Raw genomic sequence first — 205,000 nt, forward strand, 5'->3', positions numbered from 1 at the left:
GGAGGAGAGAGAGAAGAGGGAGGAGAGAGGGGGGAGAAAGAGAGAGAGAGGTGGGGGAGGAAGAGGTGAGAGAGGGGGAAGAGGAAAGAGAGAGAGAGGAGGGGAGGAGAGAGAGAGAGGAGAGAGAGAGGGGAGGAGAGAGAGAGCGAGGAAGAGGAGAGAGAGAGAGAGAGGAGGGGAGGAGAGAGAGATTGGGGAATGGGAAGAGAGAGGGAGAGAGAGAGAGAGATTGGGGAGGGGAGAGAGAGAGAGAGATTGGGGAGGGGAGAGAGAGAGAGAGTAGAGGGAGGAGAGTGTGTGTGTGTGCGAGAGAGAGAGAGAGAACGGGGAAAGGGGGTGGGAGGGACATGAAATTGGGTTTGGGGGTGAATTCACAAGTGTGGGAAAGGACTCCCCAATAAGTTCGGGGGTGGGGGCAGGAAGAGCAGAGACGACGCAAAAGAGTCTAAAGGCGCCAGGATTTTGTTCTTCTTCTTCTTCTCCTTCTCCTTCACCTTCTCCTTTGTTCTTCTTCTTCTTCATCTTCTTCTTCTTCTTTTTCTTCTTCTTCTTCTTCTTCCTCTTCTTCTTCTTCTTCTTCTTCTTCTTCGCGTTCTTCTTCTTCTTCGCGTTCTTCTTCTTCTTCGCGTTCTTCTTCTTCTTCGCATTCTTCTCCTTCGCGTTCTTCTTCTTCTTCGCGCTCTTCGCGTTCTTCTTCTTCTTCGCGTTCTTCTTCTTCTTCGAGTTCTTCTTCTTCTTCTTTTTCTTCCACTTTTCCTTATTCTTCATCTTCTTCTTCACGGATTTGGAGTTGAACGGGAGCTCTACCGTACGGGACCCTGTCCGGACTGGCAGAGGTGTGTCACGCCTAAGGTAAATAAAAGAGTCCGTCCGGCCGGTGTCCATTTGGCGTCTCGTTGGTTTGACCACAAGAGAGGAAGAAACAGCTTTGGCTCTGAGCGTATGTCGGTGACAGCCGGTCAATGCAGATCACTACGTCGAACACGTTGAACATGGTCTTAAGACTGATTTGTTCAAATATTCTTCCCCAATCTTTCTTTTTTTACTTTGTTAACCCATTTACTAAGTTAAATGTTTTTTCTATAAGTTGGGTTTATTTTGAATAAAATAGTCTGAGTTGACCAATATGCAGGTGGAGTGGGAAGACGCGATCAAAGGTGGGGCAGAGGGGAGGGAGAGGGGGAGAGGAAAGAGGAGAGAACAGGAGGAGAAAAGAGAAGAGAAGAACCACGTTGGAGAAAAGAAAAGTGAACGACAAACAAATCCACGAACACAGGAAAGATGCTTGGAAAGGTCTCAGGGGAAGAAGGATTATAAATGTGTAGACTATGTGCAGCGTTATAGGATTCGACACTTTAGTGGTGTAAAGATAGAGGACTGGAATACGAGCACATTAAGGGAGTTGGAATGCTTTCATGTGACGTTTATCAGTGCAATGGAGGAATGCACGAGCAGAGGTTTCACACTGAAATCATTAATCTATTGTCGTCATGAGAAGTGAACATATGCTTTGGGAATGGAAAGCGAAAGAGAAAAAAAAAGGGGGGGAGACGAAGAAGCAGGTGCGTGGAGGAGGGGATTTTGGTTGCTCTGCTAAAATATCCTCCAGAAGAACTCAAAGGAAGTTCCTGTGAGACTCCTCTTCATGGTGTCCAGAGTGCCTCCCGAGGGTCTCACAGGCGACTCAGCAGTCTTTTGACGGTCTTCCGAAGAGCCTTGAAGAGTCTTCTGAAGATCTCTGTGAAAGGTTTGGAAAGTCTCTTGGCGAGATAGCTTTCTAGACGCCATTTTCCAAGACCAGGAAATTCTTTTTGGAAATCTTTGTTATATGACCTATTTGTAAGTCTTTACGAGTATATGACTAAAGCCTGTTTAAGGTTTCTTAAAAGTGACTGAATTTATGGAAGTCAACGTTAAAAGAACTCTTGCTAAAACATAGTGTGAATTGGACAAGAAAATAGTCTTAAATACTAATCTTTTAAAAGATGGACCTCTTCTACTTTTTCATCTGTTAGTGTATTCATTTGTTTATTTGGTCTTCCATCAAATGGTTGATCTATTCATCTACTTTCTCTTTTCATCCGTATATTAATTTTCTTTTTTATTACATATTTACTTTTTAGCAACTCACTTATTCGTCTTATTCGTCTATTCCTATCTACTGTATATTCATTGATTTATTCATTTTTTCCTTTTTCTATTTATTTTTACATTTACTTATTTATCTACTCATTTACTCATCTATTCAAATTTGCTTTTTTATTTATCTGTATATTGTTTATATTCTTTCATCTTTTAATTTTTTCTTTCATTTACACATTTACTTATTCATTCATTAACTTTCCATTTTTTTTATATTCATTCATAACTTTTAAAATTTCCTCTTTTCTATCTATCTATACATTTACTTACTCATTTATCAATTTTACATCTATTTATTTATATTTGCGTTTTTGTTTATCCCTGAACGTATCTAGTGCTTAGATGTAGACCCTGCATCGTGCATAAAACCAAAACACAAGGTGAAATATTCTGTAAGCATTTACACTAAATTCTAATCAGGTAATCAGTCCATTGTCTCCCTTCTTTCTTCCCGAAGCCTCGTGGCTTTTTAAACATCCAGGAATATCCCCCAGACTGGTCTATAAATCACGAAGAGGAAACATTTTGTATTGTTATATGTATCATGTTAACAGTAAGGAGTATAAAATGGCGTGCCCCGTGTCCTATGAGCATCTTTTGAACCTGGGTCGTGTTGTGTCTGTTTCCAGGCTGAATATAATAGTTGATACAATTTTTGTATTGTGTCTCGTTTTGTCTCGCTGCACTGCTTCTGACCCAGGCAGTGGGTAGGGGGTAGGGGTGGTCCTTCATCCACAAGAAGCTAAGATTAAAAATATATATATATATATATATATATATATATATATATATATATATATATATATCAGAGTAAAATCAGTTCTTTACTCGTGATGTTTGTTTTACAGGAGTGAGGGTCATATGAGTCCAGTCTAGTGTGTGAGTCACCCAGAATGGTGTGTTAGTTTGGGGTTGAGTGTGGGGTTGTTTATCTGTGCGAGGGGGGGGGGGGCGGGATTGATGCCCATGATACATAAACATACACTTGCTAAACAAAGTTGTACAAAATTGTGGGAGTTTCTGAGTAAGGGAAGAAAAGAAGAAGGAAAAAGAACAATAACAAGAACAAGAATGATAACAAGAACAACACCAACAAGAAGAAAAAAGAAGAAGAAGAAGGAGAAGAAGAACACAAAGATGAATAAGATGAAGAAGAGGAAGAAAAAGGAAAAGAAGGAGAAGAAGAAAAAAGAAGACGAAGAAAAAGAAAGAAGTAGAAGAAGAAAAAGTAAAGGAGAAGAAACAAGAACAAGAAGGAGGAAGAAATATGTGCATTTGTCTCTGTTTCACCTTCCTTTTCAAGAACGAATATTTTTTGTCGGTGCGCGCGCGCGAGCGCACCGACCAAAGGAAAAGGGTCCTTTGACGTCCGCCTCCGAGCCGCCGCCGCCGCCTACCGCGGACAAGACAAGACTCTGCAGTTCGCCCCGCCGAAGAAAAGGTCGGAAGAGCCCCCTGGACATAAACCTTCCCGAGTTCGATTAAATACGAGTCGGCAACATCGGGGAGGGGGGTTGTTGAAGTCTGGGGGAATGAGGTTTGAAGAGAAGACGTAGAAGAGAGATGGGTGGAGAGGAGGGAGGACACAGAGAAGGGAAATGGATCAGAGGAGAATATTGGGGAGAGGGAACGCTGAAGTCTGGAGGAATGGGATTAGGGGGAAGGCGTAGAAGAGAGATGAGAGGGAAGGGGAGAGGACAAAGGGAAGGGAACGGAAGCAGAGGAATGGGCACAGGAAGAAGAAAGAGTAAAGAAAGAGAGGGAAGAAGAGAAAGGAGAGAACGGCTGTGAGCAATGAAGGAGAGAAAGTGGGAAGAGAAGGCGGTGGGGGATCCTGGTATACATCGAAGCAAGATTTGGAGAGAATAAAGAGAAGAGAGAGAGAAAAGCGAATAGTAAAAATGCACAGAGGAAAAGGAAAGAAGAAATATAAAACGAAGTTTAAAAATGACCAGGAAAGAATTAAACAAAAAAAATTATAAGAAAGAAAGACGGAATAGAAAACTATTGAGAGAGAGAAGAAAAAGAGAAATAGATTAAAAGAAGAGAAGTAGGTAAAAGGGCAAGGAAAAAAGCAAGAAAGAAAAGGAAAAGGGGAAAAAGAAGAAAACAAAAAAGGGATAGAAAAAACAATAGAAAATAAAAAAGAATAGAAGAAATACGGAAAACAAAAAAGGGTAATGATGATGATGATGATGATCATCATCATCATCATCATCATCATCATCATCATCATCATCATCATGGAGGAGGAAGATGATGATCATGATGAAGAAGATGATCATGATAAAGAAGATGATCATGATGAAGAAGAGTAAGACGAAAAACAACAATAACAACAACACTAACAAGAATAACAACAGCAATGCAATGCCAACAGCAGCGGCAACAACAACGACAACGACACTGGCAACAATAACAAAATAACAAGACTGAACTGAATAATAGAAGTGTACGAAGGAGGAACAAGAAGATTGAAAGGAGAAAGGAGTTTAACAAAGAGGAAAAAAAAGAGGGAAGGCTAAAGTGGAAATTCTGGGAGATTTGACGATGTACGAGAATGACCAAAGGGACAAGGGCGAGGTCGAGGACGAGGTCGAGGACGAGGCCGAGGACGAGACTGAGAGGAAGGGTGAGGGAAGTGCCTGTGGAGGAGGCAAGGGCCAGGGCAGAATTTTTTACCTTCACATGGTACAATTAGCACCAAACGATGAAAAGCAAAATGCATAATAACGTCACATTTGTGAGAGGTAGTTTAGGTCAGATTAATTTTCAATTAAGAAATAAATAAATAGGTTAATACTATAAACCTTATAATTACCAGGAAGAAAAAAAAATGGGGTTCCCCTGTTTGGAAAACTGACATAGTCAGATGCGGTAACGCTGCAGCGAGTTGCTCTGAAAAGAGACAAAGAAAAAAAAGCAAACCTGCAACGTTTGCTGAGAGGAAAGGGGAGAAGCAGCTCTATCCTTTAGAAGGGTTTGAGCTTCGTAGGATGGAAGAGTTTTTGTTGTTGTTGTCGTTCCCTAGACTGTCTGTCCGAGCAGTCCCGTCTCCCCAAGGAATGCCACAGCCGAAACTGGGGTTTCCCACAAATCCTTTATAGAGTGTATGTTGTGTTGTTTGCGTGCATGATTGTGTATAATGCACTCTTCCATTATGTGTTGTATGGTATGGGGTGAAGTGTTACATCCTGGGCAGCTGTTCACAATGCGGTCATCCAGCCTCTTCTGGTAGCTTAGAAGTGCTGGGTGGTGGCTGCACCGCAGTCTGGCCAGGTGGACTCTGTCCTTTCGTGGGAGAGAGGATTCAGAAGGGTGGATATCAGGGAGTCTGGCATGCAGCAGTGTGTTGTCTTTCAGTGTGTTAATGGAGCGGTGAGTGATATGATTATGAATATGTTTACGGAGGCTGGTATTTGGTGGTTGTGGAGGAAGAGAAGAGAGTATCTGTGTGTGATACAGGTCTTTGGGTGTTGTTTTAATGTTTCTTGGTGTGTGTGGATGTTCTGCTATGTAGTGTAGCAGGTGTGATGTGTTTGTTGTGGCTGCAGCAAGTGTTTGTGTGCCTCTCATGTCGGGGTGGTCCTTGACTTTGAGGACTTTTGTTTCATGGTGTAAATGGTCTGTAGGTGTTGTATTTGTGCAGCCTGTAATTGTTTTTAGGGCTTTGTTTTGTATGATTTGAAGGGTGTTGTGGTGTGTCTCACTGAGATTAGGAGCCCATGCAGGACTCGCATAATTCAACACTGAGCGTATGCATTGTTTGTATATTGTTGTATTAGTTTCTTTGGTTTGTCCAAATGTTGTTCCACTGATTGACTTAAGTGCGTTAAGTCTAGGTGTGCATTTGTTTTTTATGTTTGTGATGTGTTGTTTGAAAGACATGGATGTATCGTATGTTACACCAAGAATTTTCGGTGTGTTTGTGTGTGGTATTAGAGTGTTGTTGATGTAGAGATGAGGTATGTATTTGTGTTCTTTTGTCAAGTTGGTGAGAAGTGTTGCTGTAGATTTGGTTGGAGCTATTTTGAGTCTGTTTGTGATGAACCATGTGTTGAGTGTATCAAGGTATGGCTGGATTATTTCTGCAGCTTTGTCTGTGTTACGATGTGTGCATGTGATTGTTATGTCGTCTGCGTAGGAAGAGATTTGTATTTCTGAGGTGTCTGGTGTGGGTAAGTCATGCATGTATAGATTAAAGAGAGTGGGGGATAGAACAAAGCCCTGTGGTACTCCATTCTTAATGTTTCTGATGTGCGATGATTGGCCATTATATGACACGTAAGTATTCCTACCTGCCAGATAATTGGCCAGCCATCATTTGGTGTTATTGTCCATGTCTGTGTTATATATTTTATTTGTTAGATTGTGGCGGGGGATAGCATCAAAAGCTTTACTAATGTCTAATGTTATAAGAAGTGTTCTGTGGTGGGGCCTACCTGAATTGATGCCATCTAAAATTCTTTGTGTGATGTTTATCAGAAGAGTGTTTGTGGAGTGTAGTGGGCTAAAACCGTATTGTGAGTTAGCAAGGGAAATATGTGGTGTGACAAGTTGAAGTATTAGGCGTTCAATGACTTTAGAGGGGGTGCAGAGAAGTGTGATTGGGCGGTGCGATGTTGGGATTGTTGGGTCTTTGTTCGGTTTTGGAATGGTGATTATTTTACCATGCTTCCAGATGTCGGGATGGGTGTTGTGTGAATAGCTGTAGTTTGCAATATTTGTGAGTGCGTTTATACTTTGTGGTCCAATGTGTTTTAGGTGGATGTTACTTATGTTATCAGGGCCACAGGCGGATGAGTGCTTGAGATTATGTAATATGTGTTTTGTCTGACTGTCTATGAAGGGTGTATAGCCTGAGTTTGTGGGAACGTCTTTCTTACGTCGAATAGTGCGTCGGTCGTCAGGGTGAGAAGTGAGATGGCTTGTCTGTGCAAAATTATTTATGAGTGTGTTTGCTTGTTGTCTGTTTGAGGGTAGACTGTCTGTTGTTGTGATTATTGCTGCGTGAGAGCGTGTTGTGTTACTGTTGGATAGTGTAATGCTGTTGAGTGTTTTGTACAATTTGCTGGTGTTTGTTTTGTGATCAAGTGTATTGATAAAGTTTTGCCAATTTTGTGTTTTTTGTTCGTGTATTTTATTGGCAATCACAGTGTTTAGTGTTTGTATTTGGTCTGTTATGTTTTGAGGGATAGGTGTGGGGGTATTGTGTTTAAGTGTGTCTCGTTGTCTGATGAGGCCTTGGATTTCTGGTGTGAAGTTGGGGTTGTGTGATTTTCTGTTGCCTCTAGGGATGTATCTCTTGTCTGCGTTTTGTATGATTGTATTAAAAGTGTGCACAGCATTGTTTATGTTTGTGATTGGTGTACTGTTAAGTGTTTCAAAATGTTGTTCTGTCTCTTCAGTAAAAGCTTCCCAGTTAGCTCTCTTGTAATTGGTGTATGTGTGTCTGTGGCCAACTGGGGTGCATCTTGTTTTGGTGGTGATGATGATTGGGGTTAGGCAGGGGGATCAGAAGGTGATATCAGGAGAGGAGGGAGTGTAGAGGGCTTGGTGTGGGATATGTGTATGATTATGTGTGTTGTTCATGATAGTCAATGAGTCAAACTGAGTCTGTATATCAAGCCCTCTGTCTGTGTCAGGGTTGTCGACATACCAGGCAGACGACTTGGCGTTGAAGTCACCACCCATGATCAGGTTGGGGATTGAGGCTAGTTGGCTAAATTGAGGTCTGAAGGTGTTTGGAACTGTGGGGGATGATTGGGGGGAATGTACATGTTAACTATTGTCAGTGTTGATTTGTTGCCTGTGCGGATTCGAATGGATTGGATATCTGTAGTGTTATCTGTGATAGGGAGGAGAATTTTGGTTCTGGCACTTGTGTCCACAAAACAGATGGAGTGGTGGATCAGGGTGATGAGTCCACCGCCATTGCCGTCGGTCCGGTCTTGTCTGATGGTGGTGTAATTATGAAATGATAGTGTTTTGTGTGAGTGTCTTAGTTTTGTCTCTTGTATAATTGCAATGTGTATGTTGTGTTGTTTAAGAAAGTGTTCGAGTTCATGTTTTTTCGTGTTAATACCGTCAATGTTGTGTTGTAATATGTTGATGTTGTGTGTTCTGTATGTGTTGTATGTTGCCGTTTGGGGTTGAGGTTGGGGTGTTAATGGGGAAGGTATAGGATCTGGGTTAGAGGGGGGGAAAGGAGAGATTGGGGACAAAGGAAGGGGAGTACTGATTGGGGATAAGGGCAAAGGGAAATTGGGAGTGGGTAAGGGTGCTGGCTGTGGTTGGGGAGGTGGGAGTGGGGTTACTGGAGGGCAGGTAGAACATGTCCAAGTGTTTGTGTATTGGTTTGTGTCAGCAAATGTTGTACAAGTGAGGTGGGCCCAGTTTTTGCACATATTGCACTGAACTGAGCCCTTTGTCTGTCTGCTCGAGGTAATGGGTTTAGAGCATGTTGGGCATGTGTATTTTGTGGTGGGCCCAGGATTGCTCTCTACATCTCCGGCTAAAAGTAGAAGAAGAGGGGTGATCGCCGGAAAATCACCCCTCGGTGCAGAAAAAAACGTAATATTGCATGTTGAGAAAAAGGATTGTGGTACTCCCCAAGGCAGACGTAGCTCCTCTTGGGGATCGGTGCCACCTGCGTAGAGCCGGTGGCCAGGGCTGGTTGCCGCCGTTTGGGCCCCAACTCTTGGGGTTGGGGGGGTGGTCTCACGACGTAGACGCTGCGGCTCCAGGACCGGATGGAAGAGTTATTTCTGCGGGTCGTCGCGGTCAGACAGGGTCGAGGGCCGCTGCAGGGTGGAAACCTTTGCTGGGAGAGTGACGTAGCTTGCCGGTACAATGGGAAGAAGAGTTGGATGCGGAATCCGAAGCAGATTACGGCTGCCCATTAAGGACGCCGTGGTGGTATTTTGGGTATTGAGTGCAAGCCCCACAAGTCCCGAGCCATCTTTATACCCACGGGATGACTACGAAGGCTTTGACGACCGACCTAATAGTAGTGTTGGGTTGAGAGCCAGTTCGCGAAATGGGGAAAGCGCAGCCCTGCGTCCAGCTAGCAACATCCAGGAACCAGACCAGCGTTTCAACATCCAGGGATCGGCGTCCAGTGATCAGCGTCTAGCGATTAGCAGTCAGTTGGGTCGTGACCTTGCTCCCGAAAAGGGTGGCTGGGCAGATCTCTCTGTTTCTGCCCGAGAGGCAGTTGAGTCGTTTCAGTGGCCGGGCAGGGACATTCCTCTCTAGACTCGGAGACAATGTTCCCCCGCAAACAGCCTCATCCGTGACGAGTGAATACGGTAGTGATAAGAGAACAGCGTCCTGCTAATAAGTATATGTTTATACATAAACGCATCAGTTTTTTTTAAGCATATCTCCTAAAACCCAATTAAAATCTATTTTGTGATAACTTTGTTGCCCAAAATACGTATGGATCATTTTCTCCTTATTTCACTACTCATTTTCACTTGTACAAAGTATACGTCAATTTTGTTTGTTTGTTGATATGTTGCACTCTTATGGAGTATACAGACATGCTGTAAAATCAGTGGCATTCCTCTCCCCTTAGATTTTTTTCTTTCTTTACTTATTTATTTATTTATCTATCTATTTATCTATTTCTTTATTTATCAATTAACTAATCATTTACCTATTTATTTATTTATTTATTTATTTATTTATTTATTTACTTATTTTTATCTATTCATCCATTTACTTATTTATTCATTTATTTGTAACACCCGACAATCCTACGATAATTCCAGTTATGATTCCAGTTGTCCTAACCAGAGGCGTCGAGAAAACCTGACCACATACACCACCACTCCATGATTGCTGCGGAGATGTGGCGTCTCAGAAGAATGTCGAGGATATTTTGAACAGCAAGAATGACTAAAAGAAGAAGTCCTCACAAGAAGTGGAGTGGAAAGAGAGATTAAGAAGGAGGCAACGATTTTTTGTTATCTATAAGACAGATCAAGAGTATTATCAAGTGATTGTTTGCTGGGGAAGACAGAAGGCAAAAGATCGAAAAGAGAGATCGAAGATCAAATATACTGAGTCTGAGAGAAGATCTGGAAAGAAGACTTGCCAACATAGAAATCATAAGACTGACGGATGATAAAAGGAGAGGTTGAACACAAAGGTCATTAGCGCCAAGGGACTGCAGGGCACTTAAATAATTATAATGATAATGCTTCACACTCCCTCTCCCCCCACTCCCTCCCCTCCTGCCCCCTTTTCTTTCCTTCCCCGTTCTATTCCTGACTCCGCATATAGCATCTTCTCCATTTCTACTTCTTCCCTTACGTCCTCAACGTTCCTCCGATTCGTCTTCTTCGCGTCTCCTTTTCTTTCCCATGAATCCTTCTCTTGTTCATCTCTATTATTTTCTTGTCACTGTTTTCCACGTAATTTGTCTTCATCTCTTTCCATTTCCCTCATCCATTTTGCTCTCTCTCTCAGCTACTTTCTCCTTGTTCCTATTCACTCCTCATCCTCCCTCATTTCTTCCACCACTTCTTTCCTTTTCTCCTACTATTTATCCTCCCTCCCCTCCTCCTCCCTTCCCTCCTCCTCCTCCTCCTTCCCCTTCTCCTCCTCCTCCCTCCCCTCCACCTCCTCCCTCCTATCTTCCACCCCATCTCCCCTCTTCTCTTATTATTTATCCTCCTCCTCCTCCTCCTCTTCTTCTTCTTCTTCTTCCTCTTCCTCCCACCTTCTTTTTCAATTCCACTCTTCTTTTTTATTGGTTGTCGTTCATTCGTTTCCTCGCTTTTGCTTCCCATTCTTACTTCTTTCTTTTTCGTCTTTTCTTTCTCCTTTTTCTTCTTGTCCGCTCCGGTATTCTTGGCTTTAAGCTTCCTCCCTTTCTTTACGTCGTCCTTCCTTTTTCTTCTGTTGTGCCTTCTCCATTCTTTATTTCTGCCTCCTCTCTCATCACCCTGCTCTCTTTCCTCCCTACTCTTTTTTTTTAATTCTAACCTCTTCGTGTTGTTTTGCCCATATACCCATTTGACCTAACTCCCCCCCTCTCTCTCTCTCTCTCTCTCTCTCTCTCTCTCTCTCTCTCTCTCTCTCTCTCTCTCTCTCTCTCTCTCTCTCTCTCTCTCTCTCTCTCTCTCTCTCTCTTCTTTCTTTCCTCCCCTCCTTCCTCCCTCCTTGCCTCTTTCCCCCGTTTCCCTACTCTTTTACTCTTCTTCGTCTTTCTTACCTTTCCCTTATTTTCTTCCTTTGCCTCCCCTTCCTCTTCTCTTTCTCTCTTTATTGTTATTATACCACTTCTTGCTCATTATGCTGCCTCCATTCCCATACACATAAACTTACTCGTTTCATTTTACAGACTTATCCGGTTTGACTAATTTCCTCCAATTTCACTTAATTTACCTAATTTCGCACAATTTCGCAAAATTTCATCAAAGACACCCAATTTCACTAAATTTTACCAATTTTCACCCAGTTACGTTATCGCCTTCTCTCAGGGAGGCTTGAGGGCTCAGTGGGCACAGTAGTCGACACGTATCTCGATGTTTGTGGTTTCGAGTCTTCCAAGAAACGAATTCCCAGGCCGCGCGCGCGCGCGCGCGCGCGCGTGTGTGTGTGTGTGTGTGTGTGTGTGTGTGTGTGTGTGTGTGTGTGTGTGTGTGTGTGTGTGCGTGTGCGTGCGTGCGTGCGCGCGCAAATCGTCAAGCACGGCAAAACGTGCAACCAAGAAGGGTTAGCTACGGAGAGAGTCCCCCCCCCCCCAACTAAATAAGATCGCCTGGTGGAAAGTAGGGTTTGAACTCTTCAGCCCAAACTCCTCATGACTGTGGTTGAATAAAATCACCTGACGGCAGCAAGAACATTGACTACAGGGGACATCATAGGATCATAAGAGTTAACCGAAATGCCGCGAGTACGTCCTCAGCCTGGAGCTCTTCTAACAACGTATATATACAGAGAACATGAAATCTTTATTCTTTAATCCGTCCAAGGAAGACAATCGAGGAAAGAACCAAAGAAATGATATACGAACTGTGGATAAGGAAATCGGACTCAATCGAGTCAGAAGAATAAGCAAGTCTAAAGAATAAGTGAGCATCGCCCGCGTAAAGGCGATACTCACAAGATCATCTGATCTAATCTCATGTGATCCGATCCTAATCTTGGCCGTTCAGAGCCTTCTTTTTCTGTCATCAGGCCGAAGGAGTCAGTCGAAATAACCTTGACTCAGACATCCCTCACCCCTCCAACAAGGAAGTCTTATCCTCAGCTGAATGAAGTCCACTGACAAATGTGTCATCGGACAAATCTCTCTCCTTCTCTTCTTCGTCTATTCCTCTTCCTTTCCTCAGTCTTTCATTTCTCTTCTTCTTCCCTTTCCTTTCCCCTACGGCCTTGCCTTCTAGTCATCATCATCATATTTCCTCCCTCCTCTTTTTTTTTCACCTCCCACCCTTCACTCTCACGCCCCTTATCCCGAAATTCTATTTGCTTTTATTTATTCTCTTCTGTTTTCTTTTTCTTTTCCTCTTTTGGTCCGCATATTCTAATTTCCTTCTCGTCTTTCCTTCTTCAAGTCCTTCGATTTCGTTCCATCTCCTCTAGTTCCTTCATTCGCTTAGTCACACCCACCCCACAGTATACATTCTTTCTTGTCCACCTTTCTCTTTTCTATCCGTCAATAATTTCCTTCATTTCTTCTTGCATTTCCCCATTTCCTTCTTCACCTCTCCCTGTCCCTCGTTTTATCCTTCTTTTTATTCGTTCCGCACTTTCTCAACGGCTCCTGCTTTTCTCGCTTTCGTCCATCTCCCCAGTTTCTTTGTCTTCCCCTGCGCGTGTCGCTTTCGTCCTTTCCTTCTTCTCTTTATTTAGTTTAATCGCCTCCCTCACTCTCCTCCTCCCTCCTTTTCTCCTTCGCAATCTAAAGCGCTTTTGGCGGTGTCGTCTTTATTTCATACCCTCCTCTATTTCCTTTCTCTCTCCTCTCTCTTTGTCTCTTTCAACGTCTCTCTCTATACCCGTTTGTCTTCCTGTCTGCCTCTCCTTCCTTCTACTTCTGTCTATCTGTTAGTCTTTCTCTCCCCTCCCTCATCTATCTGTGCCCATCTGTCTGTCTGCCTAGCATCGACAGTGTCTGTATCACAGACCTAGACTTCAACGCAACACTCCAAACAAAAGTTCTCCATAGCTTGCTTTAAAATGACTGGATGAAGAGCCAGAACTCATAGAACTGAAGGTCTGAACGAGCACTTCATAAGAACTACTGTCGATTTAGTTACGCGCCTCCTGGCGTAAGCTTCTCACCGTCATCTTCACTGCCGATCACGAGACCAACACATGACCTGAGACCATGGATTACGTCATATCAGATACTTCTATACACGTTCATACACATCTCTTTGTATTTCCCCATTGGTAGGAAGTCTTTACACAGCAATGCCTTTTATATAGTTATTATTACCCTATTATTTTCTCATATAAAGACAAAAAAAAATAATAATCCTTACAATATAATAGGTGCAGACACTTATTTTGGTTACCCACACCAAAGGCGGATCCAGAAAGTCTGGATCGGGGAGAGCAAATCCCTCTACCATTAGATATAAAAATTGCTCAAACAATCACATACTGAGACACACCTAAATACAGTCTGCAACAGATTTGATATTATCATAAGCTAAGATGTTATCATTTAGATATAAAGAAGTCATTTAATTAAAAAAAAGGATGTTTATAAAGTATAATTTGTCAGTGTCTCAACTGTCGACCATAGGAATCTTCTCCCGCCATACTCCTTTCGAGACATAGTTCTGACTTAGCATCTAACTCCCTATAATTCTTGACTTTGTCCCCTTTAGCAGTTCACTTCGACCTCACTATCTCATTCTAGATATTCCTTGCTTATTCATGCAGGATCCTCTTCCTACTTTGCATTCTAAATCACCGTCCATAGGGTTCATTCCATCTTCCTTTGATGCATTATTTGACTTGTACAACGCCCCCTTTGTTTCATCAGACTGAATTCGCGCCAACAAAATCCCATTTTCTTTCTTGCCTCCTCGGAGAATGTCTCCTCGCCAAATTACAAAATCACTCCTAAGTCTGACCTTAAAAAGATAATTATTATTATATATGGAATCAGCATGAGCTAAGCTTGTAATAATTTAGTCAACCGAAGAATCCAATGAATAAAAAAACGCGTTCCGTCAAGATACCTTGGAATCTAGAATATGTTGTTTCTCTGAATAAAGTCGTCTGGTGGAGCTGAAAGTAGGATCCCAGTGGCATGTTACTGTATCTTAACTGGAACCATTGTGATGAACCTGGAACATGAAAAGATTATTATGACTACCGTCATTCTAAGTCACACATGTGCCTAACGACAAGTAGACTATTGTCCTCAATTGAATCATAACACAAAACAAAAGAAATTATACTAAGCTTTTTCACTCTCTCGTGTGTTTCCTTCGACCAAATGAAATCGTCTGGTGTATCCAGAACAAATATTCAAGCCGTAAAGATTAATGAAAAGCTTCACCGAGATCAAATTAAACCTTTTCTCTACGCATGGGCGTTTATACCTCACCTGAATAAAATCGCTTGACAGTAATCAGGACAGATGTACGAGTCGTCAACGGTAGGAGAGGAGTTGCCATAGTAAAAGGGGGTGAAAACGTAATTAAAGGAGAAGGAAACGATTTATGTGACCATATAATGAGTTAGGTTTTATCATACAAGATATAACTGTATCAAATATAATATTCATTAAAAATAGACACATTGTTATTGTTTTGTTGTTTATCAAGGTTCGTTAGTTTGATCGAACTAGATTCGAAAATTTGTACTTTGACTCGGACACTGACAACACTTGAGGGACGTGGGTTAGAATTGTACACAAAGTACTGTAGGAGTGGTAGGAGATAAGAGCTGTCTCAAAATGTTCCAATACAACAAAGAACCAAGTAGAAGAAATAATAGTAGATAAAGAAGGTTCACACAATTTAAAAAACTTACGAATCTGATCACAACACCATGCTTATAACAAAAAAACATACAAACAAAAAATACCAAACGAAAGCGGGAAAAAAGAATACGGAAAACTGGGAAGAATTCAACAGAACACTGACATCAAAACAAAACAAATGCACAAACTATAAGGATCTAGAGGAAGACTTAATAGATTTAATGGAAAAACCATAGGAAGCAGAACGATAACCATGAGCAACAAAAAGAAAGAAACAGAACAAGCAAAACCTCACTAAAAACAGAAGAAAAAAAAATCCTAAAATCAACATGAGGCCAAACAGAGGAACTAAGACAAAATATAGAAGGCCAACATGCCCTCCTCATCCAGATAGAAAAAAATAAACATACAAAAATGACAGCAAACAAACTGGAGGAGGCACAAAAAAAAAAAAAAATCTCCTAAGACACAATAACAAAAGAGGGAACAAAGCTAGAAAAACCACAAGAAACCATGGAATACATTACAAACTACTATGAAAACATATACCAAGCAAAGAAGGAAAAACTGAATATGAAGTGTGGACTAACAGAATAAAACCAAATATACAAGAAATAGGAGAGCAAACCAAAGACATCCAACCACCACCAGACATAACCAAGCAATCAAACAACTGAAAATGAATAAAACAGTCCAGACTAGTAAATGAAATGTCCATAAACGCAAACAAGGGAAACAAAAGCAGTGTACCTAAAAATTAACAAAATAAAAGACTCATGCAAAATACCCCCAACAATGGCAAGAGGGAGAGATAACCAAACTATACAAAGGTAAAGGAATAAGAGACAAAGGCTCAAATAAAAGAGACATTACACTAGCAAGCAACCTTGGAAAATTCTTTGAAAGGATTATAACCAGCATACTCATAAAACAAATAAAAATAACAGAATCACAAGCAGAAGGAAGAGAAGGCAAAACAACAGCAAATTATCTACTCAGACTCAAAAGCACTAACAAACTGTTTTGCACATTCGAGCATGCATACAGGCATGCTAGTATGTTCACTGCAAAGTGTATGCATTTGGAGGTAGAGTTTACTGGACCATTGGTGGTAATGGTGGTCAAAACTGTCAAGGAAGGTTAACGTCAGGTCAGGTCGGGTCATGGCCTGGGGTCAGTGGTCATTTAAAAGAAGGACCGGCACATGTCATATCTCCTTAGTCAGAGACCCTCGGCTGCTGAAGATTCAACGTCATTCTCCTGGTGCACTTGACCAGTACGCCATTAAAGAACGTACCGGTTCAAGGAGCGTCTTCTCTTCCAGCGAAGATGAAGAAGACATTCTCAGCGAATGTGACGAAGAAAATGGTGGCGGTTGCCAACAATATATTTTACACTTATCATTGTAACATCTTCTGTCCGATTATTTACATTTATATACAGTATGGAATTGAGTGTGGACACTCAGTTTTTTATTTTGACTCTATATGATTTATATTCAAGAGTGATGAATTACAATAACTAATATCATTTATATATCTGCCGGTTTGAGAATGCAGGTGTTCTCGACGGTTGAACTTCAGGTCAAGCCAACCTGACCGCGGGTCAGATCACATAATAGGGGTCCCATTGAAGCTTCCTGCTACCACCAAGATCTGACATCGTGTAGCTAATGCATACGCGTGCGCGTGTGCACGCTAGTATAGAATGAATCAATGACACTCAATCTACAGGCCTTTCTTGTAACAGATGCTCGGCACTGCTACCATTCGCTGACCACAGTGAAGTTAATGTTCAATGAAAATAAAAATATAATAATTTGACATTTGAAATAAATGTAAATGGATTTTGAGCAATATTATTATTATAAGAAAATACTGCTGTTTAAAATAAATTTTACTTAATCTTAAGAACATGTGGAAGTAAATATTATTTCCATTCACCTTGGCAAGAGGCAATATTATGAAGGGGTGGCTCGACTGCGAAGGTTGGAACGGGGAAGAGGAGTAGGGGGGAGAAGTTGAGAGCGTTGGTGAGGGGTAGTACCAACTGGTGATGGAACGTTCTCTATGCCCAGACCACGGGGAACTCTTTTGATATGATCTTTGTGCAATACGGTCTCTGTAAGATCGTGCAACCTGAGTGCTTTGATTTCATTATTTGACTCGCGTCCAATGATGCGAAAAGGCCCGGTGAATTTAGGGGAGAGCTTTGAGGTGGGGATGTGGTTGAGGGTGTAAATAATGTATCCAAGTTCAAAAGTACAAACTCTGGCTGATTTGTTATGCAGACGGCCCATATCGACCTTATCCAGATTAAGAATACTATAGATTTTTTTTTTTTAATACTATTAGAATTTGCAACTTTGACTTTAACAAAACCATTGAAACTGTAAATGGGAGGTATTTCTGAAACAAGGTCAAATAGGAGTCTTTTGCCCCAGCCAAAGAGGATAAAAAGAGGTGATTCCAATATTAACCTGTTTACGGCACTGTTAATGGCTTGATTCATGAGAACTTGATAATCCCAAGAAGGGCGAAGATCAGAAGCAAGGTATCGAAGAACACTGAGAATCTCTCGGTTCTGGCGTTCAACTAAGCCATTAAACTAGGGTGGTAAACAGTAGTATTATATTTTGTTATTTGAAAATACTTACAAATTTTTGAAAGAATCTCACTGTTAAACTCGTCCCGTTGTCAGAAATCAGAGTTTTGGGTATAGTAAAGGTACATATGAGTTTGTCAATAAAGGTTTTTGCCACGTGTCGTGCTGTCTTGTCAGGTAGGGGGGAATTGATACAGAATCAGGAAAAATGGTTGACACAGACAAGGAGGTATTGATTTCTGCTTTGTGTAAGTGGTGATTTAAGGAGGTCAATAGCTACTGTGTCGAATGGTTTGCAAGGTATAGGATAAGTTAAGATGGGAACATGCCCACTGATATGACTTTTGTGTAACGCACAAGAGTGACAAGCATCATGGTTAATAAGAAGTATTGCAATCTGGTTTGTGTAACGCATTTCTCCTTGTCAGGGTGTAAACTTTACACTGTAAAGCAATGAAGTCGTGTTGGAGTTTTATAGATTTAGGAATGAGGTCCGCAGGGACTACAAGCTGAAACAATGACCGGTTCGGTTCATGTTTGTTCGTTAGTGTTGTTTTATGATAGAGTATGTCATCAATTAACGTGTAATTGTTGAGATTGGAAGGGAAATTATCCGTATCAGTTGTGTCTGCAGATTCGAGGAAACATATAACACGTTTCCATAGAGGATTTGATCTTTGCGCTGCAGCTAATAGCGCTTGCGTAAGAGTTACTGAAATGGGATTTTAAGTGATGGTCTAGATATGGTGACTAAGAGCGTCTGCTACTAAGTTCTCTTTCAAGTTTTCCTCATAGATTCTTGCCTTTGAAGAGGTATAAGATTGGTTGATGGTCCCGTTGAAACTTATCGCTACCACCAAGATCTGACGTCGTGTAGCTAATGCGTGCGCGTGTGTACGCTAGTATAGAATGAATCAGTGACACTCAATCTACAGGCATTTCTTGCAACATTGATCCTGATGGAGGGACATTACGCACGCCAGAAGAAAAAGCAGAGGGTTTCCTAAAACATTTCGCCTTAGACAGCTCGACAAGAAGTCTCCCCGAGAACCAGCGGCGAGATCGCATGGAAAAAGAAGCCCACACGGACCTCTCCACCCCTCAAAGCAAAGACACTGACCTCACCCTGCACGAACTATGGTGGCCCCTGAGGGAAAACAGCGGAAACAAAAATAACCCGCCGCCGACCAGATCACATACCCGCTCCTCCCTTCCCCGAAAGAGGGAAAGCCAGCACCAAAATCGAAAACTACAGGCCAGTAGCCCTTACCTCACTCATAGGAAAGGTGTACGAGAGGATCCTCCTCACCAGACTGAAAAACCAAGTGGATTCTAAAGGAGCACTCCCCAAACTCCAGGCTGGGTTTAGGAAAAGAAGTTTTGTGGGTTACGTCGTGCGGCTCTCTGACCATATCAGAAGAGCCCAAAGACAACAGAGGATCCTACACACTTTTCATTCTATTTCACTTCATTTTATTTATCTATTTACTATTTATTTATTCATTTATTTGTTTGTTTATCTATCTATTAATTTATTTATTATTTGTTTATTTGTTAATTTATTTATTTATTTGTTTATTTGTTTATTTATTTATTTATTTATTTATCTATCTAGTGAGAGGAAGGTGGGCAGAGTATTTTAGGGAGTTGCTAAATGTAAAGAAGGATAGGGAGGAAAAGGTAGTTGCAGTGGGAAGCGCTAAGAAAATGACCGTGATGAGTGAGGAAAATGGAGGAGAAATAGGGAAGGATGAAGTGAAAGCAGCTGTTAAGATGATGAGAGCAGGTAAGGTACCTGGTCTGGATGGATGCCATACAGAATGTCTGAAGAAAGGAGGTACAGTTATGGTGGACTGCCTGGTGAGGTTGTTTAATGTTTGCTGGAGAGAGGGTAGAGTGCCGGAGGACTAGAGAAATGCCTGTATAGTTACGCTTTACGAGGGAAAGGGGGACAAATGTGAGTGTAGTAGTTTAAGAGGGATCAGTTTGTTGAGTGTAGTTGGGAAGGCTTATGGGAGGGTCTTGATTGAGAGGATTAGGAGAGGAACAGAGGGAGTAATTGGTGAGGAACAGTGTGGGTTTAGGACGGGTAGGGGTTGTGTAGATCAGATTTATGTGTTAAGACAGATATGTGAGAAAGCTATAGGAAAAGGTAAGGATGTTTTTTGGGCTTTTATGGATTTGGAAAAGGCTTACAACAGGGTAGACAGGAAGGCACTATGGAAGGTACTGCAGACATATGGGATAGAAGGAAAGCTGTTAAGAGCAGTCAAGAGTTTTTACGAAAGTAGTAGATCTTGTGTTATGATTAGAAATGGAGAGAGTGAATGGTTTGAGGTAAAGGTGGGACTTTGTCAGGGTTGTTCAATCTTTACATGGATGGGGTGCTGCGAGAGGTGAATTCAAGGGTAGTGGGTCAGGGGTTGGAGATGGTTAAAGAAAATGGAGAAAAGTTGGAGGTGAGCCAGCTGTTGTTTGCTGACGACACTGTGCTTGTAGCAGGATCTGAGTAGGGATTGAGGAAGTTGGTGACAGAGTTTGAGAAGGTGTGTGAAAGAAGGAAGCTGAAGATAAATGTGGGCAAAAGTAAGGTGATGAGCTTTACAAGGGGATAGAGCGAGAGCAGGCTGGAAGTGAGCATTAAGGGTGAGAGACTGGAGGAAGTGGTCTTTGGATCACGTGCTGGACTCGTGATCGACAGCTATTTCCCTTTCGGAAGAGAGCTCAGAGCTTGTGTGTGTGTGTGTGTGTGTGTGTGTGTGTGTGTGTGTGTGTGTGTGTGTGTGTGTGTATTCACTTGGTCTTTGGATCACGTGTTGGACTCGTGATCGACAGCTATTTCCCTCCTGGAAGAGAGCTCAGAGCTCGTAGGTCTGATCTATGGGTAATGCTATGACCTTTCACACACACACACACCCAACTCCCCGCCCACGAGAGTCAGAGTAACGACTCGAAGCGCAGCGGTACCGAAATAATTTCGGCCCTGGGCAGGATTCGAACCTAGAACTGCGGGCCACTATCGTGGCAGTTCAGTGCTCTACACAAATGCGCCACCGAGTGTGTGTGTGTGTGTGTGTGTGTGTGTGTGTGTGTGTGTGTGTGTGTGTGTGTGTGTGTGTGTGTGTGTGTGTGTGTGTGTGTGTGTGTATTTATCAACCACAATACACTTTAATTCTAAGCCATCAACTTCAAGACAGTCTCGAGGAGGCCAACATGCAGAACACGTTTCAATTTCTGCATGCTGGCTTCCTCGACTCTGCCTCGATGATGATGACTTAGAATTAAAGTGTAGTGTGGTTGATAAAAATGTATCTCTGTTCACTGGGACCCATTCAGTGTTTATATATATATATATATATATTTTTGGAAATAGACTCAACCACTGGGATTCGAATCCTTGCCTAGGCGGCTTACGTCTTATAACGCAAAGGCCTTACTGACCATGCTATCACGACCCTTAAAACGCAACGACTTGGTTCACGGTCCAGTCGCTCCGTGAACCAAGTCGTTTCGTTTTAAGGGTCGTGATAGCATGGTCAGTAAGGCCTTTGCGTTATAAGACGTAAGCCGCCTAGGCAAGGGTTCGAATCCCAGTGGTTGAGTCTATTTACAAAAATTGTCAAATGATAAAAAATATGTATATATTTATATATATATATATATATATATATATATACATCTCCACTATCCCATTGTATAGAAACAAAAATCCCCCACTCCTCCCTCCACCCCCTCTTCCTTGTCTCCCCCTCCTCCCCTTCCACCTCCACCCCCTTCCTCCTCCTCCTTTCCACCCCACGGTGACCACACCCGCCTAACCTCCCACCCCAACCCCCTTACCCCGTGACCTCTGAGATCCCATTGTCAGACCACCTGACCATAGGTTTATATATATCTGTCATCCCCGACTTGTCATTTTTCTCTCCCATCCCTATGTAAGTCTTCTTGTAACATTGTCATCGTATTTATTTGCATTTATATTGTATCCCTCATATTTTACTAGTATTGTTCTTGCACACAATTGTCACCATTACTGTATTTATGTAACTTTTGTAATTTTGTCACCATTACTGTAATTATGTAATTTTTGTTATTTCAGTTTACTCTTGAAAATGTCTTCATTAAGACGAAACGTTGAGCTCAAATAATGGAAAGAAATGGAAGAATACAGTGATTTAGTTTCAATTCACCCACGCCGATCCCTCTCAGCTGGTTTCTCCACCACCACCACGCCCGCCGTTTCACCACGTCAACATACAGACGTATTCTTCAGCCCCAACGGAAAATCTCCACCAGAGGTATTTCTCCAACAACATGCCTGCCGCTCCACCACGTCAACATAGAGACGCATTCTCCAACACCTACAAGGAAATCTCCATCAGAAGCGATTCTCCATCACCCAGGAATCCCGCCGCCTCCACCACGACAACACAGAGACGTTGGATTACCTTCTCCACCACTGCATGAGTCGGACCATCTTCCCCCTTCCTCCGATATCGCATCACGCTCTGCCCGATCATCCCTCCGTGCCAGAGATTATTGCAAATCTATGCCACTCACCGCATCTAAGCTGCGCAAGAATTTCTCACCTTTATTTCATTGTCATATAATCCAGTCACATCTTGACTGCATATATTCTAACTTCCCTTTCTCACAACCACTTACTAATCGATTTCCCTGATTCCAGCAGTGAATCCTTCCATCTCTTCTCGCCCCCCCCCCCATTGCGCCCTCCACTGCAGCCCCGTCACCATCATACTCCAACATCACATTGGGTAAGTGGATTTTTTTTTGTGCCACTTAGGAGCAACACAGTCCCCACGCATATTTTTCTTAATACATGAACATGTCCAAAGCCCTCTCTGGCTCAACTTACCGACCCTATACACGAAGCCAAGCTGCGTCTCCACCAACCATGTCCCCCACTTCTACTTCCAACTCTTTAGACAATTCAATTGCTCACAACACCATAACAACTCGAAATCTCATCACAGTAATTCAGGACGAGAGAAGTTTACCATTTTTTAACGGTAGGAACATTCCTGTACATACCTTCCTCACTGAAGTTAACTCAGAAATACTACGTAGGAATGTCACAGATGACAAAACAAAAATATTCATTCTAACATCCAAAATTGACAAGAATAACGCATTAGCTGGTGACGTCATTCAGTCTTACTTGTTTGAGGAAACACATTAATTTGATACAATTGCAGAATGTCTTAAAAGGTCATTTGCGGCTTTTGAGCCACTTGGAGCACTTTCCCCCCTATACTCTCTTGTAAAAACTCAGACTTGGTCTCAGACAACACAATTTCACTGGATAACCTAGTCTCCCTCACTGCATACTTTCTATTTTTCTCGTGGTTACACCCAGACGCACTCTAGAAGCCAGCGCCATTACATTCACACCAGATATCACATTAGGCGAATTCTCAAGAAATTTCTCTGACAAAGAACAAGTTATCACATAGATACAAAGCCAATCAGTACCCATGGCACCAACTCATACAATGGCTCAGGTCACACGGCCCCCCTCACACAACACGAGAGCGCGACATACATCGTGCATGCGACATCACTCACGACAACGCTCTCCTTCAAGGACACGAGTATTTTGTACGTACTGTCACAAACCAGGACACCTTGTTAACACGTGTTATCACAGGTATCCGTCACAACCGAACCGATACTGCGAGCATCATGGCACTTGTTTTCACATGACTGATATTTGCCGTGTGTTAGCACAAAGACCCCATAGACAAGAATCCCCAGGTAGTTCTCCTGCTAGACATTCACGTACCACATCTCCTGCTAGACATTCACGTAACACATCTCCTGCAAGGCATTCACGTAATACATCTCCTTTATGACTACAGGATACAAAGACTCGGTACACACCCTAGATATCCCAGACCTATCTTCAGATTCCTTAACCTTCAATGCTAAGTCTAGTTATACCAAAGTGAAAATATTTCTCGACACGGGATCCCCAGTTAACATCATGACACTACACAGTTTCCACAGATTCCGCACTGAAACAAAACAAGCCATGTTATATTCAACATTGCAACACTTCGATGACTTGAGAATCTTCGTAGCTGATCATCTTCCTTCGATACTGGCGTGCACGCGCGCGCACGCCCAATATGCTACAAGATGAAAATTTCGACGAAAGCTACAAATCTCCCAAGAGACTTGTGGACCAAGCTAACCGACTCTTCTTGACAACGCCCTTTGACAACAAAAGATTCTCGGCGTATCAGGTCAAGCCTCTACCGTGAACAATAGCCCACCTGTGTCTTCGTATCAGCCACCCGCAACCGACCGACAACGCTACCGACCGAAGCGACCCAACTTCTCAATATGCCTCATATGGCAACAACATCCTTTTCACAAATTTGTATATATGTTAATATGTGTCTGGCAACCCTCCGAGGTTTCCTAAGGGCTTGCCGTGTATGTAGCAGTTAGAACAGAACAAGAACGACAACCGAATGTAAGAGAACAGAGCAGAACCGATTAAAACCAAGAACTCGGCCTGAGTTTCTATTTACCACCAATTCAAATGTAGAGAACACACATTCTACATTCTGGTGGGCAGCGGTGGGACGACGATGAATCCACATTCTACATTGTGACATTGTGGGGGCATCGCTGTTTGTCTTACTCTGCGTTTAGTCTGGTGTTTGGGTTAGATATTTTGGTTTGGGAAAGTGAAGTCAGCAAGATTACAGGTCTTTCTAAAGGTGAGTACCATGTCGCATGTCTGTGGATTACGTGCGTGGTTGGTGATGGTTAGTAATGGTTACACAATCGCACACCGTGATAAAGTGAACAGCCAGGTCACAGACATAATGAACAGGGTGATTGACAAGTTTGACAGACAGACCCCCCCCCCCCCCCCCCCCCAACATGTGAGGGCCCTGGGCAAGCGCGGTCCCGACTTGTTCCCGAATGAAGTTCTTGGATCCTGGCTCCCAACTACAGCTATCCCTCGTCCTCAATATCCCATTGTGCGAGAAATTCTCACCCCAGTTAACCTCTTTCCTTCTTCCACTGTCCAGGGGTTTCGGGACAATCCCAGAGTTTGGAATTTGTCTGAAAGAGTATTCCAGGAGACGTAACTTTTGGTATCTACTATCTGGTTCAAAGAATTAGAATGTTTCGAAACTGTGCTCCCATTTTAGTAAAAATAGTACAGAAGATTAACAATTTAAAAAGGAAAAAATATTTCCATTTGAGAGAAATGAGTAGAACTAGAAATTTTGAATTATTGATAAACTGTGAAAGAAAATAGTGAAAATGACTGAGGAGCTACGATGAGAGGGAGGAATGGATGTTGGATGGAAGTGGAATGGTTTGGGGTGTATACTTGCCTTTTGACATGGCTACCTCCCTTGTAAGGGTGGAAATCCCTTGGTACATAGATAGTGAACTTGGTAAACATAAACAAGTTAACAAAGCCTGCTTGAAAAAGGTTATGTACATATTTGGAATATGGCGGCAACAATACATTAATTAACTATATACACGGTAGATAAGATCAAAATAGGTTAATTATATTACATTTCAGCTGTCAGAATGTACCTAGTTTTGTAGAACTATGTTGAATGTTTTTCGACTATCTGCCAGATGTAAATTGTTGTTGCTAGACATAGCTAAATTTAGCTAGCTCTGGTTGAAAACTGATCAGTACTTTAAGAACTTGTTTGTTGACAGTTAAAGTTAAAATGACATTTGAGGTGATAGTGATTAACTTAGGAGATGGTACTAGCAAGTTGTTGAAAACAAGTGATCAGAAGACGGGCTGGAATACCAGAGTATTGTGTTAAGTGTGTATAAAGTAATGACGATGTTGTTGTAATTTATTTAAACTACCCGCAGGTTCAATCGACTAACACGTCACACTTAGATTTTGAGGAAACCGATCTCGGTGCTTAACCTGAGAAGTTGTGCCTGTACCGACAGAACTGCATGGTTGTGTGGAAGGCGGCCAACAAAGTAAACATGCACCTATCGAGTTACCAATGCCATGTTTTCATGCCCCATATACCTAATTGTCATTCTTACCAGCACCACTCCATTGATTACTTCAGATAAGTCAATTGAGGATCATTGGAGCAGTAAGCCAATGGCAATGCTGGCTCATTTAATGTTCCTCCATGTGGCATGTGCTTGACAAATGGTCCTAAGCATGCCTTTTAAAGGTGTCCACTAACTTGGCTGAGACCTCTTGAGACTGAGTGCTTCTGTTGATAACTTCACACTTGTTCCACTCCTTGATTACTCATTGTGAGAATTTTTTTTCATAATTTATATTCAGTTGTAGTTATTTATAATATATAACATGGTCCTCTATTCTATTGAATATATTTTAAAAATCTGGTTTTAGTCCTTTCTATCTTTTTACTAACTAGAAAACTTGAATCATATGAATATGATATTGGTCTTTTTCAATCAAGAATTTTGGGTATTATCTTAGTTGTGCATATCTACATGATATAGCATTCAAAAATTAAATGTTAATTTTGTAAATTATAATACATGAATGTAATGTGCAATTTTTTTGGCAGAAATAACAAAATAATTTGCAAATATATTAATGAACAAAGCCGCTAGGATACGTTATGGACACAATGTTGTCATCTGTCCACTCCTGTCACTGTCAGTTAGACAATGGCTTTCAAATTGTGGACCAGGTGTTCTCCAACTCCAGGTGACATTAATAATCACTATTACAAAGACAGTTGGGCTTCCTTGGACTTTACGAGAAAACATAGGGTTCTGCCGTCATCTGTTAATTGCCCGAGATACAATAATAATCGGGCCGTCTGCATCCATAAAGACAACAACGACCCGGATGATCTTTAGAATTTGAGGTACCAAATTAATAAACATTGGTTAGGTTATGTTGGTTAGGGCAACACAACCCTGAAAATATATACAGCTTAGATAACCCACTTTTAGAGAAAACTGAGTGTGAGAGAGACTTGGGAGTTCTAGTGAGGCTGGACCTTAAAACGAGGAAACAGTGCTAGGATGGTAATGAATAGAAGTGCAGAGGTAATTACCAAAATCTGTCTAGCGATAGTTAGACCCATCCTTGACTATGCAGTACAGTTTTGGTCTCCGTCCTACAGAATGGACATCAATTCACTAGAATCAGTACATAGAAGAATGACCAAAATGATACATGGACTCAGAAATTTGCCATATGAAGAGAGGCTTAGGCACCTTAACTTACACTCTCTGGAAAAATGCAGAGTGCGGGGTGATCTAATAGAGGTGTTCAAGTGGATTAAAGGCTTTAACAAGGGTAATGCAAACAATGTTATCATATTAACACAACAGGGCAGGACTTGCAGTAATGGATTTAAACTGGACAAATTTAGATCTAAGAAGGAAATAGGCAAGAATTGGTTTACTAATAGAGTGGTCAACAAATGAAATAGACTTAGTAACCATATAGTGACCGCTGAAAGTATCAGTTGTTTTAAGAAACTATTAGACAATTTTATGGATGGGGATGACAGGTGGTGATGGATATGGAGCTGCCTAGTGTAGGCCTTATGGTCTCTTGCAGTCTCCTTCATTCATATGTTCTTAGGTTATGTAGGTTAGGTTAGGCTAGAATAGATGAATTAATCATCCTTTCATTTCTAAGCCATCAGCATCTATCAAAACAAACATGGCATAGCATTCAACTGCTGCAACTTCGTTTGTTAGTAAATAGGTTTTAGGAACTTTTTTCTTACTGGTTTCCACCAAGAAAATCACATTATGTTGATGTATTATAATTTACAAAATAATTTTCTATTGCTATATTACGTAGGTGTGCTCAACTAAAGATAAAGTTTTAATTGTGCACACCTATGCAATATAGCAATAGGAAATTGATTATTGATTTTGTAAATTATAATAGATCAACGTAATATGCAATTTTCTTGGCGGAAATCAATAACAAAAAAGTTACTAAAACCTATTCTCTAACAAAGTCGCGGCAGTTGAATGATGCACCATGTTTGTTTTTATAGGTGCCAAGGTCGAAGAAACGAATGGATGATAGATTAATCTATTCTAAACTACTCTACCTAACCTAACCTATGTAACCTAGCCAATGTTTAGTAATTCAGTACCTCAAATTCTAGAGAACATCCGGGTTGTCATTGTTGTCACTGATGCTGACGGCCTGAGTATTATTGTATCTCAGGCAATTAACAGATAATGACAGAACCTGGTGTTTTCTCATAAAGTCCAAGGAAGCCCTATTGTCTTTGTAATAGTGATTATTAATGTCACCTGGAGTTGGAGAACACCTGGTCCACAACATGAAAGCAGTCATCGGATAGTGACTGCACTGGCATGGTGTGTATACCGTATCCTAGCAGCTTTATTTGTTAGTAAATTTGCTTGTAGCAAGTTTTTCTATTTTTTCTATTTTTTCTGTCAAGAAAATTGCATATTACGTTCATGTATTATTATTGATCAAATTAGTATTTAATTTTCTAATGCTATATCATGTAGGTGTGCACAACTAAAATAATACCCAACTAAAAATTTACAGAATCCTGTTAGGCTCCAGACTAGCTTGAGCTGTCAGTGTGAATCACATGTACATTTGTGTTAGTATAATTGGTTGGCAGTTTTGGCATTGTGGTATATGTTATATTGTAGTGTTCTGGGGTTTGTTAATATGTCTGTTTGGTGATATGTAAATTCTTTATATGTTGAGGTGGTTGTATATATTGAAGAAATAAACTTGATTTCCTGGAAGAGAGACACGGGGCTTCAGACTGACTGTATATCTAATTTTAAGATTGGTCTTTGGATGTATGTGGTCAGTACCTGTTTTCTGCTGGCAGTCTTTGATTGTTTTGAGGAATTTGTTTTATGTGACATATTTCGTGTTAAATTTGAGGTAAGTGCTGCTGTGCTGGGCTAGCATAGTCTGAAACAGATCTTATATACTGTTTAGATATTAGTTTGTCACTATCTAGGCCAAGGCTTGTACTGGGAACCACTATTATGGCATTAAGAGAATATACGGTATTATTTTAGTTGTGTGCACCTAAGCGATATACCATTAGAATATCAAGTATTAATTTTGTAAATTACAATACATGAATATAAAAAGCAATTTTCTTGGTGGGGAAAAAAAAAATTACTCCAAGCAAATCTACTAAAGAACGAAGCCACTAGGATACAGTCCAGATGCCATGTTGTCGCCTATCCAGTCCAGTCACTGTCAGTTAGATGATGGCTTTCACATTGTGGACCAGGTGTTCTCCAATTCCAGGTGATGTTGATAAGCACTATTACAAAGACAGTAGTGAATAGGGCTTCCTTGGACTTATTGAGAGAACATGGGGTTCTGCCGTCGTCTGTTAATTGCCCCAGGTACAATAATAATCAGGGTGTCAGCATCTGTGATGATGATGATGACGACCCGGATGATCTTTACAATTTGAGGTACCAAATTACAAAATATAAGTAAGGTAGGTTAGGTTAGGTTAGAATAGACTAATTTATCCTTTCATTTCTTCAACTTCTGCATCTATCAAGATTAACATGGCATATCATTCAACCTCCATGACTTCGTTAGTTGATAAATCAGTTTCAGCAACTTTTTTGTTTTTCGATATTCCTCCACATATCTTAACCACGTGGTGCCTCTACCCATGATCTTTATATATTCATCTACCTCCAACGCTTCTATAAAAAGACAGGCCAACACTGCAGAAAGAGGACTTCCCATAGCGAGACCTCTGTGTTGTCTTTATATTCCTTACCATTAAAAGTAAAAACACCGAATTTGACACATAGTGATACAAGTTTAATATAATCACTTCTGGGAACTGGTAACTCGTCATCACTAAGATTATGACTCTCTTGGCGGCAACTAACGCCTCCTCCACTCTTTTTTACTGTTTTCTTAGGCCCCATACTGAACTGGTAAGGATGCATTAACACTGGCAAAGCAATAAAGCACTAAAAAAACACACAAAAGCACAGACAAAGACTGAGATATTTCCATATTTATGTTATCTGGTTTGTCCTAAGTGCATAACTAAGTAGGAGGTAGAGAGCAATGCTGAGCCTCCACAAAATAGCCACCAGGCATACAGGTGCATTTGTATCTGGGGGCAAGGTTCATTTGTGGAAGCTTTGTTTTGTTTGGGTGGAGGTTCTCAACTGAGATCATTTGTATGCAGAGGGGTTTGTAAGTGGAAGTTCCACTATACTTTTATCTTTTCCCTTGTAATTTTATAATTTTTCTTGCCTGTCTAGGTCCTCTTCTATATACCAAAAGATTTCCTCTTTATAAGAGAGGTAGCCAAGTCAGACGCATGTACCTATTCCCACCCATTCCATTCCCATCTACCACTCTTTACCCCCTCTCATCTTAGCTCTTCATGGATGACAGTTCATCCCTGTATCCTGCATACTGCCCTGAGTCAGAAGCAATGTAGCAAGACACGGTATATCAACAGCAAGGCCACCTCACTTAATTGGTTACCCCCCTCTCCCATCCCTCATGCAAAAAAAAAAAAAAAAAAAAAAGGGAGACAGAGAGAGAGAAGAGAAGATGGGGAGAAATGTCTTTGGGCTGTGTCAAAATATCCTAATGATAATTAATGCCACCTAAAGCTTCAGGGACTAGAGATCTGTCTGTAGCTTCATTGTAATCACAAACAAATCTCAGGTCCTCCTATAGATCTGTCTTGCAAGAAATGTTGAATTATTGTCTATGTTTTATTAATGTGGGTCTGCTTCAAGTGGAAGGTAGCTGTTGCTTGTTCTCATCCATCCCTATGTGAAAAATGGAGGAAAAAGAGTCAAAGTTGATTGATAAATATCTTGGGCTGGGTCTGGATGTGAAGGTGTTGATGGATTTGAAGAGCAGCAGCAAAGATTATCCTCTATGACTGTTTCACAGTACCACCACATGAAGGTGCTGTTAGTACTTTATAGGTTAAAAAGTGTATGAATCTTGGCAGTGGTCTTGGAGCAGGGAAGGCAGGTGCAGCGTCACATATGCCGCCTGTGAGCAACCCTCTGCAGGTTCCCAAAAAGAAAGTTCAGCTTCAATTGGAGACTGTGCACTGAAATATTTTCTAACAGAAACTCTGTTCCAACAAATGTAATTGAAAATATTATTATGTTCTATTCCAGTAATGATGAATGGGGAAGAGTTGCCATCTTCAGCCTAAACAATCGGGATGATAATGAGCACCATCCGCAAGAGGTGGAACCGCCTTGTATTAGACATTGTAATGGCTAGACCTCCACCAGTTGTAGCTGCTGTATGTTTTGTCTTTGGTTCAGTCTTCTTCATTGGCTACTTCTGCGCACATTGGGTTGTAAGTAGAGTTTTTCTTACCACATCTTGAAATACATCTATGAAGTTAGCATACATACGGCTTATTTCATGTTGCTGATGTGATATAATAAAACAACTGCCACAACTGCCAGGTGGTTGGCACTAAATATTTAAAGAACAAAATTGAATGCTAATTTCATTAGGAGTTATTTTTAAGGTAATCTGCAGTGACACAATTGTAATCATTATTTATCATTATTATATATTTTTTCGCATCTGACATAGTTATGGAACAAAAGGTCTTCTGTCGGTATGCTCTGCCTTTGTAATCCTTGATTTCTGTGCGACTTACTTGTTTTGGCTTATACCAAGAAATTTTATTCAGCTAAGAGAAACCCTAAACATATTGAAGGTAACTTATTTCAGTAAACATTTTCTCTGTCATTCACAATTACATATACATTTGTTCTGACTGCTGCCAGGCAATTTCATTCTATCTATCTATATATATATATATATATATATATATATTTCAACAAGAACCCACTGTGTTGGATAAGAAGAAATTAAATAGATGATATCCATATATTTCGATCACGGACTGTGATCCTCTTCTTATCCAACACAGTGGGTTCTTGTTGAATTTCATGAATGTGTTACATTACTTTGTAGTTATATATATATATATATATATATATATATATATATATATATATATATATATATATTTGTAAGGGAAGTACCCAAGTCAAAGGTACACACCCACTCTCATCCAATCCACTCCCACCCACCACCCTTGTTTACCTCTCATCTTAGCTCCTCTTGGATTTTATTCACTTCAGTGAAATCCCCTATCTGGTGAGGTGGGCATCAAATACTTCTGCTTCTTGGAAATAAATAGCACCACATGCATGCACCTCTGATGTTGTTGCACCCCCCCCCCCACCCACCCACCCCCCACCCCGGATTTGCTATAAATTGAATATTTGTCATAAGGTCTGGAAGCTTATGATCTATATCTTTGTTCCCTTTAGGACCAAGTGGATCTGGCAGCATACCGACCTTATAGCATTTTTGCTGATAATATCCTGGAGCAGCCTCTTCTTGGAAAGTAAGGAACCACTTAAGTGTCCCTTGAGCTTATGGTGAACACACACAAATGATTAAATGTATTTCAGCTACCCTAAATCATCCAGTGTAATGCTTATTGGTTACTTTATTGACAGGCTTTCTAGTGTTCTTCCTGTAGATGTGGTCTACACATGGGTAAATGGGTCCGACCCTCTCTTTCTTAATGGCCTCCACAAGCTAAAAGAAGAGCAAAAAGCTCAGGGAGAGATCTGCAGCCTCACTCATTGCATGGCTGCCTCTTACATAGCTATAAGGTATGCAGTAGCTATATCTTTATATTGTTTCATTCTGCAGTATGTAGCTAGAGACCAATTCCTTGAAGTTGTGAGATTAGGATTCCTTGGCTGATAATTTTCAGATTTAATAACTGCCTTCTCTTCAACATACTGAATTTACTTGCTTTAACCCCTTCCATACGGTGCCGCACACGTAGGCGTCATGGACTTAGATCTCGGTGGCAGCAGCCAATGCCAGCCGTACGACGTGTCGTAATAATACTCTCATCATAAAATATAGTCACCGCTTATATCGATCGTTCTCTCTTCACCCGTGAATTTTGATAACCATAGAAAATGCGATTACAAAAGAATTAGAAAGAATGTCATTATGGAGGGGCGACTACAATAAATATAATCAAGACGCCGATATGGCAGCCTCGCGAATACACTCGCTCCCCATGACGCCTACGTGTGCGGCACCGTATGGAAGGGGTTAAGTATAATTTTAAGGGTAATGTAACTGAGTACCAAATAAAATTGCCTGGTGGTGGCTACTGTAAACAAGTAGTCATGATACATGGCTAAAGGGTTAAAAGATGAATTGTCAAGGATTCTAGTAAGAGAAATCCAAATCAGTAGCGAGTGAATCAAGACAAACTTATTTATTTAGTAAGATGTTATTTTTTTAATTTCTAAGCTACACGCTGGAACATAAGATGAGAAACATAAGAGAGGAAGAGAGAAGGAGTTTGAATGGGTTTGAAATGAGGTGTCCGAGAAGTATGAGAGGGGATACTAGGCTCAATAGAGTGAGAAATGAGGTGCAGAGGAAAACGGGTAGAAAGGGAGTTGGGAGATAGGGTTGATGAAAGAATATAGTGATGGTTTGAACACATGGAATGAGTGAAGAAAGACTAGTAAAATAAGTGTGGAAGGCAGATGTGGAGGGAGTGAACATGAGGGGACAAAGGATTACAAAGGCGGAGCATGCCGACAGGAGACCTTTTGATCCATATCTAGGTCGGATGCAAAAAAAAAATCATAATTATAAAAAAAACTATAATGTATGCAACAAACAAAATACATAAATGCATAGGTATAGTTGAATAACAAACAAACAGGTAAACAGTGAATAATAATAAATTGACACATAACTAATAATAAATGAAAATCAAACAGACAAATGATAACAAAGCAAACACAAATACAGGTATTCCTCGTTTAACGACCTACTCAGTTAACGACAACTCGGAGTAACGACGGGCTTTATGACATTCGTTTAACGTAAATCTCCCGAAGTTACGACGTCGTGTACGATAATTAAGTTGGCTGAGGCAAATTTGTATGATGTTATAAATGAACTTGTATGGTGGATATTACCTGTGAGGTAAAGTGTTCTGAAGCTTAGGTCTACATTACCATCCTGCAAGCTGAAAAAACTACCTGGGGTACAGTATATACCGGTAGTGGTAAATTTTTAGTTTCGACCAAGGGCACAATATAGCAATAGAAAATTAATTATTAATTTTGTAAATTATAATGTATCAACGTAATATGCAATTTTGTGAGCGGAAAAAAAAGGTGCTAAAACAAATTTCGTAAGTAACGAAGTCATGTCGGACGAATGGTACACCATGTTTGTTATGATAGATGCCAATGTCGAAGAAATGAAGGGATGATAAATCCGTCTAACCTAAACTAAACTAACCTAACCTGTGTTTGATAAATCATTACCTGCAAATTAAATGTCATCCGGCTCGTCCTCGTGAGAGACGTTGGCAGACGACAAGATGGCGTCCCGATCCTATGATACCGACTTTGTTCATTAGCATATTTTCTTGTAGCATGGTATTTTTTACTTTCATTTCCGCCCACAAAATTGCATATTATGTTGATACATTTTAATTTACAAGATTAATAATTAAATTTCTATTGCTATATTGCGCCCATGGTCGAAACTAAAAAAATACCCCGGTATTCAATATGGAATGTCAGCATACGCGGATTTGGTCATATACGGTAATTTCAGGAACCTAACTACTGTAAATAAACAGTAAATAAAGCTTTAATGTACTGTATAAAAGAGGGAAAATACACAAAAATAAAGATGCATGTATTGCTGGACATTGTACATACAGTACATGTACGTATATGTATACACTTTCGCTTAACGACGGCAACGCTGGTCCCAATTGTCGTCTTTAAACGAGGAGTACCTGTAATATAAAATAAATTATAATCATTACAGCATCTTGCTTAGGTGTTTATCTAAATGTCTTAAAGCTTCAAACTGAACTACATTGCACTACCTGTGCAGGAAGTTTATTCCATTCATTAACTACACGGTTGGCAAAGTTGTTTCTACCTACTGCCAAATTGAATCTATTTCCGGGTAGTTAGAGACCATTATTTCTTGTTTGATTCACATTTAGTGTGAAAATTTAGTTTCTTTTGATGTTGTCAATTCCTTTTAGAATCTTATAGACCTGTATCAAATCACCCCTGAGTATATGCATTTTTAGGGAAAATAGATTCATATGTTTTAGTTGATTTTCGTATGATTTATTTTTGATATTTGGAATCAGTTTTGTGGCTCGCCGTTGTACTTTTTCCAGTCTGTCAATATCTTTAATGAGATTCGGTGACCATACAGAAACAGCATATTCCAAATGTGGACGAACTAACGATTTATATAGCTTGTTAATGAGCGATGGACTTTTGAAATCAAAAGATCGTGCAATCAGTCCTAGAATCTTATTTGCTTTCTCAGAGGCTGAAATACACTGCTTGGATGATTTGAGGTCGTTACTGATAATTACGCAGAGATCTTTTTCACTATCCACTTTTGTTAACGAATTTCCAAATAACTTGTAATCGTACTTATTGTTGTTTTTACCTATGTGCATTACCTTGCATTTACTCATGTTAAATTTCATTAGCTACTTTTCAGACCATTGCTGCAATTTATCTAAATCTTCTTGAATATCTAATTGGTTTAAGTGATCATTTGCCACTCCGCACAGGTTTGTATCATCAGCAAATTTTGAAGCAATAGATTTTAGTCTGTGGTCTATATCATTTACATATACTATGAATAAAAGTGGCCCAAGAATGGTACCCTGAGGAACTCCACCGGTAACATTTTTCCATTTAAAACAACTGTTTTTGATCATTCAACTAATTACTAGTCCATCTTAATAGGCTACCACTTATTCCGTGTAAAGCTAATGTAGTCAGTAGTCTTTTGTGGGGGATGGTATCAAAAGCTTTTGCAAAGTCTAGATATATTAAATCTATATAATTTTTTTTGTCATAATTCGATATAACTGTTGTAGAATTCGAGTAAGTTAGTCACACAAGAACGTTTCTGTCTGAAACCATGCTGGCTATCATTTATCAAACGGTTACTTTCTAAATGATGTTCGATAGCATCTCTGATGATAGTTTCCATTATTTTTCCTACGATTGAAGTCAAACTTATAGGCCTATAGTTATTTGGTTTCTTTTTGTCACCTTTTTTGAATATGGGATTAACATTAGCTAGCTTCCATTCTCTTGGGACATCTCCGGATATGATGGATTTCTTGAAAATAATTTTTAATGGAACAACAATCTCATTTTTAATTTCCTTTAAGCTTCTTGGATGCCAACCGTCAGGCCCTGGTGTTTTATTAACTTTGAGTTTATCTATACACCATTTAATTTTTTCTTTTGTTATATTTACCGTAGTGAGTAAGTTTACCCTAAACTTTTCACAGGTTTCAGTTTGGAGTTCACTTTGAGGTGTTTCGTCTACGAATACCGAGCTAAAATAATTGTTTAAGATATTACATCCTAGGATGAGGTGGATGGATGGGGTGAAGGGGCTTTGGGGAAGAGGGGAATGTCTGTTGAAGAAGGACGGGAGAGGACAGAAGACAGGGGTGAATGGAGAATGGTTGTATATGGATGATGTTGTGATGCATGAGGTGGAATGGGCAGGGGGATGGGGGGTGAGGTATGTGTGAGCAAAATTTGACGCAGCCCGAAGGGATTTCTCCCCGTCTTCTCCTTTTATGCATGGGGGGACGGAGAGGGGGGTCGCCGATTTAATGAAGCGGCCTTGCTGTGTCTTGCGACACTGCTTCTGACCCAGGGCAGTGGACAAGGTGCAGGGATGACCCGTCATCCAGGAGGTGCTAAGATAAGAGGGAGGGTGGAGGGGTGTGGAGTGTATTCAGGGATGGAATGGGTGGGAATGATTTTATGCCTTTTCCTTTTTGGCTACCTCCCTTGTAAGGGAGAAAAAGCCTTGGTATATGAATGTATGTAAATGCTGGTGGTGAATTTTGTTGCATTGTTGAAAGGAAATGGAGAAAAGTGGGAGATAGGCCAGTTGTTGTTTGGTGATGAGACTGTACTTGTGAGAATCAGAGGAGGGATTGAGGAAATTAGTAACAGACTTTGGGAAGGTGTGCAAAAGGAAATTGAAGATATATGTGGGTAAAAGTAAGGTGATGAAATGTACAAGGGGTGAAAGTGGCAGTAGACTGGAAGTGAGTATTAAATTAGAGAGACTGGAGGAAGTGGGTAGTTTTAGATACTTGGATGCAAATGTGGCAGGAAAGGAAGGAGTGTAGGTAGAGGTAGAATGTACATTGAGAGAACCAAGTAAAGGCCTTGGGGAATTAAAAAGTGTAATTAGAAATAGACATTTGGAATGGATGCTAAGAGGAGATTGTATGAAGGAGTGATTGTGCTGACAGCACTGTGTGGGGAAGAAACATGGAACATAAGAGAGGAGGTGTTTGAATGTGTTTGAGATGAGGTACTTGAGAAGTATGAAGAGGTTAATAGGCTGGATAGAGTGAGAAATGAGGAGGTGAGGAGTAGAATAGGAGTGGAAAGGGAGTTGTTGTTGTTGTCGTTCCCTAGACTGTCTGTCCGAGCAGTCCCGTCTCCCCAAGGAATGCTACAGCCGAAACTGGGTTTTCCCACAAATCCTTTATAGAGTGTATGTTGTGTTGTTTGCGTGCATGATTGTGTATAATGCAGTCTTCCATTATGTGTTGTATGGTATGGGGTGAAGTGTTACAACCTGGGCAGCTGTTCACAATGCGGTCATCCAGCCTCTTCTGGTAGCTTAGAAGTGCTGGGTGGTGGCCGCACCGCAGTCTGGCCAAGTGGACTCTGTCCTTTCGTGGGAGAGAGGATTCAGAAGGGTGGATATCAGGGGGTCTGGCATGCAGCAGTGTGTTGTCTTTCAGTGTGTTAATGGAGCGGTGAGTGATATGATTATGAATATGTTTACGGAGGCTGGTATTTGGTGGTTGTGGAGGAAGAGAAGAGAGTATCTGTGCGTGATAAAGGTCTTTGGGTGTTGTTTTAATGTTTCTTGGTGTGTGTGGGTGTTCTGCTATGTAGTGTAGCAGGTGTGATGTGTTTGTGGTGGCTGTGGCAAGTGTTTGTGTGCCTCTCATGTCGAGGTGGTCCTTGACTTTGAGGACTTTTGTTTCATGGTGTAAATGGTCTGTAGGTGTTGTATTTGTGCAGCCTGTAATTGTTTTTAGGGCTTTGTTTTGTATGATTTGAAGGGTGTTGTGGTGTGTCTCACTGAGATTAGGAGCCCATGCAGGACTCGCATAATTCAACACTGAGCGTATGCATTGTTTGTATATTGTTATATTAGTTTCTTTGTTTTGTCCAAATGTCGTTCCAGTGATTGACTTAAGTGCGTTAAGTCTAGGTGTGCATTTGTTTTTTATGTTTGTGATGTGTTGTTTGAAAGACATGGATGTATCGTATTTTACACCAAGAATTTTCGGTGTGTTTGTGTGTGGTATTAGAGTGTTGTTGATGTAGAGATGAGGTATGTATTTGTGTTCTATTGTCCAGTTGGTGAGAAGTGTTGCTGTAGATTTGGTTGGAGCTATTTTGAGTCTGTTTGTGATGGACCATGTGTTGAATGTATCAAGGTATGGCTGGATTATTTCTGCAGCTTTGTCTGTGTTACGATGTGTGCATGTGATTGTTATGTCGTCTGCGTAGGAAGAGATTTGTATTTCTGAGTTGTCTGGTGTGGGTAAGTCATGCATGTATAGATTAAATAGTGTGGGGGATAGAACTGAGCCCTGTGGTACTCCATTCTTAATGTTTCTGATGTGCGATGATTGGCCATTATATGACACGTAAGCATTCCTACCTGCCAGAATGTCTGAAAAAGGGAGGTCAAATGATGGTGGACTGGTTGGTGAGGTTATTTAATGTTTGCTGGAGAGAAGGTAGAGTGCCGGAGGACTGGAGGAGTGCCTGTATAGTTCCTCTTTACAAGGGAAAAGGGGACAAGTGTGAATGTAGTAGTTTCAGAGGGATTAGCTTGTTAAGTGTAGTTGGGAAGGCTTATGGGAGGATCTTGATTGAGAGGATTAGGAGAGGAACAGAAGGAGTAATTGGTGAGGAACAGTGTGGATTTAGGACAGGTAGAGGTTGTGTAGATCAGATCTTTGTGGTAAGACAGATATGTGAGAAAGCTATAGGAAAGGGGAAGGATGATTTTGGGGCTTTTATGGATCTGGAAAAGGCTTATGATAGGGTAGACAGAAAGGCACTGTGGGAGGTTATGCAGATTTATGGGATAGGAGGAAAGCTTTTGGGAGCTGTCAAGAGTTTTTATGAGAGTAGTAGAGCTTGTGTAAGGATTGGAAATGGAGAGAGTGAGTGGTTTGAGGTAAAGGTGGGACTTCGTCAAGGATGCGTTATGTCACCCTGGCTGTTCAACTTATACATGGATGGGGTGGTGCGAGAGGTGAATGCAAGGGTAGTGGGTCAGGGATTGGAGATGGTTAAAGAAAATGGAGAAAAGTGGGAGGTGAGCCAGCTGTTGTTTGCTGACGACACTGCGCTTGTGGCAGGATCGGAGGAGGGATTGAGGAAGTTGGTGGCAGAGTTTGGGAGAGTATGTGATAGAAGAAAGCTAAAGATAAATGTGGGTAAAAGTAAGGTGATGAGATGTACAAGGGGTGAAAGTGGCAGTAGACTGGAAGTGAACATTAAGGGAGAGCGACTGGAGGAAGTGGATAGTTTTAGATACTTGGGTGCAAATGTAGAAGGAAAAGGTAGAGTGAAGGTGGAGGTAGAATGTAGATTGAGAGAAGCGAGTAAATGCCTTGGTGGATTAAAGAGTGTAATGAGGAATAGACATTTAGGAATGGATGCAAAAAGGAGACTGTATGAAGGAGTGATTGTGCCAACAGCACTGTATGGGGCAGAAACTTGGAACATAAGAGAAGAAGAGAGAAGGAGTTTGAATGTGTTTGAGATGAGGTGTCTGAGAAGTATGGTGGGGGTTACTAGGCTAGATAGAGTGAGAAATGAGGAGGTGAGGAGGAGAACAGGGGTGAAAAAGGAGCTGGGAGATTGGGTTGATGAAAGAATATTAGGATGGTTTGGACACATGGAAAGAATGAGTGAAGAAAGACTAGTAAAAGAGGTATGGAAGGCAGATGTGGAGGGAGTGAACATGAGGGGACGTCCTAGGATGAGGTGGATGGATGGGGTGAAGGGGGCTTTGGGGAAGAGGGGAATGTCTGTTGAGGAAGGACGGGAGAAGACGGAAGACAGAGGTGAGTGGAGAATGGTTGTATATGGATGATGTTGTGATTGCATGAGGAGGAATGGGCAGGGGGGTGGGGGGTGAGGTGGTATGTGTGAGCAAATTTTGACGCAGCCCGAAGGGATTTCTCCCCGTCCTCTCCTTATATCCAAGGGGGGACGGAGAGTGGGGGTCACCGATTAAATGAAGTGGCCTTGCTGTGGATGTGCTGTGTCTTGCGACACTGCTTCTGACTCAGGGCGGTGGGAGAGGTGCAGGGATGACCCGTCATCCAGGTGGTGCTCAGATGAGAGGGAGGGTGGGAGGGGTGTGGAGTGTATTTAGGCATGAAATGGGTGGGAGTGATTTTATGCCTTTCCCTTTTTGACTACCTCCCTGGTAAGGAGGAAAAAGCCATTGGTATATGTATGTATGTATGTATCTTTTGGTTTTATTGTGCATGTCTCTCATATGTTATATTTGTGAGAATGTGTCAGGATGGCATCAAAAGCTTTACTAATGTCTAATGTTATGAGAAGTGTTCTGTGGTGGGGCCTATCTGAATTGATGCCATCTAAAATTCTTTGTGTGAGGTTTATCAGAAGAGTGTTTGTGGAGTGTAGTGGCCTAAAACCGTGTTGTGAGTTAGCAAGGGGAATATGTGGTGTGACAAGTTTAAGTATTAGGCGTTCAATGACTTTAGAGGGGGTGCAGAGAAGTGTGATTGGGCGGTGCGATGTTGGGATTGTTGGGTCTTTGTTCGGTTTTGGAATGGTGATTATTTTACCATGCTTCCAGATGTCAGGTATAGTGTTGTGTGAATAGCTGTAGTTTGCAATGTTTGTGAGTGCGTGTATACCTTGTGGTCCAATGTGTTTTAGGTGGATGTTGCTTATGTTATCAGGGCCACAGGCAGATGAGTGCTTGAGATTATGTATTATGAGTTTTGTCTGACTGTCTATGAAGGGTGTATAGTCTGAGTCTGTGGGGAAGTCTTTCTTGCGTCGGATGATGCATCGGTCGTCAGGGTGAGAAGTGAGATGGCTTGTCTGTGGAAAATGACGTATGAGTGCGTTTGCTTGTTGTCTGTTTGAGGGTAGATTATCTGTTGTTGTGATTATTGCTGTGTGAGAGCGTGTAGTGTTACTATTGGATAGTGTAATGCTCTTGAGTGAATTTTACAATTTGCTGGTGTTTGTTTTGTGATGAAGTGCATTGATAAAGTTTTGCCAATTTTGTGTTTTTTGTTCGTGTATTTTATTAGCAATCACAGTGTTTAGTGTTTGTATTTGGTCTGCTATGTTTTGAGGGATAGGTGTGGGGGTATCGTGTTTAAGTGTGTCACGTTGTCTGATGAGGTCTTGGATTTCTGGTGTGAAGTTGGGGTTGTGTGATTTTCTGTTGCCTCTAGGGATGTATCTCTTGTCTGCATTTTGTATGATTGTATTAAAAGCGTGCACAGCATTGTTTATGTTTGTGATTGGTGTACTGTTAAGTGTTTCAAAATGTTGTTCTGTCTCTTTAGTAAAAGTTTCCCAGTTAGCTCTCTTGTAATTGGTGTAAGTGTGTCTGTGGCCAACTGGGGTGCATCTTGTTTTGGTGGTGATGATGATTGGAAGGTGGTCAGAACCAAGGGTTCCGACCACTCTCCATGATGTTGTTGGGGTTAGGCAGGGGGATCAGAAGGTGATATCAGGAGAGGAGGGAGTGTAGAGGGCTTGGTGTGGGATATGTGTATGATTATGTGTGTTATTCATGATAGTCAATGTGTCAAACTGAGTCTGTATATCAAGCCCTCTGTCTGTGTCAGGGTTGTCGACATACCAGGCAGACGACTTGGCGTTGAAGTCACCACCCATGATCAGGTTGGGGATTGAGGCTAGTTGGCTAAATTGAGGTCTGAAGGTGTTTGGAACTGTGGGGGATGATTGTGGGGGAATGTACATGTTAACTATTGTCAGTGTTGATTTGTTGCCTGTGCAGATTCGAATGGATTGGATTTCTGTTGTGTTATCTGTGGTAGGGAGGAGAATTTTGGTTGTGGCACTTGTGTCCACAAAACAGATGGAGTGATGGATCAGGGTGATGAGTCCACCGCCATTGCCGTCGGTCTTGTCTGATGGTGGTGTAATTATGAAATGATGGTGTTTTGTGTGAGTGTCTTAGTTTTGTTTCTTGTATAATCGCAATGTGTATGTTGTGTTGTTTAAGAAAGTGTTCAAGTTCATGTTTTTTCGTGTTAATACCGTCAATATTGTGTTGTAATATGTTGATGTTGTGTGTTTTGTATGTGTTGTATGTTGATCTGGGTTAGAGGGGGGGAAAGGAGAGATCGGGGACAAAGGAAGGGGAGTACTGATCGGGGGTAAGGGCAAAGGGAAATTGGGAGTGGGTAAGGGTGCTGGCTGTGGTTGGGGAGGTGGGAGTGGGGTTACTGGAGGGCAGGTAAAACATGTCCAAGTGTTTGTGTATTGGTTTGTGTCAGCAAGTGTTGTACAAGTGAGGTGGGCCCAGTTTTTGCACATATTGCACTGAACTGAGCCCTTTGTCTATCTGCTTGAAGTAATGGGTTTAGAGCATGTTAGACATGTGTATTTTGTGGTGGGCCCAGTATTGCTCTCTACATCTCCTGCTAAAAGTAGAAGAAGAGGGGTGATCACCGGAAAATCACCCCTCGGTGCAGAAAAAACGTAACATTGCATGTTGGGAAAAAGGATTGTGGTACTCCCCAAGGTAGGCATAGCTCCTCATGGGGATCGGTGCCACCTGCGTAGAGCTGATGGCCAGGGGTGGTTGCTGCTGTTTGGCCCCCAACTCTTGGGGTTGGGGGGGTGGTCCCACGACGTAATGCTGCAGCTCCAGGACCCGGAAGTTGGGAGATAGGGTTGATAAAAGAGTATTGGGATGGTTTGGACACATGTAAAGAATGAGTGAGGAAAGGTTAGTAAAAGAGGTGTGAACATGAGGGGGCGACCAAGGATGAGATTGATGGATGGGGTAAAAGGGGCATTTGAGAAAGAGGGGAATATCTGTTGAGGAAGGATGGGAGAAGACAGAATATTGGGGTGAATGGAGAATGGTTGTGCATGGATGATACTGTGATGTATGAAAGGGAGTGGGTGGGGGGTGAGGGAGTATGTGTGAAAAAATTATTTGATGCAGCCCAAAGGGATTTCTCCCTGTCTTCTCTTTTTCTGCATGAGGGGATGGAAGGGGAGGGGGTCACGGATTTAATGAAGTGGCCTTGTTGTGGATGTGCTGTGTCTTGCAACACTGCTTCTAACCCAGGCCAGTAGATGAAATGCAGGGATGACCTGTCATCCAGGAGGAGCTAAGATAAGAGAGAGGGAGTGGAATATGTGAGAATGGAATGGGTGGGAGTGGATTTTATGCCTTTGTTTTTTGGATATCTCCTGTGTTAGGGGATATATGTATGTATGTATGTTAAAAGTAATAGTTGATTATGATTAATACAAATGAATTTTTATGCCTAAGAAGTGATGGCATCATAATTACAAAGGATTACAAAGGCGGAGCATGCCGACAGGAGACCTTTTGATCCATATCTAGGTCGGATGAAAAAAAAAAAAAAAAAAAAAAAAAAAAAAATCATATTAATAATAAAATAATAAATAAAAACTATAATAATGTAAATAACAAATAAAATACATAAATGAATGCATAGGTATAGTTAAAATAATAAACAAACAGGTAAATAGTAAATAATAAATTGACATATAACTAATGATAAATGAAAATCAGACAAACAAATGATAACAAAACAAAAACAAATAATATAACATAAATTATAATCATTACAGCATCTTAATTAGGTATTTATCTAAATGATTCTTAAAGCTTTGAACTGAACTACATTGCACTACCTGTGCAGGAAGTTTATTCCATTCATTAACTACACAGTTGGCAAAGTTGTTTCTACCTACTTCCAAATTGAATCTCTTTCCGGACAGTTTGAGACCATTGTTTCTTGTCTGATTCTCATTCAATGTGAAAATTTTGTCACTTTTGATGTTGTCAATTCCCTTTAAAATCTTAAAGACCTGTATCAAGTCACCTCTGAGTCTACGCTTTTTTAGGGATTAATGATTTAATGATTATGGTAGCCAGAGGAATGAGAATTATTTATTTGGGATTCTGTCATAGAAGTACCAGTAATGAACCAGAGGAACTGGAAGATCTACAGTCCATTCCATCAGTGCTACACCAGAGCAAACAGAAAGTGCTCTACAGAGCTGGTGAACGTAGATACACTCTACTGCAGATTGCATCAGGGATTAATCCATCCTTCATTCTCGAGCGGATCCGTTACATGGTACCTGAGACATCTTACATGCACCAGGCATTCTGGACCACAGGTAAGGATCTCATACTAGACTAGTACTTTACCAAAAAATATGAGCCAGTTTCATATTTATCTATATATATATATTCAACAAGAACCCACTGTGTTGGATAAGAAGAAATGAAATAGATGATATCCATATATTTCGATCACGGACTGTGATCCTCTTCACAGTCCATGATCGAAATATATGGATATCATCTATTTCATTTCTTCTTATCCAACACAGTGGGTTCTTGTTGAATTGTAATTACAGGAGTCCCTCAAATAACGCGGGGGTTAGGTTCCTGAAATTACCGTGTATGACCAAATCCGCGTATGCTGACATTCCATATTAAATACCGGTATATACTGTACCCCAGGTAGTTTTTGCAGCTTGCAGGATGGTAATGTAGACCTAAGCTTCAGAACACTTTACCTCACAGCTAATATCCACTGTACAAGTTCATTTATAACATCATACAAATTAATTTTTAAAAAGAATAATGCAAACGCAATTGTACAAATATAATATTTATTATGTATCCTATGTAATATACAAAACAATGTAAATATACTGTAGTCTGCGCCTGAGAGGCACTGCGAGTTGATCAGCTACACCCCTGCCACCTCCTGGTCCCCTCCCGTCTTCCCTCCCTCGTCCCGTTAGCTGGCTTGTCCTGACGCCTGTTTGTGTCGCTGGCCACCACCACCATCACTCGAATTCTATGAAATATACACCCAAACAACTCTTAGAATTCAACACTCATGGGCTACTAAGCATAAATAAAAATAAAAATTACGTATGTGACAACATCTTAGAATGTGCCAATATAGTGATGCTCACAGCGGATAACGGGTAAAAATGTCAAGAAACACTAAACAAGTTAATGCGGTAAAATTCCGATAACGCGGTGCGAGTGGTGGAAGCGAAGCCCCTCAACAGGTTAGGGTGGTAAAATTTCACAATATCACGGCACGGGTGGTGGAAGCAACAAGCTAAAGCTTGTTGGCTACCCCCCTACCACCCCCTACTCCCCCTCTCCTCCCCTCCCTCTCTTCTGCATCAGTACCCGGAGGTTGACACGTGACCGCAGGCAGTCACTCACGGATATCCCCTCGCCCCACACCCTTGTTTGAGCAGTTCCCAGTACATAATGACCGCATTATCTGAGGATCAACTGTATATGGTAAAATAGAAAGCAGTCACCACAAATGTTTGCAATGTTGCCGTGTGTGTGCGTATACGTGCCCAACTCAGAGCGAATTTTAAAATGGTTCTCTACATTTGAGATGGTTTTGAAATAAAATCCGTGTATTTACCTAGTAGTATTTTGCGGAAAGGGGAGCTATGCTCGTGTTGTCCCGCCATTGTATCTCTGTGTCTAGTTTGCTTTTAAACTCGTGAATGGTTTTTGCGCTTACTATTTCATTATCCAGTTTGTTCCAAGTGTCTAAAACTCTATGTGGAAAACTGTTTTTCTTCAGTTCTCTTCTATAGCTATGTTTTCTTAATTTCCTTCCATGTCTTGTGTTTCTCTTGTCCCAGTTTAGTAATTCTTCTCTATAAAGTATCTCTGTGCCTTTCATGATTCTGTAGATGGTCAGTAGGTCTCCTCTCTTCTTTGCTCCAGTGTCGGTAGCTCCAGTTTAGCCAATCTCTCCTCGTATGATAGGTTTGCAAGTGCAGGTGCCATTTTTGTAGCTGCTCTTTGGATTCTTTCTATTTTCTTTATGTTCTTTTTGGTACTGGGGGACCACAATGTCGCCGCATACCTTAGTCTAGGCCTTAGCAATGTAACCAATATTTTTTTTTATCATGTCTTCGTCCAGGTAAGCAAAAGCCACTTTTATTGATCTTAGCAAGTTGTAAGTCTCCCCGACAATTTTGTTAATCTGTGTATCATAGGACAAGTCGTTTGTGATAATAACTCCCAAGTCTTTTTCGGATCCTACTTTCTTTACTTCCTTGGTTCCAATTGTATAATTTCTTGATATTCTGTTTTTGCTTTTTCCAAACTCCATTATGCTACACTTCTTAGTATTAAAATCCACTTCCCATTTCTGACTCCAGTTCCATACCCTATTCAGATCTTCTTGCAGTGCTTCACAGTCCTTATCAGTTTCTACTTTCCTTAACAGTTTGGCATCATCAGCAAAGAAGCTCATGTAACAGTTCACGCCCTCGTCCATATCATTCATATAGATAGCAAACATTATTGGTGCCAGTACAGATCCTTGCGGTACTCCACTGATCACCTCTTTCCAATCTGAATATTTTTCTCTGAGTACTACTCTCATCTTTCTTCCAGTCAGGAAGTCCTCCATCCATTTTAGTAGGTTCCCTCGTATTCCTCCTATGTGTTCCAGTTTTTTTAGTAGTTTTCTGTGTGGTACTTTGTCAAATGCTTTTTGCAAGTCTAGGAATGCACAATCAGCCCATCCGTTTCTTTCTTGCACTATGTCTATTAGTCTTGAGTAGAAGCATATCAAGTTTGTGGTGCATGATCTACCTTGTCTGAACCCGAATTGTCTTGGGTTTAATATGTTGTTATCTTCCAGGTGTTTTACCCATCTATTCTTGATGATTTTCTCACAAATTTTGGCTATAGTGCTTGTTAGTGATACTGGTCTATAGTTGGTGGGTTCTTCCTTGTTTCCTCCTTTATATATTGGTACAATGTTAGCATTTTTCCAGTCATTAGGTATCTTTCCTTCCTTGAGTGAGCTATTTATTATGATGTGTATTTTGTCCGTTAGCTCTTCTATGCATTTTTTTAGAATCCAATTTGCAATTCCATCCGGGCCATGTGATTTTCTGACGTCCAGTTTTGATAGATGTTCTGATATTTCTTTTTGTGATGTAAATTCACTCATGTGGGGAGAATGTTTGTTATTATCTACGTCCCAATTTTGTATTTTCTCTCTGGTGAAGACAGATTTAAAGTGGTTGTTCATGATTTTGGCCATCTCTAATTCTTCTGTGTATTCTATATTTCCTTGGCGTAGTTTCACTAGTTCCTGTTTGGTTTTAAGTTTACCATTTACATACCGGTAGAATAGCTTGGGCTGATCTTTGCATTTATCTATAATATCCTTCTCATGGTTCCTTTTCTCCTCTCTTCTCACATTAACATACTCATTTCTATAGTTTATATAAATTTGCCATTTGCTTTGTTTTTTGTCTTTTCTCCACCTTTTCCAAGCTTTGTCCCTTCTGTCTTTTGCCTCACTGCATCTTTTGTTGAACCAACATTTAATGTACTCTCTCTCTCGCTTTTGTCTTGGTACATGCCTGTTTACCCCTTCATTGTAATTATCCAACAGTATGTTCCATTTCTCTTCCACTGTTGTCTCTTCCATATAGAATTTTTCCCAGTTTGCATTCTGGAAGAACGTCTTTAGTTTTGCAAAGTCTGTTTTGTTATACATCAATCTTCCTTTCCTATGCTTTTCGCTCCTCTTCATCTCTATTTCTTCCTTTAGTACAGTTTTGATGAGTACATGGTCACTCTTTCCAATTGGTGTCTTGTAGTGGACTTTGTCCACTATTTCAGGTTCCGTTGTAAATATTAAATCTAGTTTTGATGGCTCTTCATTGTTTCTGTATCTTGTGTTTTCACTGACCCACTGGGTCATTGTGTACTCCATGGTCATGTCTAGCAGTACATTGCCCCACACGTCATCTCCTCACACTGTCATGTTGTCCCAACAAATTTCTTTGCAATTGAAGTCTCCCATAATTACTAGGTTACCCTTACCCATTAGTATCTCATTTAGTGATTTTCTTGTATCTTCTAGCATTTTTGTGTGTTCGTTTTCTTTCCAAGCATTCGTTCTTGGGGGCACATAGGTCACCACAAACTTTCTACTTTTCATATTCTTGCCTTCGACTTTTATCATGATCAGTTCAACATTACCTTTGCCCTCTGCAATTTTTGTCATGTTTAGGTCTTTCTTGGCCAAGAACATGATTCCCCCTCCCTGCTTTTTGTCCCTGTTTCTTATCCAGTAATTGTATAGCCCTTGTCCAATATCAATAGATGGTATTTCTCCTCTTAGTTTAGTCTCTACAATTCCCATTATGTCTGGTTTTTCTTCTAACAGATAATCATTGAGTTCGTTCATACCTGAAATTAATCCGTCAATGTTAGTGTAGGCCACTTTTAATTTTCTTCCTTCTCCATTATCTTTTCTGTCCTTGGTTTTTTCGTTTTGATGTGCCACTGTTTCAATCTCATGTCGATTACTCTCCAATGGAATTCTTTGCATTCTGTCTCCGTTCTCAACAAGTTTTTTTCCTTTGCTTCTTTTCTTAGTGACTTTTCTTTTTCTAATTCCTCAGTACTCATTTCTCTTTTTATCCATATCTTATTGCCTACTTTTTCAAAGATGTCTTCTACAACCATCTGTGACCTTTTAATTTTATCTTTAGAGGTCGATTTCTATCCTTAGAGTAGCGACCGATTCAATGTGTCTCTTCCAGGTCTATGCTTGAATCTCTTCCCCCCCCCTGAATTTAATTTAGGATTTCTACTGCTGTCTCTTTTTCTTCTTTTTCTCTCATGTACCTCGCCAATCCCTGTTTTTCTTTTAGTCCATAGACCACAATACATTTTTTCCTATCTACTGTATCCCTGACCCAGTTTGCTTTTTCATTAATCACTTGGATAATTGTGTCTTTTGCATTATCCTGCATTTGCTGCTTGACTATTTCTTTAAAAGCAGTTTCCTTGTTTTCGATGTTTTCCTTCCACTTCTTAATTTTCTGAATACTTTCTTCACCTAGATTCTCTTCGATCTTTTGTGACAACTCGTGTAATCTGTTGTTCAACTCTATCTTTAAATTGTCGCTGCTGTTATTATCATTAGTTTTCTTCTTTTCATTATCATTCCTCAGCTCATTTATATACCTTTTAATTTCTTTGATCTCGTTTGTGAGATCTAAGTTGGTTTTTCTTAGGTCAGAGATTTCGTGATTCGCCTGTGTTAAGCATTCCCTTAATCCTATGATATAATTTCTTAAGTCCATAATTTCATTCTCCCACCGAGTCTTAGTTTTGTTCATATCTTTCTCTATCTCTTTAATAATCGACTTTCATATATGTTAAATCCTGTGAAGTCTTCTTGATTGAATCTGTGTTATTTGAATCCGTGTTAATTGAGGGACTTCTGTGTATATATATATATATATATATATATATATATATATATATATATATATATATATATATATATATATATAATATACACACACCAAGGGCTTCTTCCCCCATACCGATGAGGTAGCCAAGTCAAAAAAGCCATATACCCACTCCCACCCATTTCATTCCCACCCCCTTTCCTCCCCTTCATCTTAAATCCTCATGGGTGTTCCTTTCCCACACTTACCCACCCTTATTTGCAGATAATGGCTGATAGGATGAAAGAATATATATACCAAAGGCTTTTTCCCCCTTGCAGGGGAGGTAGCCAATAAAACAAAGGCATAAAATCCATTCGCACCCATTCCATCCCCACATACTCCACACCCATCCCTACCCTTCCCTCCCTCTTATCTTGGCACCTCCTGGATATTGGGTCATCCCTGCATCTCACCTACTGCCCTGGGCCAGAAGTAGTGTTGCAAGACACAGCACATCCACAGCAAGACTGCTTCATTAAATCAGTGGCCCCCTCTCTCCATCCCACCATGCAGAAAGGGAGAAGACGGGGAGAAATCCCTTCGGGCTTTGTCAAAATTTTGCTCACACATACTACCTCATCCCCCATCCCCCCACCCATTCCACCTCATCCATCACATCATCCATATACAACCATTCTCCATTCACCCCTGTCTTCCGTCCTCTCCCATCCTTCCTCAACAGACATTCCCCTCTTCCCCAAAGCCCCCTTCACCCCATCCATCCATCTCATCCTAGGTCGCCCCCTCATGTTCACTCCCTCCACATCCCCCTTTCACACCTATTTTTCTAGTCTTTCTTCACTCATTCTTTCCATGTGTCCAAACCATCCCAACACTTTCATCCACCCTATCTCCCAACTCCCTTACCACCCCCGTTCTCCTCATCATTTCATACTATCCAGCCTAGTAACCCCCATCATACTTCTCAGACACATCATCTCAAACACATTCAAAGTCCTCTCTTCCTCTCTTATGTTCCATGTTTCTGCCCCATACAATGCTGTATCTAAAACTATCCACTTCCTCCAGTCACTCTCTCTTAATGCTCACTTCCAGTCTACTGCCACTTTCACCCCTTGTACATCTCATCACCTTACTTTTACCCACATTTATCTTCAATTTTCTTTCACACACTCTCCCAAACTCAGTCACTAACTTCCTCAATCCCTCCTCTGATCCTGCTACAATTGCAGTGTCGTCTGCAAACAACAGCTGGCTCACCTCCCACTTTTTTCCATTTTCTTTAAACATCTACCCTTGCATTTACCTCTTGCACCACCCCATCCATGTATAAGTTGAACAGCCAGGGTGACATAACACATCCCTGATGAAGTCCCACCTTTACCTCGAACCACTCACTCTCTCCATTTCTAATCCTGACACATGCTCTACTACTCTTGTAAAAACTCTTGACAGCTCCTAGAAGCTTTTCTCCTATCCTGTATATCCGCAAAACCTCTCACAGTGCCTTCCTGTCTACCCTGTCATAAGCCTTTTCCAGATCCATAAAAGCCCAAAAAACATCCTTACCTTTTCCTATAGCTTTCTCACATATCTGTTTTACCACAAAAATCTGATCTACACAACCTCTACCTGTCCTAAATCCACACTGTTCCTCACCAATTACTCCCTCTGTTCCTCTCCTAATCCTCTCAATCAAGATCCTCCCATAAGCCTTCCCAACAACACTTAACAAGCTGATCCCTCTGAAAATACTACACTTACACTTGTCGCCTTTTCCCTTGTAAAGTGGAAATATACAGGCTCTCCTCCAGTCCTGGCACTCTACCCTCTCTTAAACAAACATTAAACAACCTCACCAGCCAGTCTACCAACAATGTACCTTGGGGATCGGTGCAAACTGTGTAGAGCTGATGGCCAGGGGTGGTTGCTGCTGTTTGGCCCCCAACTCTTGGGGTTGGAGGGTGGTCCCACAGCGTAGACGATGCAGCTCCATGTCTTTCAAAACAACGCATCACAAACATAAAAAACAAATGCACACCTAGACTTAATGCACTTGAGTCAATCACTGGAACGACATTTTGAAAAAAAAAAGAAACTAATATAACAATATACAAACAATGCATACGCTCAATGTTGAATTATGCGAGTCCTGCATGGGCTCCTAATCTTAGTGAGACACACCACAACACCCTTTAAATCATACAAAACAAAGCCCTAAAAACAAATACAGGCTGCACAAATACAACACCTACAGACCATTTACGCCATGAAACAAAAGTCCTCAAAGTCAAGGACCACCTCGACATGAGAGGCACACAAACACTTGCCGCACCCACCACAAACACATCACACCCGCTACACTACATAGCAGAACACCCACACACCCCAAGAAACATTAAAACAACACCCAAAGACCTTTATTACGCACAAATACTCTCTTCCTCCACAACCACCAAATACCAGCCTCCGGAAACATATTCATAATCATATCACTCACCGCTCCATTAACACACTGAAAGACAACACACTGCTGCATGCCAGACCCCCTGATATCCACCCTTCTGAATCCTCTCTCCCACGAAAGGACAGAGTCCACTTGGCCAGTCTGCGGTGCGGCCACCACCCAGCACTTCTAAGCTACCATTGTGAACAGCTGCCCAGGATGTAACACTTCATCCCATACCATACAACACATAATGGAAGACTGCATTATACACAATCATGCATGCAAACAACACAACATACACTCTATAAAGGATTTGTGGGAAAACCCAGTTTCGGCTGTAGCATTCCTTGGGGAGACGGGACTGTTCGGACAGACAGTCTAGGGAACGACAACAACAACAACAACAATGTACCTCCTTTTTTAAGACATTCTGCATGGCATCCATCCAGACCAGGTGCCTTACCTGCTTACATCATCTTAACATCTGCCTTCACTTCATCCTTCCTTATTTCTCCTCCATTTCCCTCATTCATCACGGTCATTTTCTTAGCATTTCCCATTGCAATTATCTTTCCCTCCCTATCCTCCTTCACATTTAGTAACTCCCTAAAATACTCTGCCCATCTTCCCCTTACTGCCTTCTCTTCCATTATCATCTCTCCATCTGCACCTTTTACCTTTTCTTCTCTACTTGATTCACCTCCTCTTCCTCTCTTAATTTCTTTCCAAAACATCTTTTTATTACTTTCAAAATTTTCTGTCATACTCTTACCCCATTTCACATCTGCTCTCCTCTTTGCCTCCTTTACCTTGTGCTTTACTTCTCTTTTCTTTGTACCTCTCATATGACTCCCTCGTCCTATTTTGTAACCAATCTGTGAAAGCTCTCTTCTTCTCTTCTACAACCTTCTTTGTTTCCTCATCCCACCATTCACTACCCTTCCTTCTATTTCCTCCCATCCTTCTTGTTCCACACACCATCTTTGCACACTTTGTGACTCCCTCCTTGAACCATCCCCATTCCTCCTCCACTCCTAGTTCTACTCTATCCTTCACTCCCTCCCACTCCTCTCTCAGCTTCTTTTTGTACTCCTCCTTTTCTTTCTCATTTAACCCGCAAAGTGTTTAGTACGTATATATACGTTCGGGAGGGAAAGTGTTTAGTACGTATATATACGGATCATCTTTTCTTTTACTTCACGGCACCTAAACTTGTAGAAATGGTTCAAGATGTCTTTTCTATTCCTAAATATGATTTTGAAAGCTCACTCTGATTTTTATTGTATTGCTGTGGTCTATTTCATTGAATGTATCCATGACCACGAGTGATTTATTGAAGAAATAGGTATTTTTATAGAAATATATCAGTGGTGTCATGATTACTTATCAATATACTCAAAATCCTGTTTAGTAGATCAGCTATTTTTATATTATTCCAACTTGAATAGCAATTTCAAGGTATTTTGTGTTCATGCGTAGAGTCATCGTCGGTTGTGTTGGCACCCCTGCGGCGTGATAAGCTGGCCATGCATGCTATCCAGACGCACTGTCACATCTTCCCTGCTCGCACGTGTTATCCTGCACCATGCCCCGGGGCTTGACATCGGCGGAAATAGAGAGTGTTCTTTATGACGATAATGTCACAGTTACAGGATTTTTTTCCCCCATGGCCGTTTATAAATAGGTAAACTTGAAAGTTTAGAGGTACAGGAATTTCCCCCCTATGGCCGTTTATAATAAGGAAACCTGAAAGTTTACAGGCACAGGATTTTTTTCCCCTATGGCCATGGGATGCGTATTTGCGTGTTCAACAGTTTACAAAGGATTACAAAGGCGGAGCATGCCGACAGGAGACCTTTTGGTCCATTACTAGGTCGGATGCGGGAAATATATATATATATATATATATATATATATGTATCTGAATAAAAATAAATAAAAAAATAAAAACTGGTCGGCAGTTGTAGGTACATTAGCCAATACACTTTTCCCTATGTAAGCATCAATTGCCACATTATCTGTGCTGTGTTTCATTCACATGTGCGTTCATATCATTCACTCATTCATTTCTGCCTCGGAACCTGAGTCCTTAGTTTCCCAGCCGTACGGATTTTCATGGGATATGCTACAGTCCAGAGGTAATACACAATTATCTCTTAGATATACTTGTAAAATTGGGATGTTATGTGAACTGTACAGTAGCAGAGCAATACCAAATTGGTCGGCAGCAAATGCAAAGACACGGAAGCTACATAATAAATGGGAAAATGTGTGGGGTACCACACCCCACACAGCAGGCAGGCGAGAGCGGGCGGGCTGTGGTATGCAGGAGTACCAACATAAAAAACATAAAATTGGTATAATGGCTTATTTGAGCAGCTGTGTACAATTTTTTTGTTGTTGGTGTTAGAAAACATGTTATGCTTGTGCAATGAAGGGATAATATTGTGCTACTTATATACACATACAGAAAATATAGTCTGTACGAGCGCGATAAATTTGGTACTATGATATGACTATAGAAAGGCTAGACAAACAATCCTAAGATATATTTTACAAGAAACTCAAACTAAACAATATATAGTCACGGAAGAAGCATTCAAAGTGTGTCGGAAATAATAAATAAGAAGCGGAGATTGCATAGTACTATTCCACATGTTTCGTCTTACGCAGCACCACTCTAGTATTGCAGCCAGGCGTGAAAGGAATCACAGGAAATGACAGCCTACAGGAAACACTCAGATATCGCATTTATATTGTTGAAATCAGCTATTTTTTTCCAATTTTATTAGACAATAATATTATTTGGCCAAAATCCAACCCCACGTGACCTGTTTCACTCCTATAAAGCAACACTGTACGGGTTAAGCAGTTCACTCTAAGCACCTCCCTACCTTTTGTCCTTTTCCTCTTTCTCCATCTATCCTCCACTCTCAACTTACCTTCCACCAAAAAATTATCTGATATTCCCCCACTCTCTCCCCTTAGAACATGTACATCCTTAACTCTTCCTATTATACTCCTATCTACCAATACATAGTCCATTAATGCTCTATCTACCACCCTTCCATCCACCACCCTCTCCCATGTGTACTTATGCTTGACTTTCTTCCTAAACACTGTATTTGCTATCATCACCTCTTTTTCTAGACACATCTCCACCATCAACTCTCCACTACGATTCTTTCCTGGAACTCCACATTTCCCAACCACTCCATCAATTGGTTCATTTCCTACCCTAGCATTAAGGTCTCCCAGTACTACTACATTGACATTTCTCCCTAATCCCTCTATGCACTCATTTAAATCTATCCAAAAAGCCTCCCTTCTACACTCTTCTCACTACCAGGCCCATATGCACTTACAAAAACCCACATCTCCTTTCCCAGTTTCACCTTCATCCACATTATCCTTGAGGAAACCTCCTTCCACTCCACTACATGTTTACCTATCTCTTCACTTACTAGTATAGCCACCCCTTCTCTCCCTCTCCCTCTCTTCACTCCTGAACGCCTCCCAATTACACTCCCAAACTCACACTTGCCCTTCCCTCTCAACTTAGTTTCACTCAAAGCCAACACATCCATCTTTCTTCTCACAAACATACTACCTATCTCTTCCCTTTTACTCTCATCTGTACCACATCCATGCACATTAAAAGACCCAAACCTTAGGGTGCTGGTTGGAAAACTCCTAGACCCTCTTATGCCTTTACTTTTTTTAGGAATGTCCCCTGTGGGGCTACAGGGAGAAGGATGCCTGGTCCCAATCCCCGTCCCTTTTTTCTCGCCTCTTACGATCCAAGTGGAAATACTTGGTGGCAGTATTCTTTTCCCCCACCACAGGGTAGGCAAAACAAGGAAATTAAATTTAGAGAAATTGTACAGGACAGTAATAAGGGGTCGGGGGACAGTAGCAGTAATGAAAGTTTCATCATTTCTCTGTGAGCAGAGTCTTCCTCTATCACAGACAAAATGATGTGTGGTTCTGGTCCGTAGGGGCGCCCCATATAGACCCTAAGGTATCAACTGCATTCTACTTTGCCATAACAACATGCAGCCAATACCCCAGACGGGGATATAAAAAAAAAAAAAATAATAAAAAAACGTCTTATTTGACCTTTTTTCTAATAGAAAATAACAGAACAAAGGGTCATAGGTCATACATACAAAATAAAAAAATCCAGAGCACAGATTGAAATAAGGAAATATTTCTTTAATAAAGTGGTAAATTGATGGAATAATTTACCTGATAATTTGGTCTTATCAAACACTGTATAGTTTAAAAAATAATTTAGACAAGTATGGCATGGTACATTAAATTTCATGCTACAAAGCCCTCTGTGAGGGGCCCCATCCTAGCCTCCCGATAGGGGGGAGTGTGTGACGTTAAACCATATCATCATCATCATCATATGACAAATAAGATATGCATCTTTTTATAGTTTTAATCTTTATTTTCACATTCTATGACTTTGCACAATGTGGCAAAGAATTATTGACTATTTTGACAACTAGCCATAATGGCCTGGCATTTTTAAATTTACAAATAACTTCTTATTTTTAGCTAGACATCTCAAAATTGCTCAGACCAAGCATATTGCTTGTATGGTCCAATTGGATCTTGATCTAAAGTATCTTCTTATGTTCTACATTCTATGTTCATGCCTTGGCTGGTCACCTTCCATACTATGGGAAGGGGCCTTTTGGTATATTTATGTATGTACTCCAGTATATGCTATATATCCAAATTTACCTATGTCTGTTTCCATGTTGCTTGAGCAGATGTCGACTCAGCATGGGGTGTGAAATGGCCACGTGCTGTCATTATTTCTGGAGTCACTGAACTTGGACCCATAGAAATTATGCGGATGGTTTTGCCAGATGACCAGGTAAGGCACTCAGTCCCTAGCTTGTTAGGTTATTTACCAGGAATTTCTATCTTTGTTCTCTGGAGAACTTGAATAATGTACTGTGATTCCTCATTTATAGTTCTAAGGTGTTCCTAGCACTTTTGCAAATTAGAAAAGTATAAACAGTTTTGTTTGTTCTCTTTCTTTTTTAGGAATTATCTCCTTTTGGGGCTACAGGTAGTAGGACTCCTAATCCCATCCCCTGTCCCTTTTTTGTCGCCTTTTACGACTCAAATGGAAATACTTGGTGGCAGTATTCTTTTGCCCTCACCACAGGGTAGGTAGGCGAAAAAAGGAAATGAATATTCAGAGAAATGGTACAGGAGAGTAGCAAAGGGGTGGGGGACAGCATAATGGATGGACAGTCGTAGTTTAAAAGTGTCATCATTTCTCTATGTACAGAGATTTCCTCCATCACAGACACAATGATGTGTGACTCTGGTCCGTAGGGGCGCCTCATATAGACCCTAAAGTATCAACTGCATGCTACTCTGCCACAATAACATGCAGCCAATACCCCAGATGAGATGTGGGTCAAGGGTTGGAGATAATAAGAAAATGGAGAAAAGTGGGAGGTGAGCCAGTTGTTGTTTGCTGACGACACTGCACTTGTAGCAGGATCAGAGGAGGAATTGAGGAAGTTAATGACAGAGTTTGAGAAGTTGTGTGAAAGAAGGAAGCTGAAGATAAATGTGGGCAAAAGTAAGGTGATGAGATGTAGAAGGGGAGAGAGTGACAGAAGGTTGAAGTGAGCATTAAGGGTGAGAAACTGGAGGAAGTAGATAGTTTTAGATACTTGGGGGCGAATGTGACAGGAAAGGGAGGAGTGGGGGTGGAGGTAGAATGTAGATTGAGAGAAGCGAGTAAATGCCTTGGTGGATCAAAAAGTGTAATGAGAAATAGACATCTGGGAATGGATGCTAAGAGGAGGTTATATGAAGGAGTGATTGTGCCAACAGCACTGTATGGGGCAGAAACATGGAACATAAGAGAGAAAGAGAGAAGGAGTTTGAATGTGTTTGAGATGAAATGCCTGAGAACTATGAAAGGGTTTACTAGGCTAGATAGAGTGAGAAATGAGGAGGTGAGGAGGAGAACAGGGGTGGAAAGGGAGCTGGGAGATAGGGTTGATGAAAGGGTATTAGGATGGTTTGGACACATGGAAAGAATGAGTGAATAAGAGGGGGCATCCTAGGATGAGATGGATGGATGGGGTGAAAGGGGCATTACAAAAGAGAGGAATGTCTGTGGAGGAAGGATGGGAGAGGCCAGAAGATAGGGGTGAATGGAGAAGGGTTGTGTATAGATGAGGCTGTGATGCATGAGGGGGAGTGGGTGGGGGATGGGGGGTGAGGAAGTATGTATGAAAAAATTGTTGACACAGCCCGAAGGGATTTCTCCCCGTCTTCTCCTTTTCTGCATGAGGGGAAGGAGAGGGGGGGTCGCCGAATTTATGAAGCGGCCTTGCTGTGGATGTGCTGTGTCTTGCGACACTGCTTCTGACCCAGGGCAGTGGACAGGATGCAGGGATGACCCGTCATTCAGGAGGTGCCAAGATAGAAGGAGGGTGGAGGGGAGTGGAATATATGGAAAATGAAATGGGTGGGAGTGATTTCTATGCCTTTTTTTTTTTTGGCTACCCCCCCGTGTAAGGGGGAAAAGCCTTTGGTATATGTATGTATGTATATGTTTGTTCTCGATCTTGAGAAGAAATATCTGATGTTAGTATATTATGTTCAAGTGAAGTTGATCAAAGTTAAAAGCTCCTCTTTATTACAGAGTTCCATCTTTGTTATTTTCAAGTCATAATTTTGCTTTCAGGAGTCATGCAATGCTTATGGTGAGGGAGATCTAATGGTCATTGAATGTGAAACAGAAGCACCCCTGAAGGCCCGCTTTGATGCCGGCATCACCAAGTGGGAGCTGAAGGGGCAGACCATCAGAATGCATGCAGCCACTCTTGTTCTTGAATTGGACACATCTCAACATGAGGAAGAGATGGATCCAAAAAGATTTGATGATAATGAGGTGAGTATTGACCCACTCAACAAGGTAATATACATTTTATATTCTGTTTATTATACTAAATCAACCCCAATAAACCAGCTACAACAGGAAACAAAACTTCTTCCCTTAGAACAGTTTATGAAAATGATTGTCACTAAATAAAAGACCCATTAACACAAAATACATCAGACAGGTACACCAAACCCCAGAACATTACTGACAACACCATATACAATACCGTCACACCATCCCTACCCAACCATACTAACAGGAATAAATATATACACATAATCCTCACAGACATATCACTAGCTAGCATTGAGTTTAACAGGATTCTTAGCTGTCTCCCACTATCATTACACAAACCCCAAAAACTAGAGCAGGGTTCACATTAGGAAACTGCTGCAGCCACTGTGTAACTTTTAAAGTTTACCGTTGTAGGTTAGGCAAAACAACAAGTGGCCCATATTCACTCTGCCTGGCTGCTTCACACAGGTACAATTAGGTCAATATAATCAAGCAAGCATTTCCAGATTAATGCACTGGCAGCACACAGAATTGACTGCAAAATATCTGGGGTGGAAGGCTTCTTTCAAAGCTCAATTGGTTTTCTCTAATTCCAGTATCATATTCCACACACACTGTAGGCCACAACAATTAATACTTTGTGTTCATACATATTACAGGAACTACGCTATTCCCTTCGATCCCTTGAGAAATTTGCTCCATGGGTGAGACGTGTGTTTATTGTAACCAACGGCCAGATTCCATATTGGCTCAATCTGGAACACCCTAGGCTAACACTTGTTACACATGAAGAAATCTTTACCAATCTTAGTCATCTTCCATCCTTTTCATCACCTGCTATTGAAGTTCATCTTCACAGGTAAACTAAAATACTTGTTTAGTTAGTTCTCTCTATTGGAAGTCTCTAAAACCAAGAAACTTCAAATATACAGAATAAGTTCCAAATTGAAAAAAAAAATCAGGATACATGGTGTTGGCAAAGTTTAGGAGAGCTTATGAGACAAGAAAGCTGAATGTAAATGTGGGTTAAGTGTAAGGTCCAAACCATCCTAATACTCTTTCATCAACCCTATCTCCCAACTCCCTTTCCACCCCTGTTCTCCTCACCTCCTCATTTCTAACTCTATCTAGCTTAGTAACCCCCATCATACTTCTCAGACACCTCATCTCAAACACATTCAAACTCCTTCTCTCTTCCTCTCTTATGTTCTATGTTTCTGCCCCATACAGTGCTGTTGGCACAATCACTCCTTCATACAGTCTCCTCTTAGCATCCATTCCCAAATGTCTATTCCTCATTACACTTTTTAATCCACCAAGGCATTTACTCGCTTCTCTCAATCTACATTCTACCTCCACCTTCACTCCACCTTTTCCTGCCACATTTGCACCCAAGTATCTAAAACTATCCACTTCCTCCAGTCGCTCTCCCTTAATGCTCACTTCCAGTCTGCTGCCACTTTCACCCCTTGTACATCTCATCACCTTACTTTTACCCACATTTATCTTTAGCTTTCTTCTTTCACACACTCTCCCAAACTCTGTCACCAACTTCCTCAATCCCTCCTCCGATCCTGCCACAAGCGCAGTGTCGTCCGCAAACAACAGCTGGCTCACCTCCCACTTTTCTCCATTTTCTTTAACCATCTCCAATCCCTGACCCACCACCCTTGCATTTACCTCTCGCACCACCCCATCCATGTACAAGTTGAACAGCCAGGGTGACATAAAGAATGAGTGAAGAAAGACTAGTAAAAGAGGTATGGAAGTCAGATGTGGAGGGAGTGAACATGAGGGGACATCCTAGGATGAGATGGATGGATGGGGTGAAGGGGGCTTTGGGGAAGAGGGGAATGCCTGTTGAGGAAGGACGGGATAGGACAGAAGATGGGTGAATGGAGAATGGTTGTATATGGATGATGTGATGCATGAGGTGGAATGGGTGTGGGAAATGGGCGGTGAGGTAGTATGTGTGAGCAAAATTTGACGCAGCCTGAAGGGATTTCTCCCCGTCTTCTCCTTTTATGCAGGGGGGACGGAGAGGGGGGGGTCGCCGATTTAATGAAGCAGCCTTGCTGTGGATGTGCTGTGCCTTGTGACACTGCCTTTGACCCAGGGCAGTGGACAAGGTGCAGGGATGACCCGTCATCCAGGAAGTGCTAAGGTAGGAGGGAGGGTGGAGAGGAGTGGAATGTATTTAGGGATGGAATGGGTGGGAATTGTTTTATGCCTTTTTCTTTTTGGATACCTCCCTTGTAAGGGGGAAAAAGCCTTGGTATATGTATGTGTAAGGTGATTAGATGTACAAGAGACAATGGTGGTGGTGGGTTGTAGGTGAGTTTAGAGAGTAAGAGGCTGGAGGAAGTGGAGAACTTTAAATATTTGGGTTTATATTTATCAAGCATTTAGGAAGAAAGTCAAACATAAGTACATATGGGAGACAGTGGTGGATGGAAGGGTGGTAGGGCATGAATGGACTATATAGTGGTAACTAGGAATATAGTAGGAAGAGTTTTGGATGTGCATGTTCTAAGGGGAGAGAGTTGGGTAATATTAGTTCATTTTTTGGTGGAAGGTAAGTTGAGAGTGGAGGATAGATGGAGAAAGGAAAAGGACAGAAGGTAGGGAGGTGCTTAGAGTAAACACGAGAAAAAAAGGAGAAGGAGCAGAAGCTGAGAGAGAAGTGGGAGGGAGTGAAGGAGAGAGTAGAACTAGGAGTGGAGGAGGAATGGGAATTGTTCAAGGAAGAATTCACAAGGTGTGCAAAGATGGTGTGTTGAACAAGGAAGACAGGAGGAAATAGAAGGAAGGGTAGTGAATGGTGGGATGAGAAAGCAAAGGAGATTGTAGAAGAGAAGAGGCAACCATTCACAGATTGGTTATAAAATAGCACAAGAGAATCTAATGAGAAGAACAAAGAAAAGAAAAGAGAAGTAAAGCACAAGATAAAGGAGGCAAAGATGAGAGCAGGTGTGAAATGGGGTAAGAGTATGACAAATTTTTGAAAGTAAATAAAAGATGTTTTGGAAAGAAATTAAGAGAGGAAGAGGAGGCGCATCAAATAGAGAAGAAACGGTGAACGATGCAGATGAAGAGATGAATATGGAAGAGAAGGCAATAAGTGGAAGATTGGCAGTATTTTAGGGAGTTGCTAAATGAGAAGGAGGACAGGGAGGGAAAAGTGGTTGCAGTAGGAAGCGGCAAGAAAATGGCCATAATAAGTGAGGAAAATAGAAAAGAAATAAGAAAAGATGAAGTGAAGGCAGTTGTTAATATGATGAGAGCAGGTAAGGCACCTGGGTTGGATGGATGTCATGCAAAATGTCTGAGGCAAGGAGGTACAGTGATGATGGACTGGTTGATGAGGTTGTTTAATGTTTGTTTAAAAGAGAGTAGAGTGCTGGAGGACTGGAGGGGTACAGGTATAGTTACACTATACAAGGGAAAAGGAGACAAATGTGAGTGTAGTAGTTTCAGAGGGATCAGCTTATGGGAGGATCTTGAATGAGAGGATTAGGAGAGGAACAGAGGGTGAGGAACAATGTGGGTTTAGGACAAGTAGGGGTTGAGTAGATCAGATTTTTGTGGTAAGACAGTTATGTGAGAAGCTTTAGGAAAAGGTAAGGATGTATTTTGGGCTTTTATGGATTTGGAAAGGTTTATGACAGGGTAGACAGGAAAGCACTGTGGGAGGTATTGTAGATATATGGAATAGGAGGAAAGCTTTTAAAAGCAACCAAGTTTTTACGAGAGTAGTAGAGTTTGTGTTAGGATTAGAAATGGAGAGAGCGAGTTGTTTGAGGTAAAGGTGGGACTTCGTCAGGGGTGAATGGAGAATGGTTGTGTATGGATTATGCTGTGATGCATGAGGGGGAGTGGGTGAGGGAATATGTGTGAAAAATAAACTGACACAGCCCAAAGGGATTTCTCCCTGTCTTCTCCTTTTATGCATAAGGGGATGGAGAGGGGGGGGGGTCACCAATTTAATGAAGCAGCCTTGATGTGGATGTGCTTATCTTGTGACAACGCTTCTGACCCAGGGCAGTGGGCGAGATGCTGGGATGACCCGTCATCCAGGAGGTGCTAAGATAAGAGGAAGGGAAGGGGGTGGATGGAAGAGAAGTATGCTGGGGATGGAATGGGTGGGAGTGTTTTTTATGCCTTTGTTTTTTGGCTACCTCCCTTGTAAGGGGTAAAAAGCCTTTGGTATATGTATATATATATTATATATTTATATACAGTATATATATATATATATATATATATATATGTATGTATGTATGTATGTATGTATATTTATCAGTGAATGGAAAAATGGAAGTGGAGATAATTTATAGGATAAGAGAAGCAAGCTGGGAGGAAAGAAAAGTTTCATGAGAAGTAGGTACCTAGGGATTAATACAAAGAGAAGATTGTGTGAGTGAGTGCTTGTGCCCATGGTGCTGTATGGAACAGAGACATTTAAGTTGAAGGAGGCAGAGAACTACAGGTTAAAGCGTTTGAGATGAAATGTTTAAGAAGGACTGATAAGAAATGGAGAGCAGGGTTAGAAAGAGCTGGCATAAATGGTTGATCAAAGAATACGAGATGGTTTGGGCATATGGAAAGAATGAGTGAAAAACTAGCACAAAGTGAGGAGCTAAGATCAGTCAATTGATCCATTGCCCCTGGTCTCTCATGTTGAAGACCTGCTAAGATTGAATAGACAACAAATGGGTTTTGGATGGGTTTGGGGATAGGTGAAGTGTGTGTGTGTGTGTTTTGACTCTGTCAATGCTTATATAAGGGAAAGGCCATATTGTATTTTACCAAATTTACCTAATTGTAGTATACAGGAAAGTAGTAATGCTAGTTGGGTCCCGTATCCTATTCTCTAATTTCAAACATAGCTAGGCTCAAATTCATGTATTGATTTCACGCTTACCACATCCTCTTTAGTTTCTCAAAGTAGGGGGCCATCGCAATGAATTTCCGAAAAAATTGAAATGTTCGAAAAAAAAAACCCTGTCATCTAGTGGCCTTTGGCAAGCCAGTCCTGAAATATTTCAGCGAAATACCAAAAAATAAAGGAGTTATGGCTATTTTTCTGACCCCCCCCTTCCCAGTACACCTTCGCTGCACATATGTTCGACTAAGTTATTTCATTGCAATAAAAATGGCACAAATGCAATGTATTTTGTTATTCATTAATATAGACTAGCTGGAAACTTGTCCTACACGTGGGGATAGCACTTCGCACTCATGAGTAAACTGAGAGAATTATTGAGAGTAGGCAGAGAAAGAGAATTGTCACTCCTTGGAGAACTTTTATTTACTTTTATTTGAAGCTATAATCATTTCAAGAATGCTTAAACATTCGAAGAAGAAACGTGCGTTTCATGAAAGCTAAGAAACTGAATCAAATTATTGAGAAAGAGTGTACTTCTGCCTCGGTTATTACTGGAGATGACTCATAGCAGTGCTGCTGCGCGCGCCTGGGCTTGGCTACGCTGACCACGCAATATCGCACTCCTCTACCCCTCCATATCCTCTTTTCTCAAATGACGTCACCGCAAACATCGAGCATGCGTGATGTACCATCATGAGCCTCTTCAAATGAAACGCTTCGAGTGCTTTTCGTTACAAGAGCGACTGTCATTGATCATAACTTTGGAAGGACACATAATCTTCTTTCTCACTTGGTTGGAGTCAATCCCATCATTACAAAAGCACTTGAGGAACAAGACAAAGACACAGAACGGAAAGGGACACCAAAGACCAGAAAGAGGAAGAGAAAAATATCATTCAGCTCCGATTTCCAACCGGGAGCTTTCTAGTAAGCGAACCTGGTGACAATGAGGGATGTGGTGCCTCCTGAAACCCTCGCCTTCTGAGCTGCTAATACCTCGTAAAAGGGGGGAGCAGGTACCAGATACACTTTATAATAACATGTGAATGACATAGAATGCATGAAGATTGTCGCAGAGAAAAAAAAATCTAAATGAAATATATATAAAGAATACAGGGAAATGTATTTTGAACTTCAAAGCTCAATATCTCAAAACTACCCTTTTTCTACATTTATTCTATCTCCTCCGTAACTACTTGGCCGATTTTAATGGGGTTTAGATCAATTGGAAGCTGAATAAATTTGCAAACTTTTTGTTGCGGGGTTTTTTTTTTTGTGATAAAAGTTGATATATTGTATTAAAAAAAAAAGACATTGAAAAAAATCCTTTCTCCTAAACTAAGAGGAAAATCCAAAAACCGTACAATATTTTTTTAGGTATTGCTATAGAGCATTTGTGGTATTGTTTTTCAGCACGCACAGTCAATGGATAAATGAGGAGATAGAAAGTTTGTAATTAGTCAAAAAACGTTTTTTTTTTTATTAATAACTTCATTGTTTTTCAACCAAATTATATGAAAATTGGTGGTGAACATATCAGTATATGTATATACAACATATTAAAAATTCGCGAAATTCCGATCATAATTGATGAACTTCGTTCTCGAGCACGACGGCCCCCTTAACACATCTACCAAGATCCTATGGTTGGACAACCCAAAACATGTTACTATTCTCAGGTAAACATCACAGTTGACACAAATAGGTAAATATAACTAGGTAAAACTAGGTAAATGCCTTTATAACAATCTAGACACGTGGACTTAATAAACAGATAGAAAGACTGAGAGAGGATTATAGTCTTAGATGAAGGAATAGAAGGGAGAAGGGAGGGAGGAGGAGGAGGCCTGGATGAGGGGAAGGATAAGAAGGAGGAGGTTTGAACAAGGGAATAGTATGGAGGAAGCGAGGAGAATTGGGAAATACAGTGGGGCATCAGTCATCCATAAATGTTTACTCTTATGGGGTTGGGTAGGTGGGACTAGGGGGTGGCGGTTATGACCTTCCACACTGGCACCCTTGTTTGGGTTACAAACAGGCTGGTGCCCATAGGACTAATCCAGGCCTTTGAATCACACTTTTCAAATTTGTTTTCCTTTTTGTAGTCACTATAGGTATAGCTAGTTATTGTAACTGTGATAGATGCATAGATAATTCACTCATTGGTCTCTCAGTTAACTTTCCCCTTCTGTGGCACTCCTCCTCCCCTACATTAAAAAGGAAATGTAAATATTCGAGATTCCCCTAGTTTCATGGTCACCAGTAGAGAGAACTATCAATGATATTTCATAGATACTAAGACTAGAATTTGTTTTTATTTTTGATGTGCAGCTTTTTATAGGATGATTATTCTTTCCTTCCTGCTACAAAAGTTTTTACCTTAAAGGATCCCAGGATTATCTGAACATTTCCTGTATCTCAATGATGATGTGATGTTTGGGGCAGAAGTTTGGCCAGAAGATTTCTACTCACCATCAGCAGGGTACAAGGTAAGAACTTAAGAGCTTCCATATGTTATTATCATGTCCCAAAACATGCGAGTGTACCACCATAATAAGAAAACAGAAGTACATGTTGGGTAATTCCAACTACCATGTGTGTGTTTGAGTACTGAACCCTGAACCTGAACCCTGAGGTAGGGGAGAAGAATACAATCACTGAGTGTTCCCATTTGAGTCGTAAAAGGCGACAATAACGTATGGGATAGGACTAGGCATCTTATTCTTTGTAGCCCCAAAAGGGATATTCCTAAAAAAAGAGCAAAGGCATAAAAGGGTCTGGGAGTTTTCCAACCAGAACCCTAAGGTTCGGGTATTTTAATGTGCGTGGGTGTGGTACAGTTGAAAGTAAAATGGGAGAGATAGGCAAAATGTTTGAGAAGGAAGATGGATGTGTTGGCATTAAGTAAAACTAAATTGAAATGGAGGGGCGAGTTTGAGTTTGGGAGGGTGTCAGGAGTGAAGAGAGGACAAGGGAGAGAAGGGGTGGCTATACTAGTAAGTGAAGAGATAGGTAAATGTGTGGTGGAGTGGAAGGAGGTTTCTTTGAGGTTAATGTGGATGAAGGTGAAACTGGGAAGGGAGATGTGGGTTTTTGTAAGTGCATATGGGCCTGGTAGTGAGAGGAGTGTAGAGGAGAGGTAGTTTTTCATAGATTTAAATTAGTGTATAGAGGGTTTAGAGAGACATGTCAATGTAGTGGTATTGAGAGATCTTAACCTCTTACCCGGCAACTTTTGTTTTAGGAAATCATTAATTTTAAGAAAAATTTTGTATTGCTTTTTTATAGTATTCTTGATACTGATTATGGAAATAACTTCTATTTTTATCTATTACCAACATTTTACATTAAATTTTATTTTGGAGATACCATTTCTGGCAAAAACGAGATAACTTGTCTTCCCTTTTTTATTGTCTTTTCCAAACCTTAGAATCAAAAGTAAAGGGAAATTACACTCTTATTTTACTCTCTTTTTATATCTTATTCTACAATGGATATGCTGTGTCTTGCGACACTGCTTCTGACCCAGGGCAGTGGACAGGATGCAGGGATGACCCGTCATCCAGGAGGTGCCAAGATAAGAGGGAGGGAGGAGGGTGGAGGGGAGTGGAATATATAGGAAATGGAATGGGTGGGAGTGGTTTCTATGCCTTTTTCTTATTGGCTACCCCCCATGTAGGGGGAAAAAGCCTTTGGTATATGTATGTATATGTTATTCTACAATTGATAATCCAGGATTTCTAGTGAATGGGAAGCATGATGGTGGAGAAGGCATGTTATGTTCTGTGACATCATGGCAACACCAATGTTGTAAATACTCCTCCTACTCACTTGAGAGAGAATAGCCATTGTCAGATGAACTTGCACTCTTATCTGATGTATTGAAGCTTCATATTCATTCTCATCTTCTGAGCTAAACATCTAGGCATAATTCATAAAAAAAAGTGTATGTGCCCCAAAGCAACAAGTCTGCTTCATTTGACTGATACCTTATCACTAACAAATGCATCCCAATGCGGAAGAGACACAGCTACCAGATGTACAATTCACTGAGTATACTTGTTGACAGCTGAGAAGGGCCCTAATTCAACAATTATACTCGTCTGTGTCTGTTTTTGAAACATTATGTTTGGACGAGTTTACTCGTCACACTCTGAAAAAGAAAAATTGGGTGAAGACTGATTTATTTGTCCTTGCCGGGTAAGGGGTTAATGCTTTGGTAGGAGATGAACCAATAGACGGAGTGGTTGGGAAGTGTGGAGTTCCAGGAAAAAATTGTAATGGAAAGATGATGGTGAAGATATGTCTAGAGAGAGTAGATGATAGCAAATACAGTGTTTAGGAAGAAAGTCAAGCATAAGTACACATGGGAGACGGTGATGGATGGAAGTGTAGTAGATAGGGCTTTAATGGACTATATAGTGGTAACCAGAAGTGTAGGAAGAGGTTTATATGTACACATTTTAAGGGGAGAGAGTGGGGAAATATTGGATGATTTTTTTTGGTGGAAGGTAAGTTGAGAGTGAGGAATAGATGGAGAAAGAGGAAAAGGACAGAAGGTAGGGAGGTGCTTAGAGTAAAATGCTTAAATGAAAAGGAGGAGTACAATGAGAAGCTGAGAGTAGGAGGGAGTGAAGGATAAAGTAGAACTAGGAATGAAGGAGGAATGGGGGAATGTTTCCAAATATAAAAAATAAATCATACAAAAATTGACTAAAACATATGAATCTGTTTTCCCTAAAAAAGTGTAGACTCAGAGGTGACTTGATACAGGTTTTTAAGATTCTAAAGGGAATTGACAACATCAAAAGTGACTAAATTTTCACACTGAATGAGAATAGAAATAATGGTCTCAAACTATCATGAAATTGATTTAATTTGGAAGTGGGAAGAAACAACTTCACCAACTGTGTAGTTAATGAATGGAATAAACTTCCTGCAGAGGCAGTGCAATGTAGTTCAGCTCAAAACTTTAAGAATTGTTTCGATAAGCACCTAACCAAGATACTGTAATGACTGTGGTGGGGGAAAATACCCTGTGGTGGGGGAAAAGAATACTGCCACCAAGTATTTCCATTTGAGTCATAAAAGGCGACAAAAAAGGGATGGGATTAGGAGTCCTACTACCTGTAGCCCCAAAGCATTCCTAAAAAAGAAAGTAAAGGCATAAGAGGGTCTAGGAGTTTTCCAACCAGCACCCTAAGGTTGGGGTCTTTTAATGTGCGTGGATGTGGTACAGATGAGAGTAAAAGGGAAGAGATAGGCAGTATGTTTTTGAGAAGAAAGATGGATGTATTGGCTTTGAGTGAAACTAAAATGAAAGGAAAGGGCAACTGTGAGATTGGGAGTGTAGCTGGGAGGTACTCAGGAGTGAAGAGGGGACGAGGGAGAGAAAGGGTGGCTATACCAGTAAGTGAAGAGATAAGTAAGCGGGTAGTGGAGTGGAAAGGAGGTGTCATCAAGGTTGATGTGGATGAATGTGAAGCTGGGAAAGGAGATGTTGGTTTTTGTAAGTGCCTATGGGCCTGGTAGTGAGAAGAACTTAGAGGAAAGGGAGGTATTTTGGGTATATATAAATGAGTGCATAGAGGGATTAGAGAGAAATGTCAATTGGGAGACCTGATTGCTAGGGTAGGAAATGAACCAATTGATGAAGTGATTGGGAAGTATGGAGTTTGAGGCAAAAATTGTAGTGGAGAATTGATGGTGGAGATGTGTCTTGAAAGAGAGTTGATGACAGCAAATGCAGTATTTAAGAAGAAAATCAAGCATAAGTACACATGGGAGAGGGTGGTGGATAGAAGGTTGGTAGATAGAGCATTAATGGACTATATAGTGGTGACCAGGAGTATGGTAGTAAGAGTTAAGGATGTACATTTACCTAGTTGTATTTTGCGGGAAGGGGAGCTATGCTCGTGTTGTCCCGCCATTGTATCTCTCAGTGTCTAGTTTGCTTTTAAACTCGTGAATAGTTTTTGCGCTTACTATTTCATTATCCAGTTTGTTCCAAGTGTCTAAAACTGTATGTGGAAAACTGTTTTTCTTCAGTTCTCTTCTATAGCTATGTTTTCTTAATTTCCTACCATGTCCTCTTGTGTTTCTCTTGTCCCAGTTTAGTAATTCTTCTCTATCAAGTATCTCTGTGCCTTTCATGATTCTGTAGATGGTCAGTAGGTCTCCTCTCTCTCTTCTTTGCTCCAGTGTCGGTAGCTCCAGTTTAGCCAATCTCTCCTCGTATGATAGGTTTGCAAGTGCAGGTGCCATTTTTGTAGCTGCTCTTTGGATTCTTTCTATTTTCTTTATGTTCTTTTTGGTACTGGGGGACCACAATGTCGCCGCATACTCTAGTCTAGACCTTATCAATGTAACCAATATTTTTTTTATCATGTCTTTGTCCAGGTAAGCAAAAGCCACTTTTATTGATCTTAGCAAGTTGTAAGTCTCCCCGACAATTTGTTAATCTGTGTATCATAGGACAAGTCGTTTGTGATAATAACTCCCAAGTCTTTTTCGGATCCTACTTTCTTTACTTCCTTGGTTCCAATTGTATAATTTCTTGATATTCTGTTTTTGCTTTTTCCAAACTCCATTATGCTACACTTCTTAGTATTAAAATCCACTTCCCATTTCTGACTCCAGTTCCATACCCTATTCAGATCTTCTTGCAGTGCTTCACAGTCCTTATCAGTTTCTACTTTCCTTAACAGTTTGGCGTCATCAGCAAAGAAGCTCATGTAACAGTTCACGCCCTCATCCATATCATTCATATAGATAGCAAACATTATTGGAGCCAGTACAGATCCTTGCGGTACTCCACTGATCACCTCTTTCCAATCTGAGTATTTTTCTCTGAGTACTACTCTCATCTTTCTTCCAGTCAGGAAGTCCTCCATCCATTTTAGTAGGTTCCCTCGTATTCCTCCTATGTGTTCCAGTTTTTTTAGTAGTTTTCTGTGTGGTACTTTGTCAAATGCTTTTTGCAAGTCTAGGAATGCACAATCAGCCCATCCGTTTCTTTCTTGCACAATGTCTATTAGTCTTGAGTAGAAGCATATCAAGTTTGTGGTGCATGATCTACCTTGTCTGAACCCAAATTGTCTTGGGTTTAATATATTGTTATCTTCCAGGTGTTTTACCCATCTATTCTTGATGATTTTCTCACAAATTTTGGCTATAGTGCTTGTTAGTGATACTGGTCTATAGTTGGTGGGTTCTTCCTTGTTTCCTCCTTTATATATTGGTACAATGTTAGCATTTTTCCAGTCATTAGGTATCTTTCCTTCCTTGAGTGAGCTATTTATTATGATGTGTATTTTGTCCGTTAGCTCTTCTTTGCATTCTTTTAGAATCCAATTTGCAATTCCATCCAGGCCATGTGATTTTCTGACGTCCAATTTTGATAGATGTTCTGATATTTCTTTTTGTGATGCTGTAAATTCACACATGTGGGGAGAATGTTTGTTATTATCTACGTCCCAATTTTGTATTTTCTCTCTGGTGAAGACAGATTTAAAGTGGTTGTTCATGATTTCGGCCATCTCTAATTCTTCTGTGTATTCTATATTTCCTTGGCGTAGTTTCACTAGTTCCTGTTTGGTTTTAAGTTTACCATTTACATACCGGTAGAATAGCTTGGGCTGATTTTTGCATTTATCTATAATATCCTTCTCATGGTTCCTTTTCTCCTCTCTTCTCACATTAACATACTCATTTCTATAGTTTATATAAATTTGCCATTTGCTTTGTTTTTTTGTCTTTTCTCCACCTTTTCCAAGCTTTGTCCCTTCTGTCTTTTGCCTCACTGCATCTTTTGTTGAACCAACATTTAATGTACTCTCTCTCTCGCTTTTGTCTTGGTACATGCCTGTTTACCCCTTCATTGTAATTATCCAACAGTATGTTCCATTTCTCTTCCACTGTTGTCTCTTCCATATAGAATTTTTCCCAGTTTGCATTCTGGAAGAACGTCTTTAGTTTTGCAAAGTCTGTTTTGTTGTACATCAATCTTCCTTTCCTATGCTTTTCGCTCCTCTTCATCTCTATTTCTTCCTTTAGTACAGTTTTGATGAGTACATGGTCACTCTTTCCAATTGGTGTCTTGTAGTGGACTTTGTCCACTATTTCAGGTTCCGTTGTAAATATTAAATCTAGTTTTGATGGCTCTTCATTGTTTCTGTATCTTGTGTTTTCACTGACCCACTGGGTCATTGTGTACTCCATGGTCATGTCTAGCAGTACATTGCCCCACACGTCATCTCCTCGTACTGTCATGTTGTCCCAACAAATTTCTTTGCAATTGAAGTCTCCCATAATTACTAGATTACCCTTACCCATTAGTATCTCATTTAGTGATTTTCTTGTATCTTCTAGCATTTTTGTGTGTTCGTTTTCTCTCCAAGCATTCGTTCTTGGGGGCACATAGGTCACCACAAACTTTCTACTTTTCATATTCTTGCCTTCGACTTTTATCATGATCAGTTCAACATTACCTTTGCCCTCTGCAATTTTTGTCACGTTTAGGTCTTTCTTGGCCAAGAACATGATTCCCCCTCCCTGCTTTTTGTCCCTGTTTCTTATCCAGTAGTTGTATAGCCCTTGTCCAATATCAATAGATGGTATTTCTCCTCTTAGTTTAGTCTCTACAATTCCCATTATGTCTGGTTTTTCTTCTAACAGATAATCATTGAGTTCGTTCATACCTGAAATTAATCCGTCAATGTTAGTATAGGCCACTTTTAATTTTCTTCCTTCTCTGTTATCTTTTCTGTCCTTGGTTTTTTCGTTTTGATGTGCCACTGTTTCAATCTCATGTCGATTACTCTCCAATGGAATTCTTTGCATGTTCTAAGGGGAGAGCGTGGGGGAATATCAGATCATTTTTTGGTGGATGGTAAATTGAGAGTGGAGAATAGGTGGAGAAAGAGGAAAAGGGCAGAAGGTAGGGAGGTACTTAGAGTGAACTGCTTAAATGAGGAAAAAAGGAGAATGAGTATAAGAAGTTGAGAGAGGAGTGGGAGAGAGTAAAGGATAGAGTAGAACTAGGAGTGGAGGAGGAATGGGGATGGTTCAAGGAGGGAGTCATAAGGTGTGCAAAGATGGTGTGTGGAACAAGGAGGGCGGGAGGAAATAGAAAGAAGGGTAGTGAGTGGTGGGATGAGGAAGCAAAGAAGGGTGTAGAAGAGAAGAAGCAGGCATTCATAGATTGGCTACAAATTAGGATGAGGGAATCGTATGAGAGGTACAAAGTAAAGAGAAAGGAAGTTAAGCATAAGATAAAGGAAGCAAAGAGGAGAGCAGATGTGAAATGGGGAAAGAGTATGACAGAAAATTTTGAAAGTAATAAAAAGATGTTTTGGAAGGAAGTTAAAAGAGGAAGAGGAGGCGAATCAAGTAGAGAAGAAAAGGTAAAAGGTGCAGATGGAGAGATGATAATGGAAGAGAAGGCAGTGAGAGGAAGGTGGGCAGAGTATTTTAGGGAGTTGCTAAATGTGAAGGAGGATAGGGAGGGAAAGGTAGTTGCAGTGAGAAGTGCTAAGAAAATGACCGTGATGAGTGAGGAAAATATAGGAGAAATAAGGAAATATGAGATGATGAGAGCAGGTAAGGCACCTGAGTTGGATGGGTGTCATACTGAATGTCTAAAAAAATGAGGTACAGTGATAGTGGACTGGCTGGTAAGGCTGTTTAATGTTTGTCTAAAATAGGTTAGAGTGCCAGGGAAAAGGAGACAAATGTGAGTGTAGTAGTTTCAGAGGGATCAGTTTGTCGAGTGCAGTTGAGAAGGCTTAGAGGGTTTTGATGGAGAGGATTAGGAGAGGAACAGAGGGAGTTATTGGTGAGGAACAGTGCGTGATTAGGACAGGAGTTGCTTGGATCAGATTTTAGTGGTAAGACAAATATATGAGAAAACTAGGGAAAGAAAAGGATGTTTTTTGGGCTTTTATGGATATGGAAAAGGTTTATGACAGGTTAGACAGGAAGGGGCTGTGGGAGGTATTGCAGATATATGGGATAGAATGAAAGCTGTTAACTCCTTTTATATGGTGATGCCTACTTAGGCATCATGAGGAGCGAGTGTATATATGGGGATGATAGTGTCAGTGTCTTGATTTTATTTTGTAGTTGTAGCTGAGTGACCCCCATATTCTTTTAACTGGCCTGATAATATTTTCTCTGGTTATGGAGGTTGTGTAGATTAGATCTTTGTGGTAAGACAAATATGTGAGAAAGCTATAGGAAAGGGGAAGGATGTTTTTTGGGCTTTTATGGATCTGGAAAAGGCTTACGATAGGGTAGACAGAAAGGCACTGTGGGAGGTTATGCAGATATATGGGATAGGAGGAAAGCTTCTAGGAGCTGTCAAGAGTTTTTATGAGAGTAGTAGAGCTTGTGTCAGGATTAGAAATGGAGAGAGTGAGGGGTTCGAGGTAAAGGTGGGACTTCGTCAAGGATGTGTTATGTCGCCTTGGCTGTTCAACTTATACATGGATGGGGTAGTGCGAGAGGTAAATGCAAGGGTAGTGGGTCAGGGATTGGAGATGGTTAAAGAAAATGGAGAAAAGTGGGAGGTGAGCCAGCTGTTGTTTGCTGACGACACTGCGCTTGTGGCAGGATCGTAGGAGGGACTGAGGAAGTTGGTGACAGAGTTTGGGAGAGTATGTGATAGAAGAAAGCTAAAGATAAATGTGGGTAAAAGTAAGGTGATGAGATGTACAAGGGGTGAAAGTGGCAGTAGACTGGAAGTGAGCATTAACCACTTCCATACGGTGACGCCTACGTAGGCGGCATGAGGAGCAAGTGGGTACTCGATGATGCCGACATCGCCATCTTGATTATATTTATTGTAGTCGTACCTACGTAATTTCCATTCTCTCTAAACTGGTTTCATCAATTTTCTATGGTTATCAAAATACACGGGTAAAAGCAAATGAACAATTAAGCACCGACTTAATTTTTTATAATGCGATCATTATGACGCAACATTGCACGTTGGGCAGCTAATGCTGCCAGACGTGCGATGTGCCCCGGAGTGAAGGGGTTAAGGGAGAGACTGGAGGAAGTGGATAGTTTTAGATACTTGGGTGCAAATGTGGTGGGAAAGGGAGGAGTGAAGGTGGAGGTAGAATGTAGATTGAGAGAAGCGAGTAAATGCCTTGGTGGATTGAAGAGTGTAATGAGGAATAGACATTTGGGAATGGATGCTAAGAGGAGACTGTATGGAGTGATTGTGCCAACAGCACTGTATGGGGCAGAAACATGGAACATAAGAGAGGAAGAGAGGAGTTTGAATGTGTTTGAGATGAGGTGTCTGAGAAGTATGATGGGGGTTACTAGGCTAGATAGAGTGAGAAATGAGGTGGTGAGGAGGAGAACAGGGGTGGAAAGGGAGTTGTTGTTGTTGTTCCCTAGACTGTCTGTCCGAGCAGTCCCGTCTCCCCAAGGAATGCCACAGCCGAAACTGGGTTTTCCCACAAATCCTTTATAGAGTGTATGTTGTGTTGTTTGCATGCATGATTGTGTATAATGCAGTCTTCCATTATGTGTTGTATGGTATGGGGTGAAGTGTTACATCCTGGGCAGCTGTTCACAATGCAGTCATCCAGTCTCTTCTGGTAGCTTAGAAGTGCTGGGTGGTGGCCGCACCGCAGTCTGGCCGGGTGGACTCTGTCCTTTCATGAGAGAGGATTCAGAAGGGTGGATATCAGGGGGTCTGGCATGCAGCAGTGTTTTGTCTTTCAGTGTGTTAACCCGTACAGTGTTGCTTTATAGGGGTGAAACAGGTCACGTGGGGTTGGATTTTGGCCAAATAATATTAATGTCTAATAAAATTGGAAAAAAATAGCTGATTTCTACAATATAAATGCGATATCTGAGTGTTTCCTGTAGGCCGTCATTTCCTGTGATTCCTTTCACGCCTGGCTGCAATACTAGAGTGGTGCTGCGTAAGACGAAACATGTGGAATAGTACTATGCAATCTCCGCTTCTTATTTATTATTTCCGACACACTTTGAATGCTTCTTCCGTGACTATATATTGTTTAGTTTGAGTTTCTTGTAAAATATATCTTAGGATTGTTTGTCTAGCCTTTCTATAGTCATATCATAGTACCAAATTTATCGCGCTCGTACAGACTATATTTTCTGTATGTGTATATAAGTAGCACAATATTATCCCTTCATTGCACAAGCATAACATGTTTTCTAACACCAACAACAACAAAATTGTACACAGCTGCTCAAATAAGCCATTATACCAATTTGATGTTTTTTATGTTGGTACTCCTGCATACCACAGCCCGCCCGCTCTCGCCTGCCTGCTGACCACACCCCACACATTTTCCCATTTATTATGTAGCTTCCGTGTCTTTGCATTTGCTGCCGACCAATTTGGTATTGCTCTGCTACTGTACAGTTCACATAACATCCCAATTTTACAAGTATATCTAAGAGATAATTGTGTATTACCTCTGGACTGTAGCATATCCCATGAAAATCCGTACGGCTGGGAAACTAAGGACTCAGGTTCCGAGGCAGAAATGAATGAATGATATGAACGCACATGTGAATGAAACACAGCACAGATAATGTGGCAATTGATGCTTACATAGGGAAAAGTGTATTGGCTAATGTACCTACAACTGCCGACCAGTTTTTTTTTTTTTTTTTTTATATTAAGATAAAAATATATATATATATATATATATATATATATATATATATATATATATATATATATATTTCCCGCATCCGACCTAGTAATGGACCAAAAGGTCTCCTGTCGGCATGCTCCGCCTTTGTAATCCTTTGTAAACTGTTGAACACGCAAATACGCATCCCATGGCCATAGGGGAAAAAAATCCTGTGCCTGTAAACTTTCAGGTTTCCTTATTATAAACGGCCATAGGGGGGAAATTCCTGTACCTCTAAACTTTCAAGTTTACCTATTTATAAACGGCCATGGGGGAAAAAAATCCTGTAACTGTAAACTTTCAGGTTTCCGTATTATAAACTTCTGTCTTTCATTAGCAGCAAATGAAACATATTTTCCTATGCTCTATAGTATATACATTATTTACAAATATCTATACCACTCTAGTATATCTTTAGAGTGTGATATACCTCAAAACACGGGTCCAGACAAAGAGCCGTGTCGCAGGGCACACACATGAACCTCGTATCTTTGCGTTGCTTTTGCCGGAGTGTGGTGGTGCGGCAGACGTGACAAGGCTTTTGGGCGTTTTTCTTGGCAGCTGTAGGTGGGATATACTTGGGAAAATGACGACCTGTGAGACGTGTAGGGTCGTCACCATGAGATGCTCGTCGTCGTCCTGCTGTAGGAAGAGGCTCTGAATACTGTTCAAGAAGCTGTCTTATTACCTCCCTTGTGAAGTCTTGGAGTGTCGGCTTCTCGCCAGTTTTGACCTGGTACAGAATATGGGCGTTGAGGACAGCACAGTCAATCAGATGAAAAAGCATCTTTTTGTACCATTTCATTGTTTTCCTTGAACATTCCACAGATGACATCATGCTGTCACTTTTATCTACAAGGCGCATGTTTTGATTGTAGACAATAACAGCTTCAGGTTTGTCGATGAAGGTGTTTGTGGAATGGTCAATGTTCTCACTCCTTTGGAACTTTGGTTCGTGGACACTGGTGAGGAGATGAACGTCTCTCTTGTCCTTCCATTTCACTGCAAGAATGTTGTTTGCCTGCTTGTGAACATTGCCTTTTTGCAGTCCGATAGGGAATTTCGCCATAAACTTGTGATTTGGCTTTACCGTGCCACAGGCCCCAGTCATTCTCTCATGCAGATAGTGGAACAGTGTAGGACTGGTGTACCAGTTGTCAACAAAAAGTGTATGTCCTTGACCAAAGTAAGACTCAAGCATGGTACTGACAACGCTTCCTGATATGCCCAACTTCTTATTCTCTTTGATGTTTGTTCTTGCCCCAGTGTACAAAATCATGTCTAAAATGAAACCAGTTTCACAGTCACAGAGAACAAATATTTTTAGGCCAAATCTGTGGCGCTTGGATGGGATGTACTGGCGAAAGTGTAAATTACCACGCCACAGTACCAAACTTTCATCAATGACTAAATTTTGAAATGGTTTGAATGATGACTTGAAACTATGGCAAATGTAGTCAAAGATGGGCCTTATTTTTCTCATTTTGTCATCATCAGTTGGCTGAGTGTTATCTTGGAAGTGTAAGGCTTGTAGCAAAGCAATGAACCTGTTTACCGACATGACTTTACTGAAAATAGGCTGGCGAAGCAGTGGATCTGTCGACCAGTATTCCTTATAATTTTGCCTTGGAGTGAGCCCCATCAGCATAACTAAAGCCAAAAATGAGTACATTTCATTTATATCTGTTTCCTGCCACTGCAAGAAACGAGAGTGTGGGTGGAGTATTTTACCTGCTATCATAAAACCATAAAACTTGTTGCTTTCTTTGACTATATGAGCCATTATGTCTTCCGTGAAAAACAACCGAAAATACTCACTCTCTGTGCTGCAATCATGAACGAGTCCATGTGGTATACCACGACCAGGAAGATCAAACTGAAAATCTGTAGGCAAAAAGTCATTCCCATCTCTCCATTCCCATTGTACATCAGCATCAACATTTATTGTTTGGTGTTGAGCCTGGGATGTAGATGGTGTTTGCGCTTGGCTAGCGAGGTCATGCAGTGGCTGAGAAGCTGATAGTGAGGAAGCACCTACTACAAACCCAGACTCCTCATCATCCCTTTTCCGCTTCCTGCTGGAATGAACAGGAGCAGACTCACTTTCATTTTCATCATCACTCCCCCTGTCTGATAGTATATAATCAGTCATCATTATCGTCCTCCTCAGAGAGATCACTGTCCCCCAACTCTGTGACATTATCGTCATAGAGAACACTCTCTATTTCCGCCGATGTCAAGCCCCGGGGCATGGTGCAGGATAACACGTGCGAGCAGGGAAGATGTGACAGCGCGTCTGGATAGCATGCATGGCCGGCTTATCACGCCGCAGGGGTGCCAACACAACCGACGATGACTCTACGCATGAACACAAAATACCTTGAAATTGCTATTCAAGTTGGAATAATATAAAAATAGCTGATCTACTAAACAGGATTTTGAGTATATTGATAAGTAATCATGACACCACTGATATATTTCTATAAAAATACCTATTTCTTCAATAAATCACTCGTGGTCATGGATACATTCAATGAAATAGACCACAGCAATACAATAAAAATCAGAGTGAGCTTTCAAAATCATATTTAGGAATAGAAAAGACATCTTGAACCATTTCTACAAGTTTAGGTGCCGTGAAGTAAAAGAAAAGATGATCCATATATATACGTACTAAACACTTTCCCTCCCGAACGTATATATACGTACTAAACACTGCGGGTTAATGGAGCGGTGAGTGATATGATTATGAATATGTTTCCGGAGGCTGGTTTTTGGTGGTTGTGGAGGAAGAGAAGAGAGTATCTGTGTGTGATAGAGGTCTTTGGGTGTTGTTTTAATGTTTCTTGGTGTGTGTGGGTGTTCTGCTATGTAGTGTAGCGGGTGTGATGTGTTTGTGGTGGCTGCGGCAAGTGTTTGTGTGCCTCTCATGTCGAGGTGGTCCTTAACTTTGAGGACTTTTGTTTCATGGTGTAAATAGTCTGTAGGTGTTGTATTTGTGCAAACAATGCATACGCTCAGTGATGAATTATGCGAGCCCAGCCTCGGCCCCTAATCTCACTAAGACACACCACAACACTCTTCAAACCATACAAAACAAAACCCTAAAGACAATTACAGGATACATAAACACAACACCTACAGGAAAGGGAGTTGGGAGATAGGGTTGATGAAAGAGTATTAGGATGGTTTGGACACATGGAAAGAATGAGTGAAGAAAGACTAGTAAAAGAGGTATGGAAGGCAGATGTGGAGGGAGTGAACTTGAGGGGATGTCCTAGGATGAGGTGGATGGATGGGGTGAAGGGGGCTTTGGGGAAGAGGGGAATGTCTGTTGAGGAAGGACAGGAGAGGACAGAAGACAGGGGTGAATGGAGAATGGTTGTATATGGATGATGTTGTGATGCATGAGGTGGAATGGGTGGGGGGATGGGGGGTGAGGTAGTATGTGTGAGCAAAATTTGACACAGCCCGAAGGGATTTCTCCCCGTCTTCTCCTTTTATGCATGGTGGGACGGAGAGGGGGGGTCGCCGATTTAATGAAGCAGCCTTGCTGTGGATGTGCTGTGTCTTGCGACACTGCTTCTGACCCAGGGCAGTGGACAAGGTGCAGGGATGACCCGTCATCCAGGAGGTGCTGAGATGAGAGGGAGGGTGGAGGGGTGTGGAGTGTATTCAGGGATGGAATGGGTGGAAATGATTTTATGCCTTTTCCTTTTTGGCTACCTCCCTTGTAAGGGGGAAAAAGCCTTATTATATGTATGTATGTATTAATATTCAGAGTGAGAGAACAAGTAATAGAGCCGTATCTTTATATTGTGATGCATCATCATACATCAGGCAGCTAATGCTGCCTGTGAGAATTTGACGCATATTGAAGAGGTTAAGGAACAGTGAAGAGGTTTTACAAGAGTAGTAGAGCCTGTGTTAGAATTAGAAATGGAGAGAATGAATGGTTTGAGGTAAAGGTGGGACTTTTCCAGGGATGTGCCATGTTGCCATGGATGTTCAATTTATACATGGATGGGGTGGTGCATGAGGTGCAAGGGTAATTAGCCAGGGATTGGAGATGGTTAAAGAAAATAGAGAAAAATGGGAGATAAGCCAGTTGTTGTTTGCTGATGACACAGGGCTTGTAGCAGGATCAGAGGAGGGATTGAGGAAGTTAGTGACAGAGTTTGGGAAGGTGTGTGAAAGAAGGAAGTTGAAGATAAATGTGGGTAAAAAAAAGGTGATGAGATGTACAAGGGGAGAATGTGGCAGCAAATTGGAAGTGAGTATTAAGGGAGAGAGACTGGAGGAAATGGATAGTTTTAGATACTTGGGTGCAAATGTGGCAGGAAAGGGAGGAGTGGAGGTGGAGGTAGAATGTAGATTGAGAGAAGCAAGTAAATGCCTTGGTGGATTAAAAAGTGTAATGAGAAATAGACATTTGGGAATGGATGCTAAGAGGAGGTTATATTTACCTAGTTGTAATATACGGGAGGGGAGCTATGCCTGTAGTGACCCATCATGGAGTGATTGTGCCAACAGCACTGTATGGGGCAGAAACATGGAACATAAGAGAGAAAGAGTGGAGGAGTTTGAATGTGTTTGAGATGATGTGCCTGAGAAGTATGATAGGGGTTACTAGGCTGGACAGAGTGAGAAACAAGGAGGTGAGGAGAAGAACGGGGCTGGAAAGGGAGTTGTTGTTGTTGTCGTTCCCTAGATTGTCTCTCCGAGCAGTCCCGTCTCCCCAAGGAATCCCATGGCCAGAACGGGGTTTTCCCACAAATCCTTTATAGAGTGTATGTTGTGTTGTTTGCATGCATGATTGTGTATAATGCAGTCTTCCATTATGTGTTGTATGGTATGGGATGAAGTGTTACATCCTGGGCAGCTGTTCACAATGCGGTCATCCAGCCTCTTCTGGTAGCTTAGAAGTGCTGGGTGGTGGCCGCACCGCAGTCTGGCCAGGTGGACTCTGTCCTTTCATGAGAGAGGATTCAGAAGGGTGGATATCAAGGGGTCTGGCATGCAGCAGTGTGTTGTCTTTCAGTGTGTTAATGGAGCGGTGAGTGATATGATTATGAATATGTTTCCGGAGGCTGGTATTTGGTGGTTGTGGAGGAAGAGAAGAGAGTATCTGTGTGTGATACAGGTCTTTGGGTGTTGTTTTAATGTTTCTTGGTGTGTGTGGGTGTTCTGCTATGTAGTGTAGCGGGTGTGATGTGTTTGTGGTGGCTGCGGCAAGTGTTTGTGTGCCTCTCATGTCGAGGTGGTCCTTGACTTTGAGGACTTTTGTTTCATGGTCTGTAGGTGTTGTATTTGTGCAGCCTGTAATTGTTTTTAGGGCTTTGTTTTGTATGATTTGAAGGGTGTTGTGGTGTGTCTCACTGAGATTAGGAGCCCATGCAGGACTCGCATAATTCAACACTGAGCGTATGCATTGTTTGTATATTGTTATATGGTTGGGAGATACGGTTAATGAAAGAATATTGGGATGGTTTGGACACATGGAAAGAATGAGTAAAGAAAGATTTAAAAGAGGTTTGGAAGGAGTGAGAATGAGGGCAACCAAGGATGAGTTGGATGGATAGGGTAAAAGGGGCATTGGGAAAGAGGGGAATGTGTGTTGAAGGATGAGAGATTAGACAGAAGATAGGGGTGAGTGGAGAATGGTTGTATTTACCTAGTTGTATTATACAGGAAGGGGAGCTGTGTTCATAGTGACCCATCCTTGTATCTCTCAGCATCTAGTTTATTCTGAGGTTCTTGTATGGTTTTTGCACACACTATTGTTTCATCCAATTTGTTCCAGATATACACCACCATGTGGATTTTTTTTTTTTTTTTTTTTATCTCTCTCCCAGAACTTCTTTAACCATCCGTTTTAAATTTCTTTTCATGTCCTCTTGTTTTTCTTTTATCCCACTTTAATAAATCTCTGTCAAGGACTTTCATGCTTCTGTAAATGGTCAGTAGATCTCCTCTTTCTCTTCTTTGTTCCAGGGTTGATAGTTCCAGTTTAGACAATCTTTGTTTATATGTCAGTTTTGAAATTGTTGGTGCCATCTTTGTCATTGCTCTTTGGATTTTTTCATGTTTCTTTATTTCTTTTTTTGTACTGGTGTCTATAGTGTTGCAGCATACTCCAATCTTGGTCTTATCAGTTTGACTAATATTTTTTTTTACCATTACTTCATCCAAGTAATTAAAAGCCACCTTTATTGATCTTGGTAAATTGTAGGTTTCTCTGACTATTTTCTTTATATTTTTTTTGTGGTGACATGTCGGTTAATAATTACTCCTAGGTCCTTTTCAGAGCTATTTTTTTTTACTTCCTTTGTACCAATTTTATATTGCCCTGATATTCTTTTCTTGCTTTTACAAACTCCATTATACTACATTTCTTGATGTTGAAGTTCACTTCCCACTTTTGGCTCCATTACCAGTGTGTCCAGGTCTCTCTATAGGGATTCAGTCTTTTTCTGTACTTACTTTCTTTAGTAGTTTTGCATCATCTGAAAAGAAGTTCATATAACATTCCACACCTTCATCCATGTCATCTATATATATAGAACATTGTGGGACTCCACTTATCATTTCTTCCCAGGTTGAGTTTTTATCTTTAAGCACCACCCTCACCCCCCCCCCATGCAAGAAATCTTCCATTCATTTCAATAATTTTCCTTGTACACCTGCTGTTGTTTTGAGTTTTCTTAGTAGCTTTTTTTGTTATACTTTATGAAATGCCTTTTGTAAATCTAGGAAAGCACAATCTGCCCAAGCATCCCTTTCTTGCATTATATCTGTTAACTTTGAATAAAAACAAGTCAAATTTGTGGCACATGATTTTCCTTCTCTAAAGCCAAATTGTTTTGGATTTAGTATATTGTTTTCTCCCAAATGTTTAGTCCATCTACTTTTGATAACTTTCTCACATATTTTAGCTATTGCACTTGTAAGGGAGACTGGTCTATTATTTGTTGGGTCTTCTTTTGCCTCCCCTTTATATATTGGTACAATATTTGCATTTTTCCAATCTTGTGGTATAATTCCTTCTTTGAGTGAGCAATCTATTGTATATATTTTGTCCATTAGTTCATCTATACATTCATTTAGTATCCAATTAACAATTCTGTCTGGACCGTGTGATTTTCTGACTTCAAGGTTTATTACTTGATTCCTTATTTCTTTCTATGTCACAAATATTTCTTTCATTGGGGGGATCTTTCTCCCTTTCGTTTATCCTAATTTTGTGTATTTTTCTTTGTGAATACATATTTAAAATGTTTTTCATAATTTCACCCTTTTCTCTATCTATATATTCTGTATTAGCTTGCTGCAGTTTCACGTTTCCTGTTTATCTTTTAATTTGCCATTTACATATCTGTAGAATAATTTAGGTCGATCCTTACATTTGTCTATTATATCTTTTTCATAGTTAATTTTTTCTTCCCTGCATATTTTTACATATTCATTTCTTAGTTTGATATTTGCCACTTAATCTTTTTTTTTTCAATCTTTCCCAAGCTTTGTCTCTTCTATCTTTTGCCTCACTACATTTTTTGTTGCACCAGCATTTAATGTACACCTTTTCCTGTTTTTGTTTTGGTATGTATTCCTTTATTATAGATTTCTTTCAATATCGTTCATTTCTCTTCCATTTTTTCTTCATTAAAGAATTTTTCCCATTTCACTTTTTGAAAGAATTTTCTGAATTTCTCAAAACTTGTTTTGTTGTACATTAGTCTTCTCTTTCTGTGTTTCTCATTTCTTCCCAAATAGATTTCCTCTTGTAGTTCGAACTTGATTAGTATGTGGTCACTTTCCAGATGGTGTCTAGTATTCCTTTTTATCCACAATTTCAGGCTCCAGTGTAAACATTAAATCTAGTCTCAATGGTACTTCATTATTTTTATATGTGGTATTTTCTTTTACTCATTGAGTCATTGTGTATTCAGTGGTCATGTCCAATAGTATATTTCTGCAAAAGTGGGATTCATGGAAGGGAATAGGGGAGGGTGAGGGAGTATGAATGAATGCCATCTCTCATTAACAAACTATATAAATCATTAGTTCATCCATATTTGGAACATGCTGTTTCCTTATGGTCTCCGAATCTCATTAAAGACATTGACAAACTGGAAAAAGTACAATGGCGACCAACAAAACTGATTCCAAATATCAAAAATAAACCATACAAAAATTGACTAAAACATATTAATCTGTTTTCCCTAAAAAGCATAGACTCAGAGGTGACTTAATACAGGTCTTTAAGATTCTAAAGGGAATTGACAACATCAAAAGTGACAAAATTTTCACACTGAATGAGAATCAGACAAGAAATAATGGTCTTAAACTGTCAGGAAATAAATTTAATTTGGAAATGGGTAGAAACAACTTAACTGTGTAGTTAATGAATGAAATAAACTTCCTGCAGAGGCAGTGGAATATAGTTCAGTTCGAAGCTATAAGATTCATTTAGATAGGTACCTAAGCAAGATGCTATAATGACTGCCATTTATTATGTATCATTTGTTTATTTGTTTGTTATTATTTGTCTTTATAATTATTTGCCTGAATTTCATTTATTATCAGTTAAGGGGGTACGTGACACCTGGGGGGGTGAATTTGGTCAAGATATGGCATTTTTCAAAACTGTGTTCAAAATGTTCGTATACCACTTAGAAATAAATCCCGACAAATAATTTTCCAGCCGCGCGCAATTTAAAGGTCCTGGGTGAGGTTTAAAAGGACAGATTTAAAGGCGCAACCCACACTAGAGGGAGGCGTGCCACTTAGGACCTTCAGGCGCAGCGAATAACGTTGAAATTTGATTGAATTTACACTCGCCCAGTGTATCAACGGCCAATACGATTGTGGAGGGGAAGGAAGGAAGGTGGAGGGAGAATATTTCGCCAACTTTGTGCGAAACTAAGCGTTAGTTCCCGGCTAGCTCTGAAAAGGGAAGTTCGCATGTCTCATGAGCTCTCATTGCAATCTATTACTTTAGCTAGTACATATTACTCTTTAGTACAGTCATCATGGGTAGCAAAAAGAACAAAAGAACATCACAATGACAAAAAACAGCAGTTAAAGATGGCAAGCAGTCAAAGACGACTAAAGATCTCACCACCTCTCACTCCACCACTGCCCTCACCTGCACCTCTGTGACGGTGACAGAGGTAAAGGACAACATTAGACTAAACAATTCAAAGAGGAAGATTAAATCCAAAGAAGAAAGCAAGAGGAAAAAGATCAAGGCTATACAGGAAGAAGAAAGAAGAAGGGACATCATATGATGCTGGAGGGGGTGCCCTACCAACATAGATTGGCGAGGGGAATCTGATGAGGAAAGAGAAGGCGCCCACTACTGGAAAATAAATCTCTTTCCAATGATTTAGATACCCTGAAGACCCCCAGCAGAGAGGTTTCATATGAAGAAACAGCCAAAGGTGAAAAAAAGCAAATTATATGATGTTGTCGTCTGTGCGTCGTCACTACTGTGACATTCTTATACTTTAGTTTTTCAGTATTTAAAGTACTTGTAATTGAAATATGTTGATAATCTTTACTGTACTTATTATATAATAAGAATTAAGCCATGAAAAAATCAGTCAAATTGGTGAAACTATAAGCAAGTTACAGATATATTCATATTTCAAGTTGCCATATCTCCGTTCGATATTTTTCTACTTTTTTTTAATCATAAAAAATCTAATATTCATCAGATTTAGATGAAACTTACAGGGAATATTACTTTTAGTAACTGCTAGGGCTGATCGTTCCAATATTTTGAATAGGATGAAAGAGTTTGGAGTAATAATGGAAACGAGCAAAAAAATTGTATTTTTCACGATTTTTGCCAGACATTAAAATTGAAATGCCTGTATGCAAAAGTATAAAGGAAATTGTTCAATTACTCAATGATCGGCCCTAGGTGTGCCTACTGACTAATCATAGCCAAAAAATAAAACAAATTGGTCCACGAATAATGGTGCTGTGCACTTTTAAATGTTGCTACTGGTATACGTACATGTGTATATGTGTACATATGTACATACACCATTCTGCTTCACCTAAAATGTAGGCAATATGGATACCTATTTACCTGAGAAGTTTCAGCTCTTTACTCTAAATATTTTAGAAAATGACCTCCAGGTGTCGCGTACCCCCTTAAATGTTAATTTATTATTATTTACTATTTACCTGTTTGTTTATTATTTAACTACACCTATGCATTTATTTATTTATTTCATTTATTATTATTTATATTATTACATATACCAAAGGCTTTTCCCCTACACGGGGGTAGCCAAAAAGAAAAAAAAAAGCATAATTTTTATTTATTTATCTACCATATATATATATATATATATATATTATATATATATATATATATATATATATTATATATATATATATATATATATACATACATACATATATATATATATTTTTTTCCATCCAACCCAGTTGTGGACCATAAGGTCTCCTGTTGGCATGCTCCTCCTTTGTCATTTCTTTGTAATTTTGCCGCAGCCCAAAGTGATTTCTCCCCATCCCTTTTTCTACATGAGGGGAAGGAGGGGTGGGGTCCTGATTAAATGAAGCTGCCTTACTGTGGATGTAATGTGTCTTGCTACATTGCTTCTGACCCAAGGCAGTGGGCAAGATGCAGGGATGACCCATCATCTAGGAGAAGCCAAGATAAAAGGGAGGGAGGGGCGGCAAATGGAAGTGGAGGTTGTGGGGATGCAATGAGTGTGAGTTGATTTTATGTCTTCGTTGCTGGCTACCTCCCTTGTAAGGGGAAAAGACATTGGTATATGTATGTGTTTTAGTACTTCTATTGCAACATGAGGTGAGTGTATTTTAATGTTCTTTTTCAACTCTTGCAGGTTTACTTAGCCTGGTCATTGCCTGAGTGTGCTTCAGGGTGCCCAGGTTCATGGCTGGGTGATGGTTACTGTGATACGTCTTGTAACACCTCCAATTGCCAATGGGATGGTGGTGATTGTGCTGACAATAGTATAGAAAGTAATCCGGATCATAATTTCCTCGACTTTGATGATAATAACTTGTTCAATAAAGATTCTTTCTGTTCTCCATCGTGTTCTGATTCATGGTTGGCAGACAAATTTTGTGATTATGTGAGTATTTTATCATTATTTCATTTTAACTTTACTATGCTCTTATTCATGTAACTCACCTTGGTATAAAGGCAATTGAACAAGTCTATATGTCTTCATGCTTCAATACACCTTGTTAGATTTTGATGTGTGGCATGCTCCTCCTTTGTAATCCTTTATAGGTGTTAGAAATGAAACCAAGGAAACAAACGTAATTTCTTTGTTGACGGACATTCCTCTTGCACCAGAAAAGTTCTACCTCTCTTTATACCAAGTATTTCTTCCCCCATATAAGATAGGTAGCCAAATCAAAGACATGCACCCACTCCCACCCATCCCATTCCTATCCACCTCCCATATTTCCTTTGTTTACCAAAAAAGTTAGACATCATAAATGGAGAATGGAGACACAGGAGTATAGTTCTATTGCTAGATATTACAATTCAGTCAGTATAATTAAGTAAATACTTCTGTGGCTCCCCAACATTTCATTTAATTCATGTAAGGTGCTATTTTCATATGGTTCAAGCAGCAAGGAGTGAAATTGACCTATATGTCAATTTCACTCCTTGCTGGGAATGAAAGGGGTGAAAATGTTTCTCAGTCACACTCAACCATCTCTCCTTATAGTATCAGTATATGACATTCAGCCTTATTACTGATGAAAAAATCTGTGCATCTATTTATTTAAAGATACAGCATATGTATGTCAGGAAATTCATTATAGAACTATTTTCTTTTTGTTGTACAGGAATGCAATATAGAAAAATGTGGGTTTGATGGAGGGGACTGTGGACTATCATCCTTCTCCCAATTGTATCAACTAAATGTGCCTCAAGAAGGAAATACATCATATCATATACCCAAAGGTAAATAACCCTATTATGGTTTTCATCCTCTATTGAGGTCATGGGTCCTCTGCAAGAGAGACCGGGGGCAACAGATTGATTGATTGATCCTCTTTACCTAAAGTATTTGTTCTGTCTCATTATTTTGATTGTGATTGATTCATTCAGTCAGTCCATTTACCCAGGTTTCTTGGTGGAGACCTACAGCTCCAAGGTAACTGGCTCCAGTCAACAGTTGGGCTCATACATCACTAAAGGAAGAAATACTGTGTTGTTGTCTAGGGATTGTTTGTGAGGGACATTGTAGAATGAGGTGCTTTGTATTTACCTAGTTGTATCTTATGGGAAGGGAAGCTATGCTCATGTTGTCCCATCTTTGTATCTCGTAGTGTCTAGTTTGTTCTAAAATTTGTATATGGTTTTTGCACACACAATTGTTTTTTCCAGTTTGTCTACCACTGTATGGAAAACCTTTTTAAGGTCTCTTCTATAACTATACTTTTTGAGTTTTTTTCATGTCCTCTTGTGTTTTTCTTGTCCCAATTTAATAAGTACTCTCTATCAAAGACTTCCGTGCCTTTCATGATTCTATAGATGGTCAGTAAGCTGCCTCTCTCTAGTCCTTGTTCCAAAGTCGGTAATTTCAATTTAGCCAGTCTCTCCTCATATGACAGGTTTGAAAGTATTGGGGCCATTTTCATGGTTGCTCTCTGGATTCTTTTAATTTTCTTTATATTCTTTTTGGTACTGGGTGACCATAGTGTTGCAGCATACTCCAGTCTAACATAACATAAGACATACATACATATACCAAGGCTTTTTCCCCCTTACAAGGGAGGTAGCCAAAAAGGAAAAGGCATAAAATCATTCCCACCCATTCCATCCCTGAATACACTCCACACCCCTCCACCCTCCCTCTCATCTTAGCACCTCCTGGATGACTGCAAGAGACCATAAAGCCTACAATAGGCAGCTCCGTATCCATCACCACCTGATGTGTCATAATAATCGCATTATAAAAAATATAGTCAGTGCTCAATCGTTCGTTCTCTTTCACCCGTGCATTTTGATAACTATAGAAAATTGATGAAGCCAGTTTAGAGAGAATGGAAATTACATAGGTACGACAACAATAAGTATAATCAAGATGGCGACGTCGGCATCATCGAGTACCCACTTGCTCCTCATGCCGCCTACGTAGGCGTCACTGTATGGAAGTGGTTAATAATTACCACTGCACTTCTATTCCCTAGCAATGAAACCTAATGCTCTGTTAGCGTTATTTCTGGCGCTAATGCATTGCTTCCTGCTTTTAAGGTCCGGACTCGCCAGAACTCCCAAGTCCCTCTCGCACTCAGTTTTCTCTAAAAGTGTGTTATCTAAGTCGTACCTATTTTTGGGGTTGTGTAGCCCTATGTTTAACACGCTACACTTAGAGATATTAAAGTTCATTTGCCATTTCACCAACCATGTTAACAATTTATTAAGATCATACTGCAGAATCTCGGCATTGTCTCCTAACCTAATTAGGCATCCTGGGGTATTGGCTGCTTGTTATTGTGGCAAAGTAGCATGCAGTCGATACTTTAGGGTCTATATGGGGCGCCCCTACGGACCAGAGCCACACATCATTTTGTCTATGATAGAGGAAAACTCTGTTCATAGAGAAATGATGACACTTTTATACTACGACTGTCCCTCCGTTATGCTGTCCCCCAACCCCTTGTTGCTGTCCTGTACCATTTCTCTGAGTATTTCTTTTTCTGTGGTGGGGGAAAAGAATACTGCCACCAAGTATTCCCACTTGGATCGTAAGAGGCGAGAAGAAAGGGACGGGGATTGGGACTAGGCATCCTTCTCCTTGTAGCCCCACAGGGCACATTCCTAAAAGTAAAAGCAAAGGCATAAGAGGGTCTGGAATTTCTCGGACCAGCACCCTAAGGTTTGGGTCTTTTAATGTGCGTGGATGTGGTACAGATGAGAGTAAAAGGGAAGAGATAGGTAGTATGTTTGTGAGAAGAAAGATGGATGTGTTGGCTTTGAGTGAAACTAAGCTGAAAGGGAAGGGCGATTGTAAGTTTGGGAGTGTAAGTGGGAGGTTATCAGGAGTGAAGAGAGGGCGAGGGAGGGAAGGGGTGGCTATACTAGTAAGTGAAGAGATAGGTAAACGTGTAGTGGAGTGGAAGGAGGTTTCCTCAAGGATAATGTGGATGAAGGTGAAACTGGGAAGGGAGATGTGGGTTTTTGTAAGTGCATATGGGCCTGGCAGTGAGAAGAGTGTAGAAGAAAGGGAGGCCTTTTGGATAGATTTAAATGAGTGCATAGAGGGTTTAGGGAGAAGTGTAAATGTAGTAGTACTGGGAGACCTTAATGCTAGGGTAGGAAAGGATCCAATTGATGGAGTGGTTGGGAAATGTGGAGTTCCAGGAAAAAATCGTAGTGGAGAGTTGATGGTGGAAATGTGTCTAGAAAGAGAGTTGATGATAGCAAATACAGTGTTTCGGAAGAAAGTCAAGCATAAGTACACATGGGAGAGGGTGGTGGATGGAAGGGTGGTAGATAGAGTGTTAACCACTTCAGTACGGGACTTAAATCTCGCGGGCAGCAGCCAATGCCAGCCGTATGACGTGTCGTAATAATACTCGCATCATAAAATATAGTCACCGCTTATATCGATCGTTCTCTCTTTCACCCGCGAATTTTGAAAACCACAGAGAATGGGATTCAGGGCGCATTTGGGAGAATGTAAAAACACAGGGGCGACTACAATAAATATAATCAAGACGCCGATATGGCAGCGTCGCGAATCCACTTGCTCCTCATGACGCCTACGTGTGCGGCACCGTATGGAAGGGGTTAATGGACTATGTAGTGGTAAATAGGATTATGATAGGAAGAGTTAAGGATGTACATGTGCTAAGGGGAGAGGGTGGGGGAATATCAGATCATTTTTTGGTGGAAGGTAAGTTGATAGTGGAGGACAGATGGAGAAAGAAGCAAGGGCCAAAGGGTAGGGAGGTGCATAGAGTGAACTCTTTAAATGAAGAGGAAAAGGAGAAGGAGTGGGAGGGAGTGAAGGATAGAGTAGAGCTAGGTGTGGAGGAGGAATGGGGATGGTTCAAGGAGGGAGTCACAAAGTGTGCAAAGATGGTGTGTGGAACAAGAAGGACAGGAGGAAATAGAAGGAAGGGTAGTGAATGGTAGGATAAGGAAATGAAGAAGGTTGTAGAAGAGAAGAAGCGAGCTTACACAGATTGGTTACAAAATAGGACGAGGGAGTCATATGAGACGTACAAAGAAGAGAAAAGAGAAGTAAAGAAAAAGGTAAAGGAGGCAAAGAGGAGAGCAGATGTAAAATGGGGTAAGAGTATGACAGAAAATTTTGAAAGTAATAAAAAGATGTTTTGGAAAGAAATTAAGAGAGGAAGAGGAGGCAAATCAACTGGAGAAGAAAAGGTAAAAGGTGCAGATGGAGAGATGATAATGGAAGAGAAGGCAGTAAGGGGAAGATGGGCAGAATATTTAGGGAGTTGCTAAATGTGAAGGAGGATAAGGAGGGAAAGATAGCTGCAGTGGGAAATGCTAAGAAAATGAGTGATGAGTGAGGAAAATGGAGGAGAAATAAGGAAGGATGAAGTGAAGGCAGTTAAGATGATGAAAGCAGGTAAGGCACCTGGTCTGGATGGATGCCATGCAGAATGTCTTAAAAAAGGAGGTATAGTGATGGTGGACTGGTTGGTGAGGTTATTTAATGTTTGCTGGAGAGAAGGTAGAGTGCCGGAGGACTGGAGGAGTGCTTGTATAGTTCCACTTTACAAGGGAAAAGGGGGCAAGTGTGAATGTAGTAGTTTCAGAAGGATTAGTTTGTTAAGTGTAGTTGGGAAGGCTTATGGGAGGATCTTGATTGAGAGGATTAGGAGAGGAACAGAGGGAGTAATTGGTGAGGAACAGTGTGGATTTAGGACAGGTAGAGGTTGTGTAGATTAGATCTTTATGGTAAGACAGATATGTGAGAAAGCTATAGGAAAGGGGAAGGATGTTTTTTGGGCCTTTATGGATCTGGAAAAGGCTTATGACAGGGTAGACAGAAAGGCACTGTGGGAGGTTATGCGGATATACGGGATAGGAGGAAAGCTTCTCGGAGCTGTCAAGAGTTTTTACAAGAGTAGTAGAGCTTGTGTCAGGATTAGAAATGGAGAGAGTGAGTGGTTTGAGGTAAAGGTGGGACTTCGTCAAGGATGCGTTATGTCACCCTGGCTGTTCAACTTATACATGGATGGGGTAGTGTGAGAGGTAAATGCAAGGGTAGTGGGTCAGGGATTGGAGATGGTTAAAGAAAATGGAGAAAAGTGGGAGGTGAGCCAGCTGTTGTTTGCAGATGACACTGCGCTTGTGGCAGGATCGTAGGAAGGATTGAGGAAGCTGGTGACAGAGTTTGGGAGAGTGTGTGATAGAAGAAAGCTGAAGATAAATGTGGGTAAAAGTAAGGTGATGAGATGTACAAGGGGTGAAAGTGGCAGTAATCTGGAAGTGAGCATTAAGGGAGAGCAACTGGAGGAAGTGGAAAGTTTTAGATATTTGGGTGCAAATGTGGCAGGAAAAGGTGGAGTAAAGGTGGAGGTAGAATGTAGATTGAGAGAAGCGAGTAAATGCCTTGGTGGATTAAAAAGTGTAATGAGGAATAGAAATTTGGGAATGGATGCTAAGAGGAGACTGTATGAAGGAGTGATTGTGCCAACAGCACTGTATGGAGCAGAAACATGGAACATAAGAGAGGAAGAGAGGAGCTTGAATGTGTTTGAGATGAAGTGTCTGAGAAGTATGATGGGGGTTACTATGCTAGATAGAGTGAGAAATGAGGAGGTGAGGAGGAGAACAGGGGTGGAAAGGGAGCTGGGAGATAGGGTTCATGAAAGAGTAATAGGATGGTTTGGACACATGGAAAGAATGAGTGAAGAAAGACTAGTAAAGGAGGTATGGAAGGCAGATGTGGAGGGAGTGAACATGAGGGGACGTCCTAGGATGAGATGGATGGATGGGGTGAAGGGGGCTTTGGGGAAGAGGGGAATGTCTGTTGAGGAAGGACGGGAGAGGACAGAAGAGAGGGGTGAATGGAGAATGGTTGTATATGGAAGATGTTGTGATGCATGAGGTGGAATGGACGGGGGGATGGGGGGTGAGGTAGTGTGTGTGAGCAAACTTTTGACGCAGCCCGAAGGGATTTCTCCCCGTCCTCTCCTTTATATGGGGGGACGGAGAGGGGGGGTCGCCAGTTTAATGAAGCGGCCTTGCTGTGGATGTGCTGTGTCTTGCGACATTGCTTCTGACCCAGGGCAGTGGATGGTGCAGGGATGACCCGTCATCTAGGAGGTGCTAAGATGGGAGGGAGGGTGGAGGGGTGTGGAGTGTTTTCAGGGATGGAATGGGTGGGAATGATTTTATGCCTTTTCATTTTTGGCTACCTCCCTAGTAAGGGGGAAAAGCCTTGGTATATGTATGTATGTATGTATTTTAGTGTCGTCCACAAACTTACTAACATCACTATTTATCCCATCGTCTAAGTCGTTTATGTACATAATGAACAGCAAGGGACCCAAAACCGAGCCCTGGGGGACCCCACTAGTAACATTGCCCCACCTAGATTTAATTCCATTTATGGTGACCTGCTGTTTTCTGTTACTAATCCAAGCTCTAATCCATTCTAACACTTTTCCTCCTATGCCATAGGCTTTGATTTTATTTAGTAATCTCTGGTGTGGCACCTTGTCGAACGCTTTGCTAAAGTCAAGGTAAATAACATAATTTTCATTGTTATCTGACGCCTTATATACTTTAGTGTAAAAGGATAGAAGTTTAGTCACACATGATTTACCCTTGGAGAAACCATGCTGTGAATCACGAATTAAATTATGCCCTTCGATATGTTCTCTGAGTCTATTTACTATTATTGATTCAAGCATTTTTCCTATAACCGATGTCAAACTGATTGGCCTGTGGTTGCATATAGACGATCTATCTCCCTTCTTAAAAACAGGAACAACGTTTGGATGCTTCCAAGCAGTTGGAATAAAACCAGTGTCTACCGATTTATTGAATATTTCAGTTAACTGGTCGCAGATTTCAAATTTACACTCCTTAAGGGGGGCCACCCCGGTGAATTTTTCACGAATATTTTTAAAATTTCACTTTTCACTTTTATCGGCTCAAGATGTCAGTCCTACCCGAAACTATCACTTGGTGAAGTTTTTTTTCTGAAAAATATTTTTTTTCCCCCTTCAGATGCCATTTTTAAATGACCCGGGGTGTTGCGTCATAGCCTGACGCGTGCGCTAGAAAATGAGGTATCATTCAATGCTTATAACTATGTAGAACTATCATTAAAATAATTTTTTCTTTATATAAATTTCGACAAATGGCATCTCTTCCCCACATGCGTGTGGTAAATCCTAGCTACTCACGTCCAGTACATACGGAGACATTACAGATAACGCAATGCTGCGTTCCTGTAATATTTCTTTTATATTCGTCTTGCAAGATGACTTACAAACGTAAGCTTACGTTATCGAGGATATCCAACTTCAAGAAGAGTAAAGGGCATCAAGACTCTTCAGATCAAGGAGAAATTAGCAGAGATGAAGGGGAGACAGCGTGTTATCGCCGTCCGGCTTATCACCTCCTCCTCCGCCACCACTCCCACCCACGCCACAACAGCAGTCACCCCCCCTTTCTCTTCATTCTCCAAGTCAACAATATATACACAATCATATGTGAAAATTTCATGCCAATCAGATGAATGCACATGGCATGACAATAAAAAAAAAAAAAAAATAGAAGCCGATATCTCGAAATGTTGTTTTTTGAACTTCAAATAATTTCACAAAATCGGTAAAAACTCTGATCAACTTATGTTAGGTATCAATTTATACTTCAACAAAAATAGAATTTTTTGTTGGAATTAGATTTTTCAATTTGTCCAAAAAAAAACGGGATTCAGGAGACCTAAAAAAAAAATTCGAAAAAAAATAAATTTTTTTCCTTCAAAGACAAAACAAAAAATTGAAAATCAAATCCAACAAAATGTAGATATATAAACAAAGTTTCTATGATAATTTTTTCAAAGCAATTAAGTGAAAAATGAATCTTGTGAAACAAAAAAAAGAAAAACACGTTTTTTTTTTTGTAGCCACTACCATTCATTAAAATTTCATGAAATTTACAGAATAGCATTTCTTTATACCAACAAACAACATATTAAAATTTCAAAGCAATTGGATGAACCAGAAGCGAGATATGAGCCCAAAGAGTTTTCGGGGGTGGCCCCCCTTAAGCATTCTTGGAAAATTTTTGTCTGGATCCGGAGATTTTGTAGCTTTAGTCTGTCAATCTGCTTGACTACTTCTTCTTTACTAATGCTGATATTAGATAAACTACTTTCTTCATCCCCTCTGAAAATCAGATCACAGTGAGGTACTTTATCCAACCTCTTATTAGTAAACACCGATAGAAAATAATTGTTAAACTCTTCACTCATTTTTTCCTCTAATTCTATCATGACATTTTCATCGTCTAGGCCTTATTATTGTGACTAATATTTTTTGTTGTTTGCTGACGACAGCGCTTGTAGCAGAATCAGAGAAGGGATTGAGGAAGTTAGTGACAGAGTTTGGGAAGGTGTGTGAAAGAAGGAAGCTGAAGATAAATGTGGGCAAAAGTAAAGTGATGAGATGTACAAGGGGAAAGAGTGGCAGCAAACTGGAAGTGAGTATTAAGGGAGAGGATAGGAAGTGGATAGTTTTAGATACTTGGGTCCGAATGTGGCAGGAAAGGGAGGAGTGGGGGTGGAGGTAGAATGTAGATTGAGAGAAGCGAGTAAATGCCTTGGGGAATTAAAAAGTGTAATGAGAAATAGACATCTGGGAATGGATGCTAAGAGGAGATTGTATTTACCTAGTTGTATTTACCAAGTTGTATTATATGGGAAGGGAGCTACGCTTGTGGAGACCCACTTTGTATCTTTCAGCATCAAGTTTTTTCTTAAAATCTTGAATAGTGTTTGCACATATACATATATATACTAAAGGCTTTTTTCCCCCTTACAAGGGAGGTAGCCAAAAAGGAAAAGGCATAAATACCATTCCCACCCACTCCATCCCTAATACACTCCTCTCCCCTCCACCCTCCACCCTCCCTCTTATCTTGGCACCTCCTAGATGATGGGTCACTGCCCTGGGTCAGAGGCAGTGTCACAAGACACAACACGTTCACAGCAAGGCCGCTTCATTAAATCGGCAACCCCCCCTTTCCATCTCCTCATGCATAAAAGGAGAAGACGGAGAGAAATCCCTTCGGGCTGCATCAAATTTTTCTCACACATACTACCTCACCCCCCATCCATCCATTCCACCTCATGCATCACAACATCATCCATATACAACCATTCTCCATTCACCCCTGTCTTCTGTCCTCTCCCATCTTTCCTCAACAGACATTCCCCTCTTCCCCAAAGCCCCTTTTACCCCATCCATCCATCTCATCCTAGGTCACCCCTTCGTGGTCACTCCCTCCACATCTGCCTTCCATACCTCTTTTACTAGTCTTTCTTCACTCATTCTTTCCATGTGTCCAAACCATCCCAATACTCTTTCATCCACCCTATCTCCCAACTCCCTTACCACCCCTGTTCTCCTCACCTCCTCATTTCTCACTCTATCCAGCCTAATAACCCCTATCATACTTCTCAGACACCTCATCTCAAACACATTCAAACTCCTCTCTTCCTCTCTTATGTTCCATGTTTCTGCCCCATACAGTGCTGTTGGCACAATCACTCTTTCATACAATCTCCTCTTAGCATCCATTCCCAAATGTCTATTCCTCATTACACTTTTTAATCCACCAAGGCATTTACTCGCTTCTCTCAATCTACATTCTACCTCCACCTTCACTCCATCTTTTCCTGCCACATTTGCACCCAAGTATCTAAAACTATCCACTTCCTCCAGTCACTCTCCCTTAATCCTCACTTCCAGTCTGCTGCCACTTTCACCTCTTGTACATCTCATCACCTTACTTTTACCCACATTTATCTTCAACTTTCTTCTTTCACACACACTCCCAAACTCTGTCACCAACTTCCTCAATCCCTCCTCCGATCCTGCTACAAGTGCAGTGTCGTCTGCACACAACAGCTGGCTGACCTCCCACTTTTCTCCATTTTCTTTAAACATCTCCAATCCCTGACCCACCGCCCATGCATTTACCTCTCGCACCACCCCATCCATGTATAAGTTGAACAACCAGGGCGACATAACGCATCCCTGACGAAGTCCCACCTTTACCTCAAACCACTCACTCTCTCCATTTCTAATCCTGACACATGCTGTACTACTCTTGTAAAAACTCTTGACAGCTCCTAGAAGCTTTCTTCCTATCCCTTATATCTACAAAACCTCCCACAGTGCCTTCTTGTCTACCCCTGTCATAAGCCTTTTTCAGATCCACAAAAGCCCAAAAAACATCCTTACTTTTTCCTATAGCTTTCTCACATATCTGTCTTACCACAAAAATCTGATCTGTGCAACCTCTACCTGTCCTAAATCCACACTGCTCCTAGCCAGTCACTCCCTCTACCTGTCCTAAACCCACAGTGCTCCTCCCCAGTCACTCCCTCTGTTCCTCTCCTAATCCTCTCAATCAAGATCCTCCCATAAGCCTTTCCAACTACACTTAACAAGCTAATCCCTCTGAAACTACTACACTCACACTTGTCCCCTTTTCCCTTGTAAAGTGGAACTATACAAGCACTCCTCCAGTCCTCCGGCACTCTACCCTCTCTCCAGCAAACATTAAATAACCTCACCAGCCAGTCCACCATCACTGTACCTCCTTTTTTTAGACATTCTGCATGGCATCCATCGAGTCCAGGTGCCTCACCTGCTATCATCATCTTAACAACTGCCTTCACTTCATCTTTCCTTATTTCTCCTCTATTTTCCTCACTCATCACGGTCATTTTCTTAGCACTTCCCACAGTAACTATCTTTCCCTCCCTATCCTCCTTTACATTTGCACACACTATTTCTTTATCTAAATTATACCAGATATCCAGCACTCTGTGTGGGAAGCTATTCCTTTTCAGATCTCTTCTATAGTTATCCTTTTTGAGTTTCTTTTCGTGTCTTGTTTTTCCATTGTCACATTTTAGTAAATCATTTCTATCAAGGATTTCCTTTCCTTTCATGATTCTATAGATAGTCAGTAGATCACCTCTTTCTCTTCTCTGCTCCAGTGTTGGTAGTTCTAATTTGGAGAATCATTGTTCATATGTTAATTTGGAAAGAGCTGGTAACTTTGTAGCTGCTCTCTGTATTCTTTCTAATTTCTTTATATTATTTTTAGTACTGGGTGTCCATAGTGTTGCTGTGTATTCCAGTTTTGGTCTTATTAATGTAACTAATATTTTTTAAAAATAATTTCTTAATCCAAATAGTCAAATGCCACTTTCATTGACCTTAATAGGTTGAAAGTTTCAGACTATTTTGTTGATATGTTTGTCCAGTGTCATATCTTTGCTGATTATTACTCCAAGGTCTCTTTCAGAGTTCACTTTTTTTATTTCTTCTTCACCAATTTTATAATTTTTTGATATTCTGTTTTTACTTTTTCCAAACTCCATTATACTACATTTCTTGATATTGAAATTCACTTCCCACTTTTGAGTCCATTTCCAGATTTTGTCCAGGTCTGGTTGTAATGATTCACAATCTTCCTCTGTTCTTACTTTCTTTAGTACTTTTGCGTCATCTGCAAAGAAATTCACATAACACTCCATTCCTTCATCCATGTCGTTTATATATATGGCAAACATGATTGGAGCCAGCACCAACCCTTGCAGGACACCACTTACCATTTCTTCCCATTTCAAGTATTTGTCTCTAATTACTACCCTCATTTTTCTTCCCAGTCAGGAAGTTTTCCATCCATTCCAATAATTTACCTCCAATGCCACCTATTGATTCTATTTTTCTTATTAATTTCTCGTGTGGTACCTTATCAAATGCTTTTGGTAGGTCTAGATAGGCTCAGTCTGCCCATCCATCCCTCTCGTATTATTTCTATTAGTCTTGAATAAAAGCAATCAGGTTTGTTGTACATGATCTTCCATGTCTAAATCCAAATTGATTTGGATTCAGTATAGTTTTTCATATGTTTTTGCTAATGTACTTGTTAGGGAGACTGGTCTGTAGTTAGTTGGATTTTCCTTGTTTCCTCCTATATATATTGGTACAATATTTGCATTTTTCCAGTCTTGTGGTACCTTTCCTTCTTTGAGCTAGCATTTGATTATGTTGTATATTTTATCCATTAACTCCTCTACATATTCTTTCAGTATCCAAGTTGCAATTCCATCCGGTCCATGCGAATTTCTGACATCAAGGTTTTTATTTGGTGGCTAATTTCCTTCTTGTTACAGTTATTTCCTTCATTGGGGGGGATTTCTGTCTCTATTCCCTCACAGGTGTGTTCTCAATTATGAATACCAATTTAAAGTGGTTGTTCATAACTTCTGCCATTTCCTGTTCTTCTGTATATTCATAATTTCCCTGGCGCAGTTTTTTCTATTTCTTGTTTGGTTTTTAGTTTACCATTCAAATATCTGTTAAACAGTTTAGGTTGTTCCTTGCATTTTTCTTTCATATGAAGCAGTGATTGTGCTGACAGCACTGTACAGGGCAGAAACATGGAACATAAGAGAGGAAAAGAGAAGGAGTTTGAATATGTTTGAGATGAAATGCCTGAAAAGTATGATAGGGGTTACTAGGCTAGATAGAGTGAAATGAGGAGGTGAGGAGGAGAACAGGAGTGGAAAGGGAGTTGGGAGATAGGGTAGATGAAAGAGTATTAGGATGGTTTGGACACATGGAAAGAATGAGTGAAGAAAGATTAGTAAAAGAGGTGTGGAAGGCAGAGATGGAAGGAGTGAACATGAGGGGGCATCCTAGGATGAAATGGATAGATGGGGTAACAGGGGCATTGCAAAAGAGAGGAATGTCTGTTGAGGAAGGACAGGAGAGGACAGAGGATAGGGATGAATGGAGAATGGTTGTGTATGGATGATGCTGTGATGTATGACGGGTAGTGGGTGGGGGGTTGAGGGAGTATGTATGAGAAATAAATTGATGCAGCCCGAAGGGATTTCTCCCTGTCTTCTCCTTTTCTGCATGAGGGGACGGAGAGGGGGGTCGCTGAATTAATGAAGTGGAAGTGCTGTGTCATGTGACACTGCTTCTGACCTAGGGCAGTGGACAAGATGGATGATGACCCCTCATCCAGGAGGTGCCAAGATAGGAGGGAGGGAAGAGGGCGGAAGGGAGTGTAGTATGTAGGGGATGGAATGGGTGGGAGTGGTTTATATGTCTTTTTCTTTTGGCTGCCTTTTGTGTAAGGGGGGAAAAAGCCTTTGGCATATGGATGTATGTAGTATTTTTTAACCATTTCTTTGTCTAAATACCTAAAATCCACCTTTATTGATCTTAGCAAGTTGTAGGATTTTCCAACAATTTTGTTTATTTATTGAACAGGGGACAAGTCATTTGAGGTAATTACTCCCAGGTCTTTTCTGACCCCACTTTCTTCACTTCCTTTGTTCCAATTGTCCTGATATATAAACACATACATACATATACCAAGGCTTTTTCCCCCTTACAAGGGAGGTAGCCAAAAACGAAAAGGCATAAAATCATCCCCACCCATTCCATCCCTGAATACACTCCACACCCCTCCACCCTCCCTCTCATCTTAGCACCTCCTGGATGATGGGTCATCCCTGCACCTTGTCCACTGCCCTGGATCAGAAGCAGTGTCGCAAGACACAGCACATCCACAGCAAGGCTGCTTCATTAAATCGGCAACCCCCTCTCCGTCCACCCATACATAACGGAGAAGACGGGGAGAAATCCCTTCGGGCTGCGTCAAAATTTGCTCACACATACTACCTCACCCCCCATCCCCCCGCCCATTCCACCTCATGCATCACAACATCATCCATATACAACCATTCTCCATTCACCCCTGTCTTCTGTCCTCTCCTGTCCTTCCTCAACAGACATTCCCCTCTTCCCCAAAGCCCCCTTCACCCCATCCATCCACCTCATCCTAGGACGTCCCTTCATGTTCACTCCCTCCACATCTGCCTTCCATACCTCTTTTACTAGTCTTTCTTCACTCCTTCTTTCCATGTGTCCAAACCATCCTAATACTCTTTCATCAACCCTATCTCCCAACCCCCTTTCCACCCCTGTTCTCCTCCTCACCTCCTCATTTCTCACTCTATCTAGCCTAGTAAACCCCCATCATACTTCTCAGACACCTCATCTCAAACACATTCAAACTCCTTCTCTCTTCCTCTCTTATGTTCCATGTTTCTGCCCCATACAGTGCTGTTGGCACAATCATTCCTTCATATAGTCTCCTCTTAGCATCCATTCCCAAATGTCTATTCCTCGTTACACTTTTTAATCCACCAAGGCATTTACTCGCTTCTCTCAATCTACATTCTACCTCCACCTTCACTCCACCTTTTCCTGCCACATTTGCACCCAAGTATCTAAAACTATCCACTTCCTCCAGTTGCTCTCCCTTAATGCTCACTTCCAGTCTGCTGCCGCTTTCACCCCTTGTACATCTTATCACCTTACTTTTACCCACATTTATCTTCAGCTTTCTTCTATCACACACTCTCCCAAACTCTGTCACCAACTTCCTCAATCCCTCCTCCGATCCTGCCACAAGTGCAGTGTCGTCCGTAAACAACAGCTGGCTCACTTCCCACTTTTCTTTCTTTTTTTTTAACCATCTCCAATCCCTGACCCACTACCCTTGCATTTACCTCTCGCACTACCCCATCCATGTATAAGTTGAACAGCCAGGGCGACATAACGCATCCTTGACAAAGTCCCACCTTTACCTCGAACCACTCACTCTCTCCATTTCTAATCCTGACACAAGCTCTACTACTCTCATAAAACTCTTGACAGCTCCTAGAAGCTTTCCTCCTATCCCGTATATCTGCAAAACCTCCCACAGTGCCTTTCTGTCTACCCTGTCATAAGCCTTTTCCAGGTCCATAAAGGCCCAAAAAACATCCTTCCCCTTTCCTATAGCTTTCTCACATATCTGTCTTACCACAAAAATCTGATCTACACAACCTCTACCTGTCCTAAATCCACACTGTTCCTCACCAATTACTCCCTCTGTTCCTCTCCTAATCCTCTCAATCAAGATCCTCCCATAAGCCTTCCCAACTACACTTAACAAGCTAATTCCTCTGAAACTACTACATTCATACATACATATACCAAGGCTTTTTCCCCCTTTCAAGGGAGGTAGCCAAAAAGGGAAAGGCATAAAAACACTCCCACCCATTTCATCCCTAAATACACTCCACACCCCTCCCACCCTCCCTCTCAGATATATATATATATATATATATATATATATATTTTTATTATTATTATTATTATTTTTTTTTTTTATATACTTTTTTCCGAACTCCATTATGCTACATTTCTTTATGTTGAAGTCTACTTCCCACTTCTGACTCCATTTCCAAACCTTGTTTAGGTCTCTCTGTAGTGATTCACAATTTGTTTCGGTTTTCACTTTCCTGAACAGTTTTGCATCGTCTGCAAAGAAACTCTTCTAACAATCCACATCTTCGTCCATGTCATTCACATAAATAGCAAACATTATTAGAGCCAATACTGATTCCTGTGGAACTCCACTCATCACCTCCCCCCAACCTGAAGACTTTTCTCTCACCACTACTCTTATTTTTCTACCATGCAGGAAATGTTCCATCCAGATTTGTAGGTTACCTTGTACCCCTCCTATGTTTTCCAATTTTATGAATAATTTTTCGTGTGGTACTTTGTCAAAGGCTTTTTGTAAGTCTGGGAAGCACAATCAATCCATCCATCACTTTCTTGTATTATATCTATTAGTCTGGAGTAGAAATAGGTTAAATTTGTAGCACATGATCTTCCCTACCACAATCCAAATTGTCTCGAGTTTATTATATTGTTTTCTTCACAAATTCTGGCTACAGTGCTTGTAAGGGAGACCGGTCGGTAATTAGTTGGTTCTTTGTTTCCTCCTTTATATATTGGTACAATGTTGGAATTTTTCCAGTCTTTTGGTATTTTTCCTTCTTTGAGAGAGCAAATTATTATATCTTTTATGTGGCATTTGTATCTGTGGCAAGGCCTATTCTATGTTAAAACTGTTTTAATGCTGGATTGTGTGTCCTGAATACAAGCATGGCACTGTGGTTCTTACTTTTGAGAGGGTTTTTCTGTTGGGTTGATGTCTTCGGGGGAAAGATGTTGGCTGAGTATTGAGTTTGGTGATCTGTTTTGGAGTGCTTGTGTAGTGATCTTTTGGAAGTTTGTGTGGCGATCTGAGCATGAATATGTTTTTGTGTGGATGTATTGTGTGGTACTGGTTGTAGATGAGTGATACTTAGGGTTCCATCACAGAAGGTACCTATCATTTTCATATAATTTTCTGTGGGAAGTATTTTAGTTTCTGTGTGCAGGTGTCCTGTTAGGGTGCTTATGCTGCATTCTGTTATTACTTTAATTTTTTTTTTCTTTTTTAAGTGTTCATTTTGCTGCTTTTTGGGAAACATATTCATGGTTGGTTCTTATGAATCATTTGAAGACAGCCATTGGTATCTCTTTCTGTTGTCTGAAGCCTGTTCTTGCAATGGATTGTAGTAATTTTATTGTTTTAAAGTATATACGGGCAGTAATTTTTCTAATACACAAATTTTGTTGAAGGTGATGCTGTTTTCTGCATTAATAATTTTCTTGGAGATACTTTCTAAAGATCTCGCTAATCGTCGTGTAGCAGGGTCTACACTCTGTAGAACTCGTGCGTAGGTGGACATATTCTCCGATCCGGATTTTGGCTCAACTGAGCCTTCTTCAGGGAGTGTCAAATGTCATCAAAGTGCAATATTTGACCACACGAAATTATTTGACTAGGGGAGATCACATGATAGATTAAAATTATGCATATATTATCTCCTCATGCTTCTGGCCTACCCTATGTTCTCATACTGGGTAGCGCTAGTAAATCAAGTGCCTGTATATTCAAGTTGGGGGTTTTATCCTTAATATAAAGGGCCTTGATTATCTTTAACTTTCTTGTAGGTTTCTTGCAGGTTTCCAAGATTTTCGTGTTCTGTTCTAATTCTTCTCGTGTAATGTGGTATCCATGTGATGCCAAAGCATGGTTCTTTGGGGCTCCTGTGTATTTGTGTCCAACCAGTCTGGATTCCAGCTTCATGGTCGTCATGCCTATGTACGAGGAAGGAAGGGCTTCGCAGTTCCCTTTTGTGTATTTATGACATGAGACTATTTTCAGCTCATTCCTCTCTTGGCGGGTGTTGTTTTGGAGAAACAGATTGGAGGTTTTCTTACTTTTATAAAAGATGATTAGTTTGATAGAAGTGTTGTCATTCATAAACTTTATGTTTCTTTTGACAATGTCTTTGATGGCCTTTTTCATTTTCTTTGTAAGCTGTGGAAAAATGTGACTTGTAATTTTTTTTTATTTCTTCTTGGTTTGGAGTACTGTTGGAGTTGGTATACCATTTGTTTAAGATATTTTCGGTAACTTTATAAATTTCTTTGTTGCTGAAGCCATTTTTTTACTAGTACTTGGGTAGTGCGTTCGAGTTCTTGGTGGACTTTTGACCAGGTATCACAGTGCGTAAGTGCTCGGCGGACATAAGCTCCAATGGTAGATTGCTTATATCGATTGGGGCACTCACTGTTTCCGTTGAGACATTGGCCTCCATTGGAAGGCTTCGTGTAGACATTGGTGGTTAAATTATGTCCACTTTGGGTAACAAGGACATCAAGGAAGGGCATGGAGTTACCCACACTGTGTTCAGTTGTGAATTTAAGTCCTGTGGCTTCTTGTAGTTTAAGACGGAGGTTTTCCACTTCTTGGTAGTCATTAACTTTAATGAAAATGTCATCTATATACCTGCAGTATATCTCCGTTTTTTTTTATACTTCGAAATACAGTAGAAGCCCGATTTAACAAACTAAATCAGCCAAGGTCCAGTCCGCTAAATTGAATTTTCCGTTAAATTGAGCGAGTGAGCGTTGGTGTAACAGTGTTGCCAGAGCGGATTATAAAAATGATACCTACCTAAAACTTCCCTAGTGTACACACACACACATACAGTATATATATTATTGTAAGTGAATTATAGGCAGCACAATCGTGAATTGCAAATGAACAGCAACGTGCAGTAATTTGTTGCAACGTGTGTGTGTGTGTGTGTGTGTGGGGGGGGTGTAACAATGATATGAGCTGTCAGTGAATTTCGCGAAATATTAGTCATAGCTTCGTGTTTGGTTCGATGTACATAATTCTAGCGATTAATAGGACTGGGCAGTTGGTTTTTGGATAGTGAGCATTATTGTTGTGTTGTTGCAGAAAACGTAGTTCGTTGTTATAGAAGTGTTTTTCGTGGTGATTACTCTCGCGTACTGATTTTGAAATTTCCCATCAACTTACTGTTTCATTATATTGTTTTCCTATTATACCGTCTATTTCTACTTGAATATATTTGTGCTACAATTATACTTTATACATATACTGAATTATATATTATTGTATATATATATATATATATATATATATATATATATATATATATATATATATATATATATATATATCCAGTCGAACCTTGAAAGCCCGGACTAATTGGGGGGGAAGGGCGTTCCAGTCATGCCAAAAGTCCGGTCATCGAAAATGTCGCCCTAACACCCGTAGATTTTCGTAGCAGTATACGTATAGAAACACATAAGAAACATAGAAACACATAAGAATAATACTGTAACACTGTAATAATAACAATACTGTAATAATACTATAATACTAATAATTCTGTAATAACTGTAATACAGGCATGTAAATGTACTGTACATACAGTGTACTGTACTGTATTTTTTATTACGTACACTGTAAATATCGGAAGGTATGCACGCGGGACAGTGGTGGCGGCCAGGGTTGCCGCGTTTTCTACACTGCCGTGTAGAATGGGAGTGTTGCCATACTGGGGCATACATTTTTCTCGAGCGTGTACAGACTCATAGCAAGATATACTTGTTAAACTTTGAAAAAATGTTGGTTCTAGTTTTTTTTATTCTTGAATGTATATAAGGGGCCTATGCCCTAACATAGGGGTTCTCATTAGGGGTGAAATCCACCCTCAGGGGTGAATTTTGGGTTTTCTGGGGGTGAATTGTGACCACATTAAGTTTGCGGAGTGAGGAAAGCAAATATAGGCTCTGGCCTATCTGGGCTGTCACCTGGGATGGAATTACACCAGTGCTGACCCAGGTTAATCTTAGGATTAGAAAAGTGTTACGCTGTGCGATAATATCTGCATATTATTTAGAATGCACCTTTTGAAACAGGCAATCTTGGAAAGGAGGGGGGAATGACATTCTGGCAAAGGGTGAAAGGGGTGCATGAGCCAAGCAAGGCTGAGAACCCCTGCCCTGACATATTCAGTAAGATATAAAAATTATTTTTTATATATTATTATCACTAAAAGAAAGCTGAAACTTTAGCGTAGAATTATTTTCTACACCGTGAAAACGTATCTTTTGGGGTATAATATTTTATAAGTAACACAATTACCAATAAAAGTCATATTTTGATGTACCATTTATTATTTGATAACTAGTTCTATGATTTTTAAACAAAAGTTTGAGTTTTTGAATGTTTTTAACAGCCCGCTGATATGTAGAAAAAATTTCCTCGTGTCCTTGTGCAGTTGCCACATGCCGCTATTTTACTACGTTTTGGTACAAAATTCTATGAAATGGCAGCCCTGGTGCTAAAAGAAAGCTGAAACTTTAGCGTAGAATGTTTTTCTACACCGTAAAAACATATCTTTTGGGGTATAATATTTTATAAGTAATACAATTACCAATAAGTCATATTTTGATGTACCATTTATTATTTGATAACTAGTTCTATGATTTTTAAACAAAAGTTTGAGTTTTTGAATGTTTTGAACAGCCCGCTGATATGTAGAAAAAAGTTCATGTCCTTGTGCAGTTGCCACATGCCACTATTTTACTACATTTTGGTACAAAATTCTACGAAACAGCAGCCCTGGTGGCGGCTTGACTGGTCCGGGTTTAAGTACAAGTGTACGGCCATAGCTGCCACCTACTGGACAAATAGGGAACTTTGCTTGAAAAGTCTGCCCTTTGTTCATTTCAACCGGTCATACGAGGGTCCAGGCATTCGGGGTCCGGGCTTTCAAGGTTCGACTGTATATATATTTATATACCTCCAAAGTACTAAATTATAAATTTTTCCTTGACTCCACCACCACAATCTGGTAACATCTGGTAACATTGGACTCCGAGACATGCATGTGGCCAGTTGATGGAAAATGCTCAACTTAGCTTACCGTTCCCGCTAAATTGAGCTATTTCCGTAGACACGCATCTGGCCAGCTAGCGGAAAATGGTCAACTTAGCAGACCATTTCCGCTAAGTTGAGCATTTTCGTTATTGCTATTTGCAGTTCGCTAATTTGAGCTTCCGCTAAATTGAGATTCGTTAAATCGGGCTTCTACTGTATTAGTTCTTCTATACTTCCCATGAAGAAATTTGCGAATAGTACCCCCAAGGGAGAGCCCATGGCAACACCATCGACCTGGGAGTACAGGTTACCTTGTGGGCAAGTAAAAGGTGCCTCGCTCGTACAGCATATTAATAGCAGTCTTAAGATATTCTCAGGGATCCTTATTTACACAAATTCCTGTAAATAGGACGATTGACTTCATTTGTGATAAAATATACAGGGACAACTCCACCCCTAAGCTAGAAATAGACTTTTCTCTTCTTTGACATTATCTTAGAATTTTGTTTATTTTTTTCAAGGAACTTCAGTGTGCTGGATGAATATATCAAGTCTGATAGAAGACTCATTGGTTGAAGGGGAGTACTCTGACCACCAACTAATTCGTAGCCTCAGTATCAACACAGCCCAAGGGATTTTGGTAGTGATGGTGAAGCCCAATATTACCTTGCAGCTTTCTGTAGTGCTTGGGATGGAGAGCAAGGATAAAAGCAGGGTGAGTTACAAATATTTTTTTTAAAAAGCTAGGGGTAGCCATATTTGCTTCAAAATGTGGCATTGAAAGGTAATGATTTATTAAACCCCTTCCATACGGTGCCGCATACGTAGGCGGCATGAGGAGCAAGTGGATATGCGAGGCTGCCATATCGGCATCTTGATTATATTTATTGTAGTTGCCCCTGCGTAATGACATACTCTCTAAACTGTCTTCATCACATTTTCTATGGTTATCAAAATTCACGGGTGAAAGAGAGAACGATCGATATAAGCGGTGACTATATTTTATGATGCGAGTATTATTACGACACATCGTACGTCTGGCAGATAATGCTGCCCGCGAGATTTTGGCCCGGAGTGAAGAGGTTAAGATACATACATACATACATATACCAAGGCTTTTTCCCCCTTCCAAGGGAGGTAGCCAAAAAGGGAAAGGCATAAAAACACTCCCACCCATTTCATCCCTAAATACACTCCACACCCCTTCCACCCTTCCTCTCATCTGAGCACCTCCTGGATGACGGGTCATCCCTGCACCCTGCCCACCGCAAGACACAGTACATCCACAGCGAGGCCGCTTCATTTAATCGGCGACCCCCCCTCTCCGTCCCCCTTTGCATATAAGGCGAGGACGGGGAGAAATCCCTTCGGGCTGCGTCAAAATTTACTCACACATACTACCCCACCCCCCACTTCCCCGCCCATTCCTCCTCATGCAGTCACAACATCATCCATATACAACCATTCTCCACTCACCTCTGTCTTCCGTCCTCTCCCTTCCTTCCTCAACAGACATTCCCCTCTTCCCCAAAGCCCCCTTCACCCCATCCATCCACCTCATCCTAGGACGTCCCCTCATGTTCACTCCCTCCACATCTGCCTTCCATACCTCTTTTACTAGTCTTTCTTCACTCATTCTTTCCATGTGTCCAAACCATCCTAATATTCTTTCATCAACCCTATCTCCCAAATCCTTTTTCACCCCTGTTCTCCTCCTCACCTCCTCATTTCTGTTAACCACTTCCATACGTTGACGCCTACGTAGGCGGCATGAGGAGCAAGTGGGTACTCGATGATGCCGACGTCGGCATCTTGATTATATTTATTGTAGTCGTACCTACGTAATCTCCATTCTCTCTAAACTGGCTTCATCAATTTTCTATGGTTATCAAAATACACGGGTGAAAGAGAGCAAACGATTGAGCACTGACTTCATTTTTTATAATGCGATTATTATGACGCAACATCGCACGTCGGGCAGCTAATGCTGCCAGACGTGCGATGTGCCCCGGAGTGAAGAGGTTAAGAAAATTTTAGAATATTTAATTATTTTTACGAGACTAGTGAGAGGGACCATTATGTGGTAGTCTTGTGAGGCAGACATCCGGCCACTCATCTTCAAAATCCATTAACACCCACACACCCATCAGGAGGTGTAGTTCCAAGGAGCTGACACTTAGTTTCCAGACTGAACCAAAAATCTCTGTGAACTTTGGCCATTTCCTCCACTTTTTCACTTCAGGAGAGCTAACAACTTATGACTGCACAATTTTTACTTCTATTATAAGCTAGTAACAGAAATATTCCCTCACTCATACAACACATACAGCAATCCAATGTGTAGGGACAAAGGATTACATTGATTTAGCATATACTTACCATTATTGTGATACATTTGCAACAACTTTCACCTAAGTTTATATTAGTTGATGAAACCTTACATTTATGATGTATTCAGATTAATTATTAACCAAAACATGACACCAGACAAGCATATAAACTAAATAGTCGGAGAAACCTATAACTTATTAAAATCAGTAAAGGTGGATTTAACTACTTGGATGAAGTAATGGTAAAAAAAATATTAGTCATACTGAAAAGACCAAGATTGGAGTATGCTGTGACACTGTGGACACCAGCACAAAAAAGAATATGAAGAAATTAGAAAGAATACAAAGAGCAATGACAAAGATGGCCCCAACACTTTCAAAAATTGACATATGAACAAAGGTTGTCTAAAGTGGAACTACCAACCCTGGAACAAAGAAGAGAAAGAATAGAGCTACTGGCCATTTACAGAATCATAGTACATACATGCATATACCAAGGCTTTTTCCCCCTTACAAGGGAGGTAGCCAAAAAGGGAAAGACATAAAATCATTTCCGCTCATTCTGTCCCTGAATACACTCCACACCCCTCCACCCTCCCTCTTATCTGAGCACCTCCTGAATGATGGGTCATCCCTGCACCTTGTCCACTGCCCTGGGTCAGAAGCAGTGTCGCAAGACACAGCACATCCACAGCAAGGCCGCTTCATTAAATCGGCGACCCCCCTCTCCGTCCCCCCATTGCATAAAAGGAGAGGATGGAGAGAAATCCCTTCGGGCTGCGTCAAATTTTGCTCACACATACTACCTCACCCCCCATCCCCCCGTCCATGCCACCTCATGCAATCACAACATCATCCATATACAACCATTCTCCATTCACCCCTGTCTTCTGTCCTCTCCCGTCCTTCCTCAATAGACATTCCCCTCTTCCCCAAAGCCCCCTTCACCCCATCCATCCATCTCATCCTAGGATGTCCCCTCATGTTCACTCCCTCCACATCTGCCTTCCATACCTCTTTTACTAGTCTTTCTTCACTCCTTCTTTCCATGTGTCCAAACCATCCTAATATTCTTTCATCAACCCTATCTCCCAACTCCCTTTCCACCCCTGTTCTCCTCCTCACCTCCTCATTTCTCACTCTATCTAGCTTAGTAACCCCCATCATACTTCTCAGACACCTCATCTCAAACACATTCAAACTCCTTCTCTCTTCCTCTCTTATGTTCCATGTTTCTGCCCCATACAGTGCTGTTGGCACAATCACTCCTTCATACAGTCTCCTCTTAGCATCCATTCCCAAATGTCTATTCCTCATTACACTCTTTAATCCACCAAGGCATTTACTCGCTTCTCTCAATCTACATTCTACCTCCACCTTCACTCCACCTTTTCCTGCCACATTTGCACCCAAGTATCTAAAACTATCCACTTCCTCCAGTCGCTTTCCCTTAATGCTCACTTCCAGTCTACTGCCACTTTCACCCCTTGTACATCTCATCACCTTACGTTTACCCACATTTATCTTTAGCTTTCTTCTATCACATACTCTCCCAAACTCTATCACCAACTTCCTCAATCCCTCCTCCGATCCTGTCACAAGCGCAGTGTCGTCCACAAACAATAGCTGACTCACCTCCCACTTTTCTCCATTTTCTTTAACCATCTCCAATCCCTGACCCACTACCCTTGCATTTACCTCTCGCACTACCCCATCCATGTATAAGTTGAACAGCCAGGGCGACATAACGCATCCTTGACGAAGTCCCACCTATACCTCGAACCACTCACTCTCTCCATTTCTAATCCTGACACAAGCTCTATTACTCTCATAAAAACTCTTGACAGCTCCTAGAAGCTTTCCTCCTATCCTGTATATCTGCATAACCTCCCACAGTGCCTTTCTGTCTACCCTATCGTAAGCCTTTTCCAGATCCATAAAAGCCCAAAAAACATCCTTCCCCTTTCCTATAGCTTTCTCACATATCTGTCTTACCACAAAGATCTGATCTACACAACCTCTACCTGTCCTAAATCCACACTGTTCCTCACCAATTACTCCTTCTGTTCCTCTCCTAATCCTCTCAATCAAGATCCTCCCATAAGCCTTCCCAACTACACTTAACAAGCCAATCCCTCTGAAACTACTACATTCACACTTGTCCCCTTTTCCCTTGTAAAGAGGAACTATACAGGCACTCCTCCAGTCCTCCGGCACTCTACCCTCTCTCCAGCAAACATTAAATAACCTCACCAGCCAGTCCACCATCACTGTACCTCCCTTTTTCAGACATTCTGCATGGCATCCATCCAGACCAGGTGCCTTACCTGCTTTCATCATCTTAACAACTGCCTTCACCTCATCCTTCCTTATTTCTCCTCCATTCTCCTCACTCATCACTCTCATTTTCTTTGCATTTCCCACTGCAGCTATCTTTCCCTCCCTATCCTCCTTCACATTTAGCAACTCCCTAAAATATTCTGCCCATCTTCCCCTTACTGCCTTCTCTTCTATTATCATCTCTCCATCTGCACCTTTTACCTTTTCTTCTCTACTTGATTCGCCTCCTCTTCCTCTCTTAATTTCTTTCCAAAACATCTTTTTATTACTTTCAAAATTTTCTGTCATACTCTTACCCCATTCCACATCTGCTCTCCTCTTTGCCTCCTTTATCTTGTGCTTTACTTCCACAGCAAGGCCACTTCATTAAATCGACGAGCCCCCTTCTCCGTCCCCCCATGCATAAAAGGAGAAGACGGGGAGAAATCCCTTCGGGCTGCGTCAAATTTTGCTCACACATAGTACCTCACCCCCATCCCCCGCCCATACCACCTCATGCATCACAACATCATCCATATACAACCATTCTCCATTCACCTCTGTCTTCTGTCCTCTTCCGTCCTTCCTCAACAGACATTCCTCTCTTCTCCAAAGCCCCCTTCACCCCATCCATCCACCTCATCCTAGGACGTCCCCTCATGTTCACTCCCTCCACATCTGCCTTCCATACCTCTTTTACTAGTCTTTCTTCACTCATTTTTTCCATGTGTCCAAACCATCCTAATACTCTCTCATCAGCCCTATCTCCCAACTCCCTCTCCACCCCCATTCTTCTCCTCACCTCCTCATTTCTCACTCTATCCAGCCTAGTAACCCCCATCATACTTCTCAGACACCTCATCTCAAACACATTCAAATTCCTCTCTTCCTCTCTTATGTTCCATGTTTCTGCCCCATACAGTGCTGTTGCCGCAATCACTCCTTCATACAGTCTCCTCTTAACATCCATTCCCAAATGTCTATTCCTCATTACACTCTTTAATCCACCAAGGCATTTACTCGCTTCTCTCAATCTACATTCTACCTCCACCTTCACTCCACCTTTTCCTGCCACATTTGCACCCAAGTATCTAAAACTATCCACTTCCTCCAGTCGCTTTCCCTTAATGCTCACTTCCAGTCTACTGCCACTTTCACCCCTTGTACATCTCATCACCTTACTTTTACCCACATTTATCTTCAGCTTTCTTCTATCACACACTCTCCCAAACTCCGTCACCAACTTCCTCAATCCCTCCTCCGATCCTGCCAAAAGCGCAGTGTCGTCCGCAAACAACAGCTGCCTTGTAAGGGGAAAAAACCTTGGTATATGTATGTATGTGTGCAGATAAAGAAAAGAACACATAGTTTGAAATAACAATTACAAATGCTCAGGATAACACAAAAAATCATGAAAGGCATGGAAGTCCTTGACAGAAGATTTGAGTGGGGTAAAAAAAAAAACAAGAGGACATGAAATGAAACTCAGAAAGGATAGTTATAGAAGACATCTAAAAAAAAAGTTTCCCACACAGAGTGGTAGATGTCTGGAACAAATTGGACAAAACAATAATGTGTGCAAAAACCAAACAAGAATTTAAGAACAAACTAGATGCTGAAAGATACAAAGATGGGTCACTACAACCATAGCTCCCTTCCCATATAATACAACTAGGTAAATACAACTAGATACATACATATACCAAGGCTTTTTCCCCCTTACAAGGGGGGTAGCCCAAAAGAAAAAGGCACAAAATCACTCCCACCCATTCCATCCCTGAATACACTCCACACCCCTCCACCCTCCCTCTTATCTGTGCACCTCCTGAATGACGGGTCATCCCTGCACCTTGTCCACTGCCCTGGGTCAGAAGCAGTGTCGCAAGACACAGCACATCCACAGCAAGGCCGCTTCATTAAATCGGTGACCCCCCCTCTCCGTCCCCCCATTGCATAAAATGAGAGGACGGGGAGAAATCCCTTCGGGCTGCGTCAAATTTTGCTCACACATACTACCTCACCCCCCATCCACCCGCCCATTCCACCTCATGCTATCACAACATCATCCATATACAACCATTCTCCATTCACCCCTGTCTTCTGTCCTCTCCCGTCCTTCCTCAACAGACATTCCCCTCTTCCCCAAAGCCCCCTTCACCCCATCCATCCACCTCATCAACCCTATCTCCCAACTCCCTTTCCACCCCTGTTCTCCTCCTCACCTCCTCATTTCTCACTCGATCTAGCCTAGTAACCCCCACCATACTTCTCAGACACCTCATCTCAAACACATTCAAACTCCTTCTCTCTTCTTCTCGTATGTTCCATGTTTCTCCCCCTTACAGTACTGTTGGCAAAATCACTCCTTCATACAGTCTCATCTTAGCATCCATTCCCAAATGTCTATTCCTCATTACACTCTTTAATCCACCAAGGCATTTACTCGCTTCTCTCAATCTACATTCTACCTCCACCTCCACTCCACCCTTTCCTGCCACATTTGCACTCTAGTATCTAAAACTATCCACTTCCTCCAGTCGCTCTCCCTTAATGCTCACTTTCAGTCTACTGCCACTTTCACCCCTTGTACATCTCATCACCTTACTTTTACCCACATTTATCTTTAGCTTTCTTCTATCACATACTCTCCCAAACTCTGCCACCAACTTCCTGAATCCCTCCTAGATATACTAGGTAAATGTATACATATACCTAAGGCCTTTTCCCCATTACAAGGGAGGTAGCCAAAAGACAAAAGCATAAAATGCACTCTCATCCATTCTGTCCCCACATACTCCCCTCCCGTTCACCACCCTCCCTCTTATCTTGGTTCCTTCAGGATGACAGGTCATCCTTACATCTCACCCAGTGCCCTGGGTCAGAAGCAGTGCAGCAAGACACAGCATATCCACTGCAGGGCCGCTTCATTTAATTGGTGACTTCCCCCTCTTTGTCCCATCATCCAGAAAAGATGGGGAGAAATCCCTTCGGGCTGCGTCAATTTATTATTCACACATACTCCCTCACCCCCATCCCCTACCCCTTCCTTTCCATGCATCCAAGCATCATCCATACACAACCATTTTCCATTCACCTTTATCTTCTGTCTTCTCCCATCCTTCCTCAACAGACCCCTCTTTCCTAATGTCCCTTTTACCCCATCCATCCATCTCATCCTTAGTCGCCCCCTCATGTTCACTCCGTCCACCTCTGCCTTCCACACCTCTTTTACTAAGCTTTCTTCACTTGTTCTTTCCATGTGTCTAAACCATCCCAATACTCTTTCATCAAACTTATCTCCCAGCTCCCTTTCCACCCTGGTTCTCCTCCTCGCCTCCTCTTTTCTCACTCAATCCAGCCTAGTAACCCCTATCATACTGGTGAGACACCTCATCACAAACACATACATACTACTCTCTTGGTCTTTTATGTTCCATGTTTCTGACCCATACAGTGCTGTCGGCACAATCACTTCTTCATACAATCTCTTTGTAGAATCCATTCCCAAATGTCTATATCTCATTACACTTTTTATCCCTCTAAAGCATTTACTTGCTTCTTTCAATCTACATTCTACCTCTACCTCCACTCCTCCCTTTCCTGCCACATTTGCATACATACATACATATACCAAGGCTTTTTCCCCCTTACAAGGGGGGTAGCCAAAAAGGGGAAGGCATAAAATAATTTCCACCCATTCCATCCCTGAATACACTCCACACCCCTCCACCCTCCCTCTTATCTGTGCACCTCCTGGATGACGGGTCATCCCTGCACCTTGTCCACTGCCCTGGTTCAGAAGCAGTGTCGCAAGACACAGCACATCCACAGCAAGGCTGCTTCATTAAATCGGCAACCCCCCTCTCCGTCTTCCCATTGCATAAAAGGAGAGGACAGGGAAGAAATCCCTTCAGGCTGCGTCAAATTTTGCTCTCACACACTACCCCACCCCCCGCCCATTCCACCTCATGCAATCACATCATCATCCATATACAACCATTCTCCATTCACCCCTGTCTTCTGTCCTCTCCCGTCCTTCCTCAACAGACATTCCCCTCTTCCCCAAAGCCCCCGTCACCCCAACCAACCACCACATCCAAGGACGTCCCTTCATGTTCACTCCTTTCACCTCTATCTTCCACACCTTTTTTAATAGTCTTTCTTCACTCATTCTTTCCATGTGTCCAAATCATCCCAATGTTCTTTCATTAACCCTATCTCCCAACTCCTTTTCCACCCCCGTTCTCCTTCTCACCTCCTTATTTCTCACTCTACCCAACCTAGTAATCCCTATCATACTTCTTAGACACCTCATCTCAAACACATTCAAACTCCTTCTCTCTTCCTCTCTTATGTTCCATGTTTCTGCCCCATACAGTGCTGTTGGCACAATCACTCCTTCATACAGTCTCCTTTTAGCATCCATTCCCAAATGTCTATTCCTCATTACACTCTTTAATCCACCAAGGCATTTACTCGCTTCTCTCAATCTACATTCTACCTCCACCCTTTCCTGCCACATTTGCACCCAAGTATCTAAAACTATCCACTTCCTCCAGTCGCTCTACCTTAATGCTCACTTCCAGTCTACTGCCACTTTCACCCCTTGTACATCTCATCACCTTACTTTAACCCACATTTATCTCTAGCTTTCTTCTATCACATACTCTCCCAAACTCTCTCACCAACTTCCTCAATCCCTCCTCCGATCCTGCCACAAGCACAGTGTCGTCCGCAAACAGCAGCTGGCTCACCTCCCACTTTTCTTCATTTTCTTTAACCATCTCCAATCCCTGACCCACCACCCTTGCATTTACCTCTCGCACCACCCCATCCATGTATAAGTTGAACAGCCAGGGCGACATAACGCATCCTTGACGAAGTCCCACCTTTAACTCGAACCAATGACTCTCTCCATTTCCAATCCTGACACAAGCTCTACTACTCTCATAAAAACTCTTGACAGCTCCCAGAAGCTTTCCTCCTATCCCGTATATCTGCATAACCTCCCACAGTGCCTTTCTGACTACCCTATCGTAAGCCTTTTCCAGATCCATAAAAGCCCAAAAAACATCCACTTCCTCCAGTCTCTCTCCCTTAATTAATACTCACCTCCTCTTTACTGCCACATTCTCCCCATGTACATCTCATCACCATATTTTGACCCACATTTATCTTCAACTTCCTTCTCGCACACATTCCCAAACTCTGTCATTAACTTCCTTAATCCTTCCTCTGGTCCAACCATAAGTGCAGTGTCATCAGCAAACAACTGGCTTAGCTTCCATTTTTATCCATTTTCTTTAACTATCTCCAATCCCGGCCCATTAACATTGCGTTTACCTCTCGCACCACCCCATCCATGTATAAATTGAACAGCCAAGGCAACATAACACATCCCTAGTGAAGTCCAATATTTACCTCAAACCACTCACTCTCCATTTCTGATTCTAACATAAGCTGTACTACTCTCATAAAAACTCTTGACTGCTCTTAACAGCTTTCCTCCTATCCCATATATCTGCAATACCTCCCACAGTGCCTTCCTATTACAAGCCTTTTCCAAATCCATAAAGGCCCCCAAAAAATCCTTTTTCCTAAAGCTTTCTCACATCTGCCTTACCACAAAAATCTGATCCAGACAACACCTACCTGGCTGAAACCCACACTGTCCCTCTCCTAATCCTCTCAGTTAAAACCCTCTCATAAGTCTTCCCAATTACACTCAACAAACTGATCCCTCTGAAACTACTACACTCATGCTTGTTCTCTTTTCTCTTGTAAAGTGGAACTATAAAGGCAGTCCTCCAGCACTCTACCCACTTTTAAACAAACATTAAATAACTTCTCCAGCCAGTCCATCATCACTGTACCTATTTCTTTAAGACATTCTACATGACACGCATCCAACCCAGGTGCTTTACCTACTCTCATCTTAACTTAATTGATGCAGCCCATAGGGATTTCTCCCCATCTCCTTTTCTGCATGAGGGGATGGAGAGGGGGGGGTCGCCAAATTAAGGAAACGGCCTTGCTGAGGATGTGCTGTGTCTTGTGATACTGCTTCTGACCCAGGGCAGTGGACAAGATGCAGTTATGACCCATCATCCAGGAGGTGCAAGATAAGAGGGAGGGAAGTGGAGTATGTAGGGGATGGAATGGGTGGGAGTAGTTTCTATGCCTTTGTCTTTTGGCTACCTCTCATGTAAGGGGGGAAAAAGCCTTTAGTATATGTATCTTAACAGCTGCCAACACCTCATCTCTCCTTATTTCTCCTCCATTTTCCTCACTCGTCACTCATTTTCTTAGTGGTTCCCACTGCAACTACCTCTCCCTATCCTCCTTCATATTTAGCAACTCCCTAAAATACTCTGCCCACCTTCCTCTTACTGCCATCTCTTCCATTATCATCTTTCCATCTGCATCTTTTATCTTTTCTTCTATACTTGATTCGCCTCCTCTTCCTCTCTTAATTTCTTTCCAAAACATCTTTTTATTACCTACAAAGTTTTTGTCATACTCTTACCCCATTTCACATCTACACTCCTCTTTACTCCTTTATTTTATGATTTACTGTACTTCTCTTTTCCTTGTATCTCTCGTATGATTCTCTTGTCCTATTTTGTAACTAATTCACAGAACAACAACAAAAATTTACTGGAGATGTGTAAAGTGATTTAGACTAATTTGGGTACGGTGATTTCAAAAATCATAACCGTTTTGCTGTATCACGTCAGGATGTTCAGTGACAGAAATATTCCCATTGCCTAGAAGTCAGGATTTCAATGAAATTTACAAAAAATTATTTATTCATTTATTTCATCATGAATGCTTCAAAATTATAGAAATTACAAAAACAAAACTCCACTAGAATGTAATTAAAAATGCTTTAGGCATTTGGCTTTGCGTTTGTGCTGCTCTGTGTCAGTTTCACGATGCAGGAACCAGCAGAAGTCGCCCATCATGTTCGGGTTGTGCCGCCCTTGGTAACGCGTCTCCATGAGTGAAATCTCTTGGTGGAATCGCTCGCCGTGCTCGTCCGAGACAGCTCCCAAGTTGTCAGGGAAGAAGTTCAGGTGCTGGTGTAGGAAATGGATTTTCAGGGACATCCTGGAGCCAAGTTTCCTGAAGGACTCCAGCAGCTGCTGCACTATTTCTTCATAGTTGTCCGCGCGCTCGTTCCCCAAGAAGTTGTCCGTCACAGCTTTGAAGCTCCTCCACGCTGCTAGCTCTTTGGGGTTTAGAGTTGTCGGAAAAGTTTCGTCCTTCATAATCTGTCGGATTTGCGGTCCAACAAAGACACCAGCCTTGATCTTGGCCTCCGACAAGGTGTTGCCAAACTTCTCCTTGAGGTATAAAAACCCACGCCCATTCAGATCCATTGCCCGTACAAAACTTTTCATCAAGCCGAGCTTTATGTGGAGTGGTGGAAGGAAGATCTTGGCTGGGTCGACAAGGGCGACATGCTTCACGTTGTGTCGACCAGGTACATGCTCCTTTCGCTCTTCCCAATCTTTCTTTGTCCAGTGATTCTTGTCGTCTCTGCTATCCCAGAGACAAAGGAAGCACATGTATTTCGTGTAGCCTGACTGCAGCCCTAACAACAGCGCCACCACTTTCAAGTCTCCGCAGATGTGCCAGTTGAAGTCATTGTACATGACGTAATCAAGCAGCTGCCGCATTGTCTCATAGGTCTCTGTCATGCCGAACGCGTGAGCCAGTGGGACTGATGGTTTCTCGTTGCCATTGTGGAGCAAAACAGCCTTCAAGCTGTTCTTCCCCGAGTCGATGAAGAGGCGCCAGTCTGCAGGATCGTGATCACACCCAAGTTCTTCCAACAGACCGTTGATGTCACTGCAGAATGTCATCGTGTCTTCCATCTCAAAGAACTCAGCCATGTCTCTGTGACGTGCTCTGAACAAGGATATCTTGGTGTTAGGTTCAAGTAGATTCCACTGCTGCAGCCTTGATCCAAGCAGCTCTGCCTTCGCCTTTGACAGCGAGAGATCTCTTACAAGATCATTTAAGTCTCCCTGGTTCAGAAGGTGTGGTTCTTGAGTGTCGGGTTCAAAAGGTTCATCATCACCATCCTCTTCACCACTGCTTACAGCTATGTTCTGATCAGCTGGAGGTGTTGGAACGGGGTTCTCGTCATCATGAGGCACAGGTTTACGAGCAGAGACGCAGTCAGCGTACTTGATGTGGCCTTTATTCTTCTTGTTGAAGCCGGCGATGCTTGTGCAGCAGAAATAACAATCATCATGATGATTCTGCGGCTCACGCCATATCATGGGCACCGCAAATGGCATGCTCGCGCGCTTGCCCACCAACCACTGAGTCAAGGCTGTGTGGCAGCTTGTGCAGCAGATGTGTGGTGCCCAGCTCTGTTCTTGGTCCCCCACCTTACACCCGAAGTAGTGAAAGTAGGCGGCCTTCATTTTCACTGCTGTAGATATACTTCGCCGTTGATCTTTTTTGGTATACCGACCACAGACATAACAGAAGTTGTCAGGATGATTGGTACAGGAATGCCTACTCATCTTTATCTGAAAGAAAGAAATATAACACAAGTTAACAACAATTGTACGAAATAGACATGTTAAAGACATATGCAAATTTCATTGAAATCCTGACTTCTAGGCAATGGGAATATTTCTGTCACTGAAAATCCTGACGTGATACAGCAAAACGGTTATGATTTTTGAAATCAGCGTACCCAAATTAGTCTAAATCACTTTACACATCTCCAGTAAAAAAAATTTTTTTTTAAATTTGTTGTTCAGTGTATCCTATCACAAATCTGTGAATGCTCAATTCTTTTCTTGTACAGCCTTCTTTGCTTCCTCATCCCACCACTCACTACCTTTCCTTCTATTTTCTCCCATCCTTGTCCACACATCTTTGCACACCATGTGACTCCCTCCTTTAACCATCCCCATTCCTCCTCCACACCTAGCTCTACTCTATCCTTCACTCCCTCCTACTCCTCTCACAGTTTCTTCTTGTATTCATCTTCCTTTTCTTTCTCATTTAAGCAGTTTATTTTAAGCACCTCCCTACCTTCTGTCCTTTTCCTCTTTCTCAATCAATCTTCCACTCTCAAGTTACTTTCCACTCTCTCCCCCTTAGAACATTTACATCCACAAATCTTTCTACTATTCTCTTGGTTACCACAATGTAGTCCATTGATGCCCTATCTACCACCCTTCCATCCACCACCCTCTCCCATGTGTATTTATGCTTGATTTTCTTCCCAAACACTGTATTTGCTATTATTAACTCACTCTAGACATATCACCATCAACTCTCCACTACAATTTTTTCCTGGCACTCCACGTTGGTTAATTTCTTACCCTAGCATTGATATCTCCCAATACCACTACATAGACATTTCCTCCCTAAACCCTCCATGTACTCATTTCAATCTATCCAAAAAGCCTCCCTCTCCTCTAAACTCTTCTCACTACCAGGCCCATATGCACTTGCAAAAACCCACATCTCCCATCCCAGTTTCACCTTCATCCACATTAGCCTTGAAGAAGAATCAACACCGTGTGAGATCGAAACCTTTATTGGTACGACGTTTCGCTTGTTACAGCTTTTTCAAGTACAGACATATGGCAAACACTCTGAGTACATATAGGCCGACGGGGAAGGAACTGGGAGAGGTTATCGGGTAGGGGTGGGTGGTAGGAGGAAGGGCGGAGGGGTGTGTGTGAGAAGGGGACGGGTGGGACTTGGAGGAGAAAAAGGAGGATATTTCGGACAGTTTGTTGAAATGGACTAAGGGGGACATTTCATACATTTGTATAATGCGGGCAACAGATGGATGATAGGAGGGGCGATGTTGAACATGCCTCTGTTCTGCTCAATGGTTTTGAAGCTTTGAATGGCGGCCGCTTCCAGGCATTTCCTCCTCACCTTGTCTGGTTCACTAAAAAGAAGCTCTGCGTTATCCCAATCCATCAGGCGTTCGTTGGTGTTCCGGTGGATAACACAGGCGTTGGTGGTGATGTTGTTCCGGGAATCGTAGCAATGCTCCCGGATCCGGGTCTTCAGGTCACGGGAGGTCTCGCCGATATATACTCTATCACATCCAGCACAGGGTATGCGGTAGACACCAGCATTTTTTCCCCACATCTCGTCCTGGCTGTCACTCCTTCTGGAGAGCTCTTTGATAGTCCTGCTGGACTGGCCCACTACCTGAATGTTACAACGCCCAAGTGTCCGGGGACCTATTGAATAGAATTAAGGACGTTCCTGCTCGCAACAAAAAGCTGGCCAGCCTGGATGTGACTTCTTTATTCACACGTGTCCCGACCCTTAAAGCGATTGACCTCCTTAGGGCTAAAATCACTAGTTCCGACACTGACCTCCCTATTCCCCCCAATGACTTTGTGGACTTAATACAGCTTTGTGTCCAATTCAATTATTTCAAATTCCAGGACCATTATTTTCACCAAAGGTTTGGCATGGCCATGGGCTCTCCTTTGAGCGCTGTCCTTGCCAACCTGTTCATGGAATTTCTGGAAGCAGGGACTTTCTCAGACATCGTTCCTGGCAACGTAGTATGGCTTCGCTATGTGGATGACATACTACTAATTTCCCCCAGACGGTTTGACATCCCCAAACTCCAAGCGGCACTGAACGAGGTTGAGCCATCCATCCAGTTCACCTTGGAGGAAGAAGTCAACGATTCCCTTCCATTTTTGGATACCCTTATTATCAAACATGATAATCTTTTAAAATTTACAGTCTACAGGAAACCAACCAATAAGGATGATTTGACTCACTTCCTTTCCCACCATGACCTCAGTATTAAGAAAGGTGTAGTTATAGGTTTCTACCTCAGAGCTCTCAGAATTTGTAGCCCTGAATTCTTAGAGGACGAGTTTAGGCACATAAAGGAGGTCTTTCAGAAATTAAAATATCCAGAGTGCATCATCCACCAGTGCAAGAAAAAGGCACTCAAAATAATGGAAGGGCGGGAGCCAACGAAAGATCCAGCTAGGAGGCTTATCCTTCCAGCCAGCAGCGTCACCACCACCCTCACCCGGACACTTGGGCGTTGTAACATTCAGGTAGTGGGCCAGTCCAGCAGGACTATCAAAGAGCTCTCTAGAAGGAGTGACAGCCAGGACGAGATGTGGGGAAAAAATGCTGGTGTCTACCGCATACCCTGTGCTGGATGTGATAGAGTATATATCGGCGAGACCTCCCGTGACCTGAAGACCCGGATCCGGGAGCATCGCTATGATTCCCGGAACAACATCACCACCAACGCCTGTGTTATCCACCGGAACACCAACGACCACCTGATGGATTGGGATAACGCAGAGCTTCTTTTTAGTGAACCAGACAGGGTGAGGAGGAAATGCCTGGAAGTGGCCGCCATTCAAAGCTTCAAAACCATTGAGCAGAACAGAGGCATGTTCAACATCGCCCCTCCTATCATCCATCTGTTACCCGCATTATACAAATGTATGAAATGTCCCCCTTAGTCCATTTCAACAAACTGTCCGAAATGTCCTCCTTTTTCTCCTCCAAGTCCCACCCGTCCCCTTCTCACCCCCCCTCTGCCCCTCCACCTACCACCCACCCCTCCCTGATAACCTCTCCCAGTTCCTTCCCCGTTGGCCTATATGTACTCAGTGTTTGCCATATGTCTGTACTTGAAAAAGCTGTAACAAGCAAAACGTCGTACCAATACAGGTTTTGATCTCACACGGTGTTGATTGACACCGTCTTGTCGGCTTTTGCCTTTGTTTTTCAACCTTGAAGAAACCTCTTTCCACTTCACCACACACTTATCTATCTCTTCACTTACTAATATAGCTACCCCTTCTCTCCCTTGTCCTCTCTTCACTCTTGAGACCCTCCCAATTACACTCCCAAACCCAAACTCACCCCTCCCTTTCAACTTTTCATTCAATGCCAATACATTCATCTTTCTTCTCATAAATATACTGCCTATCTCTTCTCTTTTACTCTCATCTGTACCATATCCACACTCATTAACCCCTTCCATACGGTGCCGCACACGTAGGCGTCATGAGGAGCAAGTGGATTCACGACGCTGCCATATCGGCGTCTTGATTATATTTATTGTAGTCGCCCCTGTGTTTTTACATTCTCCCAAATGTGCCCTGAATCCCATTCTCTGTGGTTTTCAAAATTCGCGGGTGAAAGAGAGAACGATCGATATAAGCGGCGACTATATTTTATGATGCGAATATTATTTCGTTACGTCATATGGCTGGCATTGGCTGCTGCCCGCGAGATTTAAGTCCCGTACTGAAGTGGTTAACCACTTCCATACGGTGACGCCTACGTATGCGTCATGAGGAGCAAGTGGGTGCGCGATGATGCCGACATTGTCGTCTTGATTATATTTATTGTGATCATGCCTACGTAACCTCCATTCTCTCTAAACTGGCTTCATCATATTTTCTATGGTTATCAAAATTCACGGGTGAAAGAGAACGAATGATTGAGCACTGACTTTATTTTTTATGATGCGATTATTATGACGCAACATCGCACATTGGCAGCTAATGCTGCCAGACATGCGATGTGCCCCGGAGTGAAGAGGTTAAAAGACTTTAACTTTAGGGTTCTGGTTGCAAAACTCCTCCCAGACCCTTTTATGCCTTTGCTTTTTTTAGGAATGTCTCCATTGGAGCTACAGAGAGAAGAATAAAGAACTTATAAGGGAGGTACCCAAAGTCAAAAGGCATAATTCCACTCCCATCCATTTCATCCCCATGCACTGCACTCCCATTCACCACAACTCCCTCCCACTCTCATTTCTTGGCTCCTCATGGATGATGGGTCTTCCCTACATCTCACCCATTGCCCAGGGTCAGAAGCAATGCAGCAAGACATAGCACATCCACAGCAAGGCTGCTTCATTTGATCTGCAACCCCCCCCCTCTCCATTCCCTCATGCAGTAAAAAAGAAGATTGGAAGAAATCCCTTTGGGCTGCATCAAAATATTATTCACACTTAACCACTCCTTAACCCCCCATCCCCTACCCAGTCCCTTCCATGTATCATAGCATCATCCATATGTAACTATTCTCCACTCACCCCTGTCTTGTGTTTTCTCCCCTTTTCCTCAACAGACATGCCCCTCTCTCTTAACATCACTTTTACCCTGCCCATCCAGAGAGGCGAGTAAATGCCTTGGTGGATTAAAGAGTGTAATGAGGAATAGACATTTGGGAATGGATGCTAAGAGGAGACTGTATGAAGGAGTGATTGTGCCAACAGCACTGTATGGGGCAGAAACATGGAACATAAGAGAAGAAGAGAGAAGGAGTTTGAATGTGTTTGAGATGAGGTGTCTGAGAAGTATGATGGGGGTTACTATGCTAGATAGAGTGAGAAATGAGGAGAAATGAGGTGAGGAGGAGAACGGGGATGGAAAGGGAGCTGGGAGATAGGGTTGATGAAAGAATATTAGGATGGTTTGGACACATGGAAAGAATGAGTGAAGAAAGACTAGTAAAAGAGGTGTGGAAGGCAGATGTGGAGGGAGTGAACATGAGGGGGCGTCCTAGGATGAGGTGGATGGATGGGGTGAAGGGGGCTTTGGGGAAGAGGGGAATGTCTGTTGAGGAAGGACGGGAGAGGACAGAAGACAGGGGTGAATGGAGAACGGTTGTATATGGATGATGTTGGGATAGCATGAGGTGAAATGGGCGGGTGGATGGGGGGTGAGGTAGTATGTGTGAGCAAAATTTGACGCAGCCCGAAGGGATTTCTCCCCGTCCTCTCATTTTATGTAATGGGGGGACGGAGAGGGGGGGTCGCCGATTTAATGAAGCGGCCTTGCTGTGGATGTGCTGTGTCTTGCGACACTGCTTCTGACCCAGGGCAGTGGACAAGGTGCAGAGATGACCCGTCATTCAGGAGGTGCTAAGATGGGAGGGAGGGTGGAGGGGTGTGGAGTGTATTCAGGGATGGAATGGGTGGAAATGATTTTATGCCTTTTTCTTTTTGGCTACCCCCCTTGTAAGGGGGAAAAAGCCTTGGTATATGTATGTATGTATCCATTTCATCCTCAGTTGCCCCCTCCTGTTCACTCCATCCACCTCTGCCTTACACATTTCTTTCACTAATCTCTCTACACTCATTCTTTCCTCGTGTCCAAACCATCCCAATACACTTTCATCCATCCAATCCCCCAACTCTTTTTCCACCCCCACTCTCCTCACCACCTCATTCCTCACCCTGTCCAATCTAGTAACCCCCTACAATACTTCTGAGACATTTCATCTCACATGCATTTAAATTTTTCCCTTCTTTTGTTCCATGTTTCTGCCCCATACAGTGTTGTCAGCACAGTCACCCCTTCATACAATCTCCTCTTAGCATCCATTCTCAAATGTCTATTTCTCATTACACTTTTTAATCCCCTAAGGTGTTTACTTGCTTGTCTCAGTCAACATTCTACCTCCACCTCCATTCTTCCCTTTCCCTCCACATGTGCCTCCAGGTATCTAAAGCTATCCACTTCCTCTAACCTCTCTCCCTTAATACTCCCAATTTGTTGCCATCTTCTCACCTTGTACATCACATAACCTTACATTTACCCATATTTACTTTTAACTTCCCCCTTTTGTACACCTTCCCAAACTCCGTCACTAACTTCCTTAATCCCTCCTCTAATCTTCCTACAAGCAGTGTCATCAAATAATTGGTTTATCTCCCATTTTTCTCCATTTTCTTTAATCATCTCCAATCCCTGCCCATCACCCTTGGATTTACCTCCCGTACCACCCAATCCATATACACAATGAACAACCAAGGCAACATGCCACATCCCTGGCAAAGCCCACCTTCACCTCAAACAACTCTCTCCGTTTCTAATTCTAACACAGGCTCTACTACTCTCATAAAAACTCTTAACTACTCTTGTAAGCTTTCCTCCTATCCCATATATCTGCAAAACCTCCCATAGTGCCTTTCTGTCTACCCTGTCATATACCTTTTCCAAATCCATAAAGTCCCGAAAAGCATTCTTACCTTTTCCTAAATCTTTCTCACGTATCTGCCTTACCACATAAATCTGATCTATGCAACCCTATCTTTCCTAAACCTACATCGTTCCTCATCAATTACTCCCTCTGTTCCTCTCTGGATCCTCTCAATTAAAACCCTCCCATAAGCCTTCCCAACTACACTCAACAACTGATCCCTCTGAAACTACTGCACTCACATTTGCCCCCTTTTCACTCGTAAAGCAGAACTATATGTTGCGGCTGAAGTCATCCCGATGGGGTAATACAGGCATACAATAGAGGGGGTGATGAACACAACCGGCTGCTGGATGATGTTTATGTATATTTCTCACTCCGAATGAACAGCGCCACACACGGCATTATTGGGTATTACATACATACATATACATATACCAAGGCTTTTTTTTCCCCCTTACCAGGGGGGTAGCCAAAAAGGATAAGGCACAAAAACATTCCCACCCATTTCATCCCCAAAAACCCTCCACACTCCCTCCCATCTTAGCACCTCCTAGATGACGGGTCATCCCTGCACCCTGTCCACTGCCCTGGGTCAGAAGCAGTGTCACAGGACACAGCACATCCACAGCAAGGCCGCTTCATTAAATTGGCGACCCCCCCCTCTCCGTCCCCCCATATAAAGGAGAGGACAGGGAGAAATCCCTTCGGGCTGCATAAAAAATTTTTGCTCACACACACTACCTCACCCCCATTCCCCCGTCCAATCCACCTCATGCAATACCTTATTGGGTATTAACAAAAAAAAAAAAAAAAAACTGAAGTCTGATGCGTACAGTTACACATCCAAAATGTACATAATATTTTCTACACCATAACAAAATAATTACAAACTCCATAAACAAAATACGAACACACTTCTTTTTATAACTGAACACTGATACAAGTGATGAAAGTTTGTCATCCTCAACACTATACAGGCATTCCTCCAGTCCTCCAGCACTTTACCCTCTTGTAGACAAACATTAAACAATTTCACCAGCCAGTATACTATCATTGCTTTACCTCCCTTTTGACACTCCACATGACACTCGTCAAATCCAGGTGCCTTACCTGCTCTCATCATTTTAAATACTGCTTTCACCTCATCTTTTCTTATTTCCCCATTTTCCTCATTCATAACAGTCATTTTCTTAGTGCTTCCCACTACAACTACCTTTCCCTCCATATCCTCCTTCATATTTAGCAACTCCTTAAAATAACCTGCCCATCTTCCTCTTACTGTTGCCTCTTCCGTTATCATCTCTTCATGTGTGCATATATAGAGCCAAAATTCAATTGTTGTTGTTGTTGTTTTATTATCCCCTAGACTGTCTTGGCCAAGCAGTCCCATCTCTTTGAGGAATGCCACAATTGGAACAGGGTTTTTCCAGAAATCCCTTATAGAGTGTATTTTGTTGCTGGCGTCCATGACTGTACAAAGCAGTCTTCTATAAAGTGTTGTATAGTATGGGGTGAAGTGTTGCATCTTGGACAGTTATCTGTGATGTAGTCATCCAGCCTTTTCTAGTAGCTTAGAAGGGTTGGTTGGTGGTTGCACCAGTCTGGCCAGGTGGACCTGTCCTTTTGAGGGAGAGGATTAAAAGGGATGGCTATCAGGGTCTGGGATACAGCAGTATATTGTCTTTCATTTTGTTGATGGAGCAGTGAGAGATATGATTATAGGTATGCTTCTGGAGGTTGATGTCTGGTGGTTGTGGAAGAAGAAAAGAAAGTATTTGGGGGTGATATAGGTATTTGGGTGTTGGTCTTGGTGTGGCAGTATTTATGTCATAAGACTACCTCCCAACCACCACCACCAAACAGCCACAAGAAATCCCCTGCTACCTGCTCTGCAGCTGCCTCCAATCCCCAAATTTAATTTTTGTATATGGTCTTGTTACACAGATGTTGCCTCTTCTCTAACATATAACTGGTATAGTTACACTAATAGTAACTAATAAGTGATATTTACAAGTTGATTGTGATTATTAAAAAAATATATGAATAGTTTTTGTAATTGCCTCTTCTTGATTGTTGTTTTGGTACCTTATGATTTTTTATTTTATCTCCACAGAAATATAAGTTGATCATCAACTTTGATACCCATCAAGTGGAAAAGATTAGTAATGTAACAAATATGGATTTAGTAGGAGAGAACTTTACTTTTGCTCAAGTGAATCCAAAGGTGATAAAAGAAGAAGGGGTTCCACAGAGACCTGAAAGTACAGAAGAATATCATCATGTTAATTTCTATCTCTCAGGAATGCCAAGTGATGTGTTAGAGAAAGCAAGAGATTTAGAATCTCAGTTTTTGGCAAAAATTTTAACTCTGAAAGGATTTAAAAGGAAAAGGTCAGAGCTTGTTCAAAAGGTCTTGAAAAATGAGCCTCAGAAAAAACTTGTGTTTTATGATAATGAATCTTGGATACCGGTTCGTACAAATGGTTCTGAACATATTAGTAACATAAGCCTTTTGCACTCCCGAAATCTTCTGGAGGTAAAACTTGAAAAATCAAAATTGGAGGACTATTCATATGGAAATTATATCAGTGACTATAGCATGGAAGGTAGTGATAGTTTAAAGAAACAGGAAGATTTACAGTCTTTGAGCAAGGAGGATTATGCAGTTCCACATTATGGACAACGACGTTTACTGGACATGTTTGGAGAATCTTTACTGCATGTCAACCGTCTCTACAACCTAGAATTTGGTTACCAAGCCAGACGGGTGCCAGCCCACATGCCTCATATGATCAACCGTAAGATCATGACAACACTTCAGAAAAAGTAAGAGCAAAGTTAAATTACAGATCTTAAACCAAAGATAGTATTATCAGTATTATTATTATTTGAATGTATGTTGAGAAAGGATGGGAGAGGACAGAAGACAGGGGTGAATGGAAAATGGTTGTATATGGATGATGTGATGCATGAGGTGGAATGGGTGGGTGAGGTAGTATGTGTGAGAAAAATTTGATGCAGCCCGAAGAGATTTCTCCCCGTCTTCTCCTTTTCTGCATGAGGGGACAGAGAGGGGGGGTCGCCGATTTAATGAAGCGGCCTTGCTGTGGATGTGCTGTGTCTTGTGACACTGCTTCTGACCCAGGGCAGTGGACAAGATGCAGGGATGACCCGTCATCCAGGAGGTGCCAAGATAAGAGGGAGGGTGGAGGGGAGTGGAGTGTATTGGGGATTGAGTGGGTGGGAATTGTTTTTATGCCTTTGTTTTTTTTGGCTACCTCCCATGTAAGGGGGAAAGAGCCTTTGGTATATGTATGTATGTATGTATTATTATTGGGGCAGAAACTTGGAACATAAGAGAAGAGGAGTTTGAATATGTTTGAGATAAGGTGCTTAATAAGTATGAAAGGGGTTATTAGGCTGGATAGAGTGAGAAACGAAGAGATGAGGAGGAGAACTGGTGTGGAAAAGGAGATGACATATAGGGTTGATGAAAAAAGAATCGGATGGTTTGGACACATGGAAAGAATAAATGATAAAATATTAGTAAAAGAGGTGTGGAAGTAATGAACATGAATTGGAGTCAAGGATGAGATGGATGGATGGTTGGGGTAAAAGGGGTATTGGGAAAGAGGGGAATGTCTATTGAGGAAGGATGGGAGAAGACAGAAGATGGGGGTAAATAGAGAATGTTTGTGTATGGATGATGAAGTGATGCATGAAAGGGAGTGAGGGAATATGTGTGAAAAAATAAATTGACCCAGCCCGTCTCCTCTTATTCTGCATGATGGGACGGAGAGGGAGGATCGCTAATTTAATGAAGAGGCCTTGCTGTGGATGTGCTGTGTCTTGCAATATTGCCTCTGACCCAGGGCAGTGGGTGAGATACAGGGATGACCCGTCATCCTGGAGGAGCCAAAATAAGAGGGAGGGAGGGAAGTAAATGGGAGTGGAGTATGTGAGAGAGAATGGGTGGGAGTGAATTTTATGGCATTGTTTTTTGGCTACCTCCCTTGTTGGGAGGAAAGAGCCTTTGGTATATGTATGTAGATTGAGAGAAGCAAGTATGCCTTGGGGGATTAAAAAGTGTAACGAGTAATAGACATTTGGAAATTGATGCTAAGAGATTGTATGAAGTAGTGATTGTGCTGACAACATAGTATGGGGCAGAAACATGGAACATAAGAGAGGAAGAGAGGAGTTTGAATGTGTTTGAGATGAAATGCCTGAGAAGTATGATAAAATGAGAAATGAAGAGTTGAGGAGAAGAATGGGGGTGGAAAAGGAGTTGGGAGATGGGGTTGGTGAAAGAGTATTGTGAAGGTTTGGACTAATGGAAAGAATGAGTGAAGAAAGATTATTAAAAGATGTGTGGAAGGCAGAGGTTGAATGATTGAACATGAGGGGGCGACCAATGATGAGATGGATGGATGAGGTAAAAGGGGCATTGGGAAAGAGGGGAATGTCTGTTCAGGAAGGACAGGAGAAGACAGAACATAGGGGTGAATGGAGAATGGTTGTGTATGGATGATGCTGTGATGCATGAGGTGGAGTGGGTGGGGGATAGGAGGTGAGGGAGTATGTATGAAAAATAAATTGATGCAGCCCAAAGAGATTTCTCCCCATCTTCTTCTTTTCTACATGAGGGAACAGAAAAGGAGGGTTGCCAATTTAATGAAGCGACCTTCCTGTGGATGTGCTGTGTCTTGCAACACTGCTTCTGACCCAGGGTAGTGGACGAGATGCAGGGATGACCCATCATCCTGGAGGGGCCAAGAAAAGAGGGAGGGAGGGGGGGTAGAGTATGTGAGGATTGAATGGGTGGAAGTGGATTTTATGCCTTTGTTTTTTGGTTACCTCCCTTGTAAGGGGGAAAAAGACTTTGGTATATGTATGTATGTATTATTATTTTATTTATTTCATCCCCACTTCTTTGAATATGTATTTCCATTTTCACCTCTGTCCCCAGTGGCACAGGGATGAAAGAATACTGCCTCCTAGTTTTCCCACTCTGGTCGTAAAAGGCAGCTAAAACAAGATGGAGCAATAGGTCCAGGCATTCTGCTCTCTGTAACCATAAGGGATACATTACTATGAGAAGTCAAGGTATAAGAGGGTCTGGGAAGAGTTTTCCCTAAGGTTTGAGTGAGTAGAAGGAAAGAGATAGACATTATGGTTGTGAAAAGGAAGATAGATGTGGCTTCTGAAAAGTGGCTAATGAAATTTAACAAGAGTAAATGCAAAGTAATGCACATAGGTAAAAATAACAGTAAGTACGATTACAAGTTATTTGGAAATTTGTTAACAAAAGTGGATAGTGAAAAAGATCTCGGCGTAATTATCAGTAACGACCTCAAATCATCCAAGCAGTGTATATCAGCCTCTGAGAAAGCAAATAAGATTCTGGGACTGATTGCGCCATCTTTTGATTTCAAAAGTCCATCACTCATTAACAAGCTATATAAATCGTTAATTCGTCCACATTTGGAATATGCTGTTTCCGTATGGTCACCGAATCTCATTAAAGACATTGACAGACTGGAAAAAGTACAACGGCAAGCCACAAAACTGATTCCAAATATCAAAAATATATCATACGAAAATCGACTAAAACACATGAATCTGTTTTCCCTAAAAAAGTGTAGACTCAGAGGTGACTTGATACAGGTCTTTAAGATTTTAAAGGGAATTGACAACATCAAAAGTGACAACATTTTCACATTGAATGAGAATCAGACAAGAAACAATGGTCTCAAACTGTCCGGAAATAGATTAAATTTGGAAGTGGGTAGAAACAACTTTGCCAACCGTGTAGTTAATGAATGGAATAAACTTCCTGCACAGGTAGTGCAATGTAGTTCAGTTCGAAGCTTTAAGAATCATTTAGATAAATACTTAAGTAAGATGCTGTAATGATTATAATTTATCTTATATTATTTGTTTTTGTTTTGTTATCTTTTGTCTGTCTGATTTTCATTTATTATTAGTTATATGTCAATTTATTATTATTTACTATTTACCTGTTTGTTTATTATTTAACTATACCTATGCATTTATTTATGTATTTTATTTGTTATTTACATTATTATAGTTTTTATTTAATATTTTATTATTAATATGATTTTTTTTCGCATCCGACCTAGATATGGATCAAAAGGTCTCCTGTCGGTATGCTCCGCCTTTGTAATCCTTTGTAATGTGTAGGCATAAAGTGAAACTAAGTTGAAAGGGAGGGGAGATTTTGAGTTTTGGAGTGTAGTGGGGAGGGTGGCTGGAGTGAGGAGAGGACAAGGGAGGGAAGGGTTGGCTCTACTATTAAGTGAGGAGATAGGTAAATGTGTGGTGGAGTAGAAGATTTCTTCAAGGTTGATATGGATGAAGATGAAGCTGGGAAGGGGGATGTTGGTCTTTGTAAGCACGTATGGACCTGGTAGCAAGAAGAGTGTAGAGGAAAGGGAGGCTTTTTGGATAGATTTAAATGAGTGCTTAGAGAGTTTTGGGAGGAATGTCATTGTAGTGATATTGGGAAATCTCATTGCTACAGTAGGGATGAACCAATAGACAGAGTGGTTTGGAAGTTTGGAGTGCCAGGTAAAATTCATAGTGGAGAGTTGATGAAGGAGATGTGTTTGGAGAGTTGATGATAGCTAATACAATATGAGTCAAATATTTGAATGCATATTAGCTGCCTGACATACAATGATACATCATAATACACACATTATAAAATATAAAGTTACAGCTGTTAGACTTGTTCTCTTTCACACGGAATGTTTGTACATACATATACCAAGACTTTTTCCCCCTTACAATGGAGGTAGCCAAAAAGGAAAAGGCATAAAATCATTCCCACCCATTCCATCCCTGAATACATTCCACACCCCTCCATCCTCCCTCGCATCTTAGCAACTCCTGGATGACGGGTCATCCCTGCACCTTGTCCACTGCCCTGGGTCAGAAGCAGTGTCGCAAGACACAGCACATCCACAGCAAGGCCGTTTCATTAAATCGGCGACCCCCCCTCTCCGTCCCCCCATGCATAAAAGGAGAAGACAGGGAGAAATCCCTTCGGGCTGCGTCAAATTTTGCTCACACATACTACCCCCCCCATCCCCCCGCCCATCCCCCCGCCCATTCCACCTCATGCATCACAACATCATCCATATACAATCATTCTCCATTCACCCTTGTCTTCTGTCCTCTTCCATCCTTCCTCAACAGACATTCCCCTCTTCCCCAAAGCCCCCTTCACCCCATCCATCCACCTCATCCTAGGACGTCCCCTCATGTTCACTCCCTCCACATCTGCCTTCCATACCTCTTTTACTAGTCTTTCTTCACTCATTCTTTCCATGTGTCCAAATCATCCTAATACTCTTTCATCAACCCTATCTCCCAACTCCCTTTCCACCCCCGTTCTCCTCCTCACCTCCTCATTTCTCACTCTATCTAGCCTAGTAACCCCCATCATACTTCTCAGACACCTCATCTCAAACACATTCAAACTCCTTCTCTCTTCCTCTCTTATGTTCCATGTTTCTGCCTCATACAGTGCTGTTGGCACAATCATGCCTTCATACAGTCTCCTCTTAGCATCCATTCCCAAATGTCTATTCCTCGTTACACTTTTTAATCCACCAAAGCATTTACTCGCTTCTTTCAATCTACATTCTACCTCCACTCCGCCTTTTCCTGCCACATTTGCACCCAAGTATCTAAAACTATCCACTTCCTCCAGTCGCTCTAAAAGTTATCAAGCCTGTTCACAATAAGAGGGTCACTCGGTTGCAACCACAAAATAAATATAACCAGGAAACTGATGCTGGAATCCTCATATACTCACTCATGCCTAATGACATCTATGTAGGCATCATTGTATTCAAGGGGTTAAGGAAAAAGTCAAACATAAACAAATATGGGAAAGGGTGGTGGATGGAAGGGTAGTTGATAAGACATTAATAAATTATGTAGTGGTATCCAGGAGTTTTGAATAACCATGTTCTTAGTGGAGATATTGAAGGAATGTCAGGTCATTTTTGGTGGAAGGTAAGTTGGGAGTGGAGGATAGATGGAAAAAAGAAAAGGGCAGAAGGTAGGGAGATGCCTAGAGTAAATGAGAAAGAAAAGGAACAGGAAAACAAGAAGCTGAGAGAATATGGGAGATGGTGAAGAATAGAGTAGAAGTAAGAGTGGAGGAGGAACTGGGGTGTTTCAAGGAGAGATTGCCAAGGTGTGCAAAAGTGGTACGTGGAACAAGGATGATGACAAGGAATAGAAGAAAGGGTAGTGAGTGGTAGGATGACGAATTGAAGAAGGTTGTAGGAGAGAAGGGAGCATTCAGGGACTTGTTGCTCTGTAGGATGAGAGAAACATATGAGAGGTACAAAGAAAAAAAAAAAGTAAGATAAAGGAAGCAAAAGGAGGGCAAATGTATAATGGGGAGGAGTATGACAGAAAATTTGAAAGCGGTAAAAATATGTTTTGGAAGGAAGTTCAGAGAGTAAGAGGATTCAAGTCAAGTAGAAAACAAAAGGTAAAAGGCACAGATGGAGATGTTAACAAAAGAGGAGGCAGTGAGGGGAAGATGGGCAGTGCTTTAGAGAGCTGTTGAATATGAAGGAGGATAGGTAGGAATTGGTGGTAGCAGTGGAAGGTGCTGAAAAATTTATAGTGATGGGAGAGGAAAATAGAGGAGAAATAAGAGAAGATGTGGTGCTAGTAGTTTTAAAAATTATGAGAGCAGTTAAGGCACCTTGGTTAGATGACTGTCATGCTGTCTGAAGAAGGAAGGTACGATGATAGTGGACTGGCTAATGAGTTTTAATGTGTGTCTAAAGGAGTGTAGAGTGCTGGAGGACTGAAGGAGTGCCTGTATAGTTCTACTTTACAAGGGAAAGTGGGATGAATATGAGTGCAGTAGTTTCATAGGGATCAGTTTGTGGAGTGTAGTTGAGAAGGCTTGTGGGAGGTTTTTAATTGAGAGGATTGGGAGAGGAGCAGAGGGAATAATTGGTGAGGAACAATGTGGGTTCAGGAAAGTAGGGGTTGTATGGATCAGGTTATTGTAGTAAGGCAGATATGTGAGACAGCTTTATCAAAAGGAAAGGATGTTTTTTGGGCCTTTAGATTTGGAAGACAGTAAGGCACTGGGGGAAGTTTTGCATATATATAGGATTGGGGGAAAGCTATTCAGGGCAATCAAGATTTTTTACTAGAGTAATAAAGCCTGTGTTAGAATTAGAAATGAAGAGAGTGAGTTGTTTGAGTTAAAGGCAGGGCTGTGTAGGGGATGTGTCATGTTGCCATGGCTGTTCAATGTGTACATTGGTTGTGGGGATGCAGGAGGTAAATGTGATGATAATGGGCAATGGTACTGGAGATGGTTCAAGAAAATGGAGAAAAGTAGGTGAACCAGATGTTGTTTGCTGATGACACTGTATTTATAGCAGGGTCAGAGGGGGGATTAAAGGAGTTAGTGACAGAATTTGGAAAGGCATGCAGTAGGAGAAATTTGAAGATAAATGTGGATAAAAGTAAGGTGATAAGATGTGTAAAGGGAGGGGATGGCAGTGAGTTGGAAGTAAGTCTAAAAGAAGAGAGGCTGGAGGAAGTGGATAGCTTTAGGTATTTACCTAGTTGTATTTTGTGGGAGGAGAGCTATGCTCGTAATGACCTGCAGTTGTATCTTTCCACATCCGGTTCTTTCTTAAAATTATGTATAGTTTTAGCACTCACTGTTTTCTCTTTCAATTTGTTCCATGTATCTATTACTCTGTGTGGAAAGCTGTTGTTTCTTTTTCAGATATCTTCTGTAACTGTCTTAAGCTTCTTCTCATGTCCTCTTGTATTTCTTCTGTCCCATTTAAGTAGGTCATTCCTATCAAGGATTTCCATCCCTTTCATAAATATGTAGATGGTTATCAAATCACCTCTTTCTCTTCTTTGTTCCAGAGTTGATAAGTTTAGTTTGTGTAATATTTGTTCATATGTCAACTTACTAAATGTTGGTGCAATCTTTGTCATTGCTCTGATTTTTTTTTTTTTTTTTTTTAATAGGTGTCCATAGTGACACTGCATATTCTAATTTAGGTCTTACCATTGTAACTAGTATCCTCCTCACCATTTCCTCATCCATGTAGTCAAAGACTACTTTCATTGATCTTATTAAATTGTAAGTTTCTCCAACTATTTTGTTTACATGTTTGTCTGGTGTCCTAGTTCCCTTTCTGAGTTTACTTTTGTAACTTCCTTTGTACCAATTTTGTATTGACCCAATATTCTATTTTTGCTTTTTCCAAATTCCATTATACTACATTTCTTAATGTTGAAATTCACTTCATTCTTTATACTCCATTTCCAGACTTTGTCCAGGTCTTCTTGAAAAGATTTGCAATCTTCTTCTGTACTTACTCTCTTCAATAGTTTTGCATCATTCTGCCTTAATCCATGTTGATTATATAAACAGCAAACATTATCAAAGGCAATACAGAGCCTTGGGGGACTTCGTTTATCATATCTACCCAATTAAAGTTCTTTTCTCTAAGTACCACTCTCATTTTTCTTCTGTTCAAGAAGTCTCTCATTCATTCCAATAATTTTCCTTGTTTTCCATCTATTATTTCAATTTTTCTTAGTAGCTTTTTGTGTGGTACTTTGTCAAAAGCCTTTTGTAAGTCCAAGAAGGCACAGTCTGCCCAACCATCTCTTTCTTGTATTATTTCTATTAATCTTGAGTAAAAGCATATTAAGTTTGTAGTACATGATCTTCCACTTCTAAATCCAAATTGCTTGGGGTTTAGTATGTTGTTCTCTTCCAAGTGTTTAGTCCATTTATTTTTAATAACTTTCGCATATTTTTGCAATTGTGCTTGTAAGGGATACTGGTCTATAGTTTGTTGGATTTTCTTTATCTCCTCCCTTGTATATTGGTACAATATTTGCATTTTTCCAATCTTGTGGTACTTTTCCTTCTTTGAGTGAGAAGTCAATTATCTTGTGTATTTTATCTGTGAGTTCATCTATACATTCTTTTAATATCCAGTTCGCTATTCCGTCTGGCCCATATGACTTTCTGACGCCAAGTTTATTTGGTCCCTTATTTCTTTCTGTGTCACCATTATTTCTTTCATTTTGGGGGATCCTTCTTGCTGTCCTTCATCCCACATTTGTGAGCTTTCAATTGTAAATACAGACCTAAAGTGTCTGGTCATTACTTCAGCCATTTCTACATCTTCTATGTATTCTTTGTTTCCTTCACGCAGTTTCACTATTTCATGTTTGTCTTTTAGTTTATCATTTACATATCTGTAAAATAGTTTAGGTTGGTCTTTGCATTTGTCTATTATATCTTTTCCATAGTTTCTTTTTCCTCTATGCATATGTCTACATATTCATTTCTCAGTTTGATGTATGTTTGCTATTTGGTCACTTTTTTGTCTTTTTTCCATCTTTTCCAGGCTTTGTATCTTCCATCTTTAGCATTGGTATACTTTTTATTATACCAATACTTTATGTACACCCTTTTTTGTTTCTACTTAGGTACATGTTTATATGTTCCCTCCTTATATAATTCTTTAAGAATGTTCCATTTTTCTTCCATCTTTGTCTCATCATTTGCAAATTTTTCCCAACTAGCATTTTGAAAAAAATGTCTAAGTTTTACAAAATCAGTTTTGTTGTACATTAATCTTCCTTCTCTATGTTTCTAGTTTCTTCTCACAATATTTTGTTCCTTCAGCTCAAACTCTATTAGTATGTGGTCTCTCCTCCCAATTGGTGTCTTATAATTTATTTCTTCTACAATTTCAGGCTCAGAAGTGAAGAACAAGTCACAAGTCTAGTCTCGATGGTTCTTCATTGTGTCTATATCTAGTGTTTTCTTTGACCCATTGAGTCAATGTATAATCAATGGTCAGATCCAGTAGGACATTGCCCCAGTGTTCCTCTCCACCTTTTATCGTCAATTCTTCCTAATTTATTTCCTCTGTGTTAAAGACACCCATAATTACTATGTTTTCTCCATATTTCAGTGTCTCTGTTAATTCATTCTTTGTGTCTTCCAGTAATTTTGAGTGTTTGCTGTCAGATCAAGTCTTTGTTTTTGGGGAACATATACAATTATAACCTTTCTGCTTTTCATACTCCAATTTTTTACTTTAATTGTGATCAATTCCACATTTTCCTTACCTTTTGCTGCCTTTTACATTTAGGCCCTTTCTAGTCAATAACATGACTCCTCCCCCTTGTTTGCACATTCTCTTTTTCAACCACAAGTTGTATAAACCTTGTCCCACCATACTTGATTGTATAGGACCTTTCAGTTTTGTCTCCACAATTCCCATTATGTCTGGTTTCTCTAATGACAAATAGTCTTTTAATTCATTCCAGAAATAATACCATCCATATTTGTATATGCCATATTTAATTTTTTCCTTTCTTCTCTTTTTTGGTTTATGTTTCCATTTTTCTGATGTACCATTTTCTCAGTCTCGGATCCAGCACTCTTCAATTTTTTTTTTTTTTTTTCAGTCTCCGTTATTTTCTCGTTTTTTCCTTAGCTTCACTTCTCAGTGCCCTATCTTTCTCTATTTCCCCTTCATTCATTTCCTTTTTTATCCACACATTTTTGTAGTTTTCACTGTTTGCTAGTTTTGCCTCTTTTGATATTATCTCTTTGGCTATCATTTGAGTTCTTAGTTTGATTTTCATTGGCCTTAGTTTTTTTCTTTTTAGTATGTACCCATCCTATGCATGTCATTGATTTCCTTTTCCAAATTCTGTCCCTCGTCCTGAGCCACTTTCAGTATCTCCTTCACATTTGGCAGGAAATGGAGCAGAAATGGAAGTAAATTGTAGACTAAGAAAATCAAGTAAATGTCTAGGTTGATTAAGAAGTGTCATGATAAATAGGTATTTGGGAAAGGATGCAAAGTGGAGATTATATGAAGGGGTGATTGTGTCAATGGCATTGTATGGAATAGACTTGGAATTTAAGAGAGGCAGAGAAGAAAAGTTTAATGGTGTTTGAGATCAAACTTCTGAGAAATATAGTAGGCATGACAAGGTTGGATATAGAAATGAGGAGAGCGGGGGTGGAAAAGGATATGGAAGATGAAAGAGTATTAGGATGGTTTGCACTCATGGAAAGAATGAGTGAAGAAAGATTAGTAAAATATGTGGAAGGCAGAGGTGGATGGAATGAACTTGGGAATGACTGAGGATGAGATGGATGGATGGGATGAAAGGGGGCATTGAGCAAGAGAGAAATGCCTGTTGAGCAAGGAAGGGAGAAGACAGGAAATATGGGTGAGTGGAGAATGGCTGTGTGTAGATGATACTGTGATGCAAGGATGGGGGGTGTATGGATTGGTTATGTTTGAATGATATTTTGATGCAGCCTGAAGGAATTTTTTACTATCTTTATTTTTTATGTATGAAGGGATAGATAGGGCAGGATTGCTGATTAAGTGAAGCGGCCTTGCTATGCACTGTGTCTTGCTTTAATGGTTATGACCCAGGTCAGTGGGTGGGATATAGGGATGGTCCGCCTTCCATGAGAAGCTTAGATGAGAGTGAGGAAAGGTGGTGGATGGGATTGAAATGGGTGGGAGTGGGTATATACCTTTTGACTTGGCTACTTCCTTTGTAAGGGGGGGAAAAGCCATTGATACATATATATGTATATATATATATATATATATATACATATATATATATATATATATATATATATATATATACATATATATATATATTATATATATATATACATATATATATGTATATATATATTATGCATTGAAAATTTTTGTAATAAAGATCAAACAACTCTGTCATTAAATGTATACATTACTTCTCTTGCAGATTCCATCATCAATTTGAAATGACCTCATCCCATAAGATTAGACATGGTAATGACATGCAGTTCTCCTTCTCTTATTTCTACTTCCTAATGAGTACAAAACTGATACGTACCTATGAAGCTATCTTTGACCTCTATGATACTGATGAATCAGGGTAAGTTAATAACAGGATTAGACAGTGTTGAGAAAACAAAATTTTTCATATATATACATTAAATGGATAAGTTTAAAAGATGATATAGCCTAAGTTAAAACCATAAGCAAATTCAAAACTATTAATAGTCTTGCTGCATTGCTTTTGACCTGGGTAATAGACAGGAGACAGGGATGACCATTCATCAATAGGGAGTTAAGATGAGAGAGAAACAGATGGGTGGTGGATGAGAGTGGAATGGGTGAGAGTGGGTTTGTGCCTTGGTCAACTACTCCCTCATAAAGTGGAAGAGGCTCCTGGTATATAGCTAGAAAGCTAGGTATGAAGAGAGAGAGAGAGTTGAGACTCCATAAGTATACTTCCTGTATGTTACAACTATAATAGTCAGGTAGACAAAAACCTATGGAGAGGACCCTCTGTTAGAGGACTTAGGAAATAGTAAACAGTGAGTATTATAGAGTGCTATAATAGATATTAGAAATAAAATTAGCATATGTTGTCGTAATGATGATATATTCAAGTCTTTTGTACATAGAACATGGTCCAGCTGTGAAGATCTCCTTTCCAGATAAGTTTCAATTGGAATCTTGGTAGATTTAATTGTTTTAGTGTATGAAAAATAGTAAGGCTGAATACTCAACCCAGTTATAGAATTTTTTATTTTATTTTATAGAACTATTGTTCAGAAATGTATTTATTTCTTCCCAGAACCTGGTCTGACCGAGAGATTCGCACCTTTCTTGCTCAAGCTTATGACCTTCCCCTACACTTTGATTATGTGCAAAGACTTCACACAGCAATCCGTAACTGCTCCACATTTCAAGACTTTCCTCCTGTACCGACCCCATTATATGAGAGATATGTTGATTCTAACTTGGTGAGTGCTTATAGTTTGAGGCCAAAGATTTCATGTAGCTAAGATGTATGACTATTAAGCTGTACTGTGTTGAAATTATGTAGATATATCCACTGTACTAGGGTGGTGTAAACTAACTTTGGCTGCCGGGCCCTGTTGTGGAAGTGCTCTACCTTACTATATTGCCCTTGACCCAAGTTGTGAGGCAGGAGACAATGATGACCCTTTATTCACATGGTGCAGAGATGGGAGGGGTGTTGAATGGGTTTTAATGTGAATGAAGTGGATGTGTGCATTGACTGCCACCTCTTTGATATGGGAGAGCTTGGACTATATATACTGGGGTATGCACCCTTTTAAAAATGTAGGGGCACCTGATAAGTCAGCTTTCTTTTATATTTAGAGACTTCTCTTTTCATAAAGGAATTCTGAACCACTTTTTAAACTGTTATCAACAAGTTTTGCTGCCCATCTTAAATATTTCCATAACATTATAAGGACTCCATTTTTTTCCCATTCTCTTGTGGCAGAGGGATAAGAAAGCTGCATTTTATTCCCATGGATGTTACAAAAGATGAATAAATGGGCTGAATTGAAAGGACTGAGAGTTCCCTTTCTGTATTTTCCTACCTGGTGATTCCATCTTGGGCAATTGGAGTCTGTAGTCAGGCCAGTTCTGTATTGGTACTATTTTAATGTGGAGTGGTGACCTGAACATAAAGCATACTAGTGGTGTTCTTATTTGTCTTAGTAGTAAGTTCTCAATTCGGTTGATATCTGGTGGAGTTCATAAACTATAGAATTGGGAGGTCTGCTGTGGAGTTTTTTTGTAATATGAATGTGTGTTTTTGTATGCACATGTTGGATGCTTGGAGCAAGTTATTGTAGGTGTTTGAGTAGAATACTATTTGGGTTGTTTATATTGCAGTACCTTGTGTGATTAATTTTCTGTTCTGATTCTCTCGTCAATCTGATCAGCCAACCGTAAGCAAGGAACTTGTGCTTGCCTGTCCATACATCATCAGTCTGATGAAGAAGCAGGAGTCTGTACCACTTTACCAACATTTCTTGGCCTCAGATGCAGTTGTGCACTTCAAGATGATCAGCTCTAATATTTCAACTGTCATACAACAGCTGGATGATGTGCGGAAGAACCCCAAGTAAGTCTTAACCCGTATGTTATGTTGATCATGTAATATGTAATCAGTTCTTTAGGGTCTTGAGTAATATCTCTACCATCCCACCTTTCTGCCTCTACCTTCAAGCTCACTTTTACCACTGATATGATTCTAGTATTTCTGGGAAAGTGATAAAGTTTAACCACTTCCATTTGGTGATGCCTACGTAGGCGTATTGAGGAGCAAGTGGGTACGCGATGATGCCGACGTCGGCGTCTTGATTATATTTATTGTAGTCGCACCTGCGTGACCCTCATTCTCTCTAAACTGGCTTCATCATATTTTCTATGGTTATCAAAATTCACGGGTGAAAGAGAACGAGCGAGGGAGCAGTGACTTTATTTTTTATAATTTGATTATTATGACGCAACATCGCACATCGGGCAGCTAATGCTGCCAGACATGCGATGTGCCCCGGAGTGAAGAGGTTAAGGGACATAGGTGACAGGATTTATAGATATGTTCCTTTTCTAGCCACCAAACAGGTGACAGTTCATTTTCAGCCTATTGCTACTTTGAGGGAACACGGTCCTTGTTCACCGAAAAGTGCTGATGAATGAATGTGGAAACCTAGAGAGTATGTGATAGATGCCAGATAATTAACCTCTTCAATACAAGTCAAATTCTCGCGCGTAGCCTCAGATGCCTGATGTATGACAATTCAATGATTCATCATAATACTCACCTTATAAAATATAAAGTCACTGCTGATTTACTCATTCTATTTTACTCTAAGTAATAATACAAAGGATTACAAAGGCGGAGCATGCTGACAGGAGACCTTTTGGTCCATATCTAGGTCGGATGCAAAAAAAATCATATTAATAATAAAACAATAAATAAAAACTATAATAATGTAAATAACAAATAAAATACATAAATGCATAGGTATAGTTGAATAATAAACAAACAGGTAAATAGTAAATAATAATAAATTGACATATAACTAATAATAAATGAAAATCAGACAGACAAATGATAAAAAAAAAAAATAATAATAATAATATAAAATAAATCATAATCATTACAGCATCTTACTTAGGTATTTATCTAAATGATTCTTAAAGCTTCGAACTGAACTACATTGCACTACCTGTGCAGGAAGTTTATTCCATTCATTCACTACACGGTTGGCAAAGTTGTTTCTACCTACTTCCAAATTGAATATATTTCCGGACAGTTTGAGACCATTGTTTCTTGTCTGATTCTCATTCAATGTGAAAATTTTGTCACTTTTGATGTCAATTCCCTTTAAAATCTTAAAGACCTGTATCAAGTCACCTCTGAGTCTACGCTTTTTTAGGGAAAACAGATTCATGTGTTTTAGTCGATTTTCGTATGATTTATTTTTGATATTTGGAATCAGTTTTGTGGCTCGCCGTTGTACTTTTTCCAGTCTGTCAATGTCTTTAATGAGATTCAGTGAACATACGGAAACAGCATATTCCAAATGTGGACGAACTAATGATTTATATAGCTTGTTAATGAGTGATGGACTTTTGAAATCAAAAGATCGCGCAATCAGTCCTAGAATCTTATTTGCTTTCTCAGAGGCTGAAATACACTGCTTAGATGATTTGAGATCTTTACTGATAATTATGCCAAGATCCTTTTCACTATCCACTTTTGTTAATGAATTTCCAAATAACTTGTAATCGTACTTACTGTTATTTTTACCTATGTGCATTACCTTGTATTTACTTGTGTTAAATTTCATTAGCCACTTTTCAGACCATTGCTGTAATTTATCTAAATCTTCTTGAATATCTAATTGGTTTGAGTGATCATTTGCCACTCCGCACAGTTTTGTAACATCAGCAAATTTGGAAACAGTAGATTTTAGTCCATGGTCTATATCATTTATATATACTATGAATAGAAGTGGCCCAAGAACGGAACCCTGAGGAACTCCACTTGCAACACTTTTCCATCCAGAAGTTTTTCCATTTAAAACAACTCTCTGTTTTCGACCATTCAACCAATTACTAGTCCAACCTAATAGGATACTACTTATTCCATGCAAAGCTAATTTAGTAAGTAGTCTTTCGTGTGGGACGGTATCAAAAGCTTCTGCAAAGTCTAGATATATTAAATCTATATTGTTTCTTTTGTCATAATTCGAGATAACTGTGTTGTACAATGCGAGTAAGTTAGTCACGCAAGAACGTTTCCGTCTGAAACCATGCTGGCTATCATTTATCAAACAGTTACTTTCTAAATGATGTTCGATAGCATCTCTGATGATAGTTTCCATTATTTTTCCTACGATTGAAGTCAAACTTATAGGCCTATAGTTATTGGGTTTCTTTTTGTCACCTTTTTTGAATATGGGAGTAACATTAGCTAGCTTCCATTCTCTTGGGACATCTCGGGATATGATGGATTTCTTGAAAATAATTTCTAATGGAACAACAATCTCATTTTTCATTTCCTTTAAGATTCTTGGATGCCAACCGTCAGGCCCTGGTGTTTTATTAACTTTGAGTTTGTCTATACACCTTTTAATTTTTTCTTTTGTTATATTTACCATAGTAAGTTTACCCCAGACTTTTCACAGGTTTCAGTTTGGAATTCACTTTGAGGTGTTTCGTTTACGAATACCGAGCTAAAATAATTGTTTAAGATATTACACATTCCTTCATACCAAGGCTTTTTTCCCCCTTACAAGGGAGGTAGCCAAAAAGGAAAAGGCATAAAATCATTCCCACCCATTCCATCCCTGAATACACTCCACCCTCCCTCTCATCTTAGCACCTGGATGATGGGTCATCCCTGCACCTTGTCCACTGCCCTGGGTCAGAAGCAGTGTCGCAAGACACAGCACATCCACAGCAAGGCCGCTTCATTAAATTGGCGACCCCCCCTCTCCGTCCCCCGATGCATAAAGGAGAAGACGGGGAGAAATCCCTTTGGGCTGTGTCAAATTTACTCACACATACTACCTCACCCCCCCATCCCCCCCGCCCATTCCACCTCATGCATCACAACATCATCCATAGACAACCATTCTCCATTCACCCCTGTCTTCTGTCCTCTCCCGTCCTTCCTCAACAGACATTCCCCTCTTCCCCAAAGCCCCCTTCGTCCCCTCATGTTCAATCCCTCCACATCTGCCTTCCATGCCTCTTTTACTAGTCTTTCTTCACTCATTCTTACCATGTGCCCAAACCATCCTAATACTCTTTCATCAACCCTATCTCCCAACTCCCTTTCCACCCCTGTTCTCCTCTTCACCTCCTCATTTCTCACTCTAGCCTAGTAACTCCCATCATACTTCTCAGACACCTCATCTCAAACACATCCAAACTCCTCCTCTCTTCCTCTCTTATGTTCCATGTTTCTGCCCCAAACAGTGCTGTTGGCACAATCACTCCTTCATACAGTCTCCTCTTAGCATCCATTCCCAAATGTCTATTCCTCATTACATTTTTTAATCCACCAAGGCATTTACTCACTTCTCTCAGTTTACATTCTACCTCCACCTTCACTCCACCTTTTCCTGCCACATTTGCACCCAAGTATCTAAAACTATCCACTTCCTCCTGTCGCTCTCCCTTAATCCTCACTTCCAGACTACTGCCACTTTCACCCCTTGTACATCTCATCACCTTACTTTTACCCACATTTATCTTCAGCTATCTATCACACACACTCCCAAACTCTGTCACCAACTTCCTCAGTCCCTCCTCTGATCCTGCCACAAGCGCAGTGTCGTCAGCAAACAACAGCTGGCTCACTTCCCACTTTTCTCCATTTTCTTTAACCACCTCCAATCCCTGACCCACTACCCTTGCATTTACCTCTCGCACTACCGCATCCATGTATAAGTTGAACAGCCAGGGCGACATAACACATCCTTGATGAAGTCCCACCTTTACCTCAAACCACTCACTCTCTCCATTTCTAATCCTGACACAAGCTCTACTACTCTCATAAAAACTTTTGACAGCTCCCAGAAGCTTTCCTCCTATCCCGTATATCCACAAAATCTCCCACAATGCCTTTCTGTCTCCCCTGTCGTAAGCCTTTTCCAGATCCATAAAGGCCCAAAAAACCTCCTTCCCCCTTTCCTATAGCTTTCTCACATATTTGTCTTACCACAATAATCTGATGTTCACAACCTCTTCACACTCTTCCTCACCAATTACTCCTGTTCCTCTCCTAATCCTCTCAATCATGATCCTCCCATAAACCTTCCCAACTACAATTAACATCACTGAGCGTATGCATTGTTTGTATATTGTTATATTAGTTTCTTTGTTTTGTCCAAATGTTGTTCCAGTGATTGACTTAAGTGCATTAAGTCTAGGTGTGCATTTGTTTTTTATGTTTGTGAGGTGTTGTTTGAAAGACATGGATGTATCGTATGTTACACCAAGAATTTTCGGTGTGTTTGTGTGTGGTATTAGAGTGTTGTTGATGTAGAGATGAGGTATGTATTTGTGTTCTTTTGTCCAGTTGGTGAGAAGTGTTGCTGTAGATTTGGTTGGAGCTATTTTGAGTCTGTTTGTGATGAACCATGTGTTGAGTGTGTCAAGGTAAGGCTGGATTATTTCTGCAGCTTTGTCTGTGTTACGATGTGTGCATGTGATTGTTATGTCATCTGCGTAGGAAGAGATTTGTATTTCTGAGGTGTCTGGTGTGGGTAAGTCATGCATGTATAGATTAAATAATGTGGGGGATAGAACTAATATAACAATATACAAACAATGCATACGCTCAGTGATGAATTATGCGAGTCCTGCATGGGCTCCTAATCTCAGTGAGACACACCACAACACCCTTCAAATCATACAAAACAAAGCCCTAAAAACAATTACAGGCTGCACAAATACAACACCTACAGACCATTTACACCATGAAACAAAAGTCCTCAAAGTCAAGGACCACCTCGACATGAGAGGCACACAAACACTTGCTGCAGCCACCACAAACACATCACACCCACTACACTACATAGCAGAACACCCACACACACCAAGAAACATTAAAACTACACCCAAAGACCTTTATTACGCACAGATACTCTCTTCTCTTCCTCCACAACCACCAAATACCAGCCTCCGGAAACATATTCATAATCATATCACTCACCGCTCCATTAACACACTGAAAGACAACACACTGCTGCATGCCAGACCCCCTGATATCCACCCTTCTGAATCCTCTCTCCCACGAAAGGACAGAGTCCACTTGGCCAGACTGCGATGCGGTCACCACCCAGCACTTCTAAGCTACCAGAAGAGGCTGGACGACCGTGTTGTGAACAGCTGCCCAGGATGTAACACTTCACCCCATACCATACAACACATAATGGAAGACTGCTCGGACAGACAGTCTAGGGAACGACAACAACAACAACTACACTTAACAAGCTAATCCCTCTGAAACTACTACATTCACACTTGTCTCCTTTTCCCTTGTAAAGTGGAACTATACAGGTACTCCTCCAGTCCTCCGGCACTCTATCCTCTCTCCAGGAAACATTAAATAACCTCACCAGCCAGTCCACCATCACTTTACCTCCTTTTTTTAGACATTCTGCATGGCATCCATCCAGACCAGGTGCCTTACCTGCTTTCATCATCTTAACAACTGCCTTCACATGATCCGTCCTTATTTCTCCTCCATCTTCCTCTTACTGCCTTCTCTTCCATTATCATCTCTCCATCTGCACCTTTTACCTTTTATTCTCTACTTGATTCGCCTCCTCTTCCTCTCTTAATTTCTTTCCAAAACATCTTTTTATTACTTTCAAAATTTTATGTCATACTCTTACCCCATTTCACATCTGCTCTCTTCTTTGCCTCCTTTACCTTGTGCTTTACTTCTCTTTTCTTTTCTTTGTACCTCTCATATGACTCCCTCGTCCTATTTTGTAACCAATCTGTGAAAGCTCGCTTCTTCTCTTCTACAACCTTCTTTGTTTCCTCATCCTTTTCTTCTATTTCCTCCTGTCCTTGTTCCACACACCATCTTTGCACACTTTGTGACTCCCTCCTTGAACCATCCCCATTCCTCCTCCACACCTAGCTCTACTCTATCCTTCACTCCCTCCCACTCCTCCTTCAGCATCTTCTTGTACTCCTTCTCCTTTTCCTTTTCATTCAAAGAGTTCACTCTAAAGCACCTCCCTACCTTTTGTCCCTTTCCTCTTCCTCCATCTATCCTCCACTCTCAACTTACCTTCCACCAAAAAATGATCTGATATTGCCCCACCCTCTCCCCTTAGCATATGTACATCCTTAACTCTTCCTATCATAATCCCATTTACCACTACATAGTCCATTAACGCTCTGTCTACCACCCTTCCCTCCACCAGCCTCTCCCATGTGTACTTATGCTTGACTTTCTTCCGAAACACTGTATTTGCTATCATCAACTCTCTTTCTAGACACATTTCCACCATCAACTCTCCACTACGATTCTTTCCTGGAACTCCACATTTCCCAACCACTCCATCAATTGGATCATTTCCTACCCTAGCATTAAGGTCTCCCAGTACTATTACATTGACATTTCTCCCTAAATCCTCTGTGCACTCATTTAAATCTATCCAAAAAGACTCCCTTTCTTCTACACTCTTCTCACTTCCAGGCCCATATGCACTTACAAAAACCCACATCTCCTTTATCAGTTTCACCTTCATCCACATTACCCTTGAGGAAACCTCCTTCCACTCCACTACACGTTTACCTATCTCTATAATAATAAACACAGAAAATGCGATCAAGCCAGTTCACAGATATAATCAGGACACTGACATCCTCATATACCCACTCACCCCATGTGATGGAAAGATACACGAGGACAATAGTAAAGGACAAAATGTCAAGCTGGAGAGCAGTAATGAATGGAGTGCCACAAGGTTCAGTGGTTGCACCAATAATGTTTCTTGTCTATGTTCTATGTCAGTGACATGATGAAGGAATAAGCTATACCAACATGTTTGCAGATGATACAAAAATCAGGAGAAGAGTGAAAAATGAGGACAAAAGAATATTGCAAAAAGATCTAGATAATTTTGCATGGAGCCAAGAATGAGAAATGAAGTTCAATACCAAAAAATGCAAAGTACTGGAAATGAACAATAGCAGCAAAAGGCCATCCTTAACCACTTTAGTACAATAACACCTACGTAGGCATTATGAGGCACAAGTGGGTACATGAGGATGCTGGCATCTGAATTTTTATTATATATTTTATTTGTAGTTGTACATGAGTTACCTGAGATTCTGTGAACTGGTTTGATCATGTTTTCTGTGTTTGTTATTACTCAGAGTAAAAGAGGAGTAATACAGCAATGACTTTATATTTTTTGTAGTTGTACATGAGTTACCCCAGATTCTGTGAACTGGTTTGATCATGTTTTCTGTGTTATTACTCAGAATAAAAGAGAAGGAGTAATACAGCAATGACTTTATATTTTATAATGCGAGTAGTGTGATGGAAATTACATATAGCCTATGCTGGGTGTGAAAATTTGAGTCATAATGAAGTGGTTAAACTAGTCCTTAGGAAGGAAACACATTAAAAAGGCAAAAGAGGAGAAAAACTTGGGAGTGTTGATAAAAGACAACCTGTCACCTGACAGACATATCAGCAGACTAGTGGGGAAGACATATGGACTACTGAAGAAAATTCAAGTGGCACTCCATTATATGGATGAAGAGATGAAAAAAAAATCATCAAAACCCTGATACATGCAAGACTGGAATACACATTAGAAGTATGGTCCCCACACTGAGTGAAGGATATAAGCAAGATTGAGAGAATACAAAGGGTAACAACCTAACTGGTCCCCAGCCTGACAGAAACCATATGAGGAAAGACTAAAGGTTTTGTTTCTGCCAACTTTGAAAGATAAAAAAGAAAGAGGTGTCATGATTACAGTGTTCAGGTCACTATAGGGGATAAATTGCATTGATAGAAAAGATTTTCTGATTAAAGATAGGAGGGCTTTAAAAGGTTGCGGAAGTTAATTAAGAAAGACCACATGTTGAAAGGATGGGAAGAAATACAGTTATCCATATAAATGTATAAATATGTGGATTAGCTTAGAAGGTGATATAGCCCAAGCTCAAACAAGACATGAGTTCCGATCTAGACATAATAATTGGAAATCAGAGATATGATTAAGAATTAGGTAAATACATAGGCAACATCATATAGAAGAGGTTAACAATTGTTTTGACCTAAAAAACAATGTTTTGTATTTCTTCATCTCTTCTATATACAAAGGGCTTCTTCCTCCTTATAAGGGAAGTAGCCAAGTCATCATCATATCTTACTATTGTATAAACATCTACAATTTTAAATTATAACCAGATTTTTGAACATTTTTTCTCCCTCCTTTTCTCTTTGGTGTTATTTTGTAATTGTACTTTATATTTACCAAATTGCATGTAATTCGAATGAGCATATTATGGATGGGGAGGTACACACCTGTTTTATACCCCAGCTGGAGTTGGGTAGAGGTGTAAAACTGAGGAACTCATATGTGGTAAAATATTTTATTTCCCAGGAAATTTGTATGCTTGAATAACAACATGGACTCCAAAAGGAAGGATAATGAGTTGATCCATGCATTGGTGCAGGACACCTATGAATCACTCTTCCCCCTTCCATCAGCCTTTGAGCTTCCACCTATGTACAGAAATCGCTTCTTGTATGCATCAGAGCTGGAGAGCTGGAAACAGTGGCGCAACTTTGTGCGTGCACTGGTATACGCCAGTGTTGCTTCATTGATATTGCTAACCCTAATCAACTTCTTCAGTACTGAAGTAAGTGGCATTGCATGTCTGTTGGCTTGTTCATGTACTTACCATATGTTAACATATAAAGCAACTGGGTTTACAAGACAGTCCCCAAATTTTAATGTTAAACTGAAGGTTTTTAGCCATACTTACTGTACAAGACAACCCAGCCTTGTACAGAAGGGTTATGACTTTTTTTCAGGTAGCCTGTGTTGGTAAATGATGAACTTTTTTTTACATACATATACCAAGGCTTTTTTCTCCCTTACAAGGGAGGTAGCCAAAAAGGAAAGGCATAAAATCATTCCCACCCATTTCATCCCTGAATACACTCCACACCCCTCCACCCTCCCTCTTATCTTAGCACCTCCTGGATGACGGGTCATCCCTGCACCTTGTCCACTGCCCTGGGTCAGAAGCAGTGTCGCAAGACACAGCACTCACAAAAATATATTTTGTTAAATTGTGAGAAAAATCCTATTTACAAAAGTCTTTGTTTGCAATTGAATATAGCTTACAGTAAACTTTAAAAAAGGGTTTTAAAATTGTGAATTACTGCTTATAAACTTGTCAGTTTTGCAAGTGCTGTGAAGCTCTTCCATCAGCTTCACAACTCACTCAGCCAGTATATTTGAATGAGGCATATCAAGCATTGATTGTTCCTCCATCCAGTGGGTGGAAAAAAATCCTAAAGTCTTAGGACACTTCAATTTAGAGACAGTATCATGTAGTTCATTATAAGTGTCTTTAAATAGTGCTGATTTGAGAACCATGCCTTTGCCCATGTAGTTGCAATGAAGTTGCAAATAGTTTTCAGCAGATCTCTCCATTTTGGAAGGAGAAAAAGCAATCAGTACAAAGATTGCCTCTGAATTCCACCTGGCACTGTGAAGGGAGGGCAGCTTCTGCCAGTTCATATGAGTCAATTTTTCCTCCGTCAGGTAGAAATTATATGCTTCAGAGTTGAAAAAGAAACTTGAAGTCATCTTTCCATCCAGGGTTTTCATGTGTTGGCATTATTTCTGTGCCAGAATAGCTTTTTATAAGTCCTCCTGTGTTTGAGATGAAATGTCTGAGAAGTATGGTAGGGGTTACCGTATTTTCCGGCGTATAGTGCGCGACTTTTTTTCGTTGGAAGGGCCTAAAAATGGGGGGTGCGCGTTATCCGTTGGAGCGCATTTTCTACGGCCTATGATAAAAATTCTGCGGCTGTGTGTGTAATTTTTTTCACAATGTGACGATGTTGGCCGTCACAAAGTCGGGACGGCACACTTCTCCGTGACGTTCCATGAGAACAAGAAGAACAGCCATGGTGACATGAAAGAATACGCCAGCATGGGCTATATAAATATTTGGTATAGGTAGGTATCGAATCTTATTTTTCATGTTTAAATAGGCCTAAACACCATGAAACATGATCAATATTCATGATATTTGCCCATGTTCACAGCATCCTAGTTTGAATTTTTATGTTGGCTTTGTTGTTTCACTTTAGGTATCGTGCAAATTCCGTTGGGGCCATTCATAAACTCGTGTCAAACACCTGACTACAACACCCTCTTTCAGGAGTTATATCTAAACGTCACCTCAATGAGAGACTGTCCTATTTCACCACTGTCATTGCAGGTTCAAAGCTAAAACGAAACAGTCTGTAGTTTGTTTCAGTATTAAATAAAAAATGGTAAAGACGAATTATTTCCTCAAGATATAAAATGAAAATTTTCTGTAAAAATCCCGAAATTTTTCTGTATATTTTACTTTCAATAAACTTTTTTTTAGATCATATTTCCTACAAAATATTTAAGCTACAAAGTAATAAGGGACCAACGCACAACATGAGTCATATACAGTACCGGTACATGTAGTTCCGACTTTTTCTTAGTTGTGTCCTGATTGATGCCTAAACTAACATTTAATTTAGTGACAAATCAACAGATTTCCCAGCGGTGGCTCTAGCCAATGAAAAATACTTCTCCATGTTAGCTCATTCACATGATATAAATACCGAGGTAAAACTGCGTTATAGACAAATGCGATCGGGCATGCGCGTTATACGTCGGTGCGCGCTATCTGTGTACTGAGATAACGAAGTGCATGGGTGCGCATTATAACCCGATGTGCATTTTAAGCCGGAAAATACGGTACTAGGTTGGATAGAGTGAGAAACGAGGTGAGGAGGAGAGCAGGAGTGGAAAAGGAGATGGCAGATGGGGTTGATGAAAGAATATTGGGATGGTTTGGACACATGGAAAGAATGAGTGATGAAATATTAGTAAAAGTCCTCCAGCACTCTACCACTTTCTAAACAAACATTAAACAACCTCACCAGCTAGTCCATCACTGTACCTTCCTTTTTTAGGCACTCTGCATGACACCCATCCAACCTAGGTGCCTTACCAGATCTCATCATTTTAACTCCTTCCATACGGTGACGCCTACGTAGGCGTCATGAAGAGCAAATGGGTACATGAGGATGCTGATGTCGGCGTCTTGATTATATTTATTGTAGTCGTACCTCCGTGACCCCCATACTCTGTAAACTGGCTTCATCATATTTTCTATGGTTATCAAAATTCAGGGGTGAAAGAGAATGATCGATACAGCCATGACTTTATTTTTGATAATGCGAGTATTATGACGTCTGGCAGCTAATGCTGCCCGAGAGATTTTGGCCTGGAGTGAAGTGGTTAATAACTGCTTTCACCTCAGCTCTCCTGATTTCTCATCCATTTTCCTCATTCATCAATGTTATTTTTTTAGCACTTACCACTACAACTCCCTATTCTCCTTCACATTTAGCAACTCCTTAAAATACTCTGCCTATCTTCCTCTTATTGGCTTCTCTTCCATTATCATCTCTCTATCTGCACCTTTTGCCATTTCTTTTCTACTTGATTTCCCTCCCCTTCCTGTCTTAATTTCCTTCCAAAACATTTTTTTATTACTTTCAAAATGTTCTCTCATACTTTTACCCCATTTCACATCTGCTCTCTTCTTTGCCTCTTTTATATTGTGCTTTACTTTGTACTTCTCATATGATACATCCTATTTTGTAACCAATCTGTCAATGCTCGCATCTCTTCTACAACCTTCTTTGCTTCATCATCCCACCACTCACTACCTTTCTTTCTATTTCTTCCCATCCTTCTTGTTCCATACACCAACTTTGCTCACCTTGTGACTCCCTCCTTGAACCATCCCATTCCTCCTTCCCATTCCTCCTTCCCATTCTTCTCTCAGTGAAGGCAGTTAAGATGATGAGAGCAGGTAAGGCACCTGGTTTGGATGGACGTCATGCAGAATGTCTGAGAAAAGGAGGTACAGTAATGGTGGACTGGCTGGTGAGGTTATTTAATGTTTGCTTAAGAGAGGATAGAGTGCCAGAGGACTGGAGGAGTGCCTGTATAGTTCCACTTTACATGGGAAAAGGGGACAAATGTGAGTGTAGTACTTTAAGAGGGATTGGCTTTTTAAGTGTAGTTGGAAAGGCTTATGGGAGGGTCTTGATTGAGAGGATTAGGAGGGGAACAGAGGGAGTAATTGGTGAGGAACAGTGTGGGTTTAGGACAGGTAGGGGTTGTGAGATCAGATCTTTGTGGTAAGACAGATATGTGAGAAAGCTATAGAAAAAGGTAAGGATTTTTTTGGGGCTTTTATGGATCTGGAAAAGGCTTATGGCAGGGTGGACAGGAAGGCACTGTGGGAGGTTATGCAGATATACGGGATAGGAGAAAAGCTTTTAGGAGCTGTCAAGAGCTTTTACAGGAGTAGTAGACCGTGTGTTAGGATTAGAAATGGAGAGAGTGAGTGGTTTGAGGTAAAGGTGGGACTTCTTCAGTGATGTGTTATATCACCCTGGCTGTTCAATTTATGCATGGATTGAGTGGTGCGATAGGTAAATGCAAGAGTGGTGGGTCAGGGTTTGGAGATGGTTAAAGAAAATGAAGAAAAGTGGGAGGTGAGCCAGCTGTTGTTTGCAGACAACACTGCGCTTGTAGCAGGATCAGAGGAGGGACTGAGGAAGTTAGTGACAGAGTTTGGGAAAGTGTGTTAAAGAAGGTAATTGAAGATAAATGTGGGTAAAAGTAAGATGATGAGAGGTACAAGGGGTGAAAGTGGCAGTAGACTGGAAGTGAGCATTAAGGGAGAGCGACTGGAGGAAGAGGATAGCTTTAGATACTTGAGGGCGAATGTGGCAGGAAAGATAGTATGGAGGTAGAATGTAGATTGAGAGAAGTAAATTCCTAGGTGGATTAAAAAGTGTAATGAGAAATAGACATTTGGGAATGGATGCTAAGAGGAGATTGTATGAAAGAGTAATTGTGTCAACAGCACTGTATGGGGCAGAAACATGGAACATAAGAGAGGAAGAGAGAAGGAGTTTGAATGTGTTTAAGATGAGGTGTCTGAAAAGTTTGATAGGGGTTACTAGGCTGCATAGAGTGAGAAATGAGGAGATGAGGAGGAGAATGGGGGTGGAAAGGGAGTTGGGAGATAGGGTTGATGAAAGAGTATTGGGATGGTTTGAACACATGGAAAGAGTGAAGAAAGACTAGTGAAAGAGGTGTGGAAGGAGTGAACATGAGGGGGCGACCTAGGATGAGATGGATAGATGGGGTAAAAAGGGCTTTGGGGAAGAAGGGAATGTTTTGGGGAAGGATGGGTGAGGACAGAAGACAGGGGTGAATGGAGAATGGTTGTATATGGATGATGTGATCCATGAGGTGGAATGGGTGGAAGGTGTGGGGAGAGGGAGTATGTGTGAGAAGAATTTGATGCAGCCCGAAGGGATTTCTCCCTGTCTCCTTTTCTGCATGAGGGGACAGAGAGGGGGCATTGCCAATTTAATGAAGCATCCTTGCTGTGGATGTGCTGTGTCTTGCAACACTGCTTCTGACCCAGGGTATTGGACAAGATGCAGGGATGACCCGTCATCCAGGAGGTGGCAAGATAAGAGGGAGTGGAGTGTGATAGGGATGGAATGGGTGGGAGTGTTTTTTTGGCTACCTCCCTTATAAGGGGGGAAAAAGCCTTTGGTATATGTATGTACTCCTACTTTTCTTTCTCATGTAAGCACTTCTTTCCCAATTAATACCTCTTAACTCATTTTATGATGCAAATGGTAGTTGTAAATGTTTGAGCAGTATGCTACCAGTCTTTTTTTAAGACGTGTGAATCATGAATACTAATAAATCTATATACCAAAGGCTTTTCCCCCCATATAAGGGAGGTAGTCAAATCAAAAGGCACATACCCACTCCCAGAATGAAGAGATGAAAAAACTCATCAAAACTGTGATCCATCCAAGACTGCAATATGCACATAGTATGGTACCCGCACAGAGTGAAGGATATAAGCAAGACTGAGAGAATACAAAGAGCAGCAACCAAACTGGTCCCTAGCCTGGCAGATAAACCATTTGAGGAAAGACTAAAGGTACTGGGTCCACCAGCGTTGAGAGAATGAAGAGAAAGAGGTGACAGTGTTTAGGTTATTTAAGGGGATAGATTACATTGATGAAAAAGATCTACCTCTTAAGGTAGAAGTAAATTAGGAAAGACCACATGTCAAAAGGATGTGAAGAAATAGTTTTCCATATAGATGTGTAAATGTGTGGAATAACTTAGGTGATATAACCAGAGCTCAAACAATACACGAGTTCAAATCTAGAGGTGATAATTGGAAATCAGAGATATAGATGAAGTTGGAACCATACATGAATTTGAGTCTAGGTATGTTAGAAAATTAGAGAATAGGAAAGCAGACACAACGAGTGTTGCTCCTTTCTTGTGTTCTACAATTAGGTAAAAACCCATTTCACTCCTAACCATTCCACTCCCATCCACCACTCTTTCTTCCCTCTCATCTTAGCTCCTCATGTATGAAGAAATGGTAAAGAAAATGCTAGTTACACTGATAAGACCAAAATTGGAGTACGCTGCAACACTATGGACACATAGTTCTAAATAAAACAAAGAAGCTAGAAAGAATTCAAAGAGCAACAACAAAGATGGCACCAACACTCTTCAATTTGACTTACAAAGAAAGATTGGATAAACTAAATCTACCAACCCTGGAACAAAGAAGAGAAAGAGGCGATTTGCTAACCATCTACAGAATTATGAAAGGGATGGAAATTCTTGATAAAGATGACTTACTAAAGTGGGACAGAAAAAAACAAACAAGAGGACACGAGAAGAAACTTAAGAAGGACAGTTACAGAAGAGATCTGAAAAAGAATAGCTTCCCACACAGAGTGATAGATATCTGGAACAAACTAAATGAGGAAACAGTGAGTGCTAAAACTGGGTGCGGAATGATACAAAAGTGGGTCACTATGAGCATAGCTCTCTTCCCGCAAAATACAACTAGGTAAATTCCTACATCCTACTCACTCCCCTGGGTCAAAAGCAGTGCAGCAAGACACAGTGGATCCACAGCAAGACCATTTCACTTAATCAGTAAACTCCCCCTCTGTTCCCTATTGCAGAAAAAGAGAAGATTGGACGAAGTCCCTTTGGGCTGCATCAAAGCATCCACATAACCACTCCCTATTCCCATCCTTACATCACAGTATCATCTATACACAGCCATTCTCCACTCACCCCTATCTCCTGCCTTTTCCTTTCCTTACTCAACATAATTCTCCTCTTGCTCAAAGCCCCTTTCAGCTCATCCATCCATCTCATCCTCAGTTGCCTGAAGTTCACTCCATCCACCTTTACCATCCACACCTCTTTTACTCTTCCTTCACTCATTCTTTCCATGTGTCCAAACAATCCCAATACTCTTTCATCTGTCCTATCTGCCATCTCCTTTTCCACTCCCACTCTCCTCCTCACCTTGTTTTACTGTATTCAAACTTGTAACCCATACCATACTTCTCAGACATTTCATCTCAAACACATTTTAAACTTTTCCTCTCTACTTTTCTTAAATTCCAAGTCTCAGCTTCATACAGTGCTGTCAGCATAATCACCTCTTCATATAATCTCCTCTTTGCATCTGTTCCATAATGCCTATTTCTCATGACACTTTAATCACCCAAAGCATTTACTTGATTTCCTCAATCTACAATTACCTCCACCTTCACTCCTCTCTTTCCTGCCACATGCAACCACAAATACATAAAACTGTCCACTTCTTCCAGCCTCTCTCCTGTAAAACTTAATTCCAACTCTACCATCTTCTACCCTTGCACTTCCTCTAGCCTCTCTCTTGTAAAACATAATTCCAACTCTACCATCCTCTACCCTTGCACATCTCATCACTTTACTTTTACCCATATTTACCTTCAAATTTCTCTTATTGCATACCTTCCCAAACTCTATCACTACCTTAATCCCCCATTAAACCAAGCCACGAGTGCAGTGTTGTCAGCAGACAACTGGCTCACCTCCCACTTTTTTCCATTTTATTTAAATATCTCTTTCCCTGCTCATTACCATCATATTCACCTCCTGTACCACCATCCCATTCATGTAGATATTGAACATGACACATCCATGATGCAATCCCACCTTTACTTCAAACCACACTCTTTCCATTTCCAGTTCAAACACAGGCTCTACTACTCTCATAAAAACTCTTGACTGCCCTTAACAGTCTTCCCCAACCCTATATATCTGCAAAACCGCCCACAGTGCATTGCTGTCTACCCTGTCATAAGCTTTCTCCAAGTCCATAAAGGCCCAAGAAATATCCTTTCTCACATATCTACCTTACCACAAAAAGCTGATCCATGCAATCCCTACCTTTCATAAACCCACACTGCTACTCACCAGTTACTTCCTCTGTTCCTCTCTTGATTCTTTCAGTTAAAACCCATAAGCCTTCCCAACTACATTCAACAAACTGATCCCTATAAAACTACTATACTCAGGTTTGTCCCCCTTTTCCTTATAAAGCAAAACTATACAGACACCTCCAGGCACTCTACCCTCAGACACACATTAAACAATCTCACTAGCCAGTCCACTATTACTCTACTGCTCTTCTTCAGACACTCCACATGACACCCATCCAATCCAGGTTCCTTACTTGCTTTCATCATTCTCAAAATTACTTCCACTTCATCTTTTCTTATGTCTCCATTTTCCCCTCCCATCACTCATTTTCTTAGCTCCTCCCACTGCTGCCACCAACCCCTCCCTATCCTCCTCCAAAATACTCTGCCCATCTTCCTCATACAGCCTCCTCTTCTGTTAACATCTGTCCAACTGTGCCTTTTACATTTTCTTCTCTACATGACCGACCTCCCCTTGCTCTTAACTTCCTTCCAAAACATCTTTTTATTACTTTCAAAATTTTCTGTCATACTCCTCCATTTTACATCTGCTCTCCTTTGTGCCTCCTTTATCCCATGTTTTACTTCTCTTTTTTCTTTGTACCTCTCACATGCTTCTTTCATCCTACTTTGCAACTAGTCCCTGAATGCTTGCTTCTTCTCTTCTACTACCTTCTTCACTTCATCCCACCACTCACTACCTTTACTTGTATATCCTCCCATCCTCATTGTTCCAGGCTGAAAGAGTGCTGGCTTACGAGCGAAAATATAAACAAGAAACGATCAGCGTAGGCCTTGTTGTTTATACGTGGGGTGGTAAGGCTGTGCATTCGTGGTGAAACAATGTAGGTCAAAATTGTATCTCCGTTACTTTTTTTTTTTTTTTTTTTTAATGTTCTTAAAAATGGAAACCCCTAAATCCAAAGACGCAACTAAAAGAAGCCTGGAAGAAACAAAAATCGAAACTCCACTTGGAGTAGTGAGAAAAAAATCATGCTTCGCTTCAACACCAAGAGAATACCAAAGATTAGACGTAAGTAGATTTTCCGGGTTTGAAAGAGAAGGAAATGGATTACTAAGAGTAGAGATGGATAGAGAACCCAGATACAGGAACATAATGAGGAGTAGAGATCTAAGTGATATCGTAGATGAACTATTAGAACTTAAAAGCGAATATAAGATAATGTACCAGGAAGTATCAAACCTAAGGAAAGCCAACGAAGAAAACAATAGGGAGATAGACGAGTTGAAAAAGGAATTAAAACAGCTTAAGGGTGATAATGAGAGGTTGAAAAGTGAGGATAATAGTAGGAACGAGGCTCTGAAACGAGAAATTAAAAGTCAAATGAAAGAAGTGACTGAAAAGGTGGAAGAAAAAATTAAGGAGAATGACCTACAGGAAATAAAAAAACAGTGGAAAATTGAGCGGGAAAGTCTGGAAATATCCCTAAAGAAAATAATGGAACAAGTAAAAGATAACATAAAAGAAACTAATTCAGGTTATTAAAGAGAAAAGTAACCTAGTTAGGGACACAGTGGATAGAAAAAGATGTATAGTAGTCAATGGCATTAAAGAAAAGCACAACGTACCAAGATATCAGAGGGAAAAGGAAAAAAAGAGATTGCCAAAGAAATACTAAAGGAATTACAAACAGATGAGTTAGGCTGGGACCGAGAAATCGAGGAAACTCATAGAATGGGCAGGTACTCTAAAGATAAGCAGTATAGACCATTAAAAGTAAAACTTAGATCGCAATCAAGTGTAGAAGAAATTTTAACTAGAACAATGAGATTAGCAAGCAATGAACAGTACAAAAATATATTGATTAAAAAGAAATGAGTGAGGAAGAAAAAGACAAAGAAAAGGAACTTAGGAATGAGGCAAATGAAAGGAATGAGAATAGAACTGAAAAAGAAAAGGAGGAGTTTTTTTGGAGAGTGATAGACATGAGGCTGAGGAAAAAATACATAGTCATAGGGAAAATGGAAACAAAGAAGACAGAAGGGGAGGAGGAGAAAGGAAACTAAAAATAGCTTACACAAATATAGACTTAATAATCTCAGGAATAAACGAATTAAACAATTTTCTAGTATTAGAAAAACCAGACATAATGGGAATTGTAGAAACCAAATTAAAGTTCATACTAACACCCCACACTGTGGGACAAGGTGAATATAACTGTTGGACAAAGAATAGAAAGAACAAACAGGGCGGAGGAGTTTTAATTTTGGCCAAGAAAGATTTAACTGTAACAAAAATAACTGAAGGAAAAAATAATGTAGAATCAATTATAGTGCAAGTCGAAGGTAAAAAAATGAAGAAAAGAAAATTTGCAGTGGTATATGTACCTTTTAAAACACAAGCCTGGACAGAAAGGGATCATGCCGAGTTACTAGATGATACAAAAGAAGAACTAATTGAAACACTGAAGGATGGAGGAAATACAGTAATTATGGGTGACTTTAATTCAAAAGAAATATGCTGGGAAGATATGACAGTGAAAGGGGGGGAGAAACACTGGGGCAATGTACTCCTTGACTTGACCATTGAATACACAATGACCCAGTGGATTAGAGAAAATACTAGATATAGAGGAAATGAAGAACCCTCAAAATTGGACTTAATACTTACGACAGAACCTGAGATAATCGAAAATATTATTTACAAAACTCCGATAGGAAAAAGTGACCACGTACTAATAGAAATGGAATTGAGAGAACAAACACACCAAAACAAAAATGATAAACATACATGTATAACAAAACAAACTTTGAGAAACTTAAAATATTCTTTCGCAATGCAAACTGGGAAAAATTCTAAAACGAAGATACAGGGATAGAAGAAAAATGGAACATACTAAAAGAAATTTATAATGAAGGAGTGAACAAATTTGTACCACAACAAAAAATGGAAAAGGCATACATAAAGAACTGGTACAACAAAAGATGTAGTGAAGCAAAGGAAAAAAGAGACAAAGCTTGGAAAAATGGAAAATAGATAAGAAACAAAGCAAATGGCAAACATACATCAAACTAAGAAACGAATATGTAAAAATACGCAGAGATGAAAAGAGAAACTATGAAAAAAAGATAATAGACAAATGTAAAGAAGAGCCCCAACTATTTTACAAATATGTAAATGGAAAACTGAAAAACAAACAAGAAATAGAAAAACCGCGCCAAGATAAAAAGGAATTTACAGAAGAACTGGAAACGGCTGAAATAATGAACAACCACTACAGATCAGTATTCACAATAGAAAACTCGCCTAACAGTGAAGTTAGAGAGAATTATCCCCAGCAATGAAAGAAATAAACGTAACAAAAAGAAATCAGTGATCAAATTAAAACCCTGGATGTCAGAAAATCACATGGCCCAGACGGAATAGCAAACTGGATACTGAAAGAATGCATGGAAGAATTAACTGACAAAATATATGATATAATTAAATCCTCACTTAAAGAAGGAAAAGTACCATTGGACTGGAAAAAAGCAAACATTGTACCAATTTATAAGGGAGGTGATAAGGAAGATCCATCTAACTACAGACCAGTCTCACTAACAAGCACAATAGCAAAAATTTGTGAAAGAGTGATCAAAAACAGATGGGTTAAATACCTGGAAGAAAAATCTATACTGAACCCAAATCAATTTGGATTTAGACAAGGGAGATCCTGTACAACAAATCTGATCTGCTTTTACTCAAGATTAGTAGACATAATACAAGAAAGAGATGGATAGGCAGACTGTGCTTTTCTGGACCTGCAAAAGGCATTCGATAAGGTACCTCATAGGAAACTAATAAATAAGATAGAGTCAAAAGGTGGCATCAGAGGAAAATTATTGGAATGGATGAAAGACTTCCTGATTGGGAGGAAAATGAGAGTTGTAATTAGAGAAAAATTCTCCAACTGGGAAGAAGTAAAAAGCGGTGTCCCGCAAGGATCAGTACTGGCCCCGATCATGTTCGCTGTATACATTAATGACATGAATGAAGGCGTGGAGTGCTATATAATTTTTTTTGCAGATGATGCAAAATTACTTAAGAAGGTAAAAACAGAAGAGGACTGCAACTCATTGCAACAAGATCTGGACACAATATGGAATTGGACTCAAAAGTGGGAAGTAAAATTCAATATTAAGAAATGCAGTATAATGGAATTTGGAAAGAGTAGAAACAGAATATCAAAAGATTACAGAATTGGGGAAGAAAAAATAAAAAGAAAAAACTATGAAAAAGATCTTGGAGTGATGATTGGAAAGGACATGAAACCAGATAAGCATATAAATAAGATGTTCGGAGAAACCTACAACTTATTGAGAGCAATCAAAGTGGCATTTACTTATATGGATGAAGAAATGATAAGGAAAATACTAACTACACTAATAAGACCAAAACTTTAGTATGCATCATCACTTTGGACACCCAGTACCAAAACGAATATTAAGAAACTAGAAAGATTACAAAGAGTGACAACCAAACTAGCACCGACACTCGCCGAACTAACATATGAGCAAAGACTATCCAAATTGAACCTACCAACTCTGGAACAAAGAAGAGAAAGAGGAGATTTGCTATCTACAGAATAATGAAAGGAATGGAAGTTTTAGACAGGAACGACCTATTAGTGTGGGAAAACGGTAAAACAAGAGGACATGGAAAAAAATTGAAAAAGGATAGTTATAGAAAAAACTTGAAAAGGAACAGTTTCCCACACAGAGCGATAAATACATGGAACAAATTAGACAACAAAACAGTATGTGCTAACACTATACAAGATTTTAAGATAAACTTGATGCGGAGAGATACAAAGACGGGTCACCACGAGCATAGCTCCCCTCCCGTATATTACAACTAGGTAAATACATACCATCTTTGCACACCTTGTCTCTCCCTCCTTGAAATGCCCCAATTCTTTTTCCGCTCTTATCTCTGCTCTATCCTTCAGCACATCCCATGCTTCTCTCGGCTCTTCCTTGTACTCCTGCTACTTTTCCTTCTCATTGAAACAATTTGTTCTGAGTACTTTTCTATCTTTTGCCATTTTCCTGTTTTTCCACCTATCCTCCACTCTCAACTTACCTTCCACCAAAAATTTATCTGATATTCCTCCACTCTTCCCTAAGAACAGGAACATCCAGAACTCTTCCTGCTCTTTTGCTGATAAAACTGAGAGAAAAATTCTAAGCCTCTACAATTGATTAATTGTTGCCTCAATTTTCACTGAGTGGAAAACCTGACTCCCCACATTGGTTGGCAGCAGTCCTCAGGTCCTCCAACAGATCTCTGAAAAAAAAAATTAGACTTTTGTCTGTATTGTATTAATGTGGGACTGTTTCCATGTCACCAGCTGAAAGTGGTAAGAGAAAGGAACCAGTTGCCACTTGTCATCTCTCCATGTGTGAAAAAATGTAGGAAATACAGTTGAAGTTCTTAGAGATCTTGGGTCCAGTCCAGAGACTGATTGTCATCCCCTTAGGGTTCCACCTCCAGATAGTTTTGAGGGGATAAATGAGTTTTGAAAATGGACAGCCTTGGTGTCCTTCCAGGATAAGCACTTGCATGTACCCATCATTGGTGAATGGGGAAGGTAAGAAATAATAGAATGAAGAAGGGTTATGTATGAGCTTGAAAGGATGACACAATAATCTGGAAGGGAAGAGAAAAGGGACTTTGAAAAGAATATTATTGATGAATGCAAAGATAAGCTAAAGCTGTTCTACAGTAAATTGGGACACAAGGAAGGAAACTCATAGCTGATAGTGGATGGAGAACTCTATGAAAAGGTATCAACTCAGGCTGAAATAATGAACAAAACTTTCCAGTCTGTTTTCACTAAGGAAAATTATTTCTTGGATGAGGGAAATGTGAACATTCACTAGTTTGCTAATGATATAAAAATCATGAATTTGTCTGTCTGTCTACAGTACAGGTACTCCTCGTTTAACGACCTACTCGGTTAGCGATGACGCGGAGTTACGACGGGCTTTATGACAGACGTTTAACGTAAATCTCCCGAAGTTACGACGTCGTGTACAATAATTAAGTTGGCTGAGGCAAATTTGTATGATGTTATAATTGAACTTGTACGGTGGATATTAGCTGTGAGGTAAAGTGTTCTGAAGCTTAGGTCTACATTACCATCCTGCAAGCTGCAAAAACTACCTGGGGTAGTGGTATATTTTTAGTTTCGACCATGGGCGCAATATAGCAATAGAAAATTAATTATTAATTTTGTAAATTATAATGTATCAAAGTAATATGCAATTTTGTGAGCGGAAAAAAAAAAGTGCTAAAACAAATTTCGTAAGTAACGAAGTCATGTCGGACGAATGGTACACCATGTTTGTTATGATAGATGCCGATGTCGAAGAAATAAAAGGATGATGAATTCGTCTAACCTAAACTAAACTAACCTGACCTGTGTTTGATAAATCATTACCTGCAAATTAGATGTCATCTGGCTTGTCCTCGTTGTCGTCGTCGTGAGAGACGTTGGCAGACGACAAGATGGCGTCCCAATCCTATGCTACCGACTTCGTTCATTAGCATATTTTCTTGTAGCATGGTATTTTTTTACTTTCATTTCCGCCCACAAAATTGCATATTACGTTGATACATTTTAATTTACAAAATTAATAATTAATTTTCTATTGCTATATTGCGCCCATGGTCAAAACTAAAAAAATACCCCGGTATTCAATATGGAATGTCAGCATACACGGATTTGGTCATATACGGTAATTTCAGGAACCTAACCACCGTAAATAAACAGTAAATAAAGCTATAATGTACTGTATAAAAGAGGGAAAATACACGAAAATAAAGATACATGTATTGCTGGACATTGTACATACAGTACATGTACGTATATGTATACACTTTCGCTTAACGACCAATTCGGTTAACGACGGTGCGCTGGTCCCAATTGTCGTCGTTAAACGAGGAGTGGTTGTATATACCAAGGGGTTCTTTTCTCTCATTAGGGAAGTAAACAAGTCAAAACTTACCACCCACTCCCACCTATTCCACTCCCATTCACTACCCTTGTTTCCCTCTTATGATAGTTCCTTGTAGATGAAGGGTCGTCCCTGTCTCCCACCCACTGCCCAGTTCAGAAGCAATGGACTAAGACATAGCACATCCACAACAGGCCCGCTTCACTTACATGGCAATAACATCCCCACCCCCTCCCCATCACCTGTCATTACCAAAGGATCACCACAACAATGATTCTTTTGAATCACCATAAAAATACTTTTAAAGAAAAAATACTTTTTAGCTTTATGTTATACTTTATAGGTTACCCATCTCACATCTTCTTGAACATGATACACTACCTGTATACCAAGGGCTTCTCCCCCCTTATAAGGGAGGTAGCCATGGTAGACACACTAACCATGGAATAAAAACATAAAAACAGTTTATGTTAGTATATAAGGCAACTATGAAATCAACCCAAAAATACAGGGTTGTCTTATAATATAGGTGTAAAATGTGAATTTTAAGTTGTGTACACTACTGTATCAAATGCAACAGTCAATTTAATACCATCAAGCCACAGGATAGATCTTTTAGGAAATATATGGGAACTGTGCCCTCAAATCTTTGTGAATATCAAGGGTATATTGCATTAAGCAGAGTGGGTTAGGATCTATAGTGCAGATATCTTCATCCCAATGTGTCACTGCTTTGATTATCCACAGATTGAAGGATTGCGCCGCCGCTGGTGCCGACGAAAAAGACGGAAAGACCGTTTTGCTCATCCCCATGTGTGATATGATATAAAACTTCAACATTCTCAAAGCTTCTATGCAAAGAAGAGCCTCATCCTCAACTATTTAATGCACAACTTGAAATTCATCTCTTGAAGAGGTTTTTTTTTTGTTTTCATGAAAAGTAGCACTGAAATATTTGCTGTGATTATATTTACATATGTAAGAATGCATTTTTTGTGCACTGGGTATTGTTCAGCACATATTTGTAAGATTTATATATGCTTTTAGTTATGTATTTTTGCTGAAGACATGAAAATTTGAAATAATTATGGTTATGTGAACCACATCTCATGAAAAACTCATTAATTAAATAGCAACAAATTATGCCGTCATTTTTTCAAACTATATACAGCAGGCCCAATATATTTGAACTTATTTCAATCCCCACAGATGTTTTGATATGGAATCGTTCAAATATTGGGTTAATTTTTCTTATAAGAATAATGTCAGTTGTATGTATTAGATTATACTGAAACCCCTCAAAATACCTATTAAAAACAATTATTTAGAAATATTGTACATTTGAATCTGTACAATAATAAATGCATAAAATCACTAATCCACAAATCAGAAGTTAAAACAACTGAATCAGAGGTCAAATATGTTGGTTTTTACTCTTATTTGATAGGTATTTCACTAATTTTACAGCAGTATTCAAAAAGAATCATTCACTTCATTTCATCACTCCATTTCAGCAGTGCAGTTGTAGTGCCATCTTGGAAAATGTTTGCTTGGATTACTGGGTATTATATATATTATTCTAGGTTAAATATAAATGATCATGATATACCAAAAGGCCTTTTCCTCCATTACACTGTAATTCATCATCACATCATTTCCTCCATTCACTGTCACATACACTTTGACACTTAGAACTTTCCATTTTCTCAAAACCCCCACCTTTCACACTCGTATTAAACCTGGCATCATCATTGTTCCTTGTGCATCTCATGACTACTTCTACACACATTAATTCAACCTTTCTCATTCATTTCCATCCAAACTCATCATCAACTGTATCAGTCTCTCCTAGTGATAGCCACAAACACAGTATCATCAGCAAATAACTGATTCACCTTCAAGTTCTTCCATTTTCACCCACCAGTTCCAGACCTTTGCTGAGCAGTTTTGGATTTGGCTCCCATACATGTTGAACAATATACCAAGGGCTTTTCCCCCTTACAAGGGAGGTAGCCAAGTCAAAAGGCAAGTAACTACTCCCACAAATTCCATTCCCATCCACTACCCTTTCTTCCCTGCCATCTTAGCTCCTCACGAATGACAGATCATCCTTGTATCCTGCCCATTGCTCTTGGTCAGAAGCAATGCATCAAGACATATCACATCCACAGCAAGGCTGTTTCACTTAATCAGTGCCCACCCCCTCCATCCCCTCATGCAGAAAAAGAGAAGATGGGGAGAAATCCCTTTGGGCTGCATCAAAATATTCACACATAACCATCCCCCACCCCCCCTCCTGCATCCCCCACCCCCCTCCTGCATCCCCCACCCCCCTCCTGCATCCCCCACCCCCCTCCTGCATCCCCCACCCCCCTCCTGCATCCTCACCCCATGTTTTCCCCCTTACCAGGGAAGTAGCCAAGTCAGAAGGCATATACCCACTCCCATCCATTTCATTCCCACCCACTCCAATATCCCCATCCACCACCCATTCCCCCCTTTCATCTTAGCTCTTCATGGATGATGGGTCATCCCTGTATCCCACCCACTGCTTTGGGTTAAAAGCAATGTAGCAGGACGCACTACATCCACAACAAGGCTGCTTCACTTAATCGGCGACACACACCCTCTCAAAAAGGGAAAAAAGAGAGCAGATTTAAAATGGGGAGGAGTATGACAGAAAAATCGTAAAGTAATAAAGAAATTAAGAAAAAAAATTCTTTTTACTTTTAAACTTTTCTGACATACTCCTCCCCCATTTTATATGTACTTATTTGAGGTGAGGAAGAGAGTTAGTGGTAAAGGAGATGGCAGATAGGGCTGATGAAAGATTATTGGGAAGGTTTGGACACATGGAAAGAGTGAGTGAAGAAAGATTATTAAAAGAGATGTGGAAAGCAGAGGTGGAGGGAGTGAACTTGAGGGGACAACTGAGGATGAGATGGATGGATAGGGTGAAGGGTGCATTGAGAAAGAGGGGAATGTCTGTTGAGCAAGGCAGGAAGAAGGCAGGAGAGAGGGATAAGTGGAGAGTGACTGTATATAGATGATACTGTTATGCAAGGAAGGGTGGGGCAGGGGATGGGGTGGTAGGAGATGCTTGTGTGTGAATGATGGCTTGATGCAGCCCAAAGGGTTTCTCCATGTCTTCTCTTTTTCTGCATGAGGGAACTGAGTGGGGGGATCATCAATTAAGCCTTGCTGTGGATATGCTGTGTCTTGTTACATTGCTTCTGACCCAGGGCAGTGCATGGGATACAGGGATGACCCATCATCCATGAGGCGCTAAGATGAGAGGGAAGAAAGGGTGGGAATAGGTACTTGCTTTTGACTTGGCTACCTTCCTTATAAGGGGGAATGGGTTCTTGGTAGATTATCTTGTTTTGCATATCTTCTTTTTTCTTTGTGCCTCTCATATGTTTCTCTCCTTTTACATACATTTGTAATATGCTCCACAAGACCTCTTTCAGTTAAGTAAAATACATTCTCCAAGCCCATGAAAAATCTAAAAACATTCTTATGTTTTGCCAAATACTTCTTGCATACCTGTCTTACCACAAAAAATTTGTCTCGAAATCCCAAGCTGCTACTCCACAAATCAACCTCAGTTCATTTCCAAATCCTCATAATATGTGCCCAAACTCCTTACTGACCACACTCAAGAGACTGATACCTCTAAAACTATATTCATACTTGTCTCAATTCCCTATGTATAGCAGGACTATACATGCACTCCTCCAGTCCACTGGGATACTTCTTTCTTTTAGACGGTTACCAATGAGAACGTCCTCTGTCAAAAACATCCTCACTTTTCTGTGTCTGAGTGAGAAACTTGGCCATGGAGGTCAAACAATAACGTATCGAATAACATATACATTTGGTTTTACAATGTTTATAAAAAAATCATACATACAGACATATACCAAAGGCTTTTTCCCCCTTACAAGGGAGGTAACCAAAAAGAAGAAGTTATAAAAACCATTCCCACCCATTCCATCCCTAATACACTCCACCCTCTTCCCTCCTCTTATTTTGGCACCTCCTGGATGATGGGTATACCCTGCATCATGTCCACTGCCCTGGGTCAGAAGACACAGCACATCCACAGCAAGGCCACTTCATTAGATCGGTGACCCTCTTCTCTCCATCCCCCATGCTACAAGTACAATGTCGTCAGCAAACAACAGCTGGCTCACCTCCTACTTTTTTCCATTTTCTTTAACCATCTCCAATCCCTGACCCACTACCCTTGCATTTACCTCTTGCACCACCCCATCCATGTATAAGTTGAACAGCCAGGGTGACATAACACATCCCTGACGAAGTCCCACCTTTACCTCGAACCACTCACTCTCTCCATTTCTAATCCTGACACATGCTCTACTACTCTTGTAAAAACTCTTGACAGCTCCTAAAAGCTTTCCTCCTATCCCGTATATCTGCAAAACCTCCCATAGTGCCTTCCTGTCTACCCTGTCATAAGCCTTTTCCAAATCCATAAAAGCCCAAAAAACATCCTTACCTTTTCCTAAAGCTTTCTCACATATCTGTCTTACCACAAAAATCTGATCTACACAACCTCTACCTGTCCTAAACCCACACTGTTCCTCACCAATTACTCCCTCTGTTCCTCTCCTAATCCTCTCAAGATCCTTCCATAAGCCTTCCCAACTACACTTAACAAGCTAATCCCTCTGAAACTACTACACTCACACTTGTCCCCTTTTCCCTTGTAAAGTGGAACTATACAGGCACTCCTCCAGTCCTCCGGCACTCTACCCTCTCTTAAACAAACATTAAATAACCTCACCAGCCAGTCCACCATCACTGTACCTCCTTTTTTCAGACATTCTGCATGACATCCATCCAGACCAGGTGCCTTACCTGCTCTCATCATCTTAACAACTGCCTTCACTTCATCCTTCCTTATTTCTCCTCCATTTTCCTCACTCATCACGGTCATTTTCTTAGCACTTCCCACTGCAACTACCTTTCCCTCCCTATCCTTCACATTTAGCAACTCCCTAAAATACTCTGCCCATCTTCCTCTTACTGCCTTCTCTTCCATTATCATCTCTCCATCTGCACCTTTTACCTTTTCTTCTCTACTTGATTCGCCTCCTCTTCCTCTCTTAATTTCTTTCCAAAACATCTTTTTATTACTTTCAAAATTTTCTGTCATACTCTTACCCCATTTCACATCTGCTCTCCTCTTTGCCTTCTTTATCTTGTGCTTTACTTCTCTTCTCTTTTCTTTGTACCTCTCATATGACTCCCTCGTCCTATTTTGTAACCAATCTGTGAAAGCTCACTTCTCTTCTACAACCTTCTTTGTTTCCTCATCCCACCACTCACTACCCTTCCTTCTATTTCCTCCTGTCCTTCTTGTTCCACACACCATCTTTGCACACCTTATGACTCCCTCCTTGAACCATCCCCATTCCTCCTCCACTCCTATTTCTACTCTATCCTTCACTCCCTCCCACTCCTCTCTCAGCTTCTTCTTGTATTCCTTCTCCTTTTCCTTCTCATTTAAGCAGTTTACTCTAAGCACCTCATTTAAGCAGTTTACTCTAAGCACCTCTTTACATTTTGTCCTTTTCCTCTTTCTCCATCTGTCCTCCACTCTCATCTTACCTTCTACTAAAAAATGATCTGATATTCCCCCACTCTCTCCCCTTAGAACATGACATTCTTAACTCTTCCTGTTATACTATCTACCACTACATAGTCCATTAATGCTCTATTAACCCTCTCCCATGTGTACTTATGCATGACTTTCCTCTGAAACACTGTATTTGCTATCATCAGCTCTCTTTCTAGACACATCTCCACCGTCAACTCTCCACTTTTTTTTTTTCTGGAACTCCACATTTTCCAATCACTCCATCTATTGGTTTACTTCCTACCGTAGCATTAAGGTCTCCCGATACCACTACATTGACATTCCTCCCTAATCCCTCTATGCACTCATTCAAATAAATCCAAAAAAAGCCTCCCTTTCCTCTACGATCTTCTCACTACCAGGCCCATATGCACTTATAAAAAACCACATCTCCCTTCTCAGTATCACCTTCATCCACATTAACCTTGAAGAAACCTCTTTCCACTCCACTACACATTTACCTATCTCTTCACTTACTAGTATAGCCACCCCATTTACATTTAAAATCATATCCAGAATAAAAATCAAATATACAAAATAATAAAATTAGCAAAAAGAAAAAAAACTGTTTTGCACATTACAATGTTTTTATCAGGTCACACTTATATCTTTATTTGAAAAATTAACATATTAACAACTCTTTATTGTATACATATACCAAAGGCTCTTTCCCCCTTACAAGGGAGGTAGCCAAAAGACAAAGGCATTAAAACCACTCCCACCCATTCCATCCCCACATATTCCACTCCCATCCACCCCCTTCCCTCCCTCTTATCTTGGCTCCTCCTGGATGACAGGTCATCCCTGCATCTCACCCACTGCCCTGGGTCAGAAGCAGTGTTGCAAGACACAGCACATCCATAGCAAGGCTGCTTCATTAAATCAGTGAACCCCCACTCCACCTCCTCATGCAAAATGGAGAAGACAAGGAGAAATCCCTTCAGACTGCATCAGTTTATTTTTCACACATCCTCACACATCCTCACCCCCCATCTCCCACCCACTCCGCATGCAGCACAGCATCATCCATACACAACCATTCTCCATTCACCCCAATCTTCTGTCCTTTCTTGTCCTTACTCAACAGACATTCCCCTCTTTCTCAAAGCCCCTTTTACCCCATCCATCCTTCTCATCCTGGGTTGGCCTTTCATGTTCACTCCTTCCACTTCTGCCTTCCACACCTCTTTTACTAATTTTTCTTCACTCATTCTTTCCATGTATCCAAATCATCCCAATACTCTTTCATCCACCCTATCTCCCAACTCCCTTTCCACCCCCATTCTCCTCCTCACCTCATTTCTCATTCTCTCCAGCCTAGTAACGCCCATCATACTTCTCAGGCACCTCATCTCACATTCAAACTCCTCTCTTTCTCTCTTATGTTCCATGTTTCTGCCCCGTACAGTGCTGTTGGGACAATCACCCCTTCATACAATCTTTTAGCATCCATTCCCAAATGTCTATTTCTCATTACACTTTTATTCCCCCAAGGCATTTACTTGTTTCTCTTAACCTACATTCTACCTCCATCTCCACTCCTCCCTTTCCTGCCACATTCACACCCAAGTATCTAAAACTAATACTATTTTATACAATTATTAATATCGGGTACACTTTGCAATTTAAGGCAATACATGTATATGGATAAAATAATATAGAATAACATATACCGGTTCATTTGGTTCTAAAATGACATTATGACTAAATAGCAGGTATACAAAATAATAAAAATACCGAAAAAATCTAGCACAATTTTCACACATCACTGTCCGTCTGCACGTGATAACCTATTCTGTACATTGAAAGTTACCAAGAGAAATCAGCCTTACATGATAAATGCTTCACAGTTTTATGTCCTGTGATGTATTACTCCCTCTACAGAAAGACCTGGATAAAGTCTGGGAATGGAGTCAAAAGTGGGAAGTGAACTTCAACCTCAAGAAATGTAGTATTATGGAGTTTGGAAAAGTAAAAATAGGATATCAGGGCAATATGAAATTGGTACAAACAAAGTAAAAAAAAAAGTTAGCTTGGAAAGGGACCTAGGAGTAATTATCAACAAAGACATGTCACCAGACAAGCATATCAACAAAATAGTTGGAGAAACCTTCAATTTACTAAGATCAGTGAAAGTGGCCTTAGACTACTTGGTTGAGGAAATGGTAAAGAAAATATTAGTCACATTGATAAGACCAAGATTGGAGTATGCTGCGACACTATGGACACCCAATACTAAAAAGAATATAAAGAAATTAGAAAGAATCCAAAGAGCAACGATAAAGATGGCACCAACACTCTAAATTGACATAAGAATAAAGATTGGAACTACCACCCCTGGAACAAAGAAGAAAAAGAGGAGATCCACTGACCATTTACAGAATTACGAAAGGGATGGAAGTCCTCGACAAATTATTTATTAAAGTGGGATAAGAGAAAAACAAGAGGACATGAAAAGAAACTCAAAAAGGATAGTTATAGAAGAGATCTGAAAAAGAATAGTTCCCCACACAGAGTGGTAGATATCTGGAACAAATTGGATGAGGCAACAGTGTGTGCAAAAACTATACAAGAATTTAAGAACAAACTAGATGCTGAAAGATACAAAGATGAGTCACTATGAGCATAGCTCTCTTTCCGTATGATACAACTAGGTAAATACAAAGGGAATAATTATCCTTACGTTTGGTGGTATTTCTTCCTTTGGTGGCATTTCAGTTTGTTTTCCAAGAGAAGATTAACTTGGAGTTCAATAAGATCTGCTTGTTCCTGGAGGAGTTTGTAGAATGACAGATTTCCACATTTGGCATGTCAGTTCAGGAACCTGTGCCATCCTTCAACATCGTTATTGATACAGATAGATTCATTGAAGACACACAATGTATGTGGTGCCCAAAGTCCTCTTGCTATCTATGTATCCCTAACATAGGTAATGAATTCTCCTAACTTCTGTGTTGTAGCTTTCTCTGCAAGGCTTTTGAACAGTGCTGGGAAGTGATTAGACGGCAAGTATGGCAGAGCAAGAAATTTCCTTAATAGTTTGTGTATGCTGTTGTCATTCCTATACACAGGTGAAAGTCCAATTTCTTTAATTTTCCTCCAAAGGCATTGTGTCCAGTCCACCACGACTTTCTCCACACGGAGTTCCTCACACATACGTTCTATGGCCTGCAGTACCTTCTTATAGTCCCGTTTCCTTTTTCAAGACATCTTTATGAATGCTAAAGGAATTTGCTTTATGTTTTCACCGCTGCTAACGAATGCGTGTACTGTGAACAATTGTGTAAACGGCGGTCTAACGAGTTTGAATGTTCCGTCCAAATATAACACTTTTGCTTTCGACAACAGCTGTACCATCTTATCCAATGCAAAGATGAGATCTCCTGTCACCAGCTTGGATATCCCTTTGAAGAAACACATCCCTGATGTAACTATATCCAGTTCAAAATCCACATGTGTGGGGTCTGTAGGTCGAATCTTCTGTTGGTGCCAATTCTCTACTGTAGCTAAATTCTCTGGTTTTGACAGGCCAGGCACAAGTATATCTCCAACAACCTCTCAAAATATACACCTGATTCACAATATCTGCTACAGATGTAATAATATTTTCATTTGCCATGGACTTCACTTGTTTTCGAACTTCTGTTGCACTAGTGGTGCCAAGTTGACCTGAATGGATTTGGGGGTGGGCCTCATGTAAAACATTGTCCTTTCTGTGAAACTAGCTTTACACCACATTGACATATTATGAATGCTGCAGGTTCATATTTTGTTTCCATTGGCCCTCCTCGTCTTTACTGTATATGTATATTTGTTGCTGTCAGCTAGTTTCTCTTTACCCTTTTGTAAGCCTTCATAAATTACCATGTAATTCATCTCTGATGTGTCCATTTCTTCTACATACAGCATTGGTGTATCGTCTTCAATTGATGATTCTTGTACAGTATCTTGTGTGGTACCTCAAAATACATGTTCAGGCCAGTGTGATCTTGGGACTCGTTGCTTATTCAGGGGGTTGGTCCTGCTGCATGGGATGATCTCTCTTGGTGAAAAATTCATCAAGTGCTTGCTGTAGTTCTTGTTTCACGGATTGGTCTTGCTGCATCTCTTCTTGTGTTGGTACTTGTTCTAGAGGACAGCATTCTTCAAACTCCATTGGTGTTGGTACCTCAAGGGAAAGTCTGTTGCTTTCAGCTATGGGACAGCCGACTTGAAGTTGGCATGGTACACACTTCCAGTCAATTTTGCTACCTTCGGCAACAGCTTATCTGTATAAATTTTGGTTATACCTGTTTTGCAGGTCCAATGTTACCTTCTCTGGCAACCATCACAGACCTTTTTGTCTTTTCCTAACTGGGTGCTGGCAGGCAATGCATAAGTCTTCTCCTATCCTGGCTTGAATTCTTTTCAGTCTTGACATTATATATTCTTCTTAAAAGGAGTAGAAGGAAAACACGCACATATAACAAGCTTATTCTTTGACTAGTTCCACACAGTGGTGTTTCCTCAGAATATTTGTACTATAACAACTGGCAATAAATACAAAATGTGTGAGGAGGGAGAGTGTACAAGGGAAGGTCAACTTCTTGTTCTTAGGGACTCAAAATCGTTTGAGTTGGTTGGACTGGCACTTCTTGGGGTGTTACAGGTGAACTGATGTCCCGACTTCTTCCATTCTGTAGCTGCATGGAGCACTGTTAATGTTGATGATTTAAAATCTCTTATTCTGTTATTTGTGCATTGATCTGTGGCTATGTATATAGCTTCAACACTCAATAAAGAACTAAGACACACAAATATCCGCATCTCTGTGACGCAGGAAAGAAAATCGGTGACCTCATTAAAACAAAGGCGGAAAATAATAATACCGACAGTTTAGTTTATAAACTTCATGCTTAGATTGTCAAAATGTTTACATTGGAGAAACATACAGAGGTTTGCCAACAAGAGTAAAAGAACACAAAGCCGATGCCCGTTACCACCGTAACACCAGCGGATTTGTGAACCATGTTGAAGAAAAGGTCACCTACCAAAATGGGATGGAACAAATATATTACAGAGCAGTTTCAGTAAGAAACAGAGGAAAATTTTTCAACTTGGCCAGCGTACACATTGTCATCTCTGGATATCTCTTTTAACTGATAATCTCTTCAGGCTCACCAGGTAGCTTTTGGGAAGGGCATGGTAAGGGTATCCATTTGGTACCATCCATTCCAGGCAGTGTCAAGACATGCAAGAGATGGGGCAGTCCCCTAATTTGACCATTGTCCACAATTAGATTGAGGACATTTTTGTTGCCTGAACCCAAGGATGGTTTTGACCAAGGACATTTTGGTCACCCAAACCCGAGAATGTTTTTGACTAAGGACATTTTAACTGAACACCCTTTTAGACACCCATTGAACAACTCACCAGCCATTCCATTACCATTATTCCACCTTTTGTTAGAGATTCCACCTGACATTTATTCTATCCAAATGTCTTTCCAGCTTTCATTTCTTTCATAGCTAATTGAACCACCACTTTTATTGCAATAGCCTTCTCAGTCTTCTTCATCCATTGAAGTTATTCTAGCATCTTCTAACATCACAATCTAATAAAATCAAATCTGTTCTCTTTTATATTTAGTAACTTCAAAAACTCTACTCATCTCCCTCTCAGTCTTCTCTTCCAATAATAATGGCCTATTTGTTCATTTTATTCTCTCCTCTGTACTTGACCCACCTCTTCACACACTATCACTTCCTTCCAAAACACCTTTTTTATTTGGAAAATTAAAAATTCTCACACATCTACCCCAGTTCATGTGTTGAAATAAATCATAGAATGCCTAATGATCTAAGCTATTCCAAGTGTTGATGCATCAATACAGAAAAATGTGTCTCTGACATCCTTCAGACATGTCATCTTCACTTTGTTCATGTGTCCTAGTAATGTTTTTGCACTTTTGCATCCTAGAGAAAGAGATCTGTCAGTTTTATCTATTCTATTTAGTGATGTGTGACTTGATTGTGGTGTCTAGGTAAGTGAAATGGATGGATAAAACTGACTGCAGAGAAGACTTCTTGAATTGGAATAGATCATGAAGTCTTGGGAACAAAAATTGAAAACTATTTACCAGAAGGATATAAAACTTTTTTCTTCATAGATGTGCCAGCTCTTGGAGTAGCCCAATCTAAAACTATAAATGGATTTAAGGCGAGGTACGACAGATGGAAAAGAGAAACAGAACTCTACAAGCGTAGCTCCTTTCCTGTGTATAACAGTTAAGCAAGTACATGTAATAGACTAATAAGAGAAAGATTGAAAATATGCCACCTAGCAGATTCATTATGAACTAATGAAAAAATTGGTTAGTCAGTAAGATGGCTGGACATTCTCAAGTCCTTAGAATCGAAAGTGTGTTGTTTCAGGCTCCCTTCAATTGAAGGCTCACTGTGGAAAATGGTGCTCTACAGCATTTAGTTCTTTAATGTGACATATTAGAGATATACCCCTTCCTACAATTTTTATATTGATTGTCATTTATTTCATAACCAGTTTTGATGGGAATAAAGTAATATTTGTAAATGCTCAAATACTGTAGTGCCAAGTTAGAGATCAGGAGAAAAAACATGCAAACTGAATAGTTCACCCTGTATTCAGTATTGAACCAGATAGTTCAGTTTCAATGTAACAGTGCATTAAAATCAGCATGTACTTGAAATCAGTGGTACCAATATATAATAGTATGCTAGAATAGGTTAAGGAACCAATTATGAGTGCCTGTATGAGGTAGTCCTGTGAGAAGAATGTTAGATACATATCCCTGTTGCCTTTCTTCAAACCCTGTAATCTTCCTCACTTTTGTGCGAGGATACAGTACTAAGAAACTGACACTGTCTGAGCACAAGATCTCTTTAATAACTTCATCCATATTTCCTTTATCTTTGAACATAAGGAGAATTGGCAACCAGTAGCTGCTTTCCACTTTCTACTACTTTCAGTTGGTAACATAGAAATACTCCCACAATAATACAGTGTAGATATCTGTCCAAGGTTTCTACACAGAAAGATCTATAAGAGGACTTGAAGACCATTGTTAGCTGGAGTGGGGCTGCAGTCACCAGCTTAGAGCCATCAATGGTTGTCAATTTTATGTGAAAAGGTGGAGGAAATGCAATCAGAATTGGTAGGGAGATCTTTCGTCCATCTTGGAGAATGAGTATCCCCTCTCTGCCCCACCCCCTGGAACTGTATCTAATGGAGGTGAGGATGTTGACAGGTTGAAAAGACAAGCAGCAGGGAGATATCTATCTCTCAGGTCCATCACTTGCAGTTACCTGTTGTCGGTCCCTTTGAATGTCTGTGCAGATGTATATCTACTACCAGACAAATATATAGATTGTTAAAAGTGGTAAATGGTCAAGTTGTCACACAGTTACAGATTTGCTTATTCTTTCCTTTTGTATTGCAGTTTGTAATGATGTGACACTCTCTGTAAGAAGGCCTTCCCTTAGCTAAGTAAAATCATGGCATTAACCAGAACAAGTGTATGAAATGTATAACTGTATGTACTGCTGTTTGGTTTGGACACATGGAAAGAATGAGTGAAGAAAGACTAGTAAAAGAGGTGTGGAAGGCAGAGGTGGAGGGAGTGAACATGAGGGGACGTCCTAGGATGAGGTGGATGGATGGGGTGAAGGGGGCTTTGGGGAAGAGGGGAATGTCTGTTGAGGAAGGACAGGAGAGGACAGAAGACGGGGTGAATGGAGAATGGTTGTATATGGATGATGTGATTGCATGAGGTGGAATGGGCGGGTGGATGGGGGGTGAGGTAGTATGTGTGAGCAAAATTTGACGCGGCCCGAAGGGATTTCTCCCCGTCCTCTCATTTTATGGATTGGGGGGACGGGGAGGGGGGGTCGCCGATTTAATGAAGCGGCCTTGCTGTGGATGTGCTGTGTCTTGCGACACTGCTTCTGACCCAGAGCAGTGGACAAGGTGCAGGGATGACCCGTCATTCAGGAGGTGCACAGATAAGAGGGAGGGTGGAGGGGTGTGGAGTGTATTCAGGGATGGAATGGGTGGGAATGATTTTATGCCTTTTTCTTTTTGGCTACCCCCCTTGTAAGGGGGAAAAAGCCTTGGTATATGTATGTATGTATGTACTGCTGTGCATCACTGCATTGCCCTTAATACAAGCAGTATGACAGGGGACAGAGATGACCCTTCAACCTGAAGGCGCTGAGATGGGAGGAGAGGATAAATGGGCTTTAATTGTGTATGATGTGGGTGTTTGCTTCGACTTAGCCAACTTCTTTGTGATGGAGAAAGGTAAATGCACGCGCGCGCACACACACACACACAGGACAACTATAGAAGAGATAGGAAAAAGAATAGCTTCCCACACAGAATGCTGGATATATGGAATAACTTAGATGAAAAAACAGTTTGTGCAAATACTATTCACGGTTTTAAGAATAAACTTGATGCTGAAAGATACAAAGACGGGTCACCACAAGCATAGCTCCCTTCCTGTATAATACAACTAGGTAAATACACAAACTAGATGAAACAATAGTGTATGCAAAAACCATACACTAATTTAAGATCAATTTAGACACTGCAAGATGTAGAGACAGGACACCACAAGCATAGCTCCCCTTCCCAAAAGATACAACTAGGTAAATACACACACAAACATAGTGTTCAAGGGATCAAGACCAAATCTTTTGTTCATATTCTCCCCGTCTTCCATCACTTCAGTATATCTGTAGCTTAGGTCAGCAGTGTTGTGCATTACATTCATTGTCAGCTGATTGCTGAATTAATTTAAGTGTGTAAGATTTTCATGTGTGGGCACATCGATTTTCTGATGAATGAGTTTTACTGTTTAAAAGCATCTTATATATTTGATTATTATAAACCCACTTAGTGTATGTGTGTGTGTGTGGGGGGGGGTCCTTCCCTAAAGTAAATAAAATTGTCTGGAATAAGTCAAAACAAAGTCAGTGTAGGTGCCATTGTAGCCAACAGATTGAGATAATTTTAACCCTGCTAGCACAGGAGCCCTAAACTGAATGAAATTGTTTGGCATCAACCAGAATAAAATCTGTAAAGATACAACCAAAGCAAAAGGTTAAAGGATTTTCTTAAATGTTCAGTGATCAAAGCAGCCTCAACTTTATTGACATTTTGGATAATAGGGTTAATTCTGTAATATACTCCGGTCACTCGTCGTAATGATAATATGGTTGCATCAAATTTCACTTATTGGAAACCTGCAACCCCACAGCTGGCAACAGTCCCACAGCACTTTCAGAGATCTCTAAGAATTAAATGTTGATACATCATCTGTATTGTATTTGTGTGTGACTTATTGTCACTAGCTAAAAGTAGAGAGGAGCAGACATCAGATGTCAGCTCTTCTAGTGTGAAAAGGTGGAAGAAATACAGTTTAAGTTGATAGAGAGGTATTTGGCCTAGTTCGGACACAGGTTGCACCTCCAGATATAAGGAAGGGTGTTCACAGACATCTGTCTTGCAGGACCACATTTTACAGGTACCTGTTATTGGCTCCTCACTTAGATAGTCAGTATTCTTATTTTCATTGTGAAATTATATGTTTCATATTTTTGAGGTTCTAATTTTAGTTGAAAAGATAATGGTTATCAATATAAAATGATTGTTAAATTGTGACCTTCATTCCTGCATTAAATGCAAAAGAAATTCATATGGAATGACAATCTCTTTAGATATTGGTTAACTGCATAGCTTTTGATCTAGTTATTACCGGATTTTATTCAGCTTAGACTGAAAGGGTTAATGTTAGTTAATCAAGGCCCTATTAGTCTGGGGCTACCACACATCCAGAAAATGTCGGCCAGTATCGGAGCATAATATGATAAGTATGCCATCAACACTAAAGTGGTAGCTACAAATAGGTTTCTGCAGTAACCTTCACGAGAAATATGCTGCTTGTTATATTGATCTTCTCTTGTTGATAATATTTCCATGTATCAAATGATTTTGAATGATTCAATTTTCTTTTAACCCTTTACAGACACAATCTCTAAAAGAGAGAAATTCATTCACATGGGTTTTAAAGGGTCAATCCAGATAATTGAATCAAGACTGTTTTGTAATCCTCTCCAGATGAGATTTCTAAGCTGAATGAAATTGATCAATCAATTGTGACATTGAGTTAAACTTTATGGAAAATCCACAGCCCCACAGTTGCTGAAAGTGGTCCTCAGCCCATGCTACAGATCTATGGGAAAAATAATTTTGACTGTTTTCTGTGCTGTAATAGTGTTGGATTGTTTCTGCATCACTAGCTAAAACGGATAGTGGGAGGGGAGCAGTTGCTGGTTGACAGTTTCCTGTGTGAAAAAGTGTAAGGAATACAATTAAAGTTGATAAGAGTGATCTTTGTCCTAATCTAGAGACTGAGACTGAGTGTCAGTGCTCCTCCTGATAGAGGTGAGAAGATTGACAAGCTTTGAAAATGGGCAGCTTCACTATCCACCTAATAGAACCACCACATGCAAGTACCCATCATTGATCCCTCTAAATGAAATTATCTGATATAGCTAAAACTCCTTCAAAGGGGGCTGCAAAAGATGAACCTCATTAATCTTGTATGAGATATTTTACGTTGTGTAAATATAATGTCAAGATTGATTATTGAGGGTGAGATTTGATCGATCTTGAAGACCAATATTATCAAGTTTTCAGTTACTAAGATTGTATGTAGCAGTGTCGGTGACCTTGTTCTAGTCATGTTCTTGTTGAAAACTGATTTAGTCGGACTGTCATGGTCTATGGATTGCAACCACTTGAGTGTTTGTCATCGGCCTGAATTTTAAAATGAGAATTGATATAATAATTGGGGAATGTTTATGGTGTTTAAGAAATATGTGTTATATTTTGAGTGAATATAAGTTTTATTCTTCCCAGAAATGATTTTTTATTTGATATTTCCAGTATGTATTGGTGTGGAAGGGCTTTGCTCATCTGCTATTCCCTATGAAATTATGTGAACTGAATGGTGGGCTTAGCACTACAAGATCAAGCTAGCTGCCATTTGAAAATACAATTTTTTATTTGTTTAATGGAGAATGGCTAGTCAGTCAATCTGTTGCCCTTGGTCTCCCTTACAGAAGACCTGTGAACCCCCCATGTAACCAGTAGTGACCTAGATGGCTAGTAATCATTGGAAATCTAAAAGAAAAATAAAGTCAAGGAGCCATATGGTATTTGGCTATCTGTATACAAAGTATAAACTTTGCCTCACTTTTATAGTTATGGGTGTTTTTCCCACACACCCTCTGAGAGACAGTCTTCTGTTCCATAAAGGGAAATGTGGTATATTGCCTGTTACAAAAGTGGAAGGAGGTTTCCTCAAGGAGAATGTGGATGAAGGTGAAACTGGGAAAGGAGATGTGGGTTTTTGTAAGTGCATATGAGCCTGGTAGTGAGAAGAGTGTAAAAGAAAGGGAGGCTTTTTGGATAGATTTAAATGAGTGCATAGAGGGATTAGGGAGGAATGTCAATGTAGTAGTACTGGGAGTTGATGATAGTAAATACAGTGTTTAGGAAGAAAGTCAAGCACAAGTACACATGGGAGAGGGTGGTAGATAGAGCGTTAATGGACTATGTAGTGGTAGATAGAAGTATAATAGGAAGAGTTAAGGATGTACATGTGCTAAGAGAATATCTGATCAAATTTTTTTTGGAGGAATATCAGATTTTTTGGTGGAAGTTAAGTTGAGAATGGAGGATAGATGGAGAAAGAGGAAAAGGACAAAAGGTAGGAAGGTACTTAGAGTGAACTCTTTAAATTAAAAGGAGAAGGAGTACAAGAAGAAGCTGAAAGAGGAGTGGGAGGGAGTAAAGGATAGAGTAGAGCTTGGAATGGAGGAGGAATGGGGATTGTTCAAGGAAGGAGTCACAAAGTGTGCAAAGATGGTGTGTGGAACAAGAAGGAAGGGAGGAAATAGGAGAAAGGGTAGTGAATGGTGGGATGAGGAAACAAAAAAGGTTGTAGAAGAGAAGAAGCGAGCTTTCACAGATTGGTTACAAAATAGGATGAGGGAGTCATATGAGAGGTACAAAGAAAAGAAAAGAGAAGTAAAGCACAAGGTAAAGAAGAGCAGATGTGAAATGGGGTAAGAGTATGACAGAATTTTTAAAGTAATGAAAAGATGTTTTGGAAAGAAATTAATAGAGGAAGAGGAGGCAAATCAAGTTGAGAAGAAAAGGTAAAAGATGTAGATGGAGAGATGATAATGGAAGAGAAGGCAGTAAGGGGAAGATGGGCAGAGTATTTTGGGGAGTTGTTTAATGTGAAGGAGGATACGGAGAGAAAGATAGTTGCAGTGGGAAGTGCTAAGAAAATGACCATGGTGAGTGAGTAAAATGGAGGAGAAATAAGGAAGGAAGAAGTGAAGGCAGTTGTTAAGATGATGAGAGCAGGTAAGGCACCTGGTCTGGATGGATGCCATGCAGAATGTCTCAAACAAGGAGGTATGGTGTTGGTGGACTGGCTGTTGAGGTTATTTGATGTTTGTTTGAGAGAGGGTAAAGTGCTGGAGGACTGGAGGAGTGCCTGTATAGTTCCACTTTACAAGGGAAAAGGGAACAAGTGTGAGTATAGTAGTTTCAGAGGGATTAGCTTGTTAAGTGTAGTTGGGAAGGCTTATGGGAGGATCTTGATTGAGAGGATTAGGAGAGGAACAGAGGGAGTAATTGGTGAGGAACAGTGGATTTAGGACAGGTAGAGGTTGTGTAGATCAGATTTTTATGGTAAGACAGATATATGAGAAAGCTATAGATAAAGATAAGGATGTCTTTTGGGCATTTATGGGTCTGGAACAGGCTTACGACAGGGTAGACAGGAAGGCACTATGGGAGGTTTTGCAGATATACGGGATAGGAGGAAAGCTTTTATGAGCTGTCAAGAGGTTTTATGAGTAGTAGAGCATGTGTCAGGATTAGAAATGGAGAGAGAGAATGGGACGAGATAAAGGTGGGACTTCGTCATGGATGTGTTATGTCACCCTGGCTGTTCAACTTGTGCATGGATGGGGTGGTGCAAGGGTAGTGGGTCAGGGATTGGAGATGGTTAAAGAAAATAGAGAAAAGTGGGAGGTGAGCCAGCTGTTGTTTGCAGACGACACTGCACTTGTAGCAGGATCAGAGGAGGGATTGAGGAAGTTGGTGACAGAGTTTGGGAGTGTGTGTGAAAGAAGAAATTTGAAGATAAATGTGGGTAAAAGTAAGGTGATTAGATGTACAAGGGGTGAAAGTGGCAGCAGACTGGAATTGAGCATTAAGTGAGAGAGACTGGAGGAAGTGGATAGCTTTAGATACTTGGGTGCAAATGTGGCAGGAAAAGGTGGAGGTAGAATTTAGATTGAGAGAAGCGAGTAAATGCCTTGGTGGATTAAAAAAGTGTAATGAGGAATAGACATATGAGAATAGAGGCTAAGAGGAGACTGTATGAAGGAGTGATTGTGCCAACAGCACTATATGGGGCAGAAACATGGAACATAAGAGATGAAAAGAGAAGGAGTTTGAATGTGTTTGAGATGTGGTGTCTGAGAAGTATGATGGGGGTTACTAGGCTGGATAGAGTGAGAAATGAGGAGAACAGGGGTGGTAAGGTAGTTGGGATATAGGGTTGATGAAAGAGTATTAGGATGGTTTGGACACATGGAAAGAATGAGTGAAGAAAGACTAGTAAAAGAGGTATGGGAGGCAGATGTGGAGGGAGTGAACATGAGGGGGCATCCTAGGATGAGATGGATGGATGGGGTGAAGGGGGCTTTGGGGAAGAGAGGAATGTCTGTTGAGGAAGGACAGAAGATGGGTGAATGGAGAATGGTTGTATATGGATGATGATGTGATGCATGAGGTGGAATGGGTGGGGTGAGGTAGTATGTGTGAGAAAAACTTGACGCAGCCTGAAGGGATTTCTCCCCATCTCCTTTTCTGCAGGGGGGGGTCGCCAATTTAATGAAGCCTCCTTGCTGTGGATGTGCTGTATCTTGCAACACTGCCTCTGGCCCAGGGCAGTGGACAAGGTGCAGGGATGGCCCATCATCCAGTAGGTGCCAAGATAAGAGCGAGGGTGGAGGGGGATAGAGTGTATTTAGGGATGGAATGGGTGGGAATGGTTTTTATACCTTTTTCTTTTTGGCTACCTCCCTTGTAAGAGGAAAAAAGCCATGGTATATGTATGTACAAAAAAATTATGATAGATTTTACCAAAAAGATACTATAAGATTTACTTCTAGCAACTCTACATCTAATACATTGGTTCCATCTCACCCAGTGTAAACAGTGCTGTGACATGTTCACTCAAAAAGTGACTCAAAATGTGAAGTAATCTAAGACAAAAAATTACTGCTCCTGGAAAATTATGAGTAAAATCTGGACACAGTGAATTGTATAAACAAAGACTTTGGAATGGCTGTCTGGTAAGGGTTATGAGCATACTTATAATTTAGTAAACATCTCTTTGTAGGAGAAATATACAAAATGCAGGATCCCTAGCCCCATCACTTCATACCACTTATACTCCATTCTGATAAGAAATTACACTTGATTTCTGCAGTGCACCTCGGTACAGTTGGTAGTCCTACAGATTCCTGCACCACACAGACACCTATTACATGCAAATTCCTCAGCCCCTTCAGAAAATATTATATTTCTCCATTTCGTTCATAAGATAGGAAAATTTGGTTTCATTAATTAAAAAGAGCAGTCTTTCTACAACTACAACAAAATGTTCAAAAATCAATAAGGTAAGAAAGTTAAGTAGTTATGTGGAGTTGAAGGCAAGGAGAAGAAATTGGTTTGTACACTTTTTACTTATAATCGATGTTTATGGTGATTATGATAAGTATTTACCTAGTTGTATTATAAGGGAAGGGAGCTATGCACGTGGTGACCCATCTTTGTATCCTTCAGCATCAAGTTTTTTTCTTAAAATCTTGAATAGTGTTTGCATACACTGTTTCTTTATCAAAATTATTCCAGGTATCCAGTACTCTATGTGGGAAGCTTTTTTTTTTTTTTTTTTTTTCAGATCTCTTCTATAGTTATCCTTTATGAGTTTCTATTTGTGTCCTCTTGTTTTTCAATTGTCCCATTTTAATAAATAATTCCTATCTAGGATTTCCATTCCTTTCATGATTCTATAGTCAACAGATCTCTTTCTCTTCTTTGTTCCAGAGTTGGAAGTTCCAATTTGGACAATCTTTGTTCATATGTTGATTTGGAGAGAGATTGTGCCAGCTTTGTCATTCCTCTATGTATTTTTTCTAATTTCTTTATATTCTTTTTAGTACTGGGTGTCCATAGTTTTGCTGCATACTCCAGTTTTGGTCTTATTAGTGTAACTAATATTTTTTTAATCATTTCCTTATCCAAATAGTCAAATGCCACTTTCATTGACCTTAATAGGTTGAAGGTTTCTCCGACTATTTTATTGATATGTTTGTTCGGTGTCATGTCTTTGCTGATTATTACTCCAAGATCTCTTTCAGAGTTCACTTTTTTTTACTTCTTCTTCACCAGTTTTATAATTTGATATTCTAGTATTTACCTTGTTGCATTATATGGGAAGGGAGCTATGCTCATGGTGACCCGTCTTTGTATCTCTCAGCATCAAGTTTTTTCTTAAAATCTTGAATAGTGTTTGCACACACTGTTTCTTTGTCCAATTTGTTCCAAGTATCTATCACTCTAGTGTGGGTTTTTTTTTTTTTTTTTTTTTTTTTTTTTCTTTTTTTTTTTTGCAGATCCTCGTCGGGAACTCCGGGGGATCCAGGGTCGATGCTAGATGATACCTTGAAGAAGATAGGTCTGGCCCGGCAGCAGGGCAGGATTTATAGGCAGAGAGTTTTGGGTCTGGCCCGACAGCAGCACAGGATTTATAGACAGGGGGGCTATGGGTCTGGCCCAGCAACACAGGATTTATAGACAGGGGGCTTTGGGTCTGGCCCAGCAACACAGGACTTATAGACAGGGGGCTTTGGGTCTGACCCAACAGTAGCACAGGATTTATAGACAGGGGGGTTTGGGTCTGGCCCAGCAGCACAGGACTTATAGACAGGGGTCTTTGGGTCTGACCCAGCAGCAGCACAGGACTTATAGACAGGGGACTTTGGGTCTGGACTAGCAGCAGCAAAGGACTTATAGACAGGGAGGGAGAGGTCATGCCAGGCGGCAGCTCGTGGACTCGCTGAACCCAAGAGGCATTGATTTTATTCGTCAGTACATATATGCATATATGCATACATACATACATAACTATGTATGCATACATATATATATATATATATATGCACACACATAGAGTTTTGGACACTTGGAACAAACTGGATAATGAAATAGTATGTGCAAAAACCATTCATGAGTTTAAAAGCAAACTAGACACTGCGAGATACAATGGCGGAACACCACGAGCATAGCTCCCCTTCCCGCAAAATACAACTAGGTAAATACACACACACACACAAATGCGCGGGCCACAAGCCCGCCGGTGGGGCTTACGCCTCGATGTTTTCTACAGTGGTATACCCCAAGAGGCCGTTTTCGTCGCCTTTTATGCCGGCTGGAGGTGGGGGTATTTTGCATCCTGTACGTTCTGAGCCGAGTGCAGATGCTGCAGTCACTTGGCTGACCTTCCCGTCTGCTTGGTGAATTGCCCCGCCGCCGCCACACAAAAATTATGAATATGTAGCATTAAAAGTTGGAATAGTTTAAGTACTCACATGTTTACATTTTGACACAAATATACACAGACGTGACAGAATTGAATAGACACCAAGAAAAATGCATTTCTGCTCTTATTTAATGCTTAATGTTATTCAAATTTACCTAATATGTTATGTGTGAACATTGTGACGAATGTGGATAAGAGGTAAAGTGAACACGGGCTGAGGGAAATACTTTTATTCCTGACTAGTTTCGCCTGAGTGGCTTCTTTAGAGGATTCCTCTCAGGCGAAACTAGTCAGAAATAAAAGTAATTCCCTTAGCCCGTGTTCCCTTTACTTCCTATCCACCAATGTTATATGTACCTAGATTTATGTTTCAGATTACATACAAGATTAATCAAGCATGCCACGAACCAAAGAAGCAGTAGACCTATCTGAATTTCAACGAGGTCATATTGCGGGTCAAAATGAAGGTGGACTTAGTCAACGCAAAATATCTGAAAATCTGTGAATACCACTTTCTACTGTTAATAGAGTGATCGTGCAATTCACCAGAGATGTCAAGAAAGGCACAGAACCTCATTCAGGTCGTCCCGAGCCCTCAGCAAGAACCTTGCGTCTTGTCAAAAGAAATGTCGAAGAGGATCTACATTGCAAGGCCTCTGACATAGCAGCACAAGCTGATGTCAGTCCCAGAACAGCTGTCAGGTATCTCCACAAGCTGGGTTACTATGGCAGAGCTGCAAGAAGGAAAACACGCCAATGTCAATTGCAGAAAGGATCGGGATTGAGATGGTGGGGAGACCTGTGGCCTTTTGGAGCACTGTCATTTTCTCTGATGATTCATGATTCGCATTATTTTCTGACAGTGGAAGAGTGTGGGTCTGTAGTCAAGAGTTTGACCTCAAAAGACTGCAACCGACAGTGAAACATGGGGGCATTTCGATAATGGTGTGGGGTGCAATTTGGAGTGATGGAAACATCAATTCAGGTAAATATGTTTCTATATTAAAGGAAGGACGCATTCCAATATTCTCCAGTGGTAGAATAAGTAAAAATGTTTTCCTATTTATGGAAGATGGAGCTCCTTGTCACACTGCTCAAGCAACACAAAATTGTTTGAGCCAAAATGGGATCAGGAAACTTCCATGGCCAAGTCAGTCCCTGGGTATGAACCCTATTGAACACTTCTGGGGCATATTAGACCGACAACTTCGCAAAAAGAACAGGAAGACCTCTTCAAAGCCCGAACTATTAGGATTACTTCGGAAATATTGACAAGGAATCCCTCAAGATGATATTTATCAACTAATCACTAGCATGCCTAGAAGGGTCCTTGTATTGAAAAGAACAAAGGGAAGGTCAACCAAGTATTAGTTATTCACATTGTGTCCATTTATAAGCACTTTAATTATACCAATTACTTGTTTGATCAATTAAACGATTTCTCTTGGTGTCTATTCAATTCTGTCATGTCTGTGTAATCACATAAGAAAGAGGTATTCTGTCAGTTCACTAACTAGTAACCCAGCCTTTGGAAGGAGTGACAAGCATAAGTGAGATGAGATTCACCACGGTCTTGGATCACACGTTGGGCTCGTGACCGACAGATATTATCCTCACAGATGAAAGTGATAAAGATTTTTCTCTGTTATACCTATTATAGCTTCATCGTGTTTGGCTAAATATATATATATATATCACTTGAAAACCTACGTCAGTGCGAGTCCAAAAGAATGTACTTATCATATATATGACGCCATTTTGACTATAAAGGTTTACGACCAAATGTTTATGACCGGGAAAAAGGACTTTTATCGTTGTAGCATAACTGCAGTAGTTTATGGATTCAGTCTTTTCGAAAGTTCATTCCTGAAATGTTGATCAATTTGGAAGTGATTAATGTGACCCTTGGTCACATTAATCACTTCCAAGCTTCACTGACAACTTCAAGAACAAAGTAGGGGTCTTCTGGATGCGGCAGTGAACATGCTCCAGTAATAGTCTACTTCTTCGAGGAGTCTCATCTGACACCCCCCCACCCTCCACCACCGCTTCTCACTCTCCCCTCCTTATTTCTCAACTCTCTATCCTTCCCTCTATATTTGTTCCGTGTATGCGGCGTTGTAAAGATCTGCAACCCCGATATAGCTGAGGACTGTTTATCTTTACAAGCTAGTATCTAGGATGACTGATGTGTGTGTGTTTGTGTGTGTGTGTATCACGTTTCGGACTCGTGATCAACAGCTATTACCTTCCCGGATGAGAGTTCATAGCTTATATATAGCTCGGTCTATGGGTAATGCTGTGACCGTACTCATATGCATACACCTAACTCTTTGACCATCAGAGTTGGAGTGCCGGCTCGCAGTGTAGCGATAATGAATCATTTTCAACCCTGGGCGGACTCAAACTCGGATTGCTGAATTAGTGGTCGACCGCACCGTGTGTGTGTGTGTATTCACCTAGTTCATCATCATAGCTTATCACGCCAGACAGACAGCCATTCAAGTGTTCTTTGGTTAATTTTGACCAGGTCAATGTTGTCTAAATTGGTATTATACGGGAAGGAGAGCTATGCTCGCAGTGATCTGTCTTTGTATCTCTCAGCATCTAGTTTGTTCTTCATTTTTTTTTCACACACTATTGTTTCGTCCAATTTGTTCCAGACATCCACAACTCTGAGGAAAACTTTTTTTTCAGATCTCTTCCATAACTATCTTTTTCGAGTTTCTTTTCATGTCCTCTTGTTTTTCTCTTATCCCACTTTAATAAGTCTTCTCTGTCAAGGACTTCCATACCTTTCATGATTCTATAAATGGCCAATAGATTTCCTCTTTCTCTTCGTTGTTCCAGTGTTGGTAGTTCCAGTTTAGGCAATCTTCGTTCGTATGTCAATTTCGAAAGTGTTGGGGCCATCTTTGTCGTTACTCTTTGGATCCTTTTTAATTTCTTTATATTCTTTTTTGTGCTGGGTGTCCATAGTGTCGCAGCGTACTCCAGTCTTAGTCTTATCAGTATGACTAATAATATATTTTTTTATCATTGCTTCATCCAAGTAATTAAAAGCCACCTTTATTGTGTGTATGTGTATGTGTGCACGCATGTGTTTGAATCTGATTTTCATCTTACTCCACCATTGTATTTGATATAACTATGTCATCATACACATGACATTTTGATTTTAGCAATTGATTTATATGTGTGAGATGTCATCCTGCACTTGACGATATAACTACAGCGTTTGAAATGCGTGTCATTTTCATCCTACTCTAACCAGTGATCCCAGAGTTTGAATTTATTCTATAGGTTGACATCGTACACTTTGAATCTAATTTTCAGCATTTGAATTTTATATATCTATGTCGTCCAACACATTATATTTTGATTCTAGTGTTTGGTTTACTTGTAAGATGCCATTTTGCTCTTAATTTGACTATAACATTTGAAATTCGTCTGTTATTTGCAGTCTGCCCTAACCAACGATCCCAGCGTTTGAATTTTGTCTTCAGGTTGTCATCGTACACTTTGAATTTAATTTTCATTCTAATGCAGCATTTGAATTTGATGTATCCATGTCATCCTACACATGATATTTTGATTCTAACGTTTGTTTTATGTGTTAGATGCTATACGCCACTTGATGATAATATGACTACAGCGTTTGGAATTGTTCTGTCATTTTCATTTTACTCTATCCTGTGCTCCCAGCGTTTGAATTTTGTCCATGGGTTGTCAACGTACACTTAGAAATTAATTTTCAGCATTCAAAAATTGGTATAATTGTGTCATCCTACCCATGATATTTTTATTCTAGCGTTTGATTTATATGTGGCATGCTTTACTGCACTTGACAATTTGACTACAGCGTTTGAAATTAATTTATAATTTTCATTCCACTATAACCTGTGATCGTATCGTTTGATAGGATCACAGATCTATAGATTGTCATCGTACATTTTTAATCTAATTTTCATCATTTGAATTTTATATATTTGTGTTTTCCTGCACATATTTTGATTCTGGTGTTTGATTTATAGGCTATGTGTGAGATGCCATTCTGCACTTGACAATTTGACAGCGTTTAAAATGTATGTCATTTTTATCCTACTCCAACCTGTTTACCTAATTACAGTACACAGGAAAGGGGCAACACTCGTTGAGTTCTGTTGACCACTTTCCAATTTGTCACACCTGGCCTCAAAATCATGTACAGTTCCATCTCAATATATATCCTTGATGTCCAGTTATGATATTTAGATTTGAATCCATGTATTGTTCGATCTTGGGCTCTATCACCTAAATTATTCCAATCATTTATGCATCTATATGGAAAACTGTATTCCTTCATATCCTTTAGACATATAGTCTTTCTTAGTTTGTTCTTATAACCTATTAAAGCTCTCCAATACTTAATCAAAAAATCTCTCCTGCCAATGTAACCCGTCCCCTATAGTGACCTGAATACTATAATCGCATCACCTCTTTCTCTCCGATCTTTCAAAGTTGGTAGACCCAGTACTTTTAGTCTTTCCTGATATGGTTTATCTGTCAAACAGGGGACCAGTTTTGTTGCTGCCCTTTGTATTCTCTCGATCCTGCTTATATACTTCATTCTGTGTGGGAACCATACCAATGATGCATATTCCAGTCTTCGACGGCTTAGGGTTTCGATGAGTCTTTTAGTCATCTCTTCATCCATATTTTGAAAAAAAAAAAAAAAAAAATTATCTATAGCAGTCCGTATGTTTCTCCTACAATCCTGCTGATATATCTGTCAGATGACAGGTTGTCCTTTATCAACATTCCCAAATCTTTCTCCTCTTTTGCTTTTGTAATGGGTTCGTTTCCCAAGGAATATTTTAAAGATGGCCTTTTGCAGTTATTGCCTATTTCCACTGCTTTGCACTTTTTTATTGAAATTATTTCTCATTCTTGGTTCCTTGCAAAAATTACGTCTAGATCTTTTAGTAATAACCGACAGTCCTCCTCGTTTTTCACTCTTATCATGGTTTTTGCATATTCAGCAAACATGATGGCATAGGTTGTTGTACCTTCCATCATGTTACTGATATAAAGAAGAAACATTATAGGTGCAAGCACTGAACCTTGTGGAACTTTGCTCGTTAGTACTCTCCATCTTGACATCTTATGCTTTACTACTGCCCTCATGCACCTTCCCTTCAAAAAATCTTTCATCCGTTCTAGTAATTTGCCTCTTAGTCCTCCAATATGCTCCAATTTCCACATAAGTTGACGATGAGGTACTTTGTCAAAAGCCTTCTCTAGGTCTAGGTGTGTCTGTGTGTGTGCGTTTGTGTGTATCTATTTAACTGTGTTTACCCAAGTGTAGTATATGGAGCTGGACATATACTCACGAGGTCCCGTCTCTTTGTTTATAATCACCAAACTTTGCTTTAAATTCTTTATGTTGTTGGCCTGGATTATATTTTCATCTAAGTTGTTCCATAGATATAAACGGTTATGTGGAAAGATGTGCTTCTTATCATCTTTCAAACAATTATGTTTTTTTTTTCAGTTTTTTACTCTGATCTCTTTCCGCCTCTCTTTCCCTTCGTTCTTCCAATGTAGGAAGAATGTTTTCTCGCTCGTTCTTCATATGTCGTATCGCTTAGTCTGACTATCTTGGTCACCACCTTTTACATTCTCTAAATTTTTCTTACGTATTTCTTTAGGTGTGGCAACCACACCAGGCTGGGATGAATGAGACTTTCAGTTATCATCATGCCCTTATCCATGTAATGAAATGCTACTCTAGTATTCTTGAATAATTAATTTGTAAGTCTCTCTTATTTATTTCTATATGACTTTCTGACGATAGGTCAACCCAGATTAAAACCCTATATCCTTTACCTCTTTTGTTTTATCTATTAATCTAGTTCTCATCTTATATTTTCTTGTCGGTCTTTTTCTACGTTGGCCTAGTTCCAAGATTTTACAGTTATTTGTAATTTAATCAATTTTGCAAACCTGGCTCCATTCATAAACCTTATCTAAGTCTGTTAGGGTGTACGTGTATAGCACCACACATTTGTGATTATTGTGCGTATATATTAATAGACCGGGAGATACATGTCATCTCCCTTATGTATTTGTCACACGTTATATAATTATTTTGTATTAGTTATTGTATTATCTGGATGCAGATTCGTGTTTTTTAATCGAAATATGCGATTCGTCTATGCTTTACAGCGAATCTTAGCGTCCCCAAGCGACACCACTCTTCGTCTCGTCTCCAGAGTGAGCACATGTACTGTTATGTAGTGGTTTACAAATTACTAAGTTATTCGTACTCAGTGTTTTATTAGCCACCCTATTACAAGTCCTGTCACAAGCAGTTTATAATCCTCTTCGCTTTTCACATCCTGTACGTGTGTGTGTATATGTGTATTTACCTAGCTGTATCTTACGGCAGGGGTTCTCAAACTTTTTTGGCTGCGACCCCCTACAAATTACTTCGATAGAGTCGCGACCCACTTCCCCAACAACAAAGAATTTCTGACAATCACTATAACGCATTTCCCTGTCTCCGTGTATCTGCCTGCCTGTCTATGTATGCATGTATGTATGTAGCCTATGTACGTGCGCACGTATGTATGTATATATGCATATACGTATGTAAGCTTGTATGGATCTCTTTCTTTCTCCCTCACCGTCTTTAAAGGCTGATCAACTTACCATTATTAATGGGAAGTATGGGCTTGCTTCTTGGAGCACAGCGTCTACAGCCTTGGGGCGATGCTGGAAACCGCAACACGATCGCGACCCCTCAAAATTATTTCGCGACCCCTCTGGGGGTCGGGACCCCCACTTTGAGAACCTCTGTCTTACGGGAAGGGGAGCTATGCTCGTGGTATCCCGCCTTTGTATCTCGCAATGTTTAGTTTGCTCTTAAATTCGTGTATGTGTTTTGCGCACACTATTGTTTTGTCCAGTTTGTTCCAAGTGTCCACCACTCAATGTGGAAAACTTTTTTTTTTCAGATCTCTTCTATAACTATCCTTTTTTTTTTCATCTCCTCTTGTGTTTCTCTTGTCCCAATTTAGTAAGTCATCTCTATCAAGTATTTTCGTGCCTTTCACGATTATGTAGATGATCAGTAGGTAACCTCTCTTCTTTGTTGCAAGGTCGGTAACTTCAATTTAGCCAGTCTCTCTTCATATGACGTGGTTGCTCTCTGGGTTCATTAAATTTTCTTTATATTCTTTTTGGCATTGGGTGACCATAGTGTCGCACAGCACCAAAAAGAATGTGTGTGTGTGTATTTACCTAGTTGTATTTTACGGGAAGGGGAGCTATGCTGTGTCCCGTCTTCATATCTCATTTTATCTAAACTATTTGTAAAATTATGTATTGTTTTTGCACACACCACTTTCTCATCTAACTTGTTCCAACTGTCTATTACTCTGTGAGGAAAGCTGTTTTTTTTTCACATCTCTTCTATAGCTGTCTTTCTTGATTTTCTTTCCGTGTCCTCTTGTATTTCTATCATCCCATTTTATCAGATTCTCTCTATCAATAATTTCTATGCCTTTAATGATTCTGTAAATAGCTATCAAATCTCCTCTCTCTCTTCTTTGCTCTAGTGTCTGTAGTTCAAGTTTTGTTAGTGTCTCTTCATATGGTAGTTTTGAGAGTGTTGGTGCCAATTTTGTAATTCCTCTTTGTATTTTTTTTTTTTTTTTTGTATTTTTTGTACTTGGTGACCACATCGTTACTGCATATTCCATTCTTGGTCTTATCAGAGTGATTAGAATTTTCTTCACCATTTCTTCATCCAGGTATGTAAATGCCACTTTGTTCTTATTAAGTTATAAGTTTCTCCAAAAATCTTATATGTTTCTCAGGTGACATTATTCATAACAATGACTCCCAGGTCCTTCTCATTTTCTACTTTTTTTATTCCTTCTCCCAATGTATATGATCCTGTTATTCTGTTTTTGCTTTTTCCAAATTCCATTATACTACACTTTTTAGTGTTGAACTCCATCTCCCACTTCCTACTCCATCTCCCACTTCCTACTCCATTCCTGTACTTTATTTAGATCACTCTGTAGTGACTCACAATCTTCTTCCGTGTTCACTTTTTTTAACAGTTTTGCATCATCTGCAAAGAAGCTCATATAACTTTCAATTCCGTCATCCATATCATTAATGTATATAGCAAACATTATTGGGGCCAGAACTGTTCCTTGTGGAACACCGCTTATTACTTCATCCCATTTTGAGTGTTTGTCTCTTATCACTACTCTCATTTTTCTTTCTTGCAAAAAGTTTTCCATCCATTTAAGCAGTTTGCCCTGTATTCCTCCTTCAGTTTCTAATTTCTTAAGCAACTTCTTATGTGGTACTTTGTCAAAGGCTTTTTTTAGGTCTAGAAATGCACAATCAGCCCATCCATCTCTTTCTTGTATTATATCTATTAGCCTTGAATAGAAACATATTAAATTGGTGACGCATGATCGTCCTTGTCTGAATCCAAATTGCCTTGGATTTAGCACGTTGTTTTTTTCTAAATATTTTACCCATCTACTTTTGACAATTTTTTCACATATTTTTGCTATTGTACTTGTTAGAGAGACTGGTCTGTAGTTGGTAGGGTCTTCTTTATTTCCCCCTTTATATATAGGTACTATATTTGCTTTTTGTTTTCAATTTTCTGGGACTTTTCCTTCTTTCAAGGAACTGTTTATTATGCTATGTATTTTGTCTGCCAGTTCATTCCTGCATTCTTTCAAAATCCAGTTTGCTATTTGATCTGGTCCATGCGATTTTCTGACATCAATATTACTCAAGTGTGTCAATATTTTATTCTTTGTTACTTCTATTTCTTTCATGGGGGGACTTTCTCTTTCCATTCGATCTCTTCAGGTTTATGTTCTCCCTTGTAAACACTGATTTAAAATGCTTGTTCATAATTTCCGCCATTTCAATTTCCTCTGTATATTCAACTCCTTGTCTTAATTTCTCCAAATCTATTTGTTTTTCAGTTTGCTGTTTACAAATCTGTAAAATAGTTTTGGTTGATCTTTACATTTTTCTATGACATCTTTTTCATATTTTCTCTTTTCCTCTCTGCACGCTTGTACATATTCATTTCTATAACAAGTATATATTTTCCATTTTTCAGGTCTTCTGTATTTTTTCCATTTGGTCCAAGCTTTGTCCCTTTTGTCCTTTAACTCCCTACAAATTTTGTCGTACCAGCACTTTACATATTCTTTTTCTTGTTTTTGTCTTGGGACATACTTTTCCACTCCTTTTTTTTTTTTTTTTTTGTCAAAATATTCCATTTCTCTTCCACTGTTGTTTCTTCTTTGTATATTCCTTCCCAGTTTTCTTTTTGAAAGAATTCTCTTATTTTATCTTTTTTTTTTCATACATCATTCTTCCTTTTCTATATTGTTCATTTCTTTTCATGTATTTTTCCTCGTTTAGTTCCAGTTCAATCAGTATATGGTCACTTTTACTTATTGATGTTTTATATTCAATCTTTTCTACTATTCTAGATTCAGATGTGATTATTAGGTCTAGTCTCGATGGTTCTTCTTCATTTCTATACCTAGTGTTCTCCTGTATCCACTGCGTCATTGTATGGTCAATAATCATCTCGAGTAGAACATTTCCCCATGAGCCGTCTCCACCCTTTACTGTCATCTCTTCCCAGCAGACTTCTTTGCAATTAAAGTCGCCCATCATAACTATTCTTCCTCCATCTTCCATTATCTTATTTAATGTTATCCTTGTGTCCTCTAACATACTTTTATGTTCACTCTCTTCCCACGAGGCTGTTTTTGGAGGCACATAATTTATCACAAACTTTCTGTTCTTCTTATCTCTGTCTTCCACTTCGATCATAATCATCTCTACTGTATTCTTTCCATACGTGACACACTTCACGTTTATATCCTTCTTAGTCAGGAAGATAACTCCACCCCCTTGCTTTGTCTCTCTGTTTCTAATCCAATAATTATATGCGTCATGTCCTACACTGTTGGGTGGTAGTGGACCTTTTAATTTCGTTTCTACAATTCCTATTATGTCCGGTTCTTTTTCCTTCAGATAATCATTCAGCTCATTCAATCCTGTTATTAATCCATCTATGTTTGTGTAAGACACTCTTAGTTTTCTGCCACTTCCATTGTATTCTCTGTTTCCCTTTTATTTTTCTCTAGTGTTTCGAATTTCCTTACTTTCATATTCACTACTCTCCAATAGAATCTCTCTTTTTCTGACTCTGTTCTGTTCTCGTTTTTTCCTTAGCTTGTTGTCTTTTCATTTTTTCCTCCTCTCTTTCCTCTTTATTCATTTCCCTTTTTATCCATACCTTTTTATATTGTTCACTTGCTGCTAGTTTCCCTGTTTTTGATAAGATATTCTCTGCCGTCGTTTGTGACCTGAATTTAATCTTAATTGGTCTGGTCTTATCTGTACTATACTTTCCGAGTCTAAACTTCTCTTCAATTTGTTTCATGATTTCAGGTTCATCTTCCTGAACTAATTCTAGTAATCTGCTTACTTTTTCATTTTCCTCATTGATTCTTGTGGTTCTATCTGGGTTGTGTTTCTCTTCCATTCCTAATATAATTATACATTTCTTTCTGTCTGCTAAGTCTCTTACTATATTCTCCTTTTGTCTCATCACTTTAATAACCGAGTCTTCAGTTTGTTCTTTCATTTGCTGTTTAATTATGTCAGTAAATGCAATTTTACTGTTTTCTTGGATTGTCTTCCAACCCTTAGCTTCTTTAGCTATGGCCTCTTTGTTGTCTTTATTATTCCTCTTTAATTCTTCATTCTCCTCTTTTACTTTTAACTGTCTTTTTAGTTCTTCTATTTCCTTAGTTAAGTTTTTGTTCGCCTTCTCTAGTTCTTCCAATCTTTCAACCCTTTGCGCAATTTCTAACATTCTACCGAACCTACTCTCCCAATGTTCGGTCATTTGTTCAAGTTTTTGTTCTAGTCTTGCCAGTCGGGGGAGGTTGGTATCCGCCCCCCCCCCCTCATTAAATCCATGGAAATTGTTATCCTCACCTTCTATTGTGCTACTCATATCTATGTTTCTAATCTTTACATTTTTGTTAGACCCTTCATCGTCACTAAATTGATCCGGTCCGCGTTTTTTTACATGGCGTCTGCCTGCCTGGACCAAGTCCTTTCCTTCCTCATTTCCTTCCATTTCCCTCAGTAATCCCTCCCCTTCTCCTTTTTCCTCATTTTCTCCCTACACCACGAGCAATCCCCTTCCCTGCAAATACAATAGGTACTTCCTTTGCGTTGAGATCCACGAAAATTTCACTTTTTCTTCAGGACGTCAATCCTTGCCGTCTGTATGACGTGTGTGTGCGCGCGCGCGTGCTGATTGCATGCTTCATGCTGTAAACAACGTAAGAAGCTCAATGAAATCCTTACGGATCAAGTCATTCAGCATTCTTTTATGACTGGGATTACTATTCATTAAAAAAAATCCAATTCATAAAATACCTCCATTGCGCTACCCTACTTACATGATTACCATTTCTATAATAAAGCCTTCGCGTCTCGACATTGTACCAAAGGATATAACCGCGCAGTCACAAAAATTGTTTCTCTCCATCTCTCCCTCCATTCCCCACTCCCCCCCTCATTCTCTCTCCCTCTCTCTCTCCCTCCTCTCTCTCTCTCTCTCTCTCTCTCTCTCTCTCTCTCTCTCTCTCTCTCTCTCTCTCTCTCTCCTCCCTCTCTCCCTCTCTCTCCCTCCCTTTCCCTCTCCCTCCCTCTCCCTCTCCCTCTCTCCCTTTCCCTTCCTCTCCCTCCCTCCCTCTCCCTCCCTCTCCCCTCCCTCCCTCTCCCTCCCTTCCTCCCGCCCTCCGTTTCTCTCTCTCCCTTCCTCTCCTCTCCCTCTCTCTCTCTCTCTCTCTCTCTCTCTCTCTCTCTCTCTCTTTCTCTCAGTTTCTCATATCTCTTTCCCACCCTCTCACGCCTATACTCCGAGAGGATTATTGAAGGGGGGCAAATCAGAAGATGAGGAGATGGTTCATAAAAATAGTTTAATTTGAAAAAATATAAAACAAATGTAGGGGAGAAAGAAAGAATGAATGAATGAACAAGTTCAGTGGTAGCCTATACTATCATAGATTGAATAGCATGAGAAATTTTGATGATAAATGACTAAAGGAGAAAGAACCAGGCATAAACTATTTTGTTGGACCAAAGTCACTGGAAATGTTGATGCTCTGGTGGGCGAGGGAAATTATAAATCATGGAAAAGGGACAGATAAGGAAAATGGGAGGTGGAAGAAGTAGAAATCGGAGAACTAATAATCATGACAATAAATGCGAGAATTGCAGGTGATGAAGAGGACAAAAAGACCATTGCATCGGCATCCATCCCTCCAAAAACAAGAGCATAGGATGAGACAGTACAAAGAATTTAAGAAGAACACAACCGCAAAGATCACCATAAATTGTTCTTCAGAAGATGAAGCATAGAAAAGGAATAATCATGTTGAAAGAGTAGTATACGAAAGAACAAGAATGCAAACTGAAACAATGACTGAAAGTTTCAGATCAGTATTAAGATAGGAGGAATTTGAGGGAGAAAAGGTTGAAGATAAGGATGATGTTACAAACAACATAACGGTGGAAGTATATTAAAGTGGTTGAACTGCTCGAAAACGTGTGTGTGTGTGTGTGTATGTGTGTGTGTGTGCGTATATGTGTGTGTGTGCGTGTGTATGTGTGTTTACCTAGCTGTATCTTACCGGAAGGGGAGCTACGCTCATGGTGTCCCGTCTGTATCTCGCCATGTCTAATTTGCTCTTAAATTCGTGTATTATTTTTGCACACACTATTATTTCGTCTAGTATGTTCCATACATCCACCACTCTGTGGGGAAAGCTGCTTTTTTCAGGTCTCTTCTATAACTATCCTTTTTGAGCTTCCTTCCATGTCCTCTTGTATTTCTCTTATCCCAATTTAGTAAGTTTTCTCTATGAAGGACTTCTATACCTCTCATAATGCTGTAGATGATCAACAAGTCACCTCTTTCTCTCCTTTGTTAAAGAGTCGGCAATTCTAGTTTTGACAATCTTCATGCGGCAGTTTTTATTGTGTTGGGGCCATCTTCGTAGTTGCTCCCTGGATTCTCTCAATTTTCCTTATATTCTTTGTAGTATTGGGTAACCATAATGTCGCTGCGTACTCCAATTTTGACCTTATCAGTGTGACTAGTATTTTTTTTTTTTTTTTTTTTTTTTTTTTGCCATTTCTTCATCCAAGTAAGTAAAAACCACTTTTATTGATTTTAGCAAGTTATAGGTTTCTCCGACAATTTTGTTTATCTGTTTGTCAGAGGACATATCTTTTGTGATGATTACTCCCAAGTCTTTTTCAGATCCCACTTCCTTTACTTCCTTTGCGCCATTTCTATATTGTCCTGATATCCTTTTTTTTTCTACTTTTTCTAAATTTTATGCTATATTTATTAATGTTGAAGTCCACTTCCCACTTCTGACTCCATTCCCAAACCCTGTTCAGATCTCTCTGCAGTGAATCACAATCCGTTTCAGTACTCACTTTCTTCAACAGTTTTGTGTCATCTGCAAAGAAGCTCGTGTAACATTTCACACCCTCGTCCATGTCATTCACATAAATAGCAAACATTATTAGAGCCAATACTGATCCTTGTAGATCTCCACTATTCACCTCTTCCCAAGTAGAACTCTTATCTCTGAGCACTACTCTCATTTTTCTTCCATGCAAAAAGTCCTCCATCCATTTCAGTAATCTACCTTGTATCCCTCCTATAGCATACAGTTTTCTTGATTTTTTTTTTTTTTTTGTGGGACTTTGTCAAAAGCTTTTTGTAGATCTAGGAAAGCACAATCAATCCATTCATCCCGATGTTGTATATTTTTCCAGTGAAAACCGACTTGAAGTGTTTGTTCATGACTTCAGCCATTACTGTATCTTCTCTGTATTCCATATTCCCCTGGTCGTAGTTTCACTATTTCCTGTTTGTTTTTTAGTTTACCATTTACATATCTATAGAATAGTTTTGGCTGATCCTTACATTTATCTATTGTGATTTTTCATATTTTCTTTTTTCCTCCCTCCGTATTTTTAGATATTCATTCCTTTGATTAATATATATTTGCCACTTTCTAGTTGTTGTTTTTTCTCCATCTTTCCAAGATTTATCTCTATCCTTCGCTTTGCTGCACCTTTTTTTAAACCAGGACTTAATATACACCTTTTCCTGTTTTTGCTTTGGGACATGTTTATCCACTCCTTTATAGATTTTCATCAGAATCATCCATTTTCCTTCCACTTGTGTTTTTTCATAGTAGAATTTTTCCCAATGTGTGTGTGTGTGTGTGTGTGTGTGTGTGTGTGTGTGTGTGTGTGTGTGTGTGTGTGATTCACCATGGTCTTGGATCACGTGTTGGGCTCGTGATCGACAGCTAGTTCCGTCCACGAAGAGAGTTTAGAGCTCATATGTGAGTGTGTGTGTGTGTGGTGTGTGTGTGTGTGTATTCACCTCGGATCTTCTGCAGTCTCTGTCGTGTGTGTGTGTGTGTGTGTGTATGTGTCTGTGTGTTTGTGTGTGTGAGCGTGTGTGCGAGTGCATGCGTGTGTGTGATTCACCATGGTCTTGGATCACGTGTTGGGCTCGTGATCGACAGCTAGTTCCGTCCACGAAGAGAGCTTAGAGCTCATGTGTGTGTGTGTGTGTCTGTGTGTGTTTGTGTGTGTGCGTTTGCGTGCGTGTGTGTGCTTGTTCGGCCAGGATATTCCGGGACAAGGACATACAGGTAGCACATAAACCACCCAACACTCTGCATCACAACCTTACCAGGGTCAAGGACACAGAAGCACCCACCCAGCAGGCGGGTGTAGTGTACCGCGTTGGCTGTTTGGATTGTGATGCAGACTACATAGAAGAAACACAGAAGAAACTCGCCACCAGAATTGAAGAACATAAGCGGAGAGATGCAGCCTCAGCACTCTATAAACACATAAACGAATCACAACACAACATAGACTGGGAAGGAGCCACAGTGGTACATAGAGACAACTCAAAGAAAAGGAGATTATTCTTAGAAGCGTGGACGACGAAAGAAGTTAGCGTAAAAACACAAAGACAGGCACAACGTGAGCGAGTGATGACAAAGTGAATAAATGTCAGTGTGGGTAAACAAGTGTTAATTTTAATTTATTTCCTTTGCTTGCAAGTGCGCAGTGTACTTTCAATTTTTGCACAAGTGACATTTTATTTTTATATTTTATTTTATTGCATTTTATTTTATTGTATTTCATTAAATTTTATTTTTTATTTTTTACCTCACTTTATTTTATTTTATTGTATCTATTTCCTTTGCGTGCAAGTGCGTAGTGCACTTTCAATTGTGGCATAAGTGGCAATTTATTTTATTCTATTTTATTTTATTGCATCTTATAGTACTTGTTTTTACTTTATTGCATTTTTTGTATAGTATTTATTCTTTACAAAATTAAATGTATGCACAATTGGGTATGTAAGATGGTCCAGTCGTCCGGTACTCGTAGCGACTGGAAGAGGGGGACCCGGA

The 205,000-nt window shown here is 40.5% G+C and overlaps 1 protein-coding gene across 3 annotated transcripts; it reads left to right on the plus strand.

Moving 5' to 3' along the window:
- The first annotated feature begins 25,405 nt into the window (after positions 1–25,405).
- Positions 25,406–168,096, plus strand: LOC143041528 (N-acetylglucosamine-1-phosphotransferase subunits alpha/beta-like). Of its 3 annotated transcripts, none has more exons than XM_076213509.1 (18): positions 25,406–25,542; positions 30,884–31,071; positions 32,066–32,142; positions 32,258–32,416; positions 44,115–44,326; positions 56,672–56,778; positions 58,621–58,827; positions 59,493–59,692; positions 66,108–66,210; positions 87,300–87,551; positions 88,282–88,399; positions 108,367–108,560; positions 129,593–130,305; positions 141,343–141,495; positions 142,204–142,372; positions 143,330–143,511; positions 152,054–152,312; positions 167,779–168,096. In XM_076213509.1, exons 2-18 carry the CDS (start codon positions 30,931–30,933, stop codon positions 167,848–167,850), a joined length of 3,318 nt encoding a protein of 1,105 aa, XP_076069624.1. In that variant the 5' UTR covers positions 25,406–25,542; positions 30,884–30,930; the 3' UTR covers positions 167,851–168,096. The 3 variants fall into 3 exon arrangements, with proteins under 3 accessions (XP_076069624.1, XP_076069626.1, XP_076069625.1); XM_076213510.1 differs by lacking the exon at positions 25,406–25,542 and adding an exon at positions 25,568–25,711; XM_076213511.1 differs by lacking the exons at positions 129,593–130,305; positions 141,343–141,495; positions 142,204–142,372; ... (1 more) ...; positions 152,054–152,312; positions 167,779–168,096 and adding an exon at positions 122,940–124,042.
- Positions 168,097–205,000: the final 36,904 nt, after the last annotated feature.

The sequence above is a fragment of the Oratosquilla oratoria genome, chromosome 31 (genome assembly GCF_046742065.1).
Source record: "Oratosquilla oratoria isolate Oo_2021 chromosome 31, ASM4674206v1, whole genome shotgun sequence".
NCBI classification, from domain to species: Eukaryota; Metazoa; Arthropoda; class Malacostraca; order Stomatopoda; family Squillidae; genus Oratosquilla; species Oratosquilla oratoria.

Coding starts and splice junctions, on each gene's coding strand:
- LOC143041528 (XM_076213509.1), top strand. CDS start 30,931: ATGATAATGAGCACCATCCGCAAGAGGTGGAACCGCCTTGTATTAGAC. Junction 31,072..32,065: donor ACTTCTGCGCACATTGGGTT/GTAAGTAGAGTT, acceptor TGTTCCCTTTAG/GACCAAGTGGATCTGGCAGC. Junction 141,496..142,203: donor TATGATACTGATGAATCAGG/GTAAGTTAATAA, acceptor ATTTCTTCCCAG/AACCTGGTCTGACCGAGAGA.